Raw genomic sequence first — 271,926 nt, 5'->3', positions numbered from 1 at the left:
ATGTACAACTCCTACAGCATGGGGATGCTGTAACCTGGCTTTCAGATCTTGCCCTGCCACTTTCTCTTCCCTCACCTATGGAGAGCTTTTCACTCCCCCACTCAATAGTTAGCAACATCTGGCTGCCTCTATCTTCACTCTTCCAATAGGAATTTGCAGCTGGGCTGACTGCTCTCTCCTGTGCTGAGGACAGTAACAGCACCCAGCCATCTCCTCCTCCCTCTCCTCTGGCTAAACAGTGGAGGAGGGAGAGGGATTATTACCTGTGGAATGCGGCAGATCAAACCTTCTGGTTTGGTGATAATTGCTGCATGCCAAGGAGGTTAGCAATAAAAGTTCCCTGGTGTGTGTTACTGTAGTACTGCTCGAAACAGGGCACCACCCTCCTGAATCTTCTGCAGTACTTTCCCCTTTCTCTGCATTATTACTATTTGAGTAGTGCTCAAAAGCCCCATGCAGGATTGGTGCCCTGTTGTGCTAGACATTGTACAAAAACGCAGGTAGAGATGGTCTTTGCCTAAAGAGCTTACAGTCTGAGAAGACATATGTCATATTTTATGTATTTAGATTTAAAATGATAAAAAGATGCCTATCTAAGACTCAAGGCACCCAAACACATTCATTAATTATACGATTCGATTAATCCTAGTGTTATTCAAATAATGTCAACAGGAACCCCACCAGCCAGACACCTACAGAAATTCCCTTCTGCCCATTCATCCTGGTAGGGAGAACACCCTCAACCCTCTCCAAAAACCCTATCAGTCAGGTATCTTTTGGAGCATGTCCAAATTCGGCCTATTTCAGAACAAGAGATGTAGTTTGTTCCAGAATCTCAGAGCCCTCATTGAGATTATGAAGGGCTGTTCACATTTATATAAAATCTGTACAAGTGCATCCCATGCACAAGTCTCTCCAACATTTTCTGATGGATTTCTTATAGGAATGATAAGAGAAGTGTGTCTTGGGCATAGGATTCAGCAGGGCTAAGGCAGGCTCTGCGCTGCTCCCAGAAGCAGCGGCAGGTACCCACTCTGGCTCCTATGTGGAGGGGCAGCCAGGGGGCTCTGCACACTGCCCCCGCTCTAAGTGCTGGCTCCGCAGCTTCCATTGGCCAGGAACCGTGGCCAATGGGAGCTGCAGGGGCAGCACCTGAGGATGGAGCAGCGCACACATCCACCTGGCCACGCCTCCACATAGGAGCTGGAGGGGGACATGCTGCTTCCAGGAGCTGCTTGAGGTAAGTGCCTCTCAGAGCCTGCACCCCTGCACCCCTCCCAACCCCCTACCCCAGCCCTGGTCCCCCTCCCGTCCTCCGAACCCCTCAGTACCAGCCTGGAGCACCCTCCTGCACCTCAAACCCCTCATCCTCAGCCCCACTCCAAAGCCCGCACCCCCAGCTGGAGCCCTCACCCCCTCCTGCACCCCAACCCACTGAGCCAGCCCAGTGAAAATGAGCAAGTGAATGAAGGTAGGAGAACAAGCGACAGAGGGAGACGGGGATGGAGTTGAGCGAGGGTGGGGCCTTGGACAAAGGGAGGGGCAGAGCAGGGGGGGTGCGAGGTGTTTGGCTTTGTGCAAGTAGAAAGTTGGCAACCCTACTCGAGCAGGGATTTAAGGGAGGAGAGCTTTAAAGCACCTTGAATGTGAGGACATGAAGCTTGAACCTGATACAGTGAGGGAGAAAAACAGAGGCAGTAGAGGGATTCAGCTGGGGGTTGATGTGATCTTAGTGATTGGCAAGGAAGCTGATCTTTGCCCCCCTCAAATCCATGCAAAAATGCAGCTGCTAAGTGAGTATATGGCAGGCCAGAAATGAAGAGGTTATAGTATTGAAGATGGAGGAGGGGGGAGAAGAACCTGGATTAGGATTTTTTGGAAAGAAGGCTTATATTAGAGATGTTATGGCTGAGGAAGTGTTCAATTTAAGCTTCTAGCCATTGTTCTGAATCTTCTGTGGAACTCCATCCTGCCTACACCTCTGACCTAATTTCTTACTAGACCCCTTCCCTCTTCCTACTCTTTGTACTCCACCCAAGCTTCTCCCTTGTCTCATCCACCCACTTCTGACTCCACGGCCCTCTGCACTTGGAACACCAGCATTTGCCAAGCTCCGTTCCTCTCTTCTGCCAAATCACTTCTAAAAGCTCACCTGTTCTGCAAGGTCTCTGTTATACTAATGTCCATATGCAACTGCACTGACTGCAACCTGTGTTAATCATAGTCAAAAAAACAATGAGGAGAGAGATAAAACCTACTTTATTGAATCGCCATAGGTGAGATCTAGAGCATAGGCTCAAACATAGTTAACTAAGGTCTGATTTCAAGAGTTATTAAAATTTGATTTAGCAATGTGGCTGGGAAAATCAACTCCAGCAATCTGAATGTGTTTCAAAAGGGTATCATTTTGGGGGGGAGGAGGGGGAATTTTACTCCCAGAATTGTAACCTGTTGTCAGGGGTTTGATGTCCAAACCTGGCTATATCACCCAGCAGCAAGATCTGCAGCTGTGTCACCCAGCAGCAAGAGTCTGTGGCCAGCAGCAGGGGAACGTGGGCCCTCCCTGCTTTACCATGTTTCAACCCAGGGCTCTGTGTGTGGCCAGTCAGATATGCAGCCTGGGGATGGAAGCCACCAAACCTGCCCCCTGGGTCACTTCCTACTGCCTTCTCAGCCCCTCCAAAGACACAACAAGGGGCGGTTTATGGACTCTCAGGGGTTCTCACTGACAGTGACCTGGAGGCTCTTTGTCTTCAATCACAGCCCCCTGCTCCTAGGCTCCTAGCCTTTGGTTCCTCTGCTGCAGGGTCTGCTCCAAGTGGCACGGTGCTCCTGCAGCCTCTCTGCAGGAGCTACCAGCACAAGACTGCTCGCTTGCTCTGCCCACCCTGGCTGGGCTGGGTCATTCCCTTTTGAACTGTGCCTCCACGGTGAGAATGTGCAGCAGTTGTGGTTGGGTGGGGCCTTCTGGGGACAGAGATGCTTTTTAGAATCATAGAATATCAGGTTTGGAAGGGACCTCAGGCGGTCATATAATACAACCCCCTGCTCAAAGCAGGACCTAATCCCCAATTTAACTCATCCCAGCCAGGACTTTGTCAACCCTGACCTTAAAAATCTCTATGGAAGGAGATTCCACCACCTCCCTAGGTAACCCATTCCAGTGCTTCACCACCCTCCTAGTGAAAAAGTTTTTCCTAATATCCAACCTAAACCACCCCCACTGCAACTTGAGACCATTACTCCTTGTTCTGTCATCTGGTACCACTGAGAACAGTCTAGATCCATCCTCTTTGAAACCCACTTTCAGGTAGTTAAAAGCAGCTATCAAATCCCCCCTCATTCTTCTCTTCTGCAGACTAAATAATCCCAGTTCCCTCAGCTTCTCCTCATAAGTCATGTGTTCCAGCCCCCTAATCATTTTTGTTGCCCTCCACTGGTCTCTTTCCAATTTTCCACATCCTTCAAGAAGTGTGGGGCCCAAAACTGGACACAGTATTCCAGATGAGGCCTCACCAATGCTGAATAGAGGGGATGATCACGTCCTTTGATCTGCTGGCAATGCTCCTACTTATACAGCCCAAAATGCTGTTAGCTTTCTTGGCAACAAGGACGCACTGTTGACTCATATCCAGCTTCTCGTCCACTGTAACCCCTAGGTCCTTTTCTGCAGAGCTGCTGCATAGCCGCTTGATCCCTAGTCTGCAGCAGTGCATGGGATTCTTCCTTCCTAAGTGCAGGACTCTGCACTTGTCCTTGTTGAACCTCATCAGATTTCTTTTGGCCCAATCCTCTAATTTGTCTAGGTCCCTCTGTATCCTATCCCTACCCTCCAGCGTATCTACCACTCCTCCCAGTTTAGTGTCATCTGCAAACTTGCTGAGGGTGCAGTCCACGCCATCCTCCAGATCATTAATGAAGATATTGAACAAAACCGGCCCCAGGACCGACCCTTGGGGCACTCCACTTGATACCAGCTGCCAACTAGACATGGAGCCATTGATCACTACCCATTGAGCCCGATGATCTAGCCAGCTTTCTATCCACCTGGCAGCTATTAATCATAAGCTGTTAAAAAAGGTTAATTCTACTTTTATAATTTCTACAATTAGTTCTGCTTTTGTAGTTTGTCTACCCTTCTCCTTTTACCCCCTTCCTCCAGACCACACATACAGTTCACCTGACCATACATACAGTTCACTTGACCAAAGTTTTAGGCCTTAGACCATTTTTCCTCCACACCACCTTCCATGACTTGTTAGAAGGCTACTCACTCTTTACCCACCCCACCATAAAACGATTTCTCACAGGCCTACAAAATCTCTATCCGGAAATTTATCCAGTGGCAGCTACATGGAATCTTAACCTTGTTCTTTGCGGTTTCATGAAACCGCCATTCGAGCTCTTGGCTACCTCCTTTCTTCTTCACATGTCCATGAAGGTAGCTTTCTTAGTTGCAATAACATCAGCAAGAAGAGTAGGAGAAATGTGCCCTGATGGCCTATCCTCCCTACACAATCTTCTCCAAAGACAAAGTCACCCTGAGACCACATCCTAAGTTTCTCCCTAAGGTGGTGTCCACCTTAACCAACCAATATACTTACCTACTTTCTATCCCAAACCTCACAAGACTCTGCACGAGGCAACTCTGCATACACTCAACATCAGGCGAGCAATCACCTTTTATTTAGACAGGACTAAACCATTTTGTAATGGAGACTCTTTGTCTCCATTACCAAAAGATCAAAAGGAACGGCTATCTCTAGGCAACACCTGTCCAAGTGGATCTCTGACTGCATCAGATCCTGTTACCGCATCCAAAATATTCAACCGCCCAAAGGCATTAGAACTCATTCCACTTGAGCCATGTCAACATCCATTACCTTCCTACATAATGTGCCCATTCCTGACATCTGTAAAGTGGCTACATGGTCATCTGAACACACGTTTGCCAAACACTATGTTATCACGCAGGATACCACGGCAGACACCATAGTAGGTCATACAGTACTCTCTACAGTACTCACTGCCACATCTCCAAAGTCCCACCAACCATAGTGGGTACTGCTCCACGTTCACCTAGAGTGGAGCACCCAAAGGGACAGCACAGTAACTGAGGTTGTTCGAGATGTGTGTCCCCTGTGGGTGCTCCACTCCCCACCCTCCTCTCCTCTACTTTGGAGTACTAGTATGATTTCTCCACAGTAGAGAAGGAACTGAGGGGGGCGCGGGACACGTGCTCTCAGGCAGATTCTAATGAAACCGCAAGACACCAGCTGAGCGCATGCGTCCCGACCAGGCACTGCTACCGAAGATCTCCGATCAACAGCACTGGGATGCACCGTCACCTAGAGTGGAGCACCCACAGGGACACACATCTTGAACAACCTCAGTTACTGCAAGGTGAGTAACTTTCTCTTCTTTCTACTCATCGGGATGGTTTGTTCCTGCAACCCCAATAAGGATTCTTTAAAATAGGGCCAGTTATCCTGGACTCCTTTCCCCCTCATGTTATTCGGCCAGGGGATCCTGCCCATCAGTTCCCTGAGGGAGTTAAAGTCTGCTTTTCTGAAGTCCAGGGTCCGTATTCTGCTGCTCTCCTTTCTTCCTTAACCCATGGTTCCCTGGTATGGGCCTTAAACACCATATGCATTTTATGCTTCCTGTATTATTTTACTTTTATTGACCAGTGTTGTTGGATAACCAGAAAATGGCCTAATAACTGCAAGAGGGTAAGAGCAAAAGGAATTACAATCTTCAAACTAGGAGAGCAGTGAGTTTGCCTCATTAGAGTCTGAAAATTGGGAAGAGATGAGGAAGCCTGAGAAAGAAGCAGAGTAAGAAGTTTCCTCCAAATCCGCTGTTGCACATTGGTAAGTATTAATTTGTCTTACCCCAAGGTCACTGGTGAATACTCTTTGATTAAATACATTATTAGACAGGGAGTCAGACAAGCCTTAACCTAAATTACTGTAAAACGAACAGCCTAATCAACTTAATATGTGAAGTGTCTCATTGCCTCAGTCCATTAATTTAACTTGATATGTTGGTTTGATCATGATTAGATCTAATTAGAAAATGGGTGTCTTTTCACAAATTTTTTTGACTTGTTGAAAAACAAACTTTATGGCTGAAAACCAAAAGTTTGGGCCTGAAAGTTTTCAGTTATTGCCAAAAAAAATTTGAAGTCTTCATTTTTTAAACAAAAACTTTTGGTTAAAAAACACTTTTAGTTAAAAAATGTGTTGTTAAAAACTATTTAGGTGGAAATTTTTCACTCAGCCCTATAGTTAGGATTTTATTCTTGTGTAGACCAACTTTGGGATGTAGTTGACCTTATTCCTTTTTCCAGACAGTGATCAACAGCAGCCTTTTATCGAAGACCCAGAGGTGGTTTAAGCTCTTCTCCACCTTCTCTAGGGATGGTTGGAACTTAAAGAAATTTTGCATTTTGGAAAGTTAAAAAATGTATGACTTTCTCTCTCTCTCCATCCTTAAAAGAGGAAGCAAACTTCAACAATGGGTGAGAATCCTCCAACTCATAACATACTAAAACATGCAATTTAGAGTGTCGTCATAGCTGTGTTGGTCTCAGAATATGAGAGAGACAGGGTGGGTGGACCAACGTCAGTTGGTGGAAGGTACAAGCTTTTGAGGTACACAGAGCTCTGGGGAAGGAAGCAGAGTGGCTGAGCTAAATACAAGATGATGCATGTTAAGTAGAAGGGGTAACACATGTTGGAACTTGAAGGCAGTCACTTGAAATGAAGTGGGTAATTGGGGTCTATGCATAATATCTAACCCCCAATTTCCCACTTCATTTCAAGTTACCACCTCCAACATGTTTTACCCCTTCTGCTTCACAATGTGTCCCAACTTGCATTTAGCTCATACAGTTTCCTTCACCAGATCAGAAGAGCCCTGTGTAGCTCAGTAAAAGGTATTACCTCACCTACTTTGTCTCTCTCTTCAAAACAAGTGATGACTTTCATTAGGTGATGAATTGTTGTTTCTTAACTTTATGCCAAACAGAACAAGCATGTTAGAAGAAAACTGCATTAGCACAGAGACTAAACAGTCTCTCTAGATGCTTAATATCTCTGTCATGTTTTTTAGAGTAAATAAGTCTTTGACTATTTTTTCCAGACCTATTATTCAGTGTGTCCCACTGAAAACTGTTGCCTTGAGGATACCGAAACTAGAGAAGTTTAACCATATCTACTGGAAATAATCAGAATACTATAGTAGTTAGGCTTCTTCTAGAAACATTGGTCTTTTCCAGAAGCTATCATTTTTTGCTAAATAAACATATTAGCATGCCAAGGCTGGAATGTTTCTCTTACAGAAAGAACAACATAAAGTATTCATTTATATTTATGGTTTACTCAGTCTCTTATGTTTCCAGCTGTTCAGCTACTCAAATGGACCACTTAAAAGGGAGCAACCCAGTGGACAGAAAAGGGAAAGGGACAGTAGCCTGAGTTAATTCCATGAAACAGAGGGCTCGCTGTTTGGCTCTATGATTTACAAGGAGTCTGTGTACTCTATGTGGGGAATACGTGTGACTTGGCGGAAAGGAATGGTGGAAAGAAACAAGAGTTTAAGGAAAACATAGATCTCAGCAATGCAACATAACACAACTTTATTCTGTATAGCCATACAATCCTATATTCCAAAGCATTTTGCAGAGTTAAATATAACAAGATTAAACAATAAATAAGGGCCAAAGGAAGATGAGAAATACACAAGAAACATGTTTTTTTCAGGTAAGATTTGGAAAAATGAAGCTAGTCAATAAGGTGGACTTATAAAATTGATTAAATGAAAACAACAGATTTATGTGGACAATCTGCAGAAAAGTCCTGTGTGAAATTGTGTAGACTCTTTCTGAGGGCTAGTCTACACTTACCTGCCAGGTCGATGCGGAGAGTTCGACTTCTTGGAGTTCGAACTATCGCGTCTAATCTAGATTAGGCCCCCTAATGAACTAATCTAGACGCGATAGTTCGAACTCCCCACGCGCTCCGGTCGACTCCGGAACTCCACCACTGCAAACGGCGGTGGCGGAGTCGACCTTGGAGCCGCGGACTTCAATCCCGCGGCGTCTGGACGGGTGAGTAGTTCGAACTAGGGTACTTCGAATTCAGCTACGCTATTCACGTAGCTGAATTTGCGTACCCTAGTTCGACCCCCCTTCTTAGTGTAGACCAGGCCTAAGTGAATATAGTTGTAAGCTGAAATAGAAAAGGTTAAATAATACAACATCACTTGTTCATTCATTATTATTTCAGTGCATCATTTACTACATGGTGTAAGTTTGCTGTTGCATCAACAAACATTGGTATGGCTAAACATCTACCCAAACTGCATAATCTGCAGATTTTTCTTTAACACATATGTGCACACACACACACACTCCTGTTCTACTTCACTAAGAAAGCTTTTCGACTTTTTATAGAGGTGACTGAGGAAACTGTATAAGGAGTTCCTTGTTTAGTAGCTGGTAACGTCACATAACACTTTCCATTAACATATTTGAAATATTTGTACAGGGTTTCATTTAAATCAATGGGACTATTTGTGGAGTATAGTACTATTTAACCTGAAAATGGATGGCTCAATCTGGCCCATAATATTCTTCGGGGGGTGGGGGGAGAGCCGTTTTCATGTCAGACCAATACAGAATCAGCCAGGCAATGAGCTCCATGCATGACCAAATCTTATTTTATAATGATCTTAATATCAAATTATAGTGGCTCTTGGAAGGTCACACAGCCCATGCAGCCGATTCTATTTTGCACACACAAGAAGCATATATTTCTTCTATAGGATATTGCTATTGTTCAGCCATTCTAGTTAATTTTCCAGCTCACAACAGGAGGAAGATCCAACCACGAACGTCAAGGTGTGGAACTGACTAATTACAAGGGCCAGATTTTCAAAGGTATTTAGTCATCCAAATATGTAGCTAAGCACTTCCCTGGATTTTCAAAAGAGCCTAAGCAGGTTAGGCCCCTAATGTCCATTGATTTCCCTGTCAATTAGGTGCAGAATCAACTTAAGTGCTTTTGAAAATCCAAGTAGGCACCTAAATCCCTTTGACAATCTGGCCCTAAACGATATGAGGAAGTTGATTTATTTTGAGTAATGTACTTTTAATCTGCAGAGTTATTAATACTCAAAGAAGGTGTGTATGTGTATGAGGCGGTCCACACTACAGAGTTAGGTCGAAGGAAGCCGCCTTAAGTCGACCTGTTAATGTATGCGTCTACACTACCGGGTCCTTTACGCGGACCTAAGTCACCTCTAATGTCAACTTCTGTAATCCACCTCTGCAAGGGGTGCAAAACTTAATTTGATTTTCATGGATTGAGGTACTGCAGATGCAGCATTGTGTAATTTGACTTAATTGGCCTCCAGGTGATGTCCCACAATGCTCATCTGTGATCACTCTGGAGATCATTCTCAACTCTGCTAATGCCCTGGGAATTTTTGATTTCCCATTTCCTGTTTGATCAGCATTGGGAGTGTGCCAGCTTAAGTACAGCTGATCATGGAGACTACACATCCCAAACACGCTCCAGTTTGGTCTGCATAGGAGGTGCTGGATCTCATCGCTGTGTGGGGCAAAGAGTCTGTGCAGGAAGAGCTCTGATCCAGCAGAAGAAACGCTGACATCTATGCAAAGATCACTTATGGAATGGGGGAGAAGGGCTACATGAGGGACACACAGTGGTGCCATGTGAAAATAAGAGAACATCACCAAGCATACCAGAAAGCAACAGAGGTGAACAGTCATTCTGATGCGGAGCCCCACACGTGCTGGTTCTACAGCAATCTGTATGCGATTCTGACAGTGACCCTACAAGTACCCACACAAGCAACGTGGACACCTCACAGGAGTGTGAGTCTAGGGACAACAGGGAGAATGAAATGGTGGATGATGAGGAAGAGGAGGAGGAGAATGGGAGACAGGCGAGTGGTGAATCCATTCTCCCCGAGAGCCAGGAAATATTTTAACCCTGGAGCCCTGTGGGTCACAGGATATCACAGTGGCCAAGGGTGATGCTTGGTAGGCACCTCTGGTGAGTAAACAGTTACAATAAGAGTCCAGTTAAACTTTAGCAGGCACACACATGCGGTGGTATTCCATGTTTACTGTGAAGAAAAGGCAATGTGCTGTGGTTCTCTGCTTACAAGAGGCTGCTCCAGCTATGCAGAGTGGGGCCCCCAGAAAAGACTGTTTATGTGGACTGGGATAGTCCAGGAATTCTCCATGGATATCTCTAGGAAACTTTCATGGAGGTACTCTGCAATCCTTTGCAGAAGGTTTCTGGGCAGACTTTCGCTGATTAGAAGGAAAAGAAAGAGAATGCAGGAGGACATGTTCACCAAGATAATGAATGCCTCTGGGACAGCTGACACAGAGCTGAGAGTGTGGAGCATTTCACTGCCTGAGAAGTTAGACATGGACCTGGAGAGCAGACAAGGATCCCATGAGCATGAGTGTGTGGTGCAGGATAAGATGCTTCGGATTATGGCCTTTGTTTGAAACAGTTTATAATCGTTCATGTTTTCCTTAGGCATTTCAGCCGCCACCTCTGCTAAGGGTCCACTGAGCTGTGGCCTCAGCTCTATCATGTACTGGTCTGTAGGGATGTTGTACCCATGGCAGGTCCTTTAAAAATTTTCTAAGAAGGCCTCAGTGTCATCACCTGCCTTGTAGGTGGGAAATTTCCTGGGATGGGAAACAGTACCTGGAGAAGGGTTGTTAGGGTTGGCAGGAACATTCTGCTTAGCCTTTTCTAATTCCAGGTCCTGCTTCTGGATTTCCAGCTCTTTCTCTTTTATCTGTATTTGTTGTCGTTGCCTCTCCATCTCTCTCCTGTGGTCAGCCTCCCTCTTTTTCTTTTATTTCCATCTCCTTGAGTTTTAATTCCAATTCCTTTTCTTTTATTTCCAGTTGTTTTTGTCTTGCTTTCAGTCTAGATGCTTCCTTGGTACTCATTTTTTCTGCTTTTTGGTGTTGGCCAAACCCCCCTGCAGTCAGTGAACTGACTGTGTTGCTTCAGCTCAGGCTGCTTTGTTTACAGTTTCCTAATCTTTCTATTCCCGACTGAATAAAAAAAAAAAACTTCATTTGCAAATGTCTTTTGCTGTTGTTTGCTCGCTCACAAGAAACCAGAAAAACTGGTTTTGTAACCTCTCTGGCAAACTGCTATTTACCTTCCAGCTTAGCCCAGCTGGAAATGTCCTTCTAACAAAACCTTGTTAGAAAACTTAACACTTCTGCCCCCAGGCTGTTTTTCCAAACAGCCAGAAAGGGGAAAAAATCTCTCTTGCTTTGGTTTTAAAAACAATCCCCCCTAGCCTGCTTTCCTGCCCTAGAAGGAGAGAACAGCTCTCACTGGCTCTTGGTTCTTAAAACATCCCACCTCTGCCACCATGTCATAGGTTTATTCCCCACTTTGAACTTTAGCGTCCAAAAGATGGGGACCTGCATGGATCCTTCTAAGCTTAAATCCTAGCTTAGATCTGGTACTTGCTGCCACCAGCCAGGTTTTAGTGTCTGGCACACTTTCTGTTCCCCCAGACCTTTCCCTGGGGAACACAGATCCAAACTCCTTGGATCTTAATACAAAGGGAAATAAACCATTCCCCCACCTTTCTTTCCCCCACCTATCCCTGGTGAGTCAAACTAATCCCCTGAGGTTTTAAACAAGGGAAAAATTAAACAGGTTCTTAAAAAGAAAAGCTTTTAATTAAAGAAAGAAAAAAGTAAAAAACAACCTCTGTAAAATCAGGATGGAAGTTTACAGGGTACAGCTTATAAAAACAAAAGGGATTCCCTCCCCCCTAGCTTAAGTACAAGTTACAGCAAACAAAAAAATAAAATATGGTTCCAGCAAACACACATTTGCAAATACAGAAATTAATCAAAAGACTAATTCGCCTTTCTAATACTCACTATACTGCATGAAGAGAATATTTCAGGAAGCTTGGAGAGCCTGGATATACGTCTGGCCCTCCAAAGAGAGAACGGCCCCCAAAACAAAGAACACAAACAAAGACTTCCCTCCACAGAGATTTGAAATTATCTTGTCCCTTGATTGGTCCTCTGGTCAGGTGTCAGTCAGGTTTACTGAGCTTGTTAACCCTTTACAGGTAAAAAAGACCTTAACCCTTAACTATCTGTTTATGACACCTGCGGAAAATTTTCCCCCTTTTTTCCCCAAAGATATTATGGAGCACACAACAGGCAGCTATAACCATTGGGATGTTCTCTTCACTAAGGTCCAACCTTGTTAATAAAACTTCTCCAGTACCCTTTTAAATGACCAAAGGCACATTCAACCACCATTCTGCACTTGCTGAGCCTATGGTTGAACCGTTCCTTACTGCTGTCCAGACATCTGATGTATGGCTTCATGAACCATGGGAGCAAGGGGTAGGCTGGGTCCCCCAGGATAACTATAGGCATCTCAACATCATCAATGTTCATTTTATGGTCTGGAAAGAAAGTCCTGGATTGCAGCTTTTTGAATGGACCCAAGTTCCTAAAGGTGCATGCGTCATGCACCTTTCCCAACCATCCTAGAGTGATGTTGGTGAAACGCCCCCTATGATCCACCAGCTTTTGCAACACCATTGAAAATTATCCCTTTTGGTTTATGTACTCTTTGGCAAGGCATTCTGGTGCCAAGATGGGGATATGCGTGCCATCTATCTCCCCACCACAATTAGGGAACCCCATCACGGCAAAACCATCCACTATGTCCTGCACATTTCCCAGACTCACTACCTTTCGTAACAGAAGTCGATTAACAGCCCTGCCCACTTGGATCACAGCAACTCCCACAGTTGATTTACCTACTCCAAATTGACCGGTAACTGTCTGGCATTGCAAGCTTCCATATAGTGATTGCCACTCGCTTCTCCGCTGTCAGAGCAGCTCTCAATATGGGGTTCCTGAACTGAAGGGAAAGGGAAAGCTCTGAACAAAGATCTGCATTTGAAAGTTCTGCAACCATTGCTTGTCATCCCATACCTGCAAAACGATGCAGTCCCACCAGTCAGTGCTTGTTTCACGGGACCAGAAATGGTGCTCAGCAGAGTGCAGCTGCTCTGTGACTGCCAGAAGCAACTGTGAATTGCTTTTGGCAATAGCTTGCAGCAGGGCTGTTCTCAGGGCATCGCTATGTTCCATGCGGCAGAACCTACTTCGGCTCTGGAACAGTGGCATAGCCACGTTCTAACAACAGGGGGAGCGAATACATAAAAAAAGGCGCCACCCGACATATCAAATTACACCTCTACCTCGGTATAACGCGACCCGATATAACACAAATTCAGATATAACGGACAAAGCAGTGCTCCGGGGGGCTGCGCACGGACTCAGTGAGACCCTCTCACCTCTCCTGAGGGGGCTGCTCTGCAATCTGTGGCCCTGGAAGCAGGCAGCACACAGGAGCGGGGAGGGGGGCACAGTCCCCCGCATAACTTGCTTCCCCTGCACCCCACTAGCTACGCTACTGCTCTGGAAATACTGCAGGAGAAAACACAAGGTGTTTGAGATGCTCACAGCAAGAGTGCACAACTGAGCAGGCTCCATGCTTCTGGGGTTATGGCGTTCACGTGGCGGTTTTAAGGCACAAAAACCACTGGGTTGTTTGCCATCGATATGAGGGAGGGAGGACGGTGCATCATGGGATGCTGACGCAATGTTCCCATTCTCCCCTGCAACAATGTTTTGTCCATGAGGCATTGCACAAACTTCCCAAAACACACTGCAGCAAGTTGCACTTTGGTATAGCGACCCACAATGTACTGCTTTGTGCATCCATGCAGGTGCTGCTAGTGAGGACACACTCCTTCAAGACAATAAGCATGGTGTGGCCCCGCACAATCAACTTAATTAATTTGGAGGCTCAAGGTTGAATTAGATAAAGTTGACTTAATTTTGTAGTGTAGACAAACCCTTAGTCTAATTGGTAGTCACTGCTCCTTTTTTAGAATTCAGTCAGCAGGTGGCAAATTTCCAAATATCTTCGTAATTTCTGTCTTTTTTCCCCTGAGTTTGGATACAGAGTCAATTTTACTATGTTACTGGTACTGTGGTAGGGCCTAGGGGCCTCAGTAATGGACTAGGCCTCACTGTGCTGTCCAGTTCGCGTATATTTGAATCTTAATGAACATTTGCTTGACTAAGTTGAGAACTTGGCCAGACTTTCTACGGGAATAGTTAGGGCCCTACCAAATTCACGGCCATGAAAAACACATCATGGACCATGAAATCTGGTCTCCCCCCATTAAATCTAGTCTTTTGTGTGTTTTTACCCTATACAAAGGGTCGGCAACCTTTCAGAAGTGGTGTGCTGAGTCTTCATTTATTCACTCTAATTTAAGGTTTCGCGTGCCAGTCATACATTTTAACGTTTTTAGAATGTCTCTTTCTATAAGTCTATAATATATAACTAAACTATTGTTTTATGTAAAGTAAATAAGGTTTTTAAAATGTATAAGAAGCGTCATTTAAAATTAAATTAAAATGCAGAGCCCCCCGGACCGGTGACCAGGACCTAGGCAGTGTGAGTGCCACTGAAAAGCAGCTCACGTGCTGCCTTCGGCACCAGTTCCACAGGTTGCCTACCCCTGCCCTATACTATACCAATTTCATGGAGGAGACCAGAGTCTTGACCCAAAAGGGAGTTGCAGGGGTCACAAGGTTATTTTAGGGGGGGAGGGGGTTGTGGTATTGCCACCCTCACTTCTGCGGTGCCTTCAGAACTGGGCAGCTGGAGAGCAGCAGCTGTTGGCCGGGCACCCAGCTCTGTAGGCAGCGCCCCACCAGCAGTAGCGCAGAAGTAAGGGTGGCGAGACCATACCATGACGCCCTTACTTCTATGCTGCTGCCTTCAGAGCTGGGCGGCCGGAGAGTGGTGGCTGCTGACTGAGGACCCAGCTCTACAGGCAGCAGCATAGAAGTAAGGGTGGCAATGCCGTACCATGCCACCCTTACTTGTGCGCTGCTGCTGGTGGCAGCGCTGCCTTCAGAGCTGGGCTCCTGGCCAGCAGCCGTCGCTCTCCAGATCCCCAGCTCTGAAGGCAGCACCGCCACCTTCAGCAGTGCAGAAGTAAGGGTAGCAACACCACAACTCCCCCACAATAACCTTGCGATCCTCTCACAATTCCTTTTTGGGTCAGGACCCCTACAATTACAACACTGTGAAATTTCAGATTTAAATAGCTGAAATCATGAAAATTGCTATTTTTTAAATCCTATGACCCTGAAATTGACCAAAATAGCTATGAATTTGTTAGGGCCTTAGATATAGTGTTTCAAGAACACACTTTTGAATTAACATGGTTTCTTAACAGAAGTGTAGACAGAAGAGCGCTGTCTGGAAATATAAGCTAAAATTAAATTCTATTGTATGCCATTCATTGGCTATAAATAATCCCTAAAAATGTAATAATAAGTTATAAATAAACATAAGCTAAATTACAAAAGTTCAATTACATTTTAGTTCATTGAGCACTGAAAGGGACTGAATCAAATAAATCAAATTTACCAGCTTGATCCTCAATGACTTCAATTGCTATAGTCTATTTTGTTACTTAATAGTTTTTCATGCATATTTCTCATGCACAAGTCATCACAATAGGGGTGGAATGCCCCATGGCTCTTTCATGAAATATGCCATTTTCGTTCTCCTATGAAATGACCAAATTACAGAAATGTTCAGGTGGCAGATAAGAGATAAGCAGTCACTGCGTAAAATAATACTTGAAGGTAAAATACACCAGCAATAGCCATGGTCTCTTCACCCTGATCTGACATTCCCAAAAGAACTTCACCCAAAAGAGTGAGCTTTCATAAGACATGAAATGTGATGACTATGCCAGTAAATCAGTATTCCTGGTACTGTAAGGTTATTGGAGAAGACAAAGCCTCCTAATAAGGCAGCTTCCCTGTGGATAAACAAATGTATGAGTACTAAAAGAATTCCAGAAACCTAGTAAATTCTGCCATCTCTGCAGGTAGCTAAATCTCATGGGCGCACCTATGATATAATCTGTGTAAAGTATGTATAGCCAGATTTATTTAATCCCATTAGATGCTTCTGTGTAACAACGATTCCAGGGGTGACCCAATAATAATTATTCTAAACCATTCAGAACTTCTCAAATATGTAAATGATTTGGCAAAGACACCCAACCATCTTTTCTACTGCTGTCCCCACCGGGATGATGGATATTTGGGGATAGAGAAGGTTATCATTCAGCTGTATAGCTGATTAGAACACACATTCAGTTCTTTGATATACATAAGTAGCATTTGGTAATTTTTCAATAGAGAATACATGCAGTGTATGTTGTCATATGGTGCTACCTTTTGATTAGTTCCACCCTTTTTTCCCAGCACACCTCCATACTCTTTCTCCCCAGGCCTTTTCTCAAAACTACAGTTCCTGCCCTTGTATAACTGCCAAGCTCTTTGAGATGAACTCTCTATTGGAAACAGCAGAATATGACTTGGATGTGAAGTAAAAACAAAGCCACAAAAAGTGCTCCCACTGTGCAAAGCCCTTAGAAACAATGAGTTGCTATCACATAAGCGATTGCAAAATAGTCTGACAACCTATAGAGAGATAATAGGTATTATTAATGCCTGGCACGCACAACTTTTCATTTCACAGGCTAGGTGAATATGATTCTTCTAAGCAAAGCCGCACCTCTACTATTCCATTGGAGTGTAGGAGTGGGCTCCCTTTTAGAAATATTACACCATATTTGGAAGCTGACACCCTCCTAATGATATGATTAGTCACTTAGTAATCCCAGCGTTATTGTTACTAGTTTCTAAGATCCATTTTTAGGAATCTGATCTTAGATGGTCCCAGAGACAAGAACTGCTTCAATCCTCAATTCAGTTTTTCTCTCATATTCTGTTTATTTTTTATTTTTACTTTCTTTTAATTTTATCAATTTTTAGAAATAGTCTCATTATGGAATAACATTTCAAGCAAGTTTTTCTGCCTTCTGAACTTCACTTATTCTTAAAAAAAAAATTCTAGACTTTCTGAACTCATTTCACTGAGGTTTTATCACCAACTACTTTCTTGTGTCTTTTAATCTCACTAATAAAAAATCCAGGTTAGGCCATTTTAGAGTTTGTATGTTGTGTTTTCCCTCCTGACTCAACTAGGGGGAATTAATTTTCTAAAATCCATTTGCTTTCTGTATGTTTGGCAGACAACTGCTTCAAAGAGTCCCCTTTGTATGTGTGTGGCTTTGGGGTGTTTTTGGATTAGGGTTCAAAGAAAAAAAAACTGTAAATGGCTTAGGAAGTAACTCAGAGCCCCATAGTAGAGTCGTGTGTGTCTCAAGCTTGCTACTTTGCTCAGTGGCTTGGGAATGCTGCAGAACAGCTCTCTTCTGACCTCTGAGAAAACTTGAGGGTAGCTGGCAGAAGCCCAGGACTCCATGGCTAGAAGAATTGTTGATTCAGTGTGGGGTTATTAAGAACAAAATGGGGGAAAGAGTGAATATCCTTGGGGTGCTGTGAGATCTACTCCTAAAAATAATTATAGGTTAAGCCAGATGAAACCGTTCAAAACAGGATGTGCTGAAGCACACAGCCTTCCCTCTGCAGCTCTCCCACATGTACCTGGTGTTTGGCAAAGGTCTATCTACACCTGCATCAGGATAAACAGCTGCAGGTCCTTGGTATGAGAACACCACAAATGCTAAACATTCCTTTGTAGAGTCCGGTGGTGGTGGTGGTTTTTCTAAATATTGGCTATCGAGAGTTATTGTGTGAGTGTGGTGTTTCTCTCTCGTATCTCCATTCTCCTCTCCCCTGTAAGCCTACCAGTTGTGTACCCACAACCCTGGTAGTTGCACTCATGCAGCTGATAGAATAATCAGATAACAGGAATTTATTGGCCCATGTTGCTTTTCTTTTAATAATTACTTTGTGTCTATTAGTATTTGGGCTCCAAATAAGTAATAATCTCTTTGTAGGATTATTGTTACTTTACTAATACTAATTGCTTTCTTTAGGAGCATGAGGATTAATCCTCCTCCCGTGTCATAATATTAAATTTACTCAGAGTTGCATCCAGTTCCAAATTTGTCACTACAGTGAAAAATCCAACTTAGCAACTTTCCATATTGCACAGAGCATCTGGATTCATAGAATATTAGGGTTGGAAGGGACCTCAGGAGGTCATCTAGTCCAACCCCCTGCTCAAAGCAGGATCAATCCCCAGATTTTTGCCCCAGTTCCCCAAATGGCACCTCAAGGATTGAACTCACAACCCTGGGTTTAGCAGGCCAATGCTCAAACCACTGAGCTATCCCTCCCTGCTGTTGGTTCCATGTTATCCAACATTCCTGCTGTCAGGGGCGGCTCTAGAAATCGGGCTGCCCCAAGCGCGCGCCGCGCCGCCGCGCCCCCGCCCGGTCCCGGGCCCCGTCCCCTCTTCCCGGGGCCGGTTGCTGCTCCGCATGCCATGGGCAGGTCCACCGGAGCCCGGACGACGGCCGGGCGCGCCGCAGTCCGGGGAGCGGAGCGAGCCCCGCCCGAAATGCCCGGCCGCCGCCCGCCGCCGCCGCCGCTTGCGGGCGCTGCTGGCCCGTGGAGCCTGCTGTACAGAGGATTGGTGAAAACTGAAAAGGTTCTAATTAAAATGAGAACCAACCCAGAAGTTAGCTCATTCTTTGAACTGAATGTGAACTTTGTCCCAGCACTTCCTGTGTTAGTGGTTACAGGGGAAGAAATAATGATTTACTATTGTTAGGAAAGAGACAAGTTCTTTCACTTTCCTCCTTGAATTAAAGCTGTTTACTCTGGGGAAGTTAAGTCCAGGTGGTTATTTCCAGGAGTAGCATGGCCAGTCTGCTGCAATTTAATGGCTCATATTCTAGGAGCAAGCCTGCTGAGCACTCTTGGTCAGCCTCAGCTCTGTTGACAGTGAGTTCCACAGCTGAGAAACACTTTCCTTTTCTAACCACCAAAACAGCAGAGCTAGTTGCAGTGTTGCCAAACACAACATTCAAAGTCATGAGATTTTTTTTTTAAAGTGTTGAGTTCTTTTTCTTTGCCTTCTGGTTTCTGAGTCTTTAGGGTGTGCTCAGATCACATTTTCCAACTTGTCTTTGCAAGCAGGAGGGCTAGAAACATACTGTTTTTAAAAATGAAAGCGGAGACTCTCATATAACTGCTTGACTCTAGGATCTGGGGCTTAAAGAAAAGCACAAGAAATGGTGAGATTCCTGATTAAATCTTGAGAGTTGGCAACGGAGGTTTCCATTAAACAAGAGAACAGAGAAACTTGTTATGTGCACCAGCCAGGGCCATGATAAAATGGGAAACACCCAGATTCCCTACAGGTTCAAGTCATCACCACATAGGTCTATGTCACACCTAGTTCCTCATGCTGCATGCCAGCAACAATCCCCTGCAGTTGCAGGTTTAACCGCACTTCTAGTCTGGGCTTGTCAAACAACGTACCATTAAAGAAGCTGTTCTCACTGTCTTTCAAGCAGGCCCATAACAGGACCAGAGAGAACTCTCTCTATATATTTTGCAGGATAGAAGGACATAGGCTTTTGTGTGTGTGTGTGTTGAGGGAGTGGGGTTGTGCACATTTAGTGCAGCATCCTGACCATTCAGGTGGAGTAGAGTATCCAGGAATACCATATTTGATAGGGAACTTGAGGCCCCGACAACATAAAACCAGCTATCTCCCCCTAGATCCTCTAAGTGATCTTTAGAATCTGAGTCATGATAACACAGTTTACTGGGCATAGGTACACACCAGGAAAGAAGTGTGGGGGGAATGAAAGGGTAAGCCACAACCTTATACCTCAGACATACAGAGCACAATTGCTAAAAATTGCCCTGAACATCCCTCTTGCTGGGCACATAGGGTAAAAAGAACTTGAGCCCACATCGTTAAAAATTTCTCCTGGCCATTTTTGTGTGACAGCAAGACAGAGGAGTGGTGAAGACATGTGACATAGGAGAGCTGCCCTTGTACCCGGGCCTATTTAAAACCATTCCCTTTCAAGGGATAGGAGTTGCTTTCATGGGACCACTAAGCATGCTGTCACAACAGGGCAGAGCTTTTGCCTCTCAATGGTAGATTATTGGACCTTGAAGGTGTATCATTGAGTCTCATCAAGTCCAATAAGTTCACAGATACTTTGACTGATTGATTTTCTCAAGGAGAAATCTTCTGCCAACAGAGATTTTAATTTCAGAATGAATAGGAGACTTTGGGAGAAACGTGGAGTGAAGCTCTAATATCATCACTCTATCAACTCCAGACCAATTGGCTGATTTTCAAGGGGTTGAAATGATTGATAATATTAGAAATGATTAATATTAATATGAGAAATCACCAAACACTAATTTAGTCATAAATTCCTTTATTAAATCCAATGGCCAAATGGTACTTATACAATTGCTCTAAACATGCCTAAAAAGCCTAAATTATAAGCAATTTGCTACATCCAAACAGTAATAAAACATGTATAAGTATTTCATCAAAGAAGTGATGTCATTGCCAATTACTGACCATCTAAAAACCAATTTGAGACAGTTCACCCTTATTTCCAGTCTTAATCCAGATAAGACTTACAATCTTCTCTCTTCCCAAGGCCTTTCCTTCCTTCCTCCTTGCTGTCCAACAGTTTTCCCATTGCACCTGGGGTCACATAGGCTTTTACACTGATGTGTGGGTTGGGAAAGGGCCGTGTTCAGGGCTGGTGCAACTCATTAGGTGATCTAGGCAGTCGCCTAGGGCGCTAGCATTTGGGGGGCGGCATTTCGGGTCCTTTGGTGGCAACAGCAAAAGCCGGTAATCTTGCAACCATGACTGAGATGAGCCACTCAAGCAGTTCTCTCTTCAAGCTCTGTCCTTCTCCCTTAGCCACCATTCCTGTCTAGGAACTCCCTAGCACAGGGGTAGGCAACCTATGGCACTGGTGCCGCCTTTGGCACGCGAGCTGATTTTCAGTGGCACTCACGCTGCCCAGGTCCTGGCCACCAGTCTGCGGGCCTCTGCATTTTAATTTAATTTTAAATGAAGCTTCTTAAACAATTTAAAAACCTTATTTACTTAACATACAACAATAGTTTAGTTATATATTATAGACCTACAGAAAGAGACCTTCTAAAAACGTTAAAATGTATTACTGGCACGCGAAACCTTAAATTAGAGTGACTAAATGAAGATTCGGTACAGCACTGCTGAAAGGTTGCCGACCCCTGTTCTACATTGTAAGCCTTCTGGGACAAGGACTGTTTTTATATTTGTATCTTGTACAGTGCTGAGTACAGGCTGTCACCTGACGAATAATAATAATAGCTGGCATAACTCAGCTAGGGTCAGTGAGCCATCAAAAAGCCCCTGGCTTCACTAGTCCTAATTCTGAAACCAAATGGATACACCTGTTTTGTAGGGGTTACCATAAAAGGAATAATCATTGTGGCAGATGCCTTTCCAATACCCAGAATAGATTATTTAAAGGAGAAGCTGGGGCTGGTCTAGAATGTGACCATAATTGACTTAACAAAGATAGAGGGACAGGCTAGAGTCTGCTATTATAAAATTAAATTAGATCACATGGGTTCCTGATGTTGTCTGTCAGCATGAAGAATGCACTAGCTACATTGTGGAGTCTGATTAATGGAGTGCTGACAGGTCTGGACAAATTTGCAGTGGCCTATAACAACAATATAGCCATGTACAGTCAGAGACCGGACGCTTTCTTACAACACACAAGGACAGTGCTTATCAGCAGGACTTAATGCTCAAGATAGAAAAACGTGAGCTTGGCATGGCTGAGATAGCACATATAGGACACACTGTGGGGAGTGGATAATCTAAACTGGAACCAGGAAGGTAGAGACTCTCTTAAAAACTGGGCCATATCGACCACTAAATGCCAGATGAAGGTTTGCGCAGGGAGAGCAGCTACCACTGCAGTTTTGTGAGTAATCCTGTCTTTATTACTGCTCCTCAAATGTGAGGAAGAAGAAAATGCTCTACAAGCCTGGATGAAAGGACAAATATGAGCAGGCATTTAAAATCCTCAAAGAAGAGCTTGCAGATTTCCAATGTTCATGCTCTCAAGTTTGATCTAGAGAAGTGTTCAGCCAGGTGGATGAAGGGCAGAACATCCTATCTTCTAGCAGTCAACTTGTTCTCAGCCTGACTCCCCAGGTTGATTGCTGTTCTCCCAGCCCAATTTGCATCCTTGTGGGATTATAAAGGAGATAGTAGCTACCTGAGTGTGCATCTTGTGACATCCTCAGAACCTATGAGGCCACCGTTTGTCTCAGAATTACTGTGTACCTCCTAAGCCAAACAAGCTATTAAGTCTGGTTAAGAAGGTGGAAACTGTGAAGCACATAACAGCTGAGTTGGGAATGGTAGTAGAGGTGGTAGGGAAACTGTAGAACTCCCAAGTAGCACAGTGCACTGAGGCCCAAGTGCGAGCAAGGAGCTATAGACAGAGTGCAGCTCCTAATCCAGTGTTTCCAAACTAGCAATACTCTTTAGGGACCCCAGATTAGCCTTGGTGGAGTGCGGAACAGAGAAAATCAGCCATTCTCCCTAATGCCTTCTCCTTTGCAGCGGGGGGGAAAGCAGCAAGTGATTACCTGAAAGTCACTTGCCTTCCATCCCTGCTCCCACAGAAGCCCCTACTGCAGCCAGCCACAGAGGCAGCTCACAGGTACTCAGTTGCAGGCTTATATAGCACAGCAGCCCTCAGTTTGAAACTTCTCCCCTCTGTTCCTGTAGCACTCAGCTCAACCGCCAGAGCATATGTGAATCTAGCTCAATGCCGCCACCAACAGATGTTCCAAATCCCAGTGGTGTGTAACCTTCCACTATGCAGGAAATGGAGGGTGAGTCACAAAACAAGCCTATGTTATCCAGGTCACAATTCTTTGCTTACCAGTGTCCCCCTTCTCCTTCAGGTGCCCCTGCTATTCTAGTCTATTTCACATAACTTCTAATTTATTTTAAGTGAGAAATAAGTGCCTGTATCAATGGTCAATACCTAATTGGGTTGTGTAATGGGCAAATAGTTAATAATTGAAGTGTTGCTATTCTTTCATTATAAGTCATATGTGGAAATGACCTTGCAGGGCAGTGTTCATATACTTAGCTGCAAGGGCACTGGAGTTTCATATGTCGGTAATTCATACTTTGAAATTATTTTAAGTCTTTTTTAATTACCTTGTGTGAATGGAGAAGTAAAGTGTTGTGTCCTGTGAGTCAGTTTTAGGGTTGTTTGGTGAATGCCTTGTATGCATTTGTATACATCTGGATTTATTTAAATACCAGCAAAGTAGGAATTTGATATTTTGGGCCAGATCCTCAGTTGGTGTAAATTGGCAGAATCTGAGGGAGCAGAAATAGATCAATGTGTTGTCTCTTGCTGTGTATATCATCCTAGAGGGTTCAGAGAAACAATGTGGGAGAGACCTGGGCACTTTATACAAATGAGACAGAAGTTATTTTGATAGAAACAGAAAATATTAAGCTCTCCCCTGAAAGTAAAGTACCAACTCCTTTGTTGAAGTGAAGATTTCGAGTCTATGGGAGATGATCCTGACAGTGTTTATATATAATGTATATGTTAGGTTGGTGCTAGGGATATATATATAAACCCTCTTTCACTATATATATATATACACACACATAGTGAAAGAGGGTTTGCCTACTCATATTTTTGGATTGTTGATGCTGGGTTTTGCATGTGTTATGCTTAAAGTTGTTACTCCTTGGTAGTTCTATGGGTACAAGAAGAATTATTTGTAGGGAGTCGGGAAATTATTTTTTAATTTGGGAGTCTCAGCTGAGCAGAATAACCCTGAAAAGTGTTACATATTTCAAATTCCTATATATAGACTGAGGGCAACTTTCAGATGAGACGCTAAGGGCACAGGATGCAAATAGGAAATGACACCAATTTAAGGTTATGTCTGCACTATAGAGCCTAGGCCATCATAGCCCCCAAGTGCAGGCACAGCATACACTGATGGAAGGAGTTTTTCTGCTGGTGTAGGAACACAACCTCCCCAAACAATGTTAGTTAAGTCAACAGAAGCGTTCTTCTATGGACGTAGTGGTGTCTACACTGGGGATTTTGTCACCATAGTTATGTCGGTCAGGGATTTTTCACACCCCTGACCGACACAGCTATGTCAGTATAAGCTTTAAGTGTACACGAAGCCTAACTAAATTGAATTTTAAGTAAAAAAGAAAAAGAAAAAAAGCAGTACAATCTCTTTGTATGGACACTTAAACCAACTAGAGGTAGGTAGCATTGTCTCTGTGCCGACAAGTCCTAACAGAAAAACTCTTGTTGGTGTACGCTGCCTCTACACTGGGGGATATGCTGGCATAGCTATGCCAGAACAGGCTCCATAGTGTAGACAGAGCCATATACTCATTTAGGCTTACTCAATTTTAGTGAAATTCTGGTCTATTTACACTCTTGCAAACACATTTACTACAGTGGGATTGCACAGGAAATAGGTCAGAACAGAATTTGGCTCTTAAAGTCCCACCCACTTACCAACATAAAAGTCACATCCCCTTCCCCACCCGACACCTCTTGTATGCATGAGGACATACAGGAACATTAATCCAAATTAACTAAAGGTGGGAATTTAAACTGGATTAGTTAAACTGCATTAAACCCCTGTGTGGACACTTACACTCAGAACTGAAGTGGCCTTAAGTTGGTTTATTTTGCTTTGTTTCCATATAAGGGTTTAATGCGGTTTAATTAGTCCACTTTAAAAATTAATTTGGTTTAACTTTCCTGAGTGCTCCCAAGTAGACCAGCTTAATTGGGTGTAAAGAAGTCCAAATGTGTCCAAGCTGGTGTAACCACACACCAAGAGGCCAGAAGGGAGCAAAAGACGCAACTCCTGGACCTAAAGCCTGGTCTATGTGTGAACAGTTACCACACAAGATGACCTAGAGTCTGAACACAGTTTAACAGTCAGTGTGGGCCAGGACAAGTCATGTACATCATCATGTCAGCTAATTGTGGTCAGACTCTGAGATCTGCGGACATGATTTGTCCTGATATACAGTGTGCCCCTGAATTATCTAATATGATTATTGACAACTGTATTCAAATATGCCAACAGTTCATAGAAGGGACCAGACCTTACATGCTTTTCTCTCTTCCTTTCTGGCCCCTTAGTATGTGCTTACATCAATTTAGATTCATTTTAGAGTAGGCTTCACAAGTAGGTTTTAAGTTAAAGTAGGCTGTACACTATTTAAACTTACACCATCATCCTGCTGCTTGGCCTATAGGTTATACCATCGTGAACTCCCTTCCACTTACTCTCTCATCAGTAAAAGGCTGCAAGGAGGACTAAGGGTGTGTCTACACTTGCTGGTAGATCGGTACCACTGCAATCAATGCAGCGAGTGTTGATTTAGCAGGTCTGGTGAAGACATGCTAAATCAATGGGAGAGCACTCTCCCATCTATTTGTGTACTCCACCTCCCTGAGAAAGCATAAGGGATGTTTGCGTACATTAGATTGATTTACTGTGGTAGTGTAGACCAGCCCTAAGGTACTTAGTGTACAGAAGTCTGCATTATTGCATAGGCATCTAACTTGTGTATAACCTTTTATATCACCTCTGAAACTGAGCCAGTGAATCCAAAACCAAAACCGAATTCAAACCTAGTTTTGGTTTTACAAAAACATGCCCCGCCCAATGATGTTCTGCAAAAACAGAACATACCCAATGCTGACAATTTCAGATTCCCAAGTGATTGTGCTAGGGAGACATTTGCTTTACTCTCACATAGACAGAGGCAAAGAGGGAGGAGTCACTCATGTACAGTGCCTTCATCCTAAAGTAGGCAGTGAGATACCTTTTTGCTGGCTATACTCTGATTATACATTGGGTGACTTGAGTCATGTTTAGGTAGCCATATGGTTTACAGACTCCTGGTCAGCCTCAAATCGGGAGGTGGGAGTAAAACAGAATTGGATGATTTTTTGTCTGTATATCCAGGATCATAAAGGTATCTAGTAGAATACATAGACAGCAACCCATAGTGGAAAAGCATGGCGCTACATTCCTGAACTGAAGGTGCAGATACAATTCCCTTCTGAGCCTACAGAAGAAACCCTTTATACATGAGCATCAATTCTGTTTTGTCTGGATTTAATTTCAGACAGCTCCTTGCATCCAGGTCCAAACCTCCATTAGGCACAGAGAAAGCACCAAAACAACAGAATCCATTATTCAGTAAAACTAAATTAGCATTAGGTTCAACATCTGCAGGGTCTCATGTAATTATAGGTCTACATAAATTGTTCCTTAGTTGCCCTTCTTTCTGAAATTGCCACATAATTGTGCTCCAGAATTTAATATTTAATGTAACAAAATGTTTCTAGTCCTTATGGTGGCAAATAAAACCTATTAAAATGTGAATGATGTCTGCCTGAGTCTGCAGACAGCCTGAAACAAGAACTCTAAGGATAGGAAGTGCCCCTTTCATCTCAGTGGAGTCTTAAATCTGAAGCCTAATGATCCTAGTTTAAATGTTATAGTTTACCATTTTACTGCTGATCATTTTGGAAAAAGCAAGAAGCTAATGTGCTTCACCACCATGGCTGGTGTGATGACAGAGTGTGAGGCAGAGTGCAGTGGGACAAGTACTTGCTGTCAAATGTTGCTAGGTGCAGAAAGAAGAGAACCTTTCGCTGTTTTTTGTTTCTCTCATGGAGCAAAGCGGTCAGAAAGCAAGCTTCCCCAGATACTTGGGAATTCTTCTGGCATAAGAGAAATCTTGAGTGGCAGAGAACTAGCTACACTCCTCCTGATCCCTGGCACAGGAGGTATTCTGTGGAATGGTACAGAGTCAGGGCACCTGTCCACTCTGGTTTCCTTTGGCTGTTGGTTGGAATGGCCCCTTGGGATTGTAGGCAGCCAGAAGCAGATTAGCGCAACATCTGGGTGCTTTTTGTTTTGTTTTGTTTTGTTTACTCCAGGGACTGGAGCATTCCCAGCCAGTACCCAGATCCAGGGCCATAAAGCTCCCCTGTGTCTCCACAGGTCCTGTATTGAGCACAGCTGTGACAGACCAGAGGCTCTGGCTCAAGGCTTTCATAACAAAGTATCTATTTTACTAGTTCTCTGTGGCTCAATTATAGGAAAAAAAACAATGACACACCCTCTAGAGGTGCAGCTAGCAATTCCCAGAGCCTCCCTCCTCTCACATCCTGGGTCATCTTCCCATTTTCTCAGGTCCTCCAGCACCAAACACTTATTTTTAAAAGCAATAGCAATAATTACCCTAATATTGGTGCTTTAATGGACTCTCTAGATATGGCTTGAGGGATGTTGTGAGGAAACCTCCCATGTGATTGCTTCCTGCAGTGTGTCTGGCCGGTGGCTTAAAAGAAGACTAACGTTACCTGAGCTGTCAGCCTAACCTCTTTCTGAAGCACTACATCCCGTTTTAAAGAAAAAAAAGAAACAACTCCCTTTTTCATTGAACAGGGAGTGAGGGTTAGATGCAGGTGTGGAAGAAGAGATGATGCCACATTCTCTTCCGAATTAAAGCAATGGAAGCCCAAATAAAGTAAAACAAAGATTGGGACCAGAGAAGGCAATGCTCATGAAAGCCAAAATTGTCAAATTTGTGGGTCTGTAGGCACATACATCCATATAGAGGGATCTGAAAAGCGCCCAGATTTGATGCTGAGATGCTGAGCAACTACAGCTCCAAGTAATTTCATCGATCTCAGTAACTAAATTTGGGCATTCTAGTTTGACAAGTTTGGGCCAAATTTCTAGGTTTGATGGTATACAGGGGCATGGGATTGACAGAGTTCCTTCAAGACTCAACATTTTCTGAAACAGTCATAAAAAAGGGCAACAGGGAAGTAACATCAATCTGTACTATGCTACCCACAATGAATCTGACTGTCCACAGGGAGGAGCATGTGATGTGGGGGGCACAGCAATCTGTGACAATACTTGAAAATTCTACTATGGACTCCCATCCTTTTTGCATGGAAGCTTTCAGAGGAGGGAAAAAGTCCTCTAGGGAAGGTGCTAGGAGTTAAATCATCAGCCCAGAGACAGGAAGTGCCAATCTGAGGGTATGTCTATACTTGACACCAGGGCCAGCTCTAGGTTTTTTGCCACCCCAAGCAAAATAAAAATTGGAAGCCCCCGCGCCCCTTTTTTGTGTTGGCTTTTACACATGTTTGCACTTTGCAATGGTTTTTTGTTTTGTTTTGTTTTGGCTCCCCCAAGATTCCACTCGCCCTTCAACCCAAGCAAAACAGGAGCCCCCCTTGTTCCCTTTCTGTCTCTCTTCAAGCTTCGCTCTGTGCTGGGAGGCAGGGGGTGGGGGTAATCTGGAAGTGGGGGGAGATGTGATGTGCCTGGGTCAGGGATTCTGGACTCGGGTGTGCCTGGGAAGGAGGGCAGGACCCTGGCCTGGGACAGCCTGGCCCCCGGTGGGCTGGGCTGGCAGAGCGGCAGCCAGGGGTGGATCTCTGGGTGCACCACAGGGCAATGGCAGGAGCCCCCTTTATAGGTGGCGGTGGGGTGCAGTGCGGGGCCATAGAGGACGCAGCCGCAGACCCGCTGGGCAGCGAGCCCTACTATTACTACGGAGAGGCGAACGAGAGCGGGCCAGGCACGCAGTGTGAGTGGCCAGCGGACTGGGAGGTGTCCTCGCTGCTGCCTGTGCTCTGCATGCTGGTCTTCGTGCTGGGGCTGTCGGGCAACGGGCTGGTGATCTTCATCGTGTGGCAGGGCCCGGGGGCCAAGCTCCACTCTGCTGACACCTACATTGGCAATCTGGCACTGGCCAACCTGGCCTTTGTGGTGACCCTGCCGCTGTGGGCCGCCTACACGGCGCTGCGCTTCCACTGGCCCTTCGGTTTGGTGCTGTGCAAGCTCAGCAGCTACCTGGTGCTGCTCAACATGTTCGCCTCTGCCTTCTGCCTGGGCTGCCTCAGCTTCGAGCACTACCTGGCCATCATGTGCTCGCTGCCGCGCTCCCGGCCCGTGCGTCTCCGCGCTGCTCTCGCTGGCTGCGCTCTGGCTGCTGGCCCTGCTGCTGCACGACACGCAGCCCAGCCCGGCTGACAACCAGAATGCCACCCCTGGAAATGTGCCACCCCAAGCACGTGCTTGCTTTACTGGTGCCTAGAGCCGGTCCTGGTTCAGACTCTAGGTCATCTTGGGTGGAAACTGTTCATACAAATTAAGGAGGTATGGCAGCAGCACAGGGGAAGTCAGCAAGGTGCAAGGAATGGAGCATTAGAGCATCTCTGTGTAGAGGGTCCCTGAGCCAGAACCCAGAGTGGAGGGTGGGCCTGGGTTCCCTTGCCAGACATTGTGGGAATGGCAGTGAAGCAGAAGACTGCCGGAGGCTGCTGGAGGGCAGGAACCTTGATGCTTCCTTCTGGAAGGGGAAACCACAACAGTGACCTGACCAGAGGGCTGAGTCACAAAGAGGCAGCAGCAGCGCCTGGAGCAAGAGAGGGGCTGCAGACTGGCAGAGAGAGACAGAGTGATGGTGTGCAACCATGGGACGGGGTGTTGAGCTGGCGAGATATTTCCCAGAGTGACCAGGAGGAGGTGCCATCCTAGCAGTGAGAAGAGCACCGCGAAAAGGAAAGTGTGAATAAACAACACAATTTATTTAAAACAACACAAACCTTCATTCCTGGCTCAGTGACTAACCTGATTGACCAAGCTTCCCTGCATGCTGCAGACAGAGCTGTGATAGTGATGCCACAGTGACTCTTCAAAAACCTTCACAGCAAACACAATAATCAGGCAATTACTGTGCACTCATACCTCCCCTTCCATCTGAGGAGCTCAAGTACTTCACAACCAGTAATTAAGCCTCCCACCATGCTATGAGTTAGGTATGGATCATCATCCCTATTTTACAGATGAGGAAACTGAAACACAGAAAGATTAAGTGACTTATCCCAATTCACCCCAGAAGTGGGTGGTAGAACAAGGAATAGAACCTCAGTCCCTGGCTCCCAGTCCTCCATCTTAACCATAATACCATTTTTCTCCCCATAACCATAATCACTACTGGTGGCTGATCACCAACAGTAATGCCACATACTGAAAGAGGGAGAAAGTTACCAAGTGGAATTTTCAAAAGTACTAAGCATTAGCCAAATTCTGCTCCTGCTAAAGTCAGCTAATTCCTATTGACTTCAATGAGATCAAAGTTAAGCCAGTTGAACATTGTTTAAAAATTCCACCTAAAAATTCCATGTCTGAATGAAAAAGAGCTTGTTTGGGTCTTTCTGTTTCATCTTTAGCTAGTAGCCTTCTTGCAGCCTCGCCCATGTCCTCACAGGAATACCCCTGCAGTATTTTTCTTGTCTTCCTGCACTGCATATTCCTCAGCTTTGAACTGCCTACAATGGAAGAAATCAAAGAGGAACATTTGGTGATCTAGGCACCCCTCTATGATGAGATATCTTCTTTGGCAGCTGGAGCAAATATTTCTCATCTTCTTTAGATATATCTCTTTCTCCTGCTGTAGAGATAAATAGCAGAAACTGTACTAAAAGAGAACATGAGATTGGAGGATGAAAAATGTCTCTTGTTTTACATCATCACAACACAGCTGCATCCTCTGGACCAAATTCAGAGATGATGTGTTAGACCTCCATACACCAACCCCATATGCCCCCTTCTGCTCAGAATCCCTTAGAGCTACTTATATCCACTCTACTGATCTCTAAAGGTGTGTAAGTTGGCATAATTTTCAGGCTGAGGAGTCAAAAGAAAAGTGTATGCTAAGGTAGGTTGAGAGCTATTATTAAGTTAAACCTTCCAACAATTTCTTTCAGCTACACAAGATGTAGTTACACCAATTAAACTCCCTTAAATATTGATACATTAGATGAAAATAATCCTACCTGAATGCAAAGGGATCTAAGTTCATGGAAGGGGACCTAATTTACACATCACCTCTGAATTAGGACATCTGTCTTTACTGTTATGCAGGTGTCAACTATTAGTAACACAATATATCCATCATCACCACCTTCAAGTAATAATGTACTGCTTCCCACATTCTCATGTTACACATCCGGTCCGTTTAGTAAAGAATAGGTTTTAAATGCCTTTATAGTCTTCTTTCTTAGTAGTCATGCATAAGACATGGGCATAACCAATTCTTCACTTCCATGACAATCTCTGGGTGTATTCAGAGTATGCCTGCTTCCATTGTGAGCAGCATCTGTGTCAGCTACCCTCTTAACCAACACACCAATTGAACCAGGGATTTCCAGAACTAAAAGCATAAACTGCTACAGATTTAGCTAAAGCCCCCTAACGGGGCTGAAATGACTCAGATCTAGCAGGCTACACATATACACTTTACATCAACAACATTTACACAATTGTGTCTGAGTCCCCTTGGCCACAACACTGATTTTTCAAATGGCCTTTCTCATCCATACACTGTGGTTACAGTATCCTGGACATGATATAAAATACTTGAAAACACAAACATGCAGTGATTCTAATAGGTGTTTTATGTAAGAAAAACCCTATAGATTGCCTATGAATGCAAAATTAATGATACCGTACATCCATATTATGGCTTTCCTGTCTCCTGGGTATAATCTTATAATCACATCCCAGTTCTGTAGCATACCCTCAGCATGGTGAATGGATGTTTAAATTGTGAACCTATGGCTGGGTGTAAAATAATCTACTATGGTGAGGCACAGTAAATCACCTGAAAATGGTAGTTAATTAGATGTGACTTTGCCTTACAAGTCATACTACATGTGTTAGCAGTTACACCCAAATACCTAGCTTAAAAGTATGCAGAGAAACTACGTCAGGTCTTGAGCTGCATTATATTGCACAATGCACAAGATAAAAATGAAACAAGTATCATCACCCTTACACATGCTACTCATGGCCCTTGACCTCTTAGGCAGCATGTAAATATACAGCTGCAATAAGCCACATAAGGGTGTGGTTTGGAGGAATACTGATGCATATCTCAGGTGCACCCATAGCTTTCTCATGACACTGTTAGCATAAATTATTCCTATTAGTGTATGGCTCCTTCATTTTCAATTTAATATTTGTTAATGTTTTAAAATGAATCTTCAGAGGAATGTGTGCAGTGTGCCTTTCTACTGTGGAAAGTAGATTGCAGCAGAAATGAGTGCATTGTCCATTTCTACTAATTCACACTCGTGTGAAAGTCCCATTGGCATCACCTGAGTAAGAACTTTACGATGTGGCCCATTATTATTTATATAGTGCTACAGGTGCGCATAGCACTTTAGAGAAGGAAAAGAAGAGAAGAAATGTGGATTCAATCAGTCAGACTTCCATATATTATTATCATGCATTGGCCAAAGGACTTCACCTGTGCTTTGAGCTCTTTGAAAAAACACTAGGCTCCTTGAATCGGTTAAGCAACATCAGCTGTGAAACCTTGTGACGTCTGACCGGTTATCAAAGAATACTGCAGACAATTCATCTCCCACCACTGTCCTACTACCAAGGTCCTTTGTATTCCACAGCACATAGGACCTAAATTTTGCTGCAAAGTCCCTAGATTGTTTGGCGCTTCTATGCTGTGGACTGAAAACTGAGCAGCAGCTTCATGTGGATACTAAACACTGATGTTTTTAAATGATAACCACAGCTTTCAACCTGTGTTTATTTTAAATAGAATTTATCTTATGCTTTCCAATGTTTTCAGTTTTCAGTACACCAAAGATTATTTTTAATGGACAATACATCAGTACATGATAGCTTCACAGAAGTTGTCAGAAGAATGCTGGAGGTATTGGCAGTTGGGTAGGGGCTTTTGGCCCGGGGGTGGGGGGAGTTTGGGAATGTATGGTAAGCACATTAGCTGGATATTTCTGCTAACGTGATCAGCAGTAACATAATTAAATGCTGACAGTTAAATTGTCATCTTTAATTAATAGCCCAATGAGAATGAAGAATTTCATCCCTCTCTTAGAACTTTTGTTTCAGACTCTCTGCAGACTCAGGAGGACAACACTATAGCAATTTACATTCTGTTTATGTTTTCAAGGTTGTCTGTACAAAGATCAGGAACAAAAAAACCCCAAACCAAAAGTCTAGATTCTACAGTTGGGGTGGAACACATGAATCCCTGTCTATGACTCAGCTCAAACACAAGTTCCTCTGAAATAAACCAGAAGAAGAGAGAGGCAATATTCCTTATAGGATCAAGGTACTAGGTTTACAGTCACTGCCTCATGACCTACGTCTCCCCTAGCTGCCTTTGTACAATGTCTTACCAATATTATAGCAAACACAAACATGTAACTAGCCTTATCAGTATTGTTTTAAAACTGATGGTGCACTGTAGTGACACTGTTAGCATTACACCTTCCCACAAAGCCTTTTTAAAAATATCAGATGGCACAATCCAGCTTCATTTGGCTCTTTTGGAGAGGGAGGATGCAGGGGGAACTTACTAGCATCCCCCCGAATTGAATGTTCCATGCTGCAATACTGGGGTGAAACAGTGAAAAGCTGAAGACAGGAGTCATGGAGCCAAAGTGAAATAGAATAGAATATATGGTACTTTCACTTGTATGTGTATTTTCCCATAGATTTTAGCCAATAAATGTTGCTTTAAGCCATCACCCCTCAAAAGTTTTATGTATCCCAATAGTAGTCATGGCTTTAAGGTCAGAGAAGGCATGACTCATTTGTGATCAGTATGTGTTGTTATTGCCCCATCTGAATGGGAAAATTCCATCTGTTGTGTCCTAATTTCCACGGTGGTGATGCCAGTGTCACTGATTGGCTGCTTGCCTTTCCCCACCCTGTCTGTGATTGGTGGATCCTCCCACATCTGCCTTGATTTCTGTCTCCTTCTTTGCTCAGGTTCTTGCATTTCACAGCTGCAGCTGTTCTACACTGACCACAGAGGGACCAGGGGTTGCTCACTGATCAGGACTCAACCAATAAGGTACATTGCTGGGATTTTGGAGGGAAGATGTAATCTGATCAGATGCTATTTGTTCCCAAAGGTTTAAGAGTAGTGGTGGGCCACCTGGGGCCCAGGGGCTGCAGGGGGCCTACCGCTGCTTTAGAGTGTATGTATGGCTAATGAACAGGGTTTAGGACTAATAAGGGAAGGAGAAGGATGTTTGAAAAGAATGAGTCTGGGAAGAGGGTGTCTGTTGGGTTTAGGGATGCAGGATTAACCCCTAAACTGCAAGCATGGAAGGGCTCATCCAGGCTATATTTCAAAGGGAAATGTTTAGATTTAATTTAAAGTGACATTGTTCATTATATTTTAAGGCTTTGTTTTTAAACAATTTTAGTCTTGATTTAAGGGTTTGCCCAAGATTCTATGGGACAATGGGAATCAAGTCACCCAATTGTCTGTATCTGAAACCCGCCCCCCAGATTTAGGACATGGGAAGGGTCAATACTGAAATAATTAAATATATCTTCAAGGACTTATGTTGGTGTGAAGTTATGCTAAAATAAATGTGGCTGGAGGTTTTGAAGGCCAGGGATTAGAGACTACAGTGATGAGGGCCCTGTAAGTATTTAGAAGAGAATGTATCCAGGATGGGGATTGCAAAGAAAAGAATTAGAATTTTCCCATTAGATATGTGCCATATAGATCACTGCAATCAGTGGGGGCTGACTACATGTATCTGAGGGCACAGTTAATGTTTTGTATATTTAAAAAAAAAAAACCTCTTAGAAGCATGAAAATAACATTTTTTTCCCTAAAATTTGCCTGTTTGCATTTGACAAATATTAATTTTTAGGTTTGTATCAGAAGGATGTTTTCATGGAAAAAAACAATAGCTTTATGCCAGCAAGAAATTATAATTACACTGGAATCTCTGTACTAAAACAAAATTTCCATGGGAGTTTTTTTCTTTAAGATAGCCACCATTTTTGCTCATTTTTAACCTAGTTCCCCGAGATGCCATGTCACAGATATATCTCCTGACCAGAATGAATAGACTTCCTTTTACAAGTTCTTTGCATTGCTTTTCATCTGAAGGATCAGAGGGCTGATGCAGCCAGAAGTCCCTATCACTCACGGTTCAGCATGCTGCCTTTGGTCCTCAGTCTCCTTACCATCCAGAAATTGAGAAAATAAGAAACTTAAGGCCAGTTTTCTTGCATGACAGACCAGAGTACATCTAACTACAGAATAGCTCCAGAAAACACATATTTTAGGGTGAATTTTCTAGTCTCAGCTAATTTAAATGCCATGGATGCTATGCTTTAAAATAAAGCAACTAATTAGAAACCAAAACACTTCTACCTATGATATGAGTCAAACAGAAGAATCTCAACAACACAAAGACTAGTTCTTATTAAATCACAGCTTTTTGCAGCAGTTAATACAGTAGCACCACTTGCTCTACTTAAATTTTAATTAGAAGTGGGCTAAGTCAAAATTTTCACAGGGAAGTTAGTAACCGCACCCAACTGAACACTTCTGAACATCATACTTACAAGATTTCCATTTAAACAGCATTTTCCATGAGAGTTTTGGGGAGAGAGTCTCTTCTTTAAAAGACATGGTTATTTGTTTAGACATCTTATTGATTGTGGCATTTCACAAACCCTCATCAGCTTCTCCTCATGGGATGGATTATGATCCAGACCTCATAACTGTCCATTTTGTTATCTGCTGACATGGTGCCTTGTTGGCAAGGCATTCAATTTCAGTTCAAAGTTAACCCAGTATATTGTTGGTCCCTTGCATCAGCTTTTTAGATTTTTCTTACATCTGATTCTGCCTTCCCCTTTTTACAAGATAGTTTACTCTTTTTTCCACATATGTACAAAATCAAATATTCCTCTATTCTAAATGTGGATGCAGAAATATGGCTCAATGGAAAAAGGACAGGCATCCCTAGTAGACAGTGTTAGAAATCCTTTAAGAAATCTTAAGCCAATTTCTCCTTTTTGATTTATTCTATAGCCTAACATGTCACCATAAGACAACCCACCAACAGGCAGAGATGAAAAATAGGGAGGGCTTTTAAATAATATTTGGGATTTCAGAATGTATCTGCACAATTATAACTGGGACAGAGTAGAATATTCATGAGGTTTAATGACTGTATCAAATTATGTGGTGGCATGACTCAATATTAAGATTGCTTAGATAGTTGGGCAATAAAATCTAATTTAACAGGCTTTAGCAAACTTTTGGAAAATGTTCTCTCTGTTCTTCAAGAGATTGCACCATTTGTGCCACCACTGGGGTGAATTACAATAATACTTCCTTCTCCCCCAACTTTTTATCTCATTGAAGTTCTCTGCAGCATGGATGTATTTTCACTCCTGCTCTCCATCATTATTTTTTGTGAAGTGGTACGTCTGAGTGACATTTAGTCTTAACTTATCTGAGACGTATACAGTAACAAAAAAATCAAGTAAGAGTTTAACAGGGGATTTAACAATAAATTTCCTGGCAACCATTTGGCAGTGGAAGGGATGGGAAGAAACTCTGCCAGTCATGATTTTTCTTAACAAGAAGCATGCTGAGGGACAGGCTTTTAAACTGGATATGGCTTGACTATAGAGAGGCCTGAACCAAAACGTGGGATCCACAGACCTGGGGGGTTTAGTAAAGGCCTCTTTCTAGTTTTGAGAGGCCATCACGAAACCAAAGAACTGGAGAGAAATATTGGTTAGGATCATTTACTGCACCTAAAAGGTTTGTTCTGTTTTCTGGTCTGGGGAACAAGAGCAAGTATGACAGCTGTTGATAGGGGCTGGTCTACAGTGAAAAGTTACATCAGCATAGCTACGTCTCTCAGGTGTGTGAAAAATCCACACCCCTGGAAAAGTAGTTAGGCCAGCCTAACCCCTGGTGCAGACAGCACTTAAGTTGACAAAAGAAGGGCTGGCCTATGCTAGAAAATTAGATCAACTCAGCAACATTGCTCAGGGGTGTCAAAAATCCACACCCTAAGTGACCTAGTTAAACCTACCTAAGACCCTGTGTAGAATTCTTCCGTTGACTTAGCTACTGCCTCTCTGGGAGGTAGACAATTACAGTGATGGGAGAACGTCTCCTGGTGCTCTTTTAAGTGTCTATGTTGAAGCGCTACAGTAGTGCAGCTGCACCACTGTTCCATTTTAAGTGTAGATATAGCCATAGCAACTTCTCTATGCTTTCTGTTTTTCCACAGATGGACAGATATCCCTTCTTCGTGTTTGTGTTGTGTGGGGTATTTTTGCCAAGAGTCCTTTGTTTTCCACATGAAAACCTTACAATAGATTGTGATACTATGCTACCACACCATGGAGGTGAACCACAAAAATCCACTCCACCATATGTTATTGCTGTATCTTTTGATAAATATGATCCAGGAAATGAAATTGAAGGTAAACTATATAACTCATTTTAAAAACTCTTGTCTGCATGTAAAGATGCAGGCAGTCCTTGAGCGCCCTCTTGCAGCCTGGTGTGGCCTTACAGGTGTGCCCTTCCTTAATTTCCCTAAGTGGAGCAGCAGTAGATTTCAGTTTAACAGCACCGGGGCAAAGAGGAGCTGCCAAAGATTAACAAAATGCCCTCACATTTTAATCAGGTTTCAAGCCAGGAATCTTTACAACAAACAGTTCATCAGACCCCAGGTTCAGGGCATCCAAATTTTATAGTCCTCCACACCCAAGTCTCTGAATCAGGTTAAACTTGTCTCCAAGTGCCTGAGTGAGAAATTAACTGCCTGCCTGCTCGCTCCCCTGTTCTGCTTCCAGTCCTGTTCCTGTTTATATGGCTCAGCCCTCAAGATGGGCATGGCCTCCTTAATTATCCCCAGGCTGCACGTTGTGGGCTCTTGCCAGTCAATTAAAGGGCTAGTACCCTTTTCCCCATACACTCTTTCACTCTTCTCCTACTGAATTCAGGCTGCACCAAAATTCCACCTGGTTTCCTTCTGCAGCATCTCCAAAATATATCCCTTTCTTTCATCCCCTCTCATTCATACCCAGGTCATATCTTGCCTATTGTTTTTCCCTTGCCTATTGGGCAAATATGATTTCATCCCATTACACAATGTCTGTGATGAAGCTAAAGTCAACTATGCTATTATTTATTTGATTTCATTTCATTTGTTGAACACTGGTTGTATGCTGAGCGCTGTACAGAAGAAAGGGGAACTACCCTCAACTTGCTACAATACTGCAGGAGAGTAAAATTTGCCTACACAACTCAACGTGTTAGAGCTCCGAGGGTGGCTTTGTATGTTGTGCCTTTCAGAGGCTCAGCACAGAATTAGCAGCCCAGGCTTTACATCACCTTTGCACCTGCCCAGTCCTGGGCTGGGGCAGCACCTGGTGTAATTTAGACATCCCTGTTTAGGTGGCAGCAGCACTGCTCAGATTCTCACTATTACCAGCCTGAAGCATTCAACGCGCATGAGTCAGACCCTGAAATTTCATGAGATTGGATGAAAAGTCATGAGATTTCTAAAAATAATACATTTTGGGTGCTTTTTATTTGCCTTCTGGTTTCTGAGTCTCCAGGTCATGCTCACTTCATGTTTTCAAGCTTTTTCTGAGCAACTGAGAGGGCTAGAAGCTTTCACTTAGAAAAAAAAAACAAAAAAACACACTAAGATTCTCCTGCAATCTTGAGTCCACCAGCTGGGGCTTTAAGGAATACACCAAAACTTTTGAGACTTGTGATTTTTTTTTTCTGAGAGTTGGAAACAATGGCCACAGTTTTGCATGCTACAGCCCCACCCCGACACATTCTTCCTGCCACCATTCCTGACCTCAGCATACCTTCTATGCCGAGGTTTGAAAGGGGGTCCTCAGAAGGAGCGCAGTTCTGGCTCTTTCAAGGGGACAGAGCAGGGGTGAGAGTCTCTCTGAAACCACAAGAAGCTGGGGGCCCAGCTGAGCACATCTCAAGCCTGCTCCCCAGCGCTGATCTGTGGGCCCCTCTCAGCTTGGTGGCAAGGCTCCTAAAGCAACTTCATGACTATTGACTAACTCCAACAACAAGCCCCCACTAAGATGAGCAGGCGGTATGAAGGGGAGTTAGTCAGGTGAGTTTCCACTTTGAAATCCAGGCAGCTCAAAATAGAGAACAGAGCAGCTGCTGTCCTACTGTGCCCCTAGAATCCCTTTGGAATCCCAGGAATCCAGTCCGATGGAGTTGAGCTGGAGGGGCTTTCATGGGGGACAGGATACCAGGGGCAACATGTGGCTCATTGTGACTGGAAACATCAGGCAGAATCCATGTAGCTCTAAAAAGAGGTTTTGTTAATAGCTCCTCCAAAGATGGCAGGGCCGTTAGACTACTCAGAAGTGCCTGTGAGTTCTAAAACAATTCTCAGCAACAAAATGATGGTGGATTTTAAAGGAACATTTAGGTGTGGGAGAACATTCCCATCACATTATAACATTAAGAAACAGTAAAACAAGCAACGGGCCTTAGCAGCTACTAAGATCTTCCTTTCCTGTCCCTCTGGCCTTGCCCTTTTTAAATCCCGCCACTGGCTCCCTATTTTCCATTGCTTCAGGTTTTAAGGTTCCTGCACTTGCCTTCAAGACCCTACATAATTCTGCCTCTGCCTGCTCATCTGCTCTTATCTCTTTTTTTACATTGTCCCCAGCTCCACCAGCGACATACTCTTTATCTGCTTCTTTTACAGCCACTTCTGTGCCTTAGTCCACACTGCCCCTCAGTGTATGGAATGCCTTCACCTGACTTGGCCTCTAGGCCACTACTCTTGACACCTACAAGAAAGTAGTTGACTAATTATGGGCAGCTTGAGGATTAATTGGAGATAGTCAACTATATTTTTTTAATGTTTGCCCAAGTACAGTATTATCAAGATGTAGCCAATCACTACCTTAACCTTGACTTTTATGTTGTCCCCTAGGTCCTCTATCATTCCTCTGGCTATCTTTGTCTGTAAGACAAGTTCTTTGGGAAAGGGACCAGGCTTTCTATTATATTTGGGAAAACACCTAGTACTTTGTTGGCATTACCCGAATACATTTATAATAATAAAAACTTGTCTGTGTCCCTTTAAAGTATAGTTTCACTTTGCAAAGTGACTCTTCAAAAATGACATTGGGCAGTTCTCTGTTTATTGTCTCTCGATTCTTTCAATAACAAACATAATAGTTTATGAGTAAATCAGTGTGTTTCCTAACTTACAACTCTGCATACTCAGCAGCCTGGTAGCTGAGAGTCAAGTTGGGTTTTTTTCCTACCTTGTACATCACTGAAAATAAAGATTCTGCAGCTGGAACTTAGCTAACAAAACACTAGTCCTATACTTCTGGAACTCAGACAGAAGAGAAAGCATCTCTCTCTCAATACCTCTTAGCCCCCTGCAGTGTTGGCTCTGCAGGCCTAACAAGTAAAAATAGAAAATCTTTGTCACTAAAGCCAGTAGGTAGAACTCTGAATACACACAAGGAGCAGGTTGAATGAATAAGATTTTGGTTTTACAGTTCACTGTGTAGAGAATCTGTATTGCATTTTAAAGTTCTTTGTAAATTATATGGAGTGTTAAGTTACTTCACAAATGTATTTAGTAATATGTCACACAGATGCCTATGCTACCTTTCCTTTGTTTCTTTTCCTCCTTGTCAGTCTCAGTATTGCTAATAAAAACTGCAGTTAGACATAACATTTTAATTTTATATGCTTTATATATATATATATATATATATATATATCTACAATAATGCCTTTTATATGGCATTATTGTAGATGCAGGATGCTTTGATGCACGGGAAATGTGATGTTAAGTATTATTTAAGACAGCGCCACAGCATGTGAAACTTACATTTCTTTAAATGACTGTTTTCTCAGTGACTCTAGAGGGAACTGCAGAGCGTGGTTTTCAAGGATTTCATCTACAGGCTCGAGAACTTGAAGGAGATACTCCTGTTGGTTCCTTTAAAATTACAGATCCAAGCACACAAGCCCTTGCATGTCATAATGTTTCGGTACGTGCTCACTCATTCAGATTAGTTACTTAGCTTGGTTAACTTTTACATACTTCTGTTGATACTGATCAAAAGAAACATACATTTTTCATTTTGCAATACATGTGAAACTATATCAGAACTCCAGGATTCCGGCTCACAGAAAGAAAAGGACTCTTGTTCAGACAAATCATGAGAACTGTTCACCTGTTTATGGCCTATGATTTCCAAGCCTGTTCGCTATATGACATGTCGGATTTCACAGTGACTAGAATTCAATGTCTAGAAGACACATTTGGATACAGATCAATACCTTTGGATTTTTAAGCACAATATTGCAGAGGGTCAACTGCAAAATCAGAGTAAAATGGTTGTGGTGCATGGCCCAATTCTTAGTACCAAACTAATGTTCCAGCATGGCATAGATCCAAAGTCCTGATCTCTTGTGGTAGTGAAAGATCATTTGTCATGGCTTTTTTTTTTTTTTAACAAAAATCATGCAACAGTCATGCTAAATTTAGTAAAAAAAACATGGGCTTAAGGGGAAATAGTGTGTAAAGTCATGGGTATGGACAGAGAATGGGGATGGATTCTGTGCACAACCCTGTGCACCAGGTCACCACGTCACTTACTCAGTTTGGTCTGGCCACCCTCCATCATGACAGAGGGGCATCTGCGCCAAATCTGAGTGGTGCTGTGACCCCATGTACCATGTCAGAACTCCTTGAGCGGGAAGTTGGGTCCAATCCTGTGGGACAGGAGCTGCTGCTGTGGGGTGAGTGCCAGTAGGTTCACTGTCCAAACCCTCTTCTTCTCCCACACCCTGGGGTCTCCCCTCTGCATGGGTGCTTTATTAAAATCATGGACAGAAAGAAAAATCATGGACAGAGAAATCACTATATCTGTGACTTTTCAACCACCGTGACAAATCTGCAGCCCTACCCATGGTGTTGTAGCCAAATTCCTTTACTAATACATGCAAGCACATATAGATTAAAAAATGCTTTTGCTTTTCATATTTACTTTTTTATTACAGAATTCATCGGTAAGCCACACAAATTCAGAGGTGAAGCACAAAGTTACAACAACTTGGATTGCACCTTCGGACACAAAGAGTATTCAATTTAGGTATATATTTGATTTTTTTTGCTTTGATATTTTATTTTCATGGGACAATTCAATATGATTTCCTTGGGTGTACACTTTCATTCTGGCATAACCATTCTATGCTCTCCATATGTTTTCCCTGGTATTGTTTTATTTCATTGTTTGCATTATCTTCCCATTGTATTTGTATAATAAAACCACCACCATTTTTATGTAAACTTTGTTAAAAGTAACTACTGTATATGTGGCCCAGTCCTACAAACCTCTACTCACACAAATAGTTCCAAGAAGGTCCATAGCATTACTAGTGGACCCTGGCTCAGAAAGCAATTTTTACCCTTTAGGTCCCCATTCCTTATGCATGTGAGAAACTATATACATGTGAGTAGTCCCATACATGAGAGAGGCCTTTTATTGATTTCAGTGGGCTTTGGCTCAGGCCCTAATACGACACTGATAAAAATGTTTGCTTTTTTTTAAATAAAATTTCTTTCATATTGAGTATGGAAAAAATAATGATTAGAGGTGAGAACCCTTGAAGGCTAATTTTAAACATCACTTTATTTATTTAATTCTGACATTTTCATAACCTGTTCTCGGCAAATATTTTGTTCGTGCCCTTTTGTGGAAATGACCCAAGACACACACTGATTGAGTGAAGAAAGCTGCTAAAGCCAAATGCTTTAAGCTTTAATTAGCCTGGCATATTACAAAGTATTGATTAACACTTGGCAAACATATTGTTAGCCCCAGATGTTGTTTTTGTTAATCAAAATCCATTTGAAACAGCTGAGATATTAAACTTCTGAAATCTGAAGTTTACAGTAGAAAGGCCAAATCAGTAACTCCCTTAAGTCCTTACACGTACAAAGAGGAGCAAAAAGACACAGAAATGGAGTAACTCTTCCACAGTATGATCATCTTCTCTCCCTGGTCCAATCAAAGCCATGCTTCAGCCATAGGTTGAGACTATATGAAAGCTGAGAAGGTCTGCCAAGGCCTCTCCAACACTGGTGGATATTTGAGCAGATATCCAGACAGGATTCTATGCTTCTCCAAGCAGCTTTCATTCCTCTTCCGTGCCTTCTAACCTTCTATTTTGTTGATCCTTAGCATGATGTTGGACATTAATATAGGAATTAGAAAATACAAAAATTTCTAAGATTTAATTACATACTCTTGAAACTTTTTTCTTACACCTTTTCTTGAAGGCTGCAACATGAATTTATACTGAAAATCATACATTTTCAAATAACTCTAACAAGCCTGAGTTTTCTTAGCTGAAAGAAATCTTGTGACTATATTTCATAATATACTGAAATATAATTTTCTAGAGAAAGTAAATTGTACTGATCGTATTTTCCCTCTAGAGCAACATTTGTTCAAGATTCAAAGAACTTCTGGGTTGGAGTTCTCAGCAAAACTGTCACTCCTAGACATTCTCAGTCAGCCAATGTCACAGAAAGAAGGAATAAGAAGAAGGTATGTTTTGAGTTTATCTTTGTCTGAGTAGCATAAATAAATGTGGAAGTCAAAATATACTCCCATGACAGTGAGCCCCATCTGAGGTATTTCAAATTGGGCATCCATAAACTGAGTCAGGCAAAATCAGTAGCTGCTTTGGAAAATTTGACCCTACCTACTTAATCCTCACAATACTTGAGTTACAGTAAGTATTATTATCCCATCTGACAGTAAGGAAACTGAGTCATTCTAGCCAATGAATACCATACAAGGAACAGGATCGGGGTTAAAGTACAGAGCCAGGTGATCCAAGAGGCATAAGCCACATCATAAGTCCTTCATGGCTACCCCGAGCCATAAGGATTGGGTGACTACACTGGATGTTCTTAGAAATGAAAGTTTAAGTATCCAGTTAATTTTCATTTTCAAAGAACTCCACATACTAAACTTTCCCATAGTGTAGGGAGGTGAAGTGTGAAGGAAGAATAAACCAGGGGAGCAGATCTTCCGCTGATGTAAATCACCATTGTTCCATTGAGTTCAATGAAGCAATGCTGGTTTGCACCAGCTGCTGATCTAACCAAGAGCGAACATCTTTCTCTGGCCCTTTGTCTCACCAAGTAAATGGGAGTTTCTATCCCAGGAAATATAATACTCAAACAAGCTCTTTTACAAAGTAATAACTGGCTTCTGTTTTCTTTTTAGGCTTCACGGATTGTGATTGAGATGGAATGTACCAAGGTAAGAACTATTTCTCTACATTTTCCCAGTGTCTTTTATTTTTTAATTGTATTGTGCTATTATTTGTTTTGTGGGAGCATTTAAAAAAGAATATCACCATGTGCATAAATATTTTTCTCCTGAATGTTTGGTGTGGCTCTCACAGAAAATCTTAATAAGACAGACTGACTTTTAAAGGACTGGCATTAAGTTGAGGCTTTGATTATCTCAACTTTAGAATTCCCATCCTTCATACTCCTCATCCAGTAATTTCTGTTCCATTCATTCTATTGATGCTATAGGAGGACATGGACAATGCTATTCAAACACTTTCACAAAAAGCTGACACTGTCTGTGGTTTCTACTCAAATCTGAGTGCATCAGTATCCAGTTTGTTTTTATTTTTGGAGAGATACCCTATCCGTTTTCATCAGACCAATTAGAGTGATAGAATGAAAACAAACTCCTCTGGTCCTTCACTCAAACCAAGCATGAAAAAGTGTTTATTTTCCTGAAACAATATGGTATTTATACAAGCTCTTTAAGAAGAAGTAACTGGATTCTGCTTTTCTTACAGAAAGGAGGCACTTACTCAACTAGTGGCGGATGTATTCAGGTAAACATTCCTTCTCCAGAGAGCACTGATTCACTACTTGCCATCCACAAATGACAAGAATTGCTTACTTAGAGTTTCTCTCTCTTAAATTTGAACTGGTTGCAGCAAGGAGAAATGATCACTCCCCATTCATCAGAATTTCTAAGAATGTTTCTACTTGTGATAGGCAAAGCTATCACAGAAACTGACCTATATCATGTAGTATCTCTAACTCAATTTATTCTTTCCATTTGACAATTTGCCTTTGGGTGAATAAAATCGGCCAAAACTTCTAGATAGCTGTCATTCCTGCTATATCCTCCAGATGTTTCTCTCTAAGGTCAGACAAGCTCAAGATTTTCTGCTGTCAGCTTGTTTCCTTTATCTTCACTTTCCAGCCATAATGATTCCTTCAGGTTTTGTAGTTCCACCAATATCACTTACCTCACGTATTCTGAAATCTTCCTTTCAATATACAATAATTTCTATATGAAACTGAATAAAATATTAATTTTGTTTAAGAAACAATAGGTGACAGTTCAGTGAAGATCTTTTGTTTTGCCTTTCTTGCTTCCAGCAACTATGCTATACATTTCATACACTCCAGTGGTTGTGTAGTCATATTACTAAATAGCTGCGTACAATCACTTTTCATCTGAACATTACTTAGTTTGGACTGCCTAAAAGAATTACCAGCTCAGGCTCACTCCTAGTGCTGGGCATTAAATATAAGGCTGAAACCTCATATTTACATATTTACATTCCATTAGTAAGTAAATGGAATAATGCCAATATAAACCCACGGAAGATCTGGCCCAATATGTATATTTAGGTTTGTTTGTGTGGAGAGGGGAATAGGTTAAGTTCTCTGTAGTACACTTTTTAATGGTGTAGGCTGATGGAATGAAAGGACCAAAAAATGTCCCCTGTGGTATTTCATTCCACAAGGTAGTTCTTTTCTTTTCCTGAAGCAGCAGTTTATATAGAACTAGTCCTTTGCAAAATTAATAATTGATTTCTGATTTGTTCACAGGGTGGATCCTCTGGTTCCTCTCAGACTAGCTATTCTATTGGTCAGGTAAGTACCCTAGCTCCCCTCTATTTATAATTTTTCCCCAGGGTAGATCTTAGTATACTTGAGTATCCAAAATTATAGAGATAGAGACTGACTGATGTTATTCAATACTGTGGTAAAATATGTCTCTGTCAGTAAGCTCAGGGATTCCAAACAGTTACTGTTCCACAAATGCATAGTAATAGTCAATCATACAAGATCTAAGTCCTTGCAGGTTAACTTGTTACTTCACTCAGAACTCACCATCCATATCCTCACAACAAACATGGCCACCTCTACTTTATTAACCAAGCATTACACTGATACTGTCAACAAAACAATAAATAGATCCTTGTTTCCTTATTTGTGGTGTTAATGCTATCTGGAATTATTAAAAAATGAAATTATTCCACGTAGCTAACTTGTTGTTTCACCCCTTTAATAGTCACCTTTTTTTTTCATTCCACTTGGACAATAAAAATAGAATGTGCAGTTTCTCTTTTGTTTCTAGCCATTTTCATTTTTTCCTTTTAATTCATTTACAAAATGTTACAAAACTTTCTGACCTAACGTCCTTGACATTCACTTAATTCAATAATATTTGCAACACCATCTCTAGTGCACAGCACATGACCCCTTCAACGTGGGAGTACTTTTGTTACAAGGAAATATATTATTTCCAATTTCTTTATAATTTATCCACGTTTCACAGGACAGCAACAGCTATTCCCAAGTCAGCCCTCTTTCTCTAGTTTGTAGAGGGTATCCCCACGATGCAACTTTTAGTAACTTCCCAGGTGGAGAATTGGTTCCTCACTTCTGTTGTGAGGGGTTTGATGAAGGGCTACATGCCTAAGGATAAAATTGTATGGAAACTAAGAAGATGGCTGAGGTTATCCTACTGAAATGGAATTGTTCCAGGCAGTCACATCATATGTGTGTGCCACAGTTACTGACTCAAACGGTATAATAACATCCACCCATACGTATCCCCAGTCTCCACATATGGCTGAATGGCAATACATACTTTTGGTGCTGAAAATTGCAGCTTTCTTTTCCCGTGTTTCATAAAGCATGGAAATAACTAGCATCTTCTTTCTTTCAGGTTGGAGTCATTTCTCCAGGAGGCAGCCGGGGTGGATGTGTCCCAGTAAGCACTTTTCTCATCTTCACTGAATTTTGTCCCAGTGTGACTATTTTTAACTACATGCTTAGCTACCAGTTACATTAGTGTTAATGTAGGAGCTTTTGTTTTATAGTAAAAGTAATGTAGAAAAACTAAGAGATGATTTTGACAATGTACTGAAGTAGAATAGACTCAGCTAATCAGAAAGCGAGGATGCTGCCCAGTTTGTAGACTCATAACATTCATAGACTATGCCTGTCTGTATATTCTGATTTTGCTGCTGACCTCAGAATTCAGCAGCTGTAACTCCACAATAAATATCACTACTTCCATTTTATATTCCTTCCTGTATTAAAGGAACACTGTCAGGTTAAAAATCTTAGACAAGTAAATCCAATTAGCCGGTAAAGCGCTAAGCACACTCAGTTTCTACTGAAGTCTGTGGGTTGAGAACACTCAGCACCTCACAGGACTGAGCGCTTGGAGAACATCTGAAATGTTCATATCATGAGAGGTTGGAATAAATAAAACTCACTTCTGTATGAATTTTGAATCAGCAGAGAGAAACTAAAATTTAGTAATCAGTGTTTACCTTTATTTTGGAAAAAAAATCCTTGCTTGTGTTACTAATAACACATAAGATTGTTACTATTAAAAGAACTTTTAAAATGTACACTACTTTTCACCATTTATGCTGGTTCTTGACATTGAACATTTCATTCACTTTGAACAATGAAAATAGAAGGCTCCATTTAACTTTTATTTCTATTCAGTTTAAGCTCTCTGTTTTACATGCACCAGCAAAATACTTCAGTGTTGGGCTGTGTAATGGGGTCTACAAACCCCATGCTGAGCGTAAACAGAAGGGAGAGGAGAATCTCTCCTGTTTACAAGCAAGCAGTCAGAGAGGCCAGCACGCACAGCTGCAAGGAAACAAGGCCTGCTATAAAGGGGGAGAGTACAGAGAAGGAGGAGGAGGCAGAAAGGCCTGGGACAGCAAAGGGGCAACAGACTGCTAGGTCCAAGAACTGCCCTGACTGAGCGCAAAGTAAGGAGGGCCAGCCAGGAGAAGCAGAAGTCCCTCAAAAGACCATATCAGGAGACAGTGGCAGGCTGCAAACATAATGTGGGCACTTTTTAAAAGCAAACTTAAATTATTTTTCTATTAAATCTATTTACAAAATCTGTCAAACATTTCTGTTAAAATCAGCATATATTAATTTATTTAGGGCCAGAATGTGCCTAGCCCTTTTGTGGAGGTACAGTGCAGAACTGGGGATCTTTTGTATCTCCCAGACTTGAGGACCAGCCAAAGTTGAGGTTCTGTGTACTTGGGCTTACTTTCCTCTAGTAATTACAACAAGAATAACAAAATAAGTGCTTTCTGTTTCCTCTACAGGGCACTGATGGCATATACAGCAGCTATGGTTGTAGAGATGTAAGTATTTGTTTGCCTCTGTATGTGATGTTTTCTCCCAAAATGCTACTCAATAACTCAACAGTTTGTTGCAAACTATATTAGCTCCATTACAGTGGTGTTGCAGAGTTGGATTACTCTGGATAAAGATGAGGTAGGAGCTAGAGGATGTCTGAGGTTAGTTAGCATTATCCTGAAACAAAATAGTCTCAGCTAACCAAGCACAAACATGTTGTAGGGTTACTGACTCAAAAGTATATGCTAATTGTCAATAACCATTCATTGATTTGTTAGTGGTCTGATATGTCAACATCCGTATCTCTAAAGCAAGAAAGGCAACCATAACTGTTAGTTTCTATCCCCAGTTCCATATTCTGCATAACTATTCCCTACCTGCATCTGAGATGATGCTCTTTGTATTATTCTTAGTCAAGTACTCAACTTCCCTTTTTTCTTATAATTATATTGAAATGACATTTTCTATTTCTATTTTGAATACCATAGAAACAAGCAAAATATTTTCACCAGAAAGGTGGCACTTTCTCTTATGTCTACTGAGAACTAAGGCCCTGATCTAGCAAAGCACTGTTTACAACGGGACTACTGCCATGCTGTGCTTAAAGTTAGGCTTGTATTTACATGCTGTGCTGAATCATGACCTAAACATATGAGTGTCAACTTTAATTTCAAAAGAACACCATCCATTAAACTTACATATGATGTAATGCAGTTGAATGTTGGAAGAGTCTGATCTCTGGATTTACACCAAGGTTACTGAGTAGTTTAACTGAAGTCAGAGGAGTTACTCTGAATTTATTCAGATGTATCTGAAATCAGAATTTAGCTTAATATTTGTACCTTCTCCTAGTCCTCCACGCCACCAAACAAAGAATTCCATATAGAGGTAGTCTGTGATTTGTTTACAGGGTGCTGTCTCAATTAACACCGGCATGTCCTATGGCCAGGTAGGAACACATTTTCTGTGTTTAGAGTTTAAACTTGCTATGCAACTCAGTAATGAAACAGGTAGGCTCAAATGTTGCCCTACTGTGGGGAAATCCATGGGAGGATCTCAAAGAAGGATGTCCTGAAATTATTAGGTAATATTACTAGCCCAAATGATTTCAGCAGATGAATGCTGTATTTATGGGGCATTACATAGCTCCACCTTGTTAGTTTCCTTCTTCCTGGTTAAACTGACCCTGAGTTAGTCTTTTTTTTTTTTTCTGCATGTGGACAGCAGATATTTTCTATCTTGATTACTATTGGAAACAAACAAAATATTTTCACCAGAAAGGTTTTATCTGGTGGATACTCAGAACAAAAAGTAAAGCTTACACATAGGAGTTTCCTCTGCTTCTGCCATATGGGAAGTGTATGTGTGGGTCAGTGTTGTGGGAGGTTCCTGGAAATTGTTTTAAACTTCATAAAAACATTTCTGTTCATATGGAGAATTCCATTACTTCCAGCTGGCTCTGTTCCTACAGTCTTCTATGTTCTCCTGATGTTTCTACCTCTGATTAAGGGAATCAAGGTCTAACTTTCTACTGTCAATGTAAAAAGAACAGGAGTACTTGTGGCACCTTAAAGACTAACAAATTTATTTTAGCATGAGCTTTCGTGAGCTACAGCTCACTTCTTCGGATGCATAGAATGGAACATACAGACAGCAGATGTTTATACATACAGCGAACATGAAAAGGTGGAAGTATGCATACCAACAGGAAGAGTCTAATCAATTGAGATGAGCTATCATCAGCAGGAGGAAAAAAAACTTTTTGAAGTGATAATTAAGATGGCCCATAGAAGGTGTGAGGAGAACTTAACATAGGGAAATAGATTCAATTAGTGTAATGACCCAACCATTCCCAGTCTCTGTTTAGGCCAGTGTTAATTGTATCTAGTTTGCATATTAATTCAAGTTCAGCAGTTTCTCTCTGGAGTCTATTTTTGAAGTTTTTTTGTTGCAAAACTGCCACCTTCAAGTCTGTCACTGAGTGGTTAGAGAGGTTGAAGTGTTCTCCCACTGGTTTTTGAATGTTATGATTCCTGATGTCAGATTTGTGTCCATTTATTCTTTTGTATATAGACTGTCCGGTTTGGCCAATGTACATGGCAGAGGGGCATTGCTGGCTCATGATGGCATATATCATGTTGGTAGATGTGCAGGTGTACGAGCCCCTGATGGTGTGTCTGATGTGATTAGGTCCTATGATGGTGTCACTTGAATGGATATGTGGACAGAGCTGGCATCGGGCTTTGTTGCAAGGATAGGTTCCTGGGTTAGTGTTTATGTTGTATGGTGTGCGGTTGCTGGTGAGTATTTGCTTCAGGTTGGGAGGCTGTCTATAAGCGAGGACTGGCCTGTCTCCCAAGATCTGTGAGAGTGAGGGATCATCTTTAAGGATAGGTTGTAAATCTTTGATGATGCGCTGGAGAGGTTTTAGTTGGGGGCTGTAGGTGATGGCTAGTGGCGTTCTGTTATTTTCTTTTTTAGGCCTGTCCTGTAGTAGGTGGCTTCTGGGTACTCTTCTGGCTCTGTCAATCTGTTTTTTCACTTCAGCAGGTGGGTATTGTAGTTTTAAGAATGCTTGATAGAGATCTTGTAGGTGTTTATCTCTGTCTGAGGGATTGGAGCAAATACTGTTGTATCTTAGAGCTTGGCTGTAGACAATGGATCGTGTGGTGTGTCTGGGATGGAAGCTGGAGGCATGTAAGTAAGTATAGCGGTCAGTGGGTTTCCGGTATAGGGTGGTATTTATGTGACCATCGTTTATTAGCACAGTAGTGTCTAGGAAATGGACCGCTTGTGTGGATTGGTCTAGGATGAGGTTGATGGTGGGATGGAAATTGTTAAAATCACAGTGGAATTCCTCGAGGGCTTCTTTTCCATGAGTCCAGATGGTGAAGATGTCATCAATGTAGCGCAAGTAGAGTAGGGGCGTTAGGGAACGAGAGCTAAGGAAGCGTTGTTCTAAGTCAGCCATAAAGATGTTGGCATACTGAGGGGCCATGCGGGTATGTATGACTTATCTTCCATTTCAAATAATCATTTAACTCTACCTAACATTCCACCTAGATTTGTTACTTCTCTTTTCAACATAAATTTGTTGTGTATGAACCTGGCAGAAATAACTGGGTATTGTGCTAGAAACAGTGGCGACAACTGGGTTACTCTTTTCCCTCTTGTGCTCCCATTAATCTGTTGCCTATGTTATTCATTAATTGCCTCACATAAGAATACTTTTCTTTTGATTGTTTCATGGTTTGGCAATCCAAAAAGATCTTAGAGCTGTCACTGTCTCCTGTCTGATAGGTACTGAATTAAATTTGGCAAACTCTTTTCTAAGTAAATAATTTGTTTCTGTATTCTTCACAGTCTGTCTCCTCAGGCAGTGGTGTTCAAAAGGTAAGCACTCGTTCTCTGTTGAATTTAAAGGGCCATGTTCTCTGCTGGAGTAAATCGGTATAGCACCTTTAATTTGAATGAAACTATACTAGTTTACACCAGCTGAGATGCTGGCCCAAAGCTGTTTCCCATATTATCTCTCAGTAACTGAATACTTGGCTTACTAGCTGTCAAATGCATTAGGCTCATTAGTTATAGTATGGCGACTGTACTGTGGATAAAGTAGTATAGTAAAAAAAAAATGCATAGACAGCTTTATAAGACATCCTAGGATGGAAGGCACTATAGTTATTGTTACAAAGGGAACTTTAGGATGAGATGGATCTAAATTCATCCTTGGTGTAAAGCCAGTGGAATTGGCACCAGGGATTAATTTGGCTCATAATATTGAAACTGAATAGTCTGAGACAAACAATTGGAATACAAGGATGTTGTACAGGGACTAACTCACTATTGTATGGAAATGATCGATAAACTCATAGTAGGCAAATCCCTACACACAGATTTGTGACTGGTCAGACCTCTCCATCCAAATCACCATAACCATGGTCACTTTAATTTTCTATATATTCCAGCTTTAAAATAATAGTCAGGTTTTTTAAAATTACCTATTTTTAAAATCAAACTACTCAGTCCTCCCTCTCATCAGAATTCCCTTGTATATGTGATTAAAATCACTTCCTGTCACAGTAATTACTCCACTCATGGATACGGGCTATTTTCCTTTTTTAATTCAGTCAAAACAAACTTTTCACCAGAAAAATAACATTAAGATCAAAACAACATATTACTATTGAGTTTACTTTAGTTTTCAAAGGATGTCCATGTTAAACCTTCCCACAGAATAGGAGTGAATGCAAGGACACAAAACGGAGTGTGCGTCCTCTTTTGGCCTTCCATCCAAAGGACCAGTGGATATGTGAGGATATGTCTACACTGCAGAGCAGCAGCAGCCTGCTTCAGCAAGTCTCCAAGTCCGGGTCTATAGATTCGGGTTTGTGGGGCTCATGCTATGACACTAAGAACAGCTATGTAGACCTTGCAACTAGGGCTGGAGTTCAGGATCTGAAGCCCACCCTCCACCCTAGGCTTCAGATTCCAAGCTCCAGCCCAAGCCTGAACATCTACACGACTATTTTTAGCACTGTAGCACAAGCTCCTCCAGCCTGAGTCTGTAGGCCCGGGTTGTGAGACTCACTGGTGGGGACTGCCACTTGCTTCCCAGTGACTCACTGTTGGCCTTGGGCAAGTCACTTAGCTCTTGGTGCTTCAGTTCACCCATCTGTAAAATGGGGATAATAATACTTTTTGTAACATGGTTTCAGATATATAAAAACGCTATATTGTGTAGGTGCTAGTCATTATCATTCCATCAGACTTTTAAGTGCAGAGAGGTTTCTTTTCAGGAAACAATACTGCATTTTAAATAAACCCCCATTATGAGAAAATAACTTGTTTCTGGTTTCATTACAGCCAGTGTCCTATCCCGACAGCAAACCCTACCCACCTGTGGTAAGCATCCTTTCTCCACAACTCTTAGAGTTATGAATCTAAGTGCTTCTGAATAGCCACATGCTTAGCACTCAGGTAGATACAGCAGTGTGGTTGTTGGATGGAAGCTTTTGTTGAGCGGGACTATATTACTGATGCAATTGTGCATAGAGAAAGAGGCTGACTAAATAACTAAAAGTTACATCCAGATCTAAGAGATCACTGCAATGATTTGATGTTATACAGAAATGAAATTTTCTCAGTCAGGCTACAGGAATGTTGTTATTGACTCACAAGTATATGATTATGTTCTGTAATTGTATAGTGGTCTGATTCACTGCTGATCCCAGAATTCACTATCCATTATATCTATCTCAAACAAGGCCACTTCATCTTCCTGTTTCTATTGCAACTTTCTTCTGTAAACTTACTTCAGTCTTTAGTTTCCAGCTGTTGTAGTTCTACTGTACCCATTCACTTGGAAATCTTTCTTTCAGACTAAAATAATTTCTGCCTAAAAGTGGATGAAATATTTAGGGCTTGTTTCAGAACGAAATGTGGCAAAAAAACCCTTTTTTCCATTTGCTTCCAGTAACCTTCCTTAGTACTAAATCCTTCAGATTCCTTTGTTCTTGGTGTAGTCAGCTGACTGAAAAGCTGCACATATCTCACAAATGATGGGTGTTAAATGTATGGGGCTATGGACACCTCACTGTGCATCAGAATTCTCCCCCCACACCTCCGCACCCACAATATTCTAAGGTACAAAGAGACTCCAACAGACTCCCGGGCTTTGGCTCAGACTCTGTGTACTCTATAGGAAGACATAGACTGCTATCATTTTAGTTGCCATTCAAATGAACGCTAGGGGACAAAAAGTGTCATAATATCTACTGTGTACTCAAAACCGAATGGAGAAGTATACACACTACTTTAATTTTCAGAGAACCATCAGACATGGTAAACCTTTCCATAGTGTAGATGGTGCAATGAAGAGAGACAAAATAGGCTGTGCACTTGCCTTTGGTCTTTCACTTCACCCAGGCAATAGGGTTCTTTTTCTGAAGCAGTATTCTATCTTAAACCTTACACAAAATCATCAGGTTTCTGGTTTCTTTTACAGCGTGAAACTTTCCCATCGGTAAGCACATTTTTGTTTGTTTGTTTTTCTTCTGTATTTATAATGTCATGCTATTATGAGTGCAAATCCTATGCCTGGTTTCTCCCATATGGAAGGATGTCCATGATTCCTGCAGAACCAGTGGGACCGAGCTGTATGGGACTGGCATGGGATTCTGGGTGAATTGCTGTTAGGAGGTGGAATGGAGCTTCACCAGAAAATTTTCATTACCCTCAATAAAATGATCAAAGGAAAGATACTATGCATCCATATAAGGCCCAGGCAGAGAGGGTGAGGGAGATAAAGGCTCGTCCCCAACCTATCCTGGCCCACATAAAGGTGAGGCAGAGTTCCAGTTTGTTCAAGGGCAACTCTATCCCTATTCACATTGCAACAAGGCTCCAACCGCGCCCCCCCACAAGCACCAACAAGCTGAGCACTGTGGCACTGTCGGTCACAAAGGGCTGTAGTAGCAGGCACTCTAAGGCTATGTCTACACTGTGAGCTAGGGTGTGAGTCCCAGCTCACGTAGACATACTTGTGCTAGCTCTCGTCATGTGGCAACACAGGCTAGCTGTGCCAAGTACAACCCCACCTGAAGCCTGTGAGGTACATACTCAGTATCACTAGCCTGTGCCTCAATGAGAGCTAGTGTGAGAGTGTCTGCATGAGCTGGGAATCACGCCCCCAGCTCTGAGTGTAGACATACCCTAAGTTATGCTAGGGACCTGCCAGCTTGCTTCCTGAGCATATATGCAGAGCATATATCAGCCACATCGGAAGATCTAGCCCAGAATTGTATCCATTTTATTTTTAATTTCAAAGAATCTCTATAGTAAACCTTTCCATAAGTATTGTGTGGTGGAAATGGGGAGACACAATCAAGTTTCACTTGCTGCTTTACTTTCTTGAGCAGGGAAGTACAAATCATTCTTTTCCTGAAAGTATATTTCATTTAAACAATTTCAATTCAATAGCCTCTGGTTTCTTTACAGATCTTGGCCAACTCTGGATATGGCAACCGCATTATCCATTCACAAGTAAGCACGCTTTCCTGATTGTGTTTAGAGTTTCATCCCAACATATCTCTAAGTGAACTGAATGCTTATTCAGCTCCAGTGGATTAGTTGAATGGGAGCCGTCATTGAAAATGGACAAACTATGGACAGAGAGCTAGGGGATGTCTAAGATTATCTGACAGTGGTCTCAGCAAGTCAAAGATGCTATGAATTAGTGACTCAAGACTATGCCATTATTTTTAGTAACAATACAATATGGAAACCTTTGATTCTTTAGTGCTCTCAATATCTACGTGACCTTAAGCATCTAAGCCTGCACGTCTTCCAAGGCCAGATCACAAGGTGGGGTAACCTGGCAAAGCTCCACTGGAGTCCATGAAGATAGATTGATTTGTACCAGCTGAGGATTCTGGCCCTCCGTTTTATTCAGTATTAAAAAGATTTTGCAGGTTACAAGTCAAAATTGTAACCTGAAAGTTTACAGGCTCTTTTACATGGTAATAACTAGTTTGATTTCTCTACAGAGTTCTTCCTCTTATGAGATGAAAGTCCATACTCAAATGAGCATTTTCCCTTCTGTACTTATAGTTTTTGTGTCAGCATCTCTTTGTAACTGAACAATTAATTAATTAGCAATTAGATTATGCCCATTACTTTTATTAAAGAGTTACATCATACTTTTATATCCTATGAGGAGATAAATGGCTTCTGGATTATACGTAATCTTACCCACAAGGCAAACAGTCACCTGCCCTCTACTCTTCTTCCCTATTATAATCAGTAAGGGCATGGGCCAGATTGTCAGTTTCACTGAAGTAGCTACACCAGTTTACACAAGCTGGCCCAGTGTGTTTATGACTTTTATGGCAAAAAACAGTTACTTTAAGGATATTTTAATACATTTGCCAGCCCAGTATGGAGAGAGATCCCTCCATGGTTTTTTTTGTTTTGTTTTGTTTTGTTTGGGGTTTTTTTTTTTGTCTAATTTGGCTCTATAAATGGTCACTAGAGTGGATTATTTGGTTTTTTTAAATGGTTTTAAACAACATTATGTTGTAAAGTGAAGATTTGTCTCATAATTGCACATGATTTTTATTTTAAGGTTGTATACCATGGCTTTTTTTCCATTTTTTTTAAATCTATAATTAAATGTTTTCATTTTGCATTTGGCCCTGGCAAATCTGTATTAAGACAAATCTGTGTTTGGTAAACAGGATTATTTGGACCCCTTGGAAATACTATAAAATCAAACAGAACTTATTCTATAAAATGACATATTTTCAGAGAAAATATAACAACTGGCACTAGATGGAGTGGTGGAATAACAGGAGGGAAAACTGAACCTCGTCTAGTTTTTCATACCATAAGTATAGTATGGTTTCTTTTCTTGAAACAATATACTATCTGAACGGTTCCTCATCCAAAAGAAATTGGCTTCTGGACTCTTTATAGAGTGGACACTGTTTCTCGGGCAGCAGCAGTATTTATGTAAGCAACACATGAAGAACTTTGCCATTGACTTGAGCAGGAACAGTAGAATTTTGAAACTGCTTCCCCAATATTTTATCCATTGTTTAATTCTATTTTAGGTTTCCCAGAACCTTTTTTAAATGTATTTATGTGTATGGTTTATTTTTATTTTTTTCTGAAAAATCATCTTTATGTTCCCTAATAGATGCGTGTAAAATGTCAGGGCCCCAAAACATCCTTTATCCATATTTTTGTGTGTGATAAGTAAAAGCAAATCAGTATATTCCACTCAGAAGAGGACATAGTCCACTTTCTCTTTGGAAAAATTACATAAATAACCAGAATTATCTTGCTGAAAGACGACGTTTTCTCTTACTTGGAAAGAACCCCAACATGAAAACTTCCCATAGATGTTCTTCTTACAAACAGTACACTCTTGTAACAAACCCCGTTTCAAGGTGATAACTGGTTTCTGATTTCTTTTAAGGAGCTCACAAAAAAGCCAGTCCTATGGCTGAGTAAGCCTCTCCCACCGCAGTTTTACTTCAATGTGCTGCTTTCTAACTAAACATGTGCTTACCATTTGATTCTGGCTAACTGGTATGGTTGTTGGAGCCTTGCTTAAAGAATTAAATAAATGTGATTTAAAAATTGAGAGAGATGAGTGAGACTCTGGGAAAGCTCATCTCGTTAGCCAGTTTGGGATTCCCATGTCATGTAGAGCCAATATGGCCAGCGCATCACCTTCTAGTGTATGTAGAATGATGTAGTACGTTACTTAGCCCCCCACCCCTAAGCCCAACATAGTAGGTGTTGCAGGAAGAGGGAACATGGCCAAAACATTGCTGTGCTCTATCAGTTGCCAGCTATGGAACAGTCCCTTGCGGAGATTCAGGTGCTGTCTACACTAGATCTGACACTACCACCAGTGTGTTAGAATAGACAGGACTCGCCCATTTTTACCACAGTTTACTGATGTGGTGATAAAACCACTTGTGCCTGTTCTACAGTAGTGCATCATCTGGTACTTGCAGGAGGGTAGCACATCCCACTGGGAGTAATGCATGAAAATGTCTAGTGTAGACATGGCTACAGTGGAGTCTTCTCTCTCTCCTCTAGTCTTTCCCTCCCACATATAGGCAAATAAAAATAGGTGTCTTTTGAGCAAGCAGTAAAACATTCAACATACAAACCCATTTACAAAGAAATAAATGATTTCTTCACAAGGTTGCAAACAAACAGATCCTATTTGACTAAAAATATTACGTTTCTCAAAATTAAAATTGTCTTTGTATTCAGTTTATTTAATATTTGGAGGAATCCCACCCATACTAAACAAATCCATAGTGCAGGGTGGATGAACAAAGGGAGGCAAACCTGGAACCTCCTGTGGTCCTTCACTCCACCAAACCATTTATACATTTCTTTAATTACAACACTGTTTCAAGAAAACAATCTATTTTACAAGGAAATGACTAGGTTTCTGGTTTCTTTACAGGTTGGACAGAGAGTCAATCCTTGTGATCGAGTGAGTATTCTTCTCTTCCCTACTTGCTCCCACTGTACTTGTGTTTTTACCTAACTTGCCTCTTAGTCCAACTCGCAACAAAACATTTATTTACTACTTCCATTAATTGCTGTGTGGCAGCTTTTGTTGAAAGATAGCATTACTATGGATAAAGTAATAGAGAAATCTAGAGGATGATGGTGGCTACTTAAATGATAAGTACAGGATTCTTCCTTTTTTTATGAGGTAATAACAATATCCTTGGTTGAGTAAACTCTGAGGCTGAAAATCAAGGTGTATAGAAGGAAAACAACTCCTTGGCCAGAGGTGGAGTTTACTAGCCATTATATGATTTATTACCAAGTTGAAAGATTGTTCAATTATTATTATTTATTACACTGACATTTTTAATTTGTTTTTTAAAGTTTCAATTAAATAGAAGAAAAATACAAATAAACCGGGCTGTAAAACTGCTGAGACACAAATTGTTTAAAAATGAATTTCCTACTCCATGTCGTTATTTATTTATATTTTCCTTACCCAGGTCAGTAAGGCATTTCTCCACAGTATAACTCTAATATGTGTGTTTACATTGCATTGCAAGACTGAATTGGGGTGCTCGAAAGACCAGAATTTTCTGACTGTTTAAAAAAAAAATGAAGATGCGGGTAGTTGGCCCATTAGGGAGAAGACTGTTATCCAAACATTGGATACATCCCCTGAGAAGTGACTTCAGGGCAGGAAACTTTCTATGTGGAAACCATATATACCAAGGGGGAAATTTTCAAAGGAACATGGACTAGTTAGACTCCCACCTCTTATTGAAAGTCAGTGGTCACCTTACTCTTATTTTTGTCTTTAAAAAATCTGCCCCGAAGTCCTCTAGGCACACAGGTTTCAAATTTTTTTCTGAAGTAAGGCACCTACAGAAAGGTGGCCTGATTTTTCCAGAGGTGCTGAGTACCCACCTCTCCTATAGACATGAGTGGTAGCTAAAGATGCTCATCACCTCTGAAAGTCATCAGTTTTATTTAGATGCCTATAATATGGATTTAGAGGCCTATCATTAGAGACAGATTTGAAAATATTGGCCTTAGTACTTAGGTGCCACACTGCAATTTATACAGGACATTTTGCAGAGCTAGACCAGCATAGGGAGATTTTGGGAATTGTGCTGAAATTGTGCCTCCTAGAGCCCCCAGGGCTACAAACTACCCAAAGTGGGCCTGGAGAGAGGAGTACAAGTTGGGACCATACCTTCTTTCCCCTCTCTAAACACCAGGCAGTGTCAAAGTGCTCTGGTTGTGACGCATTCCCCCTGGCAATTTCTTCTAGATTGGTATGGCTTGGCAGTGTCCTTCATATAGACCAATGTATAATTCACTAATTTGGCCCATAATTATCCAGGGTATATTTGGTTTTGGTGTCCGGTGGTGATCAGTAGGAGCAAAATAAGGACTAGGCAACTCTCTGCAGGCTCTCTCCTAACTGTGTAGATAAATGCAAATCATTTTCTTTTCCTAAAATGTGGTTGTATTCAAACAACCCTGCATCCACGGAAGTAACTGTTGGGTTTCTTTACAGAGTTCATCCTCCTACAACATCATTATCTGTAAACTGGTAAGCACAATCTTACCACTGTGTTTAAAGATTTGTCCTGATGTGCCTCTCACGGTAACCAGAGATGTAGGGCTAGATTCTGGATGGTCGTTACACAGTCATGCAGTCAGGGGAGGGGGGCGAAAGCGTTTTGAAGGATTACCGCAAAGAGAGTGACCAGAATTGCTGCCCCTTCACAAAGGGGAGCACTGTACCCTGAAGGGGCAGATAGGAAGGAGCATAAGTTAACCATGACTCTACCCTCCCCATGGTGGGACATGTGTATGATGTACCCCTTTATAGGGGTGTAGCAGTTTGCACCTCACCCACTGCACTGGAGAAGTGTGGGAAGCTTTATGAGACAGAATGTGTCGTCACTGCTCCCTATCAATGGTGAAAAGTAAAATAGGGGCTTATCCAACACCTGTTAACTCAAGCAAAACTCTCATCAGGTTAATATTCTGGCAAAACACTTCAGATTCCTCTGTAGTTAAATAACCTGTGTATATACATTTGTCTGACTTTCCTAGGAGATGTTATTAGCTCAGATTGACACCTAAAGAATGATCATTGAATGTACACACACCTGGACACATCAATGTTCATTAGAATTTGCCTCTTCTATGCCTCTGTATAGATTCAAGGCCACTCAGTATATTTTCTCTGGAGCAGATTTGATTACCATTCAGTAAAAGCAGCAAAGAGTCTTGTGGCACCTTATAGACCAACAGACGTTTTGGAGCATGAGCTTTCATGGGTAAATACCCACTTCGTCGGATGACATGCATGTCATCCGACGAAGTGGGTATTTACCCATGAAAGCTCATGCTCCAAAACGTCTGTTGGTCTATAAGGTGCCACAAGACTCTTTGCTGCTTTTACAGATCCAGACTAACACGGCTACCCCTCTGATACCATTCAGTAAATGGTATTCTTTCACCAGATATGACCCTTTCGTAGAAGTATACTCTCAACTTTCCATACTGTAGCCTAATGGAACAGAGACAAAGCTTGTACCAGTCTCTGTATATTCCTTCCGCCATCCAGATAAGTACAGATGGGTTTCTTTTCCTGAGACAGTATGGCATTTAATCAAGCCTTTTCACAACAAAATTACTGATTTATGGTTTCTTTACAGAGTCAATCTTCTACCTCACAGAACAGCAATACCAAAGGCCAAGTATGTACTTTTATATCCAGTCTATGGGGGTATTTTGTGTGTTTTTTGTTTTGTTTTGCTTTTAAGCACGGCAAGCTTCTAAGCAGCCAAAATCTTAAAAGACAGATTTGGTATATTGGTACCACTGGTGGTGTGAGAGCTGTAAAGAAGGGGGAAAAATTTATATAACTACAGCAATCAAATTTACTTCTATGAATAGTCTAGCAAACCATGTGCCTTTGTGGTGAGCCAATACAAATGGTCCAAAGTCAAATAAAGATCCATTGGGTTGACTGCAATTATTTGTGTTGCTCTTAAACAAGAGCAGAAGGATGCTGTGTAATTACTGACAGTTAACTGATGTATCCATGCAGTGGATAAATCCCTTTATGGTTATTTGTTCCTCTCAGAACTCAATATATACAGATCAATAACAGCTAGAACCTCCACGGTTTCTTGTTTCTGTCTAACATTAATGTTAATTTAATCTTAACTTAGATATGTATTCAAGTTGCTGAGGTTCATACAATTAATTTAAAAACCAAGGAACCATTTTTCACTTCTCTGCTTATTCAGACTGTCCTCTTTTTACTCCTGTCCTAACTTTGTTTATTATTGAATAATTCTGAAACAGTTTCCACTTCCTCTGTTTCTTTTTCTTTCATCTTTTTGGCCTCTCCCAGTTTTTCCCAAATTAATTTCAGACAAGCACATTTTAAAAAGGAAACACATTTATTTGCATTAGGGTCACTATTGCTTAGGGAAGCTGTCATATAGTTTCCAATCCTTTTGCAATTCTAGTCATGTCCTCTGTGTTATTCAAATGCCAAGAATCATTTCATAGTTAGATTCTTTCTTAAATGTTGTACGGATGCGATCATGTGATTTATCCTTTCACAAAAAAATAACTGGCTTCTTTAGAGAAATCAGTCCTCCTCACAAAGCCAGGTAAACCATATTTATTTTTTTCTCATTTTTTCCCCTGAATGTTGCTTGCAGTAGCTGAGCAGTCATAAGAAAACTTACTAGCTCAGACCAAAATCTAAAGGATGGTCATTCCATTGATGGGATCATGGATCTCTCATACCTCATTAAAGGCTCAGGTGCACTTAACTACACAGACTCCATATATTCACATGAATACAATGTAAATGAACAGCACTCTTCCATCTGAAAATCAAAACGGTCTCTGTGTGCTTAAAACACAACATAACATCACTTTAACTTCTGCAGGTCCCATATTAAATCAGTGGAGTGGAGTCAAAGGTCACTAATACAGTGTTCTCCACCTGTTCCTTTCCTTTCACAAGTAGGAAAATACCAACAGGCATCCCTTGCACAAATAGTATAGTATTCAAATATGCTGCTTTTTTTTTTTTTACAAATGAAATAAATGGCTTCTGCTTCCTTCACAGGATCCGTCCACTTTCTCACAGGGCAGCCAAGTAATCTCACCGGGCAGCCAAGTAAGCAATCTTTTTTTTCTCCCTGCTCTTAGTTATCTTCTGAGTAATCAATCGCTTCCCTACTGTCTGGATTATGTCCTTTTAGTTTTGGTATAATTTGTTGTTGCAGGGTTAAATTACTCTAGGTTAATATATAGAGAGGGCTGATGGTAGGGGATACAGAAATGCTGTTTGCAACTGGTCCAAACTAGAGCCGTCACAACATAGGCAAATCACTGCACTCTTCTTCACTAGTGCCCTGAAATTATGTCAAAATCTATGGGCCAAATTCTCTACTGGGGTAAATTGGCACCACTCTATTGAAATCAATAATGCTATGACAATTTATATCACCAAAGAATTTGGCGTTATTTGTCTCTGTCAAACATGACTTCCTTGGCTTCTTGTTTCTGACTGTTGAACAGCATTCAAAGATCTAGTAATGCATTTTCACCAGAAGAGCAGTGATAGCTGAGCTTTGGAGCAAGTGGGCGGGGGGGGAAAGTCTGGTCCTGTGAATAACCTACCTGGCCCCTGGAGTCTGCACCGGGGCATGTGAAGCTGGTCCCTGAAGTGTATATGTGGACTGGAGGGGAGTTAACCGTAGAGTGCTCTAAAACTGTTGCAAGCTAACTTCTCCACGTTGGTCCTGCTGGCGCACTCTAGATCAGTGGATCTCAACCTATTTACCATTGTGGGCCACTTTGCAGCTCTCTGTGTGTTGTGGGCTGCATCCACATACCATATATGTATATAGATAGCGTGTGTATATATATTATCGTCCTGAGGATGTCACATGGGCTGCAGCTGCGTGCTGATTGGGCCACAAGCAGCCCAAGGACCATCGGTTGAGAACCACTGCTCTAAAGGGTACCTAGAGCACGTTAACATGGTCCTGATTGAAAGGAGACTACATCCATGAGAACTAGGTACGTTTTAGGCCCTCAGCAGGGTTTAACGTGGGTCAGTAAGATATGAACACTTTAGTGACACACTATAGTCACTGCAGCTTGTGGCTTGGGAAGTGAATCCAGTACCTTAAACCCCACTGAAAATCAGTGTTGGCTTCACCTTTGGTTAGACCTTAACTACACATGTGCCTGAGGAGTGGTGGTGGAGGAGAACACCTTGCTACTAATACGAATTATAAACACTGCAAATCTGTAGCAGGCTTTCTGTGTTGCGATTCATATTTAGTCGCATGCGGGTGCTCGCTCTCGTTCTCTCTCTCTCACACATACATTCTATATGTGTGGACTTGCATACTTTGTTGGGGCAGTGTCCCCAGTGCCCTCTTTACACAAGCTGCCATTGCAGAAGAGTAACGTCTGTTTTCAGTGTATTCACAACCAAGGGACAGAGGTAGAATTTTCAGTCATCTGAGTGACTTAGGACCCTGACTCACATTTTCAAGAATTTATTTAGACACTTAAGAGCCTAAATCCCATTTGACTTTCAATGAGACTTAAGCTCCTAAAGTAACCTGAGTCTCTTTGGAAAATAGGAGTTAGTTTCCTAAGTCACTCAAGTGCTTCTGAAAATTTTATCCCAGGTCCAAACCCCATTGCAGTCAATGAGACTTTCCATGGATTTCAGTGGACATTGGATCAGGCCCTAAATGTATAAGTACCTTCTTCACTTTCATTTTGAAAGGTAAATCTTTCCATAGTGTAGAATGGCAAGATAAAGGGAGGTAAGTTGAAGAACTTACTAGCCTCTGGTGCTTCTCTCCTTCAAACAGAACCCTGTATATTTATCTGCTTGAAGCATCATTTCTACAATGAAAATAAATTGTTGGTATTTTTTTTTCCAGCAGGGTGGATCATCTTCCTCCGGAGTCAGTACAGGTTGTGGAGAGGTAAGTCCCTTTCCTCCTCTATATGTGGAGATTTGTCTCAATTTATTACTAGTATTAAAACATTTTGTTATAAATTGGATTGTGCCCATTAACTGAAGTAGGAGCTTTTTGTTTCCATTGTTGTGCCTGAAATTATACAGTGCAGAGAACCAGAGAGATGGAACCTTGGCTATTGTACTGAACAGGAATGGCCTCAGTTAGACACTAGTATATAAATAATAGGTACAGTTAATGACCCATCCATTTTGAGACTAATCATTAACCATATAGTTCATAAGAACCTGAATTCGGATTCTCTACTCCTCTAAAATCACAAACAAGTACAGACATGTGTGACACTTTCTCAACTAAATGTTGCTTCATTTAACACAACTACAATCAGAGATACTTTCTCAGGCTGACTCCTCAAGAATGAGAGTTGAATTAGTAGTTTCCTGGTCAAAGACAACCCTTCATTAGAATTTCATTTCCCCATGTGCACACTTGAAATGAGCTCAGGTTCAGTAACACTGTATTGAATAGTGAGAACCTGGCTATGTGAGGAGAAAAAGGGAGTCGAATATGAGGTCAAAGTAGTGATAGTGAAACTAGGTAAAAATATAGTGGAGTTAATAGTGAAAAAGACAGATTGAGAGTAGAAGCTTCAGCAGGAAAGATGAGTTGTTTGCAAGGAAATGAATGATTTGAGTGTCTTTTTACACAGGGTACTTCATACGACAGCAATCCCTGCCACCAGGTGAGTAAGCTTTCTCCATTGTTTTTAAGGTTAGCCTTAAACCGGTTTTAGTAATGGAATATGTCATAAATTTAATTTCTTGTTCTCAAACGGTGGAACAATGCTGCAAACAATTTCTCTGAAAAGTATGTACAAACCTCATTGGATTTAGTTTTTAAAAAAGGCACACACACCCCTACATAACTTTAGAAAATTTGACTAGGCACTTTAGTGCCTAAATGATTTAGGGCAAAATTTGAAGAACACCTAACTTACTTGGCAGTTTCTTTTTAACTTAATTAAATTGTAGATCCAGATCAGGGCCGGCTCCAGGCACCAGCAGAAGAAGCATGTGCCTGGGGTGGAACATGCTAAGGGGCGGCATTCCATCCATTTTTGGGGCAGCACAGTCCGAGCATGTGTGTGGCGGTTTTTTTTGTTTTTTGTTTTTTGTTTGTTTGTTTGTTTGTTTGTTTTTTGCTTGGGGCAGCAAAAATGGTAGAGCTGGCTCTGATCCAGATCATCCCCCTGTCCCACCTGTAGGAGGAGGTGTGGGGAAGGAAGTAGGTGGGGGATCCTTTCACAGTGATCCCCCTCCCCAACACCAATGTTGCCCCTTTGAGGCAATGAGTTTGGCCCCCTCTACTGGACCCAAGCTTAGCTATGTCTCTGGCCCCTGGCTCCCTGTCATCATGACAACACTAAAGCCATACCCAACAGTATTTTTATATTTTGAAACTCATGTTAAGCACAAGAAGAGAGGGACCCTCACTGTGCTGGTGCTGGTGAAGAAGCAGCTCCTCAGCACCAGAGAACTGAAAGACAAGTGACCAAAGAATAGAACATTAGCAAAGACAGAATTCCACGGCCCCGTATTGGGAGTGGGTTGTGCCCCTAGCGGAGCAAGCACTAGTCCACAGTTCCCCTTGTGGCTCATGTCTGTGGTCAGCATTAGGGGAACCCAGGCTCTCTCGCTCCTCCAGGTTCCAACCTGGGGCCCTGGGACTGTCAGTTCAGGCATGCAGCCTGGGCAAGAGTATCACCATCCCTGTTCCCTGGATCACTTCCTACCACATTCAGTCTCTTTGGAGGCCCAATGTGCGCCCAGCTGTCAATTCACAACATGCCCTCAACTGAGAGGCGTCCAGGAGCTCAACTCCTTCTCCCATGGGCAGGCGTTCTGCTTTCTCTCTGGAGCTGGCCTGCAGCTCCCTATTGAGGTTTGTTCCAGGCAGGGACTTCTGTCCCCCAGCAGGAACTACCTGTGCAGGTCTACTTCCTTGCACTCACCACCCTGAGGGTATGGCTACACTTGCAGGTGTGCAGCGCTGGGAGTTACAGCTGTGTTCGTACAGCTGTGTAGGGAAAGCACTGGTTTGTGGCCACACTCACAGCTACCAGCGCTGCAGTGTGGCCACATTTGCAGCATTTACAGCGCTGTTGGGAGTGATGCATTATGGGCAGCTATCCTAGCATTCAAGTGGCAGCAATGTGCTTTTCAAAAGAGGGGGGTGGGGTGGAGTGTGACAGGGAGCGGGGGAGAGAGAGAGAGTGGATTTTTGGAGCCAGCACTGTGTATCAGCTCCCTGCCTTGCAAAATCTGAAAATTTCCCCGACCCCTTACTCTTAACTGCAGACAGCCTGCAGACCAGATAAGCAGCTGCTCCAATGGACTCCCTTTCTCCCCCCCCCGCCCCCGCTCTTTCTCTCCTCAAGCAAACACTCATCCCCCTGCCTGCCTCATTCACAGCAAAGTAGTGGGTTATCTCAATTGATTGTTCACAGTCAGTTACAGACTGATCACAGCAAACAGGAGCTGTGTTTGTTTTTTAGATAAGCAGCTCCCGGAGCCCTGAGTTCACAACAAAACAAAGAGAGGCGTCGTAACAAAACAAAGAGAGTAATTTAGTTTAAAGCATTCTGGGATATCTCCTAATACCCTGGAGGCCAATAACAGCGCTGGTGTGTGGCCACACTTTACGAGCAGCGCTGCAGCACCAGCGCTGCAATCATTATACCCCAAGCAGACCCAGGTGTACAGCCAGCACTGCAGCCAGGGAGTTGCAGCGCTGGATGTGCCCTGCAGGTGTGGACAGTTACTAATTGCAGTGCTGGAAAGCCTCCACCAGCGCTGCAACTCTCAAGTGTAGCCATACCCTGAGTGACCTGTGCTGCACCCTTTTAAGCTCCACTTACCACATGGAAATTTATTCCAGCATGCCTCTTGGTACTGGAATACTTCACTGTAATTTGCATTGTATCCGTTAGCTCTTGGGTGGGAATTTTTGTTGAAGGATGACGTTATATAGAAAATTAGAGGTTGAATTATATTATTTGCTACTAGAGAGACAAGGTGTCTGATGTAATAAGTTTTATTGGACAAATTTCTGTTGGTGGAAGAAACTTGAGCTTCACAGAGCTCTTCTTTAGAGAAGGTAAACAGTGTCACAGCTAAATACAAGGTGGAACAGACTGTTAAGCATAAGATGAAGTGGGCAGTTAACACCTCTGCAGACCTAGAACAAAGGAGAGTTAGGTTACAAATTGTTGTAGTGAGCTATAAAGTCAAGTATCAGAGGGGTAGCCGTGTTAGTCTGGATCTGTAAAAGCAGCAAAGAATCCTGTAGCACCTTATAGGCTAACAGACGTTTTGCAGCATGAGCTTTCGTGGGTGAATACCCACTTCGTCAGATGCAAGCCGACGAAGTGGGTATTCACCCATGAAAGCTCATGCTGCAAAACGTCTGTTAGCCTATAAGGTGCCACAGGATTCTTTGCTGCTATAAAATCCGTGTCTCTGCCAGTAACCAAACTATAACGTAAGAACATAAAATCCTGGGCTCAATGAAGTCAATGGCAAAACTTCCATTGACCTCAGTGGGGCCAGGATTTCACCCAGTCTTTGTCATACATTTTGTATTTCCCTATAGTTAGAAAAGTCATCTTGCTGTCTGACCCAGGTATGAGCCATTCTCTCCTTGAAATGCCAAAACTGACATTACTATTGTAGATCAGAGTTCCTCCTCATGGATGAATGTTGAACATCTTGGAACCTTCACTTCAGACATTCATTAAAATTAACCTCCTTGAAGCTGCCAAGTTCCCAAGTGACAAACTCATGGCCATTCACTATATTAATGCAATAGAAGGGCATGGAGTGCTCCATTTTTTAATACCATTCACTTATACAGAATTTTACTGAAAAATGATACTTTCTGTGGAGACTGTTCAAAATTTGGCATCTGAGTGCAGTGTGGGGCATTTAAAAAGGGATGTTTATTGCTCCCCAGTATTTACCTTTTTTACTATTTTCAGTTTACATTTAAGTCACATAATCATCAAGTCTGCAGTATTCACCATTCCCTAATCCATCCTTCCCCTAAATAAATATCAATAGGGTTCTTTTCCTTAATAAAATCATAGTGAACCCATCCCCTTTACTAAGAAATCATTTATTTTTGGTTTACTTTAAAGACTGGATTGTTTTCCTCACAGAGCTATGGCAGTAGCCAGGTAAATGGCTCTTCATTTTGCTTCTTAAGGTCTTATTTTACTCCTTATCACAAACCTTAGACTGTAGGGACTCTTTACACTACCAAAGCTTTCTATTTGTGTGACCTTAATTTCCAAGCTACAGGCCCCAAGATCTAGTCCACTGTATTTAAGCAATCCATTTTATGAGGAAATAACTGATTTCAGGTGTCTTTACAGGGTTCACCAAGTAATTCAGGCAGCAGTAACCGTGATTGTGATCAGGTGAGTACTTTTTTTCTCCAGTGTCTAAGTTTTTGCCCAGCTTGCCTCTTAGTACATGAGTACTAATTTACTCATCATTCTATATACACTCTCCTAATTTTCACCTTTCATTCAGCTGTGAAAACTGCTAGCCAGGGTCACTTCTGTCTCTAGACACAACCACTTTTTTCCTCAGGCACTAGCACAGTGCTGCAGTGTTTTCATTGAAAACAACAAAGGGAATGTTTCTAAATCCCAAATAAAAACTCATGAAAATATTTGAATTAATATTGGAATTTCTAAACTATTATATATGTGACAACACTTGTATTATGTGATCTTTAACATTTATTTAACCATGGTCAAATGAAACCCTCATTAAAAAGCTTTTAGTGAAGCTACACCAATTTATGCCAGTAAAGAATTTTGGCTCAAAATGTACTAGTGTCCATTTTACTGTCATTTTCAATTATACCTCCCTGCAACTATAGGAAGCCTTTCATTAGCCTGAGATGAGTGAATAACAGGAGACAAAATTGTGCCTGGTCCTCCGTTTTGCACATTGTTCAAAGAATGTACAATGGTAACAGATCAGAATGGTAGGATTCCAGATTAATTTGGAATCTATTTTACAGCAATATAAACGACTAGCCAAGATACAAGGCAGTAAAGAACCAGGCCCACGGTACGCAATCTCCTATCCTTTCGTTGCACAAGAGGAGGCAAATTTCTGTAACTTTATTCTATTTAAATAAGTTCTTTAACACATAAATAATTGGTGTCTTTCCAGGATGACTCCTTGTCATAAGGTGCTGGCGCCTTCATGGGAAGCCTGGCCCCAGAATCCTCTCAAAGAGCTAATTTCAATGGGAAGGAGCCTACCTAGGCATATAATTGAATAATAAGAAGCTGAGTTGGATAAAAGGCTATCAGGGTCAAGCTGTAGGGAGATGCTCACAGAGAGACACTACCCTATGGGACAGGAACTCTCCGAGACTGTAGGCTCTAAGCAGTAGGGCTATGTAGCCCTACAGCCAAGGAGTGAGACTTTATTTCAAGTTTATTTTTATGTAGTAAAATAAAATCCCAGCAAGGGAATTTTGCATTATACTCTTTTGAACTTGTGGAGTTCTTAACATGTCCTGGGGAAAGGGAAGCTGAGGCACGAATTGCCTGCAGCACCATACTAGGTCAGGAGTGGGTGCTATGGGGCAGGCCACCCAGTGTCACTTCTCTATATATGAAGTTAGTGGTCAGGTAAGCTCTTTCTTTCTCCACAGTATTGAAGTTCTTGTGCTGAGGTGCTTCCTACTAACTGAATGCTTCAACATCAAAAATCTGGGCCAATAGTGTGGTGTATGGGTTTTTTTACCATTCATTTGATCATTTATATGAAGATTGAAGCTATTTGAAATTATATTGATCTGTATTGAACCCCTTCAACCAGCTTTTAATGCTGCTGCATAGTTGTTCAAAATATAGAATACTTCAATTTTTAGTACTCATATAGTACTCAAACCCAGGTACTCTGACTGAATACTTCCCTGAGAACTCACCCTCCAAATGCACACAGCACATGGGCACCTTGAGCTCTTGTGTCACCCAGAGTTAGCATTCATTTAAATCTACATATATGCCATTTAAAAAAAAATAGTTCTCCTCTGGCTGCATTTACCCCACCAGGGCTCTGCTCCTGGGCTTTCACCTAGTGGAAGCCAGGGTAAATCTAGGCAGAATCTGTCCCAGGGAATTTTATCTTTGTGTAGGTGAATGGACCATCTTGTTACTTCTACAAGACAATAACTGTCTTCTGTTTTTTTTCACAGAGTTCATCCAACTGTGCAGGCAACAAGGTTATTGTTGCCCGGGTAAGCACACTTTCTTCATCATATTTAGGGTATTTGCTCTAGTATGCCTCTAAGAAAATGAACACTGGATTTATTTATTTGAAGAGTAATTTTACCGTAAAGAGAGTTAGGTTTAGGAGAAGGCCTGATCTTGTAAGGTCTTGCTGTAGGCTTCAGGACACCCTTGGTTTCCATTCATCTTGCAGAATTGGGACATACTGAAATTAGTGGACATTTACTGCAGTAGAATTATTTCATCCAAGCAGTGCTCAGGAATGCTGTATAGTTGTTGCGCTCAACATATATGGGAGGTGTGGACCTGGGAATTATGTACAAATAAGCCTTTATATTATAATTATGTATTGTACCATTTAATTTATAGGCCAAAAGGTCTCTGGAGATCAGAACAAATAAAAATATAGCCCAAAATGAGGCATTGTGCCTGAGTGTAATGTCAAAATTTTCTTGGGTTACTAGCTCATTTCATTGTCTGTCTTTCCACAGGATACATCTCGTGCTCTAAGCAGAAGCAGTTACAATGGACAGGTAAAGCAACACCTGTCTTTTTTTTTTTTTCCCCCCAGAATTTTGTCTGAGTAAAGCTGTTGTAATGCTAGCAATTTTAAGGGTAGACATATGCTAAGGCTATGTCTACACTACCACATATGCTGGCAAAACTTATGTTGTTCAGAGTTGTGAATATTCCACCCCCTAGCTGTCACCTAAATTAGTGGCTAGAGACAGGAATACAAGGTCACTGGACCATATTCACCAGTTTCCATAAGATGTCTCCTGGCAAGTAGTAGTTTTTCAGGATAAAAGACCCAAGGTGATATATGCCAAGAGAGTAGTATTCAGAATCTCTTTTATGTGATGAATCCTCAGAACAGAATAAATATTGTTAATGACTGAAGAGCTCAGAGGCAGAACCATCCAGTGGAGACAGAGCACTTCCTGCTACAAGTGCATTCTAGATAGAATGTTGTGCGCATATGCGTGGAGAACCCAATATGCACTATTGGCAAACAAGAGTGCAAAACTGGCCTCTAGCCCGTATAGTATGACATTTTTGGGGAAATATTTCAGTAAAATTATGGTAGTATAATTGTTCTCACAGGGAAATTACTCATTTTTGTTTTCTTTACAGAATGAATCCTCTAGCACAAACAGCACTAGTGCCAATGTCCAGGTAATAACACATTCTCTACTGAATTTAAAATCTCCTTCCAAAGAGCTTCCTAGTGAATGAACGTTCAAGTTTCAGAAATTACCTCCAACTTCTGGTGTACAGTGAACATGGTAACATAGGGATTCAAGTTATTTGATGAACTGATTTGGAATGTCACCTTCTGATCAGATCTAAACTCCTACATGAGTTATCTCATCTTCCTTAGAATCTCCATCCTTTGTACTTCCACAGCTGATAAAAAGCTCTCTAATCATTATACTTACTCCATCGCAGGACATGAGCTGTCTTTCATTTTGGCTACTTTCAACAGAAAAACAATCATTTCTCCTCCTCTTGTGATGTAAACGGATCAACAGCCACTGAATTTAAATTTTCAAAGAACCTTCATGTAAAGACTGCATAGTGTAAATTGCTGGAGTGAAGTAATGCGAAAGAGACTGTGCATTTTCTGCTTACCCTACACTTCACTAAGCAGTTAAGCACAGACAGGGGTCTTCTCTCTCTCTCTCTCTCCTTCTTTTTTTTAAATACCCTGAATTAAGTATGGCACTTAATCAAGTCTCTTCACAAGAAATTGACTCAGTTCTGGTTTCTTTAAAGGGTGGAGCATTTATCTCATTCAACAACACTTCCAGTGGCCAGGTAAGACTACTTTAGGTTTCTACTTTAGTGTGTTGTTCTAAGGCAGGGTTGTGGAATGAAGGGAAACCCAATATTTTCACTCTCCTGTTTTTTTTCATTCCATTAAGCAGAAAAGTACAAAACTATAGTTCAGTTTGAGGAACAGATATAAAGACACTCCTTTACACTAAAATAACTGGTTTGTACCTTTTTACAGGGATTACCTTCAGGAGGAAAGCAGTCTGGTGGAGATGTAAGTCCTGTTTTCCCCATAGTATTTACCACTTTTTTCCGGTGAAGTGAAAACATAGACCTAATCCAAAAGGATATCTATCAGTTTTGATGTGAGAAATATGTTCAAGGATTACTTTACTCTGGATAAAAAATACATTAGAATACTGGATGTTCCTACTCTGCAATGGAGTAGTAGCACAAATGCTGCACATCACAGTGGGGACCCATTACAGTTTTAATCTATTCTGCCACTCAATAAATCAACACGTGTAGCGTAATGTAGTTCTGTCTCAAACTAGTCATGCATAATCACCAGAGGGTCTCGTTTATGATGCAGGCACACTCCAGGTCTGCATGCTCAGTCTGTAGGCACCATCTTTTCATGTAACTAATAGAGTTGTGGTTAGAACTTTATATTCCTGGTATCAATCTAAGTGCCTTAAGTACAGAGGCTGCAGCACACTCATGAGACGATACTCTGAGGCATGGTTGTTTGTTTGAATGGCACCTATAGTTGTGACATGGGATATTTCAATGAAGACTTCCTTCAGTTTCAAACCATAATGACACTATAGTAATCCCATATAAGGAATCACATCTGACAGAAAATTTAGAGTCATTCAACAACAACAACTTCCGTTTTCATTAACCAGAATGAAATAGTTTGGTCTCCTTGCAGAAAAAAAATAGTGGCTGCTATTTTGAAAATACTTGGATTTTTAATCTTACTGTAGCAGGCTTTTGTGCTGTATTAAGACTACATAGCTCACAGTAGTTGGCTCATGTAATGGTGGAATTCACACCAGTGCAGAGGGCCAGCACAAATAAATTTTAGGTCGCTTTTCCTCACAGACCTGTAATCACAGAAGTTTTTTTTTAAATGCTTTATACTTTTTTTATACTTTTGTCTGCTAGACTGAAGATCCCTCAGTTATGAAATTTCTGTTCTTCGTGTAGATACTTGGATTGTGATCAAGTAATCCCTAACCTTATCTTCTTTTGATAAACTAAACAGATATTGAGCTCCTTGAGTCTTTCACTATAAGGCATGTTTTCTAATCTTTTAACCAGTCTCATGCCTCTTCTCTGAACCCTCCTAAAGTTTTTCAACATCTTTCTTGAATTATGGACACCAGGCCTGTGTGTAATGTAAGGCAGCTGAATGAAAGGAAACAAAATAAATGTTCTTTCATTCCATTTAGCAAGGATTTTTAGATAAAGTAGGTGAGCCTGATTTACTGCTCCATTTTGTCCCATTTTATGTCCATGCAACTTTGTCTCTGAGATTACAGCAGTTTCAATCCACTTTCTCAGAATAGAGAGTCAAATCCTCATACCATAAATTAAAAACCATTTTACATGTGAGGGGAAATAACTGTTTCCCTTTTTTTTTTTTTTTTTTTAAAACAGGGCTCACATTCCTCAGAAGACGGCTCCATAGTAAGCACTCTTCCCTTATAACTTTTACTGTTTTCTTCCAATAGGCAGCTTACATTGAAAATATGGATATAATTTTGATTAGGTCTGTTTGTGATATGAGAGATCTATCAGAGTTCCTTTAGTCCATACAAATATCTGAGAATATTGGACATTATAGTGAAGTATAATAGTCTCATCAAATTCAAGTAGAAGTATACAAAATACTGAATTTCCACTGTATTGCTTCAATTCAGCCTACCACTTAGAAACTGAATGTGTGGTTATTATTTAGATTAGGTCTAATAATTGGAATATTTCATTATTCAGAATCCTCTGCCTTTCAAGGACCACCAGTATTTCCTTTTCAGTACCAGGTAACTGAACACAGCACCCCATTGAAATCCTGCACAACTCTACAGAAATCTCTGGCATGCACCTCCTTAAACCAAGTCTGAATTTGGTGCACAGATTCTGAGTTCTGCAGACAAGCCAAAAGGGCTAACTGTCACACATACTCCTCCCATACAGTATTTTTTGTTTACCCCACCACATAAATAACTTTATGTAACATATAGGCTAGCCAGTACTTCTACCCAAACCACACAGTCAACATTTATTAATGAACACAGATAAGTAGTACAGTTCTCTGGAATTTACCATGCTTTGAGAATCACAATGAATAAAATTGTTCTTTGCTTCAGATTTATCAAATTGTTCTTCATTGTCTGGCTGTTTCTGAGAATGAATAACTTGTCTTTCTTTTTCTTTGTAGAGCTCTGCTGGGAAACAGTCCAGCCCTAGCCTTTTGCTGCTATTCAGTGTTTTGAGTGCCTTTGCCACCTCTTCAGTTGTGCCCAAGTGGTTTATATGAACATCTGAATACGTGACTGGAGACCACAAAGTGTATTCTTTGTGGTAGTGTAATAACAGATTAATTTTCTGTATAAAATTCTAATCAAAGTTGAATATATAATTTGTCGGTTTGTTGTAATGTCATTATGTATGGTTAATATGCCACGCTTTTGATTAGTTCTACCTTTTTTAGTTTACAGTATATGCTGGTTTATTTTTCAGTATTTTAGGCATCATTTGAAAAGGAGATATTGTGCCCTAACTATATGAATTTTTATTTCTAACTGACATGATAAATACCTGATTTGAATCTGATCTAGTTGTGAATCCAACCACTCTGAAGATACCTGGAACCACATGGCTATTAACCCAGGGAAAAAAATAATAGCGGATTGTCATGTGTGCAAGATGAAGGCTCTCACTCATCATTACATAAAATAAAGCCAATCCTGTAATTCTTTATAAAAAAGCCTCAATGGAACAGAAAAGCAGTGATGGAATATTACTCTTAATCTACTATAGTAATTAAACTAGAGCGCAGTGTAAATCTTGCAATGCAGAAATTTCTTATTGCAGTGAAACTTTTGGATATCCACCTTTTCCATAAAAAGCCACTGAAGGCAGACATTCTGATACTTAGAATAGAACACCATGTGTCTAGACCAGTGATTTTCAACCTTTTTTTCATTTGCAGACCTCTTAAAAAATTTCAGATTGGCAGTGTAGACTCTTTGTAAATCTTAGACATAGTCGGTGGACCACGGGTTGAAAACCACAGGTCTAGGCACACTCCACCTAGACCTTTAGTAGGGAGTGTAGCCCAGAAGAGGCTTTGGAAGGCTAATAACCTTGGAACTGATGAAAAACACCCACTCTGGGAATGTTTGAGAATTACTCTGGCTACTGAAACGGCTAGTATCTCTGTATCAGCTCTCTTTCAGCAAGTATTTTGCCTAAACTACGAGACCTGATTTATTGTCAAATTTAATTTCAAGAATGATATTGAGATCCATAAAATAATATCGCTGTGCAGTAGATATAGTCCCAGAGAAACATCATCTTTGACTGGCAAGGATTTCAAGGAAACAAATGTGCTATTTCACATATAGCATCTTTTAGCAGTGTTTTCCCTTGGAGATCTATTCAGAAGTGTTGCCTTTTGAAAGGCTGGATATGTAATCTGGGAAGATGCAGATTACTCCCAGAAAATGCAAATGCTAGTAGTTTTAAAATGTAACCTGTTCATACTCACTTTCAAGCAATAAATTCCTAGCAGCAGGTAAATGGTGTTTAATAAATTACATCTTTATTGTACAGTATTGTCTCTAACAGATGTGTACAACTGTCATTGTTCTAATAGCATGGTATGTTTTAAGATAGGTCAAATGTTAACCAAGTGCACCTAAAACACTTTTTAAAAAAATCAATCCAAGACCTATAGAAGTTGTGTGTAGTCCTAAAGCACTTAAAACTACATTCACACTGTAAACCTCCTGGGGTAGGTACATGGATGAAATCCTGTCCCCATTGAAATTGATGGGAATTTTGCCATTGACTTCAATACGGCCAGGATTTCATAGATTGCTGTGTTTCCCCCTATGTTCTGTACAGAGCGCACTGTGAGCACTCCATAAATTCTTAATATTCTCAAACCAAATCCTGAAGTCATTACTATTCAAAAAGAGTTTTGCTTGAATAAGAACTCCCAGATTTGACCCATAGTGCATATCTTTAAAACAGATTAATATATACAATAAAATAGTTATCTAAAATACAATATGCTGTGTAGTGTTTATTTGCATAACTTTATTGAAGCAGTGCAATATCTATCATTGGGTCCATACAATGTCTTGCCATTTATCACTTTTCTGAGGTATAAAAAAAGTTTTAAAATGGTTTTTGGTATAATACGTGTGTGCAGTTTTATGTGAGTTTCATAACACACCATAACTAAGTGTGGGCAAGTGAAAATGCAAGGATTGTAGGTGTAAATAATGTGGACCTGAGAATTATGAGTTTGGGTGAAGTGATGTTTGAGAGAAAAATACCACTATTTTTGGTTATTGGTGGGGGCGGGGAGAACTTGTAAAGTATTCACTGTATATCTTTGTCTCTAAATTGATAGCAGGAACAAAGGTAACATGGGATAGTTGGCATGAATCTTTACAGTGAATTAATAAGAGAAAAAGAGAGGCTTTATATGTAATATTGTTTTCCTTATTCTAATAAAACTTGTTCAGCTGTTAGAAATTTTCTGTAATTATTTTCCATTGGCACAAGACACCCACCAAGAGATATGATCTAAACAGTTTCTATAGTTAGGTGGGAGTTTGGGGCTGCCACTTCTAGAAGGGAAAGAAATTGAGTCAAAACTATTCTTTGGGTAAGATGAGCATCCAGGATGCAACTCTAACAACCAGAGTACACATGTCATGAAGAAAGCTGTGGAAATCAGTGGGACTTCAACTTTGCTCCAAGCACTTGCCAGGATTGTTTCTGATAGTGCTTTACAAAAGTATAGCCAAACCACATATACATAATCATATCATTAAATCCTCTTGTGAATCGAGTAGCCATAACCCCATTCATCAAAATTGCACAACACTTTTAGATTGGGAAGTGAAGACTATTGGATTCAACTTAAGTGAGGGGAAGCAGGTGGGCAAAAAGTAATTACCCAAACTGGAACTTGGGCCTTGGCTACACTTAAGAGTTGCAGCGCTGGTGGTGGCTTTATAGTGCTGTAACTCACACCCCGTCCACACTGGCAAGGCACATACAGCGCTGTATCTCCCTGGCTACAGCACTGCCTGTACTCCACCTCTATGAGAGGAATAAAGAGTATAGCGCTGCTGCTGCAGCGCTGGGGTGCCAGTGTAAACAGGGAATAATCTTAGTACGCTGTGACTGACCTCCGGAAGCTTCCCATAATCCTTTAAAGATAACTCTTTGTTTTTGTTGTGAACTCGGGGCTCCCAAAGCTGCTTATCAAAAAAACAAACACAGCTCCTGTTTGCTGTGACAAAGCAGAGGCAGGGAGCTCCCTTTGGAACGCCCACTGCTAGTGTTTGTTTGAAGAGAGGGGGAAGGAAGGGGCTTGAGGAGAGAAGCGGGGGGTGGTCCGTTTCGGAGCGGTTGCTTATCTGGTCTGTGAGGAAAAAAGCAAAGAGGACTATTTGCTTTCAGTGAGTGAGAGATGGGTGGGGGAGGGGGTCGGAACTTGCAAGGCAGCTGCTGACAGTGTCGGCTCCAAAAATCAACTCTCTCCTCCACGCTCCCTGTCACACTCCACCCCACCCCCCTTTTGAAAAGCACGTTGCAGCCACTTGAACGCTGGGATAGCTGCCCATAATGCACCGCTCCCAATGCCGCTGCAGATGCTGCAAATGTGGCCACGACAGTGCACTGGCAGCTGTCAGTGTGGACAGACTGCAGCGCTTTCCCTACTGAGCTGTACAAAGACAGGTTTAACTCCCAGCGCTGTACAGCTGCAAGTGTAGCCATACCCTTGGCCATGACACCAGGGCATAGCTCTCTATTCTTGCAAAACAAAAAACAAAAAAAAAAACCAAAAAAAGCCATGTGCTGTTTAACAAGTGGTCACATCCTTTGGTTTTGTCTCATCTGAAAAATGGCATTTTCTGTCGCTTAACACCATAGTAGGACATTTGCTCAGTACTACGTACCTGTTTGACAATAGTACATATTAGAGAAAGTTTGCAAATCTTTCCCACTGTTTGACACTGAGAGCTTCAGTGTTGACTGCTGCGTCCTAGAGTCATCTAGTGTTCGCTGTTAGAGAGATGGATTATTAAAATGTAAGTAGTGGTGAGCTGGAGCAAGTTCCCACAGGTTCCCAAGAACCGGTTGCTAAAGGGCCAGAGAGTGGGCAAAGAACTCCAGTCTGCGGGCCGGACCATCCTGTTGCTCCCAGGATTCCCAGCTGGGGAGGCTGAGGCTCCCCTGGCCCTTCCCCGCTTCCCCCCAGCTGCAACCGGGCCTGCCGCCGGCACCAGCTGGGCTCCTGAGTCGTCCTGCTGCTTTGAGCTGCCGGCAAGGTAAGGGGGGAGGGGGCTGCAAGCTCTAGGGTTGCCGGGGGGGGGAGCGGGGGCAAGTGGGGCAATTTGCCCCAAGCCCTGCAGGGGCCCCCGGCCCCACGGGTATGTCTCCCCCACTTCCCTCCCCCCTTAAATCAGAACTTTTTATAGGGAACCGGTTGTTAAGATTTTGGCAGCTTATCACTGAATGTAAGTATCAGCTGGCCCACAGTAGGAATGCCAACACTGTTAATGCTGGTAGAACTGAGTCAGTACTAGCAACAGTGAGAAATCTTTCTAAAACCTCCTTTAATGTGCACACAACTAGAAGAAAAGTCTTAGCTTGAAATCTTAGGAAATCAATCAGACTTTGATTGCATGAAATTTAACTGATGGCTTACGGCTGATGTTTTAGGTGTATTTCTTTCAGCCACTGTTTTATGATTTCTTCCCATTAAATCTACAATTTGTTTCCTCCTCCCCTCTGCCTGCCCCTTCCCCCCAAACAATTTAAAGGGTGGAACCAGGTTTGCCAAACTTGGCATGTTTGAGAAGCCAGACACGTTTTTCCTGTTCAGCACAGAATTTCAGTTCAGTAGTTCAATTTAAAAAAAAAATCACTTTTAGTTACACATTTTTGCGTATTACACATGTATGAAGTTTGGGATTTTTTCCTATGCAAAAGAGCCTGTTGCTAACTGTGCCTTCAATGCTAAACCTTATTTCCTTTAATTATGATGTTGAGCATACATAAGCACCATGTATGTCACATTTTATTACAGGGGCAAGTGAATCACTTGAGATTATTATGTTAAATGCTTGCTGCTGTGGAAAGCATACAACAAACTATCATTCCTATGAACTGGAGGTTTTCATCCAAACAGATGGACAACATACAATGGACAGAGGAAGGTTCTTCCTTAGGTTGTATTTTTTCTTTTTCACTTTAACATGCCGGGGCACTGCGTTTACAAAGCTCTTATTCTGGGGTGAAAGTGACACACAACACTTATGGGTATGTGGCTGGCTCCCCCAGCCAGCCCATCTGCACTGCCTGGCCCGTGCCGCAGGGGCTCCAGTGGCAATTTAAGCACTTTAAGCAGGGTCCTTTGCCCCGGCAGCACTAACGTTGTTGCCTCTTTTGGCCCACCTCCCCGTCAGCAGCCCTGCCGGTAGGGACCTGGCAGGGCCGCAGCCGGGGGGCACACATGGGGTAGTGACACTACACCGGTAATGCTTTAATGTCGGCTGCTACTGACCGGTACTGGTAGCCACTTTTTACCAGTACGCCGTACAGGCCCGTACTGGCTTATTTTCACCCCTGATATTTCTTATTACAAGGTGGGTTACATCTTCTCTTCTCACTGACTTTCCATCACACTCCCAGGCCATGACCTCCCTTCTCTGGCTCTGAGTATTGTTCCCCTGCAGTCTCTGACTCAGGGTTTGGCACAACATATGTGTGCTTGGCCTGCCCCTTCCTCTCTTAGTACCTGGGGGGGTGGGGGGGGAGAGACAGATTGTATCAGCGAAATTATGCTGTGTCTTCCAGGCACTGCCCCAACACCTATATAACTGCTGGGTCCTGACCTCACACCCCATGGCCCCCCACCACCCTAGATACCTACAGCCCCCTGTGCCCCAAACACCCCCACGCACACGTCATGCCCCCTATCACCCTACATACCTACAGCCCCCTGTGCGCCAAACACCCCCATGCCCCCCTCACCCTAGATACCTACAGCCCCCTGTGCGCCAAGCACCCCCACGCCCCCCTCACCCTAGATACCTACAGCCCCCTGTGCGCCAAACACCCCCACGCCCCCCTCACCCTAGATACCTACAGCCCCCTGTGCCCCAAACACCCCCACGCACACGCCATGCCCCCCATCACCCTACATACCTACAGCCCCCTGTGCGCCAAGCACCCCCACGCACACGCCACGCTCCTTCTGGCCCTTGCTCCTTTTTTGACGCTGCCCTGGGCTGGGGGTGGGGCTGCGGCGGCGCCGGGCCGGGCCGGGCCGGGGCGGGGCGGGCGGGGCGGGGCCGGGCGGCCTTCCCGCGGCGCACGAGGCCAAGCCGGGGGCCGCTGGGGGCGAGCGGGCTCAGAGCGAGCCGAGAGCGGAGCCAGCCTCGCTGCGCGCCGGGTCCTGGGAACGGAGCAGGCGGGGCAGTGGCTGCAGCCGGGGCCTTTGCGGAGCCGGACCGACCGGGACCGGGCACCCGGAAGCGCCTGCGCAGCGCCGGGCGGGCCGGCGGCGAGGTGCTGGCAGGGCGCGGGGCCGAGCTCCCAGCGCGGGAGGTGAGACGCTTCCTGGGGTCGGGGCAGGGGCTCAGCTCGGTCAGGGCCGGGACCGGGTAGCTACGGGACTGAGGGGCTGGGCATGGGATCGGGACAGCCCCGGCGAGAGGCTGGGGTGGGGAGAGGGGGCTGTATGGGGGAGCATATAGGATTAGGGTGGCCCGGGGGAGGAGAGGGGGCTGTATGGGAGGGCACAGGATTGGGAGGATATAGGATTAGGGTGGCCCAGAGGAGGATGATAGGGGCTGTATGGGGGGGCGCAGGGCACAGGATTGGGGTAATCCCCAGGGGAGGAGAGGGGGGAGATGTATGGGGGGGATGATATAGGATTAGGGTGGCCCAGAGGAGGAGGAGAGGGGGCTGTATGGGGGGGCGCAGGGCACAGGATTGGGGTAATCCCCAGAGGAGGAGAGGGGGGAGATGTATGGGGAGGCAGGGTATAGGATTAGGGTGGCCCGGAGGAGGAGAGGGAAGCTGTATGGGGGACGCAGGGCACAGAATTTGGGGTAGCCTCTGGGGGGGAGAGGAGGGATGTATAGGGGAGGGGGTGACGTGTGTGAGTGGGGGGGGATAGGTTATGATATTGGCGTAGAGGATAAATGATGGTTTGAGGAACAGGGAGTTGTGTTGAAATAGACAGGGAGAGGATGAGGTGAGATCAGGAAGCAAAAAAAAATGGACAGCAGATGTTTCTCAGATCCGGATGATGAAATCCCAGGTGTCACTCACCTGCCTGGAATAGTTTCTCTGATTCACACCAATATAAAATACACACACAGATCCCTCCAAATAGCACATAAATTATACCACATTTAACACAGTACTAGGTATATTTTATAAGAAAAATGTTGTAACATTGGAACTTTGTATGGGGCTTTTGAGATCAAAATTTTTACAATCTGCATCAAGCAAACAGAAAATGAAGACAAAGGACACAGTAGGCAAGAGTAAACAATACTGAGAATTGCATTGAATGAAGTTTATAATCTATATTTTAATTGAGAATGTGGTGGAAGGGAGGTCGCTTGTGGAAAGCAAGGGAAAAGCAGTGATTTTTGAGGACGTATTTGGAGGAGACTGAGAACATTTGATACACTGAAAGAAGGATGTCATTTTGAGCAATGTGGAAAACACACACAACAGACCATTCAGCAGTTAAGCTTCCACAACAATGTTAATTCATCTGCATTGTACAGAAGTATAATTTCATTTGTAATTACTGTTTTTTGCTGATAAGCACCTGTGGGTTTGTCTTCATTGTGAGTTAGCTCAAGTGAGAGTGGCCACACTGTGAAACAACACTTGAACTATATGGAATGGTTGTATTAGCAGTTATTTGTAGCGGCATCTCCGTTAGTAGCTGAGCCATCAGCAGCATTCATGATTCAACCCATAACCCTGTAAACTAGCTTGAGTTTAAAGCACTAATTAATTCAAATTGGAGTTTTTTTATGTGTGGACAGGAGTTGGGAAGGGGACAGTACTTGAGTTATACTTGGGACTAACACTGTAGTGAAGACAAGCCCTATGTATGCATTTATATTTGAGGTGGGGTCTGAACCAAAACCCAGAACTTAAGACCCTCAGATTTTGGGGAAATTCAGATTAGATCTGAATTTTGCAGCTCAGGCCTGTCTCTACAGTGATATGTACAATGAATAGTACAGTGTATGCACTGTTTTTTTGTTTGTTTTAAAGAGGGAGAGAGAAATTTGATACCGTATGCCTTACTGCCTATGTTGGCAGACAAGGTTTGGCTTGGTAACTGTTATGTCAATATAAAACTTTTGCACCAGGATGCGTGTACAGTAACTCTTAATCTCATAAACACTACTGATATTGGATTCAACTCAATGACTTCCTCAATTTCCTACGTAAAGGAACACTGAATGTTTACAGGTTCAATATTTGATCTCACTGGTCATCTGACTTGTGAGATCTTATTTCTAGGTTCTACATTTGTGTGTAAGAGGTGAGGTAGAGAAGGAGCTGCAGATTTAACCTCAGGTAACTTTAAATATCTCATGCAATACTTGAGCTTCTCAGTTTCCAATTCTTGCTGTTCGTATATATGCATATAGGGTTGTGTTGTTTTTTTTTTAATAAAAAGGTTTTCCAAGAGATTTTTCATTTGAAAAATAAAGAAAGAACTTAAAGATGATTTGTTTTGCAATAGCTCCTGAAAGCCCACAATCACAATGGAGTCCCCTAAGTTCCCTGTAAGCTGCGTGGCTACACAGCAGCCTATTTGGTGCTGCGCAGGCACTCAGGGTACTCGCCCTGTCATGGCCAAGGGAAAGGCATGGTGGGCGCCCCTCCCCAACCCCAACTCAGCCCTGGACCTGCCACGGCTGGGGGAGGGACACCTATCCTGCAGCCCCAGCCCTGGAGCCTCTCCCCCCGAGCCCAGGTGCTGCAGCGGGGAGAGAGAGCTGGGGGGAGTCCTCTCTCCCCACTGTAACCCTTGAGCACCTTTGTGCACCCCAAACTCTTCATCCCTAGCCCCACCCCAGAACCTGCACCCCCAGCTGAAGCCCTCACACCCCTGTGCCCCAGCCCTGAGCCCCCTCCCACACTCCAAACCCTTGAGCTCCACCCCCGCCACGTTAATTTTGTTATGTGCACCATCACCTCCATATTGGTGCACATAACAAAATTGATTCTGCATATGTGTGGGAAAAATTAGAAGGAACACTGGTCCCCATGCTGCTAGGTTTTCTACAAATACCGGAAGAGACAGCCGTTGTCCCAAAGAAGTTACAATAGTATTTGAAACTAGACAGGCCAGTGAGGATAAGGACTCCAATGATGTCAGCCGTCAGCCGTGATGAGCTGCCAAAATATTAACCAACTGGTTCCCTCCTCCTCACCCCACGAGGGGATCATGCCCCCCCCCCCGGACCTCTGCCCTATCCACCCCCCTTCCCTGTCCCCTGACTGCCCCCTGCCACCCCATCCAACCCCTTCTCTCATTCCTGATGGCACCCCGGGACCCCTACCCCATCCAACCACCCCTTCTCTCTGTCCCCTGACTGTCCCTGGAATCCCTACCCCTAACTGCCCTCCACAGCCCCAACCAACCCTTGCTCCTTCCTGACTGCCCCCTCGGGACCCTTGCCCCAGTTTAATCCCCCTGTTCCCTGCACTCTGACCGCTCCGACACTAATCCACCTCCCCAACTCCCCTGCCCTCTATCCAACACCCCCTCCCTGCTCCCTTACCATGCTGCCTGGAGGTGGGGGCCAGGCTGGGCTGGGGCTGGGACCGGAGCTGCCCGGCCTAGGTCGGGGCTGGGACCGGGGGCCGCGCCGCCCGGTCGGGGCCGGACCCGGGAGCCGGACAGGAGCCTCGCCGCCCGGTCGGGGCCGGGCAGGAGCCTCGCTGCCCGGCCGAGGTCAGGGCCGGGACAGGGCAGGGCAGGAGCTGCGCCGCCCGGCCGAGGTCGGGCCGGACCCGGGGACAGGGCAGGGCAGGAGCTGTGCCGCCCGGCCGAGGTTGGGGCCGGACCCAGGGGCAGGGCAGGAGCTGCGCCGCCTGGCCGAGGTCGGGGCCAGACCCGGGGGCTGGGCAGGAGCCGCCACGACCTCGCCGGGCGGCGTGGCGGCTGGAAACCTCCTCCCGCTGGCGCCCCAGCTCACCTGGTGGAAGCCGCTGCTTCCTTCTAAGCCCTCCCAGGCTTCCCGCACGAACAGCCGATTCGCGGGAAGCTGGAGAGGGGGAGGAGAAGCCGGAGGAGTGTTCAGAAGAGGCGGAGTGAGGTGAGCTGGGGCCGGGGGAAGGGCAGGGAGCTGCTAGAGCTTTTAAATTTAAAAGCCCTTTTGGAACTAGTTGTCCCTCACGGGACAACCGTTTCTAAAGCGGCTTCTAAATTTAACAACCGGTTCCCGCGAACCGGCTGCAGCTCACCACTGGACATCAGTGATATTGGAGTTTTCCACTTCGATGTACCAGAGTGTCAGTGGCATACCCTCCCTATGCTTGAAGGGGCCCTAACTCTTAGCCACAGAAGACTATCTAATTGAAACAGAGTTGAGAAGGATTCATGGAGAGAGGGAATTTTTAGCAGATAGGTTTTCTTATGTAACTATCCTGTGGAGAATTTTTAAAAAATGCATTTTCTGACACTTAGTCATAGCAGCATGCTTGTAAAAGGGGGAAATGTAGTATTGTGCTCTGGGAGTTCAGTAGCTGTGCTGGAACAATCATTCTGGGTTTTTTTACTGGATGCATTTTATATTCCTATCATGAAAATATTCAGTTGCAGGTTGTTGTTTTTTTAAACTCCTTAACTGGATAGAAAAAGTAGAAAAGCTGCCCTTAGAAAAGCTCCTATTGAAAACAAAGCTTTGTGGACTGAGCAAGTTGTTCAGCTTCTGCAAGTGGAGAGAGGGGGGAAAACTTTGCGTGGGCATTTTTTATTTAATGTGAAAACATTGCTGAAGAAAGTATGTACCAAGAGAAATACAACTTGTTTTATGGTATTGGCTGTAAAGTGCCTTAGGCCTGGTCTACACTACGCATTTAAACCGGTTTTAGGAGCGTTAAACCAATTTAACGCCACACCCGTCCACACTAAGAGGCTCTTTATATCGATATAAAGGGCTCTTTAAATCGATTTCTGTACTCCTCCCTAACGAGAGGAGTAGCGCTAATATCGGTATTACCATATCGGATTAGGGTTAGCGTGGCTGCAAATCGACGGTATTGGCCTCCGGGCGGTATCCCACAGTGCACCACTGACCGCTCTGGACAGGAATCTGAACTCGGATGCAGTGGCCAGGTAGACAGGAAAAGCCCCGCGAACTTTTGAATATCATTTCCTGTTTGCCCAGCGTGGAGCTCCGATCAGCACGGGTGGCGATGCAGTCCCAAATCAAAATCCAAAAAGATCTCCAGCATGGACCGTACGGATGTGATCTCTGTATGGGCAGACAAATCTGTTCTATCAGAGCTCCGTTACAGAAGACGAAAGTCCAAAGCATTTTAAAAAAATCTCCAGACAGGGGACTCAGCACGCTGCTGCATGACAAGCGTAACGGAAAGCCAAAGAATCAAATAGACACTCATGGAGGGAGGGGGGACTGAGGACTCAAGGTATCCCACAGTTCCTGCAGTCTCCGAAAAGCATTTGCATTCTTGGCTGAGCTCCCAATGCCTGTAGGGTCAAACACATTGTCCGCGGTGGTTCAGGGCATAGCTCGTCAATGTACCCCCACCCCCGGAAGGAAAAGGGAAAAAAATCATCTCTTGATTCTTTTAAATGTCACCCTATGTGTACTGAATGCTGCTGGTAGACGCGATGCTGCGGCACTGAACTGTAGCATCCTCGCCCCCCCCCCCTCCTTGGTGGGTGATGGTACACTATGGCAGATATCTGTCATCATCATCAGCCTTGTGGCAGATGGTGTAGTGCAATATGACTGGTATCCATCCTCATCATCATCCCATAAGTACTCCTGACTGGCCTCCCAGTCATTCCCAGTAGACAGTACAGAATGGCTGGTAACCGTCTTCATCATAGCAACTGGGGGCTGAGCTCCATCAGCCCCCGCCCTTCATGTGTAAAGAAAAGATTCTGTACTGCCTGGACTATCATAGCAGCTGGAGGCTGCCTTCCCCTCATTTTATTTCACTAACAAGTCACTGTTTCTTATTCCTGCATTCTTTATTACTTCAGCACACAAATGGGGGGACTCTACAACGGTAGCCCAGGAAGGCTGGGGGAGGAGGGAAGCAACAGGTGGGGTTGTTGCAGGAGCAGCCCTGTGAATGGCATGCAGCTCATCATTCCTGCGGGATCTGACATGGAGCGGGTGTGCTCTCTGGTTCTCTGATACACTGCATCTCTAGTACACTTGCCCCGTATTATAGGCAGGACTGATTCTATTTTTAGATACCCTAAAGGAGGGATTGACTCAGGGAGTCATCCCCATTTTTGTCTTTTGCGCCCCCGGCTGATCTCAGCCAGGGGCACCTATGACAGCAGCAGAAGGTATAGTGCAATACGACTGGTAACCATCACCTCATTGCCAATTTACAATGGCATGGTAGACGGTACAGAACAGCTGCTAACCATCTCTGCTGTCATGCAAAGGAAATGAACACTGCTGTGTAGCGCTGCTGAATCGCCTCTGTCCACGGCATCTAGTACACATACGGTGACAGTGACAAGAGGCAAAACAGGCTCCATGGTTGCCATGCTATGGCGTCTGCCAGGGCAATCCAGGGAAAAAGGGCGTGAAATGATTGTCTGCCGTTGCTTTCCTGGAGGAAGGAATGACTGACGACATTTACCCAGAACCACCCGCGACAATGATTTTTGCCCCATCAGGCACTGGGCTTTCAACCCAGAATTCCAAGGGGCGGGGGAGACTGCGGGAACTATGGGATAGCTACGGAATAGCTACCCACAGTGCAACGCTCCAGAAATCGACGCTAGCCTCCGACCGTGGACGCACACCACTGAATTAATGTGCTTAGTGTGGCCGCGTGCACTCAATTTTATACAATCTGTTTTACTAAACCGGTTTATGTAAATTCGGAATAATCCCGTAGTGTAGACGTACCCCTACAAAGAGAATCAGTCACAAACAGAAGAACAAAAGAAGGTGAATGAGGTGAGATTTGAAATGATAAAATGATTTAATGGCTTGGATGGAAGAAGTTCCAGCTGTATGAAGAGGTGCAGTTGAAAGTGTGCCTGACCAAGGAGAGTTAATAGGAGGGGACAGAGAGGAAACCAATGTTAAGAGGGCGGTTTGAGAGTGTAGCTGGTCTGTGGAGAGTTTTTAAAACAAGAAGCATAGTAATTGGGATTAGTCCAAGTGCAATTATTTACAAAACCAATTGTGACTTTGCACAAACAGTATAGAGACTACATATTGAAAAAATATCATTTTTCTGATTCTTACTATTTAGCAAAGCTTGTGATATTTAGGAAGTGTTAGTGGATATCTAAATTCCGGCACATAAACTAGTTCAACAATACTTTTTCGTAGACTTTTAGTTAAGAATTTCTGTGCATTCTAATTGCCATCTGTGTCCTGCTTCCCACTCATTGAATATTTTACTATCTTAGATATACTTTAGGGCTATCGATTAATCGCAGTTAACTCATGCAATTAACTAAAAAAAATTAACTGCAATTACAAAATTAATCACAATCACACTGTTAAACAATAGAATACCAATTGAAATTTATTAAATATTTTTGGATGGTTTTTCTACATTTTCAAATATATTGTGATCTATTACAACACAGAATACAAAGTGTGCAGTGCTCACTTTATATTATTTTTATTACAAATATTTGCACTGTAAAAATGATAAAAGAAATTGTATTTTTCAATTCACCTCATACACATACTGTAGTGCAATCTCTATCATGAAAGTGTAACTTACAAATGTAGATTTTTTTTGTTGTTGTATATAACTGCACTCAAAAACAAAACAATGGAAAACTTTAGAGCCTACAAGTCCACTCAGTCCTACTTCTTGTTCAGCCAATCGCTAAGACAAACAAGTTTGTTTACATTTATGGGAGATAATACTGCTTTTTTCTTATTTACAATGTCACCTGAAAGTGAGAACCGGCATTCACATGGCACTTTTGTAGTCAGCGTTGCAAGGTATTTACGTGCCAGGTACGCTAAACATCTGTGTGCTCCTTCATGCTTCAGCCACCATTCCAGAGGACATGCTTCCATGCTGATGATCATTAAAAAAAGTGCATTAATTAAATTTGTGACTGAACTCCTTCAGGGAGAATTGTATGTCCCCTGCTCTGTTTTACTCGCATTCTGCCATATATTTTGTGTTATAGCAGTCTCGGATGATGACCCAGCATGTGTTGTTTGATTTATGAACACTGTCGCTGCAGAGTTGTCAAAATGCAAAGAAGGTACCAATGTGAGATTTCTAAAAATAGCTACAGCACTTGACCCAAGGTTTAAGACTCTGAAGTGCTGTCCAAAACCTGAGAGTGACGAGGTGTGGAGCATGCTTTCAGAAGCCTAAAAAGAGCAACACTCAGATGCGGAAACTACAGAACTCAAACCACCAAAAAAGAAAATCAACCTTCTGCTGGTGTCATCTGACTCAGATGATGAAAATGAACAGGCATCGGTCCGCACTGCTTTGGATCGTTATCGAGCAGAACCTGTCATCAGCATGGATGCATGTCCTCTGGAATGGTGGTTGAAGCATGAAGGGACATATGAATCTTTAACACATCTGGCACGTAAATATCTTGCAACACTGGCTACAGTAGTGCCATGCGAACGCCTGTTCTCACTTTCAGGTGACATTATAAACAAGAAGTGGGCAGCATTATCTCCTGCAAATGTAACTGAACTTGTTTGTCTGAGGAATTGGCTGAAGTAGGACCAAGTGGACTTGTAGTCTCTAAAGTTGTACATTGTTTTATTTTTGAATGCAGTTATTTTTTTGTACATAGTTCGACATTTGTATGTTCAACTTTCATGATAAAGAGATTGCGCTACAGTACTTATTAGGTGAATTGAAAATATTATTTTTTTACAGTGCAAATATTTGTAATAAAAAATAAATATAGTGAGCACTGTACACTTTGTAGTCTGTGTTGTTATTGAAATCAATATATTTGAAAATGTAGAAAACATCCAAAATATTTAAATAAATGGTATTCTATTATTGTTTAATAGTGCAATTAATCACAATTAATTTTTTTAATCACTTAACAGCCCTAATATACCTTATTGAACCCTTACATCTTGTGCAGAAAGATTTCTGATACACTCAGCTGCTGAAAAAGATTTAAGGAATAGAACAATCATACAAAAAAATTTAGTTTTGTTATTTTAAATAGCCTGTATTCATGTTACCTAATATGGGCGGAAGAGTAAAATGTCAGAGTTGGACTGGAGTTTAGGGAGAAAGAGAAGGCACATATGACATTGTACAGAGAAATTGCATTTGAAAATAGATCCTTCAAATTGTATGTACCAGAAGCTTCATACTCTGTGCATTGCATCAGTTTTTAGTAGAATTCAGAAAGGTTTGCTTCCACTCAGTTTTTCTTCTTCATTTTCCCTTCCTTGTTTGCCAAAGTCTTGTTAATAACATTTCCCTCTGTAGTATATTTGTCAACTGTGGCATTAACAACTCAAACAACAAGGAGTCTGGTGGCACCTTAAAGACTAACAGATTTATTTGGGCATAAGCTTTCATGGGTTAAAAAACCTCACTTCTTCTGTTGCATCTGAAGAAATGAGGTTTTTTTACCCATGAAAGCTTATGCCCAAATAAATCTGTTAGTCTTTAAGGTGCCACCAGACTCCTTGTTGTTAGTCTGTATCCACAAAAAGATGGCTACCCCCTGATTATTTACAACTCAGTTCTTGTCCCTCTTTTGTCTTCCATTTTCCGGAAATGCAAACACAGGTGGTATGCACAGACCTGTTTAACTTGAAAGAATTTACAAACTTTTTTTCACCTTTTTTTATTAACTCTCTTTAATATCTTGTGGTGGGGTGCAGAACTTGAACCATAGTTAAACTTACACTCTGCTTTACTCAGGTCCTGAATCTGCAGTTCTCTACAGTCTCCCTTTTTGCAGAAATGCAGGTGTCTTGATTAAATGTTTTCCTGTTTTGATTTTTTTTTTCTGTGAAAAAACACACTGATAGTCAAACGCACTAACATTCCAGCGGAGCAGAACGTCCTGTCACTCAACACTTATGTTCTAAAAGAGCCTCAACCCTGGAAATGTCAAATGAATTTAGTTTTTAGCCATCCTGAGTGCAGCTTATATTAGCATATAATTGTCACTGTGAAGGCTGAAAATGTAACAATAGGAACAATTTGAGACTGTTTTATTTATTTTAAAATTTAACTTTCAGTACAACAAAAAAGAAAGATAGGATAGTAACAAAAGATATTTTCTTGCCAAACATTTTTTGTGAATCAGTACAAAGTAGTTTAAACATTGACTCCAGCTCTCTGATGTGGCACATGAAACAATGTTAACACACACTTTGTTTACTCTATGCTGTCGTTTTGTGATCTACAGCCACAGACTAAGACCTTAATCTTGCAAGCTGTTACTGGTGTGCGAAAACCTGTAGCTGCCTGGAGTCCCAGGGTCTGCCCACATGGTATGTGTTGCAGGATTAGTCTAAAATGGAAATAAATATGCCTTCACTATTTTTTTTTTAAATGTCCCTGGTTCAATCAATACTGGAGCATTTTGAGGATGCATCAGTGATTGCCAATGTTAAGTGCACCCTTATGTGTAGACAGAATTTTATGAAGATGTCACCAGCATGCTTTACTTCCAGACTGAATTAAAGAGGTGCTGACCTCCTATAGTTTAAATTGCCTAAGTCTCTAAAGACTTGATCCTCAAAAGTACAGTGTGGCTGCCATTCCTGATGAGGCCTTTGTGAGATGTAGACTTTAAACTTGTGAATTAATTATATATAAATCCCAAGGCCTGACAGAAAATGACAGTTAAAGGAATTGCAAATGGATGATAGCTAATAATAAAAGTAAGGAAATAATTATTATAGGAAAAATAGAGCGAGAATTTTCATAATCTTTATACGGCTGCTTTTGAGTACTGTATTAGTCATTTTATAACTGAGAACAAGACACTCAGATTTTTCTCAACTTGTAGTGATAATAGTCTCACTTTTACAAACACTTAATATCAGAATGTGAAAATCACGGATGCATTGGAATTTGTAACATTCATTATTTAAATCTACTATTATAATGTTTTTGGGACTCGGGAATACAAAATATAGTTACTGCTACTAAACCTACATGCTCTGTTTTGAAGTTTTTCACAACTACCACAAAGGTTTTGTGTCTTTGTACTCTTGCTACATCTAATTTAATGTTTCTGATTTCAGTAAGACTGACATTTTGTTACTTGGCTGAGAAAATATGAATCAACAGTAGTACAGTAACTCCTCACTTAACATCCTCCCACTTAACGTTGTTTCCAAGTTATGTCACTGCTCAATTAGGGAACATGCTCATTTAAAGTTGTGCAATGCTCCCTTATAACGTCGCTTGGCTGCCTGCTCTGTCCACTGCTTGTAAGATTCTGTGGAAGAGCAGTGACTTTATAAGGGAGCATTGCACAAGTTCCTCTTCTCCGCCTCCTCCCCCTCCCTCCCAGCGCTTCCCCCACCAGCACTTAGGACTTTCTGGGTGGGAGGGGGAGGAGCAGGGAAGCACCATGTCTCCATTCTTCCCCCTTCCTCCCAGAAAGTCCTAAGCGCCGCCAAACAGCTGTTTGGTGGCACTTAGGACTTGGGCGGGGGGGGAGGGGGAGAAGGAGTGGGGATGTGGCTGCTCCGGAGAGGAGGTGCAGTGGAGGTGGGAAGAGGTGAGCCTGGAGTGGAGCGAGGCCAGGAAGAGGCAGGCCTGGAGCATCCCCCGGCAAAGTCGGTGCCTGTTCTTCCCTGGGGAAGCTGCTGCTGCGAAGGTGTTTCCTGGCGTCCTTGCCTGCAGTGGGCTGTGCATGTGTGGGGTAAGCCAGGGGCACTTCCCAACCACAGTACAGTACAGTATATGATGCCTTTTGTCTGCCCATAAAAAGTTTTCTTGGAACCTAACCCCCCACATTTACATTAAATCTTATGGGAAAATTGGATTCGTTTACCATTGTTTCACTTAAAGCTGCATTTTTCAGGAACATAACTACAACGTTAAGTGAGGAGTTACTGTAGTAGTATGATGATTAGTGTTGGTAGCTCAGTTATTTGGCAGGAAACTTCATGGTAAATCAATTAGTTTTATTTATTGTTGTTATAGTCATTTGTAACATTAGTTGGCCCCTTTCTGCTTCCCATGACTTGTTAGCATGAATGATTACTTGCATTGTACTTTGGCAGGAAACTTCACGGTAAATCAATTAGTTTTATTTAGTGTTGTGCACCCACCTTATAGTAGCCCCATCTAGGTTGTATTTCCCTAGTTTGTTCATGACAAGTTCATGTGAGAAAGTATCAAAAGCCTTACTAAAGTCAAGATATACCACATCTACCACTTTCCCCGTATCCACAAGGCTTGTTACCATATCAAAGAAAGCTATCAGGTTGGTTTGACACGATTTCTTCTTGACAAATCCATGCTGACTGTTATTTATCACCTCATTATCTTCTAGGTTTCTGCAAATTGATTTCTTCATTATTTGCTCCATTATCTTTTCGGGTATAGAAGTTAAGCTGACTGATCTGTAATTCCTGGGGTTGTCTTTATTGTCCTTTTTATAGATGGGCACTATATTTGCCCTTTTCCCACTCTTCTGGAATCTCTCCCGTCTTCCATGACTTTTCAAAGATAATTGCTAATGGCTCAGATATCTCCTCAGTCAGCTCCTTGAGTATTCTAGGATGCATTTCATCAGGCCCTGGTGATTTGAAGACATCTAACTTGTCTAAGTAATTTTTGATTTGTTCTTTCCCTATTTTAGACTTTGATCCTATCTCATTTTCACTGGTATTCACTGTTAGACATCCAATCGCCACCAACCTTCTTGGTGAAAACCAAAACGAAGTCATTAAGCACCTCTGCCATTTCCACATTTTCTGTTATTGTCTTTCCCCCCTCATTGAGTAATGGGCCTACTCTGTCATTGGTCTTCCTCTTGCTTCTAATGTATTTGTAAAATGTTTTCTTGTTACCCTTTATGTCCCTAGCTAGTTTGATCTCATTCTGTGTGTTGGCCTTTCTAATTTTGTCCCTAAATACTTGTGTTATTTGTTTATATTCATCCTTTGTAATTTGACCGAGTTTCCACTTTTTGTAGGACTCTTTTTTGAGTTTTAGATCATTGAAGATCTCCTGGTTAAGCCAGGGTGGTCTCCTGCCATACTTCCTATCTTTCGCAGTGGGATAGTTTTCTCTTGTGCCCTTAATAATGTCTCTTTGAAAAACTGCCAACTGTTTTCAATTGTTTTTCCCCTTAGACTTGCTTCCCATGGGATTTCACCTACCAACTCCCTGAGTTTGCTGAAATCCACAGTCTTTATTCTGCTGTTCTCCCTCCTACCATTCCTTAGAATCATGAACTCTGCCATTTCATGATCACTTTCGCCCAAGCCAAACAGCAAAAATTAAGTTGTTTGTACACAAATGCGAGGAGCCTAGGTAACAAAATGGAGGAACTAGAGTTACTGGTGCAGGAAGTGAACCCAGATATTATAGGGATAACAGAAACATGATTGAATAGTAGTCATGACTGGAGTACAGGTATTGAAGGGTATGTGCTGTTTAGGGAAGACGGAAATAAAGGCAGAGGTGGTGGAGTAGCATTGTATATCAATGATGAGGTAGACTGTAAAGAAATAAGTGATGGAATGGAGTCTGTCTGGGCAAAAATCACATTGGGGAAGAAAGCTACTAGAGCCTCCCCTGGGATAGTGCTTGGGGTGTGCTATAGACCACTGGGATCTGATCTGGATATGGATAGAGACCTCTTTAATGTGTTTAATGAAGTAAATACTAATGGGAATTGTGTGATCATGGGAGACTTTAACTTCCCAGATATAGACTGGGGGACAAGTGCAAGTAATAATAATACGGTTCAGATTTTCCTGGATGCGATAGCTGATGGATTCCTTCACCGAGTAGTTGCTGAGCCAACAAGAGAGGATGTCATTTTAGATTTGGTTTTGGTGAGTAGTGAGGACCTCACAGAAGAAATGGTTTTAGGGGACAACCTTGGTTCGAGCCATCATGAGCTAATTCAGTTCAAACTAAATGGAAGGATAAACAAAAATAGATCTGTGAATAGGGTTTTTTTATTTCAAAAGGGCTAACTTAAAAAAATTAAGGAAATTAGTTAGGGAAGCAGATTGGACTGAAGAACTTGTGGATCTAAAGGAGCAGGAGGCCTGGAATTACTTCAGATCAAAGTTGAGGAAATTATCAGAAGCCTGCATCCCAAGAAAGGGAAAAAAATTCATAGGCAGGAGTTGTAGACCAAGCTGGATGAGCAAGCATCTCAGAGAGGTGATTAAGAAAAAGCAGAAAGCCTACAAGGAGTGGAAGATGAGAGGGATCAGCAGGGAAAGCTGCCTTATTGGGGTCAGAACCTGTAGGGATAAAGTGAGAGAGGCCAAAAGCCATGTAGAGTTGGACCTTGCAAAGGGAATTAAAACCAATAGGTTCTATAACCAGGACCAGCTCTAGGTACCAGTAAAGCAAGCACGTGCTTGGGGCGGCACATTCCCAGGGGCAGCATTCTGGGTGTCACGCAGCAGCAGGGCCAGCAGCCAGAGCAGCGCAGAGGCGCGGGGATGCATGGGCCGGGAGCGCGGCAGCGAGCGCATGATGGCCAGGTAGTGCTCGAAGCTGAGGCAGCCCAGGCAGAAGGCGGAGGCGAACATGTTGAGCAGCACCAGGTAGCTGCTGAGCTTTCACAGCGCTGAGCCGAAGGGCCAGTGGAAGCGCAGCGCCATGTAGACGGCCCACAGCGGCAGGGTCACCACAAAGGCCAGGTCGGCCAGCACCAGGTTGCCAATGTAGGTGTTGGTGGAGCGGTGTGTACTTGGCCCACGGGGCCCCCCACACAATGAAGATCACCAGCCTGCTGCCCGACAACCACAGCACGAAGACCAGCATGTAGAGCACAGGCAGCAGCGAGGACACCTCCCAGTCCGCTGGCCACTCACACTGCGTGCCTGGCCCGCTCTCGTTCGCCTCTCCGTAGTAATATTAGGGCTCACTGCCCAGCGGGTCTGTGGCCACATCCTCCATGACTCCGCATTGTGCCCCGCTGCCGCCTATAAAGGGGGGTCCTGCCACTGCCCCCACCCCCTGCGGCGCACCCGGAGAGCCACCCCCAGCTGCCACTCTGCCAGCCCAGCCTGCAGGGGGCCAGGCTGTCCCAGGCCAGGGTCCTGCTCTCCTTCCCAGGCACACCCTGGTCCAGAATCCCAGGCACATCACTTCCCCCCCCCCCTTTCCAGAGGACCCTTACCCCTTGCCTCCCAGCACAGAGCGAAGCTTGAAGAGAGACCGAAAGGGAACAAGGGGGGGGGGCCTCCTGTTTGCTTGGGTTGGGGGGCGAGTAGAATCCTGGGGGAGCCAAAACAAAATACAAAACAAAAAAAACCATTGCAAAGTGCAAACGTGTAAAAGCCAAAAAAAAAAAAAGGTGTGGGGGGGCTTCCAAATGTTTTTTGCTTGGGGCAGCAAAAAACCTAGAGCCGGCCCTGTCTATAACCATATAAATAAGAAGAAAACAAAGAAAGAAGTGAGACAGCTAAACACTGAGGATGGGATGGAGGATAAGGGTAATCTAGGCATGGCCCAATATCTAAACAAATACTTTGCCTCAGTCTTTAATTAGGCTAATGAGGAGCTTAGGGATAATGGCAGGATGACAAATGGAAATGAGGATATGGAGGTAGATATTACCACATCCGAGGTAGAAGCCAAACTCGAACAGCTTAATGGACTAAATCAGGGGACCAGATAATCTTCATCCAAGAATATTAAATATTCAACATGAAATTGCAAGCCCATTTGCAAGATTTTTTTTAATGGATCTGTAAACTCAGGGGTTGTACCGTATGACTGGAGAATTGCTAACATAGGTTCTATTTTTAAGAGAAGGAAAAAAGGTGATCCGAGTAACTACAGGCCTGTTACTTTGACATCTGTAGTATGCAAGGTCTTAGGAAAAATTTTGAAGGAGAAAGTAGTTAAGGATGTTGAGGTCAGTGGTAATTGGGACAAAATACAATATGGTTTTACAAAAGGTAGATCATGCGAAACCAACCTGATCTCCTTCTTTGAGAAGGTAACAGATTTTTTAGACAAAGGAAATGCAGTGGATCTAATTTACCTCGATTTCAGTAAGGCATTTGATACGGTTCCACATGGGGAATTATTAGTTAAATTGGAAAAGATGGGATTCAATATGAAAATTTGAAAGGTGGATAAGGAACTGGTTAAAGGGGAGACTACAATGAGTCATTCTGAAAGGTGAACTGTCAGGCTGGAAGGAGATTACTAGTGGACTTCCTCAGGGATTGGTTTTGGGACCAATCTTATTTAATCTTTTTATTACTGACCTTGGCACAAAAAGTGGGAGTGTGGTAATAAAGTTTGTGGATGACACAAAGCTGGGAGGTATTGCCAATACAGAGAAGGACCAGAATATCGTACAGGAAGATCTGGATGACATTGTAAATTGGAGTAATAGTAATAGGATATAATTTAATAGTGAAAAATGCAAGGTCATGCATTTAGCAATTAATAACATGAATTTTTGTTATAAACTGTGGACTCATCAGTTGGAAGTAACAGAGGAGGAGAAGGACCTCGGAGTATTGGTTGATCACAGGATGACTATGATCCACCAATGTGATATGGCTGTGAAAAAAGCTAATGCAGTCTTGGGATGCATCAGGCGAGATATTTCCAGTAGAGATAGGGAGGTGTTAGTACCGTTATACAAGGCACTGTTGAGACCTCATCTGGAATACTGTGTGCAGTTCTGGTCTCCCATGTTTAAGAAGGATGAATTCAAACTGGAACAGGTACAGAGAAGGGCTACTAGGATGATCTGAGGAATGGAAAACCTGTCTTATGAAAGGAGACTCAAAGAGCTTGGCTTGTTAAGCCTAGCCAAAAGAAGGCTGGGGGGGGATATGATTGCTCTCTATAAATATATCAGAGGGATAAATACCAGGGAAGGAGAGGAATTATTTAAGCTCAGTACCAATGTGGACACAAGAACAAATGGATATAAACTGGCCATCAGGAAGTTTAGACTTGAAATTAGATGAAGGTTTCTAATCATCAGAGGAGTGAAGTTCTGGAACAGCCTACCAAGGGGAGCAGTGGGGGCGAAAGACATATCTGGTTTCAAGACTAAGCTTGATAAGTTTATGGAGGGGATGGTATGATAGGATAGCCTAATTTTGGCAATTAATTGATCTTTGATTATTAACGGCAAATGTGCCCAATATAGGCCTGTGATGGGATGTTAGATGGGTTGGAATCTGAGTTACTACAGAGAATTCTTTCCTGGGTGTCTGACTGGTGAGTCTTGCCCACATGCTCAGGGTTTAGCTAATCGCCATATTTGGGGTCGGGAAGGAATTTTCCTCCAGGGCAGATTGGCAGAGGCCCTGGGGTTTTTTTGCCTTTCTCTGCAGTATGGGGCATGGGTCACTTGCTGGAGGATTCTCTGCACCTTGAAGTCTTTAAACCATGATTTGAGGACTTCCGTAGCTCAGTCATAGGTTAGGGGTTTATTACAGGAGTGCGTGGGTGAGATTCTGTGGCCTGTGTTGTACAGGAGGTCAGACTAGACGATCATGATAGTCCCTTCTGACCTTAAAGTCTGTGAGTCTAAGTTGCCTTCCACTTTCAAATTCTCAACCAGTTCCTCCCTATTTGTCAAAATCAAATCTAAAACAACCTCTCCCCTAATAGTTTTCTCCACCTTCTGAAATAAAAAATGTTCTCCAATACATTCCAAGAATTCGTTGGCTAATCTGTGCCCAGCTGTGGTATTTTCCCAACAGGTGTCTGGATAGTTGAAGTTCCCCATCACCCCCAACTCCTGTGCTTTGGATTATTTTGTTAGTTGTTTAAAAAAAGCCTCATCCACCTCTTCTTCCTGGTTTGGTGGTCTGTAGTAGACCCCTACCATGACATCACCCTTGTTTTTTCTCACTTTTATCCTTATCCAGAGACTTTCAGCAAGTCTGTCTCTTATTTCTGTCTCAACCTCAGTCCAAGTGTATACATTTTTAATATGTAAGGCAACACCACCTTTTTTCCCTACCTGTCCTTCCTGAGCAAGCTGTACCCTTCTATACCACTATTCCAGTCATGCGTATAATGTTGTCATGCGTATATAATATTGTCACAATGCTTTCTCTTTTACCTTTTCATTGGGGCACTCCTTGTTTCAGTATTCTCTTCTTGCACTCACCACTTCTCTTTTTAATATTCCTGAAACAGTGTTTCTCAGACTGTAAAGCTGGCCTTTCTGGAGAAGTTTCACAAAATGATGTGTAGGTGAGCTGTAGTAGGTGTGGGAAGAGGAATACAACAATTCAGCTTGAACTATTCAAATCTAATGAAGGATATTGATTAATTTTGGATAATCAGAACACTGTCATTGTGAGTGATAGACACAGGAGCAAGGAACCCAAAGTCAGATGATTGAAATTTGGATAATCGTGGTTAACTGTAGTCGTTGTTGTTTAGTTCTTGCCAAGAATAGAACCCAGGATTATTTTGTACGGACTCCTCTATATATGATTTCTCTCTCTGTAGCGGCCAAATTGAAAATGACCCAGCAAAAAAGGATCAGCCTGCCTGCATTCACATCATTGAGATATATTTCCCAAAACAATTTATTTTCTAATTTTCCCCCACAAAATACTTGTTGCATAAAAATCAGGTTTGCAGCACGAGAGGCCTCACTACTCTTTTTCAGCGTTTCAGAAAGAAATGCTGTGAGAGCTAGCAGAGCGCAGAGTACTGGGCTTCCTGATACACAGTAGGCCAAATGTTCATTCCTGTGGAAAGTGTAAGTAAACAAGCTTTGTTTTGGGGGTTTTCTGTAAGGATCAGGGTAGGACAGAATCTTGTTCCTTCCTAAGCTGTATAGCACCAGTGGAGGTGCTCACATTGCTACTTCAGCAACTGCCACAGCCTTTGCACTCTCCGCCAGTTGAAGTTGGCAAGTCATGGAATTGCTGCTGATGCCCCTGCTTTCAAAATCCCTTGAGTGGTATGATATGAGGAGTCACCACATATCATTGTTCTATGGCATGCAGGACAGGGACTAAGTTCTCCTGTGCAGCATCTCTGCAGCTGGGACTCGCACTCAATGCTGGTTTTGCTGCTCTTGGAGCTTTCTGCAGATCTTCTACAGGAAGACCTTTTAGTGAGCAAACAATGTATAGCTCACTAAAACTGGATAGAGTACATATAAAACACTTGATGAGGCCATACTACTCCGACATGAAACTGCTGCTGAGTCCCTCCTTCCTAAAGGATGTTGGGGGCCTTTTGAAGGGCCACTTCTGGGAAATTCTGTGGAAGATTCCAGCCTCTTGATGCTCCTGCAAAAGGAGTTTGAGACCAATGCAGTGTAAGGCAAAGGAAGAAAGGTATGATTTTAACACTTGTTAAAATCCTAGTGTAGATAATGCATTTTGTAGTTTTAGCATGTTAGTTGGTTGAGGTAAACCCTGGCGGGAGCCTGGTTTTCCTCAACCAGCTGACGTATGAAAACTGCAATTGCCTTGTGTGTGCTAGGATGTTTACACAGGGTTAAAACCACACTTTTTCCCTCATGAAGTCAAAGTACCTATGCCACCAAATTCCTAGCTTTGATTAGCCCCTCCCTCTGCCTTAGGTGCTGCTGGCAGCCACTGCTATTTTATTGTCTTGCAAAGTGCTGAGCAGACTAGCAACTCACCTAAGCATATGCTTGACTCCAAGCATGTGAGTAGTTCCACTGAAGCCAATGAAACTATTCAGATGCTCAAAAGTTCAGTACCCATTTATGTTTCAATGGATCCAAGTCCAATTTGCACTGAGTTGTACAAGCTGATATGTGATCCTTCTGGAAAAGTAGAAGAAAGACACAAAGCAAAGCTAATAAGCTTACTGGCAAGTTGGAAAGGTGAATGCGTGGGTGATTTATTGGAATATGTAAGTTCAATTGTTACACAATTCCTGGCATGTGACTTATCTGATATATAGAACCAGCCCTACCGCCTAGAATTCAATGAGATTATTGTGTACAAACCTGTGTTGCTGAACACTGCTGAGGCCACTTTTTCATGGAATCTATCCTAAATTCAACTCTTAACTCCGAGAACATTTTTTCTCTATATATCACTGACCATACTTAGGGTTCTTGTGGGGTTTTTTTTTGTTTGTTTTTTTGTGTGCATCATTTGTAAAACTGTGTGGCTTCTTCAGGGAATTATAAAATGCAAATATGACATTCTACTGCTACTACCGTTTTGAGGCACTTTATCCAATTTAAAAATCTGCTTGGAAGGAGTGTGGGGGGGAAGAATTGGTTGAAAAAAATAACCCAAGGATTTGTAACCAATTTTAAGGAGGCAAGCTTAAATAAACAATGTTACCATCTTAAAATTTCTGTTTTCCGGAATCATGGCAGCTAATGAACAGAAGATTGTACTACAAAACAACATTTCTGTATGTATTTTTCACATTTGTCTAGTGTATGTTTGTTTTGTTTTTAATGGAAAAGTTTTTGTGATGGTATTTGTGATGCTGAATATTAACTTGACAGTCATCATAGCTAAACCATTAGTGCTATTTTTAAATTACTTAATAAAATGATGTGTTTCAATAAATGGAAATGGGCAGTATTTACTGATAATATGACCCATTTTAAAGATCATCCCAGAGCACTGTTCAAAACTCCATTTGTAGGGATGACCTATATTTCAGTATTGCTTTGCTAGTTCCCAGAATACAGAAGTTCACGACCAAAGGATTCTGCAAAGGTCTTTATTCTAATTTATATGTATTTATTTCAAAGGGAATTTGTTCAGAAGCATTTTGATTGTGAATTTTAAGTTTTGGAAAAAACTTATCTGTAAATGTATTTTAGGAGAAATACATATTCTCTTTAACCATCTAATGGTGATTGTGTTGCCAGATCACAAACACTCCTTGTTAAAAGAAAGGGTGGGTACCGTAGAAGGTAGGAGGAATTGTTTGGTGTGAATGAAAATGAGAACTGGCAAAACTCTCATATTAATATGCAAGATCACCTTCATCCAAAAAAAGAATAAGAAAATATGGTGGCTTGGAATTCATACAATGTAATATGAAATTAATTTCATAGAATACTACTGGGTTTCAGCCCTAAGATCTGCTGGCTTCAGAAGCAATCTAATACAACGTGGACATGCTGTAATCCCACACCTATGAAAATTAAAACGGGGAAATATTAGGTCTCTTCTATACTGGGAAAATTAGCTCCTCTGTTTCACCATCAGTGTAGCTTCACTATGCCAGCAACAGTGAAGGCTGTAGTGTAGACAGGACTCAGGTGTTTGTCAACTGTATAGCCTCCGTCATTGCTACTACAGGTGGAAAGTTATCCAAGTTTTCTTTGTGTAGACAGCCTAAGAATAATGTGCTTATCTCTCAAACTCCAATGCTGCCTTCTACACCATTCCAGGTGTCAAAAACTCCAAGTACAGAAATCTTCAGCTTTACCTTAACATCTTCTCTAAAATAGTACATCTCCAATGCATTGAAGATATAAAAATGTTGGAGTAGCATAAAACTTAATTTAATATCAAATTATGTAAATAAATGATATTGTAGTAACATTCATTTTCATATTTAGTTAAATAACTCAGTTTTTGCATTTATCTAAAACTGCTAAAAAATCTTCAATCTACCTTACCCGATTGCCACAGCGTTGAGGTCAGACTTGCTGCAAAGTACATAGGGCCTTTATATTGCTCAATTCTGGTTGATGATCAACCAGTTAATTTTCAACACCAGTAGTCTTGTATTACCTCTTACTCCAGAAGTTTTTCTACTTAATTTATTCCAGTAAATAGCACAAACAGTACAAATGGGCTTTTACAAAAATGGATGCAGCCAGATACTACATGCTGTAAATAATCTTAGGCTATGGCTACACTTGCAAATTTGCAGCGCTGCAGCAGGGTGTGAAAACACACCCTCTGCAGCGCTGCAAATTGCGGCGCTACAAAGCGCCAGTGTAGTCAAAGCCCCAGCGCTGTCCGTTATTCCCCACAGGGAGCTGGAGTACGGACAGCGCTGGGAGAGTTTTCTCCCAGCGCTGGGGCTTTGACTACACTTAGCGCTTCAAAGCGCTGCCGCGGGAGCGCTGCCGCGGCAGCGCTTTGAAGCGCTAATGTAGCCATAGCCTTAGTGCCCAGAGAACAGAAATGCAGTTAATCTCCATCTGTGGCTGAATGGTTACAAATCTTGTCAAATTTTTGTTGTTTCCTTAAGTACCCACATTTTATAGCCACTTTACATATTTACCTGGAAAAAATCCATCTAAACTCTGAGACACCATATCTATATTAGACAGAATTATATTAATAATACAGCTGTGCAGATCTGGGTAAGAATAACTAGCCACACCATCACCGGTTCATTCACCTGCACGTCCACCAGTGTAATATATGCCAGCAATGCCCCTCTGCTATGTACATCGGCCAAACTGGATAGTCTCTAAGGAAAAGGATAAATGGACACAAATCAGACATTAGGAATGGCAATGTACAAAAACCTGTAGGAGAACACTTCAACCTCCCTGGCCACACAATAGCAGATTTTAAGGTGGCCATCCTACAGCAAAAAAACTTTAGGACCAGACTTCAAAGAGAAACTGCTGAGCTCCAGTTCATCTGCAAATTTAACACCATCAGCTCAGGACTAAACAAAGACTGTGAATGGCTTGCCAATTACAGAACCAGTTTCTCCTCCCTTGGTTTTCACACCTCAGCTGCTGGAACAGGGCCTCATCCTCCCTGATTGATCTAACCTCGTTATCTCTAGCTTGCTTCTTGCTTGCTTATATATACACCTGCCCCTGGAAATTTCCACTGCTTGCATCCGAAGAAGTGGGTATTCACCCACGAAAGCTCATGCTGCAAAACGTCTGTTAGTCTATAAGGTGCCACAGGATTCTTTGCTGCTTCTAGTTTTATAAAATATATTTTGACACAGAACTGCAGTCATTTTAAAATAGCTTTAATTTCAGGTGCAAATTTTCAAAGGTACTTGCATATTTTCTACATGTTCAGCTTTACATACGACGCCTGATACTTGCAAGTCAAGATTTATATATCACCTGTGTGAGCATATGCACCTCTCCACCTTGTGCATGCATTGGGCATTGCATATATCAAGCACAGAAACTTAAAAATGTGAACCAGAATGACTTGTCTTGAATTTTACTCTTTGTTTATTCTACTTGTATGCTCATGGACTTCCCTTTTTTTATCTTTTTTAAAAGTATTATGATTTTGGTTCAATATACAAATAGCAAATGCTGTAATTGGTACGTTTTCCATGGAATGTAAAGTTGATGTGTCTTCAGTATGAATCTATTTGTATGGTAAGCATTCATAACTAATAACTAGGAGGAGTAGAAAAAAATGAGGTACCGGTAACTATAATGTACTTAATTCCAGTGACTGTTCTGGATTTCCTTGTTAACACGAAGCATTTTGCTAGTTCTCCTAAAACAGGCCTATTCATCTCTCTTGCCTTCTGTACTAGGTGCTGCTTAGCTCAGATCTGATAAATACAGTGCTTAAAGTGATGGTAGTAGCCAGAGGCCTATATACTTTATGATTCCTGATGTTGATTCAGCTTCATTGGTGTAATCAGTATTAGCTTCAGTGAATTTTCATACTTTAGACAGGGCATTTAGGCTTTGCCACTTGCTGATGTATTTGCAGAATTGGGTCTTTGTTCTTTTCATCTTACTGATATGATGTAATTGAAGTTACACCTGTAGTTTCAGCATTGGCCTTTCTCGAGGCTACATTGTTTGACAGACAGATGAATTTTCAATACAGGGATTAGGTTCATCAACACTGATTATAACCGGAGTTACTGTAAATGTAGTTAGTAACTATTGTACTGTGAAACATGTTAAACATGTGCATAAGTGTTGGCAGGTTTAGGGCCTCTCAACATTTCAAATGTTTCTAAAGTAGAAATTTGAGGGACTATCTTAGTGACTACTATTTGGTCTCTAATTGGTAAATTAGAAGATAATATGTAGAAATGTACATGTACAATGGGAGAACCTGCATTAATAGTTATTGTAAAGATGTCTGGGACATTTTTCATTACCCAGAGCAAATATAAGGAATATTTAATTTTAATACAATAATCAGCATATTGTTTCTGACATCACTGCAATGTTTGTTGTCGGATCTATATTCTTCTTATCTATAATCATGTATTATGAAAAGCATTTAAAGCTTTTATATCCCTTTTTATTAACATTGTCAAATTAGATTTATTTCAGTAGATCTTTGAATGTGCAAGGAACCGTTCTATTCATGACTGCCATGTTACTATACTAAACCTTATTATGTGGAATATTTACTTTCCATAATCTCTTAAGTATCAAAGTCCTATTTAAACATGTTTATTCCACCCTTGACTGGAATGAAGTCTTGCATAGTAATAATAAAAACTGAGTGAGAATCAAGAGCATTATTATTGCAGGTGTTTCTTATGTAATAAGGATTATTCTTCCTAAAACTTTGGTAGTATCACCATGCGTTATTTTACTACATACAGCCCCCTGGAAATGAATTCATTCTTTACACCACTGTTTTCTGATTAGGGAATTGGATAGACAAACTCTCTCTTAATTCCCTTCAGTGACTATGTTCCCTGGATACCCTTTAAAAATGCTAATTCACAGAGAAACTGTCTGGTTTTGGTTTTAACTTTTAATTTTTTTTCCTTTTTATTCTGTTTCAGGAAACTGAAAGTCAAGCAATGTCTACCAATTTAAAATACCTTTCCTTGGGGATCTTGGTCTTTCAGACCACTAGTTTAGTTTTGACTATGCGATATTCTCGGACATTGAAAGAGGAAGGACCTCGTTACTTATCCTCTACTGCAGTAGTTGTTGCTGAATTTTTGAAGATTATGGCCTGCATTTTATTGGTCTACAAAGACAGCAGTATGTTTAAGATTTTAATCTAGAAGTAGCTTTCCTATATTTTATCAATTGTTGTATTTCGGTGACAACTGCAAAAACAGGTGCTCGAATGCTGTGATGATAAGGAGCTATGCGAATGCCAAGATAGAGAGAACAAAAGATTGTTCTTCCCACATCAAAATATGTGAAAAGAAGATCTAAAACCATTTCTATGAGAAAGTTAACCTACAAGCAGGGAAGACTTCAGTTTTGTACTTCATACCTAAGCACGCAATATAATCTTTTGTAAATTTTGTATAAATATATACCCAAAAGATTCCACTTGACAGGTCATGGATGTAGGGCAAGAACTGTTGTCCTGGTAACAGGCCTGCACCTTCTGTTCACCCAGAAAGCATCTCTAGAGACGAATGAGTAGGAGTAGGAGAAAGGGAAGGCACAAAGCTCTAGATGTGCTTGAAGCATAAGTGACAAGTGCATGAGCCACAGTGAGGTCATTGCAAGCATGAAAGGAGAGAAGCTGTTTCAGTATTATAGAAAGAAGCACAATATCTAAGATCAAAATAACTTGCTGTATTTTCAAACTCACTTTAGTTCTCACATTGTATGTTTTATATAGCACAATCATTTTCCTCTTTCCAGAATCTCAATATCTTGTCCTTAGTTTTCAACCCTCAAACAGAAATCTTCCCATTTGGTTCAAGTGACACATCCATAAACACACAAGCGGTTTTCATAAGCTTGGTATAAATTTAAAGAAAAGATTGAGCTGCAAAATGAAGCGATGTTGAAGTTTCAAGTGGAAAGATTTCTACTTAATTGCTTTTTTCTTTTTTTTTTAGGAAGCCTTATTAAATTCTTAGTCACAGAAAGTGTAATCAGCATAGGATTTGTGAACATTATTTTGGATAATTGTTTCAGCTTTAGTATTTTGGGCTAATGCAGACACTTTGTATGATAGCAAAGTATCAGGAGTTGCATACCTTATAGAATCAATGTAAAAACCTGAGAAAGATCATACAGCATTTTGAGTTTTCTGAAGACAAAAGTTGTCATAAAAAGTGTGTAGCAATCTCTAAAAAAACGGTTACAATTTGTAGCCCTCCCGTTTTCCCTCTCTCTCTCTTTTTTTTTTTTAATCTTTATCTCTTTTATTGTTTCTTTGAGTAGAGTGTAATTTACGGGCTCTGAACAGAGTGCTACATGATGAAATCCTTAACAAGCCTATGGAAACACTTAAACTTGCTATTCCATCAGGGATTTATACTCTCCAGAATAACTTGCTGTATGTAGCACTGTCAAATCTAGATGCAGCCACTTATCAGGTATTGTGTTTTTAGATTTTTCCATGATTGTACAGACAAAAAACGGGTTGTATAGTTATAACTTTATTTTCTCTTTTCAGGTCACATATCAATTAAAAATTCTTACTACAGCATTATTTTCTGTGTCCATGCTAAGTAAGAAATTAGGTGTATACCAATGGTTATCATTAGTGATTTTGATGACGGGAGTTGCATTTGTACAGGTAAATATAGTATGTGTCTAAGTTATTTGGGATTTCTTTTATTCTTTTTATTAAGGAACAGAAGTATTTGAATGTAGGTAATTATATTGTGCCCCCTGGAACTAATTGAGTCAAATACAAAGTTTCCAAAATTTCCAGGGTAGGATAGGAGAGTTTGCGGAGATGGATTAAATTTTTTTTGTCTGCTCTGAAGTTTGTGTTACTTTTTATTTTTTTAACCTCTTACAGTTCTTAAGAAACTTTTCAATATGTCTTTGCCTACAGCCTTGCATCATTTTTATAAAATAATAAACATCATACACACAAACACTATATATAATATCTTATGAATGGCAGGAGGATAGGTATCTTGGGTGAAATCCTGGCCCTGTAGAAGCTAATGAGAGTTTTGCTGTTAATTTCAGTGAGCACAGAATTTTATACTTTATTCAACAAGATACAAAGGAAAAAATTTTAACGGTAGATTTGGTGAAATTTTCAAAAATATGTGATAACAGAATACAAGACTTTACAATCGTGCAATAAACCTCTCTGCATTTATCAGCAGTACAGACCCTTGATAGAAAACAAACGTGCATTCTATAAACATTACAAATTATTTCATAAAATTAAGTTTTATCATTTTTTTTAAAATGTACACACATTGTTTTGTTTTTACACTTAGTGGCCCTCAGATTCTCAAGCAACAACTACTAAAGAGTTGTCAGCAGGATCTCAATTTGTTGGTCTTATAGCAGTCCTTATAGCCTGCTTTTCAAGTGGATTTGCTGGGGTTTATTTTGAGAAAATTTTAAAAGAAACCAAACAGTCTGTCTGGATCAGAAACATCCAACTTGGTAAGTCCAGTTTTGGCCATTTAAAAAGGAGATACTGCGTTCAGATGAACAGTGAACAAAATTCAGATATACAGTAAAATAAGTATAATCATATTTTATCATGCTGTGGATAATCAAATTATTACATAAACATTTAGTAAGTTTGATATCTATTTTTCTAACAGGAACACCAGGAGTTGCATCCTGCTCTAAACTCACTTATTGTATTTAACTTGCTAATTCAACATTTGTAAGTTTGTTTACTTTGATTTAAAATGGAGACTAATTGGTTCTAGAGAACAACTGGAATATAACCAGTTGAATTTGGACTGTGGAGCATTTGAAATAAGGGTATCCTAAGTGACTTATTTGAAAGATGGTGTGATTGTCTTATAAAGTAACTAAGTAATATGTGTCCAATAATATGAATCCAACACGTTTCATAAACACTGAATTGATTTAAAAAATATGGACACTATCTAACAAGGTTTTTATAGAATTTAGACATACAGTAGAACAAAATAAATGTTTAAAGCTATATTTGTGTAAGAATTTAAAAATAAACATAACCCCTATATCTCTGACTATAGGAATTATAGATTGACATTTTTAAAGACACAGTGAACTCCTTCATTACCTGCATTTGTTCACATGTGTGAACTATGATCCTAGTTCTTCACTATCCTCATCTACTGCATGCTCTATCTCTCTCACACCACCCATCTCAAAAGTGGTTCTGAATCCCCTGGAAACTGGCTTTTGAAGATGACAGGGACAATCTATTCTGAACTGGCTTTGAAACCAGTTTCTTCACGTGGGTGGAAAACAGCAATACCTCCCATTGTTCCCCTGCCTCTTAACAGGTCGTGGAAGGAGACACCCTTCTTCTAGTAGGCAGAGGATGGACATATAATCTCCATCTATTGCAACTGTGGTCTAAGTATTTACATTTAAGTAAATGCCTCCGTCAGGATTTGAACTCTTTTATTTTTCCTATGAGCTCTCCTTGTTGCAATGAAGTGAACTAAAAATATTCATAATTTCTCTAGAATATAGAGAAGAGTGTTATAAGATTTGAATACCCTTTGAAAAGGTATTTTAATTTAGGGAACTGCATATATTCTTACTCTTTCAAAACAGAGGGAAAATTAATGCACCTGTTTACTTATGGTTACTTACTGATGTATATATTTGAACAGTCATCTTAATTTATTTTCTGGTTCCTTTCCTCCTGCTTAACAGGAAAACAGGATTCACTATACTTCTAACTGTCTACACACACACACGTCAGGTCTGAATACATGAGTTATGCTTACTGTCTCTTAGGGTCCCACAGATTTGAACTCACCCGTGGCATAGAATTTGGGTGGAGGGTGAGAAACTTGCACTGAATCTTGGGTTTTTAGATGTGGACCACAATCATAATCCAAGTACTTCGTAGGGGAACCCATGTTTATTTGAACCAGGCCAAGTCTAAAATTTAACTAAAACTCTGGAGTCATCTTCACTGTAAGGAACTAACAGCAGAACACACATTTGAAATGATTGCAAAGTAAATATTCATAACTATGTTGAAAAGTGATGATTCTTTGATAAATTGTTCTTCAGATTTTCTTCTACAGTGCAGAAAGGAATCTACAAAAACAGTTTGATGTTGTCCCTGGTCCGTCCCCCAACTATGTTCCATTACTTGGTATACAAGAACAGTTACATTCTCAAAACAGGGTTTTAAAGTGCCTGTATGGGGTAATGATACATTGAGCTATGAGTTTAAATTTGAGGTTTATAATAGTGAAAGGCATGTCAGCTTTTTCAGAAAAATATTTAACATTTTCAGTTATTTTAACTTAAGCTGATGGAATAATTTGAATAATGTCTGTTTCATTATGTTAAATGTTTAGAAAGTTTTTAAGTTTTCTATTCAGAAATTAAAGGAATATTAGTCACAATTTCCTTTTTAAATATTTTTCTAAAAATTGTATAATACATGATCATGATCTAATAGATTTTTTTCTCCATCATTTATTTCTGTAGTAGAAGTAATGCTCTAACACTTCCAACTCCAATACAAACACAACATTCAGGAGAAATTCTGTAACAACACACGAGTTTATGAAATAGAACTTTTTAAAAAATATAAGGAAACAAATTTTAAGCTTCTTAAAGGATTTTTTTATTTTGAAAATTATTTTCAGTTTATAATGAACCTTTGAGTATCTTTTTTAACTCTGGTGTATGGATATAATTTTTATCTGCCTATATGTAAAGCAATGTAGGCCAAGAATACATCGGTCTTATAACTGAAATGATCAAAATCTTATAAGAGGAAAAATTATTTAAAAAAAAAAAAAAAGTTCCTGTCAGATCCACTGGTTGATTTAAACATGGTTGTTATATTGCAAACCAAAGCCTGATATTGAAACTTGATTTACATGGGCAGACTCCAGTAGTCATGCAGATCCAGTTATAGGAATGGGGACCCTCCCCCCCACCCTTTTTGTTTGTTTGTTTCAAGCTTTCAAGTCTGTCTTTTATCTTTTAGGATTTTTTGGTAGCATATTTGGATTGATGGGTGTGTACATATATGATGGAGAACTCCTGTCAAAGAATGGATTTTTTCAAGGATATAACAAACTTACCTGGATAGTTGTAGTTCTACAGGTAACGTATCTAAACCCACATGCCTACATAAAAGACACTTGGAATCTATTCCCCCATAAATGCTTGGGGAAATTACACTGGTAGTTCCCATTAATGTTAATAGGAATTTTGCAAGGAAATGTCCCTTGCATCAGTGGCAAAATAGACCTCTAAATAGAGAAATTGCAAATTATTATCAATCCAAGCATTGAGTTATTAAACATTCTGCACAATAAAATTCTGTAACAATATTGATTTTTAAAAGCAACAAAGAATCCTGTGGCACCTTATAGACTAACAGACGTTCTGCAGCATGAGCTTTCGTGGGTGAATACCCACTTGTTCAGATGCAAGTGGTGGCACTTGCATCTGAAGAAGTGGATATTCACCCACGAAAGCTCATGCTGCAGAACGTCTGTTAGTCTATAAGGTGCCACAGGATTCTTTGTTGCTTTTACAGATCCAGACTAACACGGCTACCCCTCTGAATATTGATTTTGTAATATTAAAAACAGATTAATAAAGAAAATAAAACCTACCAGCAATTATACAAACCACCCTAATAAGCAACTTTATGAGCCAAAAATGTACACTCACTCACTAGTAATGTCCTCTTGATAGTATAATCGGTGATCATTATTCTACAGAAAGAGTTCTGTTGCCAATGGCTTTCATGGCGGGTGCAAGGATGTTTCGTGCCCTAGGTGAAACTTCCACCTTGCGCCCCTCCCCACCCCCCGAGCTCCCTGGCAGCCCTCTGCCCTAATCCCCCTTCCCCCCCCCCCGAGGCGCCCACCCCACGGCAGCTCCCCCCCCTCCCCCGGCCTGTGGAGCACGAGCATGCTGTCGCCGTTCCACTTCTCCCACCTCCCAGGCTTGTGGCGCCAATCATCTGGCGCTGCAAGCCTGGGAGGGAGAGAAGCAGAGTGGGGTGGCTCAGGGGAGGAGGTGGAGCAGAGGTGAGCGGGGCGGGGAGCGGTTCCCCTGCATGCTGCGCGCCCCCCCCCTTACTTGCTGCAGGTGGTCCTCCCTGCACCCCCCTGCCCCAGGTCCCTCCGCCTAAATGCCGGCGATGACTGGGGCGGCCAAAGATCCGGCCGCCGTGGTCGCCGCCAAAGGATCTGAAATGCCGCCCTCCAAATGCTAGCACCCTAGGCGACTGCCTAGGTCGCCTAATGGGTTGCACCGGCCCTGATTACTTTCATCCACCATATCTACAACAGCATAAAATATACCTAGTGCCTTTATACATAGCTAAAAACTTTTTAAGAAATGTGTGCAAAGATATTGAAATAGATGTTACCACTGAAATAATCATTTACATTGAGTTTCAGGTAACAGCACCTTTAATTCCTGTCTGTGGTCTTCTGAAGGAATGCCCTCTCAGGTCTCAGGCCTTTAGCCTTCAGCTCTCCTCTGATCAGGGGCCTGCATCCCCACTATCTTCTGACCAGGATTTTAGGCTGCAGCTGCCTGTAGTTGCATTGTGATTCTCTGCAAGCGTGTCTGGCCAGTGTCTAGCTCTTTCTCTCTGCTTTCTTGACAAGGACAATGTTCTTATCAGTGGTTAGTGTTCTTATTAGTGGTTACAAGTTACCACACAGCTCTTTCAAAGCAGAGCTCATTCAGTCTAGGATAAAAAATGTTAAGAGAACATTTATAAAATGAAAACAGAATCTCAGGCTGTGGCTACACTTGCATTTCAAAGCGCTGCCGCGGCAGCGCTTTGAAGCGCTAAGTGTAGTCAAAGCGCCAGCGCTGGGAGAAAACTCTCCCAGCGCTGTCCGTACTCCACATCCCTGTGGGGAATAACGGACAGCGCTGGGAGCTGCTCAGCGCTGGGGCTTTGACTACACTGGCGCTTTGTAGCGCCACAATTTGCAGCGCTGCAGAGGGTGTGTTTTCACACCCTGCTGCAGCGCTGCAAATTTGTAAGTGTAGCCAAGCCCTCAGGCACTTGGCCGTAGCTCCCCATCAGTCCTGTGGAGACCCTGACAAGACTCCAGTCTTTAACTGCAACCCTTCCACATGGTTGGGTCCTCCCTTGTAGAAAAGGTCATGTCCTTTTGCCGAATCAAAAAGAAAACCTTTTAGTCTGTTTACACTCAGCCTTTATACCTCAAAGGACTTTGTCTCCAAGCCTCCCAAAAACAGGTAAAACCAGTCATTGTCCCTTCCTCTTCAGGCAGCCCAAGCCTCAAGGGGCTGGGACTCTGCATAGCCAGCTTTGGGATTTTACAGTAATTGCCCCCTAGTAATTCCAGAATCCAAAGGAAGCCTCCCCCCTCACCCTGTGAGTTAGGAACATACGAATACATATAGCATGTATTGATACAAAGGTCTATAAATATTCCACTGGCTCATATCTTGCTCATCCCATTATAATGGTCTTTGAAATTTTCATGTTTTCAGGGCCTGGCTCAAACACACTGATTAACATTTCATAACTTTAAATACAATAGTCTGAAGATAAGCCTGTGTTTGCCATATCTGTCGTTTTAAAAAATATCTAAAATATGTGCTAATCTTAAATGTGTTTCAAACTTTTTGCAGGCACTGGGGGGCCTTGTGATTGCTGCTGTTATAAAATATGCAGACAATATTTTGAAAGGATTTGCAACATCTTTGTCAATTATATTGTCAACATTGATCTCCTATTTCTGGCTGCAAGATTTTGTCCCAACCAGGTGAGAGTTATTGTCCATGCATACATGAATATAAAAGTTGCTGAAAAATTAGATACTTAATGAGTATTGGTATATATAGAAGAATGGTTGAAATTATTTTTGAAGGGATTAGATGGATTCCTGAGCTAAAATACAGAGTTAAGGATTCTGAACTTTATTTAATAACATGATAGTTCATTACATTTTGCTTAAGTATTGTAGTATAGGTGACAATGTTATGTTTTCTCTGAGAGCTCTCCAACCAGAGCTCAGGAAGTGATGTAGAAATGAACTTCCTGCTGCTGTTTTTCTCAAAGCACTCTGCCCTGATCTTTTCCCCTTCCCAACCCACATGGTTTTTAGCTTGCTCTTTTCCTTCCTCTCTCTTCCCTGTTTGCCACCCCCCTGTTATTTCAGCTTCCCCAAACCTTTGTTCAACCATGTGGTTTCTCGCTGCCTGTCCTCCCCCCCCCCCACCCCTTTTTAGTTTGTCCTCTCTTTATCATATCTTTATCTGGTTCCACTTTTTTTTGTTTGTTTTTTATCTTTAGCTGGTTCTACCCCACCAAGTCCTCAGTTTTTTGCCTTATCCCTCCAAAATTTCTGTCCTTTCCCCATTCCCAATTTTACACTTCACTGTTTTTGACTTCACTGTTGATAGGTTCAGGCTTCTTCGTTTCTTTCCATCTCTCTCTATTCTCATAGTTTAAGAATAATAGATAAGTAAGTTGCCAGTTCATTACAAATTGAAGGAACATATTCCCCCCCCCCCCACTAGAAATAACATAGAGAATGAATGTTATTTCTTCTGACCAGATAATATAAATACAATTGTACTGACTGAAAAGGGTTACTTTTTTTCCCCCCTATTCCATTCAGTGTCTTTTTCTTTGGAGCCATTCTTGTGATAGCAGCTACATTCCTATATGGTTATGATCCAAAACCTGCAGGCAATCCTATCAAGGCATAGCAGATTTCGTTATCAGCCTGTTTCTCAAGACTGTGCATTAGGGACCTCAACAAGAATTCCTTATGAAAGATTTCATCATGCACTGGAAGGAACGGATCACTACACTGAATCTGAGCAAGAACATGTTAATGGTTTTGGAGAACCAAAGGGTTAAAGACAGAAAATAATGTATGTAAAGCTGATTGGAAAAAAAAAAAGGCGGGGGGGGGGGAAGCCTAGTGCAAGTTGCTTATAAAAACTTGAAAGGAACAAAATGTTTCCAAGTAACTACAATTAGGAATGTTTACAGCTTGAACGTGAGGTTATATTAGATGATTTTACTGTTTTGATTGCTGCAGAAATATATCCTATGCACTCTTTGCAAGAGCACATGACAATATTTGTCAGACTGTATCTGTTTTTGCAAATTGATTATATTTAATGTTAGTAAATGTGTTTTTAACTGTTTGTCTATAGAGATCAAATTGAATATAATGGTTTTGATTAGGGGGTCCTTATTAAAGCTGTGAAGACTGTGATTGAAAGACATTTTCACACATATCCAAGATTTTTATATTTATGGAAGGCTGATTTTAATAAACAGAAATCTGAATTCTGTTGCTTAATTATATAAAGTTTTTATAAGGTCAAGGTTCTGACCTAAATCTGTAAAAGAGAAATTCAGAGTTGGGGCTAGACATTCCACACTTAACTAAGGTGGTCACTAGTATTATAAGCCATCTAATAACTCCACATGAACACACACCATAGATTCCAGCAACTACCTGGCACAATGGCATTGGTGTTAAAGATGGAGTGCTTGCTTGGATAACATTCATTCCTTTATCCATATTGATATAAATCAACTTCTTAGTATTACCTTAAAGTAGTTTTATGGTTTGTTTCCTTTGGAGATTTTTTTTTTTAAATTGTGTGTTTTTTTGTTTTTTGGAAACCTTAACAAATAAATGTTTTAAATTATTGTTATCTTTTACAGCTTGTTTTGGATCCATTATGATATATAATGTATATACCGTAATGTACCATATTACAAAGGTTTTTTTAAATGGGTGATAACTCATAAGAACTCCTCCAAGGCTGTTTCAGTACATTTTTATATAATGGCTTGCTTAGAGATTTTTTTGTTTCCGGTGTCACTGAACCAATAGACTAAATGAGTCTTCTGGATCTATTCAGTCTAGTGTTAGACTTACATAATTAGGAAACATGCTGATTTATAGTAAACAAGAAAATCATGGGGAACAGTTAATGTGTAATAGATAAATAAAAACATATATTTATCCTTTTTTTACCTAAAAATACCAAAAGCAATTAGACCATGTTATGGACAAATCTCTTGCTAAATTATTTACATATACCTATTTGTTCCACTCATATTGTTCCCTCTTCTCCCCCGCCCCCCAACCTTCCCCAAAGGCTTAAAAATAAATTGTTTTCATAAGATCTTTTATGACAAGTATTAATGTGGAGTAACTCCTCATCTAAGTATTACACTTGTGAAAGTATAAATTTTTAATAGAAATGTTGACAGTCCCTTACCTGTAGCATCACAGATAGTGAAAATCCAAGTATTTAATGTCACACATGTACGGGTCAGCAGAAATTAAAATTGTTATGACAGAAGAGTTTTAAAAAATGTTTACCAAAGCATTGCAACCAGTTTTCCAAAATGTTTTAGTGATGGACTAATAGAGAATTCCACAGAAAATGCTGTAAAATGCCATGGATTTTAAAGTAAACTATTATAACGGAGAGGGCAAAAATCATTCTTATTTTCAGCAGGTAAGAATAATGCTTTTTTTTCTAGGTAACTATATGGATTTGACTTTAATCGAACTTTTGTGTTTACTACTAGGGAAATAGAATAGAGGACTCCCAAAATGAATGCAAGTGGTTGAACTAGAGATACTATTGGCTCTAAGATCTATGGATAATTGTTATGCTCTGTGATCTCCAGATCAAGGAATATCATACCTTCAAGACCGATCTTATAGGTTATCATAAAGTGATTTACAAACTGGATCACTTCACTCACCACTGAAATGCGCTGCTGAGGTAAAGTGTGGTAACTAGCAGTGCACAGCAATACTTACATAGCAGTTTAGGACAGGAAGTGAAGGATGCTTCATCTTCTTGAAACTGCATAAGGAATTTATGTAGTTGGAATACAGTTCCCTGAATTGAAACTTGGCCAGGACAATAATATCCTCAATTTCATGATATTTATAGCAATGGTAATTAGCAGGTGACTTCTATTGACTAATCCATTGAGAAACTTCTTTCAATTTGAAGAAAAGCAAAGGAAGGTGTATTGGGGGAGGAACTAGAGTCAAAAGGCACTGCGTTGTCAGACCCTAGATAGTGATTGGCAGGGTCTGTTGTAAGAAATCCAGTCTTGCTCTTTCACCCAGGGCTGGACCAATATCACAACAAGCATCAGTTTAAAGGGAGGAACAGACACATATGACACTGTGAATAAAATGGGTCACCTCCAGGCTTTGGAAAACATCTCTCTGCTGCATTAAGGGGCATATCCTGTTCCTGAGATACATGGAACCAATGTGGCTGCTGTGGAAAGGAATAGGACAGGATTTGAAGTGGTTACACAGGTTGTCTGCATCTCATGGGTGAAGCAATGCTGTCCGGAGGGCACAGTTACACTTCCTCACAGGAATAGTTTCAGAGCCAGGTAGGATGTCATGCAACTGTGGATCCACTGGCCAGCCATTCCTATGGAGAAAGCACAGGAATTGCAGAACCATGGCCATTGCAGAGCATTCAGAAGCCTGGAAAGTAGCAGGGACATGGTGTGCTTTACACATATCCCAAAGCTAATTTTTAGCACACAGACTAGCTTTCTGACCCATCTTTTCATTCTTTAGAATAGCTGATTGATTAATTTAGTTTGTATATTTAGGTAGCTTATGTATACTTAGTACCAAGCTTTTATTTTAATATTTATAAAGTTATAATGCGGTATTTATCTACAACAACATGAATGTGTGATCATTTTTTTTTGAAAGGCACGCAGTATGGAATTACCAGTATTTTATTTAATACTGTATTTGGAAATCACCTTAGGACCTCTAGCATGTGCAGCAACAGTAAATTGTCAGGCCAGCTAGAACAAAAGAAAAGCAGCAAGCGTAAAACTACTGATATATTGAATTTATCCTGCAAGTGAAATAAACCAGCAGCTCAGTGGTGGGAAAAACATGTGAGGTTAAAAAAATACATTATGTGAATTTGTGAAGAAAATCTATCCACAAGTGCCCATTAAAACTCTTGTATCACAGAGAATTCAAATAAGTTTGCTTGTAGCTTTATTAAACTTTCTTGTTTTTGACAAAGTACAACACAGTTGCTCTGTCACCAAGAATTTTGAAACCTGTGGGTAGATCGTTAGATTAGTGTTCTAGTTCTTAATTTTATAAAATAACTTGTTTCCTGTGTTTTTTACCTTTTTGTTTCCTTTCTCTTCATGAAATGGATCTTGTGTTTTGGCATTATACTTGCTTTTCAGTTACTTAGACCAGTTTCACATGTGGTTGATTTAAAAAAAAAAAAAACCTAAAGGAATGCAGTACGTGTTTGGGGAACATGTAATTGTTGGGGGGGGGGGTAAACTTATTTTCATGGGTATAATTTAGAAGAATGTAGTTGGTTTGCTTTTTTTGTTCAACTGTTTTTCAATTCACAAATCAATCTTGGCATTTGTTATGCCACCGGTTCTCAAACTTTAGCAACCCGAGGACCCTTTTATATCCTACCCTCCTACCCTTCCCCATCCCTCTTCAGGGACCCTTCTCACGACCACTTACTGCACACAGAAATGGCGCATCTTCTACAACTAGGTGAAGTAGAACCTGTGCCAACACAACATCAAGGGACAGGTTTCTACTCCCATTATTTTCTGACTTGGAAAAAGACTGGAGGGTGGAGGCCTATACTAGACCTAGGCCAACTGAACAAATTCGTGAGGATACAAAGATTCAAGATGGTCACACTGGGCACAATAATACCTGCACTGGATCAAGGGGACTGGTTCACAGCCCTCGACCTACAGGATACTTATTTTCATATATCAATTCATCCAGCTCACAGACGCTTCCTACGATTCACGATCGGTCACGACCATTTTCAATACAGAGTTCTTCCTTTCAGACTCTCCACAGCACTGAGAGTTTTTTCCAAGACTCTAGCCATGGTCGTGGCTCACGTCCGCAAACATGGGATCATGCTGTTCCCCTACCTGGATGATTGCCTCATCAAGGGCAACTCCTATGGTGAGACACTTCAAGCTACCCATTTCACCATTTCCCTCTTTCACAGCCTAGGCCTCCAAATAAACATCCAAAATTCCACCCTGACACCTACACAACAGATCGAGTTCATCGGAGCTCATCTCAACTCAATCCAGAGCAGGGCCTCGCTCCCATATCACAGATTCCTCACTATCACGCAGCTTATATGCACACTGTCTATTCATCCCAGGACACAGGCAAGAATCTGTCTACAGCTCCTTGGTCACATGGCAGCCACCACCTTCCTGGTTCAGCGCACCAGGCTACAGATGAGATGTCTCCAGGGCTGGCTCAATTCCAATTTCAAACCCAACAGACAGACCTTAGGGATGCTGCTAACTCCTCCTCCCAATGTTATAGCTTCCCTACATTGGTGGACAAGACCAGAAAACCTCTGCATGGGGGTTTCCTTCCAGCAACGATCCCCCAACGCTCATGCTCACCACAGACACTTCCCTAATCGGTTGGGGAGCGCACCTAGGGGGACACAGGGCACAAGGATAGTGGTCTGCATCAGAGACACACCTACACATAAATCTCTTAGAGCTCAAAGCAGAGAGACGAGCTTGCCTTCACTTTCTTCCCCTCATAAAGAACAAATCTCTTCATGTCTTAACAGACAACATAGCATGCATGTACTACATAAACAGACAAGGGGGAGCCCAATCACATTCCCTTTGCATGGAAGCCGTCTGACTATGGAATTGGTGCATACAGCATCGAATACAAATCATTGCTTCCTACCTACCAGGCTGCCACAACACTACTGCCGACGCACTTAGCAGACATATCGACAGAACACGAATGGGAGCTGCACCCCGCAATACTCCAGCAGCTCTTCTCCCTCTGGGGCACCCCATCAATAGATCTCTTTGCCACAACCCAGAATCACAAATGTCTATTTTGTTCCAGAGTGGGACACACACTCAGGAAGATTCCAACGAGACGGGAGATACTAACTGAGTGCGTGCGTCCCAACCAGGCACTGCTACCGAAAATCTCCGATCAACGGCGCCGGGATGCACCGTCACGTAGAGGAACTAGTGTGGAGCACCCACAGGGGGACACATCTTGAAGAACTTCAGTTACTGCAAGGTGAGTAACTTTCTCTCCCCCCCCCCCCCACCCATAGTAAGTCAATCCAGAACTAAGGAATTCCACTCTTTCCAGGTGAACACATTGTGTGTATTCATGCATACATAAGTGCCTGAGAATCAAAAGACATTAGTGTGAAAGATATAGGGAGAAGTAAGCAAAATACACAGCTTCATACTGGATGACCTAAATGATCTCTTCTGACCCATCTCTTTTTCAGCCAAATTCTTTCCTCTGATGAATGTATGGTTTCTACTAGAATCAGAGGTAGCCACAAACCAAATTCTGCTCTTGTGCAATGCGACGTCCATTCCTCAATGAGTGCTCCAGGTACACTTTCAAGGGCAGAATTTGAACTTTAAGAGCACAATCTATTTAGCTCACCAAAGAGAAAAGTGAGAGGTGACTTGATTACTGTGTATCAGTGCCTTCACAGGGAGAAAATACAGGGTACAAAAGGGCTCTTTAAACTCACCGAGGAAGGAATAACAAAAACCAGTGGCTGTAAGCTGAAGACAGACCAATTCAAATGAAAAACAATACACAATTTTTAAACAGTGCAATGAACCATTGGAACAGACCACCAAGGGAAAGGGTAGATTTGTGATCTTTTGATGTGTTCACATCAGGACCAGAGGCATTTCTGGAAGACATTCTTTAGTTGAACATAAGTCACCAGGCTCAGTACAGGGGTAACTAGGTGAAATTTTGCAGCCTGTGTTATACAAGATGTTAACTAGTTGATCTAATGCTTCTTTCTAGCCTTAAAATCTCTTTTTAAAGTCCTGCTTTGTGGGTGTGGACAGCCCTTATTAATGGAAGTACAGTGGGAGTGGTTCTGTAGACGAGGGAGAATCTGGTGTGTGGGCTGAGTGGTCCTGAGGGAAGAACTCTAAGAGCAGCCGAAGCTGGAAGAAAGGTCTGATCTTTATTATTTTATTGCTATTTTGTCAATGAAGCCAAACCCCAGATCCATGTTTGTGAAGCAGCTTTGGAAAGGTGTCTGCTCACACATGGCTTCTGAAAAACCTAGGGTCCCTACCTGCCATAGGACCCGCTCATTAGAAAGCAGGTCTACAGTATTACAAATGTGGCTGAGGCAAGAACCATAATAATCCTGATCTTTTCTGAAGGCAATTATGAGGTGGAGCCCGAATGCCACTCTTAGAGTGGCAAAATTGTAAATTTAATAATGTATTAATGAGAAGTAATGTTGGTGAAGGCAGGTGGCAGCCAGAATTCATTAAGCAGCAGAATGATAGTGCACACCATGCTCCTCTTGTGCTCCATCTCAGTCACACAACTAAGTGTCCCCTTTGCTTCCACCTCCCACTCTTCTCTCTGTGCCATCTTCTCTGATGCTCCCTATTACTGGAACTCCCCTTCCTCTCCTTGCCCAGCATGTCTCTACCCTCTCCTTCACTTCTTTCCTTAAAACACATCTTCCATGATCCCATAAACCCTTAGTCTCCATTTAGAGAAGAATTGACATCACAGTTAACCACTTTGATTTCTGTTGCATCTCAATCTCTTTATCTGGTCAGATTAGAAGCCCTTCCATGTAGGAGTCTTCGCTTCTGCAAAGTGCCTGCTTCAGTTTTGTGCTATATGAATAATAATACATAACTAGTAAAAGGGTGGTAGGAAGGGGAAGGTGTTGTGGGAGCTGAAATACTGGTCAGGCCCCACTGGGACTCTCACAAGGTTTGTATATTTTAATTCTTTAATGGGCACATTTGCGGTGACTCCACGCTTTGAACAAGCTTCTCCCCTTGTACTGTGGGAGGGACTCTCATAATCAACCAGTAGTAGCTGGAGAAAATTATTATACATTGCCATGGCAAATAAGCAGCTTCTGTTTATGAGCTGTGCTGTGTATGATACCAGAAAGTGCAACGTACATCTGCTAACTCCTCCCATGAGCAAAACAGCCCTTTCTTTCTTCCTCCCCTACTCCTCTCCTAGCTGTAAATTGGTGTTTTCCAGTCTGTGTTATTGCACTCCCCCAGACAGCAGAGATTGGCAAAATCTGACAGGAGGTAGGCAGCAAATACTGACATGTAATGGTACAGGCTCAGTACTACTTAATGGGGCCTTATTTCATTGTGTTGACTCTTGCAGAAGACTAAAGGGCTGTTGATAGCAATCTGTAGCACCCAGATGTTTTGTACTGATTTTAAGGCCAGGTAGTGTAGTAGTTTCTGCAATACATTGAGGACAGCAGAGCTGATATAATACGAACATGGTCTGAACAGTAAAATAAGTACAGTATATGGTGAGGATATGAACGCTTTCCCTGCAGGATTCTACAGCAGATCATCTTCTTTTTTTTGGCTCTTTGCAGCATATTACAACTGTCATGTGTTATTAATAGACACAGGAGAGTGATACTAGAACACAACACTGCAGGATACATGTGAGCTGAGTAGAGAGGCACAAATGATTTTCTTTTGTTTCTTGTGTCATCATATATGCTATTGTACGCTCTAATTTTCTTAAGTTATACCTGCTACCTGGTAGCAACCATCATATTTACAGTAAAGTAATAGTTGCTGTCTACCCAAGTCAGACAAAAGAAGAATAGTTAATGTAATAGTTAACTTGTAACCTTCTGTCATCATGTGCTCATAACGTACAACAAAATGCACAAAACTTTCTATACTTTGTCTCAACCTAGAGGTGAATAATTTTTGGAAAGTTTGAGGGAAAAAATGTCTCAGCTGTTACTGGAGGTGCAAGGAATATGAAAAAAATATCAGCCTTTTGATACTACTTTTTCTCCCTGAACAACTGAAATGAACACATACAGTCTGGAGAGTTTATGTGAATAGTCCCTTTTGAGGACTCCCAGCCCTCTGCTGGGTTTTGGAATTAAAGAATTAAAAACAAAATTAAAAAAAAAAAAAAACTTCTGAGCATGCTCAAAATCATGTGCTCTGGCACTAGATTAGCTGAATGAAGCCCTTCTTTTGTGCACAATTGCCCAGGTAACAGTAGATATTGAGATTCCTGATGTGGCAAAGGATAGTGGCCTTTGTTCCTGTGATCCAGAGCAGGTGCCAGGAATTAAGTTCAGACAATACTTCTATAAGTTATACTTGTATTAGACCAGTGGTTCCCAAACTTTAACAACCTATGAACCCCTTTCACTAAAATGTCAAGTCTCGCAAATCCTCTTCTAAAAATGAATATTTCCTGGGATTTTTCTCCTTTACCTGAGTATAAATTATAAAAGCAGTGATCTTGTAAATATAATTTTTATGATATGCTTATTACACACTATTATTAATTATTATTCACTATTACGGTATTTTATTACATTATGAAAACGGCAACATTCTTGCAATATCTCACTTTCGTAGCTTGTATCACTTTGAAATAACCCTGTTATAAGACAAGGCTCCTATGTTTCCTCAAGGAGTATCAGATGTGAAACAGCATGAAGGTATTTAAGAAGCCAAATCAAAGAGTTCCTCCTACTCAAGCATTCAGGTCTTGAGCAGTCCATGCAAACAACGCATGTTACAACAAAGCTTAAACATATTGTTTTTAAAATTATTATGAAGAACACTAACTGCCTGTTTAATTTTGAAAACAGCAAAAAATATCCACTTTCCTTTCCATTTCTTATGAGTCTTGAAGTTTAAATTTACTCAGTGTGTTAGATATGCTTGCTTTGATCTGCTTAGCTCTTGGAAGTCCAGGGGCTCTGGCCTGCTGGCCCTATGAGGTCCCTATGGACAACTCTGTCCGCCATTAGGGATTTTTTTTTCCTGAGAACCCCCTGTAACATTTCACGAACCCCCAGGGGTTCATGAACACCAGTTTGGGAACCACTGTATTAGACCATGGACTCCTGACAGAGCAAGCTATAGGAAGGAGATTTGCCACAGAATCTTTCAAAAGATATAAATTCCGGGCATGAGCCTATTCCTTTGGAAGGCAATAACAGAACTCCCATGGGCTTCAAGGACAGCAAGATGAAGACATTAAAATGTATCTTTTTTTTTTCTGGTTCTGTTGCCATCATCTGTTGCTTTTTTATATATATGGTGTAGCCTTATTTGTCCAGCCCTGAAGAACAATCTTTCTCATTGTTTTTTTTTCACAAATCAACCAACCAACCAGCAAACAAAACAAAAAACTAAGGAAATTAAATGCAAAACCTTATGTGAATGCAACATTGAGGGCATACGTTTAAATACAGAAAGGTAGTGAAAGTAAAAGTTACGGTTTTCAGAATAACAATTTTCCCACTTAGCGCACCTATGATATTTTAGATTACTTGTTAGGGCATTATCAAGAATTAGGATGAAATGAAAAGAAAAGCTGTAATATCAGCATTTTGGAGTTAAAAGGATTAGAGCAGGGATTGGCAACCTTTGGCATGCGGCTCGCCAGGGTAAGCACCCTGGCGGGCTGGGCCAGTTTGTTTACCTGCCACATCTGCAGGTTCACTGATCACGGCTCCCACTGGCCACAGTTCGCCACTCCAGGCCGTAGGGGGAGCCGCGATCGACCAAACCTGCAGACGTGGCAGGTAAACAAACCGGCCAGGCCCGCCAGGGTGCCAAAGATTGCCAATCCCTGGATTAGAGGGAAATGTGATTTTTATCAGTTTTATTAGAACAAATATTAAAGAACCAAGCCCTCCACCCCACACAAAAACCCCAAATAAAAACAAAAGAACAAACTTTCATTGCTTATTTTTGTTGCAGCGAGAGACTCGGCAACAAAATGGCAGATGAAATTCAACATTGGTAAGTGCAAAGTAATGCCCATTGGAAAAAATAATCCCGACTACACATATATAATGATGCGTTCTAAATTAGCTGTTACAACTCAAGGAAGAGATCTTGGAGTCGTCATGGATAGTTCTCTGAAAACTTCATCTCAGTGCTCAGCAGTGGTAAAAAAGCTAACCTTCCATTTGAGGAGAGACTAAAAAGAGTAGGGCTGTTCATTTTAGAAAAGAGACAATTAAAAGGCAATATGATAGAGGTCTATAAAATCATGAATAGTGTGGAAAAAGTGAATAAAGAAGTGTTATTTACCCTTTTTCCCAAAATACAAAGTTAATAGGTAGCAGGTTTAATACAAACCAGAGGAAATCCTTTTTTGCACAATGCACAGTTAGCCTGTGGAACTCATTGCCTTGCAATGTTGTGATGTCCAAAAGTATAACTGGGTTCAAAAAAGAACTAGATAAGTTCATGGAGGATAGGTGCACCAATAGCTATTAGCCAAGATAGTCAGGAATGTAATCCCATGCTGACGGCAACTCTAAACCTCTGATTGCCAGAAGCTGGAATAGGAAGATGGGTAGATCTCTCCGAAATTGCTCTGTATGGTATACTTCCTATGATGCTCTGGTATTGGCCCCTGTTGGAGACAGGATATGGGTTAGATGGACCATTGGTCTGACCCAATGTGGCTGTTCTTACATTCCTACCTTATAGACACCTCCTGTTACCAATGATAATTTAGTGGCAGAACATTGTTATAATTGAATGGTGGTGGGTTTGGGGTTTTTTTGTTTGTTTTTTGCTTTTTTGGGGGAGGGAGATTGGACATGGGATATAAATGGAATTTTATTTATGGTGACAAAGGGAAACGTGTGTTTCCCCAGGAAAAGCACATAATGTTTCCAGAAGTTGCTAAAATTGCCCATGCAAGGAGAAATGTTCCAGTGTTTTCTTTAAGATTAGTATTGAGGTTGCACTACATTTCCTGTAAGTTACATTTCAATAGGTCTATCTTTATAGGTTTTGATGACACCAGGAGGTTTTTTAATTCTAGCATAAAACCCTCTGATGACTTTGAAGAACTTCACCAAGATTTAGGAAATTAGTTTGATGTAATGAAGAATTTTCCTTTTTTTTTTTTTTTTTTTTAAAGATTGTTACGTCAGAACCTCAGATATGGGTGAGGTGCTTGATAGTGCAGATTAGCTGACATAACCCTGTCATGTGCACTTTACAGTCTAAGTTCCTGATCCTACACAGAGCTCTGCAGGGGTGACCCACCTACTTCACTGTGCTTGAATGCAATGATTCACCTGCACAGAATTCACTGCAAGAGTATAGACTGGGGTTCTAGAGTGGGCACAAGGGTTGCAATCAGATGGCCTGTATTTGATGCAGATTTTATCTCCAAAACCTGCTGCAAAATTTAAAAAATCAGGATGTTGGTTAAGGGGGGGATTTTCTAAGGTGTCTTAGGGAATTAGGCTCCTAACTCCCATTGACTTGGCTCCCTTAGGCTCTTTTGAAACACCTACATTAATGGTTTAAATGTCAATAGCCATTTTGGGCATTCTCTTTTTTCATTTTTTCTTCAATACTTTCAGGCTTCTCCTTATATGAGCAAGTAATTGCCTAGTGCCTTCTCCCAAATGGACCATTTCACACTAAATAAATTGAAACCTGGAGAGTTTTTGGCTTGGAAGTGTATTTGAAAGCAATGTGGATATAACACATGCATGAAATCTATCATGCTCCCATTACAGAGTGGAGAATCATAACTGGAAGGGACCTCAAGAGGTCATCTAGTCCAGTCCCCTGCACTCAAGGCAGGACTAAGTATTATCTAGACCATCCCTGGCAGGTGTTTGTCCAATCTGCTCTTAAAAATCCCCAATGATGGAGATTCCACAACCTCCCTAGGCGATTTATTCCAGTGTTTAACTACTCTGACAGGAAGTTTTTCCTAATGTCCAACCTAAACTGCCCTTGCTGCAATTTAAGCCCACTACTTCTTGTCCTATCCTCAGAGGCTAAGAAGAACAATTTTTCTCCCTCCTCCTTGTAACAACCTTTTATGTACTTGAAAACTGTTATCATGTCCCCTCTGTCATCTCTTCTCCAGACTAAACACACCCAATTTTTTCAATCTTCCCTCATAGGTCATGTTTTCTAGACCTTTAATCATTTTTATTGATCTTCTCTGGATTTTCTCCAATTTGTCCACATCTTTCCTGAAATGTGGCGCCCAGAACTGGACACAATACTCCAGTTGAGGCCTAATCAGCGTGGAGTAGAGCAGAAGAATTACTTCTCATGTCTTGCTCACAATACTCCTGCTAATACATCCCAGAATGATGTTTGCTTTTTTTTTTTGCAACAGTGTTACACTGTTGACTCATATTTAGCCTGTGATCCACTTTCTGCAGTACTCCTTCCTAGGCAGTCATTTCCCATTCTGTCAATAGTCAGCACAGAGGAAGATTAATTTAAGATAGGAAATCAGCAAAATAACCTTTCATCTTAAAAGCAGTATTGAAGCCAAGTGTACAACAGTTCTAGAACAGAGTGCAATGTTTGTCCTCCAGTTATCATTTAGGGGATGACTTGATCTCTCCTTTTGGCTTATTTTTCTCTAAGGGGCAGCTGTTTCCTTTCGTGATAATCAGTAAGGCCAAGAGAACAGTGCTTTCTTTTTTCCCATTCTGGTCTTTTTGTGTGCTGGCACAGGATGACATTTATGGGGAGATGGCTCGAGCTTCGCCTGCCATTAATCTGAGGCAGTGGGACTAGGGATCAGCTGGTAGCCTGGTTGAAGGACTACCAAGAGCTCCGTTGAGGGAGTGAACTGCAAGTATCAAGGGAAAGAACCCAGTTATTAGCTGCCTCCCAGATGGCCTGGTAAAGGAGAACTGCAGGGAGCAGGAAGGCTCCCACAGGAGTCCCTGGGTTAGTGCAATGACTCAGGGGCCAGGAAAAACCTCTGGGAACTGTAGCATTGTTGAGCAGAGGAACTACTTTATTTTGATATTTTACCTAAGTTCATGCTTAACCAATAAATTGTGCCCTGAGGCAAGGGCCTGAACCAGCTTTTGGCATGGCACTGATTCTTCTCTGTCTGGTGAGAGAGCCCACCAGCCTGCACATGGGTACAGTGGTTGAGCGTCTAGCACACTACACTGAACTCTTGATAAGTTTGAGACAAATAGTTCTGGCCAAAATCTGAGCCAGCCCCGAGCCAGCCCCAAGCCAGCCAGGTTGAGTTGGCAGGACATCATGAACTGGAATCAGTAAACATGCAACATTGCACGTCGCAGTACTGACATTGTCAACCCAAGTTTTCAACATAGAAGAGCATCTCCGGGAGCTGCTGCCACTTTGGGATGTGGCATGTCTCTGTGAACAATCAGAGGTCCATGGACCATAGAAAGGGGAATGCTGGTTTAGATCAATGTTCATTAACCTTTCATGATCTTAGGACTATTACTTGGAGGTTGCTACATCAACCCTTTTTTCAGAACTTGTTCAGACTGAAGCTTACATAGTTGGCGATGTCCAATGTAATTAGGAAAACAATGCATTCCTTCATATGTTAGTAGGTAGAACCCTCTAGGCTGAGACTGATGCAAGATTCCAGTTCATTCTGATCTGTTTTCAAATGGTAAAAGTGTATATTGAAAAAGGGGCTTCTTGAAACAACACACTTGGGCTTTTGTTTTCAGGTTACATTGAACTTGCTGACAAAGGCCTCCACAGTCAAGCTAAAAGATTATTCGAAAGAAATAATAGCAACACTATTCCTTTAATTCCTCAAAAGAAGCGGACAGGCTAGTTTCCATTGCTATCCAATATCTGCATTAGAAAATAAAGTACAACCAACCAGAGATTTTGGAACTGTGGATATTTTGGCAAGGGCTGTTATTGAGGCAAATGGCTTAGTACTACATGTTTTTGTTTGTTTGCTTAAAGGATTGGGCATTTATAGAAATAAAAATAGCGCCTACCTCCCGTACACTAGGTGGGATAAAAGTACAGGGGGGAACTACTATTTACTTCACTGCATAAAGTGTACTGCAGCATCAATTATTTATGAAAAGGTATTCAGGGTAATGATGCATGTGCCCCAGAGAGGTTCATATGTCCGGCAAGTGAGCAAAGAGGACCGTTATGTCAAAATCAGCACTACAGCTGGTGGGTTTTTGTTTTTTTGTTTTGTTTTTTGCTAAAACATTAGACTGAAACAATGGATTTTCCACCAAAATGAAAACGTTCATTTTGATAGAAACGTTGCAGTTTTTCAACAAAAGAACAAAAATGGTTCCTTCCTTATTCAGGCACACTGGAGGGCAGAAGGTGTCTCTGTGCTTTGGCATAATTATGTATCTTTGTACAGCCAAAACATCTAACATTCACTCTCCAGATAAGTAAAGAGATCCATCTGAAAGTCTTTTTTTTTTTTTTCCCCTTCGTTCCTTTTGGGCCTGTATTTCAATTAGGTTTGTTAAAAAGGTTTTGTGATGTAGTTTACTAATAATGAAAACTTTTTTTTATCCCAGCTCCAACAGTGTCCTGTACTGGAAAGTGGTCTTGTTAAAAGAATTCAAATTAACAAATTCCATCAGATTAAGGAGTGTGTGACCCACACTAGATCCATTACAGTTACTGGCAGTTATCTCTGTAAATCAAAGGGAGAATAAAGCTTTAAAAGCCTAATTATTTATGGCATCAAATTACAGTAAAGTGGGGACAGCTTTAATTGTAGGTTTTCTAATCTCAGGAGTGATCAGACTAATACCATGTTGAAGCTCATCAGGATTTTCTCTTCCCTACACCATTTATTGATTATATAGACCAGAGCTGACCCTAGACCAAATGGCACCACAGGCAAGGAGTGTCTTGGGCACCCCCACCCTCCTCTATTTGTTAAACTTTTGAATACCTTATTCTTTATTGCAGTTGCAGCCCATATCACAACTTTAATGCATAAGTTGTATTCATGATTTATCCCTGTCATATAAGATGAACTTCAGAAAAGCAGACTGACTGCCTCAGAGAACTGATGGGCAGGATCCTCTGGGAGGCTAATATTATGGGGAAAGGAGTCCAGGAGAGCTGGCTGTTTTAAAAAGAAGCCTTACTGAGGCTACACGAACAAACCATCCCGCTGTGCAGAAAGAATAACAAATATGGCAGGCGACCAGCTTGGCTTAACAGAGAAAGCTTCGGTGAGCTTAAACACAGAAAGGAAGCTTACAAGACGTGGAAACTTGGACAGATGACTAGGGAGAAGTATAAAAATATTTCCCAAGCATGCAGGGGTGTAATTAGGAAGGCCAAAGCACAATTGGTGTTGCAGCTTGCAAGGGATATGAAAGGTAACAAGAAGGGTTTCTACAGGTATGTTAGCAAGAAGGTCAGGGTAAGTGTGGGACACTTACTGAATGGGGGAGGCAACCTAGTGACAGATGATGTAGAAAAAGCTGAAATACTCAAAAAAAATTTTTGCCTCGGTCTTCACAGACAAGGTCATCTCCCAGACTGCTGCACTGGGCAGCACAGTATGGGGAGGAGGTGAGCAACCCTCAGTGATGAAAGAACAGGTTAAGGACTATTTATACAAGCCGGACATGCACAAGTCCATGGGTTCAGATCTAATGCATCTGAGGGTGCTGAGGGAGTTGGCTGATGTGACTGCAGAACTATTGGCCATTATCTTTGAAAACTTGTGGCTATTAGGGGAGGTCCCGGATGATTGGAAAAAAGCAAATATAGTGCCCACCTTTAAAAAAGGGAAGGAGGAGAATCCGGGGAACTACAGACCAGTCAACCTCACCTCAGTCCCTGGAAAAATCATGAAGCAGGTCCTCAAGGAATCCATTTTTTAAGAACTTGGAGAGGAAGGTGATCAGGAACAGTCAACATGGACTCCCCAAGGGCAAGTCATGCCTGACCAACCTCATTGCTTTCTATGATGAGATAAGTGACTCTGTGGATATGAGAAAAGCGGTGGATGAGATATATCTTGACTTTAGCAAAGCTTTTGATACGGTCTCCCACAGTGTTCTTGCCTGCAAGTTAAAAAAGTATGGATTGGATAAATGGAGTATAAAGTGGATAGAGTGTCGGGCTCAATGGGTAGGTGGCAGCCAGTATCAAGCGGAGTGCTCCAGGGGTCAGTCCTGGGGCCAGTTTTGTTGTACTAGTAGAAAAACTATTTGTACACAAGGGTTTAGTTAACTTTACCCACACTTCCAAACCTGTTATGAGTATTTCCTACCCAGCTTAAACATCCTCTCTCAACCCCATTTTTTAATGTTAATTTGCCAATACTATTCCATTGCTCTTCTACCCCATGGATGGTGGAGTCTGCTGTCATAAGTGGTACTGGGGCAAAGTGGGTGAGAAAATACCGTATTTGTAATTGGACCAACTTGTGTTGGCAAGTGAGATAAGCTTTCAAGCTACACAGAGTTCTTTGGGTAGGGTGATGCAACAGTATGATGTCCAAAAATAAGTGTAGTAGTACTCCTTGTCTGTTGCACACAAATCAAGCTTAATGGGAACCTGGATTGGTTTCATGGGGAAAGGATACCATGCCATGACTCTCAGGACAATGACCACCCCCCATCCCCCCGGCCTTGCCAGCTCTTTTAAACAGACCAAGGACCCTGGAGCCAGGGCCAGTGCAAGGATATTTTGCACCCCAGGCGAAACTTCCACCTTGTACCCCACTCCCCTTCCCTCCCTCCAGAGCATTGCTTATTATAAACTTTCAAAAGTCTGGAGTTCCAGCCGCTGGCTCCTGCCAGCCAGAGTACCAGCTACCGACTCTGCTGAGCCCACTGCCAGCTGAGTGAATGGAACCCCAGGCTGGCAGCAGGCTCAGTGGCGGCCAGGACACACAGCCTGCCATTAAAAGTGGCACACGTGCCACCTTTGGCATGTGTGCTGTAGGTTGAGAACCCCTGTTCTAGTGTATACAGTGTATACTATGAAAGGGGTAGCTGTGTTAGTCTGGATCTGTAAAAGCAGCAAAGAATCCTGGGGCACCTTATAGCCTGAGAGACGTATTGGAGCACAAGCTTTCGTGGGTGAATACCCACTTCGGCCGATGCATGTAGTGGAAATTTCCAGAGGCAGGTATAAATATGCAAGCCTGACTCACTCTTGCTTGCCTATTTATACCTGCCTCTGGAAATTTCCACTACATGCAACGGCCGAAGTGGGTATTCACCCACGAAAGCTCGTGCTCCAATACGTCTGTCAGGCTATAAGGTGCCCTAGGACTCTTTGCTGCTTTTACAGTGCATAGTGAAAATTACCATAAAGTACAGTATATGTGATTTTCCTCTTACACACTGACCTCAGAACCTAACCCCTGCATAAGATGTGACTCCAAGGTAGTGTAAAAAAAAATGTGGGCACTGCTTTTTGGTGCCCCCAAATCTTGTCGCCCTGCCTGGAGCCACTTTAGTCAGTCCTGGCTGACAGGTGCGGTGGGGATGAGGGACAAAAATCTTCAGCGCTTGTGAGCTATGCTGGCCTAACCCCTTGGGTTTACGATACTCTCAGGGCTTGTCTGCACTCCACAGGTTTTAGCGACAGGCTGTGTCGCTACAGCCGAGCTGCTAGGGCTGCAGGAGGAAGGCGCAAGCCCCGAGCCCAGCGGGCCCGGTGAGAGGGACACTCTGTCGTCCCTGCCTGGGGCACGTAACCCTCCTCGGCAGCGGTGGGGAGCGACAGGGAGGCGCTGCGGGGGCTGAGCGCCGTCCCTCCACCCAGAAGCGCGGCGGAGAGCGGGGGCGCCGGGCGGGAGCATCGCAGAGCTGGGAAACCCCAGCGGCTGGCGGGCGGGCGGGCGCGAGCGCGAGCCCACTGTCAGGCGTTCCCGCCCGGCTGCCTCGTTCCAGCTCGTGAGGAGGCGGGGTATCCGTGCCCACGTGCCGCGCTCAGCCAATCGGGGGGTCGCGTGATGTGAGAGTGGCCGGTGCTGTTCCCCAAGATGGCGGCGTGTGGTCGGTGAGCGGCGGCGGCGCTAGCTCGGAGCGGGGAAGCCAAGGCCTGGCTGCTGGGGAAGGGCCCGCGCCGCTCGCCGCCCAGCGTGCCCCCCCCCCCGGGGCCCTAGGATGGTAAAATGACCCAGGGGGGGAAGAAGAAGAAACGGGCCGTGAACCGCAGCATCATGCTGGCCAAGAAGATCATCATTAAGGACGGCGGCACGGTGAGGCCTGGGGGCTGGTCGGGGCGTGGCGGGGGCTGGTTGTGGCACGGAGGGGAGTGCGAAGGCCGCTGGGGCGAGGCCTTGGCTGGAGGGAAGGGCCCGGCCCGGCGGCGTGCGGGGTCGCTGGCTAGACCCAGTGAAGCAGGGGGAGGAAGCGTGGGTTGAGGTGAGGCCCGGGTGCATGTAGGGACTGGCCTTTGCTGTGGGGAGGCCAGGCTGGCGCCCTGCGCCCTGGGGGGTGGCCCGGAGCCGATGAGGCATGGTGCGTTGGGGTTCGGGGAGCTGGGCCTGGGAAGGGGCGGACCTAGCAAAGTGAGGCTAGTCTAGCTAGACCCCGGATCGGGGAAGGGCATTGAAACGCTGAACGCAGTGCTGAGGTGGACACAGGAGCCTGAGTGCCCAGAGAATTTCTCTGGTCTGGTCTGCAAGGGAGTTTGGGGTTGGCATTAGGGTGGCCCACTGCCTGGTTTTCAGCCAGAAAGTCTGGTCAGTAGTGGAACCGGACAGTGTCTGGTCAGAACTACTGACTGGACACTCAAAGTCGGGTTACTGCTGGTGGGGGAGGCGAAGAGGCACCAGTCATCACCTGTGTCAGCTCCTACTCAACTCGGGCTGCCTCCTACCCACCTTGGGTGGCCCTAGCTTCCACCTGAGCTCCACAGGAGAGGCTCTTGGGGGGAGGGGGAGGAATGGATGGGGTGGGGCCTTGATGGAAGAGGTGGGGGAGAGCTGGGGGGGGAGGTGCAGTGGAGATTCCAGCATGCCTACTGAAGTGTCCTGGTTTTTAAATATTTGGTAACCATAGTTGGCATGGTAGATTCTGGCTTGAGGGCAATGCCTAAAACAGGTCAACCTGGGACAGAAGTCTGGCGCTAGCTAATGGGGTCATGAAGGAGACAATGCCACGTTGTCTCTACTTGCTAGTTTGTGGGGAGATCCTCTATTTCATCAGCTCTCAATCAGGAGTCTGGGACAGGTTTCAGGGTGTCTGCTGAAATAAACCAACCGGAGAGCACGGCCAGCGTTAGACTCACAGGGAAGAAAGCTGTATCCCGAACCCCGCTGCCTGGGCTGAAGCCGAACCCTGAGCAAGTTAACTTTGCGAGGCCACCTGTGGCATGGGGCATCTAGGCTACTGCTCTGCTTGCTATCTCCTAACTCCGGCCCTGGCTTTTAATCTATTGAAAAACAGTTGTTGTGGCACATGGAATTTTTATAGCATGTTGGGGAGGAGGGGGGGCTCACAAAGAAAAAGTTTGAGAAGCCCTGCTCTAGGTGGAGCTACCTGGGACCTGTGATGAAGAAGCTACCTTATAAACTCTTCTGTTGCAAGGGCTCCTGCCTCTGACTTCTTGTCAGATGAACATTGGCCTAACTTGGCCTCCACTCCCTCTGGTTGCTTTCTACCAGAGCTGGGTCCATGCTGAGTTCTGAAGGTAGCACGTGGGCTGGGCATAGGAACTTTGTTCCCAAAGAACTTCTGACACTCTTTCCCCGGTGGGTCTGGCCGGCAGCCTTGGGTGGGAGGGACTAAAACTATGTTCTTTGCTGCTGCCTCATGTGGGATCAAGAATTCCGGGCTGTGCAGGTTTCCTTGCTGTCAAGTGTTTCCTCTCTATCTTATTGGCATCCATCTGGTCGTCATTTGTTAGTTTAAAAGTATTTCTTAAATCTATACCTAGTATGGTGATTTGCCTTTACTCTCAAGTAGTAAGTTTGAGTAATGAGCATTTGTGTCAAGGTTCAATATAAGGTAACTTTACTTAAATCCATGCATTTACCATTCTGTATAAATATGTGTAAGTCTACAGCATTTATGGATTAGATAATATTTAAACTCTTAATCTTGAAAGGAAATACCACCTAGAAAACTGCTGTGCGTTTTCAGACAGCAGTTGGTTTCACAATAGCCTAAGGCAGGATGATGGTAGGCAGTAAACCATTGTAGAATAGAGCAGGGAGTTCTGAGTATAATAAGTAGGATGTGGTTCTGCTGTTGGTGAAAAGCCCATCTGTGATGTGCTTTACCCATACAGTGTGTGCATCGCCATCATGGGATCCTTTGGTCTTTGTTCTGTCTCCTTCGGCTTCCATATTCTGAAAAAGAATAGGTGGGTAAGTGTGAGACAAACTTCTGTATCAAAGTAGTACTGTAAGGTTTTCCAGTTCACTGGAAGTGTGATAAAATGTTTCCCAACAAATAGATAAGTATTTTATGTAACAGAACTTGGAATACTTAGTGATTGAATGAAGTTGCCATAGATGCTTTTTTTAAAAAATCTATAAGCAGCATAAGTCAGTTACAAGAGAGGTATACCTTAGTCAAAATAACGGTAACAATGTATGTCTTGCTTTACTCCTGTAGTTTAGATACCTTTTCAAAATGCATTAAAATCATATTGCTTTAAGATAGGTCCTTCAAATAAAGGTAAAACATCAGTTTGCTGGTCTTTTGTATAAGCAGCCAAGAACTGCCTTCATCAACTTGATGAGCTACTATGTAGATTACTTAAGGGTCGGAGGCAAAGCAAGTTCATATTTGACTGATAAATATCTACTGTGAAAGACCAATATTAGTGTTTGTAATTTCTTTACAAAGTAAAAACTTATGGCATTACAAACATGTAGGCACATATGTTTTTTTACAGGACTAATATAGTGAGTGAATACAGACAGAGTAACTTTTTTTTATGCTCCACTAGTTCATGCAACTGGTGAAATTAGAATTTCTTACTGGAAAAAAATTGAGTTGTTACAGAAGTGCCATTCCTCTAATTTCCACTTGGATGAACTGCATCCAGGGATAAGGAGAAAAATTTAATGTCATTCAGTTATACCTAAAATAGTGCCTTTGGTGTCAGTTACCAGTATTAAAAGCTGAGTGCAAGCCCATTTGAAAGTACATTGAGTTCAAATGTATGGAAACATGCAACTGTTTGGGAAGATATTGGTATGTGATCTGTTTGTGGAAATATTTGCCTATTCTCAAACCCAGGTAGGGAAAAGGTATTCGGACTTTTTATTTTTTGTGAGTTAATGACCTGTTGAGGCTGTATGCTGTTATACTAGACTATATTCTTTATAATGGCAGCAAGAACTGCTTAGATGTATGGATCACACTGTAGACATTAAAAAAAAAAAATCCATAAATTAGCCCTCAGTTTTATTCTCATCCTCCCCAATTCCTCACTTTCCTGACATGCTAAATGATATTTTGGGGATCAGGTAAATTGAAAGGGCCTTGAATTTCTCTAATTTGCGGACCAGTAGCAATAAAAAAAAATTTAAATATGCATATTTAAATTTATCAATTACTTATGGGGTAAAATCATTATATTTTGAATTTTTTAGCCCCAAAGAAACTCAGTAGTCCCTTTCTCTGCAAGAATTCATTGTCAGTGGCTCAAATGCATGATAGGGAAGGTCTGTAGGTCTACTATAGTATATGCTTATCCCTAGTGATTGAAACCATTATTACCCTGGTTCCCCTGTGCCCCTCTCCAGTTCTCCTACACTAGCCCAATGTTAGCTTTGTGATTAGGTTTCCCATCCAAGCACATTCACAAATCTTTTTCAGAGCGTGGGATTGTATACTTTCCTAAACAAGGTGTAGAGTTATACACCATTAATTTCAGCAAGATTTTCTGTAAAAAGACTAGAGTATGGTGGCAATGTGTAGGAATGTCTTTTGGAATAATAATGTGGCTTCTTGTGTACTCTGTAATGTCAGAACATCAGTCAAACCTGATTTGGCAGTAATGTCACTATGTATTCTTATAACTCACAGTCCTGATTAAATTTAAGAAGGTGCTTACAGCAGTGACTGCAGGTAGACTTCCTGTACAAGTGCAATAAAGATCTTATAGTAGTGCTATCCTCCTTTGTACAGTTGTTAAATAGCCATAGTCAAATAAATGAAATACAAAATACATTTAGTAAAATACTTGTGATGTAGACTCACCAAAGGAAGGCAATAATAGTAGTTCAGGCCCTCTCCTTAATTCATCCTGTTCTGATGATTTGTTGCAATTCATATCATAGGTACAATACTCATTCTTCTCAGACCATTGATGAAAGGAAATTTGAACTATGATACTTGGGTATGACAGGGTGACTTAGAGCAGGAGAACTCAAATCTTTTTCTTGTAATTTACATCTAAACTTATTCTGGTTTGTAAACTATATTAATTACAAGTGGATTCTCAGCTTTTATGATTGTACATTTGAAGTTGTCCTTGCTTTAGAGGTTTTTACAGTGTTGTATCAGTAGAAGTATCTCTCTTCTAGCTATGATCCACATACAAATTTATTTTATCGCTGGCTTCATCTATAATACAAAATCCTCTTGGACTAGAAAGACACCTATCTGACCTGGCAGATGGGATTTCTGTAGTTCAACTAGTGCGCCACCTGTCCCAACACAACTGCCATGCTCGGAATAGATAGTCAAAGAACATCTGCTTCTACCATGAGTGTCAGATTCCAGTTATAACTTGAGTATTTAGCTACACTTTTGCCTTTAGACTTTAATTTTTATAGCTAAAATACATTTCTGTTGTGGAAGATGTAAAAATGTTGTTTTGAAATGCCTTTAGTGTTTTCTCCTTTATTTTGTTCACACTTAATTGATGCATACTACTACAGTGTTTTATGTAATTAATTTTCAGACTCCAGGCCTACTTGATGTATTAATCAAATCCCATGACAGTCAAGGTTCTGCAGAATCTTGAAACTTGCATTTTTATAAATTAAGTTTCTTGTACTTGCAGTTATAACACAAATATTCTAAATGTAGTATTATCTTTTCATTCAGTAGACAGAGAAGCTGATATGGTAGCTCTGAGAAGTTAGCTCCCTCTCTCTCAACTCAGTTGTCTGTTAGTGCTTAAGCCTATTGGTTTAAATTTCAACACTAATTCATATCTGATCATTTTAGCACAAACATCCAGTTAAATGATCTTGTGGCTTATGCAGTGGCAAATAAGGATAGGCACCTTCCCCCATCTCTTTAAAAATATTTACTGCTGTAAGCAGTGAAGCTCTTCAGTGCAGTCTCTGATTCATTTCCTTGACCTGCTCTCCCGTGCCCAAGATAAGGTGTTAGTGGGGTAGAGAGAAACTGTTATTTCTTCATGCCTTGCCCATAATAGAAATGTTGGAAAAGCTCTTGACCTCTGACTTTGGGGTCGTAAGGTGGTTGTCTGCTGAGCAGCTGCCAGTAACTACTTCTCTTACCCCGACTCTGCCAACTGTTTCTTTACTCCCTGGTACAGTGAGGAACCAGCAATAGCAGCTGAGAGGGAGGCTCCATTGTGCAGGAGCAAGTCTGATGCTGATCTGTAGCCTGGGAGGGAAAAGAGTATTTGTTGCCTGTGGTACTTACAGAAGTTTACCCTTTGGATCCTGTACTGTAGTCAGGGTGTGATGGGAGTGAAACTTAGAGGAGCTCCTGCAGGCATGGGTGGTGCTGTGAGTTCAAGCTGCTCTCTGGCCCCTTTACAAAATTGTAAAGTCATCTCTGCTCACTGGAAAACAAAAGTGTAGCAAAAGAGTATTTATGAATATGCTGGGCATGTGTGTGGTAATTAGGGAAGGAAGAAGAAAAGGGCAGAAGTAACCATGGTACTAAAAACTCTGAAACATGTTTTCCACTAAACATTACAGAATATAAAGCTTTTATTAGAGATGGGTCGAAACAACAAGCTTTTTTTCAAATCTGTTCAAATTCTATGGGTGGTGAGTGCAGTTTACCAGTTCCAGTAGCTGTATTTAGACCTGTTCCCATAGCTTTGGTTACAAGTCACCTGATGCAAAACCAGAAAAATTATTTTTCTGGCTTGGATGGTGCCAAAATCTTGTAAGAATAGCTGAGTTAGAGTGGCAGAAATCTCAAGACGGCAAGAACAGCTGATAAGATTTGAGCACCGTTAAATCCAAATCTTTGTCTGTTTTTATTTAGTCATATGAACACAGTAGACCAAATCTAATTCAGGGCTGAGAATTGCCTCTTCATTCTCCAGTCTCCCTTGAGTGTTGAAAGAGTAGGTGTTGAGACAGAGCTTTTGACTTAAAAAATTTAAAAAAAGTCCACTTGTGTAGCATTTTTAATTTGCAGGTCATTCGTGTCATTCTCTTAAATAATTCTCCAGTGTTTCCTGGCATATTGATGTAGCATGTAATGAAGTATCTGAGCCTGATCAGGATTTCTCTCCTCACCCCAAATCCCTTCCACACTTAACTTTCTATCTCCATACATTCCCTTCTGTGGAAGCCACTTTTAGCTTAACTCAACAATAATATAAAGAAACATTTCAGACTCTGTCCCACATTTGATATACATATTGAGTCTATTTGTTGGCTTCCCCAGCATTTGGGGGAAAACCTTCTAATACTAGTCTCAAGTTGTGGTGGACTTTCCATTGTGTGAATTTATTTTCTTTCATATGGGTTTTAGATAATGTATTTCAACAAGTTTTTGTATTTAGTTAGACACAAGCTTTTACTAATAGAAGCACTGTTTGTTGGTAAGAACCAAAGTTGGTTGGTAAGCCAGTTAATCAGGATTTGGAATAATTAAATCTTGGTTTTTGACTTCTAATTGCTATGTGAACTTAATTGTTTCCTTCCCTGAGGAGAAAAAGATATGAAATTCCCCAAGAAAAGAGTCTCACTTCAAATAGTGGAATCTTGTTAGAGGGAAGTCATTTTTCCTCAGTTTTCTCTATACATGGAGGTTTATAATAATTGGCATTGCAGTTTGTACAGTGCTGTTCTTTAAGACACTTCCAGTCATTCATTATGCTTCACCATATGCAAGACAGTTATTCAGATTCCTAAAACAGCTTGTTTTGAGCCATACTTCATCTTAACAATTTCTTGCTTATAAACCAACATTTGACAACTTTCTTATTAATAAAGCAGCTTTTTAAATATTCTGTAGTAACAACTTTTTTGTTTTTGTTTTAGCCTCAAGGAATAGGTTCACCTAGTGTCTACCATGCTGTCATTGTGATTTTTTTGGAGTTTTTTGCTTGGGGACTTTTGACAGCACCTACTTTGGTGGTAAGTAATGTGGTTAATGAACTTCTGTATTGCATGAAAAGTTTATTTTAGCCTTTTATTATTATTATTCAGTTCATTGCAGTATTATCACAGCATTAAACTTGAAAATAAAGTTTGGGTGGAATTGAGCTGGCCTGAACTTCACACTTGGAAGAACATCTTGTGTGTTATGTTACTGAATGTGGTGAAGATTAAACAATCCATGTAGAGTTGGGTTTATTGATATTAGCCACATATCAACATATGTAATCTATGCTAATTGTACACACTTTTGAGACAAAATACTTAGAAAGTTTGAGGGTTTTTGTTTTTTTTACCCCCACAGACAGAGGTCTATCTTGAGCACAAGAGTAGGATCTAGGAATGGGGGGGATTCCAGTCCCAATTTTAAGAACGTTGTGACTTTGATCTTAAAGGAGCATTACTGAACCTGGCCATTCTTTAAAACTAACACATTCAATATTGTGTATTTTTCTGTACTGTCTTTTTAACCTTTGGTAATTAACAAGGTGATGGCAAGTAGAAACTTTCTCTTTTGTAAACATGTTTTCACTCCTGCCCTAAGTAATTGATTTATGCTACAGTCAGTGATATGACTTAAAGTGTGATACCACCCACCCCTGAAGTCTATGGACAGATATTGTATCCTGATAAACTGCAATATAAGGAAAGAAGATTTTTAACTTCTGTTCTTGTTTATATGCCATAATTATGCACCATGGCTTACAGAGATTCAGGTTAGGGTTAAACTTAAAAGTTTTGCCAGCATAGCTCTGTTGGTTAGGGAAGTAATGGTTTGGAGGGGGGGAGGGGTTGTGTCATGGCTGCATTGTAGAAATCTATAGGTAAAAAAGTGTGTTTTGCCTTGTAGACTAGGCTTAAGAGCGTCAAGCACTCTGGAGGGATAGCTCAGTGGTTTGAGCATTGGCCTGCTAACCCCAGGGTTGTGAGTTCAATCATTGAGGGGGCCATTTAGGGATCTGGAGCAAAAATCTGTCTGGGGATTGGTCCTGCTGTGAGCAGGGGGTTGGACTAGATGACCTCTTGAGGTCCCTTCCAATCCTGATATTCTATTCTAATGATCCTATCTTGTAAACACTTCAGTCAACCTAATGCCCATTGTAGATGTAGGTAGGCTGACCTAATTATGTTGCACAGGGCACAAAATTTGCACAGCTCTGAGCGCTGTACCTAGATTGATATAATTTGTAGGTGTAGCTGAGCCTTTAGTATGCAAAAAAGTGTATTCAAACCATCTGAGCAGTACATTCATTCTCCATGCAGTATCTACCTGTGTTTTGTGTTCCATGATATTGAAGTCCTTTTAAGCAAAACAGACCTTTGTGAAAAGTAGTGTATTTGGTGTCGGAACCAGTCTATCACATAAGTACAGCATAGCCTTATTTAAGGATATCCTACAACAGTATTCCTCTTCATTGAAGTAGGAATGATACTTTTATCAAACTTAATGAAATTTTTGCCAGTCTTATGTGGTAAAAAGTGGAGAAAATACACTGTGATTTTGAAGATTCTTCTTTCCTAGTTTTCCTGACCTGCAGCTTAGTGCTAACATTGTAGCTTATGCACTGGTGCTTTTATTTCTGGAAAGTAAGAAGCATAGCATAATTTACTATTAGAAATTGTGTAGTCTACTATGCAAATGTCTGTAGTGGACTATTTGACAGTGAGATTATTGATGTTGAATTTCATGGTGGATTTTACTGTAATTTATATTAAAATTGTTGGTATAATATGCCTCAGATATATTAATTTTTGAGTCTGTATTCATATTTAGTACTGTGAAATATGGATAATGCAGTATGTAATGTACATAATTCTTTCATAGGTGTTACATGAAACCTTCCCAAAGCATACATTTCTAATGAATGGCCTAATCCAAGGAGTAAAGGTAGGATGAAAATTCAGTCTAAATCAATAGAGTACAACTTAAAATAAATCAATAAAGGGGTACATACATGAGTGCTGATGCTTCCTTAAGTGGAATAAGGAGAGCCTTCCAATATAGCTTTCAAGCTGTGAATAAAATGTGAGGGTAAATTTACCACAGAGAGCTCAAATGCAGCACTTTATTTTAATCTTGCTTTTGCTAAAATCTTTACTTGGTTTGACTGAGGAATAAATAGGCCTTTTGAATAGCCCAAGATCATACAATCAGTTGGTGTCACAGCACATAAGAATGTAAGATACCTGTTGACACCCAGTCCTTTGCTCTGATTGTTAGACCACATGTCCTCAATGTGTTGAAAAATGGTCTCTCTCCTAAATACAGCGCATAAAAATGCAAAATGCATTTTATTAAGCTGTGTGTTGACTGCATTTGGATTTCACATTTTGGGTTTCTGTGGGATAGTAAAATTCAAATTGCAGGTTGCTGCTGAGTGGAAAAGGGGGATGACGATAGAAGATACAGCTTGACACATTGTTCCATATAGCCAACATTTATCATTAATCTGCAAAACAAAATCAGTCAGTTTCTAACAATCTTTCATTTCTTGGTTTTATTTAAAATTTGTTTTTCCTTTTCAGGGCTTGTTATCGTTTCTCAGTGCCCCCCTCATAGGTGCTCTCTCTGATGTTTGGGGACGAAAGTCCTTCTTACTCTTAACAGTATTTTTCACTTGTGCACCAATTCCATTAATGAAGATCAGCCCATGGTTAGTAACAAGCATAGTTATTTATGGCTTTGTCTTTAGTGTGTTCTTGCTGTACATAATTTATAACGTAGCATTTATAATAGTACTTGTGTTCTAGTTAATTTACCAGATGTTTAATTCTTAGCGCACCTCTGTGAGGTAGGTGCGGAAGTACTAATCCATTGCAGAGTTGGGGAAACTGAGATGGGGTGAAATGACTTGCTGAACGCCTCAAAGCCAGGCTTAGAATTTTGGATCTCCAGACTGTTAGCCCCGTGCTTGCTTCTAAGCTAGTCATTAGTACTGGAGTGACTTGTGACTTTTTAGTGGCGTTTGCTTATGTAGCAGAGCAAGCCCAAGAACTTGGCCTGTGAGCTGGTATATTTCTTGTACTTTTAAGCCTCTTGGGGGTCAATAACTTAATAGTTGAGTATAATTTTATACAGTATATTTCCCAGTACCTTCAGAGAATGTCTCTAATGCTTGCATATCTTTATTTGGCTGTAATTTTCAGCAAAATCATTTCAGTACTAAGTAAATAGTCACTAAGAATTGAAAATAGTCTTCAGAACTAGCGTATACCTTAAGCACTAGTGTGTAACATTAAAACTGGTACTGAAAAAGTAGCTGCAGCTTTTTTATTATAGTTGTGCTTATCAAATATTAGAATCTAGCAAATTTTGACTAGCCGGAATTTTAGTAGTCTGTTGATACACCTCCATTCATGAGTCTAATGTCCCTAGGATAATGGCTAGTTCACAATTGTTTCAGATTTGTACTGCTCCTGAAGATAAATCTGAAATAACATAAGACACGGTCTTAGCACTGATAGAGGTCTGAGAGTCAACTGTTCATATTGTATCAGAAGCTAATTCAGTTTGTTATCTAGTCTTAACGTCTTTTGTGGTCTCTCCATTTTGATCCCTATTCCTGGGTGATAGGCTTTTTGTTTAACAGTTTATATTTTGCAACATGCATTTTGAGTGAAATAATTGCTAGTCTGTGGACTCAGGGCTAGGGGCTAAGGCTAATGTTGAAGGATCTGTAATGAACTATCCTAATTTAATCCACAAAGCATTTTTTGTAGAATGGCAGGTAATTCTGTTATACACTCAGTGCACACTGGAGAGATTTCTTAACCATATAAAGACACATGCATACTGACTTTATAAATATTTAAATTACTTGTCAGGAATAAGTTGGACAGTCATAGATACCTTAATCTGCCTGGAAGTGTTTCAGAAGTTCACCGCTGGTTATGTTTAGCTCCACTGAGCTATTCTTCTCTTTCTGATTCCTTTGTCCCCAGGTGGTACTTTGCTGTTATCTCTGTTTCTGGGGTTTTTGCAGTGACTTTCTCAGTGGTGTTTGCTTATGTAGCAGATATAACCCAAGAACATGAAAGAAGCATGGCCTATGGGCTGGTATGTACTTAATTCTTCTGTACCTTTTAAGCTTCGTGAGGGTCAACAACTAGAGTTCTCTTAATGAAGCTTTGTCATATTGCTGCAGGAGACACAAGCTTTTCAAAGTTGATATCTTTCCCACTATAAACTTATTTTGGCCACTCAGTTTTTTTTTTTTTTTAAACACTTCCAAATGGAAACTTGGTCCTACTTTCCAGTTCTGCATCTCCTGTTGAATGTCTTGTCAGCTTAAATTTAAAATGGTAAATTTAAAATGGCCATTGTATAATCTTTTCTCTCCATTCTTTTCTGGTTGTCAGGATGGTGCTATTTTCCATTTTGTTTGCATATGCAACTTTTACTATATAATGTAAATTCTGTGATTTATTAAGAGCTGTGGATGTTGTGCAAATAAGCATAGTTTCTAATACCACCCCCAAAAGAAAATGTTATGCTGAGTCTCCTCGCCCCCCCCACCCGCCCATCAGACCTCTGATGTGTCTAAACTTCACACATTTGACACAGTCACAAGGCTATACAGTGCTGCCCCACTTAACCACATTTTTTTTCATTAAAAACTTCAGATGTCTGAAATTTTGGTTGCTGCTGCAATGCTAGAGAAAAGAACTGTACATTAGTTCAGAACTTGTGCACCTGATTAGGGTGATTTGTAACTAAGTTTATGGAAGTGAAGGTGCCGAAAGTGAAGTCAGAAAAAAGATTGGATAAGTTTGATCTTCCTTACTGGAAAACTTATTCTCATACTGACTTTTGCCTGTTACAGGTTTCAGCAACTTTTGCAGCAAGTTTAGTTACCAGCCCAGCTATTGGTGCCTACCTTGGTCGAGTCTATGGAAACAGCCTGGTAGTGGTCCTAGCTACAGCTATAGCTTTGTTGGATATTTGTTTTATTCTTGTTGCTGTACCGGAATCACTGCCCGAGAAGATGAGGCCAGCATCATGGGGAGCACCCATTTCTTGGGAACAGGCTGACCCCTTTGCAGTAAGCTATTTAAATGTTTAAGCATGGAGTGGTGGCTTGATATATGCAAATTTGGATTTGTACTGCTTTTGAGTTAGGAATGGGACTGATAGTAATTATCTCCTGATTTGGGTTTTAAAAAAATTGAGTTCCTAGGTTTATTGGAGAAGAGTGTGAGTAATTTCAAATTGCTGCTTAGCAGGGATTAGCAAATGCAGATTAGCATGTGCTGAAGGACATGTTTCAACAGTGATGTATGTATTAAAGGGCATCTGCCTCTTTCAGTGTTCATTTTGTATATCATTGCTTAGGAATGATGAGTAGATGTTTTCTGTTGTTGACCTTACAGCTGTGTCTTTTTTGTCCTAGTCACTAAAGAAAGTGGGTCAAGATTCCATAGTGCTGCTAATCTGCATAACAGTCTTTCTTTCCTACCTCCCGGAGGCAGGTCAATATTCCAGCTTCTTCCTATACCTCAGACAGGTAAGAATCTGCATATAAAGAAATGTCTGATAAGGAAAACTAAATTTATAGAAGGGAGTATTCTTTGCACTTGTTACATTACTTTAGCAATATATGGGTAGTCAATATGATTAATGGCTGTTGATAGTGGGTTTTAGTTACTCTGATAGTTAATAAAGAGATGAATCTGTTCTCAAAATATTTCTCATGTTTCTTAGTCATTTGCATTATTCCTTGAAGTACAAATTCCACTACATTGCTGTGGTTAAAATTAGCTTTCGTTAGCTGATAAAATATTTTTAGTTTCTTACAGTATGGGGTCAGTTTTCTTTCAAGTTCCATACTCAATTATAGATGTTGTTTTCTGTTCCGCAGTAGATCTTTATTTTATGCAAGAGTAAATGTTAGTTTCAATGGATTATGGGATTGAATAAAATCAGGAATGTCTTCCTCTATTTCAGATTAAGCGTTTTTCTGGTTACTTCATTTATTTTTTCCACTGATGTCACAAAACATGAAAGATGTGTCAATATACATTTGAAGTTTAATGATCAAATTACTCCTTCTCTAATGTAGATAATGGGATTTTCACCTGAAAGTGTTGCAGCTTTTATAGCAGTTCTTGGGATTCTCTCCATTATTGCACAGGTGAATATTAATCTATAAATTTCACTAATAATGGGTTCAAGTGAGAGCTAAATATTATGACAGTCCCTGTAACTGTAATTCCAGGAACCCAGTCTGTCTGGTTTCAGAAGGTTAGAATAGAAAAGGAAAGATGCTTTGAATTCTGATCTCATTTTATATAGCTTCCTTTTTCCCCCATCACCTAATGTCTGACCAGTTCATAAACAATTCATTCTCACATCCTGGGAAGTAGAAAAATATCACCATTTTGTGGAAGAACTGTGATGCACAGACATTGAGACTGCCTTAAATCTGTCAGAGCTGGGAATATAATCCATATCATGAATTGTAGTCTAGTGCCTTAACCTTAATTTATTTCTTCCTTAGCCACACTCCCAAACCTCTTAGAAGTTGATTCAATCTTCTCCTTAAGCTTAGTTTGGGTTGAAAAATAGCTTGTTTAAGCCATCAGGGCAGATTAAATAATATATTCCCAGTGTATGGAGTCATCAAGGAAAATCTAAATTGTTGCACATCAAGAGCAAGGTAACAATCTCTTCACATATCTCTCTCCTTTATTGCATGTTGCAGTCTCTGTCTAGAAAATACTACATCATAAAACTTCACTAGTTTTGACAGAAGCAAAGTAAACATTTTATATGTATTGCTGTATAATGTGAGTAGTCACAATTAAAATATTACATTCTTTTTCCTAACAGACAGTAGTTTTGAGTTTACTTATGCGGTCCATTGGAAATAAAAACACCATCTTACTGGGTCTGGGATTTCAAATATTACAGCTCGCATGGTATGGTTTTGGCTCGGAGCCTTGGTACGTACATTTCATTTTAGTTGAATTAATGAACTGACATACTAAGATTTTAAATTACTTCCTACTTAATAAACATTCACAAAGGGTTTTTTTTGTTTTTTACATGTATCTGTTTCACATGAGCTGTTATAGGCAACGTATCCTTTGTCTCCTCTTAAGATGGAACTTTTTTTTTTTTTTTAAGATGTAATTGGTTTATACTTGGTGCAGTCAAAGAAACATTGTCTGGTGAACCATCCCAAACCAAGAATTTGGTATTGTGCTGTATGATTGACCTAAACAATGTCAATCTCTTGTGCCAATAATCTTCATAAGACCAAAAATTGTTCATGGATATTTTCCATCTCTGGACACCAAACAACATTGAAAAATGCTTTGTCCTCTTTTCTCTAACAGTCAGATTTTCTTGGTTTGTTTGTTTTTTTATTTTTGGGGGGCGTGTCTTGTTGCTTGTAGACTGCATTGACTTGTCAATATGTCAGCTTGCATCAATTGTAGCACTCCCCTGCCGCCCCCGTGATTGCACCCTTTACACATGCTAACATGCCAATGACCTAATGGGGGAAAACTAAGTTAAGTTCACTTTTTGGATGTTCACCTCCTCTTAATTTGGGAGGAGAGTTTACAAAATACATGATCAATGCTTCCCAGGGGAACGTGTGCAGTTCTTTCTAAACTTTTAAGTAAGAGGTATATGGAAGGTAGAAATTCAGAATTCTTATCTTGATTTTTCTCTTAACACTTATGTTTTTCAGGATGATGTGGGCAGCAGGGGCTGTTGCAGCAATGTCTAGTATTACGTTCCCAGCAGTAAGTGCACTGGTTTCACGAACTGCTGATGCTGATCAACAGGGTATGTTTTATAGGTCTTGTTGTTAATTTTAAGGAATGTTCAAACTAGGAATATTCTGACCTCCTTAGCATCAGATGTATCAATGCTGTCTTACTGGTACTCAAGGATTATCCTTAACCTCTATGCTAGTTTGCAGGACAAATTAGCCAACATAATAGTATGTTAATGTAAATGAGAAACATTAGTGTAGTTTTAACTTCACTGTAGAAGAGTGGTAGTTCTCAAAGGCCTGTGGACTGTTTGGAGGCAGCTGGGCTTTCCTCTTTAAACAAGGTAGATGAATAATGAGTGTGTCTAGCATAGGGAAAACCAGAGGTGAAAGTAAGCTGGTCCAGTACGCTGTGCCAGGCTGGACTGGCTTCCAGCCGCTGCAGGGAGCCCCGGGCCCTTTAAAGCGCTGCCGGAGCTCCAGCAGCCAGGCTCCCACGGTGATTTAAAGGGCCTGGAGCTCCGCAGTGGCCGGAGCCCTGGGCCCTTAAATTCGCCCCAGGGCTCCCAGCTTCCTGTGCAGCTGGTAGCTCCAGGGTGATTTTAAAGGCCCTGGGGCTCCCAGCCACAGTTGGAGCCCCAGGGCCTTTAAATCTTGAAAGGCCCCATCTCTTCCGGTTGAGGCCACGCCCCCACTCAGGACTCCAGTGTACTGGTAAGTCCTTTAAGTTACTTTCACCCCTGAGGAAAACCCATTCATTGAAGGTAGCATAATACTACATCACTACTACTTTTGATTGAGTACATCAACTGATCATGTTTCAATTCTTCTCTCCCACCATGCATGGATTTACTCAATTCTTCAGGTGCATTTATTTATTATTACTGTAGTGTCTTGGAGCCCCAGTAATATGTTTTTGCTTTTCTCTGAAGCATAGATAGCTGTCAGAGACAACATACCAGATTGGATAGTCTTTTGGTCAGTATGGCATAGGAAACGCTGTGCTCTGACTAAAACATAAAGTTTGTCTTGCCTAATGTTCCTCATTGTTTTGATTCTGGTGTAGGCATGATTCTCCTCTCATATCAGTCTTACAGAGGTGTATCCCGACTGATTTTAGTGAAGTTACTCCTAGTTTACACCAGCATGGGGAAAAAGTGAATCAGGCCCCATTGCATGTTAGACAATTGCCCAAAAGTATTTTAAACAATCTTCATTGTATACACATTTAATTTTATGGAATGCCTTTTTCTTTAGGTGTTGTTCAAGGGATGATAACAGGAATTCGAGGATTGTGTAATGGTTTGGGACCAGCACTTTATGGTTTTATATTCTACATATTCCATGTAGAATTGAATGAACTCCCAATGACTGAAACTGAATTGGGAGGTAACATGGCCACACAACACCATTCACAACAGGTATTGTTCCTATTTATTTATAAGTTACAAGAAATGCAGCAAAGATAAATCCTAGACCAGTGGTTTCAAACTTTTATTTTTTTTCCTGCAGACCACTTGAAAATTGCTGAGGGTCTTAGCAGACCACTTAATGATCTTTCCAAATGTTGTTTGTACCATTAGCTAACTATTGTAAAGCACTTTGGATAAAAGTGCTATATTAAAAAAAACACAACTCATATTTTAATATCAGTAGTCTAACCTTTCTGGTGTGTTGGAGGTGCCCTCTCTCGCCGCAGCAGCCCCCAAGCTGGGGCTGGGATGGAGGGAGGTCTCTCCCCTGCCGCAGCAGCCCCCGAGCTAGGGAAAGTCGCCTCTTTCTCTGGTCATCACAGCCCTGCATGTCCCAAATTCCCCCTCCCACCTATCCTCTATTTCCCCTCTCTCCCACAAGGCCACCACCTCACCTTACATGTGCATCTTCTCCAAAGTCCAGGCACCTAATTAGTGGAGTCATGCCTGTGTGGCTCCACTAATTAGGTGGATGTTCCTTCATTCTTTTGTGTGCGGCCATGCATCTTAGAGGGAACTATCCATGGGCCACCTGAATGGAGCTTGCGGGCCACTGGTGGTCCGTGGACCACAGTTTGAACCTCTGTCCTAGGCCTTGGGGGGGGGGGGGGGGGAAATAAATTGGATACTCTAGTTCATCTCGCTGCCCTGTGACACATTCAACAGTGCATTAGACAGTCCAGCTTTAAATGAATCGAGCAAAGGGACTTCTCTAACCATTTCTATTGTGAGACTCTTGACCTGTCTAATAACTCTTGCAATTAAGACAATCCTCTTGATATTAAGCCTAAATTTTCCAGTGACTAATCAATCCCATTGCTCCTTTGGATCACCCTAAAAAGAACCCCATTGGTTCATGTTTTTAAACACTTTCCTATTCTCCATCTTCTGACCAAGTTACACATCTCTTCATTCTTTCCTTGTATGCTGGTCTCTCTTGCCTGTTAACTTCTGCTTTTTTCTAAATTTTCTTCAACTTGTACATACTTTTTTCTGGTAGTAATGTGCCCAGAATTGTATCTTAAGTCTATTGAATATTTAAAAACACATGATTTAGACTGGACACTAAAAAGCTGAATATGCTTTGCTCTTTCTGTACTTTCTTGTGGCACAGTTCTTGTTCTTGCCACTTTCTCCTCTTTATCTGACATTGGAAAACGTTCTGGCCTGTCGATATGCCTCTGCCTAAAAGGAGGCATAAATTGCCATTATGGTCATAGATACCAGCCTATGCACTACTTCATTTCTTGAAAGCAACTGAGTGCCATTTCTGGTCCTTCCAGCTATAGCTTACTTTGAAAAATAAATTATCTAAAACTTACTGCTTCAAAATAAGTCTACAAGTCAGCCAGTCTTTTTGATGGTGTGGTGAAAGACACAGCTTGAAGATCTTGTTGTCCTTTATTTACACTTGGGGGGTGGGGGGTTGGTTTACTCAATTTACTTGAAGTATTAATGTTCAAATCACATGAGTGCATGAATGCAGAGAGTAAAACCACAGAATGAAATCCTGTAAATAAAGTAACTTTCTGGCTGAGACGAAAAATAAGCAAAGCGAGTTAGATCATAGTCCCTTTTGTATAGTTAAATGACTTCTGACAGTGTCTAGGTCTGTGAACACTGCACCATTGTAATGTCTGAAACAGAATATCAAAGGGTGAAGGAGGGTAGTCTTCTGCTTGTGTATTTTCTGTTTAATTCACAGTCTTGGTTAACTTTTTAAATAGTAGTTAGTACCTTGGCTTTTCTTGTTTAAATGTGGCTGTTAATGTTGATGGGTTGGCAAGCTAGATTTTGTGTGTATTTGAAAGGAGCTGGGCTCTGGACAAAGCTTGAGTTTTACCCCAGGCTAACAAGGCAGTGAAGACTAGCCCTGTACTTAGCTGGTAGCTACAGTGAGTTTTAATTACATGGCTGGAAATAGCAGTTCAGCTGTATGATTCTATAAGTCTGTATTTCTGGCAGGTAAGACACTAGACAGTGGCACGTTTCCTGTGAAGTTAGAGAATTCTGCAGTTTAAAAAACACCCAAAGAGAAACTCATCTAACAGGTTTCTCCTCTTCTGGGTTTCCTTCCTCAACCTTTGCGAATGACTATCATTCACCTATGAATAAGGTTTACTAGGGCTGGGTATTGAAATAGCCCACTCATTAGGAGTATTCTGCCCTAAACTAATGAAAGCATAAAATATGTTTTGTTTTTTAAGTACAGAGCCTGATGTGGACCAACCAGTGTCTGTGAACTATGGATTTACTTAACTGTTCCTCCTAGAAAATAAGTGTTTTTGTTGTTTTCAGAACTCCATAATTCCTGGACCCCCTTTCTTGTTTGGAGCATGCTCTGTGCTGCTGGCTTTGCTTGTTGCCTTGTTTATTCCTGAACACACCAATCTAAATGTACGGTCCAGCAATTGGAAAAAACACAGTGGTGGTCATGGTCATCCACACAGTCCACAGGCCCCTGGTGAGGCCAAAGAACCTTTATTGCAAGACACAAATGTATGATGACAAAATCCAGAAAAACGTTTTTATATTTCATAGGTCTTGTTTCCAGTTCTGGATACACATTCCATTTACATAAAAAATGTAATTTCTTAATGTTATCTTAAGAAATGTATCTTTCTGCATGAAATTTGTAGGAACTACAGACAGGAACTGGAAATTTCTCCAAAGATGTTACAATTAAATTAACTTGCTTTTAAAAAGAAGAAACTAAGCACTGGTCTCATACTATTAATATAATTAACCTTTTCATCCTAGTTCTGAGACAAAAAGGAAAACATATTCAAGGTATCAGCATGTGTCCCTGTGTCCATTTCCTTAAGGTGTAAAGCTTTAATTCTCTTCATGCTAAGTCTCAATGAGACATACTAGCATATTTGTGGACCCATTCATTTTATGTTGTAAAATTTTGGGTCAGATAGTACAAAGCCTTAATGTAAATGCACTCAAGTAAGGAAAAGGTGAATTGGTTTCATTTTAAAATCACTGTATGGGAGGTTTTATTAAGTTTCTGCTAATACAAAATCATGTGGTGAGCACGCTTGATGAACAGTAAAAAATTTTGTGTGTAAGTGCATTACTTTAATTCTTCCTAATTTTTGGAGTACAAGATAGTATCAAACAGTTAGTATTTAAATTAGTGGATCTTTTGAGCCTACAAGATTTTAATATGGGCTCAAACTCTGCTTTCTCAAATACAGTTTATACCACTGTTTCTGATGTTTGTGTAATCATAAGGACCTCAAAACTTGAATACACAAACTGAAATATAAGCTGATAGCCTTGAAAATGTCCATGTGCTATATAGTGGCCTTTCAGGACTGGCTAGCAACTTTTTACTTTTACAGAGCTAATGTTTCAGTCCTAAATTTTCAGGACTCTAGTACATGAGAGAGAGCTTTATACAGTTACTGATGTGAATTTCTCTAAAAATGTATATTTTTGTGTCCAGTTGTATTATTTAAACAAGTATTCCTTTGTATAAATTGTGTATAAGGTATAGTTTAAAATGTTGTGGTTACTGCTTACTGGTTTTTTAACTTTGAACATTCACCATGGTTGACTGAGAGCTGGAAAATGTGTAAATATATTGTTAATAAATGAATATTTTAATGAATTTTTTAAATTGTCTTTGAAATCAGTTCAAACCATAGATCGTCTGTATCTGAATTCTGTAATGTGTCTTGTAGCCTGCTGAACATATTGTAGCTTCAGTATTGCTTTCTCACTTCCTGTCAAGTTTTTGGGTTCCTTAGTGCTTTGAATGTAATTTGATTCAACAGACAAATACCAATTGTAGGTAAATCGTGTGAATCTTATCCTTTTCATTCCCACATACCTGTAATAGCTTATTTGTCCTTGTACTGCAAAATTTTAATGAAAAGCTTTTGCTTAATAGTGGTATTGTATTAAATCAGCAAGAAACTAATGGGCAATCTATTGCCAAGTAGAGCGCTGCATGTGACATTTTTAATCCCACTCCTGGCCTGCCCTGCAACCCACTCCCACCTGGTCCTGCATTTTTTTTATCCTGCTCCCATCCACAAAAACCTTAGATCCTGTAAGAGATTCCCTGCTGTTACTTTTTTTTTTTTTAAAGCATTCAAACACAATTTTTCCTCCTGCAGGGTCTGCTTTGTTTAATTTTGAACTTGTCATTGACATTAGCAAGCTGTTTATACCTTAAATCAGGTTAGCTCTAAACGAAGTGTGATGCACCTATCCTATGAATACTTATTCTGATGCTGTAAAATGTACAGCTGGGCCTCCATGTGTTTTGAAAAAGAGTATGGCAGGTACTGTAGCAATAAAATCAACTTTGAGCTGATAGGGGTGGGCAAACTTTTTGGCCCAAGGGCCACATCTGGGTATGGAAATTGTATGGTGGGCCATAAATGCTCCTGAAATTGGGGGTTGGGGTGTGGGCTGGGGCCAAAATGAAGAGTTCAGGCTGCAGGAGTGGGCTGGGGGTGCAGGAGGGTGCTCAGGGGTACAGGTTCCAGGTGGCGCTTACCTCAAGCAGTTCCTGGAAGCAGCGGCATGTTCCCCCCTCTGGCTCCTATGCAGAGAGGCAGTCAGATGGCTCTGTGCACTGCCCTGTCTGTAGGCACCACCCCTGCAGCTCCCATTGGCTATGGTTCCAGGCCAATGGGAGCTGCAGGGGCAGCATGTGAAGACCCCTGGCTGCTACTATGTGTAGTAGCTGGAGGAGGGACATGCCTCTGCTGCTAGGAGCTGTGCAGAGCCATGGCATGACCCCCAACCCTGCTCCCTGGTGGGAGCTTATGGGCTGGATTAAAACATCTGAAGGGATGATGTGGTGCCTGGGCTGTAGTTTGCCCACCCCTGTGATAGAAGTTATTCACTGGATACAGGTTCCCAGTTATCCCATCAGAGGAGTGGGTGGGCAGGCTGCAACTCACATTACTTGCCATAGGAAACATATCTATGGATATTTGAGGGGAGTGACTGGACTTACCTTGTTTCTCAAATCAGGATGGAGTAAATGATCCTGTCATTTACTGATTATCTTGTTTTATTCAAAATGTATCTTTCCCCTGCAAAAAAGGGCAAACTAATAATCAATTCTAATTTGAATGTTTATCTTTTAAGTACTAATGTTGCCCAAATCAAAACTTACTCATGGACTAACTTTAGAGCAACTTAAAATATATTCAATGAATGTTACTGGCATACCTCTTTTCTTAAGGTTTCATTTTCTGATTCTTGCACCCATCTTGCCATGCAACATCTAAAAGAATGTTACTGAATAAAATTAAGTAAAAACCTTAATCTTAAATTTACTTAGTATTAAGTCATTTACCACTGAATTAATGGGCCACATACCTGAAGCAGGCTACTTCTGAATATACGGGTAAGTCCATCTTTTAATCAAAAGTATTTTTTTCCCCTTGGACGACAGCACTGCAAAAGGAGTTACCAGTAATCTTTGATAGAAGAAAAGAGGTAGAAAGTATTGTCAAGCAGCAACCTCTAACAATTAGTTTAGGTTAAACTCTGCTAAAAGTCATTGATGTCCTTGCCACAATAGCAGATGGTGTGAAGTTAACTTCATTATTAATAACAATCAGAAATGTGATAACACTTGAAAGAGAACAGCATTTTAATATGTTGGAGTAAAGCAGAGTCCAGTCAGATGAAAATAAATTGCTGTGTCTGGCTTGGAATTACTAGAATCAAACAATGTTATCTAGTACACAGATGAATACTGTATGACTAGATAACATTGTTTGAGATTCTCTCTGCTGTTTCCTGTATTCAGTCTCCAAGTCTGCTTAAACCAGCTCTTCTCTTTACTAAATGAATTACAGGTAGGGCTTGAGCTGGTATCACCTTTAGCAGTAGGGTCAGAGCCACCTGCAGGAAAGGAAGGACTGACAAAACAGCCAGCCATGCTCTTACTTTATCACTGTTAAAATACCTGCCTCTTTAACAGAGGAATCAATTTCAGTGCTTACATTCTATCTGTGTACAAGTGATATTAAAAGTCTTGTGTGTGTGTAGCTCTGGTTAAATGCAAATACATGGACTCAGGCTGTAGTGCACTATCCAGGTTTGGCCTCTTTGTGTAACTTTTCAGGCTGCATGATCACAACACCCTGCCCGCCATATTTTATGCATGTAGTTTTTTTACCCCTAGAAGTTCCCTCTAGCTTTTTAAAAGAAAAAGCCACCAGTAGAATACTTTACTAATGTACTGTTTGCTCATTTAAATTGCTACTAAGCTGCTTTGAGCATTTATTTTGTACAAGTAGACCTAGGAGCAAGATGCCTGCATAGTTGCTAACAGGTAAGTGTTTTGGGTTTTTTAAAGTCTTAAAGACTGGAGTGGGATAATGTGAGAATTTGTCATGGCCATCCTGTACCACCCCCTTTCAAGTAAATACCACCACCAAACAGTGACAGTAAATTAATCTTGCTTAGCTGACAGGTGCTTAAGATATAGAATGTTCACCATGCATTGTGTAGGGTGCGTGGATGCTGGGCTCTGAATGCCACTGGGCACCAAGGTGCCACACCATCTAAGTTTCTTTGAAAGATCTAGTCCCCAGTTTAAGTTTCATACTGATTTCTAATACTACTGCATTGTGTGAGAGTGTATTTAGTCATTTTATAAAAATCTTCTCAGAGCAGATAATCTTTTGTAAATCCCAAATTTTTGGACTATGCAACTTGATAAGTGGGCCATGAAGCTGTCTGGCAAAACAGTACCACTTACTGGTCTTGACTGTAGTGAAGTTATAACTTTGCTCTACTTCTGGTTTTAAAATATTTGAGTGAGTGAAACCTCTCTCCTCCCCAATGTTTCCACTTAACTGCAGCTGACCAGAAACATCATTTTACTGAAACCATTTTAATTTCCATTAACATATACATGTCCAAATGCAACTATATATACACACACAATACAAATTTACAAATTTTACACTCCAAAATGTTTAATATACATTTGGACAATAATGTGCAAAATTTAGGATGATTAGCCACTCAAACATTAAGGGAAAGAAGGAGTAGACTGATACAGTATTACAGAATTGTAAGAGCTAGGGGCATAAATTGAGTCCAAGATATTATTGGAAAATTCCCTACAAGTGTACTGTCATTTTTAAATTACCAGTTTGATATTAGAATATGGTTCATATAAGATGCAGAGAAAAATTTACTTCAATTCCATGTAACTGGCTTCCTCAATCTTCACTGAGACTCAGTGGAAGAAAACAGACTTTGGCTTGGGCTCATTGGTGGACTCATGCTACAACCTAAGTGGTAAGTACAGTTAAATTTACTTGATATGTTCTGTACACCACTGTAGTCACCAGTGCAGGCATCTTTGATTACAGTAGTAGAATATGGAATTGTTTCCAGATGTTCTAATTAATTCTTCATAAAATTACTGGAACAAGAGAGAGTTCAGATACTTGGTTGTAATTTCCAATGTATTACAAACTAGCCCAGGGGTGTCCAAAGTTTTTTTGATGAGGGCCAAATATAGAAAAAAAGCAAAAGCCACCCCACACACACAGTGTGTGTAGGGCCGCGGCGGCGGCGGACCGCCGCATGACACTGCGCGGGTCCCGTCCCCCCGCTCCCTCGCTCTCCTCCGCCCCTCGCCCCGCGCCTGGGCGGCGCTCGCTCGGGCTCCAGTGGACAGCAGACCGCATGCAGGCGGAGCTCGAGCTCAACGCCAACCGCCAAAAAAAAATAAAAACTGCAGCTGCAGTTGGCGCGTGGGCCCCGGGCTGAACTAGCCCACTGTATGTGGAATCATCTGCTATGGAGAGAGAGAGGAAAAATAAGCAGAGGCTGTGACAAGATGTGAAATGTGTAGCCATAACTCAATTGTTTGCTTTCACTAAGGTAAGTATTTAGGATCTCATTAAGTAGTCATTTAAATATTTGACTATTGATCCACCAGATAAAAATCTGCACACACATTCACATATGTAAAAAAGCAATTTCCAAAGAAAGCCACCTGAAACCTATATTAAATAAATGTCCTGCATAATTTTAAAGCTAGGAAGTGTCTCTGTATGAGGAACAAGAGTGATCCCACAATGCTTCAGCTCTTACATTTATGAAATTTAACCTGAATTTCTGAAACTGGAAGCATGAGTCCTAGGCCAGAAGCAAAGTGCTCACTCCTTACATTCTTGTAACTGAGCTTCTGAAGATATGCCTATACTTGCAATTACATGTTGTGATTATAGCTCAAGCAGACATCTCCAATCTAGCCTGTTTGGGTACTGGAGCAGTGAAGGTGCTGCAGCAGCAGGTGCTTCAGTGTGGGCTGTACAGGCCTGCCCAGAACCCTGAGTAATTACTTGTGGAGCTAGGCCAAAGTGAAGCAGTTTCACTGCTCTTATTTGAACTAGGTACAGTAAAGCAAGTTCAGGTATATCTACTTGGACTGCAACTGCAGCCTGAGAGTGCAGTATAGACATACCCTGACAGGAAACAGTGTTCCATAGGTGGCAGGTCACCTCAGTGACCAAGCCAATGAAAGATACTCCACATCCTGCTACATCTTACAAAAATGTTCTCCAGAGATGAATGCCAGAGTGTATATTTCATCCATACATGGAGTGTGACTGGTGGAATAATGTTGATCTAGACTGCCAAAATCCTGTACAAGGAGAATATAATACAGCTCCTGGTCTTAGCTGACCTGGGTCATTACACTGGTACCCTGGCACAAGTGTTGATTTAGGGGCTAAGGAGCCCAGAGTAGTAAGTTCAAAATGCTATACAAACATGTCTTTCAGTATAGAAACCAAAAATTAGATTCAAACTCCAAACAGATGTAGGCATAACTTGGGAAAAGAAGTTTCCTATACCAGGAAACTACCCAGCACAACTACCACTGACTTCAGAGATTGCTGAGGTTGCTGTGCACTTTCCAGGAGCAAGATCCTAAAGTTACTAGGTATTCTTAAGGAGAAACTCCAAGCAGGACTGAGTTTCAGCATAATGACAGAACTATTAGCAATATCATTAGTTTGGGGATTTCTGGCAAGGGGAAAGATTAAAATAGGTTGTTTACTACACAAACTTGTATGTGGGTCTTGGTGCTCTGTAACCATTTATAAACCTTTTTAAAGGCTTTGCCTCATTTTATAAATGGTCATTTTTAAACAATCATTTTGTAGCATATGACTGAAGTAGTTAATTTTCCCCCTCCATCTTTTACTCTTCTGGCTGGAATTGTATACTGATATGTAAATCAATTTGATTTCTTCACAAAAGCTAAAGATTATACAAATGTAAGGTAAAGTTAACTCATTTTACATGGTTACTATAACATTGACTGACATTAAGGGGTAATTGTATTTAGTATCTTAATTAAAAGCCATCCAAAATCTTCAATAGTTGGTAATATAAAAGATTTCATCTAATGATTGTTGTTTGCAATCCAGGGAAATAAGCAGAGGCTGTAGACTGTACTCCGGGTTTTGATGAAGTTGGTGTTTTTGTTGATGTGGAGGATTTCGGATACTCTGCAAATAGGGGGAAATACTATTAACTTCTGGGGGGTACAAGTAGCACCTTCTTAAAGCAGAAAGCATTTTGAAATAAGATTTGTTTACTTTCATGGAACTACTGCCATTCCTACCTGAGGAGTTAAATGTATTTTGGCTGAGACCTCGTAAAGGAATGCTGTCTTCTCTTTTCTTTAAATACTTCAATTCCAATCCCAAATTCTCACCACTAACCAAAAGAAAATAGAATCATCCTTAAAATAGGAAAACTTAACACTTTTACCTAATTTTGTAAGCTTGTTTTTGATGCAGTAAAGCTCACTCTTAATATACTTCAGGGCCTAAAATAAAGGCCCTTCAAAGAGATTAAGACTGACTGAAGCAGCAGCATCCTAAAACGTCTCAAATACTTGTGTTTACCATAAAAACATCAATGCAGGTGCTAAAACAATAGCAGTGTAATGGTTACTTACCTTGCAGTAACTCTGGTACTTTTGAGATATTGTAATCCATGGTGCATACCACCGTAGGCATGCAAGACTGTAATCTGAACAGCTGTGTCTGTTGGGATCATGCCTGTACCCAGCATATGTGCCCTCAAATGGGGGTACAAGTGGCAGGGCAGCCACAACAATCCCTCCAGTTTCTCACTAATCTAGATTTTCATCTAGAGGAGACTCCAAAGGAGCAAGAATGGAGGGTGCTTGTGGGAGCACCTCAGACAAAACATAAGAACCACAGTTACTGCTAACTAAGTAACTGTTCTTTCTTCAATTATTTGTCCATGTGGATCTCATTCTAGGTCACTGGCCAGCAGTATCTCAGCTGGAAGGTGGGAATGAGTATTCCCAGATCACTCACTAAACAATACCTTTCCCAATTTGGCATCGATCTCAAAGCTGGGTCTAGGCAGTGTTTGGCATCTTGCTGAAACAGTACAATAAGGGAGGGGGATGAGCTACAAGGGACAGAAGGTCACTCACCCACCTGGCTTACGTAATGACCACCAAAAAAGCAATCAGAGTAAGGAAGTGAGAGAACATTCAGAGAGGAGTTTAAAGGGGGACTTCATGAGACCTGGGAGGATATTTAGATCTCAAGATATAGACGGATGCCTGGAAATATGTTTGGTTCAGTGTTTCAATCTATCTTACCTTGGAGGCACTACCAGCCTTTAGTGCCAAGCTGATTTCTGGCAGTTGTGGATGGCCTGTTAGATCTCTTACCGGTACTGGTCTTAAGAGTTGCATTCTGGCTTATAGAAGTGCTGACTGACTGGGACTCAGAGATGGAAGGTCCTATTTTGGAGCCTCATACCTGTTCTGGGTCTGAAGTGCCTCTCAGACTGCTCCAAAAGTAGTATTAGCCAACTGACACTGGATTTTCTCAGTCTTGAAAAGCAGATAGCACAACTGTCAAACATGGGGCTTCTGCTTAAACAGAATAAACAATGGCTATATGTCTGTCTCTGCAGGGAATGAGTCCATTTCACAATGAACAGGGAGTTCAAGCCTGAAAGCTTTGAATCCACTATAACAGCAATGGCAGTGATGCAAACTTCCAAGCACTAAGAGGGATGGATGGGACTGCTCTGCCCTCAGATGGGGAAGGCACGAGGACATAATGAGTGCCAGGCACAGTTCCAATGGACATTGCTGTTCAAAGATTCTGATTTCGCATGCATAGATACCTAGTGTGGGACCTACATGGACAATGACTCAATGTTAAGTTTACGCAGTACTACATAAAATGTGTTTACATTTTATATAGATTCAATATTCCAGCCATGTCTACACAGCAAACTACTGTTTTTGTAACCAGTCTGACACTCATCCAACCCAGTCACAACAAATATGACAGTTGTCTGCACAACAGCGTTTTCTACCTCAAAACCACATGACAACCAGGTTTGTTCATCCACATTTATAACAGTGCCAAGAGGTCTTTGGATTGGTGCTTTCCTAGAAAATTTGGGCAGTTATCTCAATGGCTCAGAAGAAGAAAGCATTCCCAAAGGGCACAGCCAGAGCAATGCCAGCATTACCCAGAGCAATGCATTCTGGGACACCCCCCACAGAGCAGTGGAGAGCTGGAAAGTAGAGCCAAGTGAGATAATAGATACAGTTGGAGGAGGTCCTATCTACACCACAAAAACAGTTTGCAAAATTTGTTTCAGGAAGACATTTGCCAGTCTAAGACACTAGTGATATAACTGGGATTAACCATGTAATTAACTGGTTAAATGCAGTTAAAATATGCAGTGCAGCAAGAGCTTAATGTTTTCACTTACTCATCCCACTGGGCCTATGTATGATTTCTAAAACCACCCACTATTGGTACACTCCAGCATCACCCTGGTAAACTGGAATAAAGAAACCAGATATCATCTGCAAATGGAATTATTACAGTCACATCACTTTAAGCAATAGGTCTGAATGCCAGACTTGCTAGGGAGTCAGCATATCAACAAATGAATATTCATTGCCCTCACTCTACTTTTCAGGTCACTATGACATCCATTTCCAGAGTAGCTGGCCCCTATTAAGCTGATACTCCCACATACCAATATCATTGCTATTGTGGAACTCCACTGAAGAACAGAATTGTCACAATATGGGGTCAGGTAAAGTCATTAGTGCTGTCTGACAAAGTTTGGTCTATGTAGTAAAAAAAACAGGAGTACTTGTGGCACCTTAAAGACTAACAAATAAATTTGTTAGTCTTTAAGGTGCCACAAGTACTCCTGGTTTTTTTCGGATACAGACTAACACGGCTGCTACTCTGAAAACTGGTCTATGTAGTGTATCCCAAGAGAGCTGAATAATGAAAAAATTAGACTACATTAAAAAGACACACAGCCAAACAAGCTTTTTTTTTTGTAAGTAAATCTGCAAACAAGACAATTTAATATTTCACTAGAAATGTAATATGGCTTCTTCAGAACTCTTCCAAAGACACTCGGACAGAGGACCACATTTTCAAAAGCAGCCTCTAAAATACAGGTTTATTTTGTGAATGTAAGTCTGTGCATGCTCACTTGAACATAATACAATGTGTATTTACAAACTTGGGCATAAAAAAACTGTTTTAAAAAAATGTCCAATGATTTTAGAAAGGCTGGGCTGAGGTCTCTGAAAATTGGGCCTCAAAATAATTTATATGGGCACAATTATGATACTCACTTTTCTGTATTTGTTAGATGACCAGTTGCAGTAGGAAATCCTGGCTGAATGTCTGAACTTTTATTAGTTTTTGAAAGCTGCACGTTAAACTGAACCTGCCAAAAGATCAAAGGTTTCAAACATTCAACAACATTTTGGATTCAGATATTATGCACCAAGAAAATGTATAGACTGAGGACTTTTGTCAGACTGTGAGCACCTCAGGGCAATAAGATTCCACACCCTGTTTAGCAAATGCTTAACAAATAAAATCGTATAGATATAAAACAAAAAGATGAAATTCAGATGACAAGTCTGCTGTGTATAAATATGATAGCACAGGGTGAATTACTGATACGTATCAACATGGTTTGGTATCCAATAAAAACAGGAAATAGTTGCTGCTTCTCAATTATTTCAGTTAATGTTAAATTTAAGATTTGGGGTGGAACAGCAGCTTACAGCCCACTAATAGAGTGCTGACTAGTATCTGATTGAAGTCAGTTATGCCAAAGGAAAGATGATATTTCCCAAGAAAGCCTTTGCTTAAAGTTTTGGTGACTTCAGTATTTTTTCTGAAACATCAGGTTTGATTGTTTTTAGTAAGATAAGCCTTTTGCTGAGTGTAATAGGGTGGTCTGCCTCTTTAAGAGGATGGGGCCAGTCCTGTTCATTAACCTGATCCAGCTGAGTGGGGGACAGGTGTTCTCCCAAAACTCAGCAGAATTCATTTTAAAAAACATGTCACTGGATAACATTGTTCATTTAAGCTTTTTTTTTAAAAATGTAATCAATTTAAATGTTTAAAGTATGGGGGAAATCAGACAATTATTGGGGGTGGGGTGGGGAATTGACATTTACTGATGAAAATCTGATCCTTCCAAGCCTATCCATAAAGAGCAGCAGGAAGAGGCTGCAGGGAGCAGAAAGTTTTGCAGGCCCTCTCTGGGAATAGGAAGACAGGCCAGAAGCCAGGGGCCTGGGTAGCAGGAGGAGATACTGGAGCAAGAGGAAGACCCAGGGAAACACCTCTTTGGCCACTCTCACGTACAAGGGCAGGGAACTGAGATAGAATCCAGGAGGGACATAAGACTTTTATTAAGCCCAACGTGGGCAGCCACTGTTTGCATTATTGCTTGGTCTGAGCGTTTGAACTCTAGGAGGGGATTCCACAGTTAAATCTGAGAACCCTCTAGTCTGAAGGACAATAGAGCCTGGAGTCTAAGGCGGTGGCAAAGCCCAACCCTTTTGAGTTACAGTATTGAACTTTAGTTTGTGATTTGACGTGCCTCTATTAATATATTACTCCATGACATGAGTGTTATTAGTAAGGCTATGGTTTTGTCACGGAAGTCAGATACTGTGGCTTCCAAAGACCTCCATGACTTCAGCCTGCGGTGGCTGGGAACTGCAGGGTCCTGCCACCCTGCAGGTGGCAGCGGGACCCCCACAGCTCCAGGCACCCATGTGTGGTGGAGACACCTGGAGCTCCCAGCCAGACCCCCGCAACTGCTTCCCATTTTGTCATGGATATTTTTAGAAGAAGTCAGGAACAGGTCATGGGTTTACATGAATTTTTCTTTATTGTCCATGACCTTTACTACAAATAACTAAAGCTAAGGTTTTTGTCATGGATATTAGCCTAAGACAGTGTTGGAGAAGTATTCTTGAGGAACCCTGAGAAGAGGAATCAAAGAGTGGGATGCCTACAGGGCCATCCCGTGCCATCAGGATACTCTGAAATAATGATGCTATGACACTGAGCCATAGTAATTTCAATCCAAAATTGCAGAATATATGAAGTGTTTTTGTGTACTACAAACTACTTCTGTAAGGAATAAAGAAACACGAAGATATACAAAGGAATAACTGAAAAGGTAACCTTGCTGACTTTGAGAACTTGTCTCACTAGTTTACAGTAGGACATTTACTATAATAAAATAGAAACTAGGGAAGTTACTTTTGGGAGGCAGTGTGGTGTATATTAGACTAAAAACCAGAGGTAACTGCCAGGAATTCTCGTGTTCTAGGTTTAATGCTACAACTAATTTGCTGTATAGCTTTTGTTCACAGGAAAATTCATGACAAGGTGGAAAATATCTTACAGGAGAGTCATGAAAATTAGGGTTTGTAAACTGCTTTGAAAATGCCAGGTACTATTACCATTATAATAATGTAGTGGTTATAGCCAAATTCTTGCTGTCGTTTAACACAAAAACCATATCGTATAGCATAGTGTGTTAATAACTTTTGGAAATATCCAATTAAGTCAAACTGTTCAGAAATATATTATTAGAAATGTGTCTTGAGCACAAAATAAGAGTAAATGTAAATGCCTGCCTTTGGTCCTGAAACCTGCTGGTTGGCACTTTTCACAGGTGCTGTTTCTGGAAAGTTTTGGAAAGCGCATACTGGAGAGATGGGGTATCCTGAGCTAGTAAAACGGAGTCTGTCAAGCTGTAAGAGAGAAAAATAAAATGTAGAAAAAGGAGGAAACAGCAGTGCAACAGTAGAAAATCAAAATCTATGCATCTCTAGTTCAGCAATCTATTTTTCTTTTTACTAGTGGGTCACTTAAAGTAGAACCCAGACATTTAAGAGCACTGAACTGGGACTCAGGGGACCTAGGTTTTCTTCCTCGCTCTGCCACTGGTTTGCTGGGTGTCCTTAGGCAGGTCACTTCCCCTCTTGGGTATCTCAGTTTCCCCAACTGTAAAATGAGAGATCCACTGATGAAAAGTGCTATAAAAGAGCTAGATATTCATATTCTTACCGGTAATCATGACTGGCAGGCTTCAATGACATTTAATTTCACTGAGCATAGATGTAAAAATTTAAAACTTTGTAATCACAAATTAATGTTTATACATTATTGTGATTAAAGTACAGGAAAAAGCTTGTTTTCCTATGCTTACATTCTTAAAAGCAATACTTGCAGAAAGTGAATGGATACTAGACAAGGTAAGCATTATTTTACTAACACTTTTCCTCTAACAAACCACAAGGTTTGACTAATACTCTTGACTATACTCTTATTAAAAGTATATGTAAGTGACACAAGGCTCTGTGCATCAAAGAGAAATGTAGCAATGCAAACAGGTTGGGTTTTTTTTTTTTAAGATTAAAAGGCTGCAGATCTACAGGCCTTAGTTACTGGAAGGGGAACAGAACAATAGATAAGTAAAACCTGCTAGCCGAGGTAAAATGGGCACGTGCTAAATACATGGAACCAAAAAATAATGAAACAACCAAATAAACACTGATTGATAGATTTGAGAACTCCTTGAAAGCATCACCACACATCTCAAGAGCCAGCAGACCTACTTTAATTTAGCCTCTTTAAACAAGAGCATTTTATGAGAATTTTTTACTCCTCACTTCCCTTGTGCTCTTCAAAATACCTTACTAGCCCTAAGTTAAACTACGTTTCATGTAAAAATTAATGACTATCTGGAACATTTGTTAGTAACCATTTCTAGAAGTATGAAGATGCCTAGCAGCAAGACACCCCCCCACCCCACTTCTTCTTATGCAATTTGTTAGTGTTGTAATAGCTTTCTTTTCCGTGTATTTGCAGATTTTTAAGTTCTAATTTCATGTTAAATTCAAAAGTGAAAGGGACATTCCAGGCAGAGGAAAAATACCTCTACATCCCCTTCCACCTGGTAAATAACTGGTAGTTAGATAAAGAGCAACCCAGAATACTTTGACCTCTGCTTGGCAGCATGTCTAGCATGTGTTATATAGCCTATCTTTCTGTTCACATACAGTTTCTGGTGTAAGTGCAGTGTAATGGACTGTTTGAGAAGGACATTCTGGACTCATTTTAGAGAAGGATCTGAAGAATATTAGACGTGTAGATGCATGCACTTGAAATAGCATATGCTATTTCACTAGCCCAAATGCATTACATATCTGTGCATTTTAACAGTTTTTATTGCTTATTAAAGACAATGAGAATTTAGGAAGTTCTTATTTATGATACTAGTAATTTTGTTGCATCCATTAACAACACAGTGTACAACATCATGAGAAAAATTCAATTACGGGGCAAAAGGAATACCAAAGCATTTCTCCTAGGTACCGTAAGCACTTCACTTGGTGTGTATCTTTATTTCTAAAAATGTACAGAAAGTACCAAGTTTTATAAGTGGGTAGCTTACCATATTGTGAGGTGAAGTGCCAGTTCTAATAGTGCCATTGCTTGAATGTGTAAGTGGAATGGTAGAAGTTCCCAATATCTCTTGCTTTCTTGCCATCTGAATTTCATTCAGTTGCTTATTTAACCATGTGATTACTATATAGAAAAAGGAGTAAAACTCTAATTTTCAAGCATTTTGTTTTCCATCCCTTTTATTAGTACTATAAATCAAACACAAATTACATCAAGAAATCATGTGAATGATTCTATTTCATGTTATATTAGCGAACAAAACATAATTTTGACATCCCAGTCTCTTTACCCCTTTCCCTCTGGGCTTCTCATCTGATCTGTCCCCTTCCCCCAAACATTTTTCCCCTAGTTTCAGTACCAGGTTCCTTGTCCTGTCCCGATCTGCTCCCTCTGCTGCAGGAACAGCTCATACCATCTGCATTCAAGTCAGGCAGCAGGATCACAAACCACAATGGGAGTACTGACAGTCTCTGTGCTCTTAGTTCCTGTGTCTGACATCACAGTGGCTTGCAGCAACCAGGAGGATTGCAAGGAAAGTCATGCATGGCCCCTGCTGCCCACCCCACCGCAAAGTCCCATCTCTCAAAGATGCCAGGTCTGATTAACTTTCTCCTTCAACATCTACAGATGGCTTTAAAAAAAAAAAAATCAGGTCACCTTAAAGAACATAGTCATCTTTTAAATTTCCATTATTATAACCTGTTGCTCTATTGCTGTTCTATGAAAGATTAAGTATTAATTAGAACCGACAAACTATAGGGAGGTAAACATTTAATAATTAGAGACGCCGGAGCTGGATTTAAGTTCATGGAGTTCAATATACTTTGGATTATGCCCCATAAGGAGTAAGACATCTAAAAACATACTAACTTTAAGCATGTAAGCTTTCCCACAGACTTCAATGAAACTGTTTACCTTCTTAAAGTTATGCATCCTACTAATACACATGCTTGATTGGAGCCTATGTTTTCAAAGCATCAATTTGTAACTTAGCTGTGCAATTCTTGTTTTAACTGATGCGGGCATATAGCTTAAATTTAGAATCGCATGTAAACTCTCAAATTCTAAACTGTAACACTTAGAAAGTTGTAAGGGAAATTCTGTTATGTGAAGAACCACACCAAACAAAATTAGGGCTACTATAATACACAGGAAACATGAACTCAAAGGTTACTAAATTGTTTGATCCTTGTGGGCTGTGGGGTGGCAGAAGCGAAGGGGAACAGCAGGAAATCACAAGTATACCGTGATAGAAATGAGGAAATCTTTCTAGCTTCAAAATGAAATAAAATGTTTTTAATACAAATTTTTACTCCTGAGAGCATTCTGTGCCAAAAAAATGAAAAATCCTGCGCACAGTATTTTAAAATTCAGCAAATTTTATTTCTCAAATGAATGTGGAGGCTCCCGCATGGCACTGGGGAGCACAAACCACTGGCTGCACAGAGGTGGGAGATCATTGTGCAGCTTCCCCAGAGGACATAGACTCAGTGATGAGGCTGCACCCAACCCTGACAGCACAAGAACAGGGCCTGCCCCAGAAACACCCCAGGTGCACCAGGTGTGGGCCAGGCAGGCTCAGCAAAGCAGGATCCAAGTGTGGAGGGGCTTAGTGGGGGGTAATCCAGGTGTGGGTTTAGAGGGTTCTGTGGGGGCCAATCTGGGTGCAGGCAGCTCAGTGGGGGATCTGGGTGCAAGGGTAATGGGACTCTACAGGGGAATCCAGGTGCGGGTGGTTCAACGGGGTGATCCAGGTGCAGGGGGAGTAGGGCTGATTGTGGGGGTTGGGTGCGGGGGGGGCAGGGGTGATGCTTGGCAGGAGGGTCTGGATGCACGGGGGTTGGGCAGATGAGGGAGCAGCTCCCTGTACTGTGATCCCTTCCCCTGCAGCTGAGGAGCTATGGGTACAGGAAGTGTGTGTGGGGGGGAGGGGGGGGTGTGTGCAGAGCTTCCTACAGCCAGGGGAGAAATCTGGGGGTGGGTCTGACACAGTCCCAGATGCTGTGCAGGGGAAGAGGAAGTAACATCCTCCCCACCACAGCTGGGACTAGCAGCTGAGCCCAGTGCCAGATCTTCCCCAGTCCTGCCCCCTGCACCAGAGTGATTCATCTCTCTGCTGGCTGCCCTGAGCACCCAAAACATACTGCTGGGGAGGGTGGCATGACCACTCTTGCGGCTTCCCAATCAGAAAGTCATTTTTCTGCAGGGAAGCAAAAATCTGAGGGGATCATAAATTCTGCACATGCACAGTGGTGCAGAATTCCCCCACAAGTAACAAAAACCAGGGAGACCTAAAGAAGGAATCCTGTAAACCTACCATTTTCATTGGTTTTTAGCAGTTGCTTGCTTTCTTCCAGTTTTTGTACTGTAGATTCTAACTGTTCTTGCAACTTGCAGACCTGAAATATTTGCATACTAATTACGTCAAGCATAATCAAGAAATGTCAATTAAAAACTGAAGAAAATAAGTGTAAATAAATATCAAGGATTTAGAAGTACAGTTGAGCTTAAAGCAACAGTGAAAAATTATTTAGATTCAAAATTACTCATAGTACAAAAAGGGTGTGACTACACAGTGAAAAGATCCTTTTATTCTTGGCATTGATTTCAAAGGCACAAGTGTCAGTTGGCATTGGGCAACTATTTATGCCTTTGAAAATCTCTCTCAATTTTTGCCTGTTTCTGCCCTTCAGAAGTATGTTGATTCATAGCTCTGTACACTCTGTTGTATTCACTGAACGTTTTGTACTCTGTAAATTCTAGCCCTGTACAAATATAGGATCCTCTCTCTCTTTGTATTTAAAGGGGTAACCAGGTAAAGAGTTTTCATTGTAGGAGTTAGCAAATCTTTTAACAAAAGCTAACTTGAATAGTAACTGAAATCTGATATGGCCCTGAACCCCAGCTGTCTTTGCTGGAAGTTCTGTCCAGATAGGAAGTTTGCAGTTCCAAACCACATTCATGAAGTGTTTGTGGTTTTTTTATTATTATTTTAAACATGCAAGAGAATCAGAAACTTGAACTGACCAGTGTGTTTTCATGCTCAAAAGTGAATAAAATACCAAATTCAAACAAAGTATAAAGCATAAATAGTGGGTGAAACTTAGATTTTTTTTTTAAAAGTCTTTCATATTTTAATCGAAATAATACAAGAAAAATCTCTTTAAAAAAATAAACTATTTTTTAATTTGAATGTCTCTTTAGGTCAAAAGCATATTGATCCAACCATTGTTTGTAATTATTTTAGCTGTTTTTATTAGACTTCACAATTTGTCAAATTTAGCACGGTTACTAAAATTTGAGTTTTGCTTCAACTGGGCTCTCTAGTCCCTCTATGCTATAATCAACCAGAAAAATACACTACACTAACATTTGGCAGAATTCTATGTTTCAATAAACCATTTAATAAATGGATAAAGTCTTTCAGTTTTATAAAAAGAACAGGAGTACTTGTAGCACCTTAGAGACTAATAAATTTATTTGAGCATAAGCTTTCGTGGGCTACAGCCCACTTCATCGGATGCATAGAACGGAACATATAGTGAGGAGATATATATACACACACACATACAGAGAACATGAAAAGGTGGGAGTTGCCCAACCAACTCTAAGAGGCTAATTAAGATGAACTGTGTCAGCAAAAAAACCTTGACAGTTTTATAGACAGCAATTCAAGGCTAATCCTGCAAACATGCAACACATACATAAGTGGTTACAGCGCTAAAAGCTTAAGATAATGCATTAAGTTACCTCTTGCTCTTTTACTCTAAGAGATTGTCCTATCTCGTGCAGTTCCCTTTGCTCTTTCTGTAGTTTCTCTTCTTTTTCGGCCAAGAGTTTTTCTTGCTGAATTGTTACTGTATTTTTCAATTTCAATTTACTCATTAGAGTTTTCAAATCTCCTTGTAACTTCTTGATAATTTCGTTAGCCTATTAAACAACAGAGTCCTTTCTAAATTAAACAACAATGCATAAAATTAAATGAAGAAATCTCATAAGGACAATTTCATGTTTAAACAAACCTTAAGAAGTTCAGCTGATAATGACTTTATTGTTGCTTCAAGTTTTCCTATATGAACTTGTTTCTTCTCTGTATTTTCTTCCAGTATCACCTACAAAAATCGAAAAGTTTTCCCATTAGCAAGGTTTTGTGCTTCTTAGAAAAGCACAATACTTAAATCTGATTTAGATCAAGCTTGTTAAAATTTGCGTTAGAAGGGAGATGTTAACCCCCCTGTGCAATCACTATAGTTCTTCAAGATGTGGTCCCTGTGAACGCTCCATTTCAGAGGGATGCGCCCATGCACCTCCGAATTGGAAATTTAGCTAGCAGTGCATGTTTGGCCCATGCATGCGCTCTACTAAGCCTAGTACTCTGCAACATGGCTAAATAGATCTGTGCAGGCAACCCACTCAATTTCTTCTCTATCGCAAAGATCCACAGCAGAGAAATCTGAAGCAGAGGGCAAGGATGTGGAGTAGTGAAGCACCCATAGGGTGACACATCTCAAAGAACTAGTTACTGAACAGGGTGTGTAACCTCTCCTTCTTTAAACAGTGTCCCTATGGGTGCTCCACTTCAGGTCACTACCAAGCAGTATCTTCTAAGAAGGGGAAGGACTTTGGAGTCTAATCCAAAATCGAAGACAGTACAGTAGAGCCAAACACAGCATCAGAAGCTGAGTCCTGAATGACTGCATAATGTTCAGAAGAGCTATGTATGGAGGGCCAAGTTGTGGCTTTACATATCTCAGCAACAGGAATTTTAAGGCAGGCTATTGAAGTAGAATGAGGCCCCGTTGAATGAGAGTACTCTGGAAAGAGGCTGGAGATGAGACTGATAACAAAACGTAATGCAGATAGATATCCATCTAGAGCAGTGTTTCTCAACTTGTGGTCCAAACACCACACAGCTGCAGCCCATGTGACACCCTCAGGGCCTCACAGGTAGTATATAGTATGGATGCAGCCCTCATAACACAGAGAGATACATATGCTGCCCGCAATGGCAAACAGGTTGAGAACCACTGACCTAGAGAGTCTTTGCTTGGAAACTGGAAATCCCTTAGATCTTCTACAAAAAGACACAAACAACCCAGGAGATTTTCTAAATGGCTTAGTCCTGTCCAGGTATAAGGCTAGTGCCCTCCTGACATCAAAATGTACATAATACCGCATCCTCCTTATTCAGGTGTGGATTAGGAAAGCAAACTGGAAGATGAATAGATTGGTAAATGTGTAAGTCAGATGATAGCTTTAGAATTTGGGATGTGGTTGCAATGTGACCTCATCCTTGAAAAATACAGCAAAGTAGGGATATGCCATCAGAGTCTCTATCTCCTCAACTCTTTGAGCAGAAGTAATGATTACCAGGAAGGTTGTTTGCATAGATCGGTAGAGAACAGGTTGCCATTGGCTCAAGGACAGGTCTTGTAAAGCATCTAAGATTAAGCTGAGGTCCCAAACAGGGGCAGGATATTTGACTTGTGGACGTTTGACTTGCAGTCATCAGATGTGTGTACATTGAAAAGCCTGTAACAGCTGCCCAAGGTACCCTAATGGAACTTAAAAAAACAACTTGTTTTCAGTTTAGGATGTAATTTAGTAGATCTGACAGCAAAAAGGATGCAAGTAAATGGTGTCTTAGGTCACACCAGAGACTAAATCTCATCTACTTTTGTAGTTAACTATTACAGATAGACTGCTCCCTACTATGTAATGATACTTTTCTCACTTCCTCAGAATAGGTTGTTTCTAGCCCAGTGAACCAGTGATCAGCCATGCTTTTAGGTGAAGAACCCCAAGGCTGGGGTGAATAATCTGACTGACATCCTGAGAGAAGACGAGGGATGGTCCAGAGGCTTGACTGATTGACAGGCAGCCAACGAAACCATGTCTGTCTTGGCCACGTTGGAACCACCAGAATAACTCTGGCCTTGTCTTTCCTTATCTTGATCAACACCTTGGATATTGGAGGATTTGGATGAAACACATACAACAGACCCGACATCCAGCAAAGGAGAAAGGTATCTCCCAAGGAGTTGTGGCCCAGTCTCCCCCTCAAGTAGAACTGGAAGCACTTCCTGTTTCTGGCCATGACAAACAGGTCTATCTATGGAATGCCCCAACACTGAAATATGCAGTGGAGTACAATAGGATCGATCTCTCCCACTCATGATCCCAAGAGAAGCATCTGCTGAGGCTATCTGCAGTGACGTTTTGAATGCTGGGAAGGTAAGCTGTTGAGATGCTGATGTGACTTCACACACACACCAATTCCAGAATCTCACTGCTTTCGCTCTCCCTTGATAGTCGATATAAAACATGCATGACATATTGTCTATCATGATCTTCACATATTTGCCCCGCTCAACAGTATAGAATGGAGACAAGCATTTTTGATTGTCCTGAGCAGTTTCTATTAAGATGTGCTCCCCCAATCCCAACAGGGATGCATCTGTTCTTATTATGACTGTTGAAGATAGTTGAGCAAAGATGACTTCGGCACAAATGTCGTAAAAGTCTTTCCACCGGCCAAAGGACTACTTCACAGCAGTGGGAACCAAGAATAGTTTGTTCAAACTGTGTTTACCTAGCAAATAAACAGTTCTGTGCCACTCAGGGAGGCAGCACATGTGCAAACTTGCATGGCTTATCACAAATGTACCAGCCGCCATATGTCCCAACAACTGCAGACTGTTTTTGACAGACGGCTGGGGATTGATTTGGACTATAGTGACTTAACTAGATAGGGGTGTAAACCTATGCGTTGAGAGGTGGGCATTGGCTGCTACTGCCTAGAGATAAGCTACTATGAACTCCAATCTTCGCACTTGTATCAAGGTGGACTTCTGAACATCTAAGTGCAGTTTCAGGCCAAGAAACAGTGCTATGGCCTTTTGAATGGCCATCGTGGTAGGAGTGCCCCTTTAGCAGCCAATTGTTGAGATATAGGAATATTAGGATTCTCCTTTTGCAAAGGTAAGCCGCTATCACTGACAGAACCTTCAAACACACTCTGGAAGTGGAAGAGAAACCAAATGGAAGCACTCTGTATTGAAAATGGTTTTGACCTGTAGGAAGAGTGAAGCACTATATGGAAATATGCACCTGACTGGTTTATTTTGAATTTTTGTATTTCACAAACCTGTTGAGAAACCAAAAAGTACCTGGAATAGAACCTTTATGTGTTGTACAAAACTGGTTCTGTAGCATCTAAGTTCAGAAGGAAGTCTATTTCCTGTGTTAGAAGATGCTTGTGAAAGGGGTATCTGAAAAGGGATGGGGGAAGGGAAGTAAAGTGGATGGAGTATCCTTCTGATATGATCTCTAAAACCCTGTAGTGATACTCATTTCTGACAAACTTAAGAGTGAAAGGCAGTCAGGGCTGCCAAGAGCGGGTTCGGGCCCCAGCGAAAGAAAAATGTTTGGCCCCCCCCCAGCACAGGTGGACCAGCTAAACTGAGCCGATGAAGCCGGGCCCCAGGCCCGCTTCCAGACCGCCGGGTACCTCATTGCCTGCTCTTGCCTCCTGCTCCTCAAAAGTCTCTCCTTGTGATTCAGGGCTTCAAGAGAGGATGGGGGAGATTGTTTAGCCTTATCATGGCTATGAGTGATGCTAGGGGTCCTAGAGAATTTTTTGGCAATATGCCACCAATTGATCCCATTACAGCGATTGAGTGGGCCCATCCGGTATAGGTGGGTGCATCCACAAATGCTAATACCACTGGAATGGAGCTTGAGGGTGTCTCTCAAATATGTTCCACCTCCCTAGCAGTCTCCAGAAAAATACTCCTCTGATAGTGAGAAGGGGAAACGTGAACCAGAATTTGAGAAACCAATGAGAAATCCCCAATATCATCATCTTCAACATCACTTTGTAGGTGGCAGCACCAGTAGAAAAAGGTGGTGACTCTGTCAGTACTGGGTGAATATCTGGAGACTTAGTGGTCCTCAGTACGGAACAAAAGGGGAGTCAGGCATCTCTGTCACTGTGAGGTGTTGTGAAAATTTAACCTCCTGCAGTATCAACATGGTAGTCAGTACTGAGGCTGCAGCCTGAGCAGAGGTGATTATGGTAGAGGGAGCAAACGGTACTGTAGGCTTTATGCACTCCAATGAACGACCACTAGATGATAGTCTGGTCTTCTGCAGTAACGAAATGGGAGGTACCAAGAACCTGGCTGATTCTTTGAGTACTAACTTAGAGCTAGTCTTCTTCTCCTTGTCATCTCAATCTCCTGATAGTACCAATGATGTGCTGGAATCCTTAGATTCTTCGGGTTTAGTGGTGGTAACAGTACCTGAGGAACCTGCAGTCTCGTGGGTACTGAGTCAGGAACCAGCAGATGCAAAAGTAGTTGTCTCAATCGGTGACCAGTGCTTCTTTGAAGTAGATTCCCTATCTGGGGAACCCGAGCTCCTTTTCCTAGAGTCTTTTTGAGAGGATTCTTGAGTTCTCTCTCCTAGAAGCTCTAAGGCAGTGTTACGCCAAAGTGGTTGAAGAGCTCAACTTGCTTGGAGACCAGTGTATGGAGGGGGTCTCCTAGCCTGGTTCAGAAACTGGATGGACACAGCTCTCCATCACAAGGCAATGCAATTTAATCTTCAGGTTCTTTCTGGCTCTTGATTTTAATGCCAGGCAAAAATTACACTTCTGGGGGATGTGTGACTTCCCAAGGCAATGGATGTACTGGGAGTGCCCATCGCTCACCAGGATAGCCTCCCGGCATGAAAGCCAATGTTTAAAATCTGAAGAGCTGGGCATACCCTCTCAGCAACCTAAAATTCCCTGCAGGGAAAAACCCCTGAAAGGACAACAGTCAATAAATAATAATAATTAATTAACTACTATCACTACAACTAGCTAGCTATGAAAAACTATGAAAAAACCTAGTTGAAATAAGCTCAACTCAGACACTTCTGAGGCTCCATCTTAGCCCAAGGCTGCTGAGAAAAACAACTGAAGGCAGAGTAGAATGTATGTAAGGGACAAATGGGCACTGCTACCTAAAATCTCTGATAGAAGATGCAATGGGGCACATTGCACAGTTGAAGTGGAGCACCCCTAGAGACACTACTAGAAGAACCACCTCACTAATTTTCACATCACTAATCCAGTTTTTAAATAAACAGAAAAATCCAGTCTCATGTCAGCAAAGATCTAATAGTAAAAGATTAATATATTTTGTAAAAGTAGTGTACATTTACTGTTGGACTACAAAGTATTATAATTGTAACTGAACTACATTTGTTAAAATGAGTCAAATATATTTTTCAATGCTGTAATCTTAATTCTTTAAATCATGGTTGATCATCTATTTATGAAGTTCACAAAATCTGGTAATCCACAATTGCCCAGTTGTGAATAGCAATTAAGCATGGTTCTACAGTACTTTAGAAACAGTATATTTAGAAAGTAACAGAACCTTTTGTTGTTGTGTTGCATCTAATACTTCTTTTGTCCTAATAATTAGCTGGTCCTTATCTTTGATCTCTTGTTCCAAAACTGCAACTCGTGTTTGTAGCTGATTAATGTGTTTCTCTTTTTCATGGCATTCAGCATCCAGCGTAGTATTCTCCCGACGCAACGACAGTACTTCTTGCTTTGCTCTCTGGCACTCCTAGAACATTTGGAAAAAATATTAAAAAAACCAAACACACTGCAATAACTTAAGTTTGAATAAACATATCTAACTCTTAACCAAGGATATCAATAAGACAATAGAAATAGGTTGTAAAAATAAATACTTCAGAACCTGAAGTATGGATTCTCACAACCTGAACATTTGCTGTATTTTCACAGATTACACTATCTTGTGAGTGTATTGATTATGTTATCCCTATACAAATATTGATTTGAAAATACAAATGAACATTCCATACATCTTCTATCCCAGAGAGTTTTGCTTTAAGTTCTCTAATTGTGGAGTCTCCTTTGTATCTCCTTTCTGTTAGGTCCTTGTTGGCAATCTCTAGCTCTGACAGTCGATTCTGTAGCTGTTGGATACTTTTCTGATGCAAGCTTTCCAATTCCTTTTTCTGTTGTTCATGTTGTTGTTGGTACTGAGTCTGCACCTATAATGAAAAGAGAAGTTGGAAAACAAAGGAAGAAGTGCTTCAGTGAACCTAATCTTAAACTAAGAAACTATTAAAGGTGTACCAATATTTTTGGTTCGTTTTTCCTTCAGTTCTCATACCTGGAGAGCTTTTTCCTTCTCATTTGTCAATTCCTGAGTGTGCTTATTTGTTAGCATTGTTGTATGTGACGTCCATTCACTTCTCAACTTATCTAATTCCCGGCTCTTTTCTGACAAGCTCTGTGTTTGTTGAGACAGCATAAAGAATCTTGAAAAATGTATCATATTATACTGAACAATACTTTACACTATATTGTGATTTTCATCCAAGGAGCTCAAAGTGCTTTACAGAATGAACTGAATCCTCACACCACCAAGTGACATACATCTCAGCTTTACAGATGGGAAACAGAGGGTCATCAAACAATGACAGAGCTGGTAAAAGAATCATAATTTCCAATCTTATGCTGTAACCACAGTAAAAGAGAGTGAATACACTCAACAACCAGGCCACAGCACTGTAAAAACCAACTTTTCAGTATGAAAAATATACTTCTTGGTAGCATTTTTTTTTAAAATTTGCATGACAGAAGTATACAGTAGTTCCAATTCTATAAAAATTAAAAAAATTGTGTTTTTAAAATGTCAGCTGTCTGACAAGCTCACAGAAGGGGAAAAAAACGAACATTAAGGCTCAATAACTTAAGAGTGACCAAAGTGCAGTCTGTGTAGCTTTACTGTATGACGCAGAGTTGTCATCCTCTAAAAAAGGAGTGAAACCACATCAGGGCCCACCATCCATCTTAAATGAAATTTTAGAACATAAATACCAACAATTTTAATTCTATTTTTCTTTGCTTTGTGTTATGTATGAAGCAAAGGGTTCCGAAATATCTCCATTGTGTGACACATTTCAATATAGAGACAGTCTTGTGAACTACTTATTCTCTTATATCTGACCACATAATATTTCTATGGCAACCACAGCAGGTGCTTACGGGGAAAAGTAAAGTGGTTTTAGTTGTGTTTAGTGTGATGTTTTGACCTTTCTTCAGAACAATTCAATCACACTGGCTACTTTTGAACTTCACTTCACCTCCTTCTGCCCTGACAAAATTGGTTGTTTCTCAGCACCATGTAACCAACCAGACCTATTAGCCACCAGCAGTAAATGCTCCCTAGGCCACAAAATTCAAAATAAATGCACAGACATAAGATTAGATACAAAATAAGAACAGATTATAGACCACTTCGTAAAATATTAACTGGACCCTACTGAAATTCTGCAATTTGTAATATACCTTTACATGTGGTACGATATACAGAAAATTCAGAAGACTGAACACTTTTTATACCAAAGGCAGGAAGGCCTAACATCAATTACCTGTTGTGTGTAGCTCAGCTGTCTGGTAAGGTCATCTTCAGTTTTTTTAAGCTTTTGTTCCAATAACGACTTTTCTTCCTACATATAATTGACATTTTAAATCAATACAATCTTATTTTCCAATTTAAAAAAATTATTTAGCATCCATATTCCATTATTTCTGCATGTGAAGTCCAAAAATACATGTCCATTACGCTAATAAATTCTTATCAAGACAGCCTAAATACTAAATTATATATATTTCATGAATCCTAAAGTCAAAACCTTTTTTCCATTGTAAAAAAGTAATTCAGTACAAATGCAGACAAATCTGAATCAAGTTTGTTTTCCTTAAAAGTTCCCCAGGAAATCAGGATTTTTGCACTTTAAACTATTGTTTGAAAAAGAATTGCATTAACACCTAGATCAGGGGTCGGCAACCTTTGGCACACAGCTCACTAGGGTAAGCACCCTGGCGGGCTGGACCAGTTTGTTTACCTGCCGCGTCGGCAGGTTTGGCCGATCGCAGCTCCCACTGGCTGCGGTTCACAGTCCCAGGCCAATGGGGGCTGCAGGAAGCAGCACGGGTTGAGGGATGTGCTGATCACGGCCAGTGGGAGCCACGATCAGCCAAACCTGCGGACGTGGCAGGTAAACAAACTGGCCCAGCCCGCCAGGGTGCTTACCCTGACAAGCCACATGCCAAAGGTTGCTGACCCCTGACCTAGATGATGAGGGGTACTCAAACTGGGGGTCGTGAGGTTATTATGGGAGTGTTGCAAGCTGCCAGCCCCCATGCATGCTGGGGCTCCAGCTGCTAGACCAAGCCCTTCAGATCTGGGTGAGTAGAGAGCAGCAGCTGCTGGCCAGGCGCCCAGCTCTAAAGGCAGCACTGCCCCCAGCAACAGCACAGAAGTAGGGAAGAGCAGGGTATGGAAGGATATTCAAAGCCTGAAATATTTTCAAAGGGGGTCCCAGCAAAAGAATTTGAGAACCCTGAACAATGTTCCCTCTAATTTTTTATATCCATGTGCGGAATTAATTTGGTTATATGCACCACTACAGAGGTGATATGTGGTGCGGGCGAGGGGTTCGGAGTGTGGGAGGGGGGCCAGGGCAGAGGGTTGAAGTGCGGGGGGTTAAGGGTTCTGGCTGGGGGTGCGGACTCTGGGGTGGAGCCTGGGATGAGAGGTTTGAAATGCAAGATGGGCTCAGGGCTATGGCAGGGGGTGGGGTGCGGGAGACTGAGGGATCTGGCTGGGGGTGTGGGCTCTCAGGGAGGCTGGGGATGAGAGATTTGTAGTGCAGGAGGGGGCTCAGGGCTGGGGCAGAGGTGCGGGAGGGGGCTCAGGCTCTGGCTGCTTGTGTGGGCTCTGGGGGAGGCTGGGAATGGGATTTGGGGTACAGGCTGTCCCAGGCTGCAGCAGGGAGAAAGGACTCCCTCACCAGCCCTCTCCCCACCTGCAGCAGCTCCAAGACCAGGGTTGGAGGAGAGGCACCTCTCCCTGCTGCAGGCCTGCGTGGCCCTTGATAGCCTGCTGCAAAGCAGCACCGCTTAGAGGGAACTTAGACCCTAACCTAGAGGTTAAGGGGAAAAATCTTTGTGACCCTTTTCTTTTAAAAACAGTTTGTTACAGAGGCAGTTTACATTTACATTGCACTAAACTAAAAGGAGACAAAAATTACGTGTGAAGAAATTAGTGAGATGTGGACTGTAGGCTGAGGATTTTTCAAACTCTGAGATCATTGTTCATTTCATAACATTATTTAAACCTGATATGCTACCAAGCACATCAATTTCACATTCCAATCTATAAATGGCAAACGAAACCACACTGAATGAAAGAAGGCTCTGTACTTACGCATGGGTATGCACGTGCAGATCCAACGGCAGGATCGAAATCCATAACTTTACAGTATTTTACTCCTGCATTTGTACAGCGGGTCAGCACAAAGCCAGGAAGCAACCAATACTGAGAGGCTCAATTAACTCAACAATTGCATTGCCACATTCATCACATATCTAAAGTGTCTAATTTCTGCCAATTCAGATGACCAGATTTTGTTTTAAATTAAGGCCATTATTAATTGCAGTTAACGCAAGAGATTAACGCAAAACAAATTAACTAGATTTAAAAAATAGTAGCGATTAACTGACATTTTAATCTCCCTGTTAACAAAATACCAATTTAAATTTATTATAAATATTTGTGAATGTTTTTCTACATTTTCAAATATATTGATGTCAATTATAACAGAATACAAAGTGTACAGTGCTCACTTTAAATTATTTTTATTACAAATATTTGCACTGTAAAAAAACAAATAGTATTTTTCAATTCACCTCATACAAGTACAGTAGTGCTATCTATCATGTTTTTTTTATCATAACTGCACTCAAAAACAAAACATTCTTATTCAGCCAAATAAGTTTGTTTACATTTACGGGAGATAAAGCTACCTGCTTCTTATTTAGAATGTCACCTGAAAGTAAGAACAAGCATTCGCATGGCACTATTGTAGCTGGCATTGCAAGGTATTTATGTACCAGAGACGCTAAACATTCATATGCCCCTTCATGCTTTGACTTGTAGATTGCAGATATTTGTAATAAAAAATAATATAAAGTGAGCACTGTATACTTTGTATTGTGTTGCAATTGAAACCAATATATTTGAAAATGTAGAAAAAATCCCAAAATATTCATAATAAATTTAAATTGGTATTCTATTGTTTAGTGTGATTAATAGTGACTTTTTTAATCTCAAATTGCGATTTTTCTTATAATTTGATAGCTCTATTTTAAACATACACGTGCCTTTGATATTTTTATTCTTAGAGAGAGAGTGTATTGATTTAATTACAATATATACCTATATAACTATTTGCAAAGCCACAACATGAACTGAAATTAACCAAAACAAAAATTAAAATAAAACCCACAACATTAAGTGTTTGGAGGATCAGGACCTAATTACAGATATTACAAATCTATAATCTTACCTTAATACATTTCAAACAGATTGCTAAAAACTTCTTTATTTCTGCATCATTTCCTGGCAGAAATTTTAGTGAGAGATGTGTAAGATGTTTAAATGGATTTGTCTCCACTACATTTAAAAAAGCAGGTGTGTGATCTAAAACAGATGCTGAAGAAACTAATTGCAGCAAAAACCTTAAAAAAAAAAAAAAACACAAACAAATGAAATAGAACCACATTTAGTACATAACATATCTTTGTAAACAAAGATATCTGTAAATTTCAGGGTTCCCCCCCCCCCCATTTTATAAAATAATCATCATTAAAGCACTTATCACACAACTGGATCTGTATAGTTCCAGAAGCCCCACCTGCTTGGATTCAGTTGTAGGATCAGGGCCTAAATCTTTACCAAATTAATGTTATGTTAATAACAAAGGGAATCCGATACTACAACAGTATCTTCACATAAATATTGTATAATGCTAGCACCAAAAAGATTCCTGTATGCATAATAAATAAATAAATACAGCCAGTGAATATGTAGTTTTGCTTTTTCTGAGATTTTATAAAAAAGTGAGTCACTCATGTTATATTTGAAATTGCAAATAAAAAGCCCTCTAAAGGTGCATGCACTTTAAAAGAACTTTCTAAAAATAAACACACTGGATAAGGGGTAACATTTTCAAAGGCACTGAAGTGAAAATTCTCATTTTCAAAAGTGACTTAGGCACTTGAAGCCTAAGTCCCATTGACTTTCCTTGGTCTTATATTGCTTCTTGGAGTGCTTGGCTTATTGTGTGTGTATTTTGTTTAAGAATTTTTTTAAAAAGTTAGTAATGTGGTACCAAAATATTATTTACCTTGGGGTATCTTTGTTTTGTTCCTGAATACACTGTTGAAGTAGATCTACAAATCTTTGTGGAAAAGCAGAGAAATCTACCAAAAGACCCTGCTGGCATTTTAAACTACATAAAGAAAGAGGGGAAATACAAGTTACATTCCTATCAAATATTTTTGTTTGCACTAAATATTTTACTAATTCATTAAAAGTTTAACACCTATCATTTCAATTTTTAATCCAGAGTACAAAAGAAACACTGTCAAATAGCTAATCATAATCACAAGAGGTGTGGTATTTTAAATTTGAATGTTTTGCAAATTAGCTTTCACTAAACAAAATTATGTGGGAACAAATATGTATCTTTCAAATTAAAATCTTCTTTGAGCACACTATATTGTATAGGATTAACAATTACTTGGATACACGTACTAAATAGGGGATTTAACAATGCAAACTCCTTGAGGCAGGAACTTTCTTTTACTGTGTGTATGTACATTAAGCCTACCATAATGGAGCAGATAGGATTGTGACCTCTCAAAACTACTGTAACACAAATAAGTTTGGGGTTTTATTTCTCCTTTTTAACTGCCACTACATATTGATCAGAGATTTTCATTGAGCTGTCCACACTGAGGTCTTTTTCCTGAGTGATTACTATTCAATTGAGACCCAACAATGTGATGATCCAAAATATATCTTTAATTGAATGGCCCAATTCTGTGAACCCTTGCTCCTAGAAATAATCCTTTTGAGAGTATTCCACCTGAAATCCTTGCGAAATGTTCACAAACACCCAGAAAAGGTTTTAGATGTACAAAAATAGGAGGCAGTGTAGTATAGTGGTTATGGCACTGGACTGAAACTTAAGAAACCAGGGTTCCATCTTTGCCCTGGATGACTTCAGACAAGTCACTTCACCTCTCTATGCCTCAGTTTCCCCATCTATAAATGGAGGAGAATGCTTAGTGCTCTATCGAAGAAGATAGTGTCAATCTATGGCAGAAAAATGCAATAAGAGCCAAGTTCTATTTCACTGTCAAGCAGAACTTTTTTAAATGAAAAAATATCCATTTTTTATTACCATTTCTTAATGTTTCATAAGAAGCACATTAACTTGACATCTTACCTTTGAAAATCTTCCTCAGATATAACCAGGTTATAAAGGAAAAAGGGGTCAGTATCATCAGTCAACTGCACAACTAAGTCCTAAAAATAAACATTTTTAAAGATTATTATTTTAAACATTATAAACTAGTTATTAATATACTCAGGCAGTACCCAAAAATGTTTTAACTTTCTACAGCAAATAAGACTCCTATGACCATTAATAAGAGGGAAAAAGAACATCAGTTGTATTGCATTTTAGGACAATTTCTATTTTAAATATTACAAAAAAAGAGAAAAAACTACCTCCCACAAAGAGATTGTATTCTTAAAGCAATGCCGTGTTAACTTTCAACAGCAAAGATTTCCAAAGCAAAGGTATTTATTGGATTATATTTGACTGCTCCAAGTACAAATGATAAAAATGGACTGCATTAAAAACAGAACAGAAACCAATGAATGGTAACTACAGAAAGGCCAACTAGCATGCTGCAGCTCTTAGAGGTATAGCACAGAACTCACAGGCCTGAGGGAGAGGGTTAGGGTTAAACCAGTGGTTCTCAACCTTTTTTCTTTTGCAGACCCCTAAAAAATTTCAAATGGTGGTGAGGACCTCTGAAAATTTTGAATGGAGGTGCGGATTCCTTTGGAAATCTATTGTCTGTGCATATAGAAGAATTCTGTTCAATCAGTTTTCAGTCTAAGTCTTTCATGGACCTCTTAGACATAGTCTGCAGACCACAGGCTGAGAACCACTGCTTTAAACCACCTTTGCATCCTCAATTTTGGGCTGCTTGCACCCCAGAATAAGTTACATAGCCCTGGGGGCCTGTCTCTAAAATATGGCAGCTTGTCCCACATTCCTACATGCAGCAGTACAACCCAGACTCTCCACTGCATGCTGCAGCTTTACACTTACATGAGGACCTGAAAGACAGCCCTCAGCAGCCTGTGACTGCTGTCTTCCTCAGTTCCTGCACTGTGGGAATTCTCCCCCACTTGGGACCAGGGCTTTTAAAGTCCCTTTATGCTGGGTAAAAAGGCCACAGCCATGTAAAGGGCTGGAAAAAGGGCGAGAGTCTCACCCCGAGATTGTTTTTTTAGCATGTCCAAGATGTTATTTCTAAACATTATGAGGCCTTTGTCTTGCAATAGGCAGAATGATGCTGTGATGATGGATTACATATGTTCAAAATATCTAGCACAGCTATCTATAAAATTACAGTACAATGTATTACATTCACCATATCATGAAGAAGTGCTTCTTTTAATTAAATAGGAAAGGGAATTGTGTGACATTCAGACAACATCTTTAAAATCAACAGTTTAGAATTCTAAATTAAGAATTAAGAGTCAAACATAATGAAGATGGGTCAGTGCTGGGAAAAAAAAACACAACCTCTGTTGCTAGCCATGGGCTCTCTAAACTGTTGTGGTTATCAAACCTCAAATGCATCATATGTTACAAAAGTGTAAAACTGAGATAAAGGGCTAATAAGGCAAAGAAAAAAACCTAACCAAACACGTGCCAACAAACCTGAATACTAATAAAACACAAGATTTTTTAAGACCCTAACCTGCTAAATGACAAATGTAGTAAAACTTCATGTTGCTTTCTCTTTACATATCAGTAAGAAGATATTTAAAATACTTAAGGAAGAGCAAAGAAAACACCACACACCTTTTTATGAACAGGATTAGATGTTGATTGTAGCTCAATCCTTACTCGAACATTTATCCTCCTATGTAAAAAATATGCAACTGTAAAGTACTATCATCAAATCAAGAACTCGTTCCTCAAACAATTATTTAAATAAAGATAATGTAGTTTAAAAGGAAAATTTAGATCAAATGTCAAGAAACCATTCCTAACAATGAGGAGTAAAAGACTGTAGAATACCATCCCAAGTGAAATATTGGAAGCACTTTAACTTTAATTATTATAGTTGGGTAACCTTAATTATAGATGTTGCTACCAGCTCCAATACTTCACATTATAACACCCTGGTTTTAGTTGTTTATAACTTTACCTGACTTTAAGGATTCAGGCTGAAATTTCCCATGCCAGACACTTGCCTAAAGACTGATTTTATTTATTTATTTTATAGTGTTAACAAAAATGTAGAAGCCATTTTCAAGTATGTGATTGGGGGAAAGTATATTGTTTTGCTCATATTCAAAAAATTCTTACACCAATCGCATTGAGAAGTTTTAGTGTGCCCATGCTTTGGAGCAAGGGCTTGAAATTTGACAGGGATGTACCTTTTGCCATACCTATGAAAAACTACCCCAAACTGATCAAGTTATAAGCCTCTGAAAAATTTCAATTTGTACATGCTCAACAGAGACTCGTTAGAGTCTCCAAAATTGCTATACATGATGAGCTGGACTTTCTTGCAATTTCTGTGGGTCCCAGTGGTGACAAGCACAAGAACAGAGAGGAGGAAGACTCATGTGTTCCCAGTGCTCCCTATACTGGTGCCCAGGCAGCATGGAGAAGGAAGCTGCCTCACTCAGATGCAGAGGGGACTAGAGCTGGACCACAGCGGGGCAGTGGAAGTAATAGTCTGGGACAAAGAGCTGGTAGGGTTGCCAACTTTCTAATCACACAAAACTGAACACCTTTGCCCTGCCCCTGCCCCACCATCACTCACTCCATCCCCCTTCCCTCTGTCACTTGCTCTCTCCCACCCTCACACATTTTCACCAGTCTGGGGCAGGGGGTTGGGGTGCAGGAGAGGGTGAGTGGTCTGGCTGGGGTGAAGGCTCTGGGGGTAGGGCCAGGGATGAGTGGTTTGGGGTGCAGGAGGGGGCTCTGGCCAAGGGGTTTGGGATGTGGGAGGAGGCTCAGGATTGGGGTTCAGGAGGGGGTGTGATCTCCAGCTGGGGGTGTGGTGTGGGCTCAGGGCAGTGGTTTGGGTGCGGGAGGGTGGTGTGAGGGCTCTGGGAAGGAGTCTGGGTGTGGGAGGGGGCGAGGAGCGTGGGCTCCAGCTGGGCACCACTTATCCCAGGTGGCTCCTGGAATTGGCCAGCATGTCTGGCTCCTAGGCAGAGACACAGCCAGGCAACTATGCACACTCCCCCCGCCCCAAGGTGCCGCTCCCGGAGCTCCCATTGGCCATGGTTCACAGCCAATAGGAGCTACGGAGCCAGCACTCAGGGCAAGGGCAGTGCATGGAGTCCCCATGGCTGCCCCTGCGCCAAGGAGCTGGACATGCCTGTGTGGTTTCTGGAAGCAGCCAAGTCAGGACAGACTGGGAGCCTGCCTTAGCCCCACTGAGCAGCCAACTGGACTTTTAACGTCCCGGTCAGCGATGCTGACCCGAGCTGCCAGGGTCCCTTTTCAACCAAAAGTTTCAGTCAGAAATCAGACACCTGACAACCCTAGGAGCTGGGAATACGTGAGGAGAGGGGAACCTGAGATTAGAGGAGGTCCTTGGGAGAATGTGAGTTTGGGACAAGGAGCCTGGTGGGAGACTGGCATGAGGACTCCAGGCAGGGAGACTGGGAGCCAAAATAGGGGAAAGACTGGGACTGGCTAGGAGTTGTAGCTCCTTGGCTTTCTCTCCTTCTCCAGTAGCGAGGATGGGGCAGGAAGACAAGCCAAGGACATAGGCAGAAGGGTCTATGACCACTAGAGTATACTCTTCTCTAGAACCTGGATGAAACTCAAGATGCCTGAGTCTCAGCATTCTTCTGCTGTTAGCAAATATCTATGAAACCCACTGGCAAAGTGTCTCTCATTCACCCTCTCATGACAACCTACTACTTTTGTAAGTTACTACTGTTAGCTCAAGTGAAACAAGACTGTAATGTGAATTTATAGTTTCTAACCCTGCTCATGAACCATATGGGTGTCAATGTGATTCCACATTGTGAAAAATTTCTGCTTTCAGGTTGTTGTTTTTAACTTAGGAAATTATACACAAAAATATAGGTTCTCTAGACTGGGCCTAAGTTTCTGAAATTGACTATATTTCAAATTGACAGTGTTTCCTTAAGGTTGAAGCTTTAACCTGACTTTCCCAAACACCATCAGCCAAACATATTATTTGGCAACTCACTTGCTACATCCTAAGTTCTAGCTAATGGATTTGGTTCCCAACTGGTGCATTCAGAGACATCTGGTTGGGGAGGCCTCATAATTGAGGATTTTAGGATGGAAAAGCTCTGGGGAGAATAAATTCCCTCATCACCTCCCCAGATACCAGTGTGCATGGAAACAGAGAAAAATAGCTAATACTATGTTACCACAACACTTCTGTTAGGAGCTTTAAGTGGTTGTTCTGGTTTGAGTGGAAGGATACGATTCTCCAGTGAACAGGAAGACAAGTTTGCAGAGGATCTGCCTACAACAGTGGTTTTCAACCTGTGATCCATGGACCCCTGGGGGTCTGCAGACTATGTCTAATATTTCCCATGAGGTCAGCACCTCCATTTGAAATTTTTTAGGGGTCTGCAAATGAAAAGGGGTTGAAAACCACAGATCTAGAGTTAATAAGAACAGTTTACAGGTGGTCTGCTCTGGGCTTCTGATTGTAAACGCCTTACACGTCTGCGAACCAAGCACTCAGCACACACTGGGACATCCTGGAAATGCCAATGCAGCGGTGCGCGCTCCCACAGCGAGCGCACAGGGTTGCCCATACTGCACTAGCCGCCTCTACTGTTTGCATGTCCGAGAGACTCCATGGCAATCCCGGAAACTCCCCGCGCATTGAGCCGCTGAGTGGCGATGAGCTCCTGGCCCTGCTGCAGGCCATGGATAAACTCGCAGAGACCCGGGATTTCCCCAGGACTGTGCCACGGTGCCCGGGCTGCAGAGAAACGCTGCAGGGCTCCCCCTGCCCCTTACGGCGGATGCTGTTTGCGGAGCCACCCAGGGTACCCTCAGCTGCTCCGGGCCCACCCCTTGACGGGCCCCTAGGGGCCATGGGGAGCTCGAGCAGCGGCAAGGCCAGAGGCCGCCCAGGTTACAGAGATGGGATGGACGCTCAGACCCGCCGGCCTCTCACCCCAGCTCAGGGCGGCTGGCTGCAGGGGGAGGAGATGGCCTAGGGCCCTGCTCTGGGGACCGCAGGGCCGAGCCCCAGCCCAGTACAGACGGCCTCGCTGTGACCGCGCCTCCCCGGGCCGCCTCTCACCTGTCCTCGCAGCCCTGGCACTTCACCTGCACCGGCACCAACCGGCCGAACAGACTCTCCGCCGCCATCTTGCGCTTTGAGTTTGGCGCTCGGCTCCCGCGGGGGGCGGGGCACCAAGATGGCGGCCGAGCCGGCTGCGGCCGGGGAGCTCCGGGCTCCTGTGCCCGGACGGTGCGGTTACTTCGTGGAGCGGAAGAAGCGGTTCTGCAGGATGATCCCGGCTCAGGGGAGACGCTTCTGCGGGGAGCACGGACACCAGGAGGTACCGGGGCGCCGGGCACTGCCCGCCCGCCAGGCGGACCCGGTCACGGAGGGGTGGCTGGTTGGGCCCCTCACTTTTGGGGCTTTAGGAAGGGGTGGGGAGTTCCTCCCCTGCGGGCTCTTTTATAGCCCCCATGGACTCGCTTGGGGGAGGGGCTGGCACGGATCCCCAGAGCGAGCCCCATAGACGGGCCATACTCGCCAAGCTTCCCCGCGGGGTGGTGGGGCCCGTGCCCAGCCCGACCCCTTGGGCTGACCGCCCTGTGCCCTGCTAGGCCTGGCGCCGGGCCCCGGGCTGTTGAAGTCAGAGCCAGCGTGCAGTGATCGCTGGTGGGGTGTCAGCCTCTCACCCAGCTCCCCAGTAGCTTCCCAGCCGGGGGAGGAGAGGGCTGTTGTCCCCCATCTCCTCTGCCTACTTTTCTGTGCTTTGAATTTCTTGCTAAATCTGCTATCTGTTAGTTACTCTTCGCTTCAGGATCTTCAGGTGACGTCCCCTTCTTGGAAACCTTACTAAGAAATCACTGCTGGCCTCTGCAGAGCCTGACAGCGAGCTAGAACCCCAGAAGGTGTAGGTTGAATAATTACTGCCTGTCACAAGGGACCAGGAACACCTGTGCTTCTCTGGGCTTGGTGATGTATTGGACAATGTTCCTCCATCCATCACCCAGTGAAATTGCGTGGTTTATCCACCTGAAACACATTGTATTTCTCCAGTTGATCTAATTCCAATAAATCGAGACTAGATTTTTATTTTTGTGACCCACAGACACATTTATAGACAGATTTTCTAAAATTAGGACATTGACCGCACCATAATTTTGTGCTAACAACATAAACATTTTCTTTCCCATTAGGAAGAAAATGACAGGAAAAGAATTCCATGCCCTCTTGACCCAAAACAGTAAGTGTGTTTTAAATACATTCGTATGTTCATTGTTAAAATTGTGACTGTCGTTGCTTATTTCTCTTTCTCTGATTTTAGCACAGTATATGAAGATCAATTACAAAAGCATTTAAAAAAGTGTAATTCAAGAGAGAAGCCAAAGCCTGTAAGTGTGATGTAAATTAAATGTCATATAACTGTATATTAGAGCAGTATAAACTAAGCAGTGTGGCACAAATTGGAGTGGAGGAGGGTCGAACACCCATGGTTTTTACATTTGCTCAAAGTTCCATAGGCTGCAGAGCCAGGGGGCAATGCCCTGACAACTTTTAAGCAGTCATAGAATCTCAGGGTTGGAAGGGACCTCAGGAGGTCATCTAGTCCAACCCCCTGCTTAAAGCAGGACCAAACCCAACTAAATCATCCCAGCCAGGGCTTTGTCAAGCCTGACCTTAAAAACCTCTAAGGAAGGAGATTCCACCACCTCCCTAGGTAACCCATTCCAGTTCTTCACCACCCTACTAGTGAAAAAGTTTTTCCTAATGTCCAACCTAAACCTCCCCCTCTGCAACTTGAGACCATTACTCCTTGTTCTGTCATCTTCTACCACTGAGAACAGTCTAGATCCATCCTCTTTGGAACCCCCTTTCAGGTAGTTGAAAGCAGCTATCAAATCCCCCCTCATTCTTCTCTTCTGCAGGCTAAACAATCTCAGTTCCCTCAGCCTCTCCTCATAAGTCATGTGCTCCAGCCCCCTAATCATTTTTGTTGCCCTCCGCTGGACTCTCTCCAATTTATCCACATCCTTCTTGTAGTGTGGGGCCCAAAACTGGACACAGTACTCCAAATGAGGTCTCACCAGTGGTGAATAGAGGGGAATGATCACGTCCCTCGATCTGCTGGAAATGCCCCTACTTATACAACCCAAAATGCCATTAGCCTTCTTGGCAACAAGGGCACACTGTTGACTCATATTCAGCTTTTCGTCCACCGTAACCCCTAGGTCCTTTTCTGCAGAACTGCTGCCCAGCCATTCGGTCCCTAGTCTGTAGCAGTGCATGGGATTCTTCCGTCCTAAGTGCAGGACTCTGCACTTGTCCTTGTTGAACCTCATCAGATTTCTTTTGGCCCAGTTTAGTGTCATCTGCAAACTTGCTAAGGGTGCAGTCCACACCATCCTCCAGATCGTTAATGAAGATATTGAACAAAACCGGCCCCATCACCGACCCTTGGGGCACTCCACTTGATACCGGCTGCCAACTAGACATGGAACCATTGATCACTACCCGTTGAGCCCGACCATCTAGCCAGTTTTCTATCCACCTTACCGTCCATTCATCCAGCCCATACTTGTTTAACTTGCTGGCAAGAATACTGTGGGAGACTGTATCAAAAGCTTTGCTAAAGTCAAGAAATAGCACATCCACTGCTTTCCCCTCATCCACAGAGCCGGTTATCTCATCATAGAAGGCAATTAGGTTAGTCAGGCATGACTTGCCCTTGGTGAATCCATGCTGACTGTTCTTGATCACTTTCTCCTCCTTTAAGTGGTTCAGAATTGATTCCTTGAGGACCTGTTCCATGATTTTTCCAGGGACTAGTCCCATACTAGATCAGTATGGCTGCCGCTGGAGCAGCCTGGATGTCGCTCTGGCTGTATGGTTGCAACACCGCTGACACACTGTACAGACAGAGGGACAACAGGGCCAAATGGTGTTAAGACCTGGTGCATGGGGAGTCTGTTCCTGTATGGCAGTGCTCAGGGGAATCCTCCAAAAGCTCAACTCTTGGCATCACTGGCTTATGCACTGTGTGGGTAAGAGAGAGGGGAGACTCCAAAGCTCAAGGAGACATGGGACCAGTGGTATAGAGAATTTATCACTGACTCAAATCAGAGAGTAATAGTCCTTATAGAGAGCCTAATAATGGGGAGAAACTGAAGCTCTCTAAGTGCTGGATTAAATGAATTGATGCCTGATGCTGTATGCATGCTTCCAGTGCTGTATGTAAATTTGGGATCTTACTTTAGGATAATTTTTTCAGCCAGGAATGGAAGTGCTGTCCAGGCACTCACATTGAACTAGCTTTCCCCAAAAATGTTCCTGGGGAGCATTGCCCCACCAGGCCCCTAGAATTAATGATTTATGACTTCTGCTGTGAACGGATCTTGTATATTCTGTTGAGTATTGGGGTTGATGTGTCCCCTTTCAGATTATGTTAGCTGAACTTGATGCACATACAACAACCAAAAATATTAAGTCAGCTCTACTCTTATATTTATTATCCCTGAATAATAATGTTGACTGAGGCATTCCCCCCCCCCCCATACCCTGTCAGGAAATTAAATATCTTCCTTTCTGGTATGTGCTAAGAAGGCAGCTTGTTGTTTTTTTTTAACGAAAGAGTCTACCATATGTTAAAAGCCTTGCTTGATTTCCTTGTATAGCTACATGATGTAAGTGGCTTTTGCCCGTATTTGAGAACTGGCTTCATACATATATCCAGTGATCCAAATGCCAGTGTACTTCTTTCTGATGAATACTGTGCTGCCAATGCATCTGTTTGACTATATAAAGCTTAAAATATGCCTGTATATATGAAATGTCAATAATCAGGAAGCTTAAAGAATAACTGCTTGAAAGAGAAATTCCTCTGTACTATAAGAATCTACAATCAAATAAGGCACAAAGTGCTAGTACAAGACAGGACTCGGCCTTGCAAAAGCATTACTACTGTAGTGCTTGCTACGGTGCTTAGTCCCATTGAAATCTATCAGACTAATCACCCTAGTAAGCACTACACCCATTGGAGAGTTTTTGCAGAATTGGGCCCTAAAGCAGTGAGAGAGAGAGAATCTTTTTCTCAGAACTACTTTCTTCATTTGTAATTATTTGACTTTTCCTAGGTGAATTACTATCAATGCACTGTGAAGCATTCTTTTGCTTTACATGCTGTTCTGTCTTTATTAGAATCTCCTTGGTTTTCATGCTGTTTTTATTTTTATTAAGGCCTACTTTGTTCAAGATATTAATGCAGGATTAAAAGATGCAACAGAAATACTTGATGAACAGGTGAGTCCATTTCTCTGTTATTTTAAGGGACAAATAGATAAAATACAAGGAGAACCTTTTTGTTTTTTTGTATTTTTTTTCCAGCAGTTACCAATTTCTTCCCTGTCTAAAGAAGAGTTAGAGGACTTGATTAAAAAGCTGAAAAAAGCAAGTAATGGTGAGTCTGTTTAATTTTAAAATATTTTAAATTGCTTTCTCCAGAATTGATCAAATACTTCATGGCTATTTTGGTGTTAAATATCTTCCAGGATTAAAAAAAGGAGATTAATAGGAGTACTTATTTTTATCACTTGTCTTGATCTGAAATTGAAATCTTGTAATGGTTAAAGAACTGCCTACATGACACTGTTAGTTAGTATTTTTTCCTCATCTCAGTCTTGTTTGTTCTTTTGAATAAAAGTTAATTTTGTTTGATGAAATTAATGACTTTTATTTTACATTCTTCTTTGTGCACCATGATTAGATGATGACATTACAGCTCTGGGAAAAGCATTTATTAGAAAACTCTTGCTTCTGACCCATTAGAGAGCAATTACGCTTGTGTTGTAGATCAGTGGTTCTCAACCAGGGGTCCAAGACCCCTGGGGGGCTGTGAACAGGTTTCAGGGGGTCCGCCAAGCAGGGCCAGTGTTAAACTCACTGGGGCCCAGGGCAGAAAGCTGAAGCCCCGCCACATGGGGCTGAAGCCCGGAGTCCTGAACCCTGACACCTGGGGCTGAAGTTAAAGCCTGAGCAACTTAGTTTTTCAGGGCCCCCTGTGGTGTGGGGTCATGGGCAATAGCCTTTCTTGCTACCCCCTAATGCCGGCTCTGGTTTTTATATGCAGAAAAAAGTTGTTGCGGCACAGTTGGGCCATTGAATTTTTATAACATGTTGGGGGCACCTCAGAAAGAAAAAGGTTGAGAACCCCTGTTGTAGATTATTTTGTTGATGGCAGAAGATAGAGACATTTTCATGTGTTGGATTAAAAACAAAAATACATGTTTGGAGTTTGAAGAACATTACCTATAAGATTATCACAATTTTTAGGTGTCAATTTGTGGGCTTAAACTATTTGATAGTGTCCCTTTTACTTGTTTCCAATAGTCAGTATGCTAACTCTGTAAAGAGTCTTCAGAGTCAAATAGTTTGCATGCTAAGTACTGTGTGCAGTCACTTCAATATGCAGGTGGGAGCTAGATTGATGTTAGGTGGCCTTTTTAATGGAATCTATGAAGAGTACTTCTACATTTGATGCAGGTATAAAGCCAATACTTAAGGATCAAATGCTGTCCCATCAGGCCTTACAAGAAGCCTTAAATGACCCAAAGAATGGAGAGTCTGCTTTCAAGCACTTGAAACAACAGGTATGGCCATTTCCTTACTAATAGCTGTTGTGGTCTTTACTGTAGTTTTCTCCTTATGGATTCCAGCTAATCCATACTACAGTTATTTCACGTAAAAGAAATGTCAAGTATCAGAGGGGTAGCTGTGTTAGTCTGGATCTGTAAAAAGCGACAAAGAGTCCTGTGGCACCTTGTAGACTAACAGAAGTATTGGAGCATGAGCTTTCGTGGGTGAATACCCACTTTGTCAGACTCATGAGAAAAGAAATTGAACTCGTAAGAGTTCCAGATTGTACCCATGCTACCAGTTTAAGTATGTCTATTGATAGTACACTCCTGTTTATTCAAATGCACGGGGGGGTGGGGGGGTGGCATTAGAAAGTTTAAGATAAACCGGCATTCAGATAAACAGAAGTGCTATTAACTAACTTAGGGCTACATTGAGGACACAGTGTGGATTCAGTTCTCTTTATCCAAAAATCCCAGTTATCTGGACTATATCGACCCCCTACATTGTCCATAACTGCTTTGAAATTGTAAGTGTTAGTAACAGAAGTTTATTTTGATCCTGAAATACCTAACAAGCTTGTCTTCTCCTCATTCATTAGCCTAGATTATCCCCTCTCATAGAAAATGTATGAGAGAGGTTATAAAAAAATGAGATTTGCCTTATGATATTTTCAGGGAACTGTGCTCTTGAGAAGGAGGAATTTTTATGGGATACAGAGTGAGTGGGCGGTGAGAACTTCCAACACAGCAAATCCTTTGAATTCTTGGGAAAGGGAAGCCAGAGAATGATAAGGACGAAAGGGTCCATGGGAATATTAGTAATTCCTATCTCTTTTATATAGTGCTTCCACCACCTGATCTCAATGTGCTTCACAGTCTTTTTAATGAATTTATCCCCATAACACTCCTGTAAGGTGGGGGAAGTACTATTATCTCCCTTTTGCAGATGGAGAACTGAGGTGCAGAGAAGCTAAGTGACTTGCCTACTGGCACAGCAGAGACTTGAACCTAGATCTCCCAAGTGCTAGGCTAATGCCCTAAGCACCGCCATGTTGGTGCCTTTCAGCACAACTCTATGTGTACAACTGCAGTAGCTGCAGAGAGGGCTCTGCCGGAAGTGATGCCTCACAAAAGTCCACTGGAACATCCATATGACTTTTCCAAGGATTAGCTGAGAACAATACACCAATGTATGCCTGGTCCCTAACTATCCCCAAAACACAGTGGATAAGATTCTGTGGGTGCTAGAAAAAGGAAAAGATGAGTCCATGGATCCTCTGCGCTCTGGATTCACAACATCTCTACCCCTGCATTCATGAAAGAGGTGTTGACATTCTGCAGCATGGTTATTTAATCAGTACGAGCTATGGGAGAGACTGCTGATTGTGAGTTAAGTTAGCATTTTTCCCAGAGAAATCATCAGATGGCTTGGTTCATAAATAATCTTTTGAAGTTTGTAGGCTTCCATTTTAGGTAATATGGAAAAGTTACATTTGCTTGGGCCAGGAAGATGTTTTATTGAGTTTGGAGCTGGACGAGGAAAGCTGTCTCACTGGGTTGATATTGCCTTACAAAACGCTGAAAATGTTCACTTTCTGCTTGTTGAAAGGGCAACTACACGATTCAAGGTAAGACAGTCTATTGTAGAGTTGGCCAAGTCTCATTTTTTGAATTGTTGTTCTTGGTAAATGTGCCTTTTTCTCATATATGTTTTCATCTTTCTTTTAAAAGGTAACCAGACTATCTATTTGTCAGATAAGGGCTTTGAAAAGTTAAGGGCTTTGAAAAATTTAATTAATCCTTATTGTAGTTTTAAGGCATGCAGTAACACAATTGGGGTACAAGATGCCTGCTGGCTGATACTGAAAATGTTAGTGTTCGTTTGAAAGGGGCTTGTTTTGTTTTTAAAAAATTAATAACCTTAGTACATTCTTGTAATTATGTATTAGTTAGGTGCCCAACACTTTTTAATAATGTGATATCCTATTCACACAGGTAGATGGTAAACACAGAAAAAGAGACTACATATTTGAAAGGCTTCAAGTTGATATCCAGCACTTATGTTTAAGTAAGTTGCTACTTGGCTTGTATAACTATTAGCAATACTAAGATGGTTGCTTAAAAACTTGATTGTGTAGTACCAGAGTGCAGGAAAATTTTACACTTAGTATAGGTTAATTAATATAATGTTTAGAAGACTGTTCTCAGTGTTTTGGTCATTTTTATGTTGTACTTTTGTTTTTCAGTTACTAGATGGGTATTATATAATTTCTAACAACGTGTACAAATTATCTTGAATTTATAAGACTTTATTTTGAGTCAGAATCACCAAACAGTTTCAGGGTTAGATGCTTTCACTTGTGTATTTTAGCTGTGCTGTATTTTGATACAAGTATCATTACTGAGTGAGGCAAGTCTCAGATGTCCTTATTAACGATGAACACAAGGGGATTCTGGAATACCACATTCAAAAGAAGTTGCGTTAAATTTAGTGGGTGGTTTATGGTGATGAACAGAACTTGCATTAGTTAAATGGATAAAAGTGATTACCACATTACTTAACCAATGTAATCCAGTGCATTGCCAGCATGATTCAGATCCTGTATTTCATGCAAAATATATACTTATCTCCATGCCTTTCCTTATGTTGTTATAACCAGGGGCGGCTCCAGGCACCAGCACGCCAAGCACGTGCCTGGGGTGGCAAGCCACGGGGAGGCGCTCTGCCGGTTGCCGCGAGGGCAGCAGGCAGGTTGCCTTCGGTGGCATGCCTGCGGAGGGTCCCGTGGCTTTGGCGGACCTCCCGCAGGTGCACCACCAAATCCGCGGGACCGGGGACCTCCTGCAGGCAAGCCACCGAAGGCAGTCTGCCTGCCGTGCTTGGGGCGGCAAAATACCTAGAGCCGCCCCTGGTTATAACTTAACTGGATCCATTTAACTAATGCAAGTTCTGGTGTACCACAGTAGTAATATATATTGTACTTGTTTTGGTACCACAAAGGCACTTAATTCCTTATAGGTATATCTTTCATGACTAGATCATGTATGTTTGGGCCATACAGATGGTTGAAACCTAAATTATGAATGGCATATGTAGAAGGACAAAATAATACAGAGAATAACATTTTATAAATAATGAGCAAGAATGTTTGCTAATGTGGTGTGCACGCGGAAGGAACATGGTACATTGTAGCATGTTAAAGTAATTTATATTAATCTTGTATTTGTCTTCTCTAAACTGTACATTCACTTGGTTTACTGTAAATTAATATTAGAAAGTTACATAAGAATATTAATCCACCATGGGTAGGACACATGAATTTATTAAAGCACAAGACTAAGAATACAAAAACCTGAAATTTATTACCAACTCTGCCACAGGCTGTCCCTGTGATTTTAGGCAAGTTGCTTGGTGCCCAGTCCTGCTCCCAAAGTTTTTAATGGGAACAAGTCATGGTTTTAATTTCTGCCCGTTTTTGAGGCATATGGTGAGTCTAAATCAATTGATGTTGATAAACTGCATTGAGATCTATAGCTGGAAGGCACTATAGATATAGAGTATTACTACTATTCAATATATGGATCAAGTTGGCCTGCCATGTATGAACGGTGTCTTCTGGAGTATTGGGTTTTTTTAAGTATTTGACAGATTTTGAATTGCTGTCTATTAGGAAATTATCTTACATGTAAATAAAGTCTTGATTGATTGGAATGATTCATTTATTTATTGAGGAGACATACCACAAATAGCTTGAACTCCCCACCGTAAGCAAGAACTATTTTCAGAGTTTTGTACTTTTCTGCTTTTGTATTGATGTACAAAAAGAAGTATTGACTTTTGCTGCACTAGGAACATAACATAATGTTCGTAGACTAGAAGGGAACATAAGTTAAATTTATTCCCATTGTACAATTTGAAGTTGTTTAAAAATAAGGAAGAAAAAATTAAACATGCTATTTAAACATACTGAATAGCTATTCTTTTCTGTTCATGAAAATTATACTGTATTATGTTTCCGTCTTATCTTTTAGTGTGACATAACACTAGCTACCCTTTGGAGCCCATGCAGACAATTGAAGTTTTGTTATAATAGTTGAGGGAGGAATTTTACGAGTTTTCTGACCTATTGTTTCAGTTATGTGTGCTGGAATGATATTACCCAGCAAGATGATGTCCAGCTGCAGTAATCCAGGTTCTGTTTCTTTCAGATAAAGTACCTATTCTTGAGAAAGAAAAGCTTCCTGTGGTAGGAATTGGAAAGCATTTATGCGGTGCTGCAACAGGTATGATCTATACAAATGTATTGGTGTAAGTGCAGCTACAAAGTGGAATGCTGATTTAATCCTCTTGAATAATACGATGCTTCTAACAGTTCTTTTGTACTATTGTTTTCTGTCTGATTCGTTGACCGCTGCCTACTGTACCAGTTGTGTTCTAAATATCCACTGATTTCAGAGGAACACTACTTGGATGATGGCAAGCAACAAAGGGGTTAATCCAGATGGAAATAAACATTAATGCTTGTGTACAGCAAAATGAAGAATGAATGTTTTATGTAATTTTATTCTTAAACTGACAGAAGCATGTTTTTCATAGTACTTTTCTTCCCACTGTCTTAGGCTTGGACAACAATGTTGGAAAAACTTAACTTGATTAAAAATGTCCTGGACAACTTGAATACTGTAAATATAGTAAGATCATTTTCAACTTGTCCAAGACATTTTCAACCAATTTTTTTTTTCAGCTTTACATCCCAGGTATGTGGGGAAAGATGTTTCAGGTATGACATACTGTGTGAATGTATTATATACATTCTATTGGGACACTGTTAACCATGATGTCTTTGTAATGGTATTTACAATTCTTAAGTAAATGGATTTGTGTGCTTTAATTCTCCATCAAACTTCTACAAAAACCTCCTCTTGTAATAAAAAGGCCAAGGAACTGAAGTTTTCCCAATGATCTGTAGAAAAAGTATTCAAGAGTATTGATCACTAGCAAGTCAGATGGTTGTGACAGAATCCCCGAGGTACAACCTGGAACCACGGGGCCACTTCTAGCCTGGGTTGTCTCTCTCAAAGCTATGTCAGTGACAAGCAGTAACACCCTTCCAGGCACTGTGATCTCTCAACCATCAGCATCTGGAGCCTCACACCCAGCTATATTATGCTCCCTGATCCATTCATGAATCATACAGAGAGAGGCACCAGTCAATGGCCCCAGCCTTGCACCCCAGAAATATCTTACATTGCTCAAGATTCCCTTGGACAGTGAAAGCTAATTAATAAGTTCGCCACTCCGAAAATAGGGTAGTGGATGTGCAACAGCTGAGCTTCCCCAAGGACTTAAACCAAAAACACATAGTCTTAGATAAAATATAAAACAGATTTATTAACTACAGAAAGATACATTTCAAGTGACTAAGCCCTGGTCTACACACAGCCCCTAATTCGAACTAGGGTACGCGAATTCAGTTACGTGAATAACTAAGTAGCAGGCATAGAAAGCAAAGTTGGTTACCTAAGAAATATAAATAGAAACACAGTCTAAATTCTTACTTTAACAAACTAAGTGAGATTTGAATGTTGGTTGGCTGCTTGCGTAGTGTATGTCCTATCCAGCCCCACCTTCTCCTTCTAATTTCTTCCTCTGCTGGGAGTTGATGGGTCCTCTCCAAGAGGTGGATGTTTTGTCTTCCAGATGTTGAGATTTGGAGTTGGGGGGAAAAAGGCCAAGTGATGATGTCACTGTCTCTCTTTTTGTACCTTCTTCCAGCTGCAAGAACGATCCTTGCTGATGGTCAGGCAGTCTGCATTGCATATATGCCTTCTCTGAGAAGCCTCTGGGATATTGGATTGTTCTTGATGAGCTGTTAATGCCTGTCTGGCCAATGATTGTTGCTCCTTTGTCCATACTGAGAGGCCAGCTGTAGGCATCTCCCAACCTCACAACATATTTCAGTAGCACATATAGCAATACTTCATGTTAAATGATAGTACATACAATCCAAACAGGATATCAGTGTTCAACAGATCAAGACTTTTAAGATGATGCTTCACAAGGCATGCATTGTACAAAATTTGTCATAATTGTATCGCAGTGGTGAATATGAGGGCTCCAGGGTGCTATTTGAGGTACAGAGTGTCAAAGTGGTCGTCTTGTGATTTTGTAAATATATTAATATTTGGTAAACTGAACTTGAAATATATAATTTCATTTCATCTTAAAGTAGCTGACAGTATTTAAGTAAACCTTGTCAACTTGTTGCTTTTGGGATTACTTTTTTAAATGCTTTTATCCTCCTCTTATTTTTGAGGAAAGTTCCTTTCCTATCTTTGAGTATAAATGCAGCACACTGTTTGAGAGTTTTTTAAAACATAGTTGTTTGTTCACAGATCTTGCTCTGAGATGTTTGGTTGAAAGTTACTCAACCCAATATGATGAAAGAAATGAAGAACCTTCACCTAAACGTTTCAAGAGTGATAAAACAGACATAGCTTTTAACAATTCTGCTGATGAAAGGAGTGGAAAGAATGTTTCAGAAAACTGGAAGCCTGTGGCTGGAATTGTTATTGCACTGTGTTGCCACCACAGGTGTCAATGGAAGCATTATGTAGGCCGAGAGTTCTTTAGAACAGTGGGACTTGGGCCAGTGGAATTTAATTATTTTCAGAGAATGACTAGCTGGGCCACTTGTGGCATGCGAGAAACCATCACTGAAGCTTCTACCATTGATGCAAAGAGCAAAGACCAAAGCAGTGATACAGAAGAACATGACCAAGTACGCAACAGAATTGAGTGCAGTTCTGATAGTCTGCAAGGGTAGGTGATTTTTTTGTAGCATGTAGACGTCTCCAGGAAGGTAGAAATAATGGATTAGACAGTCATTTATAGCTGAATGATTAAGCATTTTTGAATGTCAGAATAGCTCATTTTACAGAAACATATCCATCTGAAGTACTTAAATGAAAAACATGCACATTTAAGTGACATAAGTCTTCAAATTTTTATTCCAAAACAGTCACACTTTATCTGCATTGAAGTGCATCAGTTAGTTTTTACAGCCTTTCTGATCTTGAACCATTTGTGTTGACTAATTCATGTTTTTTCTTTTTGGAGCTAGGCTACTTACTGTTGAAGAACGAAAGCAGATAGGTCATCTTTGTAAACTCTTGATCGACCAGGGACGGATCAAATATTTACAACAGAAAGGGTACAATGCTGCATTACAATACTATACAGATTCTTCTGTTTCCTTGGAGAATGTGCTCTTGACAGCTGTACCAAGTCAATCTTCAGTACCTCAGCCAACTGCATAATGGGAGACAGATTTGGAATGGGCAGGACACAGAACTCGACAAAACGTCTCTGGATTTTTTAAAAACCTTATTCACAGATTTAGTACTTTTAGAAAACATTTTGTAGTCTTTCGGTACCTACAAAAGCTTTGAACTTAAATTTCTTTTGGAATCACAAGAAGATTCCAGCTGACTCCTAGCAGTATGAAAGTCATAAGGCATTTTTTCTCGGCACACTGCAATATTGCTGTTTTCTCTGTTCAGAAGAAGTAGAATTTATATTTTCCTCCAAGTTCAAAAGTTCAGTTTGGCAGGTTGTTTAATTTTTTATTCATTATCATTAATGGTGGCAGAAGCAACAGGTATACAGTTGTCCAGGTTTTCTGAAAATCAATAGGTTAAAATGTAAGAAATGGATATGCTTAATAACCTGTCTCCATTTTGAACTTCATGAGGGTTTTTATCTTGTTCTTTATGCCTAGAATTTTATTTTATGAGTTCTGACTATATGTGGAGTTGGGTAAAGAAAAACATTTAGTTGGAAATGAAATGCCACGTCATTGTTTTAGTAATTACATTCCCAGGCATAAAGCTTTGCTATGGAGTGGAATAAAAGCTGAAATTGACATGATCTCTCGAGTTAACCTCATTATTTTAGCGATTTGTTTTAAGCTTTCATAATATGTGGGTGAACTTAATGAGATGAAATATTGATACCTTGCGTCAGTGAAATTCGCTGTTCACATAATAGATATAGCAAAGGGCACTGGCTCATGATGCTCTGCTAACGTAACTTAATCCTGACCTTCATTTACAGCCTCTGTGGGTAATTCATTGTCCAGGCCTTATCTCTCAGCAGACAGTGCTAGTTGATGTGCTTTGTCATATGGCTACTTTTCCATGAGGAAGCGGGGTGAAATAGCCGTATATACTCGTTCATAAGACGAGTTTTTTTTAGTAAAAAAGGGAAGCACCAGAGAAGGCTTATGAATGGGTATAGAGAGGGAGAGGTGGGACACAGCCCTTCCCCCCAACAGAGGGCGCAAGGAGAGTCAGCACAGCCAGAAGGGACGAGACGGGGCCAGAGTCTCTCCGCTTCTGGCCACGCTGCTCTCCCGAAGCAGCTGCAGCTACAGGGCTGGCAGGCTGCAGCCATGCAGCTCGGCCCCACCCCCCCAGAGCAGGCTGCAGCCATGCTGCCTGGCCCAGCCCACTGGAACATGCTGCGGCTGCGCCACCTGGTCTGGCCCGCCGGAGCAGGCTGCGGCCGCGCTGCCCAGCCTGTCAGAGCATCTCCAGCTAGGCCAGAAACATCCTCCCCAGGCCCTCCCCAGATAAGGTGGGAGGAGATTGGATGGGGGGAGAGTGGGGGTCCTCAGGCTAAGGGTGGGATCATGTGGGGGTTGGTCACAGGGGTTACTCCCCTAATTCCCATCTTCTCCCCCCAAAATAAATTTCCCCACTAGTTGCTGTTCTGGCCCATCAGGTAAGCAGCTGACAGGCCGGGACACTTTATTTACGTAGGTTTACCTCCGTGCCTGTGGATGCTCGACGTAAACAAACCATCTCGGCCCGCCAGCAGCTTATCCTCATGGCCCAGGAGCCAAAGTTTGCTGACCCCTGAATTATAGGGTCGGCTTATGAACGGGTCATAAAAAATTTCCATTTTTACTTATCAATCTTGGGGGTGGGGTCGGCTTATAAACGAACCAACTAATGATCGAGTATATATAGTAATTTATTTCACTTAGGTGACTAGATCTTTCTAGAAACACCTCATATTTCCCCATCACATGTTGGTGCTTTTCCACCTGCTGGCAGGAAATGCTGGAAACTCCAGAAACTCCATGACAAAAGCATCAGCTTCTCCTGCTACTCCCTCTTCAGTGTAACTTCCAGCTCAAGGAGACATATCTGTGCTAGCTGTGATTGAGCTAGTGAGGTAAAAATAGAAGTGTCACCACAGTGGAACACATGGCAGGAGAGGCTTGATAGTTAAGTATTTACCAGGATCATATTCAGAGATAACTACATTTCTGTTCTTAGCATATTAACGCATGTATGTCTCCTCAAGCTGGAATTCACACCAGTGTAGAGACACCCTAATTCTGCTTGACTGCATTTTAATGTTTTCTAATATTTTTTTTTATTCATACTCTAGTTTCAGACAATACAAATCTCATACCTGCTCTGCTGAGTGACTCTTGAATATACATATGCATGAACTGAATACCAAACAATTCCCGTTCCTCCTCCTCTTCAGTATTCTCACATGGGGGAAGTGTTACCTGCAGCTCCAATGGGTTGTCTCTGAAGTTGACAAATCTGGTAATTCATCAGAAAACATGACTCTTGGAGGTCCTTTCCTCCCCGACCGAGAACAACTGTTTGAAAACTAAATTAGGCTGCACTGAACAGTGCTTCAGCAAAAGAAAATGTAATTAAGGGCAATTTCTCAGGACATTATCTTTCAAGTAGTTTTTCTACTTAATGGTAGTGTGGTATGTGATTTATCTTAACTGATTTAGAAATAGTCTTCATCTGAACATTATTTACATCATTTCTTAAAATGGTTTCTATGCCAAACTTGTAGTTTGTACAGTTTAACAAGGAATCCCTATCATGTTTAATATGTTGTGCACACACTTGAAAATGTAGGCATTAGTACCTGTGGTCAGTACCAAGGCCAATTCAAGCAAATCTAGGATCTCCAGTGAACAAATTCAGGTGTTCTTACTATCCCTATGTTTATTTAAGTACATGTTTGTACTGCTCAGTAAGATAACTTTATACATTTTCGTAATATTTTGACATCAGGTTACTCTGAAACCAGAACAAAATATTTAAATTAGATCTATTGCACATGAGAATTTTTATTTTTGATAATAAAAACCTGCTGCAGAGTTTATGCATTTCTAGATATAGTAGCATCCCCAAATAACTTGAAAACATAGGAATTGCCGTACTACATCAGACCAGATGGGTATGAACTCGACTGGCTATCCTGAGCCCCCGCTTGTGCTACCTGGCTGCACTGCAATTTTTACCATAGTAGTTCAAGCAGCGCTTGCACAGGTATGTGTGCGCAAGCTGGGAATTACACTCTCAGCTTCAAGTGGAGACATAGCCTTAGTCTGGTATCCTGTCTCTGAGAATGGTGAATACCAAGTACTTAAGAAAAAGCATCAAGAACCCTGCCATAGTGAATAAAAAAAAACCAATCTGCCCATAAGGATTTGAAAGAAGTTTTCCTGTCAGTTCCTGGTTAGCTTATATCTTGAAGCATTAAGATTTATAGCTCACATTTTTATCCCCAAATATAAATAGATATTCTCATTATTCATATCTTAATATCTAATCCTTTTTTGAAGGGTTTTAGGTTTTTGACCTCACTGATACCTTGTGGCAGTGAATTCCCCAGGTGAAATATACGTTTTATAAAACATTCTCCTTTTATCAGTTTTTAATTGTTGCGTTTCAATTTTTGTCCCTTGTTCTTGTGTTATGAGAGGCTAAAATAGTGATGCCCAACTGTTCCACTGAAAGCCAGCATCCACAACCCTCACAGATCAAGAAGAGCCTAAAGATTCCCTTAACCTTTGGGACTCTAAATACTGTGTTTACATTTGCAATAAATCCATTTGGTGAAATGAAGGAACTCAATACTGTCACAAAACTTTCTGGGCCAGATTCTCACCTGGCATAAATCTGTAGTTCCACTGATCTCAATGGAGCTATACCAGTTCATGCCAGCTGAGGATATGGCTCCCTATCTATTTGTTATGCAGCAGTCTGCACTGTAGGGGAATTTTAAAAGGCAGCCTTCAGGTACCTGCAGTATTGTTGATATTTTACCTGAGATTTGTCATTTGTTGCATGCAAGCAGGAATATCCCGGAGTTTGTTGTTACTGAGGACAAGAGTACTCAGATTTTTCATATTACTGATGGTTTCCGGTAAATGGGTTATTTCATTCCGTTGGAGCCATAAAGTATGGAGGTTCTCCATTCTGTAGAAGTAGAGGTTTCTACAGTTAATCCAGCATTAAGGAATACTTGATGATTAACCATTAATTTAAAGAAGTTGATTCACTTTAACAGTCATGTATCTGATATAAAGAATGCAGTAACGCTGAACAGTCTGGGAGCATGTGTAATTCTGTGGGCAAGTTAATGACAAAGGTAAGGGAGGTGTCATTTGATTCATAAAATCTACAGAATCATAATTTCAGTTATTTAATCTGAACATTATTTATATCACTTCTTAAAACGGTTCCTATGCCAAACGTACTTTGTACAGTTTAACATAGAGCTAGGCTAACTAGTGGGATGACTAAGTTCTAAGGGGATGCAGACATTGGCATCTGCATCTTTGGCTCATGCACATGTTCAGTGGTGTAGCATAGCAGAGGGGATGTGCTGCCCTCCCCGGCTCCACACTGGTTGGTGGAAATTGTGATAATACAATGTGATACATTTGAAAGCCTTTTCTTCTCAGACACAAATACGGCAAACCTAGAATGATTATGTAGATATATATTCAAAAAAAATCAACTTTTTAAATTATATTTTAACAGAGATGCATTGATTGCATAAAAAAGGATATTAATCTTAGGAAACACAGGTTGCAGATAGTAGCCAAAATTATAAGTTGAAAATTTCTACAGCAAGAAGATTTAACTTGACAACAGGAATTTAATGTCTTATTAAGTATCAACTCAGTTGCAAGGAATTTTCCTTCTGAACAAAAAAAATGAGTTCTTGTAAGGAAATAATCTGCTTTGAGATATTCCAGTTACTTTAACCGTATAAGTAGATGATGCCATTTTAGAATAAGCAGCACAATGTTAAGTAGCTTGCTTTATTTTGTGTTAAAGTCAACTTTGATACTTGTTAATATTTTAGAACAGAGTTGCATAACTAAATTTTCAATGCAATGGAATTAAAACTAAGAATGTTTTTTTTACCTGTCAACCGTATCAGGGAGTTGCTGAAGTTTGTTGCTCCCCATGTCTAACCATTCTAGACTTGGCATGTTCAGGAGAGCTGAAGGGATGGTAGTAAATTGGTTCATACTCAGATCTACATGGTAAAGCTTCTTTAGCTCACTGAGCTAAATAGAAAAGGGAAGACTCATTAATATGGATTTCTTAATGCACATTTGTACAGACTGTGCAGTAAGTGATGTTCCATCACAGCTGCTATTTAACCATCTTGGCCACAAAGACAGAAACATTCAAAAAATACTACACCATGTTCTGGAATCCATGCCAGACAAGTGATTCTGGGTTGTATGAGAGAAGACAGAGGACCAGAATCTCATTTCCACTATTGCTCCATTGATGTAAAGGGATTTCAGTATAAGTAAGAATCTGGTCTAGAGTCTTAAAAATTTATTTTTGTCAGGAAACATTCACTTGACCTCATAAAAGAGGGTGACCAGACAGCAAGTGTGAAACATTGGGACAGGGAGTGAGGGGGTAATAGGAACCTATGTAACACAAAACCCCAAATATCGGGACTGTCCCTATAAAATCAGGACATCTGATCACCCTATGATAAAATATTGCTAACTTTGCTGGTCAAACAACAGCCAGATACATTTGGTAACTTCTGGTATTCAGTTAATATACTATATTTATTTATTTATTTAAAAGCTGCCCAGTTTGTTGGGTTTTACAGACTTAATGTTTGGACTTAATTCTGCAAGGCACCGAGCACCGTAAGGGCTAGTCTACATGCCTTGTGTGGTTGCAGCGGAACGCTGGGAGAGAGCTCTAAAAAACCCACCTTGCTGAGCGGCGCGGCTCCCAGCACTGGGGCACTGTTTACTCTGGCGCTTTACAGCGCTGAAACTTGCTGCGCTCAGGGAGGTGTGTTTTCACACCCCTGAGCGAGAAAGTTGCAGCGCTGTTATCCTCAGTCTCCTGTAAAGTCTGTGAGGATTGAGGTTACTTTAATATCTGTCAGGGCTGTAATTTCTGTAGCAAATACAAATAAATAAATATCTGAAGTAGTTGGTTACTTTGTAGCCAAGGGACTGATGGAGATATGGATCCTTTTCACATGTACGTCATCAGTTACGATTCAGCCCAGGTAAGTAGAGAGCAAAAGTTATTACACTCAGTTGTTCTGTGTCCTCTGTCAAAGGAGTTAATTCACTTCCTTATGCACATGCAGTTGTCTGCATCACACAAATCATTACCAGAAGCAGCAGTCTTTGTAGAGAGACCGCTAGCTGAATGGGGAGGTAATGAACTATGCCAGAGTGGCCAAACTTACTCACCCTCCAAGCCGCATATGACAATTTTCAGAAGTTCGAGAGATGGGATGCGCCTGCTGGGGCTCAGGGCTTCAGCCCCGCTTCTGCGGAAGCCCCAAGCGCTGGCAGGCATGCCCGAGGCAGAAGCCCATAGCCCCACCACCCTGCCACAGGGCAGAAGCCCCAAGCTCACCCCCTCCAGTCTGGTAGGCAGAGAATGGGGGAAGAGAAGGGGGGTCTGCAAGCCACACTTTAACTGTAAAAGAGCCATATATGATTCGCGAGCCTCAGTTTGGCCACCCTGAACTATGTTCTCACCCTTAAAGGTGACTTCTCTAAGGTCATAGTTGAGCCAGTGGGCCAGATCCTCAGCTGGTGTAAAACAGCATGGTTTAATTAAAATCAATGGCCTGATGCCAGTTTACACCACGTAAACAGCCAGCCCATTATTTATATACTCCCCTATAAGCCTGGGCAAAATTAGGCTCAGTTCCTGCAAATACTTTGTTACTCATGTGATTAGTCCCACTGGCTCCCATGAAACTAGTCATATAAACAAAGATTATGCATATTCTTGAATATTTGTAAAATCAATGTCTTAAAAATAAAGTGAAAACAACCCATCTATTAGGCAGTTCATGCAAGACCTTCCAGTGGAAATGTACTATGTCATTTTACAGTCTAGAAGAAACCAGAAGTTAAATTTTTTTCCTGAGAATAATTTTTTTAGCTAGTGAAAACATTTAATATAGACCTATAGATAAAAGGATTTGTTTTTCTCAAACCTGAAGTGGAAGGTCACAGATATCCCTGTTCACAGCCAGTTCCAGTCTTCCGAGGCTGATGCAGTTACTTAGCTCTTTCTGAACAGATTTAATTTTATTATAACTGAGGAGGAGCTCTTGGAGGTTAGGCAGCTGGCCTGCAAAGGCAATGATCAAAGAGAATCCACCTGAATATTGGGTCTGAGGAATAAATTAAACCTTTCAGCTGTGAAGTACTGAGGTTAAACCTTACTTTATTGCATTGGCTCATTAGTGTTGTGTGAGTGCTCTTGGTCTGCTTATTGAAATAAAGATGCAATTAATGAAAATTATGGGATTTGGAGTGATGGCTGCTTAATCCAGAAGCAGTGGTCCAATTGAGTAACACAGAATGGCTTGTTTTTGTTGTTGTGTTTAAATACCACTTACCAATCTCTTTAGGTAGCTTTTCAATGGCATTTCGGGATAGGTCCAGCACAATGAGATTTTGAAACCTTCCAATGAATTCAGGAATTTTCACCAAACTAATTCTGTGAAGCTGCCATTCGTGGAGGTGGTTCAGTTTCAGTAAGCAAGAAGGTAACATCTAAAAATAATAAAAAATAAAATTAGAAGGAAATTCCACTTATTTTATGGAATGAAAATGGACTAATTGTTAGTGTAGGAAGATTTTGGGAACATGGACATTCAGAATTACGTTAGAGAGGAAGGAAACATCACTAGCTATACAACATGCAGAAATTAATTCCCATTACACCTCAAGAATAACCAGCCCTTCTGTTTGCACCCAGAACTTAGGCACCTGCACTGCCAAGACTCAGAAATGCAAGATCCCAGAACCAAAACAAACAAAAATGTTTGAACTTAAATGATGTTTAGTGTCTGTCATGTGGATTTTATAACATCTGTTCAAAACAAAATGACAATGTTACGTAACTGCACTGTAGAATGTATTTATATGTGTTATATTAAAAAAGGACCACCTATAACTTTGTACAACATTTCTAAACAATTTCTTGCTATAAAATAATTCTAGAATAGATTTAGTCATTTGGTTTGAAATTCATTGCTCTGAGTGGTTACACAGGGTTTGTGTGGGATGGAGGGACTGCAGTTTGTAGGGAATTTAATCTTCCCCAAACTCCTGTGTAAGACACATCACCTCCCTGGACTGGAGTAGGCACCATGGCTGTTACAGTGTAAACTGAAGTCACACTTTCACCAGCCTGTACCTGATCCAACTCCCATCAATGCCAATGGAAAGATTTCCAATGACTTAAAACTAAAATTGGCTCAGGCATCTTGTCTTCAACTTCTCCTTCATGGTGGACACTGGAACTAGCATAAAGCCAGTTCTGCAACCTGCAGGGACTGGCAGGGTCCACCCTGCCATGTACTCTGCAGCTGCCCCCCTTCCATGCACTGCAACCACAGTGGTCCCACTGTTCTGAGAGCCTCTATGCCATTGAATGAATTTCACCCTTAGAAAGAGAAGATAAATAACCCCAAGAAATCTTTTCATTTTGTTTATGTCAGCAGAGTCAGGATGAGCTCTACCCTGACATCTGGTGGTGAATTATGGCAAGTGTGGAAAAGAATTTCAGAGGCTGATCGTGTTTGCATAGGCACACCCACTCCGCCTAGCATGGCCCACGGCAGCCTAAAATGGTTACTTTCACAGCTGTGGGATCCCCAATTTCTTTGTTATTGGGGCAGGAGGAATAAAGTGTTGTCACCCTGATTATGTAAATGAGAAACTACGAAACTGTTTTATGATAAAGGGTTTCACTATCAACTAAATAGCACTTGCTAGACATGGGTTCCAAAACCCAGAGCAGCTGCTCTGCTCCACCACCTGTCCCCAGTGAGAGAGGCTGGGGACAGGTATCTGTACCTGGTGGTGTAGGTGCCTTGTGTGAGCCAAAAGCACTAGTTCCACCTACTTCTCTCTCCACTGTGGAATATCAGAGTTGATTTTTTATTCCCTTAAGAATCTAGATACAGGTTACTGAGCTGAACTCACTATGGGCTAATGGTGCACTAGCACTGGAGCTTCCCTACTGTCAGCTGAAATCACTAAAGAGCTGGAACTGCTGAGCTGAGAGCACTGAGTACTGTGCTAACTAGTGGGGGAGTCTGAAGCTGTACAGCAGAGCAGCTGGCAGAGCAGAGTGGAGCAGTTTGTGGAGCCACGGAGTGAGTGGAGCTGAGCAGTTTGTGGGGACGGCTGGAGCGGATCACGGGACAGGTGGTGGAGCAGAGCAGCTGGCAGAGTGGAGCAGCTGTGGGACAGGTGGAGCAGCGAGCGGAGCCAAGCAGTTTGTGGGGACAGCTGGAGCGGATCACGGGATGGCTGGTGGAGCAGAGCAGTTGGCGGGGCGGAGCGGAGCAGTTTGTGAGGACGGCTGGAGGAGCAGAGTGGAGTGGCTGGTAAAGCGGAGCAGTTTGTGGAGAAGGCAGAAGCAGAACCCCACGGAGAGGCAGGGCAGTTGGCCCTGGACCACGTAAGGTGCCCCTTTCTACCCAGGCTGGGGGGGTGGGGGGGAACCTCTGCAGAGAGACTCTCGAACTCTGGGGCTGCACTGACCCGGGACAGAGACTTTTGGATTGTGGGACTTTTGGGACTGTGGGTGATCTTTGGGTTGCTGGACTCTAGGGACATTTGGGGTATTGGACTTTGGACTCTTGGGGTGATTTGGGGGTTGCTGGACTCAAGAGCCCAGGGAAAAGGACACGGCCCAATTTCCTGGGGTGGGTCTTTGCTCACGGTTTGGTCTATGAACTCTAGTTGAGGTGTTTTCCCAATTAAATGCTTGTTTATCTCATGTAATTAAACCTTTTCTGCTACACCGAGACTCTGTGCTTGCGAGAGAGGAAGTATTGCCTCTTCGAGGTGCCCAGGGGTGTGTGTAAGATTTTCCCAGGTCACTGGGTGGGGGCTCGAGCTGGTTTTGCATTATGTTGTAGGGAAGGGACCCCTATGTATTGAACCCGGCCCTTGCTGCTATCAATTCAGCCTGGCGAAGGGTTACAGTTACAACATGTGACTTTCACATTACAATCTATGTCTGTGTAGTTAGCAAAATTAATACTTCTTGAATTAAATGCATAAGTCATAAAATACCATTAAGTTTTCCTGTTCATGTGGGAAGACTTTCTGGGCTGTGGGTTAGTGGTGAAATTACTTAGCATTCAATATTCTACTGTTAGAGTGAGCAAGTTTAATTTCAATACAATCAGGTTTTATTTACATTCACAGCAATAATTCAACTCTCCATCCCTGATCATCTGTGTACAGTGCTGAGCATAATGTGGGCACTTAATAGATGAAAAGTAATACTAGTAGCTGGGCTAAAGATGTAAAATAGCTTAACTCTGTAATTCACTAACCATGCAACCCAAACAATTTCCTGTTAATATTACCTTCCATTCTTCTTGTTCTATCCTTAATATAGCTCTTCCATCTTCAGTGATAACTTTTTCTTTGAGCTTGGCTAAACTAACTCTTTCCTCCCAGACAAGCGTCAGTCTACAAGACAAAGAACTCCTTTTAGTTGTGCAGCTATGCTGAACAACATTTACTATCCTATTTTGATTGTCTGACATAGCAAAGAGGCAACTTTTTGGGGAGAAGCCTTCATGGAGGTCAGACAAGTATTTATCTTAATGGGATGCTAGATACACTTTGGGAGGGCTGGAAATGTAGCAGTTCATTAGCTTAGAGAATTTACAGGCATTCTAATGTTTTGAGTAATGTACAAATGTTTTGCAATTCTGTGAGATCATATTTTAAAATCTGTATGAAGTAAGTTATTTTATAGAGATAAACTAACTACTTCCATCGAGTTTTATAATGTTTCACCAAGAACAACAGGGGGAAAAATAATGTAAGGGGACTGTCCCAAAGACCATTCATTTTAAGGGAAACATTTACCGTATTTTCGGCGTATAAGACGACTTTTTATACTAAAAAACAACCCCCAAAAATCGGGGGTCGTCTTATACGCCGGGTATAAACAGCGGGCAGCCCAGAGCCCTCTGACTCCCCGCTGCGGCTGGGATTTAAAAGGCTCTGGGATCTCCCCCTCGGAAGGGGGGGTCGTCTTATACAGCGAGTATAGGCCAAAACCTATGTTTTAACTGTAAAATTAGGGGGTCGTCTTATACGCCCAGTCGCCTTATACGCCGGAAAATACGGTAGCTTTTTTATGGGTGGGAGAAACACTAAACTTCCTTAATCTTTTCACTTCCACAGCCTCTAGATGCTATAACATAGATTATCCATCCAGAGACAGCAATCTGGTCACAGACAAAAGAGAATTGACTTCTTTACATCCATATGTATGAAGTCAGCTTGAATTCAAATAAAGTTCATGCAAGTCATCATAGACTAATCAGTGAATATAAGAGATCAAAATAATATTAAGTGGAGACTGTTTCTAAATGGAGGGCACTTAACTTGTGCTATAAAAACATGAATTTCTTTTACACTATTGCAGTGCTATGAAGACAGTTGAAGCTGTTGTAGTTTGATATATATGCCAGTAGAATCAGCGGATGCACCAATTTCTGTTTACAGTTGAACATAATTCTCTGGTAGAGCTGAGTCTACAATCAGATTTCTTTCAGTGGGAATTTTACCTGAGCAACGATTGCAGGATTGGATCTTGCATGTTCCAGAAATGACCAACCATATCTCCTGTGTTTAGCTTCACATTTCTTCCTAACTGATTAGGGACATACCTGCCTACAGCCCTCTGTCTGAATTCCTTTTCCTTCCGTAGTTCTTCATTTATTTTCTGAATTCTCACTTCCCAAAGTGTCTTAACAGCAGAGAACGATCCAATGCATGGTGCAGTTTCAGTCATGGTTCTTACACATTCTGGTTCAGCCATAGGTAACTGCTTTTGAATAGCACACTGATTGCCATCATCATTATAATCCCACACATGAGCTGGACATGCCAGAAGGAGACATCAATGTAAAAAAAATGATATGCCTGTTTGATTAATTAAACACAATCAATCAGTGAGCAGAGCTGTGATGGGACTCACATCAACTGACTCCTGTCACAAATATAGAATAGTTAATAATGTGTTCCTAGTTACCTCGTCGCATAATACTAGACTAAGGAGATAAGACCTAAGAACAGCCATACGGGGTCAGACCAAAGGTCCATCTAGCCCAGTATCCTGTCTTCCGACAGTGGCCAGTGCCAGGTGCCTCAGAGGGAATGAACAGAACAGGTGATCATCAAGTGCTCCATCCCCTGCCGCCCATTCCCAGGTTCTGGCAAACAGAGGCTAGGGACACCATTCCTGCCCATCCTGGCTAATAGCCATTGATGGATTGATCTTCCATGAACTTATCTAGTTCTTTTTTGAACCCTGTTATAGTCTTGGCCTTCACAACAGCCTCTGGCAAAGAGTCCACAGGTTGACTGTGCGTTGTGTGGAAAAATACTTCCTTTTGTTTGTTTTAAACCTGCTGCCTATTAATGTCATTTGGTGATCCCTAGTTCTTGTGTTATGAGAAGGTGTAAATAACACTTCCTTATTTACTTTCTCCACACCAGTCATGATTTTATAGACTTCTAGCATATCCCCCCTTAGTCATCTCTTTTCCAAGCTGAAAAGTCCCAGTTTTATTAATCTCTCCTCATACAGAAGCCATTCCATACGCCTAATAATTTTTGTTGACATTTTCTGACCCTTTTCCAATTCCAATATTCAATTAAGTTAAAAGGTAAAACCAGCTAGAAGATCATACATTCTACTCAGCACAGAATTAGCCTGTGGAATTCACTGCCATGAGCTATCATTGAGTCCAAGAGCTTAGTAGGATTCAAAAAAGGTCAGAGTCTAATACAGAGTGTGAGAACATCCACAGTGACATAAAACAAGATAAAAAGTATAAGGGTTAACCTTTATGCATCAGGGGATCAGTCAGTCATTAATTGCCTGGGGTTAGGAAGAAAGCTGCCCTATAGGCTGGCTACTAATAATAGCCTGTTCGAAGGCTTCCTGAACATTCTGGTACTAGTGCCCAGCAGGCAGGACACTTGGTCATTCCTGTGCTCCTGTCTGGAAGGCTTCCTCTCAGCCACTCTTGTACTGGGTTTTTGTATTCTAGCAATAGGCTAGAACTGTGAAGTTCAGATCTGGTTCTGAACTCTCCCAAAGTTTGGGGCAGGGTTAGATTGGAGTTCAGGGTCGGCATATAGGTTTGCAGGGCTATGTAGTAATGCTAAGACCACATTAAACATTGCATCAAATTTTTAATTATAAATGCCTACTACTTGGTGGAAGAGAGAGAAGGAATACTGTCTCAAACACCCAGCTCCAATCTGAAAAGCCTGAGAATGTTTTGCCAGCCAGCCAGCCAGCTTGCTTTCCAACAATGGAAGTGGAATGTCAACCTTTTCCCTGTAAGCATCTTTCTTCCAATGGCCAGTGTAGAGTCACTTGTTTGAAGGCATCTTTCCCAGCATGCTTTTCTTTTAGCTGGCCTTTTAAATGTGGCAGAGCCAAACCAGCTGCTGCACTACGATGGCTATTTGGTATTTGATGGCTACTTGCTAGATATTTCTGCATCCAAGCTGATAAGTATTCCTACTATGTTTTCCCTTTCTCTTATTATTGCAGTGGTGTATCCAATAGCCAGATTGCATATGGGGACTTACATCAAAGCAATCTAGAAGAATACAAAAAGGTAGAAAAAGTATGAAGAAAGGAACACTGAACATGGCTCCTCATTGGAAAGACAGTATAGACTGGAGAATGGCGTTCCTCTGGAGCTACACTGAGGTAAAAAAGGAGAATTTGGCCCAACTATTTTTGCACTGCTAATTCTTAACTGTGCTGTAAGAATAGAAGCTGTTGAGGGGGAAGATGGAGGTTTTGACAGCTGGGGCTGTTGGTGCCCAGGAAGGTATGAGAGGTACTTTAGTGTTGGAGCTCCCAAAAAGTGGTTAAGGCTTTTTTGCAATGGAGAATGGATGTATCTTCTTCTCCCTCCCAGCCCCATGTGGGTATGAACACAAACGTCTTGATGTATATTCAGGGATTAATTCCCCACCCCTATAGCCCTTACCAGTAACCAGCTACGCACTGCTCCTCATCCCAATATCTGCCTTTGCACCCAACATGACTAAACACATTAGCTAAAGGTTTCTGTTAAATGATTCATAACTGAATTTAAATTATTAGTAGGCTTCAGAGTTAACTCTCATTGAGACAGCTCAGTCAGTTCCTGCTTCTCATAGCTATTATTTTAGGTTGTTTGGAGACTGGGAAAACAACATTCCAGCAGTTGACATTCAGTTCAAATTCCTGTATTATAAGCTTGTCATGTCAGGACCTGTATTTGCTATGTGTCTATGATACCTCACATAATGGGATCTTCAACCCCTGACTGGGGTTTCTAATGCTACTTGTAATACTAAAAATTTGAAGGTTTTTTGGCCATCTATTTTAAAATTAAAACTTAGGTTTTGGACCACTGTTTTGTGGCAGAGGGTGAATTCTTCAGTAAATTGCACAGCTACAGAAATCATGGAACACGAGGCCCCAAGTATAGGCTTTTGTTTTAAACAGATGTAATTATGTAATGAGAAAACTATGAAAAGCTGAAAGTAGAAAATTTTGACCCCACCCCTTATACTTCTCTCTCGTAGACAGGATAATACAATAGCAATCATGAACTGCTAGCCATTCAGAAGTGCATTCCCAATTTTAGCTGTAAAATAACTGCAAATGTTCTGTCTTGTAACCAGAGCTCCTGCCCTTGATTTCCTCCCCACATTCACTTCCAGACATATGGAAGCATTTTAGAACTTACCTAAATCATTTGATGTATTCACAGATTTTCCACGACTCATTGATTTCTGTGCAAGAGCAGAGCGAGGTTACGAATCTTGTCTGTGTTACTAATGTCTGTCTCTGATACAGACTCCAATTAAGTGAAATGTAATGCCAGCCCAGTTCTAATTTTAATCCATGACATTGCTGGGATATCACATGGGACTACTTTGCAAAGCCGCAGAGCATTTACCACTGAATGTCTTGCCATTTTTTGGAACACAATAACCTGTGTAAACTGTTTATGGAATAAACACAAATCAATACTTGTGATAAAAAAGAACCAGTTAATATATTTGCTATACCAAACACCACAAACTAGATTAGAGTTTAGAATGACAATTGTTTGCTTTACACATAAACCCTAAAATGCACAGTCTTTGGAAAAGAGTTGCTTTGTATTGTTCTGCTCAGCAACACTTGTAGTAAATTTAAACATTTGTGAAATTCCCAGACACTCTGCTATGCAGTTCTTTCTCTTCACAATCAAGTCCAGGGTACCAGCTGAACAGCAATAGTAATGAACCAAGAAGTAGTTCACTCAGTGCTTCTGGCTGCAGAAGGAAGAATTTGAGATGTTTTGTTTTTGCTGGTGGGGTTTTTTTCCCTTCTTCAGAATCTTAATGTAAATAACTTTTATAAAGGGCCATATTGTCCTCCATGCAGGAAAAACCTGCACAGGAAACTGAGTTTTATCTTGCAGGTATGATCCATCATGGGAGCTTGCATTAGAACAGGCAGAGTTTGGTCCTCTAAAATGCTGGCTTTGTTGAAATCAGTGTGAATCACAGGACACACAGCTCTCTGATGACCATCTGCTTTTCCCAAGGCAGTATAGTTCTCTCAGGAGAGTTTTGCTATTCTCTGGGACCACGGGGTCTCACTCTCTGGAAATAGGGATGTCATTGTTAAGAGAAAACCAGTGTACAACCAGTATGCCAAGATCATCGCTATATTAGGCTTCACAATCCCAGTGGAAATAAAGGGATGTGATGCTTTGAGGACCGGTCTCCCTCTCCACTCCCTTTTCAGTCAGAAATCCCAACATCTCAGAGCACTTGCACAGAGGTTTCCACAGGATCAGGAGAAAGGGGAACTTGCATAGGAGATGCTGCTGCCCTCCCTTCTACACTCCCACCCAAGCAGTACTTGTCTGGGCTCCTCTCTGCATGACAATTCCATCTGATAAATATTAAAGGTGAACTTTTAGGTAAGTGGGGTTTGTCTCTCTACCCCAAAAAAGAAGCAGGCCACAACCCCATGGATCCTCCAAGATCTGAGCACATCTCAGCCATGGCTTCTGGAGAACTCTATACCCAGAGATTCTGTGCCCCTGCACTGGCTCACAGGACCACCTCCTTGAGCTCCCTGAAAGCAGTCCCAACCTCAGGCATCCCTGGGACCTCCTGTGAAGTCTAACCCCTGCACTGATTCCCAATGGGTTTAAGGGAATTGTGCACCCAGTCCCCAGCAATGCCCATCTTGCTAACAGCACATTGGATCCCAAGAGAGGGCTGTCTGAAGAACAGGACAGAAATCACAGATCACTGCTTGAAAGAGAATCAGTAAAACTGTGTCCTCCTTAATGACATTGCCCAAGAGTGCTGCTTGTGAAGATGTTTTTTGTAATGTAGATTCATAACCACTATGTCAAATCCTCATCAAATGGCAATGATTTCCTGTCACTACCAACCTGGGCCAGATTAGAACTGGTTCCATGTGAAGGTAAAAGGCTCCATAATCCATCACTAACCCCCTGATCCATGTTAGTTCCTCCCACATCCATTTATAGATACCAACTGTACTCACTTTTCAATCTGAGTTTTTTCTGATCTAGTTATTGAAAACTTCTCAAATACCCAATTTCCTTCCTGATTTAATTAACTACTCAGATAAGTAGAGATGATTGCAGAAGATAGACTGCCCATTTTGTTAAGGATTTGACAGACAAAAATAGAAATCTGGCTCCCTTTGCTGGCAGAGTAGTTTAATCTATCTAAGGTATTTTCTAAGGCACCTATCATGTTGTATCATTCCTTCAGCCCTTCAATTTGGTTCTCATCCACGGTCATAAGGTTTTCACATGCATCATTTGGATTGCAGCCCTTACAGCAACACAAATGATAGGTGAGTGGCCTTTAGTCCGTGTCCTTTTGCTAAATCACGAGAGGCAGACTCCAAGCACCCCTTCTTTGTGATCTCAAATAGGAAGTAGAAGATTTATTCTCCTGTTCAGGATTGTCTGCATGAAATTCCCAAATAAAAAGATCCAAAGCACAAAGCTTGTCATAAGTTTTATTAATAGAAAAATCAGATTAAAACGAATCTTGTCTTACATTGCAAAAGCTAATACAGATAGAAACCATTGTTCATAGGAACATGAGTAGCAGCTTATATTTCTGGTGTATATCCTCTCCCCACAGCTTGAGAGTTTCTTCCTCACCCCTTAAGCAGTTAGCACATCAAGGATTGGGTCTCTAGTCTCAAGTGTCTTGCATCTTCCTCCCTTCCTTCTCATGGTCCCTCAGTTACACCTTTCAGGTTACTTATATCTACTCACCGTAGGGCCTGACTTCCCCAAATTGTTTGGTTACATTACAATGATCCTGTAGTGTTTTTGCAACTCAGCGTTCTCTGGAATGTGTATGCGCACAATGGTTTTTTCTTTGCATCTTATTTGCAAACCAGCATTCCCACTGTCCATTGTTTTAGCCTAAAACAACATATATGCTATTTGTCCTGGGGGTGCTAACCTAAATCCTATTGACTGTCTGCCTTGCATATGAGTTTAGAGAGGATTTATCTAATTCTTATGCTCTGTTTATACAGATTCTATTTCATATCAAATATTGATGTTACACCCTGGTATCTGAACAGTCTTTTAGAGCACAGTAGCTGTTTGCTAGGTTATGGTAATGATAAACAATGGTGGTACGCAGTTATTTGTTTAGTAATGGAAAACCTAGTCATGGCATCCTTTTGCAGGCTGTTGCTTCCTAGAAGAAAACTCTAAGGGTAGGTCTACACTTACCTGCCGGGTCGACGGGCGGCGTTCGACTTCTCGGAGTTCGAACTAGCGCGTCTAATCTAGACGCGCTAGTTCGAACTCCGGACGTGCTCCCGTCGACTCCGGAACTCCACCACCGCGAACGGCGGTGACAGAGTCGATGGGGGAGCCGCGGACTTCGTTCCCGCGGCGTCTGGACGGGTGAGTAGCCCGAACTAAGGTACTTCAACTTCAGCTACGCTGTTCGCGTAACTGAAGTCGCGTACCTTAGTTCAACCCCCCCCCTTTAGTGTAGACCAGGCCTAAGAGTATGTAAACAATCCTACATACTTTCAGCCTATCAGAGTTTGGTGCAAGACAGTTCTACAGTGTTATTACAAAGAGTTGTTGGATACCAGTAAATATTCTGAAACTGTGCAGGAAGTAAATTTTGGGGGATATTGTCATCTTCCATTGTCACCTGATACTGAGTACCTGTGCTAAGAACTTTCTATGTATAAGAGGACTAGAGGAAACATTAGCACCATTAAACAATAAAAAGTCCACTGGACATCTTTAAAGATAATCGTAAAGACATTTTATTTGTACATTATTTCTGCATAATTTCTTTCAGGAACTTGGAAATATTCCATTAGATTTGTTAAAATAAATTCCTGTTTTCAACCAGGAATAATTGTGACGTAACTTCCCTTCTATCCAGAATAAGCAGTTTAAAAGTACTGCAGACATGTAGATATCTGTCTTTCAGTAATGTCAGCCAGTGGCAGTCAGCACATATTATCAGAGTCAGGCACTAAATACTTCCCCCATCACATTTAGAAGTCACACCATGACCTATTAAGTACGACAGCCTCCCATAGAATAAACTACAAAACTACCCATTTTAATTGAAAAGAATGGAACAGGTTATCAATAGACTGATATAGGCTCTTGAGACCTTTCAACCACATAATATAATTGTATAATAAGAAAAGTACTAACGGACATATGCTAGCATAGCTAGCTTTTATAATTATTGAGTTTATTCCCCCAAAGTTTAAGGATGTGTTCTGGCATTAGTGTTCTTTATTTAAGATCTAGCAGCATGGAAGCAGGGTTCTCCAAATAGGATTTCCACAAGTTAGAAAAACGGGCCATTGTAGCTCCATCAATAATTCTATGGTCAGCTGACCAGCTCACATTCATTATCTGTGCTTTAAATACTTTCCCATTACCATTAAATCGGGGAAGAACCTAGAAAGAAGAGAAGGGAAGAAAATAGGAAGCTGATGAAAGAAACAATACAAACATGATTCTTGTCTTAACAATTGCTAGAGTAGATATAGAGCAATATTTCAATTAAGAGAATACAGATTTTCCCCCAATTGTTTATGTAGTGGGTCTCAAACAGAATTACCACCTACCACTCCTAAGCAACCCTGCTGAGTTTATCGTAATTCCTCCCTGACTCCAAATTATCCTGCTAGACCAGAGGTCCCCAAACTGTGGGGCGCGCTTCCTACAGGGTCAAGAAGGAACATTGGGGGGGTGTGGCTGGGTCTGGGCCAGCCCCCATGTGGGGCAGGGAAGGAACACCACCCAGCCCCACTCTGTGCTCTGCTCTGGCCCTTCCTCCAGCCTTAGCCCCTGGCCATGACACCTAGCCCTGGTCCTGGCCCCAGATCAGCCCTGGTTCTGGCCCCAGATCTGCCCTGAGCTACAGCCCAAGCCTTGGCCCCCTTACCCTCATCCGCATCCCCTTCAGCCCCTCAGGGGAGCTGCGGTCCCACCCCCAGCCTCAGGAGGTGCGGACAGGGATAAGGGAGGTATGACTCTGAAAAGTTTGGGGATCACTGTGCTAGAGAAGTTGACTGAACCTTTGGTGCTGAGGTGACACATGCCTCCCAAACCTTCCCTAGAAGCTCAAAAAGGCATAGGGGAAATATAGGAAAAGTATTATCCACTAAGAAATGTAGGGGGAGGGTCTGTTTTGGTTTTTTGCTCTTCTATACTAACAAATGTATTTATCTGACTGTACAAAGTTCTTAGATTTAAATCTCTGGATCACATAACAAAACTTAAATATCAGAAGCAATTTGTTTCAAGTCTTCTCCTGGTTTGAAACCCTGCAAGTATTCTTTCTGAACAAAGATGGTATTATAAAACCCCTACAAATATCAGAATATAATCTAATTTTTTTCTTTTATACCTAGAAGCCAACAAGTTAAATAAAAACATCATGAGGTGAATATAATGGGCTTCTGGTAGACAATCCCGAGCCAGAGACAAAAGATTGTTTATATTTTTTGTCTGTGCTCAGCCTTTTAAGTCTTATAAAAACATTGTAAGATTTCATTTACAAAGTTTACATGGTGTCCTTCTTCCACATCTTGTAGAAAAAAATGCTTTCAGTAAGAACAATGTACCTCAGAGTTGCAACACCAGAGCTACAAACTGACCAGTCAACCACCAATCTCGTTTGGAACCAGAAGTATGCAATCAGGCAGCAGTAGAGACGAACACCCCACCCCAAAAACAAATAAAATTCAGTACTGTGTTAAATGTAAACTACTAAAAAAATAAAGGGAAAGATTTTTTTTTTTTTTAAATGGGCAATGTAAGGAAACTGGTTCTGTGCTTGTTTCATTTAAGATAGTTAAAAGCAGCATTTTTCTTCTGCATAGTAAAGTTTCAAAGCTGTATTAAGTCAATGTTCAACTCTAAACTTTTGAAAGAACAACCATAACGTTTTGTTCAGAGGTACGAACATTTCAGAGTTACGAACAACCTCCATTTCCAAGGTGTTCGTAACTCTGAAGTTCTACTGTATTGAAGGTAGACGAAATGCAAAGTTTTAATTGAACATGGCCTTACTACAGTACAAACACCTGTGTCTTTGTAGTTGGATCAACATACACGTACCTGTATCTTTCCAAGAGCACCAATAGCTACTTCAGGAGGTAGTATCACTGGTTTGGCATAGGTACCACCAATCTAAAAAGGGAAACCAAGAAAATCAGCTCAAGAATATTCCAGGAGTGCCCATTTGCAGTAGCAACATGTTTCTTGTATGCTGTACTGTAATATTTGTTATAGAAAACACTTTTTTCTAACAATTACATATTTATCAATGTAACAGGTAGTAGTTATTTTTTAAACCAATTTTTTCAATATAAAAACTTTTTTTTTTAAACTCACTGTGCCAATATTGGAGAGAGTGAATGTTCCCCCAGTGAGGTCATTTGTTCCCAACTGGCCTGCAGAGCCCAAGGTCAGAAGGCGATTTAATTCAGAAGCAATCTCAAACACGCTACAGACCTGAACATTTTTCACATTAGGGACAATCAAGCCTTGTTCTGTGTCCATAGCAACTCCAATGTTGTGAGAAGCCTACAATATATTCAGTTACAATACTGTAAGTTTCACTAACCAACCATGCGTTATATATAAGTTAATGCAAAAAATGGAAATATGAATTAGTTTTATTTTATACAAACTAAAGTGCTAAAATATTGTTTTCAGCATTTCCACTAAGGAAGTTTCTGTTCAGAATAAACCACACTCTACGCAGATTTGAATTTTTTAAAGACAAGTCTCTTTGGTACTCTCCATATAATTCTGGAACAGTAAAGGCAACCTCCAAACTGTTTTGGGGGAGTTTAAATCTAGGAAATTTAGGATCCTGAGTTCGACAGCCCCTTGGAAATATGAATTCTTTATTCTGTTAACAAATCTGTGCACACATCGTAACAATATGCTGTCAGTCTCAGCAGTGAGACCATGAATTTAAAGGAAACAGAGACTGAACTGCCCTTTCATCCTCTGAAGTGATTCAGAAAGAGTAAGTCTCAGAGATGTGGGGTAAGACAGTGCAAGGGAAGCTTGCATTGCTGCCACTGTGCTACGTCATTTCTGTAAATACAGGAGTTCAGTCCTCAGGACCATCAACCCAGTATCTTTCACAAGCGCAACATAAATCCATGCAAAACGTGTATTCTGCATAGCCCTGACCACAAACTCCCTATGTTTTCTATGTTGCATGTCAAGCTTCCTGCTTTCTGTCATGCCAAGAAACCTTTAAATAGAAAGGTGACTTATTTAAGACATCAGGGTTGATAGACAGAACAGTGTCACCATTGCCACAGTAACAAAACATTTCTACCCCTAAATTTTTATGGGTTATGGTTTGGGACTGCTCAGCCCCTTGTCAGAAAGAAGAGCAAGAGAGCGGGTTGCTAATATGGCTAGCAGTGGCATGTCTTTCTTGGCAGGTGCTATATAAATAGCACCAATTGCATTAATCTAGCCCTCTCCATTCATTCCATTTTGATATTAGATAGAGGTGGTGGTGTATGGATCGTTTTCCATCACAGTACTTAAGAATTGCTTTGGGCTCAATTTTTCCCCCCCTTTTCCATTAAAAAAGTTAATTTATTTGTACTGAAAAAGAGCCCTGATTATTAGATGCTTGGAGGAGCATTACTTTTTTGGCACAGGACTATGTTCATAAAATTGCACAAACCTTGTATGTGATATTTTGACAGTTTTCATCCACAGACGCATTAAGAATAGGATAATGCAGTAATCCCAGAGAAGCTGCCTGTTAAACATAAAAAAACAATATTAACACTAAGAGCTCTCTTAATACTTTTATCACCCAATGGAGAAAGGAAGGGGCAGGATGAGTGTACCTCAGGCAGCTTGTAATATCCAGAATGCAATCAAGTGTTTGTCTAGGTTACTCTAATTTCTATTTTGTGGAGATCCATACAAGTACCTAGATAGGTAAAGGGAATGGGTTACTGTAAGCACGAAGAGTTCTCACTGTAGACCTAAAGAGGGTTTTTGTGTGTTGATGATTGTAATGATGAGAGGGATAAAATAAAAAGACAATTAAAAGAGCTGGATGAAACTAAATGAAAAAATGCAGAAGAAAAGCAAGTTTTTCCTTCCTCCCCACTATGGCCTTTGCTGTCAACAGTATATGCCATTAGGAATCCTGTTCTGAAATGCACCTATGACTCACCTTTATGAAGAAAGGCATAAAGGAGAGTTTAACTCCACGAACTTGTGCTAGAGGTTTCAATTCTTCTCTCAGTTGAACGAGCTGAGTTAAGTCAATCTCATCACAATAACCAAAGTGAGGAATCTTCAGTGCAGCAGTCATGGTCTTTACCATTGCCTTGTGAAAGCCTGAAAAATATTCAATGGGTGCTTTTACCAATAAAAAGCTTTTAGAAACTTTAGAGTTAGCCAGTTTCTAACGTTCAGTTTTGTTTGAAAAACTATAAATATTTCTTTCAAAAGTTGGGATAGAATCCACTTATGATCATTCTTGCTTGGGCACCAAGTAACTTTAGTACTACACCAAGAGCTACTAAAATAGCACTGGATACAATTGGACACTCTGAGTACCTTTCCTGGACCTGAAGAAGAGTAGCTCCGTGTAAGCTCAAAAGCTTGTCTCTCTCACCAACAGAAGCTGGTCCAATAAAAGACACTACCTCACCCATCTTGTCTCTTTGTATACAATAGGAATTTTACCATGAGTGTGAAAATATCCATGTGGAGATTCGTTATATACCTGAAGCAGGTACCCGATAACTTCAGTAAAGAATTTATTCTGTCCCAAGTGTTTGGAATTATTTCCTTATCCTAGCATCTGCCTCTAGATCATTCCTACAGGCTAACCTTGTGTGCAAGGCCCACAAACATTAAGCTGCATCAGTCTTTTCATCCTTTCTAGCCCAAATATTATGTAACTGAGGAAAACAGAAATGTAATTTGCTCTCCCAGTGCATCTTGTCTCATCTGTGTCCATCTTAGATTGGGAGCTCTAGATGGCAAGGCTGATTACATCACACAAACAATCCTACTCATTGATCCTGCTAATAAATTACATAATGATTTCTATAGGAATAGTATTTGCAATACTGTTTGAAGAATTCCAGAGTACCTATTTCCAAAATTTTGCACAAAATGTTTTTAGATGTTCAGAATGCACAGTTAAAAAAACAGAATTTAAAATGAACAGGTGCAAGTCACAGTCTGATGCTACTAGCAGAGAACATGATGAAACCATACAGTGCCAGAGAAGAACACTGACAACCCTGTCTGACCACCATCTGAAAAATTATTTCAAACTCCTCCTTTCTGCAAAGCACACTTACCTTTCCTCATTCTCATTGTCTCCCCACACTAGTGTGATTACAAGACAAAAGCTGGCTCTCCGTCAATGGGAATAGGAGAATCAATTTAAATGTTATCATTCACTGACTAATTATTTAGAAGCTATATCAACTATGAGTGCTACTTCATGATTGCATTTATGTTTTTACCTGTCACAGCCTCAGTTTTATCTTTCCCTGCAAACACGATGGGCTTGGAAATGGGTATAGGAATTTTAGTTCCTTTGTCCTTTGGAGCAGCTGGCGCAGTCTCCGATTTTGGTAATGGTGGGATAATTTCAGGTTTTGGTGATGGAGGTAAAATAGCTCCCGTCTGCTTGGCCAAATAATTGAGAATATCTTCTTTAAGGATGCGGTTATCTTTCCCTGTTCCAACAACTTCACTCAGTTTAATCTGAAAAGTATATAACAAACTATAGAACTTTTGCTATAAAGCACAAGTAGAGAAATTATATGTTGTAACTGGATTATAAATATGAAAATATTACAGGTACTCGAGTAACATTCCTCAGGTTAATACCTTCTTGTGACTTAGTATCTGCTTAAACACTATCTAAACTTTCTGAAAGACCCTCTGTGTCCTTAATTACATATATATATATATATATATATATTAAGGCAGAATAATGATTATTTAAAAGGTATTTTTTCTTAGATGAGAAATATTATGCACAAGCAGTTCACAGCTTCAACAGTGAAACACTATTCATTTGAAGCAAGCCATTTATCAACAACTTTTTTCACTGTTGTTCCCTGGCAATTCACCACCAGCTTTCAATAATATTAGAGTTTTATTGCCTTCTCAGATACAGTCAGATTAATATACAAGCAATGGATATAAAACAGAGCTGGCGTCAACAGAACACAAACCTACATTGTTCTCCATGGCAAGGCGACGGACTGCAGGGGTTGCCAGTGTTTTGTGGCCTTTTATCTCTTGGTGTGTGTGTTCTTCATGAGACACAGCAGGTGTCTCAACAACATCCTCTTCTGAGGCTACATCTGAAAATAATATAAAAAACTGCTTTAACTTTACTACATTGCTCAAAGTGGTTTTGATTAAAACAGAGATATGTATACAGGTTATGGTTATGAATATATATATATATACACACACACATACACATATAGATATATACACACACACATATACATATATACACACATATATAGACAGATATAGAAATATAAACGGTAATTGTAACTCTGGTTCAACTTCAGCACCACCTCACAACAGGGTGATGAAGCACTCCAGAAGGGAGGGGCTATCTCCCCAACCATAAGAGACTGGTTTCAAGCACATTGAATGGTCTTGATTAGAGATCTTGATCTGTTTTATCTTGTATTTAGCTGTGCCATTCTGAGTACCTTTCTCAGACCTGAGGCAGTGCTCTGTGTAGCTTGAAAGCTTGTCTCTCTCACCAACAGAAGTTGGTCCAATAAAAGATATTACCTCATCCACCTTGTCCGCTCTCTGCGACTGACATGGCTACTACACTGCATACACCAGGCCCTTGTCCAGCCCAGGAGTAAACAATGAGGAATCATCAAAGCAAATGGGAACAGCTTGAAACTGAAAAGAAACCCCAGTCTTCAGAAACTAAGACAGGAGAGAGTTTTCTCCACTTTGAATATCTGTAATGACTGAAGAAAAAAACTGCCACCCCTTTTAAAATGGAAGGAGTTTGTACTGAAGATCATCCAGAATTTGAAGGACTGTCTCAATCCCTCCTACAGGTAGGCTGGGAAACGGTTTAAGGCAACAAGTAACTCTTATTAGAAAAGGGATTTTATCTGATATGAAAGTAAAAGGCTTGAGGTTGTCTCTTCATGTTTGTTTTCTGTATAGCTTGTATATATGTTTGCTGTTCCTTACTATTCCATCTCTGAATCTATGGTTTTTCTATTGAATAAACTATTTTCATCCCAAGCAGGTGCCCGGTGTGCAAACTGTGTGGAGTGTGTATGCCATAGTGAGCTAACTGGAAAAATGGTTTCATGGCTTCAAGGGTGATGAACCAGAGGGGAACAGTCCAAGCACCTAGTAATTCAGAACTCAGGGAGGATTTATTTGGAGAGACTTGTGACCAGAGGGCTGTTGTTATCTTCTCTGCAAAGAATAACTACACTTGTGAAAGCCAAGGTAAGACCTTATGCTTGTGGGCAGACTGCTGGTGTCAGGGAATTGAACCCATAGCTGCACAGTACAAAGGCACCCACAAGTTGCAAGGTAGGCAGTGACAAAACTCCTTACTGGTCTGGATGGAACCCAAAACATCACAGGAAACCTTATAAGAAACTGTCCATTTTGGGACTTTTTAAAAACAATCACAAGATCAAATCAAGCAGTTTTGTCATTTTTTAAAAACACAGTCAGGAAGAGAATTAACCTCAAGAAATTATGGATTTTCTAATCTCTAACTGACTGTATGAACAGTAAAAAAAAAATCCCACTCTAGTGTAAAAAACTAAATGATTATGGAGATAAAACTGTGTTTAAACACACAGTTTTTTTTCTTTTGGCAATACTACTACTACTAGGGTATTTCACTTTACCTGAAGTAATTTAAATGTAATTAACGTTACATTCAGAAGTGGATCAGAAAAATACACAACAGTGTTAGATATTATTAAAGTGATTAATGCCACATCAAGTTAAAAAAGCTTATTTGCAAATAAAGATTTAAGGTATCTATGTGATATTTAAATAAATTACTAAACAGTCATTATTTTATTTGAAATTCCAGTTAGTCCCTTACATTTTACTCCCTAAAAGATAGCTCAGAAGTGTGTGTGTTCTGACGGGTAACAAAAGTTCCAACAATTGAAACTGTCCCCAGTGTTGAAGTTTAGAGGTGCAGTTGTTAACATTTCTCTGAAATATTGCTCTGCTCAGAACTTATTGCAGCAAAGAGTCCTGTGGCACCTTATAGACTAACAGACGTATTGGAGCATGAGCTTTTGTGGGTGAATACCCACTTCGTCGGATGCATCCCACGAAAGCTCATGCTCCAATAGCCTGTTAGTCTATAAGGTGCCACAGGACTCTTTGCTGCTTTTACAGATCCAGACTAACACGGCTACCCCTCTGATACTCAGAAGTTATTGTAATTCTCTCCAATACCTTTGGAAGCCGGAAGTCTGGGGAGAATGTATACTTTGCTACTGTGTGATTTGTGGCATTTGCCATCACATGAAAAGAAAACAAGTAACAGTTGCAAATTTACCGTCATATTGTACATAACCCAAATTATAGAATTTGGATTATCATAAATTTACATAAAATAGATTTTATTATCCTTTTCACAAGTATGTGTCATTATTGTGGTTTCACTTGAGATAATCACTTTAGAGATTTAGGCTAACATTTAAAAAAAAATCTCAGTGACTCTGAATGTCAGTAGGACTTAGACTAGTAAGTCATCTAGGTTCTTAAAAATATTTCACCGTTACAGCTATAATATAATTATTCAACAAGACATCTGGTGGACCCCTAAGATAACCAATACTTAATTTTATTCTCCTTCCCACAAACCATAGCTAGTTTGGTACCAAATACAAAGATATTATGCAAAACTGGACCACTCATTTATTTTTACTGAGTTCATCGTGGTACTGAAGGCTTCTTTTTCAATATATAGCTACCCAATGGAAATGCAACCCCTCCTCTGTTATTAAAAAATAAGCTCATATAGGGATATTTTTAATAGATAGCTGAATAAAAGAAAAACTTTAGCCCCTCCCAGAGATCAGACACAGAGCAAAAAAGAAAATCATCCATTTTTCTTGAACTAACACAAATCTATCTTTATGCCCCTAAGAAGAAATTAGTCTCGTCCCCAGCACCCCTTCTCTATTTGTGCTACACTGATGACATCTTCATCATATGGACCCATGAAAAGGAGGACCTTGAAGAATTCCACCTTCAACAATTTCCACCCCACCATCAACCTCAGCCTGGACCAGTCCACACAAGAGATCCACTTCCCCGGACACTACAGTGCAAATAAGTGATGGTCACATAAACACCACCCTATACCGGAAACCTACTGACTGCTATACTTACCTACATGCTTCCAGTTTCCATCCAGGACACATCACACAATCCATTGTCTACAGCCAAGCCCTAAGATACAACCAAATTTGCTCCAATCCCTCAGACAGAGACAAACACCTACAAAATCTTTATCAAGCATTCTTAAAACTACAATACCTACCTGGAAGTGAGGAAACAGATTGAAAGAGCGAGACAGGTACCCAGAAATCACCTACTACAGGACAGGCCCAACAATGAAAATAACAGAACACCACTGACCATCATGTACAGCCTCCAGCTAAAACCTCTCCAGCGCATTATCAACAATCTACAACCTATCCTGGAAAACGATCCCTTACTCTCAGAAACCTTGGGAGGCAGGCCAGTCCTCGCTTACAGACAATCCCCAACCTGACGCAAATACTCACCAGCAAATACACACCACAGCACAGAAGCACCAACCCAGGAACTCCCTGTAGCAAACCTTGTTGCCTACTCTGTCCCCATATCTACTCTAGTGACACCATCAGAGGACCCAACCACATCAGCCAGACCATCGAGGGCTCATTCTCCTGCACGTCTACTAATGTTATATATGCCATCATGTGCCAGCAATGCCCCTCTGCCATTTACACTGGCCAAACCGGACAGTCCCTACATAAAAGAATAAATGGACACAAATCGGACATCAGGAATGGTAACATACAAAAGGCAGCAGGCGAACACTTCAATCTTCCTGTACATTCTATAACAGATTTAAAAGTAACTATTTTTGAACAAAAAAACTTCAGAAACAGCAGAACTAAAATTCATATGAAAATTTAACACCATCAATTTGGTCTTGAATAGGGACTGGGAGTGGCTTGCTCACTACAGAAGCAGCTTTGCCTCTCCTGAAATTGACACCTCCTCATCTATTATTGGGAGTGGACTACATCCGTCCTGATTGAATGGCTCTGTCAACACTGGTTCTCCACTTGTGAGGTACTCCCTTCTCTTCATGTGTCATTACATAATGCCTACATTTGTAATTTTCACCCCATGCATCTGAAGAAGTGAGATTTTTTTACCCATAAAAGTTTATGTCCAAATAAATCTGTTAGTCTTTAAGGTGCCACCGGACTCCTTGTTGTTTTTGTGGCTACAGACTAACACGGCTACCCCCAGATACTAGTCTGTCTGATAGTTATTTACAGACAGAGGACAAACAAATGTATCCTCCTCTTAAAATTGTTTTTAAAAAAATCCTATATGGAAGTTTAAACACTGAGCCTTATTCAATAAATATTACACACAGCCCTCCCAACCATGCAAAGCCTGGCAAAGCCAGAGGCAAACCCCCTAGATTGAAATCCTGGCTCCAGTGAAGCCAATGGCAAAACTCCCACAGACTTCATGGGACCAGAGTTTCATCCCTAATCTTCAGGAGAGAATTAAGGTCATTTGCCATGCACCTCAACTCCTGACTCTATCTCTTGGGCTAGATATGTACAAGAATGCAAAACTGCCAGTATATAATTGCAGTGTTGTGGCTGATTTTAAAAGCACAAACTAGTTGAAACTTAAAGTTTCGATTCCCAGAGTAATACATCCCCTTGTAGAGATGCAATACTGTTTATTGTATAGGATATAGACTTGCATGCCTCTACGTACAATAGAGCTGTTACAGTTTTTGTGGGAACCATGATTTTGAATTGTCTGACTTGAAAATTTCAAACTCTACCACCACCAATTTTGCATTTTTTTCTATTTTTTTTTGGTATAAAAAAGTGAAAAGAATTTTGATAATTTTTAAGTGCATGCATCACTGTTCTACTTTGTGTAGTTCAGAGGTGGGAAACCTTTTTTGTGTCAGGGGCCATTGATCCATCCAAAAACTCAATGGTGGGCCACACATGTTCAACTCACCTGCCCGGGGGGCACGGAGGCTCAGGGCTTCTCCCCTCCCTGCAGCAGGGCAAGCTGGTGCTCGTGGCTTCGGCCCCGCCGGGGGGGAGGGGCACCAAGATTCAGAGCTTCCCCCCTGTGGCAGGGAGAGCCGGCACTTGCAGCTCCAGTCTGTCGGTACCAGCCCTGCGGGCAGGAAGTACCGAGCCTCCGTGCCCCCCACCCCTCCAGCAGGTGAGCTGAACGTGTGTGGTCCATGGGCCGGATGAAAATGAGCAAGGGGCCGGATCTGGCCCACGGGCTGTAGGTTCCTCACCCATGGTGTAGTTTCTTATATACAGAAGTTAAATTTTATAGATTTTAATTAAATTCATTTTCTGCAAAAAATGTAATCTTAATCTTGAATTCCCGGATGGTTTTGACAACAAAAATAAAATAATATGCAAGAGGGAAAGTGTTTACAATACCTTTCAGGGCATCAGTTTCTATGTCCACTAATGGTTTTCCAACATAAGCAATTTCATCTAGGTTATAATGGAGTTTTCTAATGATGCCATCATAACGACTAGTGATAGTGACCGAAGCTTTATCACTTTGTACTTCACAGATGCTATCAAACTGAGACACACTATCACCTTCTTTTACATACCTATGAGGAGGAAAAGATAGGCTTACATAGCACATGAGAGTAAAATCATACTGGCTCACTGTATTCTTTTAATAAACCCAATTATGAATAACAGTATAATATAATGTGTTGTTTAAAATGAATGTATTCTGTTGTTCACCTCTTGCCAGCCTATAGACAGGAGAACTATCTTTGATATGCAAAATGTTACCATGACTTTGGATTCTTCCCCACAATACACTTGTTCTATCATTTTACTGCAAATATTAGTGTTCTCTTGACAGTATACAAACCGTTTCTAACTAAAAGCCTCATGTTCAGTTAATTAATAGCACAGGATGGTCTGATCCTGACAACATGAATAGATGACAGGGAAGCTCTACAGCTGGAGAGTCTATCTCCTGTTCCAAAAGAGAAGTACACCTCCAGCTGACACTGAGCAAAAAGCATTCCATTGCTGCTTTTCCCCTAGTGGAGTCTGAATTCTATTCAATCAATTTACCATTGAGTTTTGAGAATGATTTCTGTGCTAGGTTCTTCCATTTTAAAAGGAATTATGGGCCTAACGGGGGTTTTCCTAGCCAGAAGCTCCTTTCCAAAATTCAGCCTAACACATGTGGCCCAAACTTAAACCTCCTGCACCCCCAAAATAGTCATTGTGGAAGGAAGAGAGAGAGAGTGCTACCTTCAGCTGTAATTAAATAATGGACTCTCCCCCAAAGCAGTCCATGATGAGCTAGAACAATAGAATATTAAACTCAGATTATACAGGGCATGGATCTTCAAAATGTGGCAAACATAATTCAAAAAAGCCTACACAGGTAACACAAAAAGATTATTCACAATCTATTGATAATTAATGTAGACATTAAAGCATTTTTAATTTCTAAGTATGTTAGTAACAAAATTAAACTTACCATTCTTTCACAGTCACCTCTGTAATTCCTTCTCCGATATCAGAGAGCTTAAACTGGACAATTTGGCCATTTGAAACTTGAAACAGATAATCAGACAAAAATAGCAAGTTAAATATTAAATCTAAAATGCCAGCCAGAAAAATGTTAATGCACCAAATACACTAGATTATGTACTAGTAATAAGATGCAAATCACAGACTACTAACATAATGGGAGTGTAAAATAAGTTACTTAAACATGAAAAAAACTTACTAGCAGATGTTCTGAACAATCTGTGTTGATGACTAAACTTGAATGCAGATTTGTCAAATATGCTCATGTATTTGGACTTTATAAAGCAAACACTGCTACACGATCTAATATGGTGAACACAGATCTGGAGGAAAAAGATCTCAAGTATTAAAAAGGTGGGGTTTTAAATTACAATTGAAAACACTATATAATGTATACAGATTCTAAATTAGCATAGTCTTTATTTGTCATATATACTTATACAGTTTTACTAATACAACACTTGGGAGTTCAAAGACTTCAAAACACCAAGCATTTTGTCATCACTAGTGAATAAAAATCATGACAAGATTTGGCATCAGATATATAGCTGTTATTGTTTCTAAGCAACTGGTATACGTTTTACAAAGATTACATACACACACTAAACACAAGTACAGCCATTTGAAATATTCATATGCAAAATGCATGCTGGAAAGAACTCTTAATGTAAGGGAAAAATCTGTACATTTTCCTTTGTCTTCATAGCAATCACAGGTTGATCTGAGGTGTTAATTAGAAAGTAACTGACATAAGGCACAAACAATTGCCTTTCCATTCCCATTTAAAACAATCTAGAATTGGCACATACCTTCAGATAATTAATCTTTAACATCAACTTTATTAAATTATTTTAGCATTGGGTATAATTTGTATGTTTTCTTTAGATCTGAAATTATATTCAGTCCAGAAACCTAATTCAGGAGTCAATACAATAGTCTGAAAAGTTCTTTGATATAGAAGCATTGTATAGTCACAGAAGCAGTAATTTTGGATATATGCCTACAGGCCAAGAGTGCTCCCACTGAAGTTAATGGGTGTTTTATTATTAACCTCAATGGCAGTTAGATCAAGCCCTTAGAAACAGAAACCAGTTTACTACTTTAGTATGAAAAACGTTTATTTAAATTTTATTCTGGTTTTATGTTGTCTAAAAATGATCCATAAAGCTAACAAAAATAACTTTAAATAAATTAACTGCTGAGATTTGCTACTAAAAAACAAAACTCGGGTGCTACAATGTACTCAAGTGGCTCAGACTGTAAAATTTAGAAATTATCTTCTTAGATGATCCAGAAAACAGGATACCTGCACGGGAAGGTTTGCAATTAGGTGTTTTAATTTAATTTTGCCCCTCTCTTAGTTCAGACAGATAGAAAAGCATATTAACTTCCTATAGACAAAGAATATTAAACTTCTCCCAGAAACTAGGAAAGGACTGGTTTTATGTGACACCTTTCATAAGAAAGGTAATCCAGAATACTATGCTATATTGAATTAGGTACTATTCATGTAATTCTTATGCATATTAGTATATATAATTTGATCTGATATATAAATATCCATAACTGTTTCCTTCCTATCTAGAAACAATATTTACATTGCACAGGCTAACTCTAACAACATTCCAATGTCATTTTCAGCTACCTTTTAGCTATTTGTTACTGAGACCATCTCTGTTGAGCCAGAATGAGTATTTTTCTAATTCCCCCTATGAATAATATCCCTTCCTGCCTATTTTCATGACAAAAAATCAGCAAAATAATATTAAAAGACAGTAGCTCTTGTTTCATGAAAGCATTAAAAATGTATGGTAAATTAGATTATATTCCAGTAAAGTGTGAATGACTTTTCTGCCCTGATTTTTTGGATTTTTTTTTATTACGTTTACATCTCCCCACTTGAGATCATGGCTATATTGTTTGCTCAATAAGGCTTATTCATTCAGAACATAAAATACAATTCTATTCCTCTGTAAAGCCCCTAACTGGAAAATGCTCAATATTTACCTGAATAGATGATCACAAGCAGCAGCCTCAAACCTCTGAACTATCACTAAATCTGAAGTTTCATGAATGCATTCCATTTGATTTTAACATTAGGTAATCACTGAAGATAGTAAATTAGTACTGTCACTGCCAAAAAAACAGACTGGTTTTGGTACAGAAGATTTTCAGTCCTGTCCTGAGTTGACATTTTTAGGAATAATTAAAAACTAATTCAGTGTTTTAAATGAAATTTGTCTTTGATTTTTAATACTACACATTCTTTATGAAAAAACTTGGTGTGTTAAAGGTTAACGTATTAAATGAATCATTCAGCATGTAGTCTCTTTATACAATAAGGTGTTCCTTTCTTAACAGCTCAAATCCATGGACTAAAGATGCTGGTAATTTCACTGCATAATATCATTATAGCAATATTTATTGTTTCATTGAACAAATCACAAAATAATTTGTTATGACATGAAATAAGAGATTCACTCTATTAATCCTATACTAGGTGTACCATTTAAATAATCCAACAAATACAAGAATGTTAAACACATGCACTGATCTTTGTAGGATTGGGCCTTAGTTAGAAACTGAGTCGAAACAAGCTTTGTAGGCTAACTAAAGCCAGAAAACATTTATGAAAACAAGTGCTTGACATACAGGATATGTCTTTACTGGTTGATTGGTACCCAGGTCTGAACACCAGAGTTAGCCTAGACTGGGTTTGAATGTTTCCATAGTAAAGTCATACCAATGTTACTGTGTCCTCTCTGTTTCTGCACTCGCTTGTGTGTACTTGGGGACATATCCATGGTTCTTTGTGCTGAGACACTAAGATTCTGTCCTAGTCAATTGTGGGAGAACTTGTCTGTCCTTTGAGGGGCACTATAGGAAGGGTATTAGAGGACTACCAGCACTCAAGTGATTTTACCTGGATCCTCACTGTAGAGCAGGCTGGTTTCTGCCCAAGTGAAAGCAGCAGATTCTAATCTATACCCTCAGCCATGTAAACTAGCCCCAATGTGAAGTACCTCCAAACCTGGGTCACAAATTTTTCTATGAAGATGATAAGGAGGTGTGGGCTAAAATCTGGGTAAAAGCCCAAGTTGACTGCACAGTGAAGATATACCCATAGTGATATTTACATCAACACTGCCATTGTCTGACAATGATAGTAACACAAGAGTCTTCCCATGCAAACAAACTTATTCCCAGAAAGGCTCTGTTGACCCAATTTTGCTCCTGGATTTCTAGCTAGCACAGGGGCCTCTTTTACCTTTCTCAGTCTACCGCTGTCCAGGAGACTATACTGCTAGCTCCACAACAGCAGTTGATGCCATATTTCCTTCAGGCTTGATTACCATTATATACTCTACTTAAAGCTACTACTTAAGTCCATGTGGAAGCTTCAGTTAGCGGAGAATGCCACTGCTTTCTTTCTAAGTGGGGAAGCTGGAACAACACGTGCTCATATCTTTGCATTGACTGTTAGTTTGCAGGTACAATGCAAGGTGTTGATCTTTACAGACCTGAATTAAAGTTATGGGACCAGTTAAATTAAACTGCAAAGCACTCAATCTCAAAATCCAGTCTAATACAGTGTGTTCAGTGTAAGGCCTTTCAGTGGAGAATGCCTACCTTTGGAACTCGTCTCAGAACTAGAACATAACTGAACTTCAGGGTAAGTAATTAAAAAAAAATATGTTTAAATTTTGTTTTGCGTACATTTTCTATATTTGAAAATGCACAGCTGCCTTCATAGAAATCAGTAAAATAAAAATTGTATCACAATATTATTATTTTATCATGAAACCTCAACATAAGTTACAAGCAAAAATCTATTTACTGAATCCTGACAACCCTCATGACTCTTTGCAGTGGATGTTTTCAGGAAGAGAAATGGAATGTCTTCCAAGAATAAGAGAAAATGCATGCAATAAGGTATCCAATATAAACAGACAATGCTAAATTACAGACCAGATAACTCACTGATGCAAAAAGGTAAAAGTGGTTCTTTTGTCTGAAGACAGTTTTCCTCTGGATATGAAAAGCAGGAAGCCTGATTAGATAGAAGACTAACAAGACAACGCAGACACAAGAAGCAGGAGTTTTCAAAATGCTTTGACAATTACAGTGAGTTGAATATTGTCTAAAAAATGGTTGATTGCTAAACTGTTTAGACAATTATCACAAAAATCCTTCATTACAGTATTAAGTGAATCCTAGATAAGAGGGAAAACTTGGTAGATCTGTGACTAGATGGAATTGGATATAATTGTTTATAGCTGATAAGATGCTGTGGGGACAAAAAAATATCCACTTCTCTCACAAAGCAGGATATATGTTCATTTTAAATGGTTTTTCACTTGGAAAAGCTCATGAGATATTTTCATTTTTGTGACGTTCCATATGACAGCAATCATATAACACTACACCAACATGCTTCAATAAAGGTTACAATATAGACAGTTACAAATACTTAGCATCATTTTGCAGAAAACATTTTTAATTGACGAGATTACAAGTTTTATTAAAAGCAGACTGTTTGAACCCCTCCCAGTGAGTCAGGAGGCTGCTTATTCCAGCTCTTTGGAGCTACACATACAACATGGTTGCAACACAAAGACACATACACAAGGACCATATATAGGGATGTATTAGTATCTGAAAGGAGTTGCCATATGTGTGGGATATATAGGTGATGCAATGGGACAGATAACTGAGGCTTACCTAAAAAAGGGTATAGCTGGCTTATGAAAATGCATATCTGAGATGTGGATTTCCTTGTAGGGATGTTTGTATATTGAAGGGATATGAAACAGTAAGGAAATATCTGCATTGGGATGTCCGGGCTGGTGGGTTATGGAGTGGGGAGGGGTCCACATTGGGGTGTCTGAGCTGGGAAGCTCTGGCATGGAGACCACACTGGGGTGTCAGCTATGGCAAGGGACAAGTCAGCACAGGGGACTCTTGGACAGGAGCTATGGCACAGGGATGGGTCCACATGGGTATCTGGGACACGGGGCTCTGGGGTGTCAGGGATGGGTCTGCACAGAGGTGTCTGGGACAGGAGGCTATAGCCTCCGGGAGGGGTCCATACTGGGGTGCTTGGGATGGGGCTGTGGGAAGGGGCAGGTCTGCACTGGGGTGTCTGGGATGGGGCTGTGGGAAGGGGCAGGTCTGCACTGGAGTGTCTGGGGCAGGGGCTGTGGGAAGGGACGGGTCTGCACTGGGGTGTCTGGGGCAGGAGGTCTGAGGCAGCCAGGACAGGAGACTATAGCCTGTGAGAGGGGTTCGCACAGGGGTGTCTGGGATGGGGCTGTGGGTTGGGGACGGGTCCAAAGTGGGGTTACGGGGCAAGTGGAGGTGTCTGGGGCCTCTCCACTAGGGACCTTCCTCTCTCCCCTGCTCAGGCGGGGCAGGAGGTGCCAGAGGCAGCGGCTCCCCGGCAGGCCCGCGCACCCGAGAAGGCGGGGGTGCACGCGCTGCCTGTCCCCGCGGAAGCTCGCAAGGCGCCCCGCCCCCCTTACCAGGCGCCCCGCAGTCCGCGAGCAGCTCCTCAGTGCCCTCACTGCCGCCATCTTAAACAGGAAAGAGAGGGAGCCCCCTCAACGCCCCCCACACCGCCCACCCTTCAACCAATCAGAAGACAGCTTCAGACGCAGCGGCCAATCAGGGGGTAGAGGAGTAGCCCACTCCCATAGCCAGTCGGTGGTCTAGGGAGCAGCAAGGTCTGGGGCACCAGTTTGTTAGGGCGCGGTGGAGCTTTGTGTCTTGGGGCGGCCACCGCCTGGGCGTGGCTTGGGGGCAAGTGGGCATCCCCCAAAGGTGAAACTGCTGGGGAAGGGACTTCGGGGAGATTCGTACCGCCCAGCGCGGGGCGGAGCAAGGAATCGTGGCAGCTTCAGATGGGCCCGTCCCACAGCGCCTTAAGTTCACCTGTGCAGAGTCCCCACGCCCATGCTTATACCCCCACCAAAGGTGGGCCGCTTTCCCTGGGTATTGGAAATGATCGTCTTTCCCACTCCCCTGCAGGAAAGCCACACAAACGGGGGGCTGCCAGATGAAAGTGGCTATTACAGCACGCAGTCTTCATCAGTGATGTTTGCATTGATTGAAGCACTCGCAAAGGATGCCCTCAATGCACAAAGTCAACTAATTTGGGGGGCAGAGGAAGATGACGGTTTTTCTTTGATCTTTCAGTTATAGGGATTTTAGAGGTTACTTAATAGGTACAAAAATATCAGATTGAAATATGACTATAAAATGGAATTTCCGTTTTAAAATTCATAAAAACTTATGCTCAAATAAATTTGTTAGTCTCTAAGGTGCCACAACTACTCCTGTTCTTTTTGCTGATACAGACTAACAGGGCTGCTACTCTGAAACCTGCCATTAAAGAGTGAGTGATCATCTAATAAAATAATTGGTATTTCTCATTGTTTTAGTTGTTTAAACTCTTTACTCTCTGAGATTATTATTCATTTATTTTTATTTTATTTAATGTTCCCAGAGGAGAGCCCTGCAAATCTGCAGATATCCATGGATTATTTTTGCGGATCACAGATCAGATGTGGATACAATTTTTGTATCCATGCAGGGTTCTGTCTTGGAGATTTCACAGCAACTGAAAATGCATACTATCAAAATTATCCCTTGTATCTCCACAGTAAAACCTTGTCTGCATACAGTGTTCCTAATGTGGATGCAGTTATATTGGTGTAAATGTGCTTATAACAACATCATTTATTCCTAGGAAGCAGAATAAGCTAAACCAGTAGAAGCACATTTACACTAGTATAACGGCATTCAAAGTAGAGGTTGTACTGGTATAACTATTGCAGTAAAAAAAATCATCCCCAAACAATTATACCCAAACAAAATCTGTAAGAAATATTACATCCTTTTATTTTATGCCCTTTTCTTGTTAATTTTGACAGCCTTATCATGTATTGGATTGATAGTTTTCTTAACTTTTTCCCAGTTGTTTCCTGCTTTATGAGTGGCAAAAGCAACTGTTGCCGGCCCAAAGGGCCCGAGGAGGGGCAACAGTGGGGTTCGTTGCCCGGTGTGCGTTGCACTAATTAACACACCAGGGTGGGGAAGCAAACCAAGTTTATTTGAGCTCAAATGAGGTGCCAGGGAGAAAAAGCAATCTCAAATCCTGCACACCCGCACGCAGGTGGGGTCCCAGCATTTATACTCCCCTTGTTTTTCCCCCTTTCTCCCTCTCCCTTGTAACAGTTACACTTAACACTATAATGTAGCTTGTTAGAACTGTTCTCATTGGCATGTTTATCTATGGCCTTCACAGCACAGACGCATGCAGACTTTCCTCCCCCGTCTCCCCCCGCCCCCGTCTTACTGCTACTTTTTGCTGTTTTGAGCTATCCTGCAGCTGCAAGCTAAGAAAGCTGACAGTTACACATTTTGCTTGCTGTTTATTAGCATCTTAGGCTGGTTAAAGTTCACAACATGGAAGAACTTTGGTTCACTCAGGCCTAAAGTCACAACTTTGGTTTACTTAGGCCTAGGGACACCAACACAACTATAAAAGGTTAATTTATTCTACCATATTGTGTATAGCTATGCAAATTACAGTCTGGATTAGTATCCTTAATTTGAGAATGTTATTCAAAACAGACTCTGCAGCTGTATAATGTTTGGACATTACTAATCCACACCAATTTTGAAATATTTATCTATAGTCATAATAAGAATGTTCCTTGAAGTCACTGGGACCTGAGGTGCCTACAATTAAATATTTGCAGCACTGGGGACTGAACATTCTCTTTTTGTATATTGAAAGCAATTAGTTTGTTGTCCGTAAACATCTCTTACCCTCATTAATGGCATAGGTACCTTTAGAAATCAAGTTCCTCCTTTGTGGTCCCAACACCTAATAGCTCCTTATAGTCCACTGAAGTTCTGCTGCAAACTTCCCTTGCCGCAGAAACAAGCATACTCTTGAAACATAAGCCAGTTTCCAGACAGTTATAGCAAACAACTGTTTTAAAATGTTAGCAGCCCCGCTTCTTTATGATGAGTTTTTGGGGCCTCCGGCCTGGCTGATCTTATGCTCTGCTGCTCTACATTCTTCACACATCTAGGAATGCACCTTGGAGTACGGTGGAATAGGCAATAACGAAGCACAGTCAAAATATGCTGATAAAGCGGAAATGTAAACAAAGGGAAGTGCTCTTAGTTCTCACTGACTTCAGAGGGGCCCGGGTGTTCAGCGCCTGGCAGGAGTGGGGCCAAGATCTAGGCACCTTTCCTCACCACCATCCCCTCCCACTTCTCTGCGGGCCGGCCTGAACGTGCTCGCTTCCCCACACTGAGGGAGAGTCGGGCCGGGTCTATCGGCTCTCCGAGCTGCTCCTCACAGCTAAGTCGCCCCCTAGACGCCGCAGTCGGGAGGGGGCCCCGCTCACTCTGCAGCTGCCAGGCAGCCAGTGGCATTTCAGCGCTGGCTGCAGCCTCCGCCGCTAGCTCAGAGCCCGGCTGCTGCGCCCTGACTCTCCCCAGCCACGTGTTACCGGCTCCAGCTCCCTCCCTGCACGGTGCCCGGCCTACGGAGCCTGTTCCGCCGGGGCCTCGCTGTCTGCGGAGCCCAGCCAACTCCCCATCGTCTCGGCCGCTCTTCCCCGGGGAGGCGCCGCGGCTGCCTGTTGCCCATGGACGGGGGCAGGGTGGAGATAGATGGCGGGGTCATGGAGGGGGTGAGTACAAGGAGCGGGCCCTGTGGATCGGCCCGGCCTTCCTGGTGGGACAGCACAGAGCTGGGCTGCCGGCGGCTCCGGGGCGGGCCGGGCTCTCGCGGAAGGAGGGGAGAGCGCATGGATGGCCGGCTGGGCCCCGGGCTGTGCGGGGTGGTCCTAGCGGGCTCCCGAAACAGCCGGTCTGCGCCTTGGGGATTCAGTGTGTGCTGGGGTGGGGTGGATCCTGGCTTGGCTCCCGTCCCTGGCTGGGGATGGAGGTGCAGAAGGAATTGGCTTTAGGGCCTTGATGGGAAAGGGGTGTGGGGCTAGCCCGTTTTAGAGGCTTGGAGGAGCGAGGTGGAGGTAGACCCCTCCCTGGGTGTGGGGCTAGCCCAGCCATCCCTGCCCAGTGCTCCGTGGGGCAGCTGACCACCTGACTCCCCCTTGCAGGGTGGCCAGATTTTGCGAGTCTCCACAGCCTTGAGCTGCCTGCTGGGGCTTCCCCTGCGAGTGCGGAGGATCCGAGCTGGGAGGAGCCAGCCTGGCCTCAGGTAAGCTTCCCCCAGTGACCCAGAACTGGGAGACTTTCCATTAAAATGTGTTGAGGGAAAAACATGCCTAAAATTGTGAGGGGGGTCAGGCGAGCATCCCACTCAACACACCTGGCATTGGCTGTGTCTACACTGATCCTTTGCTCAAAGTCCTTCTGTGTTGTTGTGACACTAATGCAACTCCAGCAGAGGTAGCAGTGGTGGCAGTGCTAGTGTAAGTTGGGGCATGGGTATTTTTTTACCACCACATTGCCTAACCCTACCTATATCAAGGTTTTGAGGACACAATAATAATAAAAATGCCACCAGATAATAGTATTCTTCTTCACTGCAGCTACACTAAGGCTGCTGCAATAGTAAGAGATTTTTAGCAAAAGGCTATTGTGTCAAGAAAGGATCCAAGATTGAACTCCAGAAACTCTGAAGTCCTAACCTGTTCACGTGCTTCATGTAAATATATTAGCTTCTGGTGTACACTTTTGGCATCATCTATATAGTTTGTCATGGCAAAAGAATATTTGAATTTGTTTCACCTAGGAGGGCTTCTGTCCCCATGACCCTCCACTTGGGTCTGGCTGCCTGATTCCCCTTCCCATAAGAGATCCCATCAGTTACACCTTGTTATAAAAACATAATATGACAATATGAGATTTCAAATATGATCAAAATTGTAAAATGTCTTGCTGAAACACTGCAAAATATTCCATCCCTAGCAAGGGAGACTGCAAACATGTCTATAAACAACGTCCCCAAATAATGAGTCTCCCCATACCAAGGCACAAAGATCTGAATGTTTTTACATAGACTGTTTAAGGAGCTGATGGTTAATGACTTTTTATGTGGCTGGTGTCCATGTAGTACCATGTAGGTTTTGCTTAGGACACTTGGCAATAATTTTAGAAACAGAACCTGAAACAACAAAGAGAGGCCATATTTGGTTTTAAAAGATTGTCTGAGGCTATGTGCTTTCTTTTCACTGTAGAAACTTCACAAATATTTGTCACATGTGTGTACCTATCGAACTCAATTTAGTACACCTCTACCCCGATATAACGCTGTCCTCGGGAGCCAAAAAATCTTACCGTATTATAGGTGAAACCATGTTATATCAAACTTGTTTTGATCCGCCGGAGTGTGCAGCCCCCCCCCCCCCAACCGCCCCAGAGCACTGCTTTACTGCATTATATCCGAATTTGTGTTATAGCGGGTCATGTTATATCGGGGTAGAGGTGTAATTGACATTCTTGTCCGTAGGCCTCTTCTGCTCCCTTCAAAAACTACTGTCTGTCTTTGATTTGTGACGTACTACTCTAATCACAATGTCACAGTTACAAGGCTATGGCATATAAAAGCCAACAGAGCTAATTATACTTATTACATTATTTTAATTTGAATCACAGTGAACGGAAACTGGTCCCCTAGCAGTTGTATACACCACACATTGTTTATATATTTAAGTTGACAGTGTCAATTTGAAACTAGTCAGCTTCACCAAAATCATTTTGGTGAAGTTGACTTGCCCTGCCTTTGAGTACCCTTGCACACTTCAAAAAAAAGTTTTGACCATGTTTTCCTATTTTATTTCCCCAATGTTTTTCTCTCCTCTTGTTTTGTGGAAGACCCACACAAATAGGAGAGTGAATGTCTGCACAGCAGGAGCTATCAGGACAAATATTGCTGGAGAGCTCTGATCACCCTGCTGTGCACCTGACTCTAAGATGTGCTTGAGTCAAGTGACTGCCCCTGATTCTGTTCCAGTCCTCCTCTCTGGCTCCATATAGGGACTGGAATGGGGGGTCTTCACCTTTCCCACTGCATTTTGGCTCAAGCTTTAACAAGTTCTTGTAGGGAAGGCAGGGGATTCCTGCTGCACCCCACCTTAGTCCCATCTCTCTACCCTGTCCTGCTCCAGTGGAAGAGAAACAAGATCCCCACTAATTCCAATACGCTATTCTGGTTCCTGTGGTTTACAGGTAGCCATGAAACTCTGTGGGAATCAGTTTGAATTTCTACTGTTTTGGTTTGGGCTGAAGCTTGCAATTGTTACACTATTACTAAATATGTAATAGTTCTGTAATGTAATGTGGGTGAGTTGGCAGTCTGATGTATGTCTTAATATAGTATTATGACTTGAAGGCCTCAACATCTGTCTGGACTAGAGATGATTCGAGATTTATGTGATGGGCAGCTGGATGGTGGAGAAATTGGTTCAACAGAAATAACCTTCACTCCTGGGAAGATCAAAGGTGGAACCCACATAGCAGATACCAAAACAGCAGGGTATGTGTGTTGTAATACCTACTATTAACTGATGTAATAACTAGTTCTAACTGTTCTTCAGTAGTTTTTAGGTGATGGCAAACATTAGAAAAAACAAGGAAATTCATGCTGAGGACTGATACTATTTCCTTAATCCATGCTATTAGTAATGTAGATGTACAAGGGAAATAAACAAGAAACCCATGTTAACTTCCCCCTCAAATGAGAGTGTATGCAAAACTTGATTGATCAAAGATAAAACAAAAATCTTTGGGAAAAATCTTTATTTTCAGGCTTGTAAAGAAACATCAATGACAAAAAGTTACTTGTTAGGATTTTGGCAGGGAAATATATGTTAGAGGAATGTCTAATGTCATTTCACTAATGATTACCTTCAAATTGAAATATTCCAATTTATATCGTATGTAAAATACTCTTGAAACTTCACTTGCTGACTGATATTTACTGGTTTAAGTGTATTATGCCTGCATTACCTGTGAGTGTTTTCCAATTCCATTTTAGGAGTGTGTGCCTCCTGTTGCAGGTAGCAATGCCGTGTGTGCTGTTTGCTGCTTCCCCTTCAGAACTTCGTTTAAAAGGTGGGACTAATGCTGAGATGGCTCCACAGATAGACTACACAGTGTTGGTAGGGATCAGCTTCTTTGACTTATTAAATCTTTCAGGTGCAAAAGTAACTTGTGTACTTCTGTATGTTCCTATTGCTGCTTTATATCATCAGTGGTAATTGTAGAGCGGGGGTAGGCAACCTATGGCACGCGTGCCGAAGGCGGCATGCAAGCTGATTTTCAGTGCCACTCACACTGCCCGGGTCCTGGCCACCAGTCCTGGGGGCTCTGCATTTTAATTTAATTTTAAATGAAGCTTCTTAAACATTTTAAAAACCTTATTTACTTTACATACAACAATAGTTTAGTTATATATTATAGACTTATAGAAAGAGATCTTCTAAAAACGTTAAAATGTATTATTGGCATGCAAAACCTTAAATTAGAGTGAACAAATGAAGACTCGGCACACTGCTTCTCAAAGGTTGCCGACCCCTGCTGTAGAGTAATCAAAGCAATTTTTTTCTTTTTTTGCTGTTTCAAATGTGAAATTAAATATTATAGCCTCCTTTCTATTTAAATGCTAAAATATACAAGTGAAAAATGTGTTTGATATATTAATAGTACAATATTTCCATACTGTATGTTTAAAGGGCATCAAATGCCTCACAGAATTCCTTGAAACACAAAGAAGTCTGTCTTGTCTATTTCTCTTTTTATTTTTAGTTGCTAAAGATAATTTGAATTAAAAGTCTCTGTTCTAGAAATGCTAAGCATTAATAGGGAAGGAGGGGAACAGGTCCTTAAGAGAATCTCTCTTACAAAATGGTCTGCAGAATAAAATGTGGAGATCCCGATCTAATTCATTTTTCATGACATTGAATATTTTCTATAGTGTATTTTGAGATCTTCACTGTAGACCAGTGTATATATATATATATTTCTTTCTGGGGATTGAATGGTAGGGTGGGATGTGTTAAATGCAAAATAGTTCTGCATTTTTAAAGTATGCTTTAAACTCCTCAGGTCTTTAAACCAATAATTGAAAAGTTCAATTTCACCTTTGACTGTGACATAAAAAGGCGGTAAGTTATACTGTCATGGCTTTTGAAATACTTTGTGCTGGGGGCAGGTCTCTAAGTGGAATGTGAGTCCTTTATGTTTGAGTGCTTTCCAGCCCCATTTTGTCCACTGAATACAAAGGAAATGTTTCTTCTGACTTCAGTGGAAGTTGTATTAGACCAGCTAAAGGCCTTCAGTTTACCCACCTACGAAAAGAGGATAAGATATATCTACTCATGGTTGTTGAGTGGCTTAATTAATGTTTGTAAATTGCTTTGAGAACATTAAATGACAATGTTTTTTAAATGCAAAGTATTATTTTAATTTCTTATATAGTGCTTACCATGCTAGCTGCTTATAGTCTCTACCCCAAAGAGCTTACGGCCTGTTCTTAGACATGGCTCAACAGATGAGAACAAGAAACAGTAGGGTATGAGAAAAGAGGAATAAAACATGGATTACGCTAATAAGCAGGGTGGATAAAAATTAATGATCAAAAATTGGATTTTTAATTTAAATTAGATTTTATTTAAATTAAATGCAGGTTTATTTTTTAAAACTATTTAAAATTAAAAAAATTTCAACCTATAAGGCCCAAATTTATTATAATCTTATTAAGATTATTTACATTAAATACAAAAACATAATATTAAGTAGTATTTGCTCGCTACCAAGTTTTAAAGGCAAACCACTGACCTAGTGGAAGGCACTGGCTAAGCACCTGGAATCATAGTCCATTAAAGTGCTAAATTAGCCTTTGACAACTGTGGCGCCTCTTCTGCAGGTGCAGAGAGAATGTTTTCTTCACTTTAGTTTATTCAGCTAGTTTAGTTCAATGACTGTTTCATTCAAAATTAAGAAACCAGTTGGGAGCTGAAAAAGCAGGAAAGATTATTTTCTTCTTCCAGTCTATGAATAAAAAACTAGCTGTAAGAGGATGAGATCTGCTAGTTCTAAAATCTTGCAGGAGATGGTGACAAGAAACAATCAGTTCAACTCACTAGCAATATATAATGCTTCATTTGTTTAATAAAATCAGTGACTTTTAAAGCAAAGCCTGTTTTATTAGAAAAAAAGTTTATCAGAAGTTTATGTATCCACCATGTTTAAGGTAGTTTTATTGAATAAAAAATAAAGGCGTGTTGTGCATTTTTAATTGAATTTGAATTTCCACCCAAATAGAGCTTGACACCAAATAATCACAAGTAAAAAAAATAAGTCCTCATCTGGTAAATAAGAATTGCATGATTCATCATTTTCTGACACAATAAAAATATAAAAATTAAGAACCTGAACAAATGTAAGTTAAGCTGTATAATGCTTAAATAGATAAAATGTCCTCCTGGTTAGCAAAAAGAAGCACCAAATAAAGGCCATGTTTAGTTGCAAATATGTTAAAATAATGTTTTAATGAATACCAACTAATAAGAATCATCCTTTCTTTAGGAAAATTAAAATTGATGATTTTAAATCAAGGTTTCCTGCTTGCTGATTTAAATAATTATGAAAATCAGTGTTTTTAATCAATCTACCCCAGGGGTCGGCAACATCTAGCACGTGGCTCGCCAGGGTAAGCACCCTGGCGGGCCAGGCCAGTTTGTTTACCTGCCGCATCGGCAGGTTCGGCGGACCGTGGCTCCCACTGGCTGCGGTTTGCCATCCCAGGCCAATGGGGGCAGCAGAAAGTGGTGCGGGCAAGGGATGTGCTGGCCGCGGCTTCCCACCACCCCAATTGGCCTGGGATGGCCGAACCTGCCAACACAGCAGGTAAACAAACTGGCCCGGCCCGCCAGGGTGCTTACCCTGCCGAGCCGCATGCCAGAGGTTACCGACCTCTGGTCAACCCTGTTAATAAGATTGTGCAATTAATTAGGTTCATTCTATGCATGTTGAGTGTAACGCTATGTTTTTATTTTTTGTACTCATTTCTATGGTACACATCACAAATTTCTAAGCCACTTGATCTGTCTAAAATAGCATGTTAAGGATAAGACACACACTAGCAAACAAATATGCTAAATCCATTTTTAGTTTTCTTGCTTATAGGAATAACTTAATTTGTAATGTCATGCACCCCTTTTCTTTCCATTTAACCATATCTGATACCCATTTTTAATAGGGGCTACTACCCCCAAGGTGGTGGTGAAGTGATAGTCCGAATGTCACCAGTCAAACAGTTAAGCCCAATAAACTTAACTGAACGTGGCACTGTGACAAAGATACATGGAAGAGCATTTGTTGCTGGAGCCTTGCCGATTAAAGTGAGTGCCTGTAATATTACTAGAAGTAAGGGGATGTAATTTTATATAGTGTAAATAAATATTATACAATTATTCATCTATTAAGCAATCTTTATAAGTAGTTCTATAAATTTATTGGTATTTTTTTTCTGTAGTTCTCCACCTGTAAACCCAGGCAACCATAGTACAATGAATCCAACTGTACAGACCTTCCAAGGAGAGGAAAATTATAACAAATACAAATTTAGAGAATTCCAGAATGAAGTATTATTATATAGATTATGGAAGCACCCAAAATGGTAGGAGAGAACATTGTCCTTGTTGTAACCATTCGGAAGCCCTTGGCAGAGATTCAAATAGGCTTTCTCTCAACCAGAAGTGATGGCTTTGATGCAGAAATCTCTGGTTGAAATTGTCTGTCCTGTATTATACAGGAGGGTCAGGCTAAATGAACCTAATGGCCTTTCTGGCCTTGAAATCTTAAGAACCTATGAAAATGTGCTATGAACTTTCCAAATACTGAGGTATTTAGAATCTCTATCCCAAAGAGCTTGTGACTGTGACCTAAAATAGCTCTCCGCTACATAAAATGTTGTGATTTTTTTAAGATCGGATATCTCAAGCTTTATCAGGGCTAGATATAAAATCCTTATCTTGTAGAATGGGGGGAAATCCTGTATTTCTATTGGTATTTAAGCTCCTATGTACAGCTTTAAAATCTGTCATTGGTCCAGGACTGAATATTACCTAAACTTTGTAGGAAAACTGCACGCTGAGGGGAAGGAGGATAAGTTAGATGTCATCGTACAGTTTGTAGTAGTGTACAATAATACATGAGGTACATTCATTTTAAAAGCTAGTCTCCTTATAGCTTGGAATAACATTATTCAAATGTGCATTCATATGATTAAGTATATAGGGAAAATGTTAGATCAAATATTTATTTTAACTACTGTACCCGGTTCTTTTTTGTTTTACCATGCTAGCTAGCAAAAGACATGGCATCAGCAGCAGTGAGATGCATCAGAAAAGAAATCAGGGATCTTTACGTTAATATTCAGCCTGTTCGAGAACCTGATAATCAAGCCTTTGGAACTGGAAGTGGAATAATGTGAGACAAGACACAAACCTCCTATTTACTTATTTTACTGTGTTATTAGTTGAGAATATGGTAATGTCCTTCTGTAACTGAGAGAGGTAGTAAACAAAAGAAAGCAATACCCCTTTCCTTCATATTAAGAATAGTAATTAGGGCACTTTATAATAAGCCAAGAAATTTATATTTTTATTTCATCTTTGGCAGGAGAGGTTGGTGTGTGTAAATCTTTTGCTAAGAATTTGTCAGGAGTTTGAATTAAATACATGTTAACAAAAACAAACTAAAACTTTGTTTTTAAGCATCTGACTGAAGCTTGAGCAGTTGAGAGAGGGAGGGATTTTTAGTTTTTTAATGTTATAATCTCAGTCGTTCTCTAGCCATTCATGGAGTTCTCTAGCAAAAACAGAGTACTCAGGACCTGGTATTTCTCATTTAAAAGCAGGAGACATTTTGTGCGTTTGGCATAAATGCATGCCTGTTTCATATCACAGAGATGCAAAAAAGGGAACAAATGTTATCTCCTTTGCAGATCACTTTTTTTTTAAAGTAATTGAAATACGAAAAACTATATTGAAGCCACATTTAACATACATATTTAAAGACAACACATTTATAATATAGTTACGAGTTAGGTCACTAACTATGCCTAAATATATACAGTATGTGCAGTGTGGGTAATTTTTTACTATGAGGATATTACATCTGGCTTCTCTAGCTTTTTAATATATATAAAATATATATAACCTTCCATGCTGAATTTCTGTATTTTCTATCCACGTGACTGTGCTTTTCTGACATGATACCTCTTTCAGCCTGGTATCCTCTAGTGTTACGTCAGGGTTGTCAGTTGGTGCTTACTCAGAGGAGTACCATCTGCTGAGTGAGCAATGAACCTCTTCCCCACCTGTGTATTTTTTGCTTGGACATTTCCCATCCAGTTAGTGAGATCAGCCCTAGAAGTCAAAGTGTATGTTTCCATTGACTTTAACAGGAATTGATTTGGGACTCAAGTACTGATCATACCAACCATTCTTATCTTGATATCATAACCCAGTGTGCTGTGGTTGCAGATAAATGCCTAATTGCTATCTGGTAATTTACTTAATTGTTCTGTTTAGTATTGTTGCAGAAACTTCAACAGGTTGTCTGTTTGCTGGATCATCACTTGGCAAAAGAGGTGAGAGTTGTGTAAAGTATATCCTGTTTTGTGCATTTAGTTTCCTACTGGATATTAAATCCATATTGTTAGTAACCAGGGGCAACAGACATTCACGGATTTTAGTTTTGCTTTATAGAATCTTAAACTTTCATTTAAAAAAAATACAATGTCTTTACATCCATGTTTTTTCTGCAGCATGGTGAATCAATCAACAAAGTTGTGAACTTATCCACTTATTTTAATGGATTGTTAGAGATCACTGATTTGGGAAGACTTCTGGATTATTAAAACATACACACTGCACCCCAATTCATCTGATGTAGGATTTGTCTGAATTTAGAATTCAGCCCCTATATAAAGCAGAATATATATGTTAAAGGTGTAGGAATGAATTTGATTTAATTGGTATCTTGTTTGGCTAATGCTTCTCAAAGTGTAAGGAGGCCTAGACTCTTCCCAATGCTGAGGAAGCAGGTACCATATTTATACAGATGCACCAGTGGGATGATAGATCACAGTACTCAAAGAGTGACAAGTGAACATTTGAGACGAGAGTGTGGCAATAAAAGTGTACTTAACTGCCTTCTGTTTCCTGTTTTTTCACATTCTACAGTGAATGAATATTATAAATGTTCTGGAGCTTCTTAATCTTCCTGAACTCTCTCCCTAGGTAAGAATTCTGACAGGGTTGGAATTGAAGCTGCAGAGATGCTGCTTGGAAATCTTAGGCATGGGGGAGCAGTGGATGACTATCTGCAAGACCAGGTAAGAATCCCATACACTGACTTTAAGATGAAGTTAAGGCAGCAAGTACACAGCAAGCGGGTTTGACTGTGTATTGAATGTACATCAAGAGAGGGGAAAAAAAAGTCTTGAATTTCAGAGTTAAAATTGCATTTCCACAGCAAGCCACAGATTTACATTCAAATAGCCACTACAGCCATAACTTTAGGAGGTGTTCAGGGGTCTCCCAAATCCAGTCATCCTGAAGTCAGAGGGGAGGGGCTAGTAAATACCCTTTTCCGGTTCCCACCCCTTAAGTGTTAGAAGGCTCCATGGAGGGGACCTCGCAGCATGAGTAGAAATAGCAACCCAGCACGATAAGCCAAAATGGACTTTTTAGGAAGTTTAAACAAGCCACTTAAGCCCATGGGGAAACACTTATGACACCTGGAAAGGCTCCTGAGGCTCAAGGAGGAGTGTCAACTAGTCTCCTACGACTCACTTGACGTTTCCTCTTCCTGCAGACCTCAATAAATCTAGAGGAAGACTGTGGGAATTCCCTTCCCCCACCTCCCCACATCCACTCTCTCTAGATCCCCCCTACACAACAGATCTAAGGTCTGCAAGAGCAGGGCTGTCTTCCCAAGTGCCTCAGGAGGTGATTAGGTGAGAGCAAAGGAGAACACACTGAGGGAACATTCTTCTCCATCTTGTTACCTGGCTCCATGCAGGAGACCTGGGGAATGAAGAACCCTTCAGCTTTCTCCAGCTACACTAGCACCAGGCCAGGGTGCTATTTAGCACCAGGCCAGGGAGCAACAATCAACGTGCCAGACTGGTGTTTCTAACTCAAGTCAAATTACTACATATGTGTGAATACCTCCTTTGAGTGTGTCATCATTCAGAAACCTCATCCCCAATGTCCTGTTCAGCCCGAGGTGCAACCTAGCAATCTGAAGTCAGATGTGATTTATTTATTTTTTTTTGGTGTGGATTTTAGCAAGGGGGCTAGAATCAAGATTGCAGCTGCGTTACCATTATAAACTTAACTTGAGAATGGCTGTTACCACTCTATAATATACATTGAAGAAGCAAACCTACTTACTTTCAGTTCACTTGTGTGCTGCTTTGACACTGTCATGGAGCAGTGTTATGGAGCTGTAGTAATGATTTAAAAACTAATTATATTTTTTTTCTTCTTAAGCTGATCATTTTCATGGCATTAGCGAATGGGGTATCTAGAGTGAAAAGTGGACCAATTACACTTCATACTCAAACAGCTATACATTTTGCAGAACAGCTAACAAAGGTGAGTCCAGAGCATGGAGAATAGTACTATCAATGGGCATTCATCCCGTGGCTTAGGCTTAGTGTGTAGCAAGCCAGAGCATGAATCTTTGTGGTGTATGTGAAATGAGTTTGGCGTTGAGATACAGGTGGTCAGAACACTGCAGTTTTTACTAATTACTGGCAAACACCCCTGAAAATAAAGAACTGTGTGTTTAGAGTTCAATTTTAAATTCCTTGGCATTGGTTAGATGCTTTCACAACCTTTAATTAAAAATATTTTCAGTGGAATTAATTATATATACATGTACATCTGTTTGACTAAATATAATATTATTAGACATCTAATATTCTGGGGCTGGTTTAACTACATTATAAGTTTTCTAATACATTGTCCTCATCGTTGCAGGCTAAATTTACTGTGACAAAATCAGAAGATGAAGATTCCACTAAAGATGCTTACTTTATTGAGTGCCAAGGAATGGGGATGATAAACTCAAACTTGTAGTTTTTCTTTAAAGAAAAATCATACCTCTGATGTATTGCACTACATTTCAGTTGACATGCTACACAGTGGGAACAGGAGTTACTTTATCATAAATAATTGGTTTGATTTAAATTCAGAGATGATGTAGTGATTTTGTGGTATGCTGAGAATACTTCCTGTCCTTCCTTTGGCTGTTAACAGCAAAATGAGTACTGATGAGATAGCAAATGGAATAAAATGCAAGTGTTCAGGAGAGCTGAAACTACAGTTGAGTAGCTTTAAGGATGAGTGTACCAGAGTTGATAACGATCATTACAACTTTTAAAAGTTACTTAAATGACACAACCATTCCCCTTAAAGCATGTAGGATTATCGTGTGGGATCCCTTACATATTTATATTACAAAATAGTTCATTTCTATTCATCTATCAACCTTTGTCTCTAAAGTATTCGTTTCTGTAGTCATTTTGATGAAATTGATATGGAAAAAATAAAGCAATTTTCTGTGTACTTTAATTGGATATTTTTTGCTTATGATCTCTCCAGCAGTTTGTTAAAGTGAGGTAGATTCATTAGCTGTGAGTTAAGTTTTTTGCAAACACCATCTGGAACTTCTTTTCAGTTATCCAGGAAGGACCGTAGACACTCTGCTTTAAAGTACATCATCTTTCTTGCATTAAGGGGTCAGCTCTACAAGTCTTCTGTGCAGTAACCTGTCTTTGTTTATAACTTTGCCTACACTTGCAGCAACGTGTAGGGTGTGTGTAACTATATGCCACAGTGAAAGATAGGCTGCATCTACACTCTCTGTGGGGTGTAGCTACACACAGCATTGAAAGGCTCTGGTAGCGGGGAGGGCTCCAGCTGGGAGTGGGAGTGAAGATGAGGAGCTTTGGGTGTAGGAGGGTGCTCTAGGCTGGGACTGAGCAGTTTGGAGGGTAGGAGGGGGATCAGGGCTGGGGCAGAGGGTTGGGGCCTGGGGAGAGGCTCAGGGGTGCAGGTTCTGGGTGGTGCTTACCTCAAGTGGCTCCCGGAAGCAGTGGCATATCCCTTTCCGGCTCCTATGCAGAGGTGCGGCCAGGCGACTCTACATGCTGCCTCGTCTGCAAGAGCCACCCCTGCAGCTCCCATTGGCTGCGGTTCCCGGCCAATGGGGGCTGCGCTTGGGGCAGTGTGCAGAGCAGAGCCCCCTGACTGCCCCTCGCACAGGAGGGCCATGCTGCTGTTTCCAGGAGCTGCGTGGAGTGGCCCCCTCCCTGCTTCCCGGCAGGAACTCGAGGACTGGATTAAAACAGCTGGTGGGCTGGATGCCGCCCATAGTTTGCCCACCCCTGGCCTAAATGTTGCATTTAGGCATCTACAGTGGCCCTTAAGCACCTAAGTCCCTTTGTGGATCTAGCCTGAAGTGACTTACACAAGATCACACAAGAAACTAACTGCAGCAGAAGTAGGGTGACCAGATGTCCCGATTTTATAGGGACAGTCCTGATTTTTGGAGCTTTTTCTTACATAGGCACCTATAACCTCCCACCCCCGTTCCCAATTTTTCACACTTGCTGTCTGGTCAACCTAAGCAGAAGCAGGAACTGAACCTAGATCTCCAGCATCTTAAATAAGAGCCTTAACCACAAGACCTCCTTCCTACTCTAGATTGTGTCCATGTTATTTGATTTTCAGAGCTGCAGCTCAAGTGCAGTACTCTCATTTCTTTTATGTTCATTCAGATCATTGGCTGCAGTTGCTTCACTGTGCATTTTAATTGGGATTAAAGCATTGAATTTAGGACTGTAGAATGCCCAACTGAAGCTAGGAAATCGCTCCATATGTATCTGGTTAACAATATCAGCCTCTCCTTACAACTTCTTTCCTCTCAGAAATCTGTCATGCACAGAAATTGGGAAGGATTAATTCTGTAACCAATAGAAATAGCCCTTAAGAAGGTTGTATTTCTAATATTAGGAATGGCCTGGTGGTGGCAGCAGGCAACCTAATAAACCAGTGTTGTATGAATTAAAATTTAGTTTTAAAGTTGATATCAGGAGCACATTTCTCAAACACCATTCCAGGCTCTTGATTTTCAATGGTAGTACAGGGAGATGAAAGACCCAGAAAATACTTATCCAGAAGTGGAGAAACTTGAAGGGAAGCATACATGCAGCTAACATATAGTTTCATCAAAAGACACTGTTCTAAAACAGATGTTAAATAAGTCTTCCCTGGGATTTTTTTTTATTTGCATTACACAGGAGATTAGCATACATTCCTTATTTTCCAGAGTTGTAGGTGCTGTAGAAAAACCTAGGATAGTGAAAAGAGAGAGGGAACTGATTGTGAAATTTTAATTTTGACATCTCTGAAGATACTAGCTGGTGTGTATCTTGGAGTAGGGTGCGCTGTGAAGACTCACCCTCAGTTTAAACTAAAAAAACAAAAACAAAATTGGGTCAATTCCTCCAATGTGGCCATGTTCCACTCAGTGTCAGTGCAGGACATGAAAATAAGAAGAGGCAAAAATGACTGTTTTTCCTGATATCAAGGCCAGTTTGGTCCCAAAGGCAAGTCAGAGCAGTGTCAGAGTTGCCATAAATTATGCTCAGCTATAGTAACCCCCAAGGCATCATTTTAACAGCTGCTCAACTTGGGGAAGCCAAGAGAAGGTGGCAAAGAATCAGCTATCCACTTCTACATTACCTAGGAAAGTCTATGCCTGGAGAATCCTCAGGTAGCTGGCTTTTGGGGCTGCTTTCCTCTGAAAGACTGGCACCAAGCAGCCATATTGGAGCCCAGGATTTAAGTTGCTCTAAAATCCAGAACAAGAATTATGATCATTATGACATGTTTTAATTCTAGACCCTGTCATATATTAGGGTTTCAAAAGTTTGAAACAAAACAGAAAAGCCTCCTCTAACGCAGTCACCTATGTATTCAAAGGCAGGATTTTAGGGCAATATAATTTCTGGATTATAAATGGATTAATAGTTTTATAAGAGTACCCTATCAAAGACTTGATCAGTCATAGTTGGATCTCTCTTGGTATGCAAATAATCCAATTTAGAGTTCAGTGCTAAGCACTTTAAACCTTTGTGTAATGTACTTCACAAGGGATATTTACATCGACATTCTTTTTCCAAGATGTCCACATTTACTTGAAAAGAACCAGGAGTGCCTACCTCCCCACATACTGCAGTTTGGCAACTAATGCCTTCCTGTCAGATTAAAAAACCCACCAATAGAAATTCTTTTAAATACTGTTTTTCTTACCCTATAATCACTGCTACATTTTAACAATCAAAGAGGAATGTCTTACTTTCCAACCACAAAGGATCCATTAAGCAACAATTGTACTTAGGATAAGTTAATTCTTAGACATTTTGAAGATTAAATGAATAACTCTTGTAATACTAAGAAAAGTCCATGAATGAAAGCATTGGTACATTAATCTACGTCTTTTAGATTTATGTAGTCCTTTATATTATTTTGAGTGTGTATATGACACACACTGCTTTAAAGGTAGTAGTAATATTTAGGATTAGCACAGGTATGATTTAAAAAAAAAACAACCCACACCCTTTGGCCAGATGTGCAGAATGTGTAAATTGTTATAGCTTCTTTGCCTTCTGCCCCGATATGTACTACTTGCAAATTGAACAAAATAATATTTTTTCTGAGAAAGGTATGGTCTGTTGGTTTAAACCTGGAACTGAGAGTTGGATAGTCCTAGACCTTTCACTTGCCCCCTCTGTAGTTTTGGCAAATCACTCCATCTCTCTGCCTCTGTTTCTTCATCTACAAACGGAATGGTATATACCTGCCCCATATGGAAGAGTAATAAATGGTTAACTTTAAAAGTATTACTATTCAAAGAGACCTTGGGTACAAGATGTTCTGTGTAGTATGGTAATTCTAATGGTTTTCACAAAAACATTTACAAAAATTAATTTAGCAAAATGTGAAACTCACCCCTTTTCTTCACTCCATTCATTGCTGTGAGGTTTGTTTAGAGTCATTATGGGACATTTAAATACTAACGTTAAGTACAGACATTTTGTTAATAAAAACAAAATGACATTCCAATGCAAAACACTCACATTAACATGGCATTGATTTTATGTGTACCCCTTCTGCCAGTGTCAATGGTAGCTACAAAGGCTGGGTTCTAAAACATAGAAGGGTTCTTCTTGGAAAATAACACAACAACTTGCGTGCCCACTCAGTCTTTGATTTCAGCTCTGAGAAAAATAAAATAAACTCTCCAGATCAGTGGTTCTTTCCGACTTAGGAGGACTCTTGAGTTTATTTGGAATATAAAACAGGAATATTTTAATAAGGGAAAAGGGAACACAGACAAAAGAATAGAGCTGGGTGAAGAAACTTTGGTGGTATCATATAGGACATCAAAAAAATAAAAATGGTTTGCAAAATGAAGTCAATTTCACTGGAATTTTGTTTTGGAAAAAAACATGGAAAGAAAGTTCAGACAGCACCAAAACTGCTAGGAGTTTATCCAAAGCCCATAACCACCACTGCAACCAGCCACAATAAGTGTCCATGGCTGGAAGTCCAACACCCTGACTACCCACAGTTCCACCCAGCTGAAACCCTACTCACAATTTGAGTCAGGGCATATGGTGTGGCCAGTCCTCTGCTGACCCAGCTCTAGTCCCATCAGAGCTGCTCAGCCTGGTTCCACCCCAAGGCACCACCCTCTGGTCCAGCCCTTGATTCAACTTGCTTCAGCACTGAATGGGTCAGGGTGCAGTAAAATCTGCTCCCCTCTGCCAGCACTGCTGTGGAATCTACTCCACTGGTCCAGAATCTGCTTCCCCCTGTTGCTGGTCCAGCCAGTACTCACCAGAAGTGAGCTCTCTCTCAGTTGCTGTTCTAAGCAGTACTTATCAGCTATCAGCTCTACTGCATAGTCCGTTGCTGGTCTGATCAAACCTTATCTGTAAACTCTTCCTCACAGTATAAAAGTTTTTCCAGATGATAGAAATCTACAGAAAACTGTATTCTTAGATAAAACCCCTACTCTTTAGACTAAAGTTTTCACCTCTAGAGCAAAGCCTTTTCCCTACCCTAGCTTCATTATCCACCCTTAGTTTACATCTTGTATCCTTATGGTGACCCCCCCTCACCCAGGGCATAGTTAGCACAGCTCCTATACCCTTTCTTTAGGCAATAAGAATAATTTCGTATCACATGCATTTAAAACAAACTTTAATCAAAACAACAAAACCAAACATGGTAGAATTAGTGATAACAATATGCAAATTAAGCTGATCAGAGTTGGTTTTTCCCTTCTCATCAACAGAGGGCTCCATCCCCTAAATCCTCTGACCATGGGGCTTGTATATGAATTTAAATTCACAAGTCAAAATATGGGTTACAATTCTCTTAGTAAATAACATTCCTACATTGCACATGCTGTACATATTTAGATTTACATGTCACAGCACAGTCATAAAAAATTCCAGGTGTGAGTTAGGTGTTAGTAGTTAGTTGTTATATAGCTAATTTTCTGGCAGCTGAATCAGAACTTGTAACCATCGTGCATTAGCTAGAGTGTTCACCTTTCATGAATATCCAACTGAAAATCAGGTAAGTTGACTTATTGTGATAAGGCTAGACTAAATTATTTGTAGGGAATTTATTAATATTTTGTTTAGTACAAGATGAAAGATCACTTGCACCTGCTATATAAGTATGCCCTGAGTTTTCTTATGTTATTTAGGGTAAATCAATGTCTCACATAAAAACATTACTGTGAGTATTTAGTTAAGGCTAAGATGGTTATATTCACAAATAAGCTCCTATATGTACCATGGAATCAGATGTGGTTAGTCATCTCAAATTGTCTTAAGTGCCCTATCTAGTATGTTTCCACTGGATAAGAATTAAATTTTTAAGTGAATTTAGTGGTCGGGAGGGTGGGGGGTGGCATAGATCAGCGTTCACGTTGCACTCCCCAGCAGTACCTGGCCCAAGCCAGGGAAGCTAGTGATCCAACCAGCAGACCAAATTCAGTAATGAATCCTGGTCACATTGTACATATGCTAAGAAGAAGCGTGGTCAGAGAAAGATATCAGATTAAAAGATCTGGAAACTGAAGTCCTCAGCCAAATAAATTCATTACATACAGCCTCTCTCTTACAAAAATTTCCCCAGATTAGAAAACGATGAAATTCAGTTTTGATTAAATTTCATTCCTCCCAAGAAGAAAAGTAAATCTTTAAACCTTTTCTCATCTTGCTGTCTGAATAGAGTCATCAGAGAATCATAGAATCTCAGGGTTGGAAGGGACCTCAGAAGGTCATCTAGTCCAACCCCCTGCTCAAAGCAGGACCAACACCAACTAAATCATCCCAGCCAAGGCTTTGTCAAGCCGGGCCTTAAAAACCTTTAAGGATGGAGATTCCACCAACTCCCTAGGTAACCCATTTCAGTGCTTCACCACCCTACTAGTGAAACTGCGTTTCCTAATATCCAACCTAGACCTCCTGCACTGCAACTTGAGACCCTTGTTCTGTCATCGGCCATCACTGAGAACAGCCAAGCACCATCCTCTCTGGAACCCCCTTCAGGTAGTTGAAGGCTGCTATCAAATCCCCCCTCACTTCTCTCTTCTGCACACTAAACAAGCCCAGTTCCCTCAGTCTTTCCTCATAAGTCATGTGCCCCAGCCCCCTGATAATTTTTGTTGTCCTCTGCTGGACTCTCTCTAATTTGTCCACATCCTTTCTGTAGTGTCGAAGAAAACTCAGTTCTCGCTTTTTGTTTGGGTGCAGCAAAATTAAATACTTTATTATTTCTCCAGTAATTACCATGGAGGGAGAGAGTGCCATAGGACACAGGGTCCTGGACAGGTCTCTCAACTGGTAAACAATTACATCAAGCCTTTATACCGTTGTTTCAGACAATTTCTAGCAATAATACAGACAGTAAAAAGCAACAACTACATTTTGTTTATACATAAGCTTTTCTGCTATCTCACTAGAAAAACAAGACTGCAAGACTGCATATTGCAAGGTCGTAATAACTTTCACACAATTCACTCTGTCTTACATTATCTTGCTTCCTCACGTCACCAGGGTCACAGTTAACCTAACTCATGCTAACTAACATTCATTAAGATCTCTTCAAAACCTTGTTACTTATTTACTGGCTTCCACAGTAGTGAGGGGCCCAAAACTGGATGTAATAGTCCAGATGTGACCTCACCAATGCTAAATAGAGGGGAATAATCACTTCCCTCGATCTACTGGCAATGCTCCTACTAATGCAGCCCAATATGCTGTTAGCCTTCCTGGCAACAAGGGCACACTGCTGACTCATATCCAGCTTCTTATCCACTGTAATCCCCCGGTCCTTTTCTGCAGAACTGCTGCTTAGCCATTGTAACCCTCCTGCCTGTCAGAGTTGGCAGCAACAAGGGCCAGGTTCAGTATTTAGGGGTTCCGTTTCAATAACACAATGCAAAACCTGCTCGAGCCCCCACCCAGTGACCTGGGACAATTACATAACACCCCTCTGGGCACCTCTAAGAGGCAATACTTCCCCTCTCACAAGCACGAAGTCTGAGTGTAGCAAAAGCCTTTTAATAAAGGAAGGAAACAGTGCAGCATTATCTTGTGGAAACACCACAAACGGGATTTATAACATAAAACATGAGAAAAAGACCCATTCCCAAGTAAGTTTGGCAGTGTCCTTTTCCCCTCAGGATCTTAAGTCCAGCAACCCAACAGCCACCCCACCCACAGTTTCTGACGTTGGTCAGTGCAGCCCCCAGAGTTCAGAAGTTCCTCTGCAGAGTTTACCTCCCAGCCTGGGTGGAAGTGGGGGTAGCTGTGAGGGGGGGATTTCATATGCTCCGCTGCTTGGGTTGATGGCCGATTGCCATGCCTCTCCCTGGAGTTCTGCCGCAGTCTTCACCGCCAGCTGTGTCTCTCCGCCAGTCGCCCTGCTATCCGCTCCGCTTGCCACACCTCTGCTCTCCGCTCCTCTCTGCTAGCCGTCCTGCTAGCTGCTCACCAACTTGTCTTCAGCCGCCCCCCCCCCCCCCACTTAACACAGCTCTCAGCGATCTCGGCTCTTTAGTGACTTCAGCTCTCAGTAATTTTAGCTGGTAGTAGGGAGCCTTTGCTAGTGCACCACTAGCCCAAAGTAGGTTTAATGCCTAGACCCAGGTATCAGTGATTTCAGCTCTGCAGCATGTAACAAGACTCCTAATGGAGTCAAAATTAGCTCTGTTATTGCACACTGAAAAGAGAAGGGGTAAAAGTGGTGTTTAGGGGCCCCATGTTCCTTGCCTAGTGACTGCTACTTAGTTGAGGGCGAGTCCCTCCATCATAAAATGCCAAGTATGGTTCTTCTGTCCTTTATTCACATAACCAGAATAACAACCCTTTATTACTCCTGCCCCAATAACAAAGAAACTGGGGATCCCCCAGCAGCCACTAACCATTTGGGCAAGCAGGTAGGGTAGGTGTGCCCGTGTAAACAAAATCAGCCCCTAAAGTCCTTTCCACAGCTCACCACCAGATGTTAGAGGAGAGCTCATTCTGACTCTGCTTACACCAGTCAGTCCCCAGCCTGTAGCAGTGCATGGGATTCTTTCGTCCTAAGTGCAGGACTCTGCAGTTGTCCTTGTTGAACCTCAGTAGGTTACCTTACAAGTCCTTGCCTCAGAGCCAGAGGTTAAAATTTTGCAGATTACCTACACACAGGAATTGTCTGGGTTTAATGTAAATCACCTAAAAATCTGATTTAGTTAAACAAGTGCAAACCCTTGTATGGATAGTTATCAGTATGTCCACAAAGTTGCACCATTTAAATACCAGACATTTAATTAAACCAGTTCAACTTTGTGTGTAGACCAGGCCTAAAACCCACCCTCCTGTTTCTGGGCATGATTCCCTGCTATGTTACTCCAGTTTTATGATGGTGTAACTCCAAATGGGGGTAATGCAGGGATGAATCAGGCCCTTTGATTTTAAGATTGGAAAATGCCCTTATGAAACAATATTTTCCCCTTCTGTATATTTGTAATTTGTATCGCTCTTGACTCTGGGTATTTCATTCTAGTGTTCACGTTAGGCACTCAGATACCATCGTGAGGGGCAACACTATGAAAAACAAGTAGACAGATGTTCATGTTATTATTGCATATTGCAGTATAAAACTGGAATGCAGGTTCTACAAAAACAGAACTGAACATTGTATATGTTAGAGATTATCAATGTATTAGGGATAGTTTAAATTAACAAGATCACTTTATAAATGTCATGCCTAAGCACCAAAGAATTCCAAAGAAATGCTCCAGCAAAGAAGTTATGCTTTTTTGGAAAACTATTGCTTGTTTTAGTTATTAACATTACCTATATATTAAATAAAACATTATGAGAGATAACACTCTGTCTATAAAAATGCTCAGATAAAATCAAATGGTTTGAAAGGTTAACCATGGGAAGCTAACATAGTTACATTTTAGAGTCAGAGCTACCTCTCTGACTAAAAATGAATTAGGAAGTAAATGCACAGGAATAATCTACTGCAGGGGTTCTGAGGTGCCTCCTCAACTTGTTAGAAAAACAACTGGGCCCAGCGGGGGGTGGCGGTGGGGTACTTAGGGCTCCGGGCTAGGGGTGGGAACCCTTGGGCATAGGAGTAGTTTGACTTCTGTTTTTGGGGGGGGAAGGGCTGGCGGGGCTCCAGGGAGGGAACGCCACCTCCACCCCCGACTCACTTCAGTAGGCCACTCATCTGTCTAGGTCTGTGTGCCAGAGGCTACTTCCCAAGGGCTCCGCTGGGCCAGGAGCTGCCCAGGCAGCTCTGACCAGCTGTGTGAGCAGTCAAAGGGGACTGGGAGCTGAGGAGCAGCCACAACGCTGGCCAGCCACCAGCAGCAGATGGGGGGATGCCATGGATGCTCACTCCATGGCACCATCAACTAGGGTAGCCAATTTGTGTTGGATGTATTTCTGAAGATTTCATCACATGACATTAATCTTTAATTAAAGATTAACCTTTAATTCCTGGATACTCCAGGCCAATCTGGGAGGGTTGGCAACCCTACCACCACCCAGAGGAGTCACACACTGCCTGGCTCCGGCTTCGCGCTCGAGACCTGGCCAGAGGGTGAGGCCTGAGGGGGGCTGGGGGAGAGCAGGATGTGGAGCTAGTGGGGTGGAGTTGCCCCCAGGACTGTCCCACTCTGGGTAAGGCACTGCAGTTTGTGGGGACAACACCCTTGTGCTCCCCCAACTCTGCCCATGGGCTCAAGGTTTCAGCGGCGGGGATCCACAGCCCCCCTGAAAGAGCTTGCAGAACGCAAGGGGGCTGCATACCTGCAGTTGAGAACCACTGATGTACTGGATACTGAAAGGAATGTGGTCTAGAAAACTGAGAACTAAAACTAATACTTGAAAAGCATGCAAGGTGCTCAGAGCAGTCAAAAAGAAGGCCTGTTCCCCTTTTTCATTCTGTAACACATTGTAAAGGTTTGAAAAAACCTTTGTATAAGGTGGTTTCCAGCTGAGACCAGCAGTGGCACAGCTGAATGCTGAGTTGTGTGCAAGTAGAGACAGAACTGTAAGAGCTCTTTCTTTAGGCCAGGAGACCCGGTCACATTCCAGACCCCAGACCAGTCCCTAGGAAGCAGAGTAGTGAGTCTACTCAAAAGCTAAGGAGCTATGTGTATATTCAAGAAGTGAACCCAGTTTAGTTGTAGTGCTAGTGCAACCTTTGTGTTGTGATCCTAGCTAAAAGCTGTGTAAGCCGCCCAGGAGTCCACAGTGCATTCCAGACACAAAACCAGAACCCAGAGAAGATAGAGGAATTTTACTGGAACAAGGAACTCTGATTTTAAAAATACCACTTTTAATTGATTGCCTGATGTCTCTCTATGTGTACTTGAGACATGTAACAGATGGAGATCTCAGACAAATTCAGTCTGTCACCTCTCACAAGTGCTCAATTTACCAAAAAAAAAAAAAAGAGAGACAGAGAGGGAGATTCCATAAAGGCAAACTTTGTTGTCTCAGAAAACAACCAGGAATATTTCCCTTCCTCTCCTTCCAAATAAATTTATTGAGCAGCTTAATGCATTTCAGTGCCAGATGAAAAGGCGCGCTTAAAGATGATAAAGTCATTGCGGAGAAACTAAATGGATTCTTTGCTTCAGTCTTCATGGCTGAGGATGTTAGGGAGATTCCCAAATCTGAGCTGGCTTTTGTAGGTGATAAATCTGAGGAACTGTCACAGATTGAAGTGTCACTAGAGGAGGTTTTGGAATTAATTGATAAACTCAACATTAACAAGTCACCGGGACCAGATGGCATTCACCCAAGAGTTCTGAAAGAACTCAAATGTGAAGTTGCAGAACTATTAACTAAGGTTTGTAACCTATCCTTTAAATCGGCGTCGGTACCCAGTGACTGGAAGTTAGCTAATGTAATGCCAATATTTAAAAAGGGCTCTAGAGGTGATCCCAGCAATTACAGACCGAGAAGTCTAATGTCAGTACCGGGCAAATTAGTTGAAACAATAGTTAAGAATAAAATTATCAGACACATAGAAAAACATAAACTGTTGAGCAATAGTCAACATGGTTTCTGTAAAGGGAAATCGTGTCTTACTAATCTATTAGAGTTCTTTGAAGAGGTCAACAAACATGTGGACAAGGGGTATCCGGTGGACATAGTGTACTTAGATTTCCAGAAAGCCTTTGACAAGGTCCCTCACCAAAGGCTGTTACATAAATTAAGCTGTCATGGGATAAAAGGGAAGGTCCTTTCATGGATTGAGAACTAGTTAAAAGACAGGGAACAAATGGTAGGAATTAATGGTAAATTCTCAGAATGGAGAGGGGTAACTAGTGGTGTTCCCCAAGGGTCAGTCCTAGGACCAGTCCTGTTCAATTTATTCATAAATGATCTGGAGAAAGGGGTAAACAGTGAGGTGGCAAAGTTTGCAGATGATACTAAACTGCTCAAGATAGTTAAGACCAAAGCAGACCGTGAAGAACTTCAAAAAGATCTCAAAAAACTAAGTGATTGGGCAACAAAATGGCAAATGAAATTTAATGTGAATAAATGTAAAGTAATGCACATTGGAAAAAATAACCCCAACTATACATACAATACGATGGGGGCTAATTTAGCTACAACGAGTCAGGAAAAAGATCTTGGAGTCATCGTGGATAGTTCTCTGAAGATGTCCACACAGTGTGCAGAGGCGGTCAAAAAAGCAAACAGGATGTTAGGAATCATTAAAAAGGGGAAAGAGAATAAGACTGAGAATATATTATTGCCCTTATATAAATCCATGGTACGCCCACATCTCGAATATTGTGTACAGATGTGGTTTCCTCACCTCAAAAAAGATATACTGGCACTAGAAAAGGTTCAGAAAAGGGCAACTAAAATGATTAGGGGTTTGGAGAGGGTCCCATATGAGGAAAGATTAAAGAGGCTAGGAAAAGAGGAGACTAAGGGGGGATATGATAGAGGCATGTAAAATCATGAGTGATGTGGAGAAAGTGGATAAGGAAAAGTTATTTACTTATTCCCATAATACAAGAACTAGGGGTCACCAAATGAAATTAATAGGCAGCACGTTTAAAACAAATAAAAGGAAGTTCTTCTTCACACAGCGCACAGTCAACTTGTGGAACTCCTTACCTGAGGAGGTTGTGAAGGGGACTATAACAGCGTTTAAAAGAGAACTGGATAAATTCATGGTGGTGAAGTCCATAAATGGCTATTAGCCAGGATGGGTAAGGAATGGTGTCCCTAGCCTCTGTTTGTCAGAGGATGGAGATGGATGGCAGGAGAGAGATCACTTGATCATTTCCTGTTAGGTTCACTCCCTCTGGGGCACCTGGAATTGGCCACTGTCGGTAGACAGATACTGGGCTAGATGGACCTTTGGTCTGACCCGGTACAGCCGTTCTTATGTTCTTATGAATGATCCCTATACAAACAATCAATAAAGCACTTTGTGGTTCTTCTGTGTGAAAGACTCTTTACAGATGGAAGATTAATACACATTCTGCATTGTATTGTTTATACAACTCCAGGTGACTTCTAGTAATCTGGAAGTGAGCAAGCTGAGTATAGTTATGCCTTCCTAGCCCTTAGTGTTTATCATAACTTTGGGCAGAGGGAGGCTTATTCTGATTGTTGTGTTCTTTCTTACATTGTCTTTATAGTTTATGAAGAAAATGTGGAGAATGAAGCATATTTCCTTTTTACAGCATCTATTTCAACATAGGATTTTGTATATGAAGGCTGCACAACATGGAAGGATAGACCCCAGTACACAATAATTTATTCATAAATGATCTGGAGAAAGGGGTAAACAGTGAGGTGGCAAAGTTTGCAGATGATACTAAACTGCTCAAGATAGTTAAGACCAAAGCAGACCGTGAAGAACTTCAAAAAGATCTCAAAAAACTAAGTGATTGGGCAACAAAATGGCAAATGAAATTTAATGTGAATAAATGTAAAGTAATGCACATTGGAAAAAATAACCCCAACTATACATACAATACGATGGGGGCTAATTTAGCTACAACGAGTCAGGAAAAAGATCTTGGAGTCATCGTGGATAGTTCTCTGAAGATGTCCACACAGTGTGCAGAGGCGGTCAAAAAAGCAAACAGGATGTTAGGAATCATTAAAAAGGGGAAAGAGAATAAGACTGAGAATATATTATTGCCCTTATATAAATCCATGGTACGCCCACATCTCGAATATTGTGTACAGATGTGGTTTCCTCACCTCAAAAAAGATATACTGGCACTAGAAAAGGTTCAGAAAAGGGCAACTAAAATGATTAGGGGTTTGGAGAGGGTCCCATATGAGGAAAGATTAAAGAGGCTAGGAAAAGAGGAGACTAAGGGGGGATATGATAGAGGCATGTAAAATCATGAGTGATGTGGAGAAAGTGGATAAGGAAAAGTTATTTACTTATTCCCATAATACAAGAACTAGGGGTCACCAAATGAAATTAATAGGCAGCACGTTTAAAACAAATAAAAGGAAGTTCTTCTTCACACAGCGCACAGTCAACTTGTGGAACTCCTTACCTGAGGAGGTTGTGAAGGGGACTATAACAGCGTTTAAAAGAGAACTGGATAAATTCATGGTGGTGAAGTCCATAAATGGCTATTAGCCAGGATGGGTAAGGAATGGTGTCCCTAGCCTCTGTTTGTCAGAGGATGGAGATGGATGGCAGGAGAGAGATCACTTGATCATTTCCTGTTAGGTTCACTCCCTCTGGGGCACCTGGAATTGGCCACTGTCGGTAGACAGATACTGGGCTAGATGGACCTTTGGTCTGACCCGGTACAGCCGTTCTTATGTTCTTATGAATGATCCCTATACAAACAATCAATAAAGCACTTTGTGGTTCTTCTGTGTGAAAGACTCTTTACAGATGGAAGATTAATACACATTCTGCATTGTATTGTTTATACAACTCCAGGTGACTTCTAGTAATCTGGAAGTGAGCAAGCTGAGTATAGTTATGCCTTCCTAGCCCTTAGTGTTTATCATAACTTTGGGCAGAGGGAGGCTTATTCTGATTGTTGTGTTCTTTCTTACATTTTCTTTATATTTTATGAAGAAAATGTGGAGAATGAAGCATATTTCCTTTTTACAGCATCTATTTCAACATAGGATTTTGTATATGAAGGCTGCACAACATGGAAGGATAGACCCCAGTACACAATAATTTAAATTCATAGGGCCAGATTCTATTCTTGCTTATACCATGGTAAAGCCAGAGTAATTGCATTGACTTCAATGGAGCTACTCCAGCTTTCAGCTGGTGTAAATTAGAATAACCTTAGGGCCTGGCTGGTATAGCTTGTTAAGGGACATTTCACAGCCAAGAATAGAGCACAGAATGTTCCAGCTACACCTCCTCCTTCCCTCAATATACCATCTTTGCCAGAAGCTGCAAGGTGGAGCACTGTAGAACTGTTGCAGCAGTTCTATGTCACCTGGGAAATTCTCTTAAACCAGGCTAGTTCCTTGACTTTATAGCCCTGTTTACAGTCTGAACAGCAGGGACAGAGGTTTCAGGACTAGAAAAGGTAGTTCCCATAGGTCAGCTCACAATCCAAGACCTCTGCATGTGTGAATAGACTCATCTATACATAAATACCCCAGCAGTGAAAGCAGTTCAGCTGCCTACAAGTCATTCCTACTGGCCTACAAAGTAGACCTCTTCAGATTTTAATTGCCAATGCCAGATATTAACTGGCAAAATTACACTCCAGGCTTCTGTGCAACGAGGCTGTGACATTTTGGAGCCGATGTGTCCAGCACACAACACTTACATGGCAAAAGAACAGCCTAGTAACAGGTTTAGCAGGAAGCACAGCACCAAGTGTGATGGTTTCTCAAAAAGTCATCAGCCAACATTGTTCCTGAGGTAGGGAACTCTTCATGTGGCCCTGTTTGCCACAATGTCAAGCTGTTTCTGTCTGCATTCCCTCCAATTCCTGCCCTCCACAAGGTTCTGCACAAGATCAGCCAGGACAAGTGCAAAATGCTGATCATAGCCCCAGATCACTGTCTTGCTAACACAATTCAAACATTACTGAGTCACTGATCTGCCTTGTGTAGCGAGATAATGAAACTACTGGCCAAGAATAATCATAAAAGTCATTCTGTGAGGCTAGTAGGAGAGCGAGACTTCACATACTGTCTTGAATGGAGATAAGGCTGATATTATTGCTGTTGGACAATGAAACAACCTGGAGTAAGTGTAGAGGGACCCAAAGGAGAGCCATGTGCCTGAAACTCATCCCAGCATACCCTGAAATTTGCTTGTTCAACTCAAATAGGATGGACTCAGATCCAAACCACTCCTGGTTAGAGTTTTGCTCATCTTTAGCAAAAAGTTTACTTCAGAATGATACACAAGGAAAAGCTTTTCTTTAGAAGCGTCAGTGTATGTCAATTCTCCTCCCCCACATTCCCTAAAACACTCAACGATGCATTAGGTTAAATGTTTAGCTTTTCTCCCCTTTATAATTTGAAGAAATAAACTAGGGCTGAGTTTGTAGCCATTTTAAGATTGGGGTCCCTCTGTAACAATCTGTACCCCTGTATTCACTCCTTACACACTACTGTAATAATCTCTGTATCAAGTATGACTTGTGAGGTATCATTTTAAAACTCATAATTTGTTGGTCAATATTGTCCTGATAAAATGTGTGTGGAACATTGTATATAAAGTTATAAGATTCCGCTGTATGGTGTTAACACCTGTTCCAAACCACAGCCCGGCTCAAACAGAAGTTGTCAAACAAGTCTGTCACAAACAAAAGAAGGCGTGCTCTGCTTAATTTGCATTTAAGCAGTAAACAGTCATGAAGCACAAAGGGAGATCCAACAGGTGGGAAAACCAGCAGGGTATATCCTCTCCAATAGACTTTCTGTCTCCTGAAACTCGGCTGGAAATGTTTTCTAAGGGGGGACTGATACTATAAAAATGAGGGACAAACACTGCCAGGGACCCCTCCTCTTCTGTTCTCACTCTGTCCATCGATTGACTACACCAGAAGGAACTAAGAGCATGTGGTATGAGAAACTTTGGTTTGACTTTAACATAGTTTGTTAAGTTAGGCATCAGTTGCATTTTATCTTTATTGCTCTTGTAACCATTTCTGATTTTTATGTTCCATTACTTATATTCACTTAAATCTCCATCCTTGTAGTTAATAAACTTGTTTTATTGTTTTATCTAAACCAGTGTATTTGAAGTGTTTGGGAAACTAACTCCAGTTGGGATAATAGGATTTGTGAATATTTTCTTTTAATAAAATTACGGACTTTATATAAGCTTGTATTGTCCAGGAGAGGGCTGGGCAATACAAGACATACATTTCTGGGGGGAAAATCTGGGACTAAGAGTGTGCTGGAGTCACCCTGAAGTGTAATTCAGGCTAGTGAAACCCTAAATCTGACTGGTAGTTTGCAAGTACAGACAGACATAGCTAGGTGTGACTTATATGCTAGAGGCTGCTTGTGAGCAGTCCAGGAGTGGAGGCAAAAACAGCAAAGCAGTGTCCAGGTCAGAGGGCAGGGAGGACACAGATACTTATAGTCCAGATTGTAACCTGGGTATGTCACTCACTTTGTACATTCCCACTTTACATTCAGAGTGACTCCACAGAGTTACTCTGAAATTACACTGGAAATAAATGAAAGATTCTGGCCCCTTCATGATTAAGAAATATCGACATGTGTTGACAGACCTTAGATAAAGAAGTTGGGGTAGTCATTATGGAGTACTGAGGATAACCACATGGCCTCTATGTGTTCAAGTGATCTGGTGATGCAGTATAAAGCTCTCTTATCTGAAGCAAGATTACTAGCATTCTCCTCTATGCTGATGGGTTCATTTTTGTGATCAATTTCACAGATTTGCTGAATAGCAAATAGTCTGTATATTCTAGAACAGTAACAGGAGGATATATGGTCAGAGCTCAGAATATGAGTTATATAATTATGTTTCACAAAGCCAGGCATGTTCATTAACAGATATTGGGCCTGACCTTGTCATCTTTATAGAGACAAAACTACCATTGACTTCAACAGGAGTTTTTGCCCAAATAGGGAGTGCAACACTGGGCTTAGCATTGCCAGGTGTCTCGTTTTTTACCAGAAAACCCGGTTGAAAAGGGACCCTGGCGGCTCTGGTCAGCCCTGATGACCAGGCCATTAAAAGTCCAGTTGGCAGCAGGAGCGGCACCAGGGTTTCTGGAGCCCTAGGCAGAATTCGGGGGGTGGCATTTTGTGCACTCCCCGCAGGGTGCGTGGGAGCTTCCAGTTCCGCTCCCATCGCGCCGCCGAAGAAGGACCCTCCGCCGAAATGCCGCAGGCGACAGCAGCAGTCATTGAGCTGCTCAATTGCCTGCCGCTGTTTTCCGTGGCACGTCAGCAGAAGGTCCTTCTTCGGCGGCGCGATGGGAGCAGAACCGGAAGCTCCCATGCGCCCTGTGGGGAGCGCACAAAATGCTGCCCCCTGAATCCTGGTTCCCTAGGTGGGGATCACAAGGCTCCGCACACTGCCCCAGCCCTGAGCACCGGCTCCACACTCCCATTGGCCGGGAACCGGGATCAATGGAAGCTGGGGGGCAGTGCCTGCAGGTGAGAGCCACACAGAGCCTCCTGGCCCACCTGCCTAGGAGCCGGATATGCTGGCTGCTTCCGGGGCACAGTGTGGTGCCAGGACAGGCAGGGATACTGCCTTAGCCCTGCTGTGTCGCTGGCCGGGAGCCGCCCAAGGTAAGCCCGTGCCCCAACCCCACCTCAATCCCCTTCCTCTGCCTTGAGCCCCCCCAAATCCAAAGCCCTCTTCTATACCCCAAACCCCTCATCCCCAGGCCCACCCAAGAGTCCACACCCGCAGCCCAGAGCCCGTACCCCCTCCTGCAACCCAACCCCTTGCCTCAACCTGCAGCCCCCTCCCGCACTCCGAATCCCTCTGCTCCATGCCCCGGCCCGGAGCCCCCTCCTACATCCCAAAACTCTCATTCCCAGACCCACCCCAAAGCCCGCACCCCAGCCCAGAGCCCTCACCCCTTCCTGCACCCCAACTCCCCCCCACCCCAGAGCCCCTTCCTGCACCCTGAACCCTTAATTACTGGCCCCACCCCAGAGCCTGCACCCCTAGTTAGAGCCCTCACCCCCTCCTGCACCCCAACCCCCTGCCTTTGCCCAGAGTGAAAGTGAGTGAGGGTGGGGGACAGCGAGCCACCAAGGGAGGGGGAATGTAGTGAGTGGGGGCAGGGCCTTGGGGAAGGGGTGGGGCTAGGGTGTTCGGCTTTGTGCAATTAGGAAGTTGGCAACCCTAACTAGGCCTCAGCTTTCAGCTTTATCAGCTCATGTGCTGTTCACAATTCATTTTAATTTTACCATTTTTACCATTGCTTAATTGATAAACCTTCCTCAAATTAATTAAGCTTCTTTCTCCTCATTCCAAAATTACAAGGGCATTTGAAAACAATACATAGCGCTGGACATGGAACAATTTGAAAGAGAAAGATCAACTTGAGAAATTGTGTGTGTTGGAAGGTTAAGGAAAGAGATGTTGAGCATTTGCTGCTCCCATTGAAGTCTATGGACAGTGCAGGTACTCCATAACTCCGAAAATTAGGCCTAAAGTGCCCAGCTGTAGGCAGCCAAGTGTGAAAATGTGTGTGAAAATTTGGGCCTTATTGCTTTACCTCTGTTGCACTAGTGTGCTTGTCTTACTGTTTCAATAAGCTTGCTTAGTTTGCTTTCCTTTGTCTCTATCTGCTGTAAAAAGTTTTGCTATCCAGAAATGGCCAAGTGCTTGTTGGTTAGGGATAATGAAATGGAAAGGTTTAGAATAAGCTAATACTCTTCACTCTACAAAAACCACATACATCAGAAATATATGTGGCTCCATCTGCTCTTCAACAGGAGTTAGGATACCTGAGCCAGTGTTAAACAATGTTCTACTAAGAGCAGGTTAAAATGATTTCAGACTA

The 271,926-nt window shown here is 41.4% G+C and overlaps 9 protein-coding genes and 2 long non-coding RNA genes across 22 annotated transcripts; 6 read left to right on the top strand and 5 right to left on the bottom strand.

Annotated features, from left to right (window-relative positions):
• Positions 1-30,810: 30,810 nt before the first annotated feature.
• LOC120369720 (sericin 1-like) lies at positions 30,811-75,314 on the top strand. Of its 2 annotated transcripts, XM_039483320.1 has the most exons (32): positions 30,811-30,866; positions 33,141-33,302; positions 33,965-34,049; positions 37,261-37,456; positions 40,911-41,047; positions 42,063-42,154; positions 43,504-43,615; positions 44,303-44,338; positions 44,895-44,933; positions 45,946-45,990; positions 47,072-47,116; positions 48,492-48,530; positions 49,436-49,474; positions 51,889-51,918; positions 53,392-53,430; positions 54,533-54,550; positions 55,525-55,569; positions 58,517-58,546; positions 60,110-60,145; positions 61,263-61,304; positions 62,699-62,749; positions 64,542-64,586; positions 65,290-65,322; positions 68,232-68,261; positions 69,001-69,057; positions 70,863-70,904; positions 71,388-71,429; positions 72,031-72,072; positions 72,673-72,714; positions 72,911-72,946; positions 74,338-74,367; positions 75,119-75,314. In XM_039483320.1, exons 4-32 carry the CDS (start codon positions 37,261-37,263, stop codon positions 75,215-75,217), a joined length of 1,569 nt encoding a protein of 522 aa, XP_039339254.1. In that variant the 5' UTR covers positions 30,811-30,866; positions 33,141-33,302; positions 33,965-34,049; the 3' UTR covers positions 75,218-75,314. The 2 variants fall into 2 exon arrangements, with proteins under 2 accessions (XP_039339254.1, XP_039339255.1); XM_039483321.1 differs by lacking the exon at positions 68,232-68,261 and having other exon boundaries at positions 30,819-30,866; positions 69,013-69,057.
• A 6,021-nt stretch (positions 75,315-81,335) lies between these two features.
• On the top strand, positions 81,336-115,445 carry SLC35A3 (solute carrier family 35 member A3). 3 transcript variants are annotated; one of them, XM_039486081.1, is made up of 9 exons: positions 81,336-81,540; positions 91,589-91,673; positions 106,051-106,255; positions 107,405-107,559; positions 107,640-107,762; positions 108,427-108,598; positions 111,120-111,238; positions 113,771-113,904; positions 114,763-115,445. In XM_039486081.1, the coding sequence occupies exons 2-9, from the start codon at positions 91,671-91,673 to the stop codon at positions 114,851-114,853; spliced, it is 1,002 nt and encodes a 333-aa protein (XP_039342015.1). In that variant the 5' UTR covers positions 81,336-81,540; positions 91,589-91,670; the 3' UTR covers positions 114,854-115,445. The 3 variants fall into 3 exon arrangements, with proteins under 3 accessions (XP_039342015.1, XP_039342016.1, XP_039342014.1); XM_039486082.1 differs by lacking the exon at positions 91,589-91,673; XM_039486080.1 differs by lacking the exons at positions 81,336-81,540; positions 91,589-91,673 and adding an exon at positions 101,323-101,739.
• A 3,381-nt stretch (positions 115,446-118,826) lies between these two features.
• Positions 118,827-125,012, top strand: LOC120370930. Its single transcript, XM_039486281.1, has 2 exons — positions 118,827-120,252; positions 124,971-125,012. Exon 1 carries the CDS (start codon positions 118,851-118,853, stop codon positions 119,937-119,939), a length of 1,089 nt encoding a protein of 362 aa, XP_039342215.1. The 5' UTR covers positions 118,827-118,850; the 3' UTR covers positions 119,940-120,252; positions 124,971-125,012.
• A 7,932-nt stretch (positions 125,013-132,944) lies between these two features.
• MFSD14A (major facilitator superfamily domain containing 14A) lies at positions 132,945-176,405 on the top strand. Of its 4 annotated transcripts, none has more exons than XM_039484719.1 (13): positions 132,949-133,215; positions 135,252-135,330; positions 140,182-140,277; positions 142,124-142,186; positions 142,825-142,952; positions 144,241-144,355; positions 145,122-145,340; positions 145,689-145,802; positions 146,358-146,429; positions 147,128-147,240; positions 147,996-148,093; positions 149,280-149,443; positions 151,793-153,113. In XM_039484719.1, exons 2-13 carry the CDS (start codon positions 135,268-135,270, stop codon positions 151,997-151,999), a joined length of 1,452 nt encoding a protein of 483 aa, XP_039340653.1. In that variant the 5' UTR covers positions 132,949-133,215; positions 135,252-135,267; the 3' UTR covers positions 152,000-153,113. The 4 variants fall into 4 exon arrangements, with proteins under 4 accessions (XP_039340654.1, XP_039340653.1, XP_039340652.1 ...); XM_039484721.1 differs by having other exon boundaries at positions 133,163-133,215; positions 135,252-135,326; XM_039484720.1 differs by lacking the exons at positions 135,252-135,330; positions 151,793-153,113 and adding an exon at positions 176,287-176,405 and having other exon boundaries at positions 132,945-133,215.
• Positions 134,873-142,315, bottom strand: LOC120370278. Its single transcript, XR_005583683.1, has 3 exons — positions 142,254-142,315; positions 138,599-138,740; positions 134,873-135,312 (listed from the first exon to the last, which is right to left on the bottom strand). It is a non-coding gene; the product is annotated as an uncharacterized LOC120370278 (long non-coding RNA).
• SASS6 (SAS-6 centriolar assembly protein) lies at positions 157,775-187,974 on the bottom strand. Its single transcript, XM_039484714.1, has 17 exons — positions 187,844-187,974; positions 184,381-184,441; positions 182,722-182,801; positions 181,615-181,719; positions 180,775-180,946; positions 177,793-177,870; positions 176,529-176,648; positions 176,215-176,406; positions 175,758-175,952; positions 170,352-170,441; positions 170,080-170,259; positions 168,647-168,728; positions 166,319-166,452; positions 164,496-164,612; positions 162,177-162,271; positions 159,129-159,223; positions 157,775-159,012 (listed from the first exon to the last, which is right to left on the bottom strand). Exons 1-17 carry the CDS (start codon positions 187,909-187,911, stop codon positions 158,903-158,905), a joined length of 1,974 nt encoding a protein of 657 aa, XP_039340648.1. The 5' UTR covers positions 187,912-187,974; the 3' UTR covers positions 157,775-158,902.
• TRMT13 (tRNA methyltransferase 13 homolog) lies at positions 187,931-201,322 on the top strand. 3 transcript variants are annotated; one of them, XM_039484723.1, is made up of 11 exons: positions 187,931-188,105; positions 188,959-189,005; positions 189,087-189,153; positions 191,996-192,058; positions 192,146-192,215; positions 193,298-193,404; positions 194,853-195,020; positions 195,388-195,460; positions 197,602-197,676; positions 199,789-200,215; positions 200,517-201,322. In XM_039484723.1, the coding sequence occupies exons 1-11, from the start codon at positions 187,962-187,964 to the stop codon at positions 200,710-200,712; spliced, it is 1,437 nt and encodes a 478-aa protein (XP_039340657.1). In that variant the 5' UTR covers positions 187,931-187,961; the 3' UTR covers positions 200,713-201,322. The 3 variants fall into 3 exon arrangements, with proteins under 3 accessions (XP_039340657.1, XP_039340656.1, XP_039340658.1); XM_039484722.1 differs by having other exon boundaries at positions 192,143-192,215; XM_039484724.1 differs by lacking the exon at positions 191,996-192,058 and having other exon boundaries at positions 192,143-192,215.
• On the bottom strand, positions 200,266-212,653 carry LRRC39 (leucine rich repeat containing 39). Of its 2 annotated transcripts, none has more exons than XM_039484727.1 (8): positions 212,459-212,651; positions 211,139-211,244; positions 208,145-208,301; positions 207,737-207,873; positions 205,657-205,802; positions 204,547-204,699; positions 202,877-203,016; positions 200,266-201,074 (listed from the first exon to the last, which is right to left on the bottom strand). In XM_039484727.1, exons 1-8 carry the CDS (start codon positions 212,608-212,610, stop codon positions 201,019-201,021), a joined length of 1,047 nt encoding a protein of 348 aa, XP_039340661.1. In that variant the 5' UTR covers positions 212,611-212,651; the 3' UTR covers positions 200,266-201,018. The 2 variants fall into 2 exon arrangements, with proteins under 2 accessions (XP_039340661.1, XP_039340660.1); XM_039484726.1 differs by lacking the exon at positions 200,266-201,074 and adding an exon at positions 202,390-202,625 and having other exon boundaries at positions 212,459-212,653.
• A 6,133-nt stretch (positions 212,654-218,786) lies between these two features.
• DBT (dihydrolipoamide branched chain transacylase E2) lies at positions 218,787-251,777 on the bottom strand. 3 transcript variants are annotated; one of them, XM_039484717.1, is made up of 12 exons: positions 237,792-237,849; positions 234,277-234,402; positions 232,469-232,592; positions 232,217-232,292; positions 231,139-231,320; positions 225,623-225,750; positions 224,899-225,142; positions 223,587-223,753; positions 223,083-223,160; positions 221,759-221,950; positions 221,483-221,554; positions 218,788-219,814 (listed from the first exon to the last, which is right to left on the bottom strand). In XM_039484717.1, the coding sequence occupies exons 3-12, from the start codon at positions 232,533-232,535 to the stop codon at positions 219,647-219,649; spliced, it is 1,374 nt and encodes a 457-aa protein (XP_039340651.1). In that variant the 5' UTR covers positions 232,536-232,592; positions 234,277-234,402; positions 237,792-237,849; the 3' UTR covers positions 218,788-219,646. The 3 variants fall into 3 exon arrangements, with proteins under 3 accessions (XP_039340650.1, XP_039340649.1, XP_039340651.1); XM_039484716.1 differs by lacking the exons at positions 234,277-234,402; positions 237,792-237,849 and adding an exon at positions 251,727-251,777 and having other exon boundaries at positions 218,787-219,814; XM_039484715.1 differs by lacking the exon at positions 234,277-234,402 and having other exon boundaries at positions 218,787-219,814; positions 237,792-237,860.
• Positions 240,464-252,911, top strand: RTCA (RNA 3'-terminal phosphate cyclase). The gene is made up of 11 exons (XM_039484725.1): positions 240,464-240,983; positions 241,413-241,513; positions 243,650-243,793; positions 244,295-244,418; positions 245,365-245,423; positions 247,520-247,661; positions 248,627-248,751; positions 249,858-249,916; positions 250,569-250,663; positions 251,826-251,930; positions 252,318-252,911. Exons 1-11 carry the CDS (start codon positions 240,939-240,941, stop codon positions 252,414-252,416), a joined length of 1,098 nt encoding a protein of 365 aa, XP_039340659.1. The 5' UTR covers positions 240,464-240,938; the 3' UTR covers positions 252,417-252,911.
• A 1,809-nt stretch (positions 252,912-254,720) lies between these two features.
• On the bottom strand, positions 254,721-255,196 carry LOC120369830. The gene is made up of 2 exons (XR_005583450.1): positions 255,087-255,196; positions 254,721-254,814 (listed from the first exon to the last, which is right to left on the bottom strand). It is a non-coding gene; the product is annotated as an uncharacterized LOC120369830 (long non-coding RNA).
• Between the last annotated feature and the right edge of the window lie 16,730 nt (positions 255,197-271,926).

This window comes from Mauremys reevesii, linkage group 8, assembly GCF_016161935.1.
Source record: "Mauremys reevesii isolate NIE-2019 linkage group 8, ASM1616193v1, whole genome shotgun sequence".
In the NCBI taxonomy this organism is placed as follows: Eukaryota; Metazoa; Chordata; order Testudines; family Geoemydidae; genus Mauremys; species Mauremys reevesii.
Note: the sequence above shows the minus strand (reverse complement) of the source record. Positions and strands in the feature narration are given on the sequence as shown.

Excerpts from the sequence above, each read along its gene's own strand:
- LOC120370930 (XM_039486281.1), top strand. The coding sequence starts at position 118,851 with ATGGTCACACTGGGCACAATAATACCTGCACTGGATCAAGGGGACTGG.
- SASS6 (XM_039484714.1), bottom strand. The coding sequence starts at position 187,911 with ATGGCGGCGGAGAGTCTGTTCGGCCGGTTGGTGCCGGTGCAGGTGAAG. Across the intron at positions 175,953-176,214 it reads AACTCTCTGGGATAGAAGAT|GAGTGCCAGAGAGCAAAGCA; the intron begins GTATGGAATGTT and ends CAAATGTTCTAG. Across the intron at positions 170,260-170,351 it reads TATCAGCTGAACTTCTTAAG|GCTAACGAAATTATCAAGAA; the intron begins GTTTGTTTAAAC and ends GTTGTTTAATAG.
- MFSD14A (XM_039484718.1), top strand. The coding sequence starts at position 133,129 with ATGACCCAGGGGGGGAAGAAGAAGAAACGGGCCGTGAACCGCAGCATC. Across the intron at positions 142,953-144,240 it reads TTAATGAAGATCAGCCCATG|GTGGTACTTTGCTGTTATCT; the intron begins GTTAGTAACAAG and ends CTTTGTCCCCAG. Across the intron at positions 149,444-151,792 it reads CACAACACCATTCACAACAG|AACTCCATAATTCCTGGACC; the intron begins GTATTGTTCCTA and ends TGTTGTTTTCAG.
- SLC35A3 (XM_039486080.1), top strand. The coding sequence starts at position 101,695 with ATGGCAGCTAATGAACAGAAGATTGTACTACAAAACAACATTTCT. Across the intron at positions 107,560-107,639 it reads TAGATGCAGCCACTTATCAG|GTCACATATCAATTAAAAAT; the intron begins GTATTGTGTTTT and ends TTCTCTTTTCAG. Across the intron at positions 108,599-111,119 it reads GATCAGAAACATCCAACTTG|GATTTTTTGGTAGCATATTT; the intron begins GTAAGTCCAGTT and ends TTTATCTTTTAG.
- DBT (XM_039484715.1), bottom strand. The coding sequence starts at position 237,842 with ATGGCGGCAGTGAGGGCACTGAGGAGCTGCTCGCGGACTGCGGGGCGC. Across the intron at positions 231,321-232,216 it reads GAGGTGACTGTGAAAGAATG|GTATGTAAAAGAAGGTGATA; the intron begins GTAAGTTTAATT and ends TCCTCCTCATAG. Across the intron at positions 219,815-221,482 it reads GTGCTCTTGGAAAGATACAG|GTTCTTCCCCGATTTAATGG; the intron begins GTACGTGTATGT and ends TCTTCTTTCTAG.
- LOC120369720 (XM_039483320.1), top strand. The coding sequence starts at position 37,261 with ATGGACAGATATCCCTTCTTCGTGTTTGTGTTGTGTGGGGTATTTTTG. Across the intron at positions 49,475-51,888 it reads CCGGCATGTCCTATGGCCAG|TCTGTCTCCTCAGGCAGTGG; the intron begins GTAGGAACACAT and ends TATTCTTCACAG. Across the intron at positions 69,058-70,862 it reads GTAACCGTGATTGTGATCAG|AGTTCATCCAACTGTGCAGG; the intron begins GTGAGTACTTTT and ends TTTTTTTCACAG.
- RTCA (XM_039484725.1), top strand. The coding sequence starts at position 240,939 with ATGGACGGGGGCAGGGTGGAGATAGATGGCGGGGTCATGGAGGGG. Across the intron at positions 248,752-249,857 it reads GGAACTGGAAGTGGAATAAT|TATTGTTGCAGAAACTTCAA; the intron begins GTGAGACAAGAC and ends TGTTCTGTTTAG. Across the intron at positions 250,664-251,825 it reads ATGACTATCTGCAAGACCAG|CTGATCATTTTCATGGCATT; the intron begins GTAAGAATCCCA and ends TTTCTTCTTAAG.
- TRMT13 (XM_039484722.1), top strand. The coding sequence starts at position 187,962 with ATGGCGGCCGAGCCGGCTGCGGCCGGGGAGCTCCGGGCTCCTGTGCCC. Across the intron at positions 193,405-194,852 it reads TCAAGCACTTGAAACAACAG|GCTTCCATTTTAGGTAATAT; the intron begins GTATGGCCATTT and ends TGAAGTTTGTAG. Across the intron at positions 197,677-199,788 it reads TTTATGCGGTGCTGCAACAG|ATCTTGCTCTGAGATGTTTG; the intron begins GTATGATCTATA and ends GTTTGTTCACAG.
- LRRC39 (XM_039484726.1), bottom strand. The coding sequence starts at position 212,610 with ATGGCTGAACCAGAATGTGTAAGAACCATGACTGAAACTGCACCATGC. Across the intron at positions 207,874-208,144 it reads AAAGCTACCTAAAGAGATTG|GCCAGCTGCCTAACCTCCAA; the intron begins GTAAGTGGTATT and ends TTGCCTTTGCAG. Across the intron at positions 204,700-205,656 it reads CTCCCTGATACGGTTGACAG|AATGGAGAACCTCCATACTT; the intron begins GTAAAAAAAACA and ends CTACTTCTACAG.